This window comes from Hyaena hyaena, unplaced genomic scaffold, assembly GCF_003009895.1.
Source record: "Hyaena hyaena isolate Hyena2069 unplaced genomic scaffold, ASM300989v1 scaffold_106, whole genome shotgun sequence".
NCBI classification, from domain to species: Eukaryota; Metazoa; Chordata; class Mammalia; order Carnivora; family Hyaenidae; genus Hyaena; species Hyaena hyaena.
This window is the reverse complement of record NW_024080738.1, coordinates 1688423-1976780: the sequence shown is the minus strand read 5'-3', so window position 1 is coordinate 1976780 and position 288358 is coordinate 1688423. Positions and strand designations below refer to the sequence as shown.

The following is a 288358-nucleotide window of genomic DNA, read 5'->3' as shown; positions in this document are numbered from 1 at the left end:
CAGAGCAGGTGAAGAGCTCCAGGCAAGCCTCCCTCAGGGAGGTGAAACTGATAACGTGAGAAGCAGCTCAATATCTTCAGAGGAGAGATCTAGACCTTTAGGGAGTTTCCATTTAATTTCTCTGTTGTTAGTACAGTGCCTCTTATCAGAGCCTGGTATCCTCCAGCCCAAAACGTTTGTTTTACCCTCTCTGCAACACATCCCCAGAGGTAGATGAGACAGGCACCTAGCTTCCAGTGTTTGTTGTTATTGTTTTTTCTTTTTTTTTTTTTTTTTAAGTAAACTCTACCCCCAATGTGGGGCTCAAACTCATGACCCTAAGATCAATAGTCACACACTCTACTGACTAAGCCAGCCACATGCCCCACCTGGCTTCTTAAACAGATTTTCAACCAATCTTCCTTATTTTGCCTATTTTCTTCTACCCTTGCCTCCAGAGGAATCTGGTGCAATTAACCACCAATTGTGGGAAGCAGGTAGATTCTGTAGCATAAAATAGGTCGGTCCCATTTTCCTGGTCTGTTAATCCCTTATCACACATCCATTATCCATCCAGCCTCCAAAATGTTTTCATCTCTTCTCCATTCTGTCCAACTTTATGCACTTAGGCCTCTTTTGATTATTAAAGTTGTTTATTGGGGCGCTTGGGTGGCTCAATCGGTTAAGCGTCCGACTTTGGCTCAGGTCATGATCTCGTGGTTTGTGGGTTCGAGCCCCGCGTCGGGCTCTGTGCTGACAGCTAGATCAGGGCCTGGAGCCTGTTTCAGATTCTGTATCTCCCTCTCTCTCTGACCCTCCCCTGCTCACGCTGTCTCTCTCTCTCTCAGAAATAGAGAAAATATTTTAAAAATTTAATAAAAAAATAAGTTATTTTTGAGAGAGAGGGAGGGGAGAGAACGAGCAGAGGAGGGGCAGAGAGAAAGGGAGACAGAGAATCTGAAGTGGGCTCTGCACTGTCAGCACAGAACCAAATGCAGGGTTCAGATTCATGAGCCATGAGATCATGACCTGCTCTGAAGTTGGACGCTTAACCGACTGAGCCACCCAGGCACCCTGGCCTCTTTTTTTTTTTTTTTTTTTAACATTTATTTATTATTGAGAGACAGAGACAGAGCAGAGCATAGGAGGGGCAGGGAGAGAGGGAGACACAGAATCTGAAGCAGGCTCCAGGCACAGAGCTGTCAGTACAGAGCCCAACATGGGGCTCGAACTTAAAAATTGTGAGATCATGGGGGCGCCTGGGTGGCATAGTCGGGTAAGCGTCTGACTTTCGCTTAGGTCATGATCTCACGGTTCGTGGGTTCGAGCCCCGCGTCGGGCTCTGTGCTGACTGCCAGCTCAGAGCCTGGGGCCTGTTTCAGTCTGTGACTCCCTCTCTCTCTGACCCTCCCCTGCTCGCGCTGTCTCTCTCTCTCTCCTAGAAATAAATAAAAATATTAAAAAAAAAAAATTGTGAGATCATGACCTGAGCCGAAGTTGGACGCTGAACCAACTGAGCCACCCAGGTGCCCCTAAATTTTACTTATTTAAAGAAAAAATTCCTTTACAGTCATTTTACTAAGGCTTCAGGAAGGAAGGTAGATGGCATGTGTTGGGTACGTTATCTTTAGACAGAAACTCTGGTATAGATTGCAATAATGATGTATTTCAAAAGTTTTTGTTATGGAAAGTTTGAAATACGTACAAAATACATATAATGTTAATGGCCTATCCCCACATTACCCATCACCAGTTTCAACAACTACCAATTCAAAGTCTATCTTGTTTCAATCTACATCCCTACCTATTTGCCCCTCCTCCTGGATTATTTTGAATCAAATCCCAGGCATTATATCATTTCATTTGTAAATCAGTGATGGATTTGAAGTGTTTGCATAACTACCTCAAGTAATGAATTTCTGATTAGGGTACTTCAAATGCTAACTAATCCCCCCCCTAGAGTGTGGGTTCCTAATTAGGGTACTTCAAATGTGCACAGCCTCTAGGGTGTAGATTAAAGTTAATTTATACACACATACATCACACTGTTAATACTAAAGGATTTTAAAGTAAATCATTATACAGACAATTGGACACGGTGAAACTCAGAAGTCTAGGAGAATTAATGTGTTTTGTTGGCCAACTAGACAGAACACTAAGAGCTGATAGGTGCATTTTGCCCTTGGGAGAAGAAGAGAAGAGAAATACAGTAAAACCTTGGGTTGCAAGGAACTTGTTCTGCAAGTGTTCCGCAAGACAAACAAAGAATCCTAGGGGCGCCTGGGTGGCTCAGTCAGTTGAGTGTCCAACTTCGGCTCAGGTCATGATCTCACAGTTCGTGGGTTTGAGCCCTGTTTCAGGCTCTGTGCTGACAGCTCGGATCCTGGAGCCTCCTTCAGATTCTGTGTCTCCCTCTGTCTCTGGCCCTCCCCTGCTCGTGCTCTCTTTCAAAAATAAATAAGCATTTTAAAAAATGACAAGCAAACATTTCTAATAAATTTGAACTTGATATATGAGCAATGTCTTGCAATACAAGTAGTATGCAACGAAAAATGTCACGTGATCACAACCGAGCCAATCGTTCTTCTCTTTCTCTCTCTCATTGTGAAACTGGGTGATTGTCTCCCATGCTTGATACTTAGTCTCAGGCCGTGGCGTTTGGCAGAAATGAGTGATTTTTCAGAACGTTGGAAGGTGTGACAACTGGTACGAGTATATTTTTGGTAACTTCAAAGCACTTATGGACAGTCCTTTGCTTTTCCGTACAAGAAGTAAGCTTAGGAATGCTTTGCTTCATTCTAGGTCAGGCTGCCTGCAGATACAGACCCTTCCCTATGCTGCCTTATTGCCAGTTACATTAAAGACAGTGTATGACAAGAGTCTATTAATACTGTACTATATACTCAACATCCGTGCGAGCGTATACAATAGCCTCATGCAGAAAAAGGTTGAAAAGAAAGGTGGTAAGATGATGATTACGATGGAAGTTAGGAAGGAAATCATCAAAGAAGTGTGAACGAGGTATGCTAGTGGCTGAGACTGTAAGCTTTTAAAGTCTACATCTGCATCTCATCTGCAGAGGAGGAGAAAAAGGCAGAGGAATCCCTCACTTCAAATGAGAGTAGGGAGATGTGTAAAATGTGGGAAACGGTGGAAAAATTGTGTACAAAAGCACTACTTGAATAAGGCTACATATAGCAGTGCGAGCAATGAATCTGTTTAATGACAATGCAATGTCACACGTTCACGAAATTCTCAAAAGGAGGCAAAAGCACGTGTCATTGGATAGGTTCCTTGTTACAGTTGCGCAAAAAGAAGATTCCATTGAGCCAATAGATAGCAGTGATTCTGTTAGTGATGGTGAAAGTCGTCCTACACAATAACCCTCCTCTCTGTTGTCTCCCTCACACCAGCCACAAAGGTTTTCAAAGGTAAGTGTGGGTTAATTTATTTTTCTTTATATTTTGTATTTTCTTTATTATTTTTTTATATTACAGTATTGTAATCATTTCATATGAATATTTTTGGGTTGTGGAATAAATCATGTGATCTTCCATTATTTCTTATGGGGAAATTCACTTTGATATACAAGTGTTTGGATTATAAGCATGTTTCCGGAATGAATTATGCTCACAAACCAAGGTTTTACTGTATTAGGAAAAAGAGGTAATTTGCGGAGAAAGATGGAGAACTTGAGATAATGTTGGGCACAACGCAAGAAATAAAAGACAATTTGTTACTCCAGGATTAGGGCTTAGAGAGAGGTCAGCCTGGCTATTTGTATTTAATAATCATTCTTATGGAAGTAAGAATCAAAAACATGAGAACAAGAGATTTGTTCAACTAAAGAGAGTGGAAAGAGACCAGAATGTACAGAATTGGGGGATGGGGAGAGTAAAAGTGGTACCTAATTGACAGAAAGGGAGTTGGGTTATGATACTCGCAATTTCCATTACAATACTTTACTGTGGAGAATGTAGTGTAAATTTTGTATAAGCCACACCCTCAGAGTAGGGTTCTTAACCACTTGTACCATGGACCTTTTCTTTAGACTTCCCCTCAGAATAATGTTTTTAAATGCCTAAAATAAAATATATAGGATTATAAAAGAGCTAATTATGTTGAAATATAGCTATCAAATTATTTTTGCAATATAATATGAGTTATTACTTTATTGACACATTAAATAATAAGATCTAGTGGCAGGTCTAATAATTACTGTAATTTTCAAATAGTAATGAGCATAAATTATATTTTGAGATATCTGCAACAACATTCTAATGGGATATGAAAATAGCTGTGACTTCTGTGGGTGACAAAGTCATAGCACTGCTATTAAGACTGGGTTGGGATGTGCACATTTATAAATGAAGGGAATGCTAATTTTCTGTTAGAGGTGAGTGGAAATAAGGATATTTTTTCCTATCTAAGTTGACAGACACTCCCTCACCCTGAACTCTTTCCCAGACACACCTCCTCTCTTAATAAGACCTCCACCTTGGGTTAAGACCCTATTCTAATGATAGACAGTTGAATCTAGCTGAACCTTGAACAACTTGGGGGTTAGGGGCACCAACCTGGTAGATATATAACTTTCGACTTCTCCAAATTTAGGGGCACGTGGGTGGGTTAAGTGTCAGACTCTTGATTTCAGCTCAGGACACAATCTCACGGTTTGTGAGTTTGAGCCCAGCATCAGGCTCTGTGCTGGGCTGAGGTTCTCTCTCTCTCTCTCTCCCTTTCTCTCTCTCTGGCCCTCCTCAGCAATCTCTGTCTGTCTCTCTCAAAACATTAAAAATATTTTTTTAAAACTTACTAATTGCCTGTTGCTGATCAAAACCATACTGATAACATAAACAGTTGACTAACCCATATTTAATATGTTAAATTATGTTCAACACAGGGCTCAAACTGACAAGCCATGAGATCATGACCTGAGCTGAAGTTGGATGCTCAACTGACTGAGCCACCCACCTACCCCAGTGGCCGACTCTTGATTTCAGCTCAGGTCATAATCTCTCAGTTTGTGAGTTCAAGCCTATGTTGGGCTCTGCACTGACAGTGCAGAGCCTGCTTGGGATTCTCTCTCTGCCCCTCCTTTGCTCATGCTCTCTCTCTTCCTCTCAAAATAAATAAATAAACTTAAAAAAAAAAAAGAGCCATGAGGGAGGTCTCTGGAAGCAGTTATGCATGACATAAAGGAATGACTTGAGGCCAGAGTAGTCCACAAGGGAGGATCTCTGGGCTAAACTATGAAGAACCCTGTGACATGCAGAGTCCTCTGCACGAAGCCAACATGCCTTTCCAGGCTCTGCACCATCCATCCCTGTCTTCTGCAGTCCCCCCCCTTTTAAAATATAACTTTTATTTATTTCAAAAAAATTTTTTAGTGTTTATTTATTTTTGAGAGAGACAGAGCATGAACAGGGGAGGGGAAGAGAGAGAGGGAGACACAGAATCTGAAGCAGGCCCCAGGCTCTGAGCTGTCAGCACAGAGCCCAACACGGGGCTTGAACCCACGAAACATGAGATCATGACCTGAGCCGAAGTCAGATGCTTAACAAACTGAGCCACCCAAGCGCCCGTGCAGTCCCTTCTTGAACGACTCCCCCATCACTTCATCTTAATCTTCGTGTCTTCAACACACCTTCTTTCCTATCCTATGTTTTACAGCTTCTTCCTGTCTTCTCCTTGCTTCCAACACATACACACACATTTTACATAGCCTATTCCTAGTTGTTCTTTTCTTTTTTTAAAGATTTTATTTTTAAGTGATCTCTACACCCACCATGAGGCTTGAACTTACAACTTTGAAATCAAGAGCCACACGCTCTACCAACTGAGCCAGCCAGGTGTGCCCTATTAAGTTTTTAGCTCACACCTTAAACAGGCTTCTAGGAAGTTGTCCACAACTCTCCCCAGCTGCACAGTACAGTAGTTCAAAGTATTGAACCAGCCCTCTCTCTCTCTCTCTCTCTAAATAAGAAAGAAAGAAAGAAAGAAAGAAAGAAAGAAAGAAAGAAAGAAAGAAAGAAAGAAGGGAGGGAGGGAGGGTGGAAGGAAGGAAGGAAGGAAGGAAGGAAGGAAGGAAAGGAAGGGAGCATTTTAGGAAGGAAAAGCACTTTCCCAACTTTGATATAAATGGCATTCATGCCCGAAGCACCTCTTGGCGCAAGCAGAACATTTTGAAACCACATTAAATCTAACCCATATATATTTGGCTGCTCTGCTTCGGAATTATTACTGAAGAGGCTGCAAGATCCTATAATCGGTAAATTTTCTGAGATGTAAGCTTTATAATCCCCAAACAAGCTTCCACCCGGTGTGTACATCTTGGTTTCTAAATGTTATTCTCCAGTAAGAGAAATCAGGGTTTCTGAAGGAGCTGATTGACTCTGGGCTGGGGCAGGGACAAAATGAGCCTGGAGCATCTTACGGTACCAAACACCCAGGAAATACTTTATTTTTTAAAAATTTTTAATGTTTATTTTTGCGAGAGAGAGACAGAGCACAGGTGGGGTAGGGGCAGAGAGAGAGGGAGACAAAATCTGAAGCAGGCTCCAGGCTCTGCACTAGCCGTCAGCACAGAGCCCAACGCGGGGCTCGAACCCACGAACCATGAGATCATGACCTGAGCTGAAGTCGGACGCTTAACCGACTGAGCCACCCAGGTGCCCCCACCCAGGAAATACTTTACAAAGGTGGGAGAATGTCAAAAGGACACAAGAGCCAACCCGAAAAAGGTTCTAAAGGCTAAAGAGAGAACAACTTGAGCAACACATAATAATAGTGTCGATACTTTGGTTTCTCTTCAGATCGAAATTTTTTTTTTGCCTTTTACTAGAACAATAAAAAATAAATAATAACAAGTGTTGGATTATAAGCCATGAAAGAAAACAAATAACCCTAGGTAAGTACTGTTATAAATAACTGAATACATAAACGTGAGAGAGAAGGGCAACTCTTCTTTCAGAAGAACTGTGACTCATCAATGCAGAAGGAATGGGGAAAATACAGAATCCCCATTAGACCATCTTGCTGCAAGCAAGACCTCATGGGGGTTACAATCAACAGGCAAAAGTTTGCAGAGAGACAGGATGTTAGCACCGTCCCAAAGCACCTCTCCAAGATAGTTTTCATTACAAGGGGAAAAATCATAACATTATAGTTGACAAACTGGGCAGATATCACCTTAACCAACTTATCAGACTTCACTAGGAGTAAGTCATGTTGACACTGTGTGCCCCTAATATGAAATAATGAGAAGAGTAGTGCACCTCCGATATGTCCTTCCTCCGAGCCTATGACCTCAGTCCAACCATGAGAAAAACATTGGGCAAACTCAAATTGAAGGACATTCTAAAAATAGCTAACAAGTACTCCTCAAAAAAGTCCATGAAAGACAAGTGAAGACTGAGAAGCCAGCACGGACTGGAGGAGACTAAGACTCAGGAACTAAATGCAAAACATGGGATCTTGGGTTCTAGGCTGGAACACAAAAATAACATCACGGGGGAACATGGTGAAATTCAAATACAATCTCTAGTTTGCTAGTATTGGATCACTGTCCATTTTCTGACTTTGATCGTGAACTATGGTTATATAAATTCTTAACATTGGGAGGAAGCTGGATGCAGATGTATGTAAACTCTGTATTACTTTAGCAACTTTTCTGTTGGTCTAAAATTATTTCAGAAATAAAAATGTTAATTAAAAATAAGAATGTTTCATCTGAAGAGCAATTTTCATAGTGTACATTAAGAAAACACATGCTCCGGGGCGCCTGGGTGGCTTAGTCGGTTAAGCGTCCGACTTTCGCTTAGGTCATGATCTCGCGGTTCGTGGGTTCAAGCCCCGCGTCGGGCTCTGGGCTGACTGCCAGCTCAGAGCCTGGAGCCTCTTTCGATCTGTGACTCCCTCTCTCTCTGACCCTCCCCTGCTCACGCTGTCTCTCTCTCTCCTAGAAATAAATTTAAAAAAAAAACATAAAAAAAAATTAAAAAAAAAAAAAAAAAAGAAAGAAAACACATGCTCCTGGGGCACCTGGGTGGTTCATTTGGTTGAGCGGCTGACTCCTGATTTTGGCTCAGGTCATGATCTCACGATTTCATGAGTTCGAGCCTCGCATATCGCTCTGTGCTGACAGTGTGGAGTCTGTTTGAAGTTTTCTCTTTATATCTCTGCCCCCTCCCCACCCTCCCGTGTCCATGCTCTCTCAAAAATAAATAAACATCAAAAAAATCTTATTTAAAAAAACAACACAACCTCCTGTTCATGGCTATGCTGAGGATGTGAATCTTATTCAGAATTTATTATCTAAACTATGTGCTTTCAAAAAATGCTGAACTTTTTTAAAATTTTATGTTTTTAATTTTTTTTCTTTTTCTTTTTAGTTTATTTATTTATTTTGAGACAGAGAGAGAGTGTACAGGGGAGGGACAAGGAGAGAGGGAAAGAGAAAATCCCAAACAGGCTCCGTACTGTCAGCATGGAGCCCGACTCAGGGCTCAAATCCACAAACCATGACATCATGGCCTGAGTGGAAATCAAGAGTCAGAAGTTTTTTTTGTTGTTTTTTTTTTTGATGTTTATTTATTTTTGAGAGAGAGAGACAGAGACAGAGACAGAGTGTGAGCAGGGGAGGGGAAGAGAATGGGAGACACAGAATCCGAAGCAGGTTCCAGGCTCTGAGCTGTCGGCACAGATGCAGGGCTCTAACTCATGAACCACAAGATCATGACCTGAGCTGAAGTCGGCTGCTTAACTGAGTGAGCCACCAGACGCCCCTCTTCTTTCATCTTTTGAGTTTATTGAGTCCCCTGTTGTTCATTCAGAAAATAATTCTTACCAGCATAAACTGCTAATGGATGACACAGTGGACGCTGGACGCATCCCTGATCTGAGATCTGAGGTTCTTGTTTCTGCTCAGCAATAAATGAACAACAAAATCACTGGCAAGTTACTTCCTCTGGGCCTCAATTTTCCACACCTATCCAATGGGAGAATTAGAAAAAGAGATCTGTCTTTCTCAGTTTGAGAATCCGTGCTTCATTCTTCATAACTCTCGACTTGGCTTGCCCTTCCTCTTCAAGTGAGGCTCACAAACTGGTGTAGAAGTCACTCACCAAAGCTGTAAATGCCAGTTTGTGGCTCACTCCATCAACACATTAACCGAGATCTATTTACGCGGCAGAAGTAATTGGAGTCTTAATTTGTAATTGCTCAGAAAGTTTAATAGAGAGCTCTTTTTAAAAGAGCTTAATCTCATTGAAATCTCTTGATTTTACACAGTAATGAACAGCAATGAGCTACTTTCACATGGTGAAATTCAATCCATCTAAATCAGAAAGTTCATTTTAGGACGTTTCAGATCCCCTTCCCGTGTAAGCATTATCAGCAGCCAGAAGTACAGCACACCAGCTCCTTTCTTTTCTTTCCTTTGTCCCTCTGGGTGACGGTATAGGGGATAGAGACAGACTCCAAGTCAGACTCTAAATCACCAATCTCTGGATTATTACAAAGTGACTTACAGTCTAAAAGAACAGCCTCCTATATGCCCAGAACGACGCTGGAAAAATGACTTCTCTTTCCGGTTGCTGTTTCTCACTTACCAGCCCATTTCTAAAATTCTTTTCTCATTGTGGCCATTGTGGCCTTTGTTCCACTGAGCCTTCTGGCTTTAATATTTTCTCCCTCAATCAGTCCCAATGAGTCCTACCAATTAGCGTCCAGGAACTCTTTGATTGCACTGTTATTTCCACTCTTTAACCTCTTTAAAGATTTTTCATCTAACCATTAACTACCACTCCAAAGTTCCTACGTTTGCCATCATCCCATTGGTACATCTCACTAAACCCTAATGAAGAAATTCCTATTCCCTTTACTCCGGATTATCCATATAATTGTTCCTAAAATCTACTCTTAAGGGGTGCTGGAAAAATACTTGGGTTTGGAGCTGCTATCTAAGGTTTAAATCCTGGCTGCACCTTGGAGATTTTATTAAATTCTTACAAATGGGAATAATATCTACTTCAGAAGATGTTCCAAAAACTCGGTGAGATAATATATGTGAAGGACACTGCACCAGCTGACTAGGACCCCTCTCACCTTATCATGGTAGCGAGGACTCTAACCATGATAACGAGGATGGTAATTACCCATAAACTAGCAGGAACAGAGCAATCCCCTTCTACTGACCTCAGTCTCCAGACCATACCCCTTCCCCTTTCTTTTTTTTTTTTTTAAGGTTAACATTGTATATCAGCTTGCATCAGCCTTTTTTTTTTTAATGTTTTATTTATTATTTGAGAGAGAGAGAGAGACAGTGTGGGCAGGGGAGGGTCAGGGAGAGAGGGAGACACAGAATCTGAAACAGGCTCCAGGCTCTGAGCTGGCTGTCAGCACAGAGCCCGACACGGGGCTCGAACCCACGAACCGCGAGATCATGACCCAAGCAAAAGTCGGACGCTTAATCGACTGAGCCACCCAGGCGTCCCAGCCCTTCCTCTTTCCTGCACCTTTAGCTGGCATGTGCTCTTTTCCTGGAATGTTACGTGGTTTTGAAATCAGCTTGAGAACAGAGCATTCCTCCTTCAAATGGTTGGAATATCTTTTTATAACTTAATTTTACGTATCATATTTTATTTTTTTATTGATTTTAATTTTTTAAAGTTTATTGAGAGAGAGAGAGAGAGAGAGAGCACGAGCAGAGGAGGGGCAGAGACAGAGAGATAAAGAGAATCCCAAGCAGGCTTTGCACTGTCAGCTCACGAACTGTGAGATCATGACCCGAGCCAAAGAGTCAGAAGCTTAACCGACTGAACCACCCAGGTGCCCCTGGAGTATCTTTATTATGCTCATGGTCTGCACTTTATCGTACAATTTTTTTAAATTTTAGTAATATATACATCAGATCTGCCACTTAGCCATCTTAAATGCCTAGCTCAGTGGTACTGAGTACATTCACAACTTACTATCACTATTAGCCAGAAGTTTTTTCATCTTCCCAAACAAAAACTCTGTACCCATTAAATAACCCTCCACCCTTCCCTGCTGCCACCCCTGACAACCACGATTCTACTTTCTGTCTCTATAAATTTCACTGTTGTAGGTATATGATGTAAGCAGAATCCTACAGAATGGGACCATGTGTGTCTGGCTTACTCTACTCAACTTTCTCTTTTCCATGAGCATGTGTCATTATCCACTCTTCTCAACCAAGTGGCTTTATTAAGCACCTATGTGGGAGCTAGCAATATGTTAGGTCATGAGCCCAGGCAACAGTGCTGACACAATCTCTATCAGGATAGGGAATAAGGAAGTTAACAGGGTGCTGTGTTAGCCAGAAAGCAGGGAGGCCACTTGACAAATCAGGGAGAGAAGGTTTTCCTGGGAAGTGACTTTTAAGATGACACTTCAAGGCCAAGGAGAGCCTCATCAGTGCATTTACACTCTGGGGTCTAGCAGAGGCCCGGCATATGGCAGAGCTCAGTAAATGCTTAACAATAAATGAGTGACAGCTGTAAAAACACTTCATATGCTATAAAAGTAGTGTGCAACTGTTAATCTCTCTCACTTGTTGATATGGGCAGATCACTTTTATTCTACATCCTGGGGATACTCAAAGAGATGTTGAGACAGACCAGAGGAAAAAGCCATTCATGAAGGATCTGCCCATTTGGACACAACTGGGCCCCTTCTCACCAGGAGTGAGCCTGGAGCTGTCAGGTAGAGGACTGAGCACCGAGCCACCAGAGAGGAGGCCCTTCTATCCCAACATGTGCCTGTCCCCATTTCCACCTGCGAAGGCAGGAGTCCACTACACAGTGATGACAATGGCGATAAGACTGTTTATGGATCTTGGAGGAGGAGGACAATACATCATAACTAAAATTGAGTGTCCTGTTGCACTGATGGAAGGTAATGGTAACAGACCTGACAGTGAAAATTTCAGGAGCAAGTGGCCGTTCCCAAGTAAATGTTGGATAGTGAATGACACACTAAACGTCCTTCCTAACATCGGGGTCCTGGGGAGGACAGAGAAAGAAGGCGGACATTATCTCTGAAGCACATAGGATGCGCCGGTCACTGTGATGTACGCTGCCTCATTAGATTCTAACACCCGCAAGTCCAGCAAGATGGGAATTACGAGCATCATTCACAAAGGAGGAACCAGGCTGAGATTAAGCCGTGTTCTCAGATCACAGCTCGTACTGACACAGCAGGGATCTGAACCGACGCTTCTGACTCCAAAGCAGAGAAGACCAAAGAAAGGAGGAAAGTACAGGAAGGACACTGCAGAACTGTTAACGATTCAGGAGCAGGTAAGCAGAGGGACCATCAGAGCATTTGTTTGCTTCTTTGCTCTCCGAACTGTTCAGTAAATAGTAGAGCATGCAACGCTAACAGCTCTTTTAGACCAGCTGTTGCTTTCCACTTATTTTTATTTTTAAAAAATATCTCATGTATTTATATTTGTAAATATTTATTTTTGAAAGAGAGTGCACGCATATGTGCAAGTGGGGGAGGGGAAGAGAAAGAGGGAGGGAGAATCTCAAGCAGGCTCTGCACTGTCAGCACAGAGCCTGACCGGGGGCGGGGGCGGGGGGGGGGGGGCTCGAACTCCAAAACCGTGAGATCTGAGTCGAAATCAAGAATTGGATGCTCAATCAATTGAGCCACCCAGGTACCCCTGTTGCCTTCCATTTAAAAGCAAGACAGGAACATTAAATTTGTCACAATTAAAACTGGTAAAAAAAAAAAAAAAAAAAAAAGCACTAGGAGATATATGGAATGCTCCCTTCTGGGGTACTGTGCCAGAGACCACGGCCAACTGTCTTATGTCCAACAGGAGCACCCATGTTTCATTCTCCACAAAGATACTACTGAAATCTTGGAAAACATTAGTCCGTCCTTTCTTGTGCAGTGAACAGGGGTTTTTTGGTGTTTTTTTTTAAGAGGCTCTAAATTACAAGCGTACTCCAACAGCTGTTTGCTTTTCCTAATACAGGACAAGCTACTTCCCCTTCTCTGCCACCATCCCCAATATTCTAGTTCAAGGAGATATTAAGAGACACAGTAAATTATTCACTTTGCAGAAACTGCGTAGTCCTTGAATTAATATATTCTAGAAAGCAGGTTTGCTTCAGCCCCTACGATTCTGTCACTTAGAATGAAATCTTCCTAATAGTCAATTTGCATACATGTATAAATGCAAGCATTTTAAAAGCAACTTTAGGATTAAGAGGATTTTGTTGTCTTTATTTGCATAATTTAAAGTTAATTACTCAAAGAAATTCTGTATCGATTTTAAGAATGGTAACAAGGCAAGAATCTAAGGACAACACATTCTTTAGAACCAAGAATCTAAGGATAATAAATACATTTTTTTAGGTAGATCTTAACTTTTTTTTAAACGTTTATTTATTTTTGAGAGATGGAGCATGAGCAGGGGAGGGGTAGGGAGAGGGGAAGACACAGAACCTGAAGCAGCTCCAGGCTCCAAGCTGTCAGCACACAGCCCAACGCGGGGCTTGAATTCACGGACCTTGAAATCATGACCTGAGCCGAAGTCAGACGCTCAACCAACTGAGCCACCCAGGAGCCCCAATGAATACATTCTTTAAAGTCAAGTCAGCAAATGGCCAAATAAAGGATGTTTTTAACATCGTAGTCTCAGCTGTGGAAATATCATCTCTATCATCTTTCACTACTATGGCTAAGCTCTGCCTGTCTTCCAGTTATTTACCCATTTCCATTCACTCCTTAGAATATTATGAAGTGTTGTTACATACAAAAGAATATTTGTAACACAATACAAATAAAAGTAAAGCATGATAATAAGAGACCACCCGACCACCTGCAAACCTACCATCCAGCTTACTAGAATGTGGATATTACTGAACCTCCCTGTGTGTCCCTCCTCAAGCACAAAGCCATCTCTCCTGCCTCTCAGAAATACAGTGCTGTGTTCACCGTTCCCATGCGGTTTTTCTTTTTTTTTTAAATCAAATGTATGGTGCAAGGCAATATATTAAAAACGTGGCTTTTGAATTTTATGTACTTGGTCCTGTATTATATACATTCCTCTAGAACTTATTTTTCACTCAACATCATTTCTGAAATCATACATGTTGATGTGTACAGCTCTATTTTAATAATTTTCACTTCGGCATAGTATTGCATTGCATAAATAAGCTACAATTTATCAGCTCTCTAAGCGATGGGCACTTTCTCCACTGTTTTTTTACCACTTTGAATACTTTTTTCCCCCATTTTTTTAAAAGTAAGTTCCATGCCAAATGTGTGGCTTGAACTCACAACCCTGAGATTAAGAGTTGCACGCTCTATCAACTGAGCCAGCCAGGTGCCGCTACTCTGAACAATTTCGTACATGCCTCTCAACACATATCTGCAAGGGCTCCTTTGGGTATGTACTCCAGGAGAAATAAGGTTACATAATTATATGTGTAAAACATATTATATACAATTATATACAACTTATACATATATAGTTGCTATATATGTAGAATTGTTATATATTATATATAATTATGTAATTCCAAAAGTGGTTGCCAATTTACACCCCCAACAACAGTGTATAAATGATCCTGCCTTTTAATTTCTCACCCATCTAAAGAGTATACAAATGTTATCACAATATGGTTTTAATTTGCTTTTCCTTGAGCATTCTTCCATAGATTTATTAGCTATTTATATTTTTTCTTCTATGAAAAGCCTGTCTTTGTCTTTTGGCCATTTGGCCATATTCTTTTGGTTGATTTATTTCCTTCTATTTGATTTTTTTTTAATGTTTATTTTTGAGAGAGAGACAGAGCATGACTGGGGGAGGGGCAGACACAGAGAGGGAGACATAGAATCTGAAACAGGCTCCAGGCTCTGAGCTGGCAGTTAGCACAGAGCCCGACGCGGGGCTCGAACCCACGAACCGCGAGATCATGACCTAAGCGAAAGTCTGACGCTTAACCGACTAAGCCACCCAAGCGCCCCATCCTTCTATTTGATTTTTAGGAACTCTTTTTATATACCATATACAAATTAGTTGGTGATTATATTTAGGCATTTATCTTCATGTTTGACACTTGTCTTTTCACTCACGGCAGTCTTTTTTAATTACAAGTTCCAAATGTCAACAGTCGGGGGTGGCACCTGGTGGTTCAGTTGGTTGAAGAGTCTGACTTTTGATTTCAACTGAGGTCACGATCTCAGAGTTTCAGAGATTTGAGTCCTGCATCAGGCTCTGTGCTGACAGCGTGGAGCCTGCTTGATATTCTCCCTCTCTCTCTGCTCCTCCCATGCTCACACTGTCTCTCAAAATAAACTTACAAAAATTTTTAACAGTCAAATTTAGGAATCTTCTCCTTAGAGACAGACTGCTTCCCATCGTGGGGTTCCAACTCACAATCCTGAGATCAGGAGTCACATGCTCAACGGACTGAGCCAGCCAGGCTCTCCTTTTTTCATTATTTATTACTTACTATGTTTCATTACAGTTTTTAAAGTTTATTTCTTTTGAGAGAGGGAGACCCCGTGCAAGTGGGGAAGGGGCAGAAAGAGAGGAGAGGAGAGAATCCAGAGCAGTGCAGAGCCTGATGTGGGGCTCTGATGTGGGACTGCAAGATGATGACCTGAGCTGATGTAGGATGCTTAACAGACTGGGCCACCCAAGCACCGGGTTTCATTAAAGTTTTAGGAAGATTATTTCACAAAGATCCTACATGTCTTTCATTAAGATTTTATTCATTTATATTTTTGGTGCTATCTTCTAAGTCATATTTTATCTGTTGCCTGCATCCAGAAATGCAGTTGCAAACTTGCTAAATTCTCTTAGTTCTTATAATTTACAGACTGTTTCTTTCTACAGAATCATACTCTCTGACAATTTTGTATCTCCTTTTCTGTGTCAATTTTCTACTGGCATATAACAAATAACGTCAAACTCAGCGGCTTACAACATGCACATTATCTCCTGGTTTCTGTGGGTCACTTGGCTGGGTCCCCTCTTCTAGGTTTCACAAGGCTGCCAGCAGGCTGTCAGCCAGGACGTGCGCCTTTGCAGAGCGTAGGGTCCCCTTCCACGGCTGGTGGCGGAACTGGTATTTGAGGCTGTAGAAACTGAGATCCCCGTTTCGTTGCAGGCTGCCCCGTGCTCCCGGTGGGCCTGCAGTTTGCCACGTGCCCATGCACAGGCCTTCTCACAGGACAGCAGCTTCTTCGAAGCCGTAGAATTGTCACCCAGTTGGCTAACAAGGAGTCTTACATAATGTAATGTAGTCACAAGAGTGACTAATCCCGTCACTTTTGCCACAGAACATAACCCAATCAAGGGAGTCACCTCTGCCACAGTCTATTTGCTAGAAGCAAATCTCACGTTCTCTCCACACTCCACCTTGAACGGATGTCTTTCATAAACTGTAAAAAAATTTGCCTCCATTAACTATCCAAAGATAGCTTCTGACCCATTTCTTTTTTTTTTACCTTCTGGAAATCTGATTGAACAAATATTACTTTTTCCCCCCTTTCTTTCTTTTTAAAGTAGGCTCCATGCCCAACACGGGCCTTGAACTGAGTTCAAGAGTCACATGCTCTACTGACTGAGCCAGCCAGGTGCCTAACAAATGTTACCTTCTTATACCAATCTTTACCTCGCTTTCATATTTCTTTTCTCTTTTCTTCTCTCTACTACATATGGATTTCTTTAGATCTATTTTCCAGTATCTATTCTGTTACACTCCTTCACTAACTGTTTTTCCAAAATCTAATCACTTTTACTGTCTCTTGCCCTATGCTTTATCTTATATATACTTCATAGTGTGAATATGATCAGCCTGGTATTTAGAGGCTTTACAAAGTCTGTTTTTGTAGTCTGTTTCTCCTTGTGTGCAATCCTGCTGCTTTGTTTCCTTTTATGTTTTATAATTTGAATCCTCAGTTTATGATGGCTTCCTTCACAGGATTTTCATTTGCTTATGCTAGGGACCTGAAACACTATTAGGCTGGGGCCACTGTAAACTGAACTCTTGTTTTGAGTTTTGAATCTTCAATCTTTTGAGTTGTATGAAACCAAGTCACACTGCTAAGCACCATAGTAGAAAAATAAACAGTTCTAACTCTGGCATGAAGACCTAAAGGACTAGAAGGGGTTAGAACAAGCTGCTTATTTTTACAAGGTTACTTCTCGCTGGTGACCCAGACTTACACAAGGGTCACTAATTTATGGTGAAAAACATAAAAATATATAAATATGTATATACACAAATATATAAAATGTGTGTATGTAGATATACATTTTTGCTGCACATAAACCTATCTATAAATCATCTCAACTGTTACAGCACCCTGACATCAACAGATATGTGGCTAATAATTATATTTCAAAGAAGTACTGTCACTGAAAACAAAATTGCTGGAGGAAGCGGTCTTAAACTTATTACTAAGACAGTCTTCTGTTAAGAATTACTAACTGATCCTATGAATGTTGATTTTTCTCCATCCAAGAATATTCTTCAGTTACTATTACTTTTAAGCAATTTAACATTTATATCACTCAAATCAGATGTAGTAATTAACATAATATAGGAAAACTTCTGGTAAAATTAGTTAATTTAGTTGTATCTCCGGCTTGAAATAGAAATTTTGATAGTCTTCAATTGAACTGTATGCCACTTTCTTTTAGAATGTCTTGTTTTTCATTAAAATAATTTCTAAACCACTCTATATGTTCAACCTTCTGCTTAACACTCAGATACGGATTTTTGGAAAGGCCACAGGTCACCAGCTCCATGAAGTGGCGAATTGGTCCTTGTTTTGGAAAATCTTCCAGATATTTATCCAGAAATATATGTTCATGAAATTCTGAACCATCATCATCAAAACCTAGGAAATGAGATAAAAATACATTACAATTTTGATGTAAAACATCTCTCATAAAATTAACATTAATGGGTATTACAGTTAAAGGCATGAGCTTTGTAGTCAGACCTGGGTTTGCCCACCAACTTAACAACTGTGTGACTGCGCAAATTAATTAAGTTCTCTGAGCATCAGTTTTCAGGTATAAAATGAGGATTGAAATAGAACCTTCCTCATGGGGTTTCTATAAAGATTACATAGACACAAAGCTTATAAAACCCTTTTTATAAGACTTAGCACATTATACATGTTCAAAGGTAGCAACAATTACTGCTAGTGAATATTAAAAAAAAAATTTTTTTTTAATGTTTATTTTTGAGAGAGAGACAGAGCATGACTGGGGGAGGGGCAGACACAGAGAGGGAGACATAGAATCTGAAATAGGCTCCAGGCTCTGAGCTGTCAGCACAGAGCCCGACGTGGGGACCGAACTCGGGAATGGTGAGATCATGACCTGAGCTGAAGTTGGACACCCAACCAACTGAGCCACCCAGGCTCCCTGCTAGTGAATATTTTAATACCTAAAGCAAACCACTAAGAAAACTATACAATTAATCTAAAAAAAAACTACATAAACAAAATATGATAAAATCTTAAAACATGTTCAAGCAGCCCACAGGAAGCTCAAAAAAAGGAATGAGAAATGGAGAAAATGAACAGAAGACAAATAATAAAACAAGAGACTTATGTCCTAACAAATCAGTAATTACTTTTTTTTAATTTTATTTTTAAGTACCCAAGGTGGGGCTCGAACTCACAACCCTAAGATCAAGAGTCTCACACACTCTACCAACTGAACCAGCTAGGCATCCCAATCAATAATTACTTCAAATGTAAATGGTCTAAATACACCAATCAAAAGACAGAGATTGGCAGAGTGGATATAATAACATGCATCCAACTATATGCTTTCTATAAGAAACTCACTTCAAATACAACATAGGTAGGTTAAAAGTAAAAGGATGAAGAAAAATATATCCTGTTAACATCAGTCGTTAAAAAAAGAAAAGCATGAGTGGTTGGTTATACAATTAACAGATAAAACAGACTTCAGAGCAAAAAAAATTACAAGAAAGAAAAATGTTATATAACAAATGGGCCAATCCACCAAGAAGATATAGTGCTTTGAATTATGTATGCACCAAACAATATAGAGTTTCTAAATATGTGAAAGAAGAAATGATAGAAATAAAAGACTAACAGAAAAACCCACAATGATAGTTGGGCATCTCAAAAGTCCACTGTCAGCAATTCTGAGAACTGCAAAGTAGAAAATTAGCCAAGATAGAGAAGAACTGAACATCAACAAACGGTACCAAACTGATGTCTACACAGCACTCCACAGAACTATTGCAGAATACAAATTCTTTTTAAGCATTCATGGAACATTCACCTAGGTAGACCACATCCTGGGTCACAAACTGCAATACATTTAAAAAAATTGGAGTGATACATAGTACATTCTCTGATCATAATGGAATCAAACTAGAAATCAGTAACAGAAAGACAACAGGAAACAGTTAAAACTTAAACAAGATACTTAAAAATAATGCATAGGTCATAGAGGAAATCTCAAAGAAAATGTAGAAAAACACTCAGAATTGAATGAAAATGAAAACACAACATATCACAATTTGTGGAATGCAGCTAAAGCAGTCCTATAAAGGACACATACAGCACTAAATGCACATACAGAAGAGGAAAAGTCTCAATAATCTTTTTTTTAATGTTTATTTTTTTCGAGAGAGACAGAATGTGAGTAGGGGAGGGGCAGAGAGAGAAAGGGAGACACAGAAAATGAAGCAGCACAGAGCCTGACAGAGGGCTCAAACTCACAAACCGTGACACCATGACCTGAGACAGGTGGTCCATTCAAGTCAGTAATCTAAGTTCCCACCTTAAGAACCTAAAAAAGAGCAAAATAATCCTAAAGCAAGCAAAGGAAGGAAATAATAAACATTTGAAATGGATAAAACTAAAAATAGGAAAATAGAGAAAAATCAGTGAAACAAATACTTAGCTCTTTTTAAAAACAAATCTTCATTTTTTTTTTTTTTGAAAGCAACAGAGAGAGTGCAAGTGGTGGAGCAGTAGAGAGAGAGGTAGAGAGAGAATCCCAACCAGAGTCCTCACTGTCAGTGCAGAGCCAGATGTGGGGCTCGATCTCAGGAACCATGAGAGCATGACTCGAGCCGAAATCAAAAGTCAGATGCTTAACCAAGTCAGTGTCTTAATCCAAGCCACCCAGGTGCCCAGCCCCAATACTTAGTTCTTTAAAAACAAAATCAGTAAAATTCATAAGTCTCTATTAAGTCTGATAAAGAAAAAAGGAGAGGAATGAAATAGAAATGAAAAGGAGATTATTGCTACAAATCCTGAAATCATTAATGGCATAATAAGAGAATACCACAAATAACTACACACTAAAATTTCAACAATTTGGGGAAGAAAAAAATGGACAACTTAAAAAAATCAGAAAATTCAAACCAAAATATATCCTGAATACTTGTAACTATTAAAGAAAAGGAATTTGTAGTTTAAAAGTTCTCAAGAAAGAAATCCCTAAGCCCAGACGGCTTCACTTGAGAATCTTATTAAACACCAAAAGAAAAACTAATATCAGTCTTACACAAACTTTTCCAGAAACTAGAACACTCCTAACTCATTGTATAAGGCCAGTGTTACCTGGTTACCAAAATCAGACAAAGACACAACAACAAAACAAAAACAGAGAGAGAGAGAAAGAGAGAGAGAACTATGAACCATTATCTCTCATGGACTTAGAGGCAAAAACTTTAAACAAAATTAGCAAACAAATCCAACAATGTATAAAAAGATTTATATACCAGGATCAAGTGGGATTTACATCAGCTGTGCCGGGCTGATTCAACATTTGAAAACCAATGTAATTCGTTTCAACAGGTTGAAGAAGAAAAGTCATAGGACACAACACCAGTTTTTGATAACAACTTTCACCAAGTTAGAAAAAAAGAAAAATGACTTCAACTTGATAAAGAACATCTATAAAAAATCTGCAGCTAATATCATGCTTCATGGTGAAAGACTGAGGCTTTTCCCCTAAGTTCCATGAGCAAGACAATGAAGTCAGCTCTTACCATGATCTTACTAAAAATTTTAGCCACTGTAATAAGGAAGAAAAGACATAGAGATGGCAAAGGAAAAAATAAAACCATTCCTATCTGTAGATGACCTGTTTGTCTACACAGACGATCCCAAAGAATCTACAAAAAAACCTCCTGGAACTAATTAGTGAGTCCAGTAAGGTTACAGGATACAAAATCAACACACAAAAAATCAATCACATTTCTAATTAAACTGGAAGACTCAATCTATTAAGATATTAATTCTCTCCAAATTTATCTATATGTTTAAAGCACTTCCTGTCAAAACCTCAGTAAGGTTTTACTACCGACAAGTTTACTCTTAAAATTTATATGGAAAGGCACAATCTTGACAGAGAAGAATAAAACAGGAACAATAATGCTAACACTTACTGAAATAGCTATAAAAATCAAAAGCATAATACTGGCCGAGGGACAGACACACAGATTGATGGAACGGCAGTGAGGGCCAGAAATAGACCCTGCTATGGATCGAAATATGTCCTCCCAAAATCCATAGGTTGAGGTCCTGATCCCCAATGACTATATTTAGAGACAGGATCTTTCCAGAGACGAGTAAGGTTAAATGAAGTTGTAACAATGGCGTTCTGGTCCGATAGGCCTGGCGTCCTTATAGGAAGAAGGGGAGAAACCCAGAGAGCACACAGAGAAAAACAATCATGTGAAGATACAACAAGGAGGCAAATATCTGCAAACCGAGAGGCCTCAGGAGAAACAAAACTTGCTGGCACCTTGATCTTGGATTTCCAGCCTCCAGAACTACAAAGAAACAAATCTTGTTTAGCTACCCATCTATGGTATTTTGCTATGGCAGCCCTGTAGTAAGAGACCCACACAGTCATGGCCAGCTCTTTAAACAAAGGTGCAAAGACAATTCAATGAAGAAAGGGTAGCCTTTTCAACAAGTGGTGGCAGAGCAAATGGATATCTATTGACAAACACACAGAAAGAACCTCAACCTAAACCTCACACTTCATACAAACGAACCCCAAATGGATCATGAATTTAAATGTAAAATTATAAATCATATAGAAAAAAAAAATAGGGGATAGGCGCCTCTCTGGCTCAGTGGGTAGAGCAGGAGACTCGTGATCTAAGGGTTGTGCATTTGAGCCCTATGTTGTGTGTAGAGATTACTTAAAAATAGAATCTTTTTTTTAATGTTTATTTTTGATAGACAGAGCGTGAGTGCAGGAGGGTCAGAGAGGGAGATAATAGAATCAGAAGCAGGCTCCAGGCTCTAAGCTTCCAACACGGGGCTTGAACTCAGTAACTGTGAGATCATGACCTGAGCCAAATTTGGACACTTAACCAACTGAGCCACCCAGGCACCTCTAAGTTTATTTATTTTGAGAGAGTAGAGGGGTTGGGGGAGAGAGAATCAGCAAGGGAGGGGCAGAGAGAGAAGTAGACAGAGGATCCAAAGCAGCTCTGGGCTGACAGCAGAGAGCCTGAGCAGAGCTCAAACTCCCGAACCATGACATCATGACCTGAGCTGAACCAACTAAGTTCGGATGCTTAACTGATGAGCCACTCAGGTGCCCTAAAAATAAAATCTTAAAAAAAGAAAAGAGAAAACATAGGGGAAAATCTGGTTCAAAGGCTGGCAAAGAACTTGATAGCAAAAGCACCATCCATAAAAGGAAAAACCAGACCCCATCAAAATTAAAAACTTTTGCTCTGTCAAAGACCCCATTAAGAGGATGAAAAGACAAACTATGGACTGGGAAAAAAAATCTGCAAACCAAATATTCAATAGAGGGCTAGTATCTGGAATATATATATAGATGTATATATATATATCTATATATAAATAAATTTTATAAATACAAATAAATTATACATATATACATACACAATTCTTACAACTCAAGAGTAAGAAAACCAGACACTCCAATTAGAAAGTGGGCAAAAACCAGAAACAGACATTTCATTAAAGAAAATATACAGATGGCCAACACACACACACACACACACACACACACACACACACACACAGTCAACTGCTGTAGCGATTAAGGAAATGCAGATTAAAACCATAATGAGCTATCAATACATATCTATCAAAGGTAAACAAATCTAAAAGACAAACAGACAATATCAATTGCTGGAGGGAATATAAAATGGCACAGCTACGCTAGATATCAGTTTAGAAGTTTCTTTAAAAAGAAAATATGCGGGGTGCCTGGTGGCTCAGTCAGTTAAGCATCTGACTTCAGCTCAGGTCATGATCTCACGATTTGTGGGTTTGAGCCCTGCGTTGGGCTCTGTCCTGACAGCTAGCTCAGAGCCTGGAGCCTGTCTTCAGATTCTGTGTCTCCCTCTCTCTGACCCTTACCTGCTCATGCTGTCTCTCTCTCTCAAAAATAAATAAAACAAAAAAAAAAAGTAAATATGCAACTACCATATGACCCAACAATTTCACACCTAGGTATTTACCCTAAGGAAATGGAAATTTATATTCATACAAAATTCTGTACACAGGTATTTATAGTACCTTTATTCATAATAGCTCCAAACTGGTAACAACCCAGGTTTTTTTTTTTTTTAATCAGGTGAATGCTTAAACAAACAAATAAACCCACAAACATATTGATAAATGTAACAGCTTGGATACATCCCCAGAGAATTAATCAGGTGGAGTAGAAAAAGAGCCAGTCCCCAAAGGTTACACATTATATGGTTCTATCTGTATATACTTTTTTTAAGTCTATTTATTTTGAGAGAAGAAGAGAGAGAAAGAGAGTACTCCCACAAGCACACCAGGGAGGGGCACAGAGGGGGAGAGGGAGAATCACAAGTAGGCTCCAAGCTAAGGACATTAGGCTCAATCTCAGGAACCAGGAGGCCATGACCTGGGCCGAAATTAAGAGTCAGATGCTTAATTAACTGAGCCACTCAGATATCCTGTATGTATTTCCTGAAGTGAGAGAATAATAGAAATGTAGAAGCATTTTAATGATTGTCAGGGATCCAAGACAAAGAAGGGGAGGCAGTGGGTGGCAAACAGGTGGTGTCATAAAAGGCTTATACAAGGGCTCCTTGAGGAGCCTGACTGTGGTGGTGGTCACGTGAGTCTACATATATGACAAAATTGCATAGAACTAAATGCGTACATACACAAGAGTACTTGTCAACTGGAGACATCTGAACATGGCTGAAGAACTATCAATGCCAAGTGCCTGGCTGTAATATTAGACAATGGTTCTGCAAGAAGTAACTATTGGGAGAAAACAGGTAGAGGCTATCCAGGATATTTATTATTTCTTCAGTGGCTGTGAATCTACAATTAACTCAAGATAGAAGGGTTGAAAAATGCTTTCTAATTGCCTGGAGTTAGTTTATATTTACTGAAAGAGATGTTTTAAAAAATTTATTTGGACATTTAAAGATCTATACATTATTTTTATTAAAACAAAAGTAAATAAAAAAGAAGTCAAGGTGGTAGATGGACAAATGGCCACACATCATTCCTATGCTTCTATACATGCCCCTTTACAGTGTGACTTTGCCATTCGTCCCGTAAATAGGCGGAGCCTGTCTCTCAAACCTTGAATTCAGGGTTGGCCAAATGACCTGCTTTGTCAATGGGATATTACTAAACACAGTGCAAGCAAAAGCTTGAGAAGCACTTACACATCAATCCTTGCTCTTCCTTGCTGTTAGGAACCCAACCACAGCCATGTGAAGCCCAAGCTGGGCTGTGAAATGGTGAGTGATATACAACCCAGGTACCTCCATCTCCCCTGACAATAGCCAGCACCAACAACCAGACATATGAGACCAGCCAGCCACTCTAGAAGGATCTACCCTCAGCTAAGCTGCCAAAACCATTCAGAAAACCCATAAATTCATGAGCAGTTCTAACTTAGTTGTTGTTTTAATAAGTTATGGAGTGGCATGTTAAGCAACAAAAACTGATACACTTCAGAACACGATTTGGTAGCATATGTATGGCTAAAGAATATTCCAGGGCAAGACTCTGTTAACTGGGTAAAAATACGGTTAAAAATATGGTAAAAATACGATTAAATTTAAAGCCAAAGCTAAAATAAAAATGTTTTTATTATCAATCCAATATAAAATAATGACTATAAAATCTAAGTGGGAATAATGCCACCTAACTGCTCTTGTAAATCTCTCTGCTGGCAAAGCAAAACAGAAGGGACAAACGAGTTCTTAAAAAAAAAAAAAAAAAAAAAAAGAGAAAGAAAAAAAGCTACTTCAAATTGGAAAATAATTTATATGTTTTACATGGCAAAACAACAAACTGTAGTTTTTTATATAAATGAAAAACAAAACACTGGGAAGTGAAGCTGTAAACCCAGGACATATCATTTCGTCATTTTCAATATTAGGTTCAGAAAACTGGCATGGCCTGCCCCTAGAAATAAAACCCCTTTCCCCAAAAGCATCTAAGTAAATCTTCATGAAGCCAAGTATTAGCAGAGAGAGCATGACATTTTATTAATCTTAAAATTTTAAAATAAGAAATATAGCAGAATCTTATGGAACTGCTGAGGCTCCAAATTTTAATGCCAGTCTCTTAAAGGATTCTGAAGTTCCTAAGTGTATACTGAGGGGAGTGATCAAAGTGAGAAAGTTTCCACAGTTCCTTTCCTGTTTTTCATTCAGATAACAATTGCCTTAAAGAGCTGGAAATGAGATACCTCCCTTTCCCACCATGAAGCATCAATAATATGTACAGTGTGTATGGAAACTTGTCACATTTATCTCTCCAACCTGACCAAAAGACATGTTATTTTTCCTTTTGTAAAAATCAAACTCTCTTAAAAATCAGGTCAAATTTAAGATAAGTTCCTTTGGACATCCAAGATTTTGATGAACTTAAGTGTTTTATTTTTTTATTGTTATTTTTTTATTTATTTCTTAAAATTTACATCCAAGTTAGCTAGCATATAGTGCAATATATGCAATATAGCATATAGTGCAACAGTGATTTCAAGAGTAGATTCCTTAACACCCCTGACCCATTTAGCCCATCCCCCCTCCCACACCCCCTCCAGCAACCCTCTGTTTGTTCTCCATATTTAAGAGTCTCTTATGTTTTGTCCCCCTCCCTGGTTTTATACTATTTTTGCTTCCCTTCCCTTATGTTCATCTGTTTTCTATCTGAANCACCCCTGACCCATTTAGCCCATCCCCCCTCCCACACTCCCTCCAGCAACCCTCTGTTTGTTCTCCATATTTAAGAGTCTCTTATGTTTTGTCCCCCTCCCTGGTTTTATATTATTTTTGCTTCCTTTCCCTTATGTTCATCTGTTTTCTATCTGAAGTCTTCATATGATTGAAGTCATATGATATTTATCTTTCTCTGACTAATATGGCTTAGCCTAATACCCTCTAGTTCCATCCATGTAGTTGCAAATGATAAGAATTCATTTTTTGATTGCCCAGTAATACTCCATTGTATACATATGTATGTGTATATACACATGTATATACACACCAACATCTTTATCCATTCATCCCACCGATGGACGTTTGGGCTCTTTCCATACTTTGGCTATTGTTGATAGTGCTGCTATAAACACTGGGGTGCATGTGCCCCTTAGAAACAGCACACCTGTATCCCTTGGATAAATACCAAATAGTGCAATTGCTGGGTCGTAGGGTAGTTCTATTTTTAATTTTTTAAGGACCTCCATACTGTTTTCCAGAGTGCCTGCACAGTCTGCATTCCCACCAGCAGTGCAAAAGAGATCCTCTTTCTCCACATCCTCACCAACATCTATTGCTCCCTGAGTTGTTAACGTTAGCTGTTCTGACGGGTGTGAGGTAGTATCTCAGTGTGGTTTTGATTTGTATTTCCCTGATGGTGAGTAATGTTGAGCATTTTCTCAGGTGTCAGTTGGCCATGTGGATGTCTTGAATTTAAAATGTTTTTTGGTGATAATGTACACCAACCTATAATTTCCTGTTACCCTATTTGGTGATTGCTAAAAAATACATATCCTCACTAACAGTTTGAGATTTAAAATCCTTAGAGTGTAGTAAAATCCTCTCACAATACTGTTGTTGTAGGAACCGCGAATGGTGACAGTTGATGATGCTTTACTTGTACAAGCTCACTTATTTCTCAGAAGAATCCCATAAAATAAGTCCTATTATTATTTCCATCATTTCACAGACCAGGGAAGTGAGGCTTAGAGAGATAATGCATACAACTTACTCGAAACTTGAACTCCTAACCACGATCTCTCCTAAATAAAGTCACATGTTATTCTACTTCAATATTGGGTTTTAAAACCACGTTTTTAACCATGAGGACTTGGAACACCCAAGTTTCATCAAATAATGAAATCTTCCCTTAATATTATATACTGTATTTTGGTTTTTTCCCTACAATTTTTTAAATGTTTATTTATTTCTGAGAGAGAGATAAAAGAGTGCGAGCAGGGCAGGGGCAGAAAGAGGGAGACACAGATTCTGAAGCAGGGTCCAGGCTCCGAGCTGTCAGCACAAAGCCTGACGTAGGGTTTGAACCCACAAACCACGAGATCATGACCTGAGCTGAAGTCAGATACTCAACTGACTGAGCCACCCAAGTACCCCCTCAAAAAATTTTAATTTATTTATTTTTAGTTTTTTAATGTTAATTTATTCTTGAGAGAGAGACAGAGCACAAGCAGGGGCAGAGAGAGAGAGGGAGACACAGAATCTGAAGCAGGATCTAGGCTCTGAGCTGTCAGCACAGAGCCCAATGCGGGGCTCGAACCCATGAACCATGAGAGCATGACCTGAACTGAAGTCGGACGCTCAACCGATTGAGCCACCCAGACGCCCCTCTAAATTTTTTTAATGTTTATTTATTTTTGAGAGAGACAGAGCACCAATGGGGGAGGGGCAGAAAGAGAGGGAGGCACAGAATCTGAAGCAGCCTCCAGGCTCTGAGGTGTCAGTACAGAGCCCGACGTGGGGCTTGAAGTCACAAACTGTGAGATCATGACCTGAGCTGAATGAAGTTGGTTTCTTAACCAACTGAGCCACCCAGCCACCCCAGTTTTTTTCACCTCCTAAAATCCTATGTTCATACAGGAGGGAAAATGAACGAACCCTTCTTCACATGTATTATATGCCAAGAACTGTGCTGAGCAAACCAGTTAACTTTGTCCTATTTCTTACACTCTTCCAGTAAAGTATCTTTAATTTTACAGATGAGGAAACTAAGGCTCAGGAGGTTAAACAGGTTCCTTAAAGGCAAATGGCTAAGCAATGAGAGAGCTCAGATCTGTACTCTGTACAACTGAAAAGTCCTTGGGCTTTTTTTTCACCTTTCCCTGACACCTATGAGTGTGGAAAGCATACTACTTTGGGAAATACACATGTTATGTAACAGATGAAACATAGCATCCTTTATTACTGCAAATACCACACGAAAACATAAAATATTAAGAATTTGCTAAGGAACTGTAAGTCTCTAAAAACTTTTCCTGTACAAAGTAGCACTTCATCAAGACAGAAGACAAAGTATTTCTGATATTTAAGTTTCTGTTCCACTTATGAATCCAAACAAATGAAATGTCATCAAAAAATAAGACGCTGAGTTGACAGCATAATACTACAAAGGTTAAAATATAGGCTACACTTTCCTAAGACTTACTGAGGTGTTTGCCACTCCTACCTAACTGCACCAGAAAAGTAAACGAATCTCTTCTAGTTGGAAACATATCTAAAATGTTTAACTGATGATGACAGAAAAATTCCACAGAACTTACGTAGCACAGTGCAACACTGTTTTCCTTTTGAGTGAGAAAGAGGAATCATCTCCAGAATAATCTCCAGGAAAGTAGGTAACAGCATCTGGTAGCTCAAAGCATCTATGTGGTTGCAACCAGAGTTCTAGAACATTTCAAAGCCTTCCAACATTTTTGCTTTGAGTGGTTTTCAAGTACGAGAAGCTTGTACCTCATTAATGGCATGGTTTTATGAGTAAAAATAACCCGCATAAGGCTTTAAGAGTTGTAATGTTCTCTAAAATTGAAATAGAACGTCATTCCCAGGATTTAATATATAAGATTTTCCAGGAAATCCTGGCTGAGCAACTAGAGAACTGTCATCATTTGCAGTCACCACTTTCATGTCCCAAAGCAACTCATGATGCATTTCTGCCATATAATTTTACTTCATTTTCCTTGTCAAACATCTAGAATTAAGGGAAGTTCTAACACTCCTTTTATTTTCTAAAGATTTTATTTTTATGTATTTTTAAAATTTTTATTTATTTTTTTAGAAAGAGAAAGTAGGGGGCGGGGAGGGGCAGAAAAAGAGGGAGACACAGAATCCGAAGGAGGCTCCAGACTCCAAGCTGTCAGCACAGAGCCCGATGCGGGGCTCCAACTCATGAACCGCGAGATCATGACCTGAGCTGAAGTCTGACACTCAACTGACTGAGCCACCCAGGTACCCCTAAAGATTTTATTTTTAAGTAAAGTCTACACCCAACGCAGGTCTTGAACTCACAACCCCGAACCCCGAGATCAAGAGCTGCATGCTCCATTACCTGAGCCAGCCAGGCGCATCTCTAACATTCCTTTTAAAAACACTGTGAGGGGGCGCCTGGGTGGCTTAGTCGGTTAAGTGTCCGGCTTTCGCTTAGGTCATGATCTCGCAGTTCGTGGGTTCGAGCCCCGCGTCGGTCTCTGTGCTGACTGCCAGCTCAGAGCCTGGAGCCTGTTTCAGAGTCTGTGACTCCCTCTCTCTGACCCTCCCCTGCTCACGCTGTCTCTCTCTCTCTCTCTCCTAGAAATAAATAAAAATGTTTAAAAAAAAATAAAAACACTGTGAGATTTTTTTTTTCAGACACCACAAAGAAATTTATACAAAGTTCTGAAATTCATGTAAATAACTAGACTCTATGACTGAACATCTGTCAGGTTTAATCCCCATCACTGAATTTTATAAAACTCTGAAATTAAGACTTACCTGCTTCATTGTTAATTGGAAACTCCCACAGTTTCCCCTCTTTTGTCCACTGGATCATCTCCTCAAAACCATTCTGCAGGGGCTGTTCGTTTACCTGGGCTAACTGCTTAGCAAACTCCACATCCCAAAGTGAAGGTGTGGTCTCTGTTTAATAAAAACATTTCAAATAATCACAAGTCAATGCATATATAGCTTTATTTTTACAAAAATGTTATAATCAACTCCAAATTGGTAAACCATTTCAGGCCCTGAGGCATATACATAAACAGTATACAATGAAAGGTCATTCTCTCAGAGCTAAAACTGTACAAAAATGACATAAAAAGCCTGCAGCAATAATAACTGCAAGTCTTAGCTTTTGTTTTACTACACTGCTAGGCAAGCAACCCCTACAGTCTTACTGCCCCCTCTACTGGAAAGGAAAAAATATATATTTTGTTTAAGGATGTATTCATGAATGTGAATATTTTTATAAGACATGACTTTGATATTTTAAGTCGAGCCTGTTTACCTTTCAGTCTATCGAAATACGTCACTAATGTACAACAAATAAAGACCACAGAAAATAAATTAACATAATAATACTACTACTAACAGACATGGAGCACTTACTGCACGCTGTGCAAATGCTTTTTCTTAGTTCATTTAATCCTCACAACGAACCCTCTGAGTTTAAAGTTAATATCATGTTAGTTTATAACCACCATCATATCACATTTTAATCATTTTTATTTGCTTTGGAAAAGTAAGACATCTTTGGAGAATGAACTGTATTCCCACCAGTCACTGTTGGTGGGAATGTAAAATGGCACAACCTCTGAAAAAGTCTGGCAGTTTCTTAAAAAGTCAAAAAATAAACTTTATATACAATCATGTGACTCCTAGATATTTACCCAAGAGAAAACATATGTCCACACAGACTTGTATGTGAAAGTTCATATACAACCATGCCTGACTACACACTGACTGACTGCTAGACAGATTTTAATTATGTTGGCTAGAACATCTCATACAGAGAAAAGGTCACAGCAGTGAGGCTTAATTAGCCACATTTCCAGAGTAACCATAACAGCAAAATAACTTAATTATCATAGTCACCTTTTATAGATTTATTCAATGGACACTGGTCAGCCTATATCTTTTCCATGATCATGATCATCAACACCATCATTTTTTAAATTAAAAAAACTTTTTATACTTTATTTTATATTTGAGAGAGAAAGAGAGAGAGAGAGCACACAAGCAGGGGAGGGGCAGACAGAGGGAGACACAGAATCTGAAGCAGGCTCCAGGCTCTGAGCTGTCAGCACAGAGCTCAACGCTGGGCTTGAACTCACAAGCAATGAGATCATGACCTGAGCTGAAGTCAGACGCTGAACCGACTGGGCTCCCCAGGCGCCCCAACACCAACATCACTGTTACTGCTAATAGCCACATCTATATACTGAATTCCCACTGTGCTCCCGGCACTGTGCCTGATAATTTACTTACATTAGTTCATTTAATCCTTGAGAGTCATGTGCTAGCCGTATTTTATAGACAGAGAAAAGAAAACTCAAGAGGTTAGTATGGCAGAACTTGAATTTGAATAATCCACATCTATCAAATACCGAAAACTCCCTCCATTAAGCTATATGGCCTCCCGGCTCTAAATCACTCCAGGATAAGCAGTAGGGTCTATGACTATATCCTTTGCAGCAGTGGTAGGAACATGGAGGGAGCAAATGTGGGAATCCTGGGATAGAAGAACTCATTTATTCCGTCAATAAATAATTACTGAATGCCAATTATATGTCAGGCATTATTTTAGGTGATAGGGAAACAGCAGTAAATAAACTCTAAATTTAAGTCTGCATGTTGTTGCTACTGTATTTAATTGAGAATAAAAGACATTCTTTAGACTCATTCAAGTATAACTAATTAAAACAGTGCCTTCATTAGAGTAAATTTTCATAAATTTGCATATTACTTTCCTTATTAAAGTATAATCATTTTATACTGTTTTATAAAAGTTCAGTACTTCCTTGCCAGCTAATTTCAGTTTTAGGAATAGGATTTCTGACTGAAAAAAGCAAATTGGCTTCTTCAAGAATCCAAGTGCCTCTTCTGGCTGTTCATTAGGTGGACAACAGCAGCTGCCCTCAGAGTAAATTCCCTTTTTTAAAAAAATGTTTCTTTATCTTGAGCACGTGCGAGCTCAAACAGTGCAGTTTTCACAAGAGAAGGAGGGTTGTTCTCTTAGCTTCACCTTTAGTTTAAATGAAGAAACACTGATTGAATTAATGTAAATACAAAGTAAAGTTAGATAAAGTGATTTCAAGTCATTCAACTTTTCCTCTATGGGTAGATATTGTAGAGCTCAATTTGTTCAAAAAAAAAAGTTACAATTTAACATAACGAATTCCTGTGATCTGTGAGTCACCTGCCTAGGTGCTGCTGCGTACACAAATGTCAGTGACAGCTAAGCCCTAACATCTAAACGTTTATTGAATATTGGGAAAAATCAGAGGTTTATAGAAGTTAAGTGATAGATTAAATGAGCCATTGGAGGCTGGCCTCACAACTTAAAAATCAATGATAAAATTATTTCTAACTAAAATTATTTCTAAAGCTAACTTAGAGGTTTTTGGAAATGAGAGTCACTTGTAAGCTGAAGACCATTTGTACTGAATTTCCTCATCTATTTTGTCACTAAACCATATTTAATGTCAAGCAAGAGGACATCTCATTTCTCTTTTAATTAGACTCCAAATGATGAATTTGAAGGATCTGACTTCTTACCCAAAGAAAGGGAAAGACTAGAGAACAAGGACTGGCTATGTATTAAGGAAAAAAACACAAGACTACTGAGTATGTTTCCTGAATGTTCTTCTTCCCAGCTCTGGAACAATCACCAAATCACTTCACTACGTTACTGCTATAAATGCTATCTCCTCTTCTGGACAGCAAGCTGCTCTAGGGCCGAAATCAGGTTCTACTTTGTAATAGCACAGCTGCAAATGGTGGGGGATCATTCTCATCCAAATCAGTGGCCAACTGATCGCTCTGGATTCGTGAAGTTGGGAGGACTTTCCTCCTGCTGTCTCCTTGCATGCAACACGTCAAGGGAGGAATCTGACCAGGACTAACAATGTCAACAACTACATTCATAAGCAGGACCCAGGCCAATGACAGAGTGGCATATTACAATACCTGACATATGTAATCAAAACATTAAGCACATTTTGAAAGGACATTTTTGAAAGATGGAATGTTTCTATACTTGAGAAACAGTGTTCTTCTTCTTCTTCTTTTTTAATGTTTATATATTTATCTTGGGGGGGGGGGGGAGAGAGAGAGTGCATGTGCACGGAAGAGAGAAAGGGGGAGAGAGAGTCCCAAGCAGGTTCCGTGATGAGAGGCTTCATCCCGCAAATCATGACCTGAGCCAAAACCAAGACTTGGACCCTTAACTGACTGAGCCACCCAGGCACCCCTAATAGTGTTGTTCTTAACAAACCTGTTTCAGGTGACTCTTCAGTAATAGCCTTAAGGTCAAAAATATTAAGTCTCTTTCCTTTGAGCATATTTTTCCTAAGACTGAAAAAGAAAAAACAATTTAAGTTAATATTTTTATAAACTACCAACAAAGAATTATTTATGAGAAGAAAATTTTACATGAAACACTGTAGAAATTTTAAAAAATTCCACTGACCCACACCCAAGCCTTTCGACTAAATCTCCACCTCTTTACAACTGACAATGAGAAAGCGGAACAAATGCACTTGAATTTTTGCATCATGATACAATAAAGCAGGTTAAGTAGTTTAATTTCTAAAATAGCTAATTGAAAAGATTAGCTTAAATTTTTACGTGATCCATTTCATAGTAAGGTTTTAGAAAACTCAACATTAGAAAGCTATTAAAATATGCATATTTAACAAACAAACGTTTGTTAAAGTCAACGTTTGTCTTAGTTTAAGGGCAGAAAACACTGCATGTTTAATTACAAACAGTAATTATAAAAGATGGCATAGATAAATCAAAACATTCCCACTTATAAAGCAATCATTCTGTAATTTTAACATAATGATTAACTTTATATAACATTTTTAATTAACTATTGAAATTAATGTCAGAAAGTTAATAACTTTTCCTTGTATATTTTAATCAACTGCTTCATGCATTAATTCACATTCATACTTATATAAACTTACTGGCAGATTAAAACTAGTTTGAGGGGCACCTGGGTGGCTCAGTCGCTTGGGCAACCAACTTCACTCAGGTCATGATCTCAGAGATCATGAGTTCAAGCCCTGCATCAGGCTCTGTGCTGACAGCTGAGAGCCTGGAGCCTGCTTCGGATTTGGTGTCTCCCTCTCTCTCTACCCCTCCCCCGCTCACATTGTGTCTCTCTCCTCCAAAAATAAACATTAAAAAAAATTTTTTTAAGTGTAAAAACTGCAGAGTTAATTTTAAAGTAATTTTGAATTCTTTTCTGGATCACATTACTTTTCTCTATGAAATTACACTAACTGAAAAAACTGCAAATACCATATTAAAATTAGATAAAGTGATCTTATGAAATTACACTAACTGAAAAAACTGCAAATACCATATTAAAATTAGATAAAGTGATCTCAAATCACCTCAGTTTTCCTCTAGCAGGTCCCCAAGTATTTTTTTAAATGTTTTCATTTACTTTTGAGAGAGAGAAACAGAGTGTGAGCTGGGGAGGGACAGAGAGAGAGGGAGACACAGAAACTGAAACAGGCCCCAGGCTCTCAGCTGTCAGCACAGAGCCTGACGCGGGGCTCGAACCCACAGCCTTGAGATCATGACCTGAACTGAAGTTGGACGCTCAATCGACTGAGCCACCCAGGCACCCTGTGGTCTCCAAGTATTTTTAAACAAAGGTATTTATGCTCCAGAACTATCCTAAGGGCTCTGCGTTCTTCTCAGTACCCAGCAGTCCACTACTGTGCATCAGGTCAACAGGACAACAGATTAAGGCGACTCACGGTAAAGAGGGAATGACCTGGTGAAGCATGGGATTTTAGAACGAACTAAAGAGGAAAGGAAAGGAACAGACATTTGCTGTGCGTCTACTGTATGTAGTCTGTACATTCCTTTCCTAGTTCTCAAGAAAGCCGAGGAAAGAGACCAGCGAGGGATGACTCTAGCGCAGCGCTGAGACGGAGGTATGCCAGAATGACTCCAGAGCCAGTGCTCTGTACACCCCACTTCTCTGTCTCTTACTGAAGGCATTAGCCCAGGGCATACTAGTGGTGGACTGTCTCAGGCTGTCCCAGGACAGAGCAGGGACAACAACTTGGTACCTTGCCACTGCTTCCCCTGACTCTAGAGTCCCTCAGTCAGTTTTTAATACAGTCATTATACGCACATGAATCCTGCTCTACTTTTTTAGCTACTCCCTTGCCACCTTCAATTTTTTTTAAGATTTTGCTTTACTTTTTAAATTTTTTTAATGTTTATTTATTTTTGAGAAAGAGCAAGAGTGAACGAGTTGCACAGGTGGGGGGAGGGCAGAGATGGAGATGCAGAATCAGAAGCAGGCTCGAGGCTCTGAGCTGTCAGCACAGAGCCTGACGCAAGGCTTGAACCCACAAACCATGAGATCATGACCTGAGCTGAAGCCAGACACTTAATTGACTGAGCCACCCAGGCATCCCTGTAAGGTTTTACTTTTAAGTAATCTCTCTATCCAACGTGAGGCTCAAACTCATGACTCTCAGATCAAGAGTCACACACTTTACCAACTGAGCCAGCCAGGCACCCGCCACCTTCTAGTTTTAATGACAGCTACTATCATTAAGAATCAAGCTATGATAAAGCATTTGGATGTAGTTGCATGGAATCATTTCAACAAAGATTCATTCAAACAAGACTGAAATTAGGTATTCTTTAAGTAAGGTCTATACCCAACGCAGGGCTTAAACTCACAATCCCCAGATCAAGAGTCACATGCTCTACTGACTGACCCAGCCAGCCACTCCTGAAATTAAATATTCTTGAGGAATCTTAAGTAAAACTCAAGTACACATTCTATTTTATCCAATATGTCATAGGTACTTAAATAGGTATGTCACTTTAAATTAGTAATTCAAATAATCTCCCAAAGTCACTATAACCTCTTGAACTTCCTTTGTTAACCAGTGACCATCTTTTACAATTTTCCAGTACAAATTAGTAGTTTAACTTCTGAAAAGAGCTAACTCACGCTGCTGGAGTTATAATTAAAAGAAAATCCATAGAACACATTAACACATCAAAAACACTCCACTGTAGGTACCCCCTCCTAACAAAGATCAGTTAGTTTTTGTCACAGCATGCTAAATATCTGGGTCCCTGTCCCCAACTATCACTTTATGGGCCTGAAGAAAGCAGAAATTTTAAGTGAATATAGACAGCTTTCTATTATGATAATAATTATGTAAAACATGGCTTAGCATCTTAAAGTCTGCAAATTACCAAATTCAAATTGCCACAAATAATCTACCACTTTCAGATGTTATAATGGATCCTCCTTTCTTTCTTTTTTTTGATGATAGGTTATTTCTCTAAGATATGAATAATGACTATTATATAAAGAAATATAAAGAGCATATGAATATACATTGTTATATATGAGTCAGAATGAAAAATAATGCGTCTCACAAAATACTCATTTGTTCAGAATTAAATCAGCTCCACTTATCCTAAATCAGGAGACTTCTATTCATCGTGGGTAAACGGTAGGTGGGACCCATTAACCCAGAACATCTTTCCCTCCGTAGGAAGTGGTACATGCAGAGTGAGAAAACAGATATAACACATCCATAATGCTCAAACACCTATCAGCAATGACATGCACAGAATAAAGGAAACCTCCAGAGAAACAAACAAAACAAAACCAAAGAGACTGCAAAGGCTGATACCTTTTTTTAAGGTCATCGGTCCTCTTTGGGCCCAGGCACTCACTAGATCCTTCATCAAACTGAATTTGATGCAATGGTCTTGTACGAACTTTAGCTGTGGCAGATTTGGCAATTTTCATATCCGATATTATGTTACTGACGCTGAAATAAGAAAAAGGTCAAGTGTATTAGAAATTTTAGCTACAGAATAGTAATAAACTTTCTTACAGGAGATTCATATCGCTTTGTTTACATCTCACTTCTACGCACTAACACATATGCATATGCACATATTACATTTAAGTAAAAGATTTTTGTTTTAAGTTTATTTATTTATTTTGAGGGAGAGGGCAGAGAGTGAGAATCCCAAGAAGGCTCTGCACTGCCAGCGCAGGGCCCAAAGTGGGGCTCAAACCCACCAACTGTGAGATTATGACCTGACCTAAGTCAGGCGCTTAAGTGACTGAGCCACCCAGGTGCCCCTTAAATGAAAGATTGTATGTCATACATTATTAACATTCACTCTCCACAGATCACTAAGATTTATGTTTCCTTTTGAAACATAAGTTTTGAAGTGCTTTTCAGACATGTGCATTTAAAACACAAATTAAAAGTGTTTATTAAAAAAAGTGTCACTTATGAAAAAGTATCAAACATTTGAAGTCATATATCAACTTCAAACCTGGCATCAAGTATGAGGTGAAAGGGTGAACGGAAGGTGTCAGGTAAACTAAGGCTAAGAGCAAACACGGAAGGAAACCGGCCTGCAGATGATCGCATTCTGCATAAGACCTACAAATTATTTAATGGAAAAAAATTAATCTCCTCAGAGAAACGGTCTTATTCTGTATTTGTTTTTAATAACATTACTGAATTTAGTCTCTTTTTTCAGTAACAAGAAACTGTGTAACTTTGCAAAAGAAAATTTTAACCATTCCATTGATCTTTCATAAACTGCCATCTTACTTACTATGTATTTTTAAAAAAACCAAATTAATAATAATCCACTTAAGAGAAATATTTTATATAAAATATAAATGTATGAATATAATTGTATATTACTCACCACTTGCATGAACACAGCCTATTTTGAGAAACCTGCATTACCGACAAAACTATTTGATCCACTAACCTAATTTTAGCTCTTTCTCCATCTTTCTGAGCCTTCGAGACCTCCTCGTGCTGCTGGAGCTGCCTGAGCAGCTCTGACTTGGTCATCTGCTTATCCAACGGGAGAATGTCTGCAACAGCAGCTGCGGCTGCTACCAACTCAGGACTCAGGGACTTGGTTCTAAGAAAATGAAAAACAGATGAGAAAAAAAGAGGCATTACTTATTATGCCCTTAGTTTAGAGGAAAGTAAAATGATTTTTTTTCCAAAGAAAACTTTTTGGTCACCAAAAAAAAAAAAGCTTCGGACTCTGGCTCAGGTCATGATCCCATGGTTTGTGAGTTCAAGTCCCAAATCAGTCTCTGATCCTTTGCCTCCCTCTGACCCTGTCCCTACCCTGCTTGTGCACGTGCTCTCTCTTGAAAATAAAATATTAAAAAAAATTCAATGTCTGACAAAATCAAGAATTTGTAAATGTTAGGTATTAGTTGTATGTAAACTTTAAAATGTTAAAAGTTGACGTTAATGACAACATGCAGAAGAATGAAACTATATCATTTTCTCACACCATACACCAAAATAAACTCAAAATGGATAAAGGACCTGAATGTGAGACAGGAAACCATCAAAACCCTAGAAGAGAAAGCAGGAAAAAACCTCCTTGACATCAAACGCAGAAATTGGTTACTTGACACATCCCCAAAGGCAAGGGAATCAAGAGCAAAAATGAACTACTGGGACCTCATCAAGAGACAAAGCTTCTGCACGGCAAAGGAAACAATCCATAAAACTAATAGGCAACCGACGGAATGGGAAAAGATAGTTGCAAATGACATATCAGATAAAGGACTAGTATCCAAAATCTACAAGGAACTCACCGAACTCCACACCCAAAAAACAAATAATCCAGTGAAGAAATGGGCATAAGACATGAACAGACACTTCTTTAAAGAGGACATCCAGATGGCCAACAGACACATGAAATGAGGCTCAGCATCCCTTATCATCAGGGAAATAACAAATCAAAACTGCACTGAGATACCACCTCATGCCGGTCGGAGTGACTAAAATGAACATATCAGGAGACTATAGATGCTGACGAGGATGTGGAGAAACGGGGACCCCCCTACACTGTTGGTGGGAATGTAAACTGGTGCAACCCCTCTGGAAAACAGTATGGAGGTTCCTCAAAAAATTAACAATAGAACTCCTCTATGACCCAGCAATAGCACTGCTAGGAATTTACCCAAGGGATACAGGAGTGCTGATGCATACATAGGGTAACATGTACCCCAATGTTCATAGCAGCACTCTTAACAATAACCAAATCAGGGAAAGAGCCTAAGTGTCCATCAACTGACACATGGATCAAGAAGATGTGGTTTATATACAATGGAATACTACATGGCAATGAGAAAGAATGAAACCTGGCCATGTGTAGCAACATGGATGGAACTAGAGGGTGTTATGCTTAGCGAACTAAGTCAGGCAGAGAAGGACAGATACCATATGTTGCACGTATAGGTGGATTAGGAGGAAGTTAACAGAGGACCATGAGGGAAAAGAAGGAGAAAAGCAGTTGGGGAGAGGGAGGGAGGCAAACCATGAGGGACTCTTGAATGCTGAGAACAAACTGAGGGCTGATGGGGGTGGGGGAGAAGGTAGTGAAGTGATGGGCATGGGGGAGGGCACTTGTTGGGATGAGCACTAGGTTTTATATGGAAACCAACTTGACAGTAAACTATTCAAGAAAAAAAAAGTTTAAGTTAATGGATACTTGGTGAAGCACGATACTAACTCAGAACAATGTATTAAAGTAGAGGGAGAAGGAAAAGAAAAATCAAAGTGTGGGGGGGTAAGGGATCAGCCTTAATAATAATTTGCTGGATTTTTATTTTACAAAATGTTTATTTTTGAGAGTGCTTCAGCATTACTGCAAGCTGCAGGAAAGGGGATTTTTGTTTAGCAACATCACTGCTTGTATTAAGGTGGAAAACAGGAAATAAACTCAATGAATTGGATGAGCCAATCTAAGGGGACTTCCAGTGTTGAAGGTGCCTCTTGGCTTCTTAGCTGCAGATGGTAAAATGTAAGAGATAAGAAAGAACTTTTCCATATAAAGAGGCCAAGACTTGCTGATATCCAAAATAAAACAGTTCTCATCCTCAGCCCGTCCAGACAACAAATGATGCTAAAATCTAGAAATGGTTTCTGAAGAGGGGTGCCAGGGTGGCTTGGTTGGCTGAGCGTCTGACTTGATTTCGGCTCAGGTCATGAGATGGAGTCCCCTGTTGGGCTATGTGTTGGGTGTAGAGCCCGCTTAAGATTCTCTCTACCTCTGGGACACCTGGATGGCTCAGTTGGTTAAGCATCCGACTTCGGCTCAGGTCGTGATGTCACAATTGTGGGTTCGAGCCCTGCATCAGGCTCTGTGCTGACAGCTCAAAGCCTGGAGCCTGCTGCAGATTCTGTGTCTCCCTCTCTCTCTCTCTGTCCCTCCCCCGCTCATGCTCGCTCGCTCTCTCTCTCTCTCTCTCTCTCAGAAATAAACATTAAAAAAAAATTCTCTCTCCCTTTGCCCCTCCCCAACTCATGCTCAAGGTCCTGTGTTCTTTCTCTCTCAAAAAAAGAAATGGTTTCTGAACAGGGATCAAATTCAGTGCAGTGTCAGGAAAACAGCTATAGGCATGACTGTAAAACCCTTTGTTAAGATCTTACAAAGATTATTATTTTTTTTAAAGATTTTATTTTTAAGTAACCTCTACACCCAGCTTGGGGCTTGGGCTTACAACCCCAAGATCAAGAGTTTCATGTTCCACCTACTGGGCCAGCCAGGCACCCCAAGATTTAAAATGGTGCCTCAGAGTTTTAAACAAACAGGAATTCTAAGAAACTTGTGGGTGTGGTCCTACAGCCTTGCACAGGGAGCTCAATGTAGAATATGATCTTGGTTCCCAAACTACGCCCTAAGGAACCCTGGAACACTGTAGGGAAATATAGCAATCTGTCAGTAACAGAACTACTAAGTCAAGGTAGTTCGTGGCTTTGACACTAGACAACTGCATGCCTTCTGATGACATCATATCTTTGTGGAGATGGGTTTTCTGGCATTGCTATGGTAAAAAAAGGCAAGTGCCCCTCAAAAATCAGTATGAAACAGGAAATGAGAGTGGCAGCGTCCAATCTGATTCCAAGGCTACCTCACAGAAACAATACAAATTCCTCCTGGCTCACTTTCTCTTGGGACACTCGCCCTAGGAACCCAGCTGGCAGGCAGTGAGGAAGCCCAGGCCACACAGAGAGGCCGCATGTAGGTATTTCTGGGTAAGGTCTCTGCTAACAGCCAACTTCGACTGTCAGAGCTATGAATGAGCAAACCTTCAGATGATTCCACTCCCTGGACTTGCAAGTCTTCTGAGTAAGGACAGCCTGGACAGGGCTACCCTTCTCTACTGTGCTCTGTCCACATGCTGACCCACAGACCCCAAGAGCATAAAAACATGGTTGTTTCATGCCACTACATTTTGGGGCGATTGTTTTGCAGCCATACTAACTATATCAATGGGGACTCAATATATAATACAAATTAAAATGCTAAAAACAGGCCATGCATAGAACAACAACAGTCATCATGAATCAAAGATGATGATTTATCCAATTATGTGCATCTGGGATCCCTTAAAAAAAAAAAAAAAAGAGTGGGGAACAAAATCATTAAAAGATACGTTAAAAAATTTTTATTAAGGAAACTCTATATCCAGCATGGGGCTTAAACTCATGACCCTGAGATCAAGAGTCACATGCTCTACCAAGTGATCCAGCCAAGTGCCCTAAAAGATTCATTTTGAAAAACTCAAAATGAATGTTTCTCATTCACCAATCTTTTGACGCAGGACTAAAGCCTCCTTGAAGAGAAGTTCCAACATATATCTTTTATATATACACTGACCCATGGTACCTCCTCCAAGAGTTCCAATTTTGGTTTCTTTAAAGTGGAAACATGGAGAAGAACTTAAAAATGCTTACAAAGTAGTATGAATGCGGAATTTTCTTACATTTTTCTGCTTGTCTCATTCATATCTAATTGGAAAGGAATTTTTAAAAATTCCTTTCCTGAGTCTTTCAAAACATTCAGCTCATTTTAACCATTTCTATAATAGATAATTAAATTGTATAATTATAATAAAAAGCACAATGGGTCACAAACAGGTCTGGAAGCTAAAAAAAACCCTCTTAGTAAGTGTTTACATATATATACTTATGTATATATGTATGTATATATATGTATGTACGTGTGTCTGTATTATCTAATTCTATATACTTTAAAAAGTTATTTTATGGGCACCTGGGTGGCTCAGGTTAAGCATCTGACTTTGGCTCAGGTTATGATCTCACAGTTCCTGAGTTCAAGCGTTGGGCTCTGTGATGATAGCTTGGAGCCTGGAGCCTGCTTCAGATCCCTCTCTCTCTGCCCCTCCCCCACCCTTGCTCTGTCTGTCTCTTTCTCCTTCTCTCTCAAAAATAAACAAACATTTGAAAACATTTAAAAAATTTTTTTAAATTTTTATTTGGGAGTATTCGTGTGTGTATGCGTGCACATGAGTGGGGGAGGGAGGAGAGAGGAGGAGAGGGAGGAGAGAGGAGGAGAGGGAGGAAAGGGAGGAAGGAGAGGGAGAGAGGAGAGAAGAGAGGAAGAGAGGGAGGGAGGAAAGGAGGGAGAGAGAGAGGAAGGGCAAGAGAATCTTAGTAGGCTCCATGCTTAGCACGGAGTCCAATGTGGGGCACAATCCCATGACCCTGGGATCGTGACCTGAGCTGATATCAAGAGTTGGATGCTCAACTGAGTCACCCAGGTACCCCTAATTCTATATACTTTTATGTAATATTATTGTCTTATTTTGTTTCTAAAAAGAATGAAGAGGATGGGGCACCTGGCTGGCCCAGTAGAATGTCTGACTCTTGACCTCAGGGTCGTGGTTTCAAGCCCAAGGCTAGGTACAGAGATTACTTTAAAAAAAAAAAAAAAAATAGACAGAAGGAGGCAGCTATGACGGGCACTCAGTGATGGACCCAGCCTTTTTCCTACCACCCAATTATGCTTTCCAGAGGTAGTTTTGAAACAATATGATACAATATAGAGACAAGAAGTTTCATAATAGTATTACATTGTTTTGGAAAATAGTAATCTACATTATCTATTGATTCTGCTAAGGGAACTCAGAGATGGGGATCTTCAAGCCACATACCTTCTTACTTGAATTGACGTTAAGAAACACCATTACTTATCTATCATTAAAACAAAACACTGTCATTTAAACCACAACACAATGCTAAAATATTACTGACTGTACTTAAAATCAATTATTTGAGGAGCACAAATAATTGCAACATTTCAAGGAAATCACATAAGTGGAGAGCACTGATGGTTTCTGGTCAAAGGAAGTCCTATAAAATAGTTGTAATCAACATGCTCACATTCTATCCTAGATGGAAGTTTTGAATGGAAATTTTAAATAAACAAGCCCTTCAGAGACCCGAAGCTACTTCCTTATCAGGATATAAACAATTTGGTAGTTAACAGTTTAAAGAGGCAGTTAAATGGCAGTTAATAACACAGATGAGTATATAAGAGAATATGTGGAATTCTCAATTAGATCTCTACTCTTTTCTCTCTAGACTGTACGCACATGTTCCCTTCAGATTTAAATACAGAAGGGTAACAGTATCTTTCAACTAAGTATTAAAGTCTCCGAGTTTACAAACTGATAATCTTCATGCAGCATCTCCCAGATTCTCTAATTTAAAATTCTTTTCTAAAAGAAAAAGGAGTTTCAAAAACTACTTTTAATGTAGTTGAAATTCCCTTCAGTTTACCTCTTTTGGGGGGTAGCTTCTGGAGCTTTGTGAAGCCTGTCAATCATAGCCTCCATACCCTCAGGTTGTCTTCGGCTGGGTGGCTTCGTTGTTTGTACATTGACTGTGCTTAATTCGACCTTCATGCCCTTAATAATACCTAGGAAGTCTTTTTTCCTGTTCTCCTTTACACTCTCTTGGGTCTCTGTGTCCTTGGAAATCTCCTGCGTCGGATCAGACTGCTTATCTTTCTTGCTGTAGATCACGTTGTTCGTGCCAAAGTATCTCTGGACTTTATGTTTTGTCCTAGAAAGATGTGTTAAGGAAAAAAAATGAAAAATACAATGGAAACTAATAAAGTAAGGACTGAGAAACATTGTTTCTGTGTGTTTTAAAATTTTCCAATTCAAACCCTTCCCTTTTGCTTTTTATTATTATTGTCAGCCATCGTAACGATTGCAATTTTAACATTTATTGAATATATAATATGTGCCCACTCTGGTGCAACATATTTTACGTACATTTTCTCATACCCGCATCAACTCCATAAGGCAAGTATTGTCCCCATTCTGCAGATAAGGAAACTGGAAACCAGAGAAGTGAAGTGATTTACCCAAGGTCATGTAGCTTAAAGCTCCCTATGGCCTAAGACATGCTGGTGAGTCACAAATGGGTTACAGATGTGCTGAGACTACCTGGTCCCTGGGGTAGCTGAGTGAGGCCTGGGGGCCGCTGGGGGTGCACCTAACTGGTGTCTCCTTCCATTCACCTCACGGTGAGTCATTTTCTATATGAAGATCATTTTCTATTTGTTCCATGACATTATAAAAAGGTCGCAACTTTCTGATCCACTCTCAGCAGAACGGCCACCAAGACGCACATTTCTGTGAAAGCCCTTATGGGGAAACCATCACTCTCCAGGATGATCCCCTGAATACAATAGAAAATGTAAAGGCCAAGACCCGGGACAAGGAAGGAATTCCTCTTGATCAGTGGAGACCCATTCTCCACAGGCAAGCAAGGGAAGATGGACATACCAGGCCTGACACAACATTCAAAAGGAGTCTAAGCGTCACCTCGTGTTGAGATTTGATGGTGGTGTTAAGAAAAGGAAGAAGTCTTACCCCGCCCCCAAGAAGCAGCAGAAGAGAAAGAAGGTTAAGGTAGTCGTCCTGAAATACTGTAAAGTGGATGAGAATGGCAAGATCAGTTGCCTTCATCAGGAGTGCCCTTCAGATGAACGTAGTGCTGAAGTTTTTATGGCGAACCACTTTGACAGACTGTGACAAATGCTATCTGACCTACTGCTTAAAGAAATCAAAAAGCAAGTAATTGTACACATGTTAATAAAAGACAGGAACATTAAAAAAAAAAAAAAAAGGTTACAGACACTGACAGAATTAACAAATTTCACTTATTATTTCTCAATCCCCAAACTGACTGACTGTTAAGTCCTTACCATGATTTAACAATACCTTCTTTAAAAGGTATAAAAATAAAGCCATTTCTATTAATAAAGAAAGGTTACTTTCTTTAAAGAAAAAAAAAACATGTCTGGGCAGGGGTTCCTGGGTGGCTCAGTTGGTCAAGCGGTCCACCTCTGGATTTCGGTTCGGGGCATGATCTCCCTGCATCGGGCTCCACAAGCAGAAGCCTGCTTGGGATTCTGTCTCTCCCTCTCTCTGTCTGCACCGTCCATTCCATACCTCTCGCATGTGTATTCTCTCTCTCTCAAAAATAAATAAAAGAAAAAAATTGTTTAAAAAATAAATCAAAGGGGCACCTGGGTGGCTGAGTTGATCAAGTGGCAGACTCTTGATTTTGGCTCAGGTCATGATCTCATGAGTTCGAGCCCCATACTGGGGCCCACACTGCAGTGGAGATTCTCTCTGCCCATGTTCTCTCTCTCTCTCTCAAAATAAGTAAAATAAGATTAAAAAAATACAAAAATAAAAACCATATCTGGGTATTATTCTAATCTGATTAACTTTCTCATTGAGCTATATGTCATTTAACCAATCACCATTTGTACAATTTGTCTTCTACATCCAGCTGTTACTTCCCATCCCCACTGCTACCAACCTGCTTAGAGCTGCACTTAACCAGACTGGCCCCAAATCGATCTGCAAGGGCTATATGCAGTAAAATTAAATTTTCATAAGGATGAGCGTTCTCAGAGAAGAAATACCAACATAAAGTATGCATAACTACCTTTTCTTGACTGGCTAGCTTCAACCCTTGGTCCCCCTTCACATTTTACCGGACTTCTTTTCCAGAAAGGATACTCTGAATCTTTCTTTCCTACAACGGTTAGCTGTCCGACTAGCTCACCCAGCAATTACTTGTATTAATAAAGCAGTGTGTGCTACCTACACCACCTCAGCTTTACTCCGCGGTACTGGAATTGCCTGCCTGATGGAACTATAGGTTCCGTGATGGCACGATCGTTTTTATTCGGGATTTAACACCGGCATTGGTACACTGTAAGTATTTTCAGTACTGAGCCAGAGAATATATGGAGGCTGGAATGAGACCACTAGACTCTTGGGAAGTAAAATAAATAAAAATAGGACAACTTCACTTCCGGAGCCTGGACTGAATGAGGGGAGAAGTGGCAAGAGGTACGAGGCGCGGTATGTAGTAGAAAGAGCACAGAACAGCAGACTATGCACATAACCGGAGCTCTGTTTCTCGCTCACACTATGACCTTGGGCAAGTCATACCTTTCCGGGATTTCCCTTTCCTCAGACTTAAAGCAACGGCTCCTAGGATCTCGCGGGTAATCACATCGACCCCAGGAAGCCGGAGAAAAATCACTGCGTGCACCGGAGGGAGGCCGGGAGTTGCCTCAAGACCTGCGGGGCCAACAGCGCCGAAATGCCGTACCTGACCGTTCCTTGCGGGGCGCCGAGTCTCACAATCGCAGCCGCCCGCGCCTCGGAGCCTGCAGAGCATAAAGGGACGCGGGAGAGGAGGCGAAGAGGCATGATCGCGGAGACTCTTGGAAACATCGCCGAGAAACAGGCGTTATGGCGAACACAACGGAGTAGTGCGTCCGTCTGCTAAACACGTCCCTCGCTCTCTCTTCCGTTCCCCAGCCTGGCGCGTTCCTTCCCTTCCGGTTCCGGTGGGCAACAGGGGCCGGTACCTAGGTTCCGGATTCGCCCGCCTGGGGCTGCTACGGCCGGCGGTTCTAGGCGAGGAGGTACAATCGATGCCTGAGTTCTGCTGAGATGCCCTGGTTGAGGCAGGACCCAGCCGGGAGAGGGAGAGTGTGGAGGGAGGGGTTTACTGTGCAAATGCTACTTTGGGGGCCAGTAAGGTGAGGCGGAGAACTGACCTTACTGGGCGGTTTTGTGGGGAGAGGATCCACAGCGTTCATCACATGCTCTACGTGATCCGTGGCCACAAAGGTTAAAAACGAAAAATTACCGTAGGACACGCTGCCGATAAATTCGTATTTATTTTCAGGCCTTGTTCTTGATGTAGAGTCAAGACACGTGAGACATATATGTTTTGCCTTTTCAAAAATGGTTTTAGAGAGGGGCGCCTGGGTGGCTTAGTCGGTTAAGCATCCGACTTTCGCTTAGGTCATGATCTCGCGGTTCGTGGGTTCGAGCCCCGTGTCGGGCTCTGTGCTGACTGCCAGCTCAGTCTATGACTCCCTCTCTCTCTGACCCTCCCCTGCTCACGCTGTCTCTCTCTCTCTCCTAGAAATAAAAAAAAATAAAAATATTTTAAAAAAATGGTTTTAGAGATAAAAATCTACAAGAGAAAGGCTTGGGTTTTTCCTGCCCTTCCTAAAGGCAGGGAACAGGGAATCAGGTAGGGTGGTCAAACCTGGCAGTGCGTGAGCATAAGCCCGCTGGGAGAATGCCAACTAATAGGTCACGTGGGAACCTCTAGCTTATTTTTTTAAGTTTATTTTTTTTAATTAAAGAACTTTTAATGCTTATTTATATTTGAGAGAGAGAGACAGTGCAAGCGGGGGAGGGGCAGAGAGAGAGAGGGTGACACAGAATGTGAAGCAGGCTCCAGGCTCTTACCTGTCAGCACAGAGCCCAACGCAGGGTTCTAGCTCACAAGCTGTGAGAGCATGACTGAGCCGAAGTTGGAGGCTTGCCCAACTGAGCCACCAAGGTGCCCTTATTTTTTTTTTAATTAAAAAAATTTTTATTTTATTTTTGAGAGAGAGGGAGGGGCAGACAGAGAGAGAATTTTAAGCAGGTTCTGCGCTGTCAACGCAGACGCCCAGCCAGGGGCTCAAACTCACAAACCCATGGGATCATGACCTAAGCTGAAATCAAGAGTTCACTGCCCAACTGACTAAAGCATCCAGGCGCCCCTATTTATTTATGTTGAGAGAGAGCGAGAGAGAACAAGCTTGTACACACTTGTGAGGGGCAGAGAGAAAGAGAGAGAGAGAGAGAGAGAAAATTCCAAGCAGGCTGCACTGTCAGTGCTGTTGGTGCTGAGCCCAACTCGGGGGCTGGAACCCAGGAACATGTGAAATCATGACCTGAGCCGAGATCAAGAATCAGATGTTTAACCAAATCAGCCACCCAGACACCCAGGAACCTCTAGCTTAGAATTGCATGTGGATAGTTGAATGCTGACATCAGCTTTTCCCCTACAGTTTCAAAAAAGAATCGAGATCGGTGGCAAATTCTTTGTAATCTGAAATACCGAAAAGTGTGAGTCATAAACATGTTGAGGAAAATGTATTCAGAATTAACTGGCCGATGTGAACCACCACCCAGATGGAGACAGAATATCACCAAGGGAACATACTTAATTTAATATCACTTGATATCTAGATGAAAACCCATTGAGTGTAATAGTCCATTAAAATCACATTAAATTTTTTAAAATATTTATTTTTGAGAGAGAGAGAGAGAGACAGTATGAGTGGGGAAAGGGCAGAGAGAGGGAGACACAGAATCCGAAACAGTCTCCAGGCTCCAAGCTGTCAGCACAGAGCCTGATGCAGTGCTCACACTCACGAATAGCGAGATTATGACCTGAGCCCAAGTCAGGCGTTTAACCGACGGACGCACCTAGGTGCCCTCAAGTCACATTTAATAATTACTTCATCCTTTTTCCAATTTCTAATAATAACCCTCAACTTTTTTTTTAAGGTTGACAAAGGGGACTGAAACTGCCATCTCAGATTCACAGCTTCTCTGAAGGTAGATCCTGTCCCAATTATCCTGATCCTAGTCAACTCTACGGCAGTATATACCCTGCATATGCCCTACCTCCTTCTATTAGGGCAGATAGGCAGATATGAGAGAACCTGGCTAAAGGAAACAAGTAGGGATTGAAATTCAGCCTTGCTCAATGCTGACTCCTTCAATGGTCACTTTCCAAAAGAGGCCTTCTTTGATTTCTGTGGTTAAAATAGCATCGTGAGCCATCCAGTCACACTCTCTGGCAGGGATTGCTGCCTCCCAATCCCCATTTGCTTCTTCCTCTGGAGCTTTAGCTCAACACATGGCCACAGCAGAGACTACATTTCCCAGCCTCCCTTGCAGGCAGGTATGTCTGCATCTAATCAATAGAATGTGAGTAGCCGTGATGTGCCCTTAAGAAATGGGCACAAATTCCACACAAACTTGTCTCCTTCCTCCCAGTTGGAATATAGACCAGATGATAGCCAGGGAATGGAGAGATGAAGGATTTCAGAGATGAAGATGACAGCCATCCTACCTCTGTCCTTAACCACTTCCTCCAGACAGTCACAAAGTAAGGGGGGAAGACCACTTCCATCTCGTTTAAATGTAGTTTTGAGTGTTTTGGTGACAAGTAATCTAGATCGTCTCTTAAAACTAAGGTACCTTCTGTGTCAGAATCTTGTTCCATTTTCTACAGAGTATCACTAAGTGAAATTAATCCCATATTTATATGCTTAAATGCTTATTATCTCACTCTGACAGAATGTGGGTCCCATGAAGGAGTGGACTTTGTCTTATTCTTTGCTGCAATCCTAGTTCTTAGAGCCATGCCTGTCATGTCATAGATGCTCAAAAATATTCAGTGAATAAATAAGTTATTTCCAAGTACAAAGAGAAAAAAAATAGGTGCAGAGAGTTTAAGTAATTTGCCCAACTTCCTGCAGCTAGTCCATGGCAAAGCAAGATTCAAATTCAGAACCAGTTAACTCTGATACTCTTGTTCATTTTGGAAATACCTGGCAGTTTATGATTTTACTCATGCATAAAAGTAGAGGCGCTTACTGATACACATTACTGAGAGGCTCAGAAGATCTGAATCTGAGATTCAGCACCCCAGGTGATTCTGGTGCTGGTCTTCAGACAAAACTGTGAGGTATACTGCTAGTCATTCATAGCTTTGTATACACTTAAAGAAAAAGTATTAAAAGCTCTAATCAGATTATTAATTTGCATGAACATCAAAGTCATTATGCTAAGTTAGTGGAACATAAGGCCAAGAGCCCACAGATTGTATGAATCCACTTAAATAACAATGCGAAGAAGACAAAGCTAGAGGGACAGAAATCAGATCACAAGTTACCAGGCGGTGGGGCCACTCTGGAGAACAGTATGGAGACTCCTCAAAAAACTAAAAATAGAACTGCCCTATGACCCAGTAATTGCACTGTTAGGTATTTACCCAAAGAATACAAAAATACAGATTCGAAGGGGTACCTGCACCCTGATGCTGATAGCACCTTTATCAACAACAGCCAAACTATGGAGAGAGCCCACATGTCCACCGACTGATGAAAGGATTAAGAAGATGTAATGTTACAATGATACATTACTCAGCTATCAAAAAGAATGAAATTGTGTCATTTGCAGTGACACATTGCAAGAATGAAATTGTGTCCATTTGTGAATGCCACTAGAATGTATTATGGTAAGTGAAATAAGTCAATCAGAGAAAGACAAATGCCATATGATTTCACTCATATGTGGAATTTAAGAAACAACCAGATGAGCACATGGCAAGGGTGGAGGAACGAGAAGAGTAAGAAACTACAAGAGACTCTAAACAATAGAGAACAAACTGAGAGTTGATGGAGGGAGGTGGTTGGGGGATGGGCTAGATGGGCGATGGGTACTAAGGAGGGCCCTTGTCTTGATGAGCACTGAGTGTTGTATGTAAGTGATGAATTGCTGGATGCTACTCCTGAAATGGCATGTTATTGCACTGTATGTTAACTAGAATTTAAATTACAAAAAAAATAAGTAAATAAAATAACAATGGAAAAAAAAAAATTACCAGGAGATGGGACTGGAAGGAGGTGACTGAGTATGACAGAGCATGAGGGAACTTGCAGAACTTACTGAAATACTGGCATGACTCTGGCGGAGGTCGTGGCTTCTCAGTTACCAAAACTTAAAAAACTTGTACACCTAAAATGTGTGCATTTTGCTGTATATAAATGATATTTCAACAAACCTGACTTTAACAAAAAAGGTAGTTAAAGCAGTTCTAATTGGCCACAAAGTAAGCCACAGGGGAATTTGAGAATATCCTAAGGAAAAGAAAAATAAGCCTATCCTTTGAAAAAACATAACCTGTGCAATTGTCCAGAGCAATCATTAATGAGAGCAACAAAACTGTAGCCTGAAAGTAGAAAATGTTTTCCCTCCTTCTATTCTGGCATTGACTCACCAGTCATTTTCTTCTTAGTACCCCCCTTGAAATGCACTTTCTAGAACCTTTGGCAAGAGGCAGCAAATCAACTGAAATAGGTCCTGATATACACCAGTGACTTCTTCCCAAATGTCTCATGAAATTCTACACTGATTAACTCAACAAGCCTTCCATGAAAACAAAAGACAAAGTTATTCTATTTTCCAATTATCAATTGCTGCATAACAGATCACCCCAAAAGAGCAGCTTAAAACAACACTTTATTCTCTCTCACTGTTCTGTGGCTCACTGTGCTCAGCCGGGCGGTTTCTACTTGGCGTCTGTCATGTGGTTGCAGTCAGACAGCAGCTAGTCTGGATTGGATGTCCCAGATGTTTTTCTTTTTTAAATTTAAATGTTTGTTTGTTTATTGAAGGAGACAGAGAGCATGAATGGGGGAGGGGCAGAGAGAGAGGGAGACACAGAATCTGAAGCAGGCTCCACTCTGAGCGTGGACATTGAGCTAACTGAGCCACCTGGGCATCCTTGTCCCAGATGTTTTTTTCATTCACATAGTTGATGGTGCAGCTGGGATGCTGGCAGAAGCAGGGCTTGGCTGAGTAAGTTCTTTCTCTCCCTCTCTCACTTGCTTTCTCTCCATATGGCCTCTGAAGGGTAGCAGAATATGTGACCCTAAAATACACCATTTTGGCATAAAGATCATCATGAGCCATGGACACATTAGAAGCAAATACAAGGAGTTCTCTGCTTTCCCCTTTTTTGCCTAAAAACAGGACATAAATTTGTGAAGGTGTTCCCCTCCCTTGTCTCCCAGGAAGCACAGAAGTTAATCACTGCATACAGCCCTAGACCCCTGTCAGCCCAGAGAGGACACTGACTATGTTGCCTAACTCTGCTCACCAGCCCTAATCTTACATTAGCTCCCCATATATTTGCCTTTGTCAGGTTTGCTGCCCTTGAAAGTCATAGTCCTTTGCCTTGGTGATGTCACTTCTCTAAAAGTTCACTGCTGTTTTGTTAAGATGCTACGTAAGCCCAAGTTCTAACCACTCCTTTGAGTTACTCATCTCTGAGGGTTCGTGTGTGCGCGCACGCGCGTGTAGTGTATGCATTATTAACTTCTGTTTGTTTTTGTCTTGTTAACCTTTTATCAGTCTAATTTACAGGGTCCCAGCCATTGAAGCTAAGATGAATAGAGGGTGAAGAGATCTTTTTCCTCCCCCACCCCTCTCTAGCGGGCTAGCTCGGGTTTCCTTACAGCATGGCATCGTAGAGTATTTGAGTTTTTCACAGAGAAACCACCCTGCTTTGCCGTGAGTGTTTCATGAGGCCCAGGCTAATTTGCACAACTTTTTAGTACCTAGGATTAGAAAGTACATAATATCACTTCTATGACATTCTGTTGGTAAAAAAAAAAAAAAAGAGTTGCAGGGCAAGCCCCGATTCTAAGGAAGTGAACTATACTTCCCCTTTGAATACCAGGAGGAGTGGCTCATTGGGACCACCTTTGGGGACTTAATTCCACCTCCTGGCAAACTTTTAATTAAATCGATTCATTTTATCAGCCAGGTTTGCTTTCCTGTTTATCTCTTTTTTAAAAATTTCCAATCATCTTGATTTTTTAAAGTGTATTTATTTATTTTGAGAGAGAGACAGAGACAGAGAAAGTATGAGCAGGGGAAGGGCAGAGAGAGGAAGAGAGGGAGAGTCCCTCGCATGCTCCATGCTATCAACACAGAGCCGATGTGGGGCTTGAACCCACGAGCCATGAGATCACAACCTAAGCTGAAGTCAACAATAGAGGCTCAACCAACTGAGCTACCCAGTGGCCCTTGATTATAAGAATTTCATTTTTCAGTTTCTATACAATTTTGCAAAGAACTATCACATACATTATTTAATTTGATCATCATGATAATAATTGAGGTAGGCAAGGCAAGGATTTTTATCTCCAGTGTTCTAACAGGAAAAATGAGCCTCAGAAAGGTTAGGTGAGGCACCCAAAGTCACATGACTAGGAACTGCCAGCCCGCAGCCTGCCAACCAATCTGGGCTCTTCGCTGTCTCCCATGCCTGCTTAACAGCATGTGTGTGTTCCATTGGCATCATTCCAGCCTGAATGTCAAAGTCCACTCGACAACATCCAGGTGCTGGTGTCAGCAAAGCCACGCTTCTGAGATTAGTGTGGTAAGACAAATTTTATTTTTTTATTAAAAAAAATTTTTAATGTTTATTTATTTTTGAGAGAGACAGAGTGCAAGCTGGGGAGGGGAAGAGAGAGAGGGAAGCACAGAATCTGAAGCAGGCTCTGCTCTGAGCTGTCAGCCCAGAGCCCAATGTAAGGCTTGAACTCACGAACCTTGAGAGAGATCATGACCGGAGCCGAAGTTGGATGCTTAACCAACTGAGCCACCCAGGCACCCCTAAGTTTTTTATTTTTTGAGAGAAAGAGAGACAGAGAGAGGGAGTGTGGGGGGGAGGGGCAGAGAGAGAAGGAGACACAGAATCTGAAACAGGATCCAGGCTCTGAGCTGTCAGCACAGAGACTGATGCAGGGATTGAACCCACTAATCACAAGATTGTGACCTGAGCCAAAGTAAGATGCTCAACCAACTGAGCCAGCTGGGTGCCCCTGTATGGGGAGACAAATTTTATAAAAGCAAAAGAAATGTTAGGGACCTATCCACTAGGGACTATCCATTTTAATGAGAATGTGCTTCAGATGAAGATTGTAGGTGCTGATTGTACTTTTTAAAAGAAGAGCCTTCTTTTTAAAAATTTTTTAAACATTTATTTATTTTTGAGAGACAGAGCATGAGCAAGGGAGGGGCAGAGAGAGAGGGAGACACAGAATCCGAAGTAGGCTCCAGGCTCTGAGCGTCAGCACAGAACCCACACAGGGCTCAAATGCAAGAAATGTGAGATCACCACCTGAGCCAAAGTCAGTCGCTTAACCGACTGTGCCACCGAGGCGCCCCAGGAAAAGACTTCTTGATTTAGATTTTGTAAAATATGAGATAACCCTTTTGAAAAAAGTAGCGGTAAGTTTGCCATTAGGCACTAATGTTAGAGTCGATGCCAAAGTCACCTAAAACAATACATAGACAAGTCATGAATGCTCAAAGGCTAATGAAAATATTCTGCCTTTTGAGGTTTCAGATATTAATGCTGGTGATTGACAAGGCCAAGCAAATGTCAAAGTCAACTAAAAAAGGATATCCTGTTACATGTTAGAGAGTTAACTTCATGCGTCTCCTTACCTCCTTAATACCTGGAGGCAGGCTGAGACAGGGCTCATTACTAGAAGCAGATAAAACTACTTCAAGTGTGCCATGAGACATAGATCACCCACAAAATTCTTATAATTAGAGAAAAATAAGCTCTACACATTTTTTAAAACATTCATAATTTTTCCCAAAAAATTGAAAGCATAGAAATAAAGAATAAAGCAGTCACACTAAAACTCTATAGCTCAGGGTTTGCCTGGCTGGCTTGGTCAGTAGAGCATACGACTCTTGATCTCGGGGGTGTAAGTTCAAGCCCCATGTTGAGTGTAGAGATTACTTAAAAATAAAATCTTAAAAAACCCAACAATTCCATAGCTCAGGTAAAATAGGCACAGCGGAATATAACGGTTCTGGGATGGGCAGAGTGGGGGACTAGGCTCTGTCCCTTTCTTTGGGACTTCTGGCAAGTTTTCCTACCCTCTTTGGGCCTCAAATGCCTTATCTGTGGAAAGAGAATAATAATAGCACCTATCTTCAAGGTGGCTGTGAGGATTAAGTGGGTTAAAATGTCTATAAGTGCTTGTAACAGTGCCTGGAACACAGTAAGCACTATAGAAGTATTTGCTACTCTTAAAGTAAAATTTGGAAAGTAATATCCTTTGAAAGTTTAAAAATCAAAGAACCTGTGCAGAAGACAAGTCTGTAAGTTTTTTGTTTTGTTTTGTTCTGTTTTGTTTTGCTTCTTGTTGTTTTTAAAGTAAGCTCTATGCACAACGTGGGTCTCAAACTCATGACCTTGAGATCAAGAGTTGTATGTCCTACTGACTGAGCCAGCCAGGCACTGGCACCCTGACCATTTTTTAAATAAACTTGCCATATTTAAATAATTGTAGACATGGAGAAAAAATTGCAAAAACAGTATAAATATTTCCCTTTTATAGTTAACCCAGACTACCCAAATGTTAACAGTTTATCACATTTGTTTTATCATTCTCATTCTGTCACCTATTATTTTTTCACAAAATGCTTGAAAATCAGTTACAGAGATAATTTCCTTTACCTCTAAATAATTTGGGGGTATATTTTCTTAAAAAAGAACATTCTCTTTACAAGAGTACAGTACAATTATAAAGTTAGGAAATTAACATTAATACCAAAATTCAATCTACAGACCTTATTTAAATTCTGTCAACTGTCACAGTGATGTCCTTTATAAAAAAAAACAGAAAGAAACTCTTTTCCTGGTCCAGGACCTGATCAGAAATCGCAGATAAGAAATTCCATGCCTCTTCATCTACTTTGACTCAGTCCATCTTTATTTTTCATAACCTTGACTTAAAAAAATTTTTTTAATGTTTATTTATTTTTGAGAGAGAGAGAGAGTGTGAGTGGGAGAGAGGCAGAAAGAGAGGGAGACACAGAATATGAAGCAGCCTCCAGGCTCTGAGGTGTCAGCACAGAGCCCAACACGGGGCTTGAACTCACAAACCATCAGATGATGACCTGAGCCGAAGCCAGTCACTCGATGGACTGAGCCACCAAGGCGACCCGTGACCTTGACTTTTTAAAGCGAAGTATAGTTGACACACAATGTTACAGTAGTTTCAAGTATTTGACCTTGACGGTTTTGAAGAGATGGGGCCAGTTAATTTGTAGCACATCTCAATTTTTTTCTGTCTTCTAGTGATTAGATATAAGTTATTAGTTTTTTAGCAGGAGAATCACAGAAGTGAAGTTATAGTTTTCACTGTGCTTCATAGCAGCTGGCATCAGTGTTTATCTGTCCCATTACTAGTGCTGTTAAAAATGAACAGCTGGATTAAGAGGTGCATAGGGAAAGGTCTAGAAGAGTCCTGGGCACACCAGCTCTTGTCCCATTGGCTTGGTGCATACCACCCTCCTGGCACATAGAAGTGTTAGTCAAGTCTGAAGCTCCTGCAGAAAGCCATTTTGGTTGAAGATGTTAAATTATCTAGAAGTCTAGTAAGCACTGTTCTTTATAAGGATGTCTTCTGATTTCAAATGTAGACTCCTACAGAACACCAAAGCCAGTTTTTTCAGCAATTACTACTTCTGGACTTAACAGTAAACTTTCATCAGTCAACTCATACTAGAGAGTCCAGGGAGAATACATTGTCATTGTTGTTAAATATTTTTAAAAAAATTTTTAATGTTTTATTTCTGAGAGAGAGAGAGAGAGACAGTGTGAGCAGGGGAGGGTCAGAGAGAGAGGGAGACACAGAATCCGAAACAGGCTCCAGGCTCTGAGCTAGCTGTCAGTACAGAGCCCGATGCGGGGCTCGAACCCATGAACCATGAGATCATGACCTGAGCTGAAGTCGGATGCTTAACTGACTGAGCCACCAAGGCACCCCTGCTGTTAAAAATTTTAATATAGTAATACATACAGGTGCTTAAGAAAATGGGATGAAAGAATTTTTTTTAAGAAATAAGGAGACTATTGTTTCCAGCCAACTCATGGTGCTGAAGATCTCTGGAATCTGTTCAAAGATTAGATTCCAAAAATGATTCAAAGGCAGAAATTTAGGTAAAAGTATTACTGATGTTGCATTCAGTTGTATTCATTTTTATTTTTTAAAGTTTATTTGTGAGGGAGAGAGCAGACACGAACCTGTGAGTGGGGGAGGGGCAGAGAGCGAGAGAGACACTGTCAGTGTAGAGCCTGATGTGGAGCTTGCTCAGTCTCACAAACCATGAGATTACGACCTGAACTGAAACCAAGAATTGGACACTCAACTGACTTGAGGCACCCAGGCGCCCTACATAGTCAGCTGTATTTTAAAGCAATATATACACTTAGCATTGGATGTTGAGAAGAGTTTTTCAAATATTCTGAATTATAGCACATCCTTGGACAAGGCCAGCCTGAGAGTTTAGGAGGGGTCATATCCTGAGACATAGATAAGCATTTTTGGTTCTCTGCAATATGAGGCAGGCAGGAAGGACCAGGGTTGAGAATTAGACCTTCCTCAGGTGTCACAGAGGTGCAAAAGGGAAAGGACTGGCCCAGCTATCAAATGCAGTATTTGAGGTCTATGCTGACGGCTAACTAGAGTACAGTATGGTAATTATATTTATTGCCATAACACACACACGCATGCACATACACACACTCCCCTCCCAAATTTTATGTATCTATAGTACTCTGAATCCAAATCACTCAATGAATAAATGATCATTGAAGTTTTTTAGCTAATGAGTTAGAAGTGGAACTCAATGACTAGTGGTTCACTAAGCCGAAATCCAATGTTGGACATAGTATTAATAATTATAGCAAAATATTAAAAACAGGAATATTTACACAAAGTTACAAAATAGCAGCAAAGATTTGAATAGCAGGTCAGCTTAATGGGAAAAGCAATTTCACCCCATCCTAATGCACTTACTTCCCATACTATCGAATCTACCCCAGATTCATGTGCCAATTCCAAGAAACACCTTCAATCTAAGTAAATAATACATCTTGGAAAAACTTAGACATAATCTGCCAATCTGCCATTTGCTGCTGATCTGTTCATACTGGCGGACCACACCAGGGCAAATGGGGAAGCCACTGCTCTCTGGCGGGACAGTGGAACACACACAGCAGGTTACAGCTTCTGTGGCTGCTTGCGTGTGCATTCATCAGAGTGTTTGCACTCGTTTCATTCCATTTTCCATCACACTTGCTCTCTGTGTACACTTCATATCCAATCAAGTTTCGTTTACTGATTTATTTATTTAAAAATGTTTAAACTTGGGGCGCCTGAGTGGCTTAGTCGGTTAAGCGTCCGACTTTCACTTAGGTCATGATCTCGCGGTTCGTGGGTTCGAGCCCCGCGTCGGGCTGTGTGCTGACTGCCAGCTCGGAGCCTGGAGCCTATTTCGGACTCTGTGTCTCCCTCTCTCTCTGACCCTCCCCTGCTCACGCTGTCTCTCTCTCTCCTAGAAATAAAAAAAAAAAAATGTTTAATCTTTATTTCTTTTTGAAAGAGACAGAGTGCGAGCAGGGGAGGAGCAGAGAAGGAGAGAGACACAGACTCTGAAGCAGGCTCCAGGCTCTGAGCTGTCAGCACAGAGCCCGACGTGGGGCTGGAACCCACGAACCATGAGATCATGACCCGAGCTGAAGTCAGATGCTCAACCTACTGAGCCACCCAGGTGTCCCTCAAGTTTCATTTATATTATGAATTATTTTTCAGTCAGTAGCCTTACCTGTCTATGTGATTCATTTTCTAATATGTACATTGCTTTGTTCTCCATTATATACCAGTATTCGCTGATACCAACACACTTGTATTTTTTAGCGATGGATTTTATATTTTATCTTCAGTGTTGGTACATGTTACTGAATATCTGGATGAATACATATCCAGAATTTGTGATTCCATCTATCAATAAAAGAGGGTTATTTTATATGTAAAATAATCCTCTAAAATCAACTCTAAATTAACTTTCAATGCTTCCGCGTAAAAGAGTGCATAAACCTTTTCTGACAAAACTGGGAGGTACATTCCACACCTGCCATATGGTGACTGGTGATAATAACAACACTAACTGCCATCGGCAAGCGCCAAACAATCTATAGCTGTTACCTCACTTAATTTTCTGAGTGACATCAGGGTTATCCAGTGCAAGGTAATTGTGTACCACAGCAGAGGGATGACACCATGGAAGAAGGAGTCCAGGAACAGTCAATACTTGGAAACCCAGCTAGCCAGGCTGGCCGTGGTATTGGTACACTAGGGTTGTTCTTTGTGCAATATGCCTGCGGAATAAGTCCACCCATCAGCATTTTTAGCCAGTCGTTTCAACTTACTTGTGACCCCACCAGCAAAAGTAGCACAGCACTATGAACACCTTTGCCAAGGCTATGTATTGGCCGAAGGCTCAGAGAGGAGAAATGAGTCTAGCCGGGCTCTCTGGGGGCATAGCTTGTCACGACATTTCCTGATCTGGGTGGGGAATGGGTGGCTGGGGGGGGGGGGGGGGGGGGGGGGGCAGAATGTCAGATGTAATATTTCCCTTCTTTTTTCGTAGATGGGGCAAGAGCTGTTTTGTCTCCACACCTTCCACAATAGGAAATGTTTATCTTTCCCTTCTATATAAATGTATTTCCAGCGAATGTAGACTATAAACCCAGTCAAATAATAGTATCAAACACAGCCTAAAATAGGTGAATGTACGTGTTTACGTAAAGTAAATGCAGATACATGGTATTAGTGTAAATATGTAACACTTGCTATGTGAAAATCAAGTTTTGGTCTTAGAATACAAAGATGGGTAAGACTTCATCTCTGCGTCCAGGGGCTGGTGATCTGGTCAGACCCACAGATAGGTTAACAGGAGGTGCAACAATATTTACAAGGCATCAAAGTGGCACAGTCACGGCGGGGGATGGGGGGGTTTGGGGGCCCAGGTGGAGGAGCTCCTGGATCATGGTAGTCTCCTCAGTAGCCTCTTCACTAGGTCTTCAGGGCACAAAGCCAAAGGACAGCGTAAGATGGGAGGGGGCAGGGAGAGACCTGCGTCAGGACACGTATGGGAAACAGGACGGAAGAGGAAGTGGTTTTGTGCCCTTCAGACCAGACTGTCTAGATGCTTTGTTTTCTCCCCTCTGTGTAAAATGACTCATTCTCAGTAGATTTATGTGTAAAATTGCTTTGGATTTTATCAAAGAGCAGGATCATGTCATTCTAACGGGGATTATGCGGCCCAAGACATAGAACCACGATGAAACAGTGCTTAGCAAATGATTTCTGGAGATGACAGAGAAGTTTCCAGACAGAACTGTCCTCAGCCCAAATTCTGAAGCATCTGAAAGTTCCCTGGTTGCCCCACCCCCAGCCCTTGCCTTTTCATGCTCAATCTGTCCCTGGGGCTGTCTATACCTCCCAGCTCTGGGCGTCACTCAGGCCTGGCACCCTGGCCAAACCCCTCAAAATGAGGCTTCTTCTCCCCTCACCTGCCTGTCAAACTGCCTCTGTCTCATGTATGCACTGGAAGGATAGTTATGTAATTCAACTAACACAAATGTGTGAAAGCCCGGATTGCCGTTCTATTATAAAGCCGTTGCAAGGAAATTCAGGTTTTAAAAGAAGAGCTTTTAAATTCCAATAAGCAAAGACTGTAGCTCCAGATGAGATTGCTGTTTTTGCTTTTCTGGCCCTCTCAAATTATGTCCTAGGGAAGGGGCTTCTCTGCCCAAGATTTAACTTGCTCTGCCCCTGGGATGTATTTGTAAGGCTCAAGTGCCCTCTGGAGGCAGAAATAATCTCATGCTACATAAAACATTTATGCTGTGGTGTGTGTGGTGTATGTGGTGTGTGTGTGCGTGTGTGCGTACGTGTATGTGTGATGTAGTGTGTGTGGTGTGTGGTGTGTGCATGTACATCCCCACCAAAAGACTACAAATGATTGGCATCTGATCTGGGGGGTTCCCTCCTACCTCCACCTCCCGTTCGAGGCCCCCAGTCCAAGCCACCATTGTCCTGGGCTTTGACCATTTTAATAGTCACCTAATGGACCCCCTTTCTGCCACTCTCACTCTCCTGCGATTTCTACCCTACCCAGCCACCAAAGCGATCATGAATAATTTAATTCAGACCATCTTTTTCACCTGTTTAAAGTCCTCAACTGCCTCCCCTTTGCACTTTAAATGTTTTCCCCCCAGAGGGTAAGATTTCATTTTATTGTCACATCGATCTCACAAGTAAACCCAACAGAGCCCGAAACACTGAGCAGGGAAAGCGCCAATGCGGAGGCCTGCCACCAGCAGGAGAGAGGAATCCAGTCTGTCTCCACGTCCCCAGCCTGGAAAGATCGTTCTATTACACAGGAGCGAGGGCAGCTGACAAACACAGCAATGCACTCTGTGGGCATTTTGAGCCGAGCAATAAAACAGCTTCCCAGGCGGCTTCTGTGCAGGGCAAGGAAATGGGCCTAAATGCCCTGCATGCTCTGCTCTTGTCTGTGGCTTCCACCTCCTGCCCCACCCCTCCCTCCCCCTCGCTCGCTCGCTGCATTCCAGCAACTTGGACCTATTCTTCACAGGCACAATACAGCTTTGCTCTAGGACATTTAGCTTTGGCACGGAATATCCTTTTTCCTGGACTGTTCTTCTCGAAGGTTCTCCCATGATCGCCTCCTTCACCTCTTTCTAACTTCAGTCAACAGCCACTTTGTCAGCGGTGCCAGTCTCCTCACCCATCGTGTTGCCCAGTTCCTAGTGCTCATCACCATCTGAAATGATCTTTCATCCCCTCGACACATTCATCGAGTGCCTACAGGAGGCTCTGCGTCACGCAGTGGGGCTATATCAGGGTACAAACAGATAATCTCCCTCCCTTGTGAAGTTTACACGTCTTGTAATCCTCTTGTTTACTTATTTATTGTCAGCCTCCACCACTAGAATATAAGCTCAGAGCAGAGACCCTGGTCAGCCTTGTTCACTGCTTTATTCTCAGAGTCTAAAACTGCCTAGCACATTGTTCATGGTCAATGTTTGTTAAATGAATAAAGTGTTTATATTTTTATTAGAGTACACGGACAAAATTTTAAATTCCTATCATTGTGACAAATTTAATTCATTCGATTACTATTTAAGTATAAAAATAAGGCAGGAGCACCTCAGTTAAGTGTCCAACTGTTGATTACGGCTCAGGTCATGATCTCACAGTTCATGAGTTTGAGCCCCACACCGGGCTCTGTGATGACAGCATGGAGTATGTTTGGGATTGTCTCTCTCCCTCTCTCTGCCTCTTCCCTGCTTGTGCATGCACTAGCTTGCCCTCTCTCTAAATAAATATTTAAAAATAAGGCAAACAAGAAACCTACTTACTAATTATTCCAATGATCTACAATAATAGCACTTACTGACCACTTATTATGTGTTAGGCACTATAGCAAGTGCTTTATATATTTCGCCTCTTCTTACCTTCACAAAATTCCATGACACAGCGAGGATTGTTCTCCCCTTTTGTAAGATGAGGAGTTTGGGGCTTAAAGAAGCTGTCCACCATCACAAAGCCATCAAATGAGAGCCAGTCTTCAAGGACAGGACAGTCTGGCTCCAGAGTCCATGCTTTCAGTCTCCTTTCTGCTCTAACCATCCACATTTACATCACAAAGAATGTTTATTCTCTGGCTCCCTCTACCCCCTCTGAATAAACTCAACACTCTTAGCAGGGTGTGTGGGGCACTCGGAGATCAACCCTGCTCCTTGCCAGACTCTTCTCCTGTTACCCTCAGCTCCTATCCTGCACTGAACCATCGGGGCTCCTAGACTGCCGTGCTCTTTCTCCTTTCTTTTCTTGCAATTGTATGGTTTTTTCCCCCCTTTGAAACTCCTACTCATAACGCCTTCTCATACTTCAAGACTCAGCCATTACCTCCTCCAGATATGGCCTTCCTGGCTCCCTGGGCTTGGTTATGTGCTCTTTCCCTGGTGCCCGCTGGCATTCTGAACACGCTTCGACAAAACTCAGCGAACGCCTCTCCTCGCTGCAGTCCCAGCTATTTGGGACATGAACCTTTGCTCTTCATCTCCAAACTTCCAGCGCTTAGCACGAAGCTTGGAACAGAGATTCTGGCTACTTGCTTTGAATGGTGGTTATTCATTTGGGGATTGGCTGAATGCCGTGTTTTAGTATTTTACACATAACAGGGAAAGAATCCTATTATAAAGAGAGAGTTAGAAGGTGAGTCTTCATTGGTGAGATCACATGGGCATTGGGGATAGCGGGGATGGGGCAGCACACAGAGCATCAGTTGGTAGAACGGTATCTTTCCCTCATTCTCACCCCAAGAGACTTATTCTAATCATCCAGCTGGAAAAATAGATGCTGGGATTTTCCCCTCAGGCCATCTGACTCCAGAGCCTCCAATAATCTCTAGGCTATATACTGGGCCTTCCAAAGAATGGATGCATCCCTTGATTTGTGTATCCTTTCAGTGGCTATATCTATGTTTTTCCAGAGCAATCAATTTTCTAAAAGCGCTTTTTATTTTAAAATTAAATGAAATGAAAAAACTAGAACCCAGGCATCTTTTCCTCCTCCCCCCTCCCCTTGTCCTCTCCTTCTTCTTTAAAGTTTATTTATTTATTTATTTTGAGAGAGAGAGAAAGAGAGAACATGTGCACACATGTGCTCGGGGAGGGGAAAGGAGAGAATCCCAAGCAGGCTCCACACCACCAGCATGGAGCCAGAGTGGGGCTAGAACCCACAGTCTTTGGGATTGTGACCTGAGCTGAAGTCAGATGCTTAACTGACTGAGCCACCCCGGTGCCCCTAAAAGCACCTTTTAAATGCTTATAAATGACTAAGTGTCTAGTGATGGGTGCACAGAAAGATTAAATAATTTACCCAAGTTTATACATTACTAATAATAGAGCAATTTGCCTTTATTTAAAAAAAATTATGTGTTTTTTTTAGATTTATTTCTGAGAGAGGGAAAGAGACAGCATGAGCAGCGGATGGTCAGATAGAGAGGGAGACACAGAATCTGAAGCAGGCTCCAGGCTCTGAGCTGACTGTCAGCACAGAGCCTGACGCGGGGCTCGAACCCACAAACCATGAGATCATGACCTGAGCGGAAGTTGAACCTTTAACCAACTGAGCCACCCAGGCGCCCCGCAATTTACCTTTAGACTCTTAGACTATCTTGTCTTAAAAACAACTTAGCCATTCAGTTACTCATTCTACAAACATTTGAGTGGCCCAGCATGTCAGCTATTGTTCTAGATCAGCAATGTTCAATAAAACTGTCAGTGTTATTGAAATGCTCCTCATCTGTCTTGCCCAATACAGTAGCCACTAGCCACACATGGGTATTAAGTACTTCAATGTGGCTAGTGCAACTGAAGCAATGAATTCACTTTGTTTCATTGTAAGTTCAAGTTAAGTAGCCACATGTAGTGGCAGGGTACCAGAAGGGAGAGTAGGGAAACATGAGTTGAAAGCCAAGATCCTTGATCTTGGCGAGTTTACATTTTGGGATGAGGGTAGAGGTGAGCGGGAAAGAGAAAGACAATAAATAAGAGACGTAATAAATAAGTAAATGATATAGCGTGTACAGCGCAGCAAAGAGGAGCTGGCTTGCATGTTAAAATAAGGTGGTCACATCACTCTTAGAACTTTCCTCTCCTTTGGTTAGGATAATTAGGTCTGATCCAATTTCAACTCCAATTTCTCTCCTTCTTTCCTTCCCTTCCTCTTCAGAGCTCAGTTCCCCAAAGATGGGGCAGAAAGGGGATAGAAAAGGCAGGCTTGCCTTTTGAAGTGGCTTTGTTCTGGGTCCAGCTGATGGCTGGTGATCTCTACCTGGGTGAGGGCTCTTTAGAGAAGGTGGTGTGGGGTTCTCTAGGGATAGTGTGCAGGTTTTCCCGGCCCCCTCCAGGGTGGAGCACCCCCTGAGACAAGGGTGGCCATGCTTCCCTTCTGCTGCCGTTAGGCTACCCCCAATGCCCTCTTCAGGTGATGAATTACGTCCTTTGGCTCCCTGGGCAGCCTCCAGGCTCCTCCCCTTCCTGTAACCATATTCCCCTTCATGTGGGGCCATGGGAATGGCTGAGAGCCCTGTTGTCCTTCACCAGGCCACTATCCCGGCAAACTATCTGGTCAAGCCTCCCTACCTTCAGAAATGTCTCTATGAGAACTAGACATCCGTCCTTATGTCTATGAGGCCCGTACACTCCCACTGCCCCAGGACGCACACCAGGCCCTCCCAAGACCCCCTCATCATGCTCACCTCTGCTTGGACAGTACTGGCCATGGGGTATATAGACTTGGCAGCTCACAGCTGCCAGCTAGCTGGGGAGAGAGCTAAACATACGCCCTTCAATTTTTTTAAATGTTACTTGATGTTCTCTCTCTCTCTCTCTCTCTCCCCATCATCAATTTATCTATTTATTTAGAGAGAGTGAGAGAGCATAGAAGAGGGTCAGGGAGAGAGAGGGAGAGAGGGAATCCCAAGCAGGCTCTGCACTATCAGCACAGCATCTGACCCCAGGCTTCATCTCACAAACCATGAGATCATGACCTGAGCCGAAATCAAGAGTTGGATCCTTAACCAACTGAGCCACCCAGGCGTCCCAATTCCCTTCAAACCAGCTGGGTGGCTCAGCAGGTTAAGCATCCAACTCTTGATTTCGGCTCAGGTCATAATCTCATGGTTCATGAGTTCGAGCCCTGCATCAGGCTCTACTTTGACAATGCAGAGCCTACGTGGGACTTTCTCTCCCTCTCTCTCTCCCCCCTTCCTCCCCTGCTTGTGCACTCTCTCTCTCAAAATAAATAAACTTAAAAAAATTATTATTGAAGTGTACTTGACATACAATGTTATCTTAAGTTTCAGATGTACAACATAGTGATTTGACAATGCTCTACTTTGCACACAACACTCGCCCTAAGTGTTGTCACCAACTGTCACCATACAACGCTGTTACAACATTATTGACTACATTCCCTCTACTGTACTTTTCATCTCTGTGGCTTATTTATTTGATAACTGGAAGGCTGCACTTCTCAATCTATTCCTCCCACCCCTCCCTTCAATCTTTTGGTGACCCACGTGATTTTGTGAAGGGGAGGACAGGCATTTCGACAAGAGCCCTGCACTGTCCCTCCCCTCCCCTCCCCATTTGTCTAGGACTAATGACAAACATATCCCTGGCACCCAGTCAATTTCTCCCCTGGTGTAGGCTGTGACGGTGGAACCTGGACAAGAACGGCTGGGCTGATGCATGAGAAGGCAGCGAGCGGCTTGTGCCTCCTCTTGGTCAGCCCTACAAGGATGTAGTGCTCTCCACTCATGGTGGCTCTGTCTAGAAGACACGAAATTTAGCACCTCTTCCCCTAAGCTTTGAGTCTTAGCACCAGTTTAGGACAAGAAAAATCAGCCTCCTCTTACCCTTCCTGGTGTTAAATCACAAGTGTAATTTTTAACCATGTATTAAGTGATCAGTCAATACAACATCCCTGGGATTATGATATAATGACTTCCCTTTTTAAAAGTTTATTTACTTCTTTTTGAGAGAGAAAGGCAGAGAGAGGGAGAGAGAGAATCCCAAGCTGGCTCCACACTGTCAGTGTGAGCCCAACATGGGACTTGATCCCACAAACCAGGAGAGATCATGACTTGAGATGGCTCAACTGACTAAACCACCCAGTCGATCCTAAAGACTTCCTTTTTTAAGGGGCGCCTGGGTGGCTCAGTCAGTTAATCAATGGACTCTTGATTTCGGCTCAGGTCATGATCTCCTAGTTGGTGAGACTGAGCCCCATGTTGGGCTCTTTGCTGACAGCATAGAACCTGCTTGGCATTCTCTCGCTCCCTCTCTCCCCCGCTCATTCTCTTCTGTCTCTCTTTCTCAAAAGTAAATAGGTATAAACATTTTTTTAAAAGACAGATTATTATTCTTTTTGGCTCTCAAGCCATATTTTATTACCATTTTCAAAAACGGTTATGATCTTACATCTAAATGAAAGTATCATTGAAGAACGTGTATGTGCCTCTTAAGAGTTAGTAACTACATACTTCCCATATCTAAAACAAATTAGCCTTTAGAAAAGTATCCGTTGCAGATGGGCCCACTTGTGGGGGAAGATCATAGGTACCTATGATATTCATAGTGGTAAATGGTATGACAGTGATGCAATTCAACAAATTTATTGCAATGATTCATTTTGATGAGAGTGCCTTAAAACCCACCATGGGCAAAACCCAGGCCAAGGGAGAAATAAGTCACAGCTTGTGCCTTAGCAGAGGACACTAAGTAGATGCCACTACAGGGGTCCTGAGGGCTCAGCAGGTGCCTCCTCCCACCCATCCAGCTGAACCTTCCAGGATCTTGCAGAGCCAGACTGCTACAGTTCTCCAAATGAGTTGTGTTGCTTTCTGCTTTGCCTCCTTGACACATGCAGTCTCCTCTGTTACACACACACACACACACACCCAACAAGCCCCAACTGGAATCACCTGCCCCCCTGAGACAGCAAACTCAGACTTAATTACAACTTCGACTTATCCCAGGAATGTGACCTTTCAATGGGCAATATGCAATTTCCTAATCAGCACTGTTGAGGTGATATCTCCGCGTTAAACCCCACTGTTCCCTTTCCCATAGAAGAAGATTTACCTGGGCTGAAACAATCCTTTCTTTTCTTTTGCAAATAACTTCGTGTTCCACCTTCGCTCCTAGAAAAACCTTCCATTTTGCACAATTCCTTGGCACTCCCCTGTACTTGCCAGATAGGACGCTGTCTGATTCATGCATTACTTAATAAAGCCAATTAGATCTTCAAATTCATTTGGTTCAGTTTTGTTTTGTAACAGCTCTGATGGGAAACGTCAGCCTGTCCGAAGTGGACGTGTGTCATGTTTTCTGGATGCTTGGCATTGTTTTATTTTTTAACATAATTTATTGTCAAATTGGCTAACATGCAGTGTGTACACTGTGCTCTTAGTTTTGGGGGTGGATTCCTGTGGTTCATCGTTCACATATGACACCCAGTGCTCATCCCAACAAGTGCCCTCCTCAATGCCCATCACCCATTTGCCCTGCACCCCTGCCCCTCCACCCCCACCACCCTCAATTTGTTCTCTGTATTTAAAAGTCTCTCATGGTTTGCCCCCCTCCTTCTCTGTTTGTAACTATTTTCCCCCATCTCTTCCCCTTCATGGTCTTCTGTTAAGTTTCTCAAGATCCACACATGAGTGAAAATGTATGATATCGGTCCTTCTCTGACTTATTTCACTCAGGACAATACCTTCCAGTTCCATCCACATTGCTGCAATTAGCATGATTTCATTCTTTCTCATTTGCTTGGCATTGTTTTGAAGCCCTGCCTACATTCAGGGAGTTTCCTACGAAGTGATACCTTCCTCTTCAAGCCAAGCCAGAAATCTCACGTTCCCCACCCCCTTTGCAGAACCGGGTACAGGCACGTGCCTCAGGGTCCATCCATCAGCTGTATCGACATGATTTATCAATTTGGAAATGAGCGATATAAGGAGATGGACATGGTGTGGCAGTGACCTATGAGGCAAAGCTGGTAGCGAATGTGCCCAGCTTTGGAAAAGCAGTAGTTGCCACACAGAGTCCCTGGCACAAAAGGGACAGTGGTACAAGCTACAACGTCTAGAAGCTCTGAAGGAGTTGCTGCGTGGTTTCCACGACCAAACACTTCTGCGGCATGTTTTGGGATTTGTTTCAAGACGTTCTTCAGGGCGCTCCATCTCCTCATTCAGCGATTGTGAAAGTCACCTGGCATCCTTTTTTTTTTATGTTTTATTTTTATCTTTGAGAGAGTACAGGCACATGTGTGTGCAAGTGGGGGAAGGGCAGAGAGAGAGGGAGACAGGATCTGAAGTACGCTGACAGCAGACAGCGCGATGTGGGGCTCGAACTCACAGAACTGTGAGATCATGATCTGAGCCGAAGTCCCACGCTCCCCCAGGAGCCCCTATCCAGTATCCTTACAATTAATTGTTTCTGTGCTCCAGAGCTGGCTTCTGCTGATAGCAACTAAGCGTTCTGAGTGATGTGTCAACAGGCTTTCCTCCTAAGAAAGGGCCATTTGTCTTTCAAAACCCACCCTGACATGGGGAGGCCCGTCCTGAAACCCTCTTTTCCACGCTTTATTTATTCCCTTCTCTGGGACGCCATGCTACGCACACCCCTCTTGCTGCATATCCTCCCCAAATTCTAATTCTTTGTTTCTTCCTCCTCTACTCGGACTGAGGTTTCTCTGAGGCTAGCCATTGTCTCTTTCATTTCTGTCTTTCCAGCACTTCGTGTAGGTTCACACGGAGCCAATCAGTGCTAAATGAATGTTTGTTACTGATAGGAAGTAGTGAACAGATTTGTTTCGGAGAACAAGGGATCATGAAAAGACTTTTGAGGTGCCTGTGTCTAGTATAGGTCTTGGTAAATAGTCGGGGTATTTCAACAGATAGAAATTGTTGGGATTGTTCAATTGCAGTCCATAGTGACTTTCAATCTGCTTTTTAAAAATGATTATATCCCTAAGCATTTCCCCATATGCTTATATGGTTCTGGGGAACATTCCTGATTGCCTTACAGAATTCTGTCCCCTCCCCACCTGGGTCTGCAGTGATGATGTCTCACTGTGGGCCTCTCCCACAGTCCCAAGTGGATAAGTCACCATTGGTCCAAAACAGGGTTGGTCAAAAACCAACCAAAGCCTGCTAGCCAGATCTGGCCCGCCATTTCTTTTTGTATGGCCATGAACCATCCAAAACATTTTTTAAAGTTTTAAAAAGTTGAAAAAATCAAAATAATATTTTGTGACAGGTCAAAATACATGAAACTCAAATTTCAGTGCTCATAGATAAAAGTCATTCTCTGACTTATTTCACTTGGCCTAATACACTGTAGCTCCATCCATGTCATTGCAGATGGCAAGATTCCATTCTTTTCAATGGCTGAGTAATATTCCATTGTATATATATACATTGTGTATATATATATATACCACTTCTTTATCCATTCATCAGTTGATAGACATTTGGGCTCTTTCCATAGTTTGCTTATTGTTGATAGCACTGCTATAGACACCGAGGTGACTATAGCCCTTTAAATCTCTATTTTTGTGTCCTTTGGGTAAATACCTAGTGGTGCAATTGCTGAGTGTTAGGAGGACACTTGTTATGATGAGCACTGGATGGTGTATGTAAGTGATGAACCACTGAATTCTACTCCTGAAACCAATACTGCACTGTATGTTAACTAGAATTTAAATAAAAATTTGAAAAAGAAAAATAAAAACTTTAATAAAGTTTTATTGGAACACAACGTACTTTTTTCTTTACCATGTCTCTGGCTGCTTTTGTTTACAGCAGCAGAGTTGAATAGATGTGACAGAGATTACATGCCCTGCAAAATATTCACTGAAATATTTACTAGTTGGTTGGTCCTTTCCAAAGTTTGCTTGTTGACCCCTGTTCTAAACCAAATATGGTAACTCCATTCTCTTCCCAGTGTTTATGTTTGGGCAAGCATGAGACTCACTTCTGGACTAATTAGTACAAGGGGAAGCTTAACAGGGGGCTTCTGGGAAAGATTTTTTGTGTGGTAAAAAGAATATGGAGAATGCTTCCTTCCTGCCCTTGTGTGTTGCATGTGAAGTGTAAAAGAGCTGTGGCAGCCACTTTGTGATCATGAGGGAAGAGTCAAGAGAATCACAGAGAAGCTGTCCCAGATACTTTTGAGCTGTTAAATTACCCAACTCTGGAATTTCCTATTTCCAGATTTTTTTTCATATACAAAATAAATATACTACTAGTAGATGGGCATCTCTTACTTATAGCCAAATATATCCTAAAGCATATGATTTAAAACAATTATTTTCAAAATTATGTCATAGTATTTCCTCTTATTGATGATCCATTGAATTCTATCCATTTATGGGCATTTATCCTAAGTCTTTGTTATTGTTTAAAATGATATATATATCCAATTCACATCTAAGGCTCATGAAATATACATCTCAGCTGATTTTCTCACCTATTTATTTATTTACTTGCTTATACCCTTAAAAGCTGTCAAGGAAAAGACAAAAGAAATTGTCACCCCTTTTAAAACATTGTCTTAACAAGTCTTTCATGGGATACAAAATGCCCTCTTATTCCACACAGATGAAAAAATCCAAATTCATGTTCATTGCAAATACAAACTCTACCTGATTCCAAGAAAGATTTGGGAGAGTCTTCCGTAAGTGTTACATCAGCAGCCAACAATATTCAATGGGAGTTGTGTAATCAAAGCAGTTTTTTCTTCAGTCTCATTAATTAAAAGGACCCTTGAATCAGAGATGATTTACGTTTTTGAATTATTTGCAACTCCAATTAACACTTTGTTCAAACACATCACGTGGTATTAGGGCCAAAAAGCTTCAAATAATGAAATTATTTCTCCTTTTGGTATCATTAACTAGTGCATTGTGAAATACTGTCGAAATAGCCAAGTCTTCCTTCTCCATGTTAGCCACTCTGTCCCCTCACCTCTGACCTGTGTTATACCTGCCCCCTCAGCACACAGTCAGCTGCCCTAATGTCCCCGGATTGCACAATCCCAGTGCAGCAAACAACCACCACAGCAAAGGGGTCAGTGCACTGACTCGCTTGCTGTTTGGACCCCAGATCTGAGAAGCCACGGGGTGAACCCACGTATATTGACAGCAGGGATGCAGGAATCGAAAGTCCTTGTTCCCAAGAGGCCATTGGATTCCTGGGGAATTACCCTTAGAACAAAGTTCACATGGTCACTTTCATGATTTAATGCCAAGCAGGTGATTTTTCCAATCAGTTCTCTGAGCTTCTGTGAGCTGTTAAGCTTTTCAACATCTTGTATTTTTGTCTCTGTTCCTAAAGCCACACCTGTGCGGGGTTTTAAGCTGTGGAGGTGATTTTATACAATATCATGCAGGGAGATCTATTTCAGGAGAAAGAACTGGTTCCTGAAACCCTCTTGCTTTTAAGAGGAAGCCTTCTGGAAGGTATTACTGTGGAGGGTCATGGTTACAAACATCAACTTCAGAACTGGACAGAACTTTGTGGTGTCCCAGCTCTTTCCTTAGTATCTATATAACTCTGGGCAAGTGTTCCGCCTCTCTGAGCCTCAGTTTCCTTCACCAGCATCACGGGTGCCAGCCACGCTGCAGGGCACCAGGATACAGCAAGCAACACAGCAGAAATGGGTTTGTGCAAAAAAGGTAACTTCGTAAGGTAGGGGTTAAAAAGTTGCACAAATGTTCCTGGTTGTTTCTCTTAAGCTTATGGGACTAAATGGAAGCTAAGGTTGCTGAGGAGGAGAGGTGAGGGAGAGAAGAAATGTAGGAGGAGTGAGGAGAGTCTGGAACAGTCTTTGTGAGAGAAGAAAGTGCTCAAGGGAGGTAAGACAAAGCCTGAGACGGGCGGGGGTTGGGGGGGGGCGCTCAGCAAGGGTGCACACGGTCAGCTGGCCAAGCGCCTGCCCTCCCGCCCTCCCAGTGGATTGCCCCTCAGGCTCCCAGAGCAGCAGTGGCCTACGGGGTGGACTGCTCCTTCAGGATCAGAGGCCACCGTGCAGTCACGTGAAAAGGTTAAATGGCTCATTAAAAGCCACACAGATTTTTACCCAAGCCTTCTGGCTCCAAGTCCAGTGCTCTTTCCAGTCTGTAACTGCAGATCTGGATCTGCCCTAAATTAGGGTTCCTTCGGACCTCACTGTTCTAGTTTGCAAAAGCCACTGGACCAGGGGATACTGAAAGTCCCATAGTCCTCTAGAGTGTTCTAACTGTAGGTTCTACTCCTGAGTCGGCTTCCCATGTCACAAGCCACTTTGGACAAGCGTTTCAAACTCCCTGGCTTGTTTCTGTAATTGAATTACATTTCAGAAGTTTGACTTCTAAAGTGCTGATTCCGTGAAGTCCGTTTCATGCTGTTTTGTTGAGTGCCCCCATTTATCAGGGGCTCTGGCACCTTCATGGCACCTCTTACCTCTGGAAGGTCTGTTCCAGGTGGCATTCACCCTTAAGCACTGACACAAGTCACGTGGAGTATTGAAGTCCCTGCCCCCTCCCGCCATCACTTTAACTTACCTTGTCAATAGTCCATCCAAACTGGACAAACATAAATTGTAAAAGAAAAAGATAGCATGGTTGAAGGAAGAAAACAGTGCAGACAATGAAAATAAATACATGAAGACTGAACCAAAGAAATAGGAAAGTTGTGACTGAGTTACGTTGAGCAGCTGTAAGTAATACTAGACCAAGATCTTTCCAATTGAGTAGGTGTTAGTGCTTTGCTTTAGGGCCCTGGAGAAAATTCCTTTACTCCCGGTATATACGATTCCTTGAATAGTGCTTTTTCATAAAATGTCAGAGAGCCATAGAAATCGCATAGCTATAATTCATTAGAAACTAAAAGATCAGCGAGGCCAACTGATAGCTAGTTTTCATCTCTCCGCGTACTTTCTAGAATGTCATTGGTGAAAATGGATTTCCGTGCGGTAGGCAGAATGGGAAAATATTTTGTGTGTGTGTGTGTGTGTGTGTGTGTGTTCATGGCAGTAAACGAATGTGCTTTTCATCACTACAGTTTCCAGTACTTTTATACTCAATTACAGTTTAAAATTGAGGCCTTGAGTTCTACCAAGGTAGCCCGGCCTAAGGACCTAGTGGGTGCTCCTAACTCCTCCACCCCCGCCCTGAGGTCACCTGGGGTCCCGCCTCTCACGAGGGCCTCGCGAACCTGGAGGAAGAAAAGCAACCCGGACACCGACACCGCTGCCCACCCGCTGCCCGGCACCCCCACCCGCTCCCGGCGCCGGGGACCCGAGGCCTGCGCGGGCCGACCGCGCGGGCCTCGGCCGCCGACTTCCGCTTCCCCCGCCCGGGCCCCGCGCAGCCCGCCCCCCGCCGCCGGGGCGCTCCAGGGCCCGCGGGGTCGCCGCCCCGACTGCTCCCGCGCGGAGGGAGGGGGGGCGGGGCGGAGGGCCGGCCCGCGGCCGACGCGAGTGTTAAGCGGCCGCCTCGGGCGGCGGAGGCAGAGCCGAGAGCCGGCGGCGGAGCCCGGGCAGGACGCGGCCAGCTGGCGCGGCGGTGAGCGCAGCCCCGGCCGGCGCTCCGGGCTGCAGGGAGCGCGCGGGGAGGAGGGAGCGGGGCGCGGGCGGGCCTCCGCGCCAGGGCGGCGTGACCTTCCCCGGCGGCCGGGCAGGGGGCAGGGGTCCGCGGCCCGGCGCGCCGCACACGTGCCCAGGGACCCGCGGGAGCCGCCGGCCGGGGCTCGCTGGAGACTTGCGGGCTCCGCGGCCTCCTGCCCGCGGTGCTCACCTGCCGGGAATGTTGCCCTTTTTGCTCCCTCGGAGTGGCATCGGGCCTCCGGGCGCCGCGCCGCTGGTGCCCGAGCCCGGGGTGGGGGTGGGGGACGGAGGCGCTTATGAATGGGAGACTCCTGCAGGTTGTTGGGGGCAGAGTCAGCGAACGTTCCAGCCGGGAAGAGAAAGTTGGGAGCTGCCCTCCCTGAGCTGCCCGTGTGCCCACCCGGACCCCGAGTCCGGGAGCAGGAGCGCCCGGCCGGCTGCTCAGCGGCCAAACGGGTTGGCATCTCAGCACCTGGCGCCCCGGCTCTCGGAGCTCGGCGGGCGGCCTCCTCCCGCGCCGGCTTTGGCCTGAAGCTGGAATCTTTCCGCAGTCTCTGTTACCTGGTGGAGAATGCGCCCTCGGGGTTCTCCCGATCGAGAAATTAATTTCCCCAGGGAACGAGAAGGCTTGTTTGGCCCCGTCATTTGTCTCTCCCTGTAGTCGGACGCACGTGTCCTTTGCAGAAGGGGTAAAGGGTCGCTGGAACGATTCAGCTTTTCTCTTCCACTGGCCCAGGAATGAGTTTTAACTCCTGCTGACCAGTCTTGCCTTCCGTCCCTCCTCCCCCCTGAGCCGTTGGTCTTTTTCAAGACTTCTTGAAGCCTTCTTAAGTTCCCCAGTATGTCAATTGCCATACGTTCTGAGTTGGTCTGTTCCCATCACTGTTTATTATCCTAATCTAGAAGTCATTTGTAGGATTCAATGTGTTTACGTTTGGCTTACCTGAAGGGGTTGAATTCACACTTGATGACACAGTGCCATCAATGCCTTTCTTTCTCTGTGAATTAAGAAAGAAATGTCCACACCCAAATAATTGACCTCTCTGAGAAGCCACATTGGTTGGGCCCTGTGTGACTCCTCTCCCCACTTGCCTCCATTTTTCCTCTGAAACTCAGGGTTGAGTGTTTATTTTTTTTCTTTTTGGTCAGCTTGGAATACTCTGGATTAAACACTGGTTAGTAAGCACAGACCCAAAAGGCAAGACTTCAGTGGAATCCACTGACTACTTGTAAAACCTTGAAAAGCTCTTCTTTCTGGCCTCCGTTTTCCATCTGGAAAAAGAGGAGATTGGATTCGGACGCTGAAATCCTTCTCTAGGTACCAGATGGCCACCACCTTATCAACTTTATTTTTTTCTTAAGTAATCGTTCTGCCCAGGTGGGGCTTGAACTCAAGACCCGGAGATTGAGTCCCATGCTCCATGGACTGAGCCAGCCAGGCTCCTCCCACCTCATCAACTTAGTTATCGAACTTGCTTCTCCAGTCCTATCAACAACATAAAATTCGTGTCTTGTCTAACTTAGTTGTTGCTTTTTCAAGTCTGGTACTGTGCTTTTGTGGTTGCTGGTTTTACAATTTTTTGTAAAGAAATCAAGATTCTTGGTGCCTGGTCATTGGCAACATGCTTCAAGTGGTTAAAAAACTTGTGAGTGGATAAAATTCTTTTCTGCTGATCTGTCTAGGTTGACATTGGCCTTCATTAATGATCCAGCCGTCCCACCACCCTCTGAGAGGTACCCTGACAGGGAGCACAAAGGTCTTTAGTGTGATGAATAAAAATTGTTCCTTGTTACCCACAAATAAGTCACTTACGTAGTTTGAGAACTACACGGAATTGGTTGCTGAATTGGTTATCTTAAAATATCCTTTATTTTAAATTTAATTTTAAATTTTAAATTTAAATTTAATTTAAATATCTTAAAAGCCACCTTTCCTTTTTTTTTTTTTTTTTTAATCCGCATTTATAAAGTCCCTCCCTCTGCAGTAGGTGATTTTTGTCTCAAGACAGTGGGGTAGCCTCTAGTTCTTCCAAACTTCTTAGGGTCCAGCCTAAACCTGCTGAATCAAGATCAGTAGGAGAGAGGCCTGGGTATTTGAATATTTAACAAGTATTGATTCTTATCAAGCACATTGAGCACACAGTGGACCAGGTGTTGCTAAAAGGTGGTTGGGGACCAGCCACCATCAGCCTCCTCTGGGAGGCTCCTCCTCCTCCTGGCTGTCAGGGTTTCTGGTCTCAAGTGAGGCCTATGGCATCAGAATCTGTAGTTTCACAAGGTCCCCAGGTGATGTGTGTACACGTTGATGGTTGAGAAGCTCTGGAAGGGACTGGGATGACAGGGTTTGGTGCTACGCTCTGTACTTCTCAGAACATCTGTCCCACGCCGTTATTTGTGATTGCCTTTGTAGTGTAATACTTCTGTTGTTCATCTTTTATATGTGGGGCTCCCAGCTTTAGGGGCCCAAGGGGCCACCCTGCTGGGGACAGCAGGCATTCAGACCCAGGCATGTGTCACTCCCGTAGAGCTCTTCCTAACTCATTCCTTTCCACACCTACTGTTTTGTGACCTCCTTTTAGGGACCCAACACAGGCCACTGTCTGAATTTAAAACTGAGCCTAGTGGACTTAGGGCTCTGAAAAACTAGCTTGATGTAGCTTGGGTGTCTGAGATTTGGCATTAATGTGTAAACTTTTCAGGAAGGTCGGTTGAAATGCCTCCACCCCCCCCGTGGCTATAGCACTGATACTCAGGTTCCTGACTTGGGAGTTTTTATGAGGAGGTGGTGGGCGGGGAGAAGGGGAGGCCAATTTCTAAGCTGCACTGACACTTTTGACTGCCATTCTTTGGAGAAATGTAGAGCCGATCTCCCGGCTCCTGGAAGTTGAGGTCCCAGTAGATGGTGAGCTGCAGAGGCCCCACTGATGGTGAGCTCTTGTCTCCTCTCAGGGCTATGAGACGCCCATCATAAGCTCCAGAGAGTTGCCTTCCACGGAACCCAGCAGAGGAGGGGCCAAACATGAAGTCCAGCCCTGCCATCCAAGCTGCCATTGACCTTACGGCGGGGGCCGCAGGTAAGTCCAGGGGGCACCTCATCCTCTATTCCTCACGTACCTGCTGCAAGTGAGAGCCGTGAAAGGGCAGTGAAAAGATCACCTTTGTCACTCCAGAAGCAACATGCTTTCGCCTTGGCGTGAATCCACTTAATGGAAGTATAATACTGTGTTCCAGGAACACCAGAAGACAGAGTAGTTCCCTTCCAGTAAAACTTTGAGGCAGGGTGCACAGTGGGAGTGTCCTCAGTTTACAGCTGGAGTCGCCTGTCCATTGTCCCATGGCTGGCCTCTGCAGGTGACATGGGATTTTACTCCAAGCCTGGCAGTCAGTCTTCAGAGCCCCTGTAGCCCAGAATCACAGTGTCATTTCTCCAGGGCAACCCCAGTTACTGTCCTTACTCCCGCCAGGGACAGAAAGGAGGACACCCTTTAGAAACGTCTTTGGTAAATGAGACTGATATTTATGGTTTCTGCAGCCCTAAAAGGAAAGGAGAGGCCCTTTCCAGTGTGGTGTGCTGGACTGGGCCCGGGCCCCGGGGTAGACTGCAGCCTCACAGGGCACAAGTGCGCACTCCTGGGCCATGCTTGTGACACACAAGCCACTCCAGAAAGCTTGCCTTTGCTCTGCCCGAGTCAGTAATTGGAAGTGCGCGGGTGGTAACTTGGTTCTCTAGGTTCCTGCATTATTTTCGGGCCAGAGAAGTGCTGGAATGCTCCTGTTTCCCAGATAAAAACCCTGGTTTACCCTGGCCCCTCGTACCGATTCTTCTAATGGGTCACAGCTCCTGGGAGTGGAGAGGCCAGAGGGGTGGGTTACCCGTTGTCCTCTTACCCAGTGGGGTCCCTGGGTCAACACTTCAAGTGGGCTGCCCCCTGACATCCCGTCATTCCCTTAATTGTGAAAAAAGTCACAGTTCTGATGAACCGAAGGTTGATCAAGGTAGGCTAGTGAGGAGGGGTATAGACAGTGCCTCGCGGACATGGGTAAGTGCAGGCCCAGGAGTAGGGGAAACTAAGGGCTGCCTGTGTTTTGCCCCACTGGCCTCTGGGCTACTGAGTGCCTCTGTCTGGGTCAGTCCCTTACCCAGCTGCCCCCCTAGGCCACATGTTCCATCTCCCACCCCACTCCCTGTGCCACATTGGGAAGACCCTGACCGTGGGAACGGTGGACCCACTCGCCTGCCTCTGGCACCCACTTAACAGTCCAGTCCTGTGAGTGCTCGGGGCTCAGTTTTTGCCTCTGCCATAGGACAGTATTGAACCACATGAAAAATCTCAGCTTTTGAATTAAATGTCCCTCAGTCAATCAAAGATGTAGAATCTGCTGTGATAGAGCTTTCTTTTTCCTAGGAAGGCATTTCTGTGTGGATAGCTATTTGGGTGCCACATTCATAATTTACCGTATATTTTAATGACCTAAATCGCAAGGGTATTGTTGGGAGTCTCGTGTGTAAGACACTTGCTGTTGGATGTGCTTTTTATCCTAATCATAGTAGTAACATGTCTTGGGCCCTTACATGTATGGCCTGTGATTGTCCTGATGACTAGGTAGGATTTCTTCCTGCCCCAGTAACACAGGGCCACCCCTCACTGATGTAGCATTGTCCTGTATTGTTTACCTTTGGAGGACAACAGGCTCGTTGGGCAGGGGTCTGTGCTCTAAGCCAGCGGTGCTGGGAGAGGAGGCCCCTGTTAGTGACTGGAGAACCCCGTCTTCCGGGAGGCGCGTGGAATGCCAGCAGGAGGCCACAGCCCCACTTTGGAGGGGTCTCAGTCTCCCAGTGGTGGAGCTGGAAGGGCCTTTAGAGAGCATTGGCTCTAATGCTCCCTGTCTATGTAGGAAAGAGATCCAGAGATGAACAGATTTGTTCATGATTGCACAGCTAGATGGTGTCCACACGGGGCTAGTACCTTGGTTGCTTGGTTCCTTGACCAGCTCTGTCTTTGTCTTTGTTTTAATACTGTGTAATGGGCCAACAGCATGCCTCGGGGGTGGAGGTTAGTCTGGAGCCTTTGAGGCCCGGCTCTCCGGATCCGGACATTGGGCCATCGTGGTCTGAGGTGATACAGGTGTAGCACACGTACGTGCATTCTTCTCTGTGTCCCTCCTTTTCTTTGAAACCGATCTCTCCCATCTGGCAGGTTTGGGTCCAGCTCATCTGGTATAAAGTGCTGGGAAGCTGTCACTGCCTGTCTGAAGCTAGTGAGGAAACGGCCAAGAGCACCAATCAGCTAGGGTGGGGAAGGATCTGGAGAAGATCGTTGAGTAATTGGATAACGTTGAAATGAGGCAGTGTGGAGCTCAAAAGTTAAATTGCCGTAAAGCAGAACCTTGGTCTCCCTTTAAGATTTAGTCGTTTGATGGTGATAAAGTAACGCACCCCCCTTTTGACTGCTCTGTTTGCTGTATGCCTTACCTAGTATAGTTTCAGAATGTGACATTTTCAGTCATTGGCATTTATCCTCTCAAATGACAAAATTAAAAATAAGCCAAAAACCTTTTTTCCATATTGAAAGATGGTTAACCTCTATTAATTTCAGGGGTGCAGCATAGTGACTTGACCATTGTGTACATTACTCAGTGTGCACCATACATGTGGTCCGCTTCTGTCCCCATTGACTGTACTTCCTAGGTTGTAATTTACATCTCCATGATTTATTTTATACCTGGAAGGTACTAATTTACATCTCCATGATTTATTTTATACCTGGAAGGTACTAATTTATATCTCCATGATTTATTTTATACCTGGAAGTTTGTACCTTCGTCTCCTTTACCTGTTTCATCCACCCACCTTCCCTCTGGCAACCACCAGTTTGTTCTCTGTTTTTAAGAGTGTCTTTGTAGGTTTTGTTCTTTAGATTTACATATAAGTGAAATCACATGGTATTTGTCTTTCCCTGACTAATTTCACTTTGCATAATCCCCTCTAGGTCTGTCCATGTTGTTGCAAATGGGAAGATCTCCTTTTGTTTTATGGCTGAGTAATACTCCATTGCATGCATGCACATATATATACATGTGTGTGTGTGTGTATGTAACCTTTTTTTTTAGGTAATTACCCCATTTTTTTGTAGAAAGAAACATAGGTAAAACAATTACTTCATCTAGTCCCACCATTCGTAGTTAATTAGTTCACACCAAGTATGTATCTTCCCAGATTTCTGTGCATGTACACATATATACATACTTTTATAAAGATATGAACATGCTATGAACATCTTGGTGTCAGTTTAAACCTGTATCTTATTGGATGTGCCCTTAGGTCTGTACCATTAAGATTGCATTACCTTCTGCTGTAGGGATACACCAAAATTTATGTAAATGCTTGTCACCGGACATTTTTGTTTCACTAATATTTACACATTGTAAACTCATCTAAAACAACATCTTTGTCTTTGGTAATTATTTCCTTAGGACAAAGTCCTAGAAATGGAATTACAAAGTTTAAGAGATTACGAGCATTTACAAGGCTTTACGACATCTCCAGCAGGTATCTGTTCTAACTTGCTTTCAAAGAATGCCCTCTCTGTAGCGAATCCCCAGCCTACGACATTCAGCACAGGGGAGGACAGCCCAAACCCCCCACTGACCCCTGTGGCCAGTTTGTCAGCCGTCAGGTAGTTGGGCAGCTGACGCATGACCTGGAATTCAGGTATTCTCTTGACACCCCAGGGGCAATATGGAACGTCGTTTCCTTGAGGGATATTTTCAGGGATCCAGATGGGTGCAGTCCCTTTGCCATATCTGAGAACCTCTTCTGGCTCAAGGGCTGTTCTGTTTATTTTTAATTTTTTTAAATGTTTATTTTTGAGAGGGAGACGGCACAAGTGGAGGCAGGGGGGGCCAGACAGAGAGGGAGACACAGGCCTCCTAAGCAGGCCCCAGTCTCTGAGCTGTCAGCACAGCCCAACGTGGGGCTTGAACTCACCAACTGCTAGATCATGACCTGAGCAGAAGTTGGTCGCTTACCCGGGGGAGCCACCCAGGTGCCCCTCAAGAGCTATTTTATTTTTAAACTTCTGGAAAATTTTATTTTCCTTGGATTTATGTTTTGCCATGGAATCCAGTTCTTCCTCAGATGCTTCACCCATGCTTCCCATAATTTCTGATTCGTTTGCTTTTTCAACAACTTCAGGTGTAATCTCTGCTTCCGTTTCTATTACAATTTCAAATTGCGGAGAAAGGAAGTTGTGGGCTGGAATTGGTCTGTCCGAATAATCTGGCCGTGCCCAAGCCTGCGTACGGCCCAGTCTCGGGTTTGAGTCTGGTGCTCCCTAGGGCAGCAACGTGTCTTGTGGCGCCTAGAGCGTGTTTTGGGGCCTCCACAGCCACAGAGATGAGCACCAGGCTTGAGCTGGAGGCGCAGGCGCTCTCCTGTCCCGGAGGAGGATGCTCAGAAGGTGGCTCATAGGAGTAAGTCATTTTTTACAAAGTGGCAGATGTCTAAAAGCAATTAACTCCAATGTTGGGGTCCAGAGTGCACGGGGGTGGGGGAAGCGGAAAGGGGGTGGGGACCAGGCGCAGAGCTGGGCCACGCCCCCCGGCCCCTCCCACGCGTTGTCAGGCCGTCATCCCAGCCCTGAAACGTCGGCTGCCCTCCCCGCGGGGGGAGCTGCAGCAGGAAGGCCAGCGGGCTGCCGCATTGCACGCAAGCCAGCCATTCTGGCCCTGGCAGCCCCGTGGGGCCCAGCCACGTGGGTCACCTCCCACCTTGCTTGGGAACTGCCGGCTGCCACGCGGGCCCTGCCTCCACGAAGCCCAGCTCAGGAGGCCAGCACCTGCCACCGCCATGGGGCACAGGGGACGCCTTTACCTCTTCATGTACCAGGGGGCACTTCGGTTATTTCCATGTCATGGCTATTATAATTCTGCAAGGGACTTAGGGGTGTACGTATCTTTTTGAATTAGTGTTTTCATTTTTTTTTTGAGTAAATAATACCCATTACTGGAATGAATGGATCACACGATATTTCTTGTTTTAATTCTTTGAGGAACACACCACCATACTTTTTCCCCCCGTTGTGGATGCACTAATGTACATTCCCACTAATAGTGTTAAGAGAGTCTTTTTCTCTATGGTCTTGCCAACACTGGTTACTTCTTGTCTTTTTCATCCTACCCATTCTGATAGGTATTAGGTGATTTCTCGTTGTGGTTTGGATTTGCTTTTTCCTGATGATTAGTGATGCTGAGCATCTTTTCATGGGTCTGTTGGCCATTTAGATATCTTTTTTTGGAAAAATGTTTATTTAGGTCCACTGCCCTTTTTTTAATTTTTAATGTTTATTTTTGAGAGAGAGTGAGTGAGTTGGGGAGGACCAGCGAGCGAGGGAAACACAGAATCTGAAGCAGGCTCCAGGCTCCAAACTGTCAGCACAGAGTTTGATGCAGGGCTCAGACCCACAAACCCCAAGATCATGACCTGAGCCACTTAACAGACTGAGCCACCCAGGTGTCCCCCCCCCCCTTTTTTATTTTTTTTTTTTTTGGTGTTGAGTTGTAGAAGTTCTTTATAGATTTTGAATATCCGTTCTCTATCAACATCATTTGCAAATATTCTCATCCATTTAGTAATTTTTCTTTCTGTTTTGTTGATGGTTTTTTTCACTGTGCAGAAGCTTTTTTATTGTAGTGTGGTCCCATTAGTTTTTTGTTTTTGTTTTTTGCTTTTGTTTCCTTTGCCTTAGGAGACCTATCTAGAAAAATGTTGCTATGGTCAATATCAAAAGACTTACTGCCTGTGGTTTTTTCTAGAAGTTTTATGGTTTCAGGTCTCGCATTTAGGTCTTTAATCCATTTTGAGTTTGTGTTTGTGTATGATGAAAGAAAGTAGTCCATTTAAATTCTTTTGCATATAGCCATCCCTTTCCCAGCATCATTTATAGAAGTCTTTCTTTTCCCCATTGTATATTCTTCCCTTCTTTGCCATAGAGTGATTGACCCTTTAAGTGTGGGTTTGTTTCTGAGCTCTCTGTCCCGTTCCATTAATCTATGTGTCTACTTTTGTGCCAGTACCATATTGTTTTGATTATTACAGCCTTGTAGTATATCTTGTTTTTAAAAGGTTTAATAAAAGATTCACATTAATATATTTGATAAAATTAAACATCCTCTTGATAAGAGTTCAAATTTTGCATTTTTTTCTACTTAATTTATCCTGTCATCTTTTTCCTGTGCTTTTTTATTGCTTTCACCCACCTCCTTCTGTCTAATGGTTACATTGACAGATTCCTTCCCTCTCCCTGGTAGTTTGGAAAATCTACTTCTACAAAAGCTACGATGATTGACATTAATTTTAATATACTCTTTAGCTTTACCGACACCTAGATAGTATCTATAACCTCCTTTTCTCCTACTTCCCAAGTACTTTTAGCTGTCCATCCTCCTAGGTAGAAATGTGGTGTTTTATTTTCCAGTTTTCCTTGTTGACTTTCAGTGTGGGAAGAAGGTAATATATATTGTATGTATTTGTAGTCACCCTGGATTTCTAAAGTATATCCTCTAATAATTATTTCAAAGGAGGGATGCAAGAAATAAACTTTGTGGTTGCTTCTGTATCAAAACATGTTCTTGTTTTACTTTCAATATCAAATGCCAGTTTGGCTGGGTATAGTATTCTAGGTTTAAAGCCTTTTGCCTGCAGAACTTTTATGATATTGCCCCATTTTATTTCTAGCATCCAGAGTATCCAGTGATAAGTCTGCCATCAGTCTGATTCTTGTTCCTCTATACGGTCTCTCTTCTCTTTCTGGAAGCCTTTATGATTCTTTTATTTATCACTGGAATTCCCACATTTCACCAAGATGTACCTAGGAACAAGTCTGTTTTCATCAGTCTTACTAGGTTCTCGGTAAGCAATGATACCAAGACTTGAATCTTTCTTTACCTCTGGAAAGTTTTCTTCAATCATTTCCTTTATTATTTCCTCTGCTCCATGCTCTTTATTATCTTTTTCTGGAATTCCTATCAGAATGAATGTTGGTGCTTCTGGATCTATCCTCTCTGTCTCTCTCTCTTTTTTTTTTTTTTAATGTTTATTCTGATCTTTATTATCTGTTTGGCCACTTGCATTGTATCCTTAGAATATCAAACTGAAGAATTCTCCAGATTGTCCATTCTCTCTTCAAGTATGTGTATTTTGCTGTTCAGAGCATTTATTGAGTTTTTTTTATTTCCAAGACTTCTGAATGATAATATTTCCAATCTCCTCTTGTATCTCTCTGAAGTTATTAATTACATTTCTTCTAAAGTTTTCTTCAGTTTCTGGTATCGAGTCTGTTTCTTCAGATGCTGACTTCTCTGTTTGCAGAGTTTTGTGTCTATCTTTCTCAGTTTTCTGTAAAAATATGTGGTGATTCCTGATGGAGTACTCAGATTTGAACATCAGTGCCTTTTCTGCATACCAGAAATTAGCTCTAGTGACTTTGAGGGAGAGGCCAAATGCAAGGTCAGAGAGACTGTCCCGACTCCTTGATTTATTGGCATAGCTGCTGCTTTATTCTGGGGGTTTTGTTCCATCCAGTGTTTCATCAATTTTTTCTTCTTTGAGTCCCCAAGCCAAATAACTACTGGCAATTTCTTTAAGTACATGTGAGGCCTCTTTTTTTTTTTCTGGATCTGGGAGATAGTCTTTATATTTTTACTTCAGAGTCCTTTCCTTCCTCCCACAATAAGAATACTTTCATTTCCCACTCTGAACCTTCATCTTTTTCTGGCTCAGGATCTTCTACCTCTTTAATCAAAATAATCTCCAAGCCATTATTGGTTATTTCGTCAACTTCATGTTTTGTATTTGCCACAGTATGACACTGAAAGTTTGTGTCCTGTTCCTCACTTAATCCTGAAGCCTCTTCTCTTTCCTCCCCCAGCTGTCAAGCCCCATCTCCCTCCATGTCTGTCTCTGAGGCCTCTTCCTCCTCTAGCGGTGTTTTTTGTTGTTGGGTTTTTTCCCCCCCTCACTTTGAAGACTCTTCCTCCTGAGTTTCTAAGTTCTTCACATCCTCTGGCCAGCAACTTTTCCTCTTTAACAAATAGAAAGCTCAAGCCATCACTGATTTCCTCCCTAGCTCCATGCTTGGGATCTGTTAGAGTTTTATCTCCTTTTTCTTAAGTCCATTATTTTCCTCCTTCTTTTCTTGTGGGCATGGATCTTTCATTAATTCTTTTATAAATGACTTTTGGCTCATAAATTTGCTGAGGCTTTGCATATCTGAAAATGTCCTTACTTCCCCATGCTTAATGCTAATTTAACTTGGGCTAGAAAGTTAGGTTCAAAATCATTTTCTATTACGATGTTGAAGACATTACCCCATTGCTTACTAGTGTCCGTTGTTGCTGTTGAAAAGTCTGCTGCCATGCGTATTTCTCCTTCACCTTCACCAGAGGGTTTTAGAATTTTCTCTTTGTTCTTTAAATTCTGAGGGATTTTCTCCTGTTATTCCTTTGACCGGTTCATCCTCTGCAATCTCTCTCTCCTCTCCTGTTACTTCTGTAGGGTGCTGCAATCTCTGTGTCCATCAACTATTTGCTATGGCTTCTTCCATACTTCTCTTGAATTTGTGATTTTGTGATTTATCATGGGACAGTTCCTTACCTTGGTTTGTATTGTACTCTTTAGCTTCATCTAACTTGCTATTCTGCTCATTCATTTCTTTAAAAATCAAATTTTCGGGGCACCTGGGTACTCAGTTGGTTAAGTGGCTTACTTGATTTCAGCTGAGGTCATGATCTCATGGTACATGGGTTCGAGTCCTGCACTGGGCTCTGCACTGACATTGTGGAGCCTGCTTGGGATTCTCACTTTCTCCCTCTCTCTGCCCCTTCCTTGTCCATGTTCTCTCTTTCAAAAATAAGCATTTAAAAAAGTCAAATTTTCAATATCCTCTACTATTTTAGAGTTTGCTCCTTCTATTTTATTTATCCTGTTTTTTGTGTGGCTAATTCTTTTATTTGTTGCCACTCCTTTTTGGTACTGGAGTTCTTTGGATTTTTCATTTCAGATAGTGTACTTTTTATTCCTAAAATTTCCTTTAGATCATTTTTAAGAGATCTCCATATCTCTTTGACCACCAAGTGCAGATTTTCCATCAGGCCTTTAAACTTCTTTTTTCTTTTTTTAATGTTTTATTTATTTCTGAGAGAGAGAGAGAGAGAGAGAGAGCAAGCGAGCAGGGAGGGTCAGAGAGAGAGGGAGACACAGAATCTGAAGCAGGCTCCAGGCTCTGAGCTAGCTGTCAGCAAAGAGCCTGACGTGGGGCTCGAAACCATGAACCATGAGATCATGACCTGAGCCAAAGTTGGACGCTTAGCCAACTGAGCCACCCAGGTGCCCCATACCTTTAAACTTTATTATGATGACTGTTGATATGTCTTTGCGTCTTTTTAGTTTTTTAATGTTTTATTTATTTTTGAGAGAGTGTTAGCGGGGAGGGACACAGAGGAAGAAGGAGACACAGAATCTGAAGCAGGCTTCAGGCTCCGAGCTGTCAGCATAGAGCCCGATGTGGGGTTCAGACGTGTGAACTGTAAGACCATGACCTGAGCTGAAGTCAGACACCTAACCAGCTGAGCCATCCAGGCAGTCCTTTATGTCTTTGCATTTTAAATCTAACACCTGAACTATCTCCTGCTCAGTTTCATCAACTGAATTCTTTCCCTATAGGTGATATTTTTCTATTTCTTTGCAAGTCTGGCAATTTCTGACTGTACACAAGGAATTGTGGATATGTTGTCAAAACTGGATTGTTTTATTTTCCTGAAGAGTAATTTTTGTTTTAGCAGTCCTGCTAGACTTTCCCAAACTCAAAAAAAAAATTTTTTTTAAATGTATATCGTCCAGTGAGGGTCATTCACCTGGAAGGAAGTACTTTGCAGAGCAGGATTTGGTCATCTGTACAACTGTGTCTTAGTGCCTGGAGAAGGGATCCAGCCTGAGGATGCACACATGGACCAAGGACTTTGTAGTAGATCTTGAAATCTGGGATCATGACCTCAAGCTTTGTTGTTTTTTTCAAAATTGCTTTGGTTATTCAGGGATGTCTGTGGTTCCTTGAAAATTGTAGGATTATTCTAGTTCTGGGGAAAATGTTGGTATTTTGGTAGGGATTGCATTGAATCTGTTGATTTTGCTTTGGGTAGTATGGACCTTTTAACAATATTTGTTCTTCCAATCCATGAGCATGGTATTTCTTTCCCATTTGTGTCATGTTTAGTTTCTTTCTCAATGCTTTATAGTTTTCAGGAGTATAGGTCTTTCACCTCCTTGGTTAAGTTTATTTCTAGGTTTGGTGTTTTTTTTTTTGGAGTGATTGTAAATGGGATTATTTCTTAAGTGTTCTTTTTTAAAAAATTTTAAATTAAAAAATGTTTCTCTTTCTAATACTATAAACGTGCAACAGAATTCTCTTTAATATTGTATCCTACAAATTTACTGAATTCATTTATCGGTTTAAACAGGTTTTTGGTGAAGTCTTTGAGGTTTTCTTTAGGCACTATCCTTTCATCTGCAAATTAGGGACAGTGTAGCTTCTTCCTTAATTGGAAGAAGGTAATTTGGATGCCTTTTATTTCTTGTATGATTGCTATAGCTAGGACTTCTAGTACTATGTTGAGTAAGTAATGAGAGGATACATCCTTGTCTTGTTACTGATCATAGAGGAAAAGCTCTCAATTTTTCACCATTGAGTATATTAGCTGTGGGTTTGAGAGAGAGATACAGCATGAGCAGGGGAGGGGCAGAGAGAGAGACACAGAATCTAAAGACAGGCTCTAGGCTCTGAGCTAGCTGCCAGCACAGAGCCCAGCGCAGGGCCCGAACCCATGAACTGTGAGATCATGACCTGAGCCGAAGTTGGACGCCTAACCAACTGAGCTACTGAGGTGCCCCTGATTTCAGTGTTTTTAAATTTTATTTATTTTGAGAGAGAGAGAAAGAGAGAGATTGCATGAACACATGTGAGCAAGTGGGGGAGCTTAAAGGGGGAGAGAGAAAATGCCTAAGTACGATCCATGCTCAGTGTGGAGCCAATGTGGGGCTCGATCTCACGACTGTGAGATCATGACCTGAGCTGATATCAAGAGTTGGACGCGTAACCTACTGAGGCACACAGGTGCCCTGATTTCAATCTTCTTAAATTTATTGAGATTTTTGTGGCCTAACATATGATCTATTCTGGAGAATGTTCTATGTGCACTTGAAAACAGTGTGTTTTCTTCTGATTTTGGATGGAATGTTCTGTATGTATAGGTTATGATCATCTGGTCTAATGTGTTGTTCAAAGCCACTGTTTCCTTGTTAATTTTTTGCCTGGGTGATCTGTTGATGTAGTTGGGGTGCTAAAGTCCTCTACTATTGCATTACTGTCAAATTTTCCCTTTATGTCAATTGCTTTATGTATTTAGGTGCTTCTGTGTTGGGTGCGTAGCTGTTTATAAATGTTCTATCCTTTTGTTGGATTGATCCCTTTATCATGATGTAGTGCCCTTCTTTGTCTCTTGCTACAGTGTTTGTTTTGCAGTATTTTGTGTGTTGCCACTCCAGTTTTTTTTTTTTTTTTTTTTTTTTTTTTTTTTTTTTTTTGGCCTTCTACAGTTTTTTTTATGTTTTTTCTCCCCTTTTTATTTTCAGTGTATGTGTGTTTAGGTCTGAAGTGAGTCGCCTTCTTTTGCATGTTAAATGTTTTTCCTCCCCTTTTTATTTTCAGTGTATGTGTGTTTAGGTCTGAAGTGAGTCTCTTGTAGGCAGCATATAGATGTGTGTGTGTGTGTGTGTTCATTCAGTCACCCAGTGTCCTTTTTTCTTAATGTTTGTTTATTTTTAAGAGAGAGAGCACTAGTAGGGGGATGTCAGAGAGAGAAAGAGAAGCACAGAATCTGAAGCAGGCTCCAGGCTCCAAGCTGTCAGTCTGGAGCCTGATGCGGGGCTCAAACTCCCGAACCATGAGATCATGACCTGATCTGAAGTTCAGGACACTTAACTGACAGAACCACCCAGGTGCCCCCTCTTTTTTTCTTTTTTTAAGTAAGCCCTCACCCAGCATAGGACTCAAATGCACAACCTTGAGATCAAGCGTTATGTGCTCTACCAACTAAGCCAGCCAGGCATCCTTACCCTGTCTTTTGATTGGAGCATTTGGTCCATCAAGAGCATTTTTTATTAGAATATTTAAAAATTGCTATGCTTCCTGCACTGTTAGAGCATTTATTGGACAAGGTGGTCAAGGTTCTGCTTCTTGGTCTTTAGTTCTAGCCTCCCTACTTTCCCCACCGACACCATCCCTGCCCTGACAGTCCTTTGCCAACTCAGTTGTGTCAAGCATAGAAAACCCACAACTCTGACCTTGGTAAGGTGTAGAGTGCCCCATGGTCTGGGTGCCTCTCTTGCAGGATAAAATTCAGGGCCTGTTGGGACACCTACCAAAAAAAGCAGATGCTCTTTCCATTTGTCTCTCAAGGAGAATGAGATGATCGGAGGTCTGTTGTCTAAGCAAGTGGAGAAATATTCCTGTAAATTATTCATAGCTTCATGGATACTTGATGGGTATGTAAGCACCTACTGGGTCTCAGTGACTGGTACTGGTGTTTGGAGTAGTCCTCAGCCACTTGAGTGGGGCTCAGCACGTGCCTCGACAGTGTCATTTGTAATACATTACAGGAGAGTCCACTTACCCCCTGTAGATGAGAGGGTAGACTTTAGTAAGCATTTGAAAGTGTGCTAGCTTCCTACTTTCTCCCTATTGGAAATGTAACTGTTCAGGATCTGCAACAAATGTGTTCATTAGCAACCTGTGATGTCCACCTGTTTGGGATGACTGAATTAAGATGTGGAAGCTTCCAGTTAAAATTGTAATGCTCTGAATTAAATGCTTTATCTAGTGTATCTGCATCTAGGTTACCTAAATTATGTATCCTCTTTAAAAATGCTGAGATTTACCTCCTCTTTTCAAATGTTTAAATTATTTTTTGGTTTAGGGTCTTCTGTTATTCTTATGAGTACCTGGTAAAGAATAACCCTAATGGTAGTGACCTCTTCTTGAGCTGTAAGAGGTTATAATTCCAAACTGGGGATCACTTGGCAAGGCAACGTGGAAATGCATCACTACTCTCCTAGAAGAAATGAACAGTAGGGAGAGGATCCCAGAGATCACACTTGGGATTGCTTAAAAGAAGAGCCCAGTTTGCAGAACTCCTTGAAAATGGCCTTTTTATCTGCCAGTAATTACTTGGGAGTCATTTAAAGCAGTCCCTCTCATATCTCTACTTTCCACAGTTTAGTTGGGGTAACCTTGTGATGTCAAATTATGAAATTGTATTTCTTAAATATTTAAGTCTTCTCTTCAGTTTTGATGAAGCTTTAAAAACTTCATTGATGGTTATGTTTGCTGGCACAAGTGGGGAATGTCTGAGCTACAGAGGCCTCTTTGGCCCAAGGAAGATGGAAGTGTTAGCTGGTGACATTTCCCAAATGTTGACCCACTCTGGGGTCTGGGGATATTATAGGGTGGTTCTAGTTCAACTTTTCCCTTACGTTCAGAATTTTTATGGAAGTAACCTAATGCAATTGAGATTTTGCCATTTTCTAAACTCTTAGAGTATAAGAGTGCAAAAATAGGTGACTTCTACTAAGCAGAGGTAAGTTTCAGTGCATTCCCTATTCGAATACAAATCATGAATTGGTAGAGTCCAATAAAGATTTTCCATATGGTCAAATTTTAGCTCTTTAGTGATTGGCCAAACTCTGTCTTTATCTGTTGCTTCTTTCTCTGTTTTTCTGATCGTCCTCAGTCCTGCTGGGCCTTAGGCAAAGAGGAGTGATTCATTACTGCTGGACTTTCTCTCCCTTCTGTATGGTTGCACATACACACAGACTAAGTGCTGTTTATCAACCACTTGTTGATAAACAACAGCTGTTCTGTTAATCCTTCTCCTCCATTTTTATTGAATCCTCATGCTAACCGAGTGAGGAACCAGGGCTCAGAACTGATCTTGCTTGTCCGGGACCTCCCAGCAGCGCCAGGCCTCCAGCCCAGGTCCCTCAGACCCCACTGCTGATACCCCCGAACGCCCTCCACACTTTTGCATCTGGTGGTTTTGACTGTTGAACTCCCATCTGTCTCTCCTGCCAAGGGTGAGCCCCTTCAGGGCTGTAGCTGGGTGCCGGGCACACTGGGGACCCTGTGTCGGTATTTGGACTGGGCCAGCAGGTTTGGGGGAGAAAGAGGTCGAATGAACGGAAGCGGAAGTAAGCCCTGGGGTAGGCTGCCTCCCTCTCGTTTCTGCGGGTATTGGAGGCTGTGCTCTAAAACAGGCAGGCTCGTGCTGGAGGAGATTTCTGTCCTGGTTGTAGGGGGCACGGCATGTGTACTGACGGGGCAACCCTTCGACACCGTGAAAGTGAAGATGCAGACGTTCCCCGACCTGTACAGGGGCCTCACCGACTGCTGCCTGAAAACCTACTCCCAAGTGGGCTTCCGGGGCTTCTACAAGGGGACCAGCCCGGCGCTGATCGCCAACATCGCTGAGAACTCCGTCCTCTTCATGTGCTACGGCTTCTGCCAGCAGGTGGTGCGGAAAGTGGTTGGATTGGAGAAGCAGGCCAAGCTGAGGTGAGTTGTGGGCACTGACACCTGCTCAGTTTCTTTAACCAGACAACATTGTCGTGTGGTTAAGGCTTTTATGATCCCTTATGGGAAGAATGCATCCTTTTTAAAAATAACCCCTTCTCTCTGGCTATGAAGTAATACGTTGTCATCCTATAAAACTTGCAAGCCACGAATTCTGCAGGAGGAGGCTGGCCTGTAATGCACCATGGGGAAGGAACCACCCTTCCGTGTTGGTGTTCTTCAGGAAGGTGCTTTCCGGGTGCCGCTGGTGGTGCCGCTTCCTTGTGGGCACAGGCTCTGGACCACAGCCGCAGAGGCAGCGTGTGAGCCAAGCCTGGGATTCCACTTCCTCGGCGAAGTGCGGAGGATCAGAAGAAGCTGCCGGAGCCACAGAAGGCTGAGAGGAACTTGGAATTTTACGAAGAGTCGGAAGCATCTGAGAAGTTGCAGCTGAACCTGTTTGTTTAGCCACGTCTGCCCCAAACGTCAGACTTTGCCTTGTGCTTGGTCACCCCTTGGATATTTACATACACGGCGACTAAGAACAACTCGGGAGCCACTGGTGTGTGTAGCTATCCCTTTTTCGAACGCTGATTTTTTGTTTTTTAATCATTTGTATCAGCTTCCTGGTTGCAAAGGGCAGACAGTCTTCTGGGTTGTACTGGTAGGAATTGGAAACCCTATTGTAACTCAGGTCCCACCTGACTAAAGTAGGTCCCTTTTTTTAAAAAATTTTTTTTATAGTTTATTTTTGAGACAGAGACAGGACATGAGTGGGGGAGGGGCAGAGAGAGAGGGAGACCCAGCATCTGAAACAGGCTCCAGGCTCCAAGCTGCCAGCATGGAACCCGATGCGGGGCTTGAACCCATGAACTGCAAGATCATGACCTGAGCCGAAGTTGGATGCTTAACTGACTGAGCCACCCAGGCGCCCCAAAGCAGGTCTCCTTTGAACAGAAATGTCCTCTGGAGGTGCCTAATGGTCTTTAAGACCTGTCCTTTTGTACCCAGGAATTTCATCTTGATGAATGGAACTTGTTTTTTAAGGGGACTGGATGAAATCACCCAGGGAGATAGCTTCTGTAGGGGGCTGCACACCGATTCCAGGACCTTCCAGCACAGAGGGGTCAGGAACAAGGGAGGAAGTAAAGAAATACGCAGGAGACCAACCAGGAGGATGTGGGATCTCATGATAGAGACGGATGGGAAAAACCCTTCGTGACCGTCGCTCTCCCCGCTCACGGGGGAGACTTTCTACTTGAGGAGACCTGGGGGTTAGGTCCCCCACAGCATCCCCAGAGGAGGATGCCTTGCAGAGAAGACGGACAGCGAGCAGCCACGTGGGATCCTGGAGGAAGTCCTGCAACAAGGGAGCTGCCCTCTTTCGCTTGGCCTAACCCAGCACCCTCTTCTTTTTTGGTCTTGGTGGCGTGGGAGGGGGCTGCCTTTCATCCTGCAGAACGGTGTGCACTTACTGTCTGTTGGGGAAAATGCTGCCGTAGAGCTGACAGATCTGTGACTTCCACGGCTATCCTGGTTTTTTGTTTGTTTAGCCCTCGCTGATGTCCTCTGAGAGCAGCAAAGCCGGTGGTGGTATGTGTGTTCTAAATGGGTAAAGTTTCATGCAGATCCTGACCGGCTTAGGATCCTATTATCTGACCTGATGACAGAGAGCAGGACTCAAACCCATGTCTTCTGAGCCCCCGTCTGGTATTCTTTCCCTAAGAGGGGAGTCAGGGCTCTGGACTGTGTGGTAGGGGCCAGGCCTAGAAAAAAGAGTAATAAGTAGAAGCAGTGAAAGGAAAGCCCTGCTTGGTAGAAGCATGGCCATGAATTTCAGCAATAGTACTGTAAATATTTGTGTGTCCTTGGTTGCAATGCCACCGCAAGGCGTGTTCTCCTTTGACCCCTGGCCACATGGGCCTAAACACAGCACGAGCGTCCAGGTGCTTGTTTGTTGAAGGGGGACAAACGCTGGATTCTTACAAAACCCCATCCTAGGCCTGTTGCGGCTTCCGTTCCCGTTCAGAGCGCCTATACGGCAGGTGCAGCGTGGGGCCGGCGTACCTCATTTAAGGCCCTGGAAGAGGAGAGTACTTAGCAGAGAGCCAGAGTCCACCGCACACCTGACTCGGCCTTGTTGTTGTGCTGGATCGGCCTGCTCAGTGTTCATTCGGGCGGCCGAGCCGTTATTGTGTCTTAGATGGATAGATGTCCCCATTTATTGATGCCACCTTTGTTCCAGCAAGCTTGGCAACTCTGGTTAATGAGCCTAATTGACGGTTGCCGGTCAGCAGGTTGACAGAGAGTCCGAGGGAGGCCAGGTATGGATCTGCAGGCTGGCTGGAGGACCACAGAAACCAGTTGAAGCTTTGGTCTTGACAGACAGCTAAGTCTATCAGGAAGGAAGGCGGGGAGGGAGGGAAGGCAGGAAGGAAGAGTGTGAGCAGTGTTGGGCGCTTCCCGCACACTAGAAGCTGAGAGCAAGGACAGCCCTGTGTGTGGCTCTCGCCAGGTGATGGGCTGATATTTAATTCTCTGAAATGAAAAGCAAGTCTGTGTTGCAGTGTTTTCCTCCTGGAAGAAAGCCTTCCTCCAGGCCAGCTCTTCTGGGACCCAGGTGTGTGGCCGCCTGCTGGACCCCGGCCTCCCTCCTTCTGTCTGCCCCCAGCACCAGGTCACCAGGGGATAGAAGAGGGGCTGAGGGTGGAGGCGGCCCTGGATTTTATACTACTGCCTGACGTCCGTTTATGTAACTTGAGGACAACTGAAAGAGCTATTCGGCTGTTGCTCATGATTTAGAGAAAAATTGTTGGGGGATCTCCACCCAGGGCAGCCAGCTGGGGGGATTACCCCCCGGGGACATGTCATCCCGGTGTCCAGTGTCCGTGGGATGCAGGCATCTAATGGATGTCAGAGAGCCCACTGTCCTGCTGCGAGCCACTTGCTGCTCCCTGCCCAGCCCCGTGTGCCAGCTGAGGTCCTGTGGCAGAACACTGTCCGGGTTGGAAAGGGTCTTATTTTCTGACCCCCATGAACACTCAGAAGAATTCCTGACGATGGATTTCTCAGGCTTTCCCCCGTATTTTTGGACTCTTTAGTGGACCTCAGTTTCACAGCCCTGCCGGTGACCGTGGCCGCTGGCACCAAAACCTTTTGAGGTGAGGTGAATACTTCTGGTTTTTGTACTTGCCTGCGTTCCTCCATGTGGATTCCCGACTTAGCCTTTTCACCTCCGACCACCGAGCTTGCTGGCTGGCGCTGGCTTCTCCCCTCCTATGCTACTATCCTCTGTTGCTGAGGTCAGGAGGTCATCAGCTGAGCTGGGAAAACTTTTTTGCAACGAGCAGCTTTATGGTTAAAAATTTATCCTGGGCTTTCGTCTGTGGCAGTTACATCACATACCTGGTTGCTCCAGGTTGGAATTTGGGGCACAGGGGGACAGACTCAGAACCTGGGTTTATAAAGCCTAGTGGCACATACGCTGCAGTGTTAACAATGGGTGCCTTTGGGATGGGGGTGGGAGTATGGGTAATATTTTCCTCTTTTTCCTTCTCCCTCCCGCCCTCCCTCCTTTTGATTTTGTTTTGTGTATCACTGTGTCTTAGTTCTGGCTGCTGTAACAAAATGCTATCAACTGAGTGGCTTTCTTTCTCACTGTTCTTGGAGACTGGAAAGGTCAAGGTCATGTTGCTGGCTGATTTGGTGTCTGGTGAGGGTCCAGTTACTGATTTGCAGAGGGACACCTTCTTGCTGTGTGTGTCTTCAGTGGGTAGAGAGAGAGCTGGGTGGTCTCTTAGAAGGACACTAATCTCATCCTGGGGGTTCTGCCCTCTTGACTTCATCTCAATCTAATTACCTCCCAAAGTCCCCCCTCCAAATGCTATCATATTGGGGAATAAAGATTCAGCATAGAAATTTGGGGGTGGGGGATACATTCGGTGCATAGCACTGGGAACATAGATTTTGCAGTCAGGCAGACCTGCGTTTGAATCTTCATATGATCACTTAGTAGTATGTGATCTGTGTATTTGTTGTATTGCCATGTGACAGCTGGGGTGTTGCTGTCAGCCTCACAGGGTTGTGGGACCCTTAGATGAAGCACCATGTGCAGGTGTCCAAGCGTTCCTCTCCTTCGCTCCTTGCTCTCCCTCACTGCCTGAGTGCTTTGCACGGTGAGTGCTGAGTGAATGAATAACTGGAGCCCTGTGCCTGTTTCCTTCCAGTGATCTGCAGAACGCGGCCGCTGGTTCCTTCGCCTCTGCCTTTGCTGCTCTCGTGCTTTGCCCCACGGAGCTTGTCAAGTGCCGGCTACAGACCATGCATGAAATGGAGTCATCAGGGAAGATCGCCAGAAGCCATAAGTAAGCACTGCTTGGGCTCAGGTGTCAGGTCTCTGTTGGCTTGGCGCATGGAGTATTTGTAAATTTTCTATTGTACCCAAGCTAAGCAAGAGAAACGGATTTGTCTACTCCAAAGTAGTGTTTCTAGAATCTTTTCCCCAACCAGAGGATAACTTTCTGACCAGACTGTCTGTGATGGCTGCACCTACCTCTGCCCCCACAACAGAGCATCGTAGGCAGATATTTAATACCTGGGAAGCAGGCCAGGAGCGAGTACTGCTCTTGGCTTGTTGAGGGCATGAGGCAGAGCCTCAGCTGTATACGAGGAACAGAGCAGACAGCTTTGCAACTGTGCCTGAAGGCTGAGCCTTCACAAGTACGAATTCGGGTCCTGAGATGAATATTTGAAGTGCATTTCCAGGTTTCACACGGGTGATCACCCCAGATCCCAGGTAACTTCCTCCCCTCCCTTTCTCATCCCTCACATGTACCCACAGAGGCAGGTTCTGAAAACACTCCTCAGAGCCCTTGTGAGCTGCTCTGCAACCATCAAACCACTGTCCCCTCTGTCGTTGTCCTTTTTTTTTTTTTTTTAATAAATATTGCCTCATTTATTCGTTTATTTATTTGAGAGACACAGAGAGCATATGAGCCAGTCGGGGAGAGGGCAAATAGAGAGAATCCCAAGCAGGATCCACACTCAGCACTGAGCCTGACACGGGGCTCAATCCTATGACCCTGGGATCACAACCTGAGCCAAAATCAAGAGTCTGACACTCAAGTGACTGAGCTACTCAGGTGCCCCTCCCCCTCAGTCTTTTTCTTTTTTTTTTTTGAGACCATATATTCATTTATTGGATATAGTATTCTATAGGTCACATTTGTTAATCATGTTTAAATCTTCTAGATCTTACTATTTTTTTTCTATAAGTGAATTCTTCCAAACATATTTTTAAAATTTAAATTTTAGTTAACATATAGTGCAATATTGGTTTCAGGAATAGAATTCAGGGTGGTGGTGTTTACGTACAAAACCCAGTGTTCCTCTCAGGTGTCCTCCTTAATGCCCATCCCCCACTTAGGTCCCCCCTCCACCCACCTCCCTCGTCAACCCATAGTTCTCTGTCATTCAGAGTCTCTTGTGGTTTGTTTGTCTCTTCCTCTGCGCTTCCCATATATTCATCTGTGTTGTTTCTCCACATATGAGTGAAATCTTCCTCTGATTGACTTATTTCACTTAGCGTGATACATTCTAGCCCTATCCACGTCATCGCAAATGGCAATGTGTATATGTACACACACATGCTACATCTTCTTTATCCATTCATCAGTCAGTGGGCATTCTATGGGCGCTCTCCATTGTTGGCAATTGTTGATGATGCCATTATAAACATTGGGGTGCATGTCCCCTTTGAATCTCTCTCTCTTTTTTTTAAAATGTTTTATTATTTCTGAGTGAGAGACCGCATGAGCAGAGAGAGAGAGAGATACAGAATCTGAAGCAGACTTCAGGCTCTGAGCTAGCCATCAGCACAGAGCCCGACATGGGGCTCGAACCCACGAACTGTGAGATCATGACCTGAGCTGAAGTTGGACGCTTAACCGACTGAGCCACCAAGGCGCCCCTTGAATCTCTTTTTTTAATCCTTTTCCCCTTCAGTCTTTAAAACTGATTCTAGTTACCTCATGAGAGAGTGTCACATATAGTATGATTTATTTGGATTGTAAAGCAATGTATTATCTTCTTTAATCTCAGTCTGTAAATCTGCTGGGGAAGAAACACATCAATAGGCCATTTATAGAGTTCGTCTCCTCCCAGTGAGGATGGGCTTTGTGTAATTGAGCTCTACACCCTTGAGATTCATTACAGCCAGTTTGAATCTAGTCTTAGCTTAGGGGTCCAAAAGTGTAAGTCTTTAAAACTCTTTATTGAAATGTAATATATATGCAGAAATCCTAAGTGTGGGGCTCTGTGGTCCTAAAACATAGTTTTGAAACTAGTGCCCAGACTAAGAGGTAGAACATTAACCACACCCAGAAAGTTGCTCTTGTGTCCCTTAGTAGTTTAGGGTATTTTTAAGAAAGCAAATTTTGGCTCCAAAGAATTAGGCAAATGGATACTTTGCACAAAAGTAAATATTGACTGTATTTTAAGTGGAGCAGTGACCCCGCAGGGGTATATGGTAGCTTGCGGTTAAGACTGGGATCAGAAGGCACTGAGTTGAATTACTTAGCTCCCATTCTACAACGGCAATGGAACAGAGCTGCAGGAAGGACCCGGCTAATGGGAGATGCCTGATGAAGCCTTCTGAAGGGCCTTTTTATTACTTGGGCCTTGCTCCTCCCCGGCTGGTCCAAGCTAGGGTCACCTGCTGAGAGCTAAGTGAGGAGTGAAGAGTTCTCTAAAACTGCACCGAGGATGTGTTTGTGGTGCTGCTTTTCTGACGGGTAAAGTCTGCCATGGTGCCCACCATCAGGAAGAGGGGTCTAGGCAGAAGTGTCCTGCATTCCAGCCGCTACAGGGCTCTGAGCAGCTTGAAATAAAAATTCTCACATCCCTATTTCTCTAAACACTAAATTCGTAGTGCTTCTTGCCCTACAGGAATTTTTTCTTGTTCTTTTATTTTTTCGTTTTGTTTGAGAGAGTGAGCATAAGCAGGGAGGAGCAGAGAGAAGAGCTAGAGGATCCAAAGCAGGCTCTCTTTGTTGACAGCAGAGAGCTTGACACGGGGCTCAAACTCCCCAACCATGAGACCGTGACCTGTGCCGAAGCTGGACACTCAACCGACTGAGCCATCCAGGCGCCCCTCCCTACAGGAATTTCTAAAAATTTCCTTTGTCTTGCCTTCGAGTAACATTTACTCCCTTGCTCATTCCCCTGCACTAGCACCAACAAAGTCCCTCAGTGCACACCAGTTGAAAAGAAAGGTTGGGGAGGAGAGGAGCTGAGGGAGGTCGGGGCCTGGGCAAACACTCCACCACTGTATTCTTGCTGAGTTTGCATGGCTCCTTTACTGTAATTTCACTGCTCGAAAAAGGTGGGTATTGGCTCTTTGACACCTTTGGTAATGACCTCTAGAATGTACGAATGCACTTTATTTTCAAACGAGGAACTAAGGAATTTGTTTACAGAGAGCCAGAGGATGCAAGCCATATGAAAATTAAAGCTTGTCTGGCTTTCGCGGACTTTTCTTTTTCTGCTTGTCAAACGGGGGTTGGATCTTATTTGTATATCTTCTGAGGGTCCCCATCTGCTCATGGGACCCTTTACATGGGGGAAAGCTGCGGGCCAATTCCCGAAGCCCCTGGGGAGAGCCGTCATCGGGTGAGAGGGGCGGGAAGGTTCCCCGGGCGGTGCTGCCCACCCAGCTTCCTACAATGCACTTTAATTAAATGTCTTTGTCAGCGCCTAGTTTATGAGAAGACCGGTCCTGAAATAACTGTGTCTGTGCTTCTCTGAGATTTCCTCCCAGTAGAAGCCTTCTGTTCTCAGAATCCGGGTCCCTCGGTTTCTAGAATCAGCGGCTCACTGTCTCCTCACAGCACAGTCTGGTCCGTGGTGAAGAGCGTCCTCAGGAAGGATGGCCCCTTGGGCTTCTACCATGGCCTCTCCAGCACTTTACTCCGAGAGGTGCCAGGCTATTTCTTCTTCTTCGGCGGCTACGAACTGAGCAGGTCGTTTTTTGCATCAGGGAGATCGAAGGATGAACTAGGTAGGTGTGCCCGCGTTGACCCAGTCGCCTGGGGTGGGCTCCATCCCAGAGTGGCATGGCGGCCGCGGAAGCTGGGGGGGTCCGCCTGGCTTTTCTGGAGGCTGGAAGGGTACTTGGCACCTTCCTGTGGGTGTGGCAGTGTTCCCGGGACGGACGCCGTGCGTCCCAAACCTCTTTACTGGAATGAGGTATCAGGAGAATACCGAAATTACCTTCCCTGCGGGAAATCTCCAACATGTGGGTATATGGCCCATAAAGGATTTTGCACTAGGCTGAAAACCTGGTAATAAATTGAGAGTGTTTCCAGAGCGTTGAAAAGTGTGGTTCTTTCTAGATTATCCTGTTGTGCTGCTGGACGCAACTATATCCATGTCTGGCTCCCATGAATGATTACTTTTTTCCCTCAAACACCTCCCTTCAGTGTTTTGGACTCACTCTGGGCTTAGGCGGACTCCCGGGCTTAACTGTTGTGCTTAAGAAGACAACTTTGGTTTTCATGGTAAAGGACGAGGAAGGGCAGTAGGGCATTAAAATACTGAAACAGTTGAGAGTGAGGGAGGTGAAGAGAGCATGGCCCCTGTTGGCATTCCTCACGGTGGGTGTGCTGGGTCTGTGTGGGCCTGGCCCTCTGGGGATGGGCCCAGAGGGCCACAGCGCCCAGCACAGACGGGGTCCTAGCGCGATGAGGGGAGACCCCAAGTGCCACCCGGGACCTCGTGCCCGCAGAGCTTTGGCCGCTCCCCCGAGAACTGTGCTCTGGGCCATTGGGAGTCTTTTTCGCGCCTACCTGCTGCTGCTAGACACTGAGCTCTGGAAATGCTGTTTGCTGATTTCCTCGCCCAGGGCCTGTCCCTTTGATGTTAAGCGGTGGAGTTGGTGGAATCTGCCTTTGGCTGGCTGTTTACCCAGTGGATTGCGTCAAATCCAGAATTCAAGTTCTCTCCATGTCTGGAAAACAGGCAGGATTTATCGGAACCTTGATAAGCATTGTGAAAAATGAAGGTGGGTCTGCTCATTGCCAAAACGGAGTGGATGTGCCTAGTGGGGTTTCTCCGCGAACCTGGCTGAGGGTGGATCACCTGGCTGAGGGTGGATCACCTGGCTGAGGATGGATCACCTGGCTGAGGGTGGATCACGGTGTGGGGTTGCGCTCCCACCCCCACTTCTGGGGGAGGACTCTTTGTTTTAAATCACCTGGAGGGAATTGTTAAAATAGGAACCGTGGCTAAGGGGACACAGGTTCTGACATCAGCACCACTTGTTTTACGTAACACAGATGGAACCAGAAACCCACCTCTAACAGGGACACCTAGAGATTTAGAGGAACGTGTAGCAAATTCCTAATGCTAAGATCTCCTGAAGGTGATTTGCTATTAATTTTGAGAGTTATACAGGAATATACAGATTTTCTAGGTGATGTTTGTATCAAGCCAGTTTTATGCCACTAGTGAGTAAAGGCCTGTTCTGGCATCCAGTATACAACCAACAACTTGGGATGTGAACTTCTCTGGAGTTTTTTTTTTTTTTTAACATTTATTTTTGAAGGAGAGAGAGACAAAATGTGAGTGGGGGAGGGGCAGAAGAGAGGGGGAGACAGACTCCTAAGCAGGCTCCACACTCTAAGGTGTCAGTGTAGAGCCTGACGTGGGGCTTGAACTTATGAGCTGTGAGATTATGACCTGAGCTGAAGTCAGATGCTTAACTGAGCCACCCAGGTGTTCCTCTCTGTCTTAGGTTAAAAAAAAATTTTTTTTTTATCAAGTTTATTTTATTATTTTTTTCCCTAAGTTTGTAGTAACGTAAGTTTATTTTTGTCAGAGTACGCACATGGGGAGGGGAAGGGCGGGGGCACTGAATCAGAAGCAGACTCCATACTCTGAGCTGTCAGCACAGAGACTGACCTAGGGCTCAAGCTCACAAACTGTGAGATTGTGACCTGAGCCGAAGTCAAGTGCTTAACTGACTGAGCCACCCACGGGTGCCTTGATTTTTTAATTTATTTTTTTGGGTGGGGGGCAGGGAGAAAGAGAGCAGGGCAGGGGCAGAGAGAGAGCATTCCAAGGAGGCTCTAAACTGTCAGCTCAAAGCCAGACGCAGGGCTCAATTCCACAAATGATGGGATCATGACCTGAGCCAAAACCAAGAGCTAGACACTTAACTGACTGAGCCACCCAGGTGCCCTTTCTGTCTTGATTTTGAGTGAGAGCACAGTTATGGTGTGTGGAAACGGTTTGGTTCATATCCCCAAGCTGCACAACACTCAATAGTTTCGCAGAGGACTTCCACCTCCCTTGCCCGCCTGGACCTGCATAGCCACCTTGGGCAGGGCCGGCAGTAGACACGGGATGCGGACCCAGGCGCCCGTGCTCCTTACCCTCCCAGGTGACGCCGCAAAGCTGCTGCCACCGGCAGCCCTGTGCTTACTTGGGTCTCCCCAGGCGAGGACTCCGCTCTGCGTGATCTATTTCCTGGGAGTGAACCAAGCGCAGGATTAGTGTATGTTACCTGAGCATCCGCCAGCTTCACTGGGAGGCCTGATGTGTGTTCTTGTTTCCTTTGATCCTGTTTAGTTCCCTGTTAGTCCAGGGAAACCTGGAAAGAAGCTCTTCCATCATGTACTGGTTTGTAGGGCGTTGTCTGGATTTGTAGGTACACAGCCCCGGGCTCTGCAGCATCACGTGAGGTCTCAGTCTTGATCACTTTTTGTCTTCTAGGAATAACGGCCTTATATTCTGGACTGAAACCTACTATGATCCGAGCATTCCCTGCCAATGGGGCGCTATTTTTAGCCTATGAGTACAGCAGGAAGTTGATGATGAGCCAGTTTGAAGCCTGCTGAAGCATCCTGGTGAGCCGAGATCGAGTGTCGGCATTGAGGATGGCAGTTCATCTCAGGGTTTCATGGAGTACAAGACCAATGTAGAACTATTTTGGTTTCATAGGAATTTTATTTTTTGGTCTTCCCTTAATTCTATCCTAAATCTTAAACTTTACGGAAGAGCCTCTATTTTGTATCCTATAGTTTCTGGCCGTAATTGTATCGAAATAGAAAAGCTGCTGCTCTTGTCGTTGGTGGGGCATTTAGGGTGAGTCGCCAGCCCTTTGCTCAGTCTGAAAGGCTAAATGTAGTTCTGTCAGGGCTTTTGCATAAACCTGTATGTGTCCATGTAGTTAGGATGGGTTGCATGTTGTTAGTAAAGCACAGATTGGCTCCATGTTTAATCTCAGATCCCCCAGAAAAAGCCAGAGGTAACCATGTTTCATGAAATGGCTGTAAACGTGTACTTGACTCATTGTAGATGTAGGGTCTCTTAAAATCTGCTTAGCACATGCACTGTACTAAGTGGCTAAAGCTCTTAAGTTTTCCTGTGGTGCTTGAAAACTAGAAGGTCGATCTAGAGTTCATAGAGAAGGACATACTTGCCTACTGTTATGGCTTCCATGTTACTGATGTTAGTTTAGAGTGAGCACTTTGGAATTTCCCAAGATGTTCAACTGTTAAAACTGTGCCGTTCGTTTTCTAGGTGGGATCACATTCTAGGTGGGATCTAGGCCTAGAGCAGCATACCCTTACCTGTGCCAACCTCCCTTCTCCTCCCCAAGGACTTCCCCTTTGCCGGGCTTTAGGCTGAGGAAGGGGCTGTGCTGCTATGCTGTGTGAGGCGGGGGCTGACTGCGGCCCTAAGTGTCTGCCTGGGCCCTGGCCTGGGTAGGGCTCCCAAGCTACCTGTGGGCTCTTGGTCCACCTGCGACCACTCCCTTAGTGCCTCCACCAGTCAGAAAGCCTTCTGGGGAGCAGAGCGCCAAAACCAGAAGCCCTTTTCCCTGTCTGGTAACTGAGTGATGGTGCTCGAGGGCGAAGTCCTCCCTCCAGTGGAACTGGACAGAACCTAGTGCATATCCTCCACAGTGAGAGAGGTCAGGCTGGCCCTTTCTGAAGTTCATCTTAGGATCTGTAACTGCTCGCCATGTCCCCTACGGTGTTGGAGCCTTTTACATTTGGTACCAGCAGTCGGTGCATTTTCATGATTATATATTGGGGGGTGGGGGGGCTTTTTAAAGCAACAAAACAAGCTGAGCAATTAAGTTCTGCCATATGTATGCACTAACAACCCCCGCAGAAGCCCAGGTCACCCGGGCTAAGAGGCTCCTTGTCACCACGTAGGCAAGCCCCGTCATTCCGTGCTGCCCCGTGACCAGCAAGGACTCTCTCAGTAATGTGTGTGCTTAAGCCGCCTGTAAGTCTGAAAGCCAGCAGGCCGACCTGTGTCTGTCTCGTGTGTCTGTCATTAGCCCAGTGGAAGCCTTGTGTGAAACCTCCGGTTTCCTTAAGCTCTGTGTTCTACAAAGCCTCTGTGCGTGCCCAGAGAAGGAGGGTCAGGGAAGGGAGATGTGCCCTCCCCCCCACCACGGAGGGGTGGGGAGCTACTGTGGACGTTTGGGGAGGGGTGCTCCGTGCTGTGCCTGATGTACTCTGGAGCGAGGGCGGGTTGGCCATCTGCGTTTTCTTTGAAAGAAAATCATTTTCCTACCTTTTCTCTGCATACCTTAAATGGTCCGTAGCTACTGAGTGGTGCTTCATCAGAATGGGCCTGGACCGAAGCAAAACAGAAAGTGGGGCTGGCTTCTAGAAGGAAGTGAGCTACTTCAGAATCCACGAGCCCCTGCCTGGTGCCCGTGAGCCCATCTGAGTTAGGCCTTTTGGCACGGGACCTTCTCATATATTGTCCTTTTACGATTCAACTAAATATCTGCAGTAGCAGGAGTCCAAGGAAAAGTAAGAGTGAGGAATGAAACCCAAATCGGGAAATTTTTTTCCCATTCTATTTGCTTAATTCATGGTTTAGTATTTGAATACAATTTGTACCATTTCAGATCTGTACTCCAAATATAGTAACTTGAAATCGTGTGTTTAAAGCAACTCTGGTGTTCTACTATCATTAAATTATTTACCTAAAATTTGAGTATATGATGAGTTGTTTTAAATATTTTGCATGCTAAGAACCAGCTGTTGGGAATGTTTAAGAGCATAGTAATGCTTCAAGGTGGTGGTTTCATTGCAATGAGCATTTTTTGTCATCAGCACTATTCCTGATGTGAAATAATTTCACTGTAAATACATTGACAGAAAATAGGTGTTCTGTCTGTATACTGCAGTTGTGAAACTTGGGCCCAGTAGCCTTAATCTCCCTCTGCCAGACCGGGTCTGTGATGTGCAGGATGCGGTTCTATTTTGTAAAGATAGTTAAACTTGCTATTCAGTTGTGGATAATTCTATTCCAGGTTAGTAAATTCTACTTAAGACAAATGGCATCATCCTGACATATTATGACATAAGTTTCTCAGCTTGTTCAAAGGAAGTGTTTATATTGGGTTCTAAGACAGAAACCTCCCATAAATTCTCTTTATAGGAGTAAAAGCACAATAGTGTGGCAACTCCTAATGGCCAGGAATTTTGATGCATCTCAGCGAAGAGAAACCCCAGCTACAATCTTATTTCAAAAAGCAGGAGTCTTCATGGGGGTTTCCTTCCTTCCTTCTTGTACGTACTGAAAAGTCTAGACCTTACTACGCCTCACTGAGCCCGCTAGGTATCTTCCCATTGACCTGAGCCAGCCGCCTGATCTGCCCGCCGTAGCCTACTGCTGCATGGATTTCAAAGGAAACCGCACAGAGGCACCTGGGTGGCTCAGCTGATTAAGTGTCCGACTTCAGCTCAGGTCATGATTTTGCAGTTGGTGAGTTTGAGCTTCGTGCTCCAGCTCAGAGCCTGGAACCTGCTTCAGATTTTGTCTTTCTCTCTGCCCCTCCCCTGCTTATACTCTCTCTCCCTAAAGTAAACATACATTTAAAAAAAATTAAAGGAAACATTACAAGCTGTTCTGCTGTAACAGATTTCTGTAACAAATTACAGGATGTGATGTAGTCCTAACATGTTAAGAACTTAAGAACTTGAAACCCCGTCCTTCAAGAGGAGCAGAGTAATTAGCATTTGCGTAGCTTGCTGCACTGGCGGCTGGGACCCCTTGTGGGCTGGCCGGAGGGAAAAAGTGCACCATGTCCATAAATAAGGACAATCAAGGTGCCATGACAGTGAAGGTACTTAGAGTAAAATAGCAAAAGAGAAAACGATTCCCTGGGAACACAGGACTAACCAATACTTACAATGCAAAGATGACCTTCCTTCACAGAGTCCCTGAACTGAAGTGAACTTGCTGCGAGGAGGGGGGTGGACTTTAAAACAATCTAGATTTCTCTAGGCAAACATTTCCTTTGACTTCACTTGGGAGGTTGGTGGTAAAAAAGATAAAGAATCTTCAGTAACTTATTGTGTTTACCGGGAGCCCGGTGCCCTCCCCGAAGTCTGCGTGTGTATTTAAGGAAGCCTGTGGCCCAGGCACCGGTGGCTCTTCTGTGTGCACCGTTCTCTGGGTTGAAAACAAATCTTGGTGCCAGTCTGATGTTTGTTAAATAGTTTACAAATAAAGTGGAGGAAGAAAACAGAAAGGACCTTTCTGATCTGAACTTACAAATATAAAAGCAGGGAATACTCGTATTTTTAGATAAACTCACAGTATTGGGAGAAATCATAATTTTTAAATACTTTGAAATAGCAAATCTTTAAAGTTCTTCAAAGTGATAATTTGGAACATAGCACAGAGGAACATTAGTTCTCTCAAACAGGACCTAACTCCTTCAGAAAGTAAAAAGCATCCGTGACATTTTACTTTGTATATATTTAATAGGCTTTGCAAAAACATATCTACATGAATGTAAATAAAAGTATGCCAGCAAGGAAGGCGGTTTAGAAGATACATGTGACAGGGATTGTGAAGAACATGATTCTGTCCTAGAAAGGGAACTACGCTTAATCACGTACCAGCTACGACTTCATCAAAATATACCTCCACTGCAAACTCTGGACGGTAAATTTTCCATGTTTTTTGTTTATGGGGATTATCCAATTCATTTCTTGAAAGATATAGCCTAGAAGAGAAGAAAACATCGTTTTGAGCCCAGAAGGGTCCAAAGGAGACCCACCTGTCACGGTTAATCTCCACCCTGTCCTGCATCTCCATTTGTTCCCCTTGAGCCAGCTACCCCCGCCTCACAGCCAGCCAAATCTTAATCAGTAACTACACATCACTGATTCTTTTCACGTTGCCTTTTATGAAATTAATATTTGACTTTAGTAAAACAAGCTGCCATAGGAAATCATCCAGAGAGACTAGATGTGAGTTAAAACCAAGTAATAAAATAGTGAGCTGTTTAAATGAGGACAGTGGCATTTTTGACCAATTAACCACCTCATAACTAATAAAACAGCTATACCAAGCAGTGGGGAAAATTAAATCACTTTTCTCCTCACTTTTATAGGTTTCTAACTTGTTGCCTCTGCAATATGATTGATGTGTTTTAAAGGAAAAAACCATGAAGTTCCACCCAGAGGTCGATGAGGGACTTTGCTCATGTTAGGAGTCAAAGTTTGTATACACCCAGGGGAAAATTGGTAAAAATTCTCCATCAAGTCCAAAGTTCACTCTATCCATTAAATAGGTGTATCAGAAGTATGTAGACCAGATGTTCAATTTACGTCTGCCTTTACTGGACTCGAGGGGTGAGGAGATATAGTTCAGATTAGAAGAAAAGGCTGGGATGAATTGATTGATGCCACATGCCATCACAGCTCCCTCAAAACGCGCATTTCTGGAATATTTTTCCCTTTTAGTATTGGATGATGGATGGTATGGTGATAACAATACATCTCAAATTTTCAGCACCAAAGAACAAATACTCCTTAAAGTACTAGAGAACTAGAATTCTAGAGAACATCTAGACTCAGGAATGAATTTCCAGAGAGGGTAGAAGTTTCCTGGAATAATAATCTTCAGTTAATAATTTTTTTTAGAAGAAGTTTCCTGGGTGGCTCAGTTGGTGAAGCCCCTGACTTGGTTTCGGCTCAGATCGTGATCTCCTGGTTCCTGGGTTGAGCCCCACAGTGGGCTCTGCGCTGACAGTGCGGATCCGGCTTGGGACTCTGTCTCCCTCTCTTCCTGCCCCTCCTCCACTCACACTGTCTCTCAAAATAATACAGTTTAAAAAAAATAAGCTTAGAAATGATTTTCTAATAAGTAAACTGGGAAAGTTTTTGGGTTTTTTTTTTTTAATTTTGAGAGCAGGGGAGGGGCAGAGAGAGAATCCCAAGCAGGCTGTGCAGTCAGCACAGAACCCAATGAGGGGTTGAACTCACAAAACTGCGAGATCATGACCTGAGCCGAAGTCGAGTCAGATGCTGAATCAACTGAGCCACCCAGGTGCCCCAAGAAAACCATTTTTAAATGGGAGACTATTGACTTTTTAAAAAAGTGGTCTTTATTGATGCTCACTCTGTCTTCTAACTTCTAATTCTAAGTAGGTCAGTCGTCTTTAAACCAGCTGAAGCCTCCCTCGATGATGCCTGCCTTTTTGACACAGAATTTGGTGGGTGGTCGGTCATCGGTAAATGAGCACATCGGGAGGCCCTGCCACAGGGTAACTGAGCAGACTCCTGCTGGACGTGCATGGGAGGGATTCTGCCCTCCTCCACAGCTGATTAGAGCCCGTTTTAACTTCTGTGACACAGTCCCATGGCCTGGACCTTGAGGATAATGCAGCAGCAGTTCCCAAGAATAGCCATAGATCTTACATAACCAGATTAAGAGACGAAAGGCAGTGAAGAATTGGGGGATTTGAGGATTTCTTGGTTTCTGTAAACTGAGTGTATGGCAATCAGCAAAAGGTTTGCCATTGCACCTTACACCGACCTTGAGGAGTAAGCTGTTTCTCCTGGATTAGATCTGAGCCATACCTGTTATTTTGTATAAAAGATGTATGGAACCAGAAGAAAAATGGGCAGTTGTCATAGTATTTAGGAAGAACCTAAAATTTAAAAAAAAGTTATTTTTCATAGTAAAATTGAAGCCAAAAGCTAATTCCAAAGGAATTAAAATTCCTTTATTTTCTATATTCGTCAAACGACTGTAGCCACGACACATAGGAAGAGGCTTTAAGAAATGGCAGTTTCCATGGGCACAGAGGAGGGCACTTGTGGGGATGAGCACTGGGTGTTATATGTAAACCAACTTAACCATAAACTTTAAGAAAAAAAATGGCAGTTTCTATCAAAATTTAAGGAAATATAATTTTTTCTATACTTATAAACTTAAACAATAGTCTTCTAATATAGTTTGGTGCTCAACACAGACCTATACCCGTTTATGCCCAAAGAGATCATTATTTCTACAAGGAGCAGCTACATTGATAATTTTCATTGCTGGTGATGATACAAACACCTAAGCATTTTGAAAGTGTTTTCATCTCCTGGCCCTTGAAAATCACAAAATGACCAACACTGCTTGTACCAGTGCTTCTGCTTAGAGACCACCGATTGAGAGAGAGGTCAGACTGGCTTCATTATTCAAAGGGTAGCCGTGCAGCGTGGGCCAGTTGCTTCAACACAGATACTGTTTTCAGTACTGAGATTTCTCCCACAACAGGGAGCGAGCAGGCCGTGAAGGAGGGCACAGGATACACACTGAAACTGATCGACATAGTTACTTGGCAGTTCTGCTTGGTGATTTTAATAGGAAAATGAAACTACCATGGCTTAGAAATTTGTTACATAGAGAATAACACTGCTACACTTTATGACTGCTCAATATAAATTATACACTCATGATATTCAGAGTAATGACCATGGCAAACATTCTCATTTTCTGTAAGGCAAATATTGGATTAAAAATACTATTTTGGGGGTGCCTGGGTTAATGGGTTAAGTCTCTGACTTGGCTCAGCTCAGGTCATGATCTCATAGGTTCATGGGTTCAAGCACCAAGTTGGACTCTGCACTGGGATCATGCTGACTCTGCTGGGAATTCTCTCTCTCCCTTTCTTTCTGCCCCTCCCTCACTTGTGCTTTGTCTCTCTCAAAAAAATACATTTAAGGGGCGCCTGGGTGGCTTAGTCGGTTGGGCGTCCGACTTTCGCTTAGGTCACGATCTCGCGGTTCGTGGGTTCGGGCCCCACGTCGGGCTCTGTGCTGACTGCCAGCTCAGAGCCTGGAGCCTGTTTCAGTCTGTGACTCCCTCTCTTTCTGACCCTCCCCTGCTCATGCTGTCTCTCTCTCGCTCTCCTAGAAATAAATTTTAAAAAAAAAAATACATTTAAAATGAATTCTATGTCAATCTAAAGGAAAGTAAAAATCTTTCCCCCCAAGTTTTTTTAAATTCTAGTTAACATATATGGTAAAATAGGTTTCAGCAGAATTTAGTGATTCATCACCTATGTAACACCCAGTGCTCATCCAACAAGTGCCCTCCTTAATGTCCATCACCCATTTAGTGCATTGCTCACCCACCTCCCTTCCAGAACCCTCAGTTCTCTATGACAAACACTTCTAATTAAAGAAAGATGTTATTCAAGGATGCTTTCTACACAGTATGGATTCACACAGTTGAACATACACATAAATTTATAAACACTGCTACCTTAAGGAAAAAAGACATTTGTTGAAAGATGCTTTCAACACTGTAAAGTATAAATTACGGGGAACAATGTGTTTTAGAGCTACAAAACAAAAATGCGGTCACTGCAATGCAGTAAACATACCTTGGTATTTTTCTTATTTGAAGATATATGCAAATTGTATAGAATTTAGAAAAAATAAGCAAAACCCAGTTTACCTAGGTTCTTCTTAAAAATTTTGTTATGGGGGTGCCTGGGTGGCTCAGTCGGTTAAGCCTCTGACTTCAGCTCGGGCCATGATCACATGGTTCGTGGGTTCGAGCCCCGCATTGGGCTCTGTGCTGACAGCTCAGAGCCTGGAGCCTGCTTCGGATTCTGTGTCTCCCTCTCTCTCTGTGCCCCTCCCCCTCTCATGCTCTGTCTCTGTCTCAAAAATAAAAACATTAAAAAAAAATTTTTTTTTAATTTTGTTATGAATCTCACTTGCTTTTCTCCCCCTCCCTGGCCAGGGCTTGACATCCCGTATCCTATATCAAATTGTAGCAGAGAAAATCCTAAAGCAGAATAATTCAGACGATAATAATGGCCTAGGTTGTTTCTTGATTACTCACTGAGGAAGAAAGAAACCTCACTTTCACATCATCGTACAGAGGTGGAGAGTTGGATAAATGAATTATTACGCTGTCTGTTTCAATATTGTGAAGTATCTGTGAATGAACACATGGAATTCACGACCTTAAAGACCGCTGGTAAGAGAACAGTGAAGCTCATGGTCACGTACCAAGGCTTCCTGTATTTTATCAAGTACCCTTGGTCTCATAGCCCAGTCACTACATGTAATGTGAATCCTTATTTCTATAAAGTTGCAATACTGTTATATTTTTAAAAGGCCAACATGTTTGGAGGCCATGGTGGGGCAGTGGTAAAGAAGGAAGCCTTCCCTTTTCCCTTGGAGTTTAACCACGTAAACATGACTGTTGAGAGTGTGTGCCACTTGGGTGGCATATGCCAGGTAGCTTGGTCTTAGAGCTGGCCTTCACATTCAAAAAGCAATACATAAGTGGTCATGTTTTATCAAAAAGGTGTTTGCTGATGGGATCATGATCATGGGTCTTGTCCAGAGCTGACTGCTCTGATGCAGTGACCAAGGATTGGCCAAGTTTTTGGAATGAAGGACCTTTTTGAAGCTATACTAAGTATTTCTTTGTTACTGATTACCCTTGTACAATAGTGGACCCCACAATGAGAAAAATCTATGCAAGGACCTGTGCAAAATAGAAAAGAAGACGCACACTCAGGGCATGCCTCAGGGAGCTACACACACAAGAAACAACAGAATGGCATGACTTACATGTCAAGCTAGATGGTGAGGACTGTGTGTGGCTGTGTGCTTTGGGGAGGTCAACAAGAAGCATAAAGTGAGAAAGCTTCACAGAGGAGGTAGAGACAGTTAGGAATGGAGGGATGTTATAAATGAGGAGCACTGAAGAGGGAATCCAGTGCAAGCATGGTGGTGTGGGAGAGGGAGAGGAAAGACCAGCAAAAATGTGAAGCAGAAATTAAGAGTGTTGTGTTCCAGTGTCTAGAGGACACCCAGGCTACTTGGAATAGAGTCTACAGGTCAAGTAACTGATGGAAATAAGCTCAGGTCTCAGGTATGTTAGGGCTAAGGTTCAAGAGCCAGGGAAATAAGGACAAAGTTGAAGAATTGGGGGTGGGGGGGGCATTTTCTATGTGACAAAGGGGCCTGATGATGATCATATATAACATGTACTTAGTGATTTATAGCTCCCAAAGCAACTTCACATATCTTATGTAATTTAATCCTCAAAATAAAGATATGTGATCTTTATTTTACAGATAATACTGAGCCAAAGATATTAACTGGCTTTGACTTACAGGCACACAGTGTGTCTTATGCTCTACAGTAAGAGCAATGAAATCCTGCATATTACAGGACTCTACATACTATATTGTATGAGGGGGAAAGAAAAGTAGGGAGACCATTGTGGAAATCTGGGCATGAACAAACGAGGTGCTGGCAACGGGAACATAAAGGAACGGAGAGAGGGAAGAGAGATTCCCAGGGTATAATCGCCAGGAATCAGTGACTGGATGTGCAGGCACAGCAACGAGAAAACCACAGACACTGCTAAATGTTAAAGCCTGAGCAAGAGAGCTCTGGTGTCATTTGCAGAAGCAGAGGAAAAGCTCATTTGACGAATGTGGTTTGACAAACGTGGTTGGATTGTTGGGGCAGACACTGTCCACGTTCTAGGCCCTGCACCTACCCCATGGTAGCTGCTCATAACTATGTGCTGAGTGGATGAAAGAAAAAACTATATAAAGCAGGGGAATGGATGAGCGGAGCCAAGGGTAGCGTATGTGGAGAGGTAAGAACAGAAAGCCAAGTATCAGGTCTGGGTGCGGAAGGAGTGTTGCTGGAGAAGGGATATGAGAATAGAGGCGAGCTTGCGAGAGAACTCTAAGAGTTTATTGTTTCTTAGATCCAGGAACGGTTCTTATTGCTTCAGGAAAGGTTGGTAATCATAGGCATCTCTTCAACATTTAAAGGACGTCCCATTGCTTTTGGGCAAAGAGCTACATCCCCCAGCCACGCAGGTTACTTTTCACAGTGCAGACCCATGGGACATATGAGAGAGAATCACTTGGGAGACTGCTAACCCCAGAGATTCCTGGGCTCCGTCCCAGATTCCCTGAATCATATTTCTGGGGAACAGTCTAGGCGTCTCCATCTTTATAAGCTTGGAGGTGATTTGCATGCATATTAAAATTTCAGAATCAGTACCATATTACAAAATGACCAAGAAAAAAATTTAGCTAAAAAAGACGTGAATTGAAAACTCTGATAACTTCAGAGAACATGCTTGGCATTGTGGGAAAAGGAAAGGCAAGGCAACACTCTGAACTGAAAAGATATTTTGGAAAGTGCCCTGAAAAGACTATTTTGAATAATGAGTTTAACTGTGCACCGACTTGTATCCGAACCAAGGGATACAAGTTGGATGGCAACCAGAAACAGCAAGGTCTTTCTTTGTGGTGAGTGTTGGTCTGGAGAGGTCAACATGCTGATTTGACATCGAGATTTAATACAAACGCCACAATTTTCAGTTTACATGCTCTTACCCAACAGTTTTTGGAAGCAGAACTTAAAAAGACAGTCTTGTGCTGCATCATTATTTGTACTTTTAGATCATTTCCATTACCATTTCCAACACCTGAAAGAAATAAAATTAGGCTGGTTAGAGCAAAGATCAGAACGTCTTAGCAATTAACATTATGGTTTAAAAAGAGAAAATCATTCCAACTCACAGTGTGTCAATACTGAATCATTTGGGTCTTGCATGAATTCTGTCTTTAAAAGACAAAGCTTCAAGCCCAACTTTGTCTCCTAAAGCACAATTTGTAAGACTGGAAGCTAAAAATTTATTTTATTTTTTGTCTTTTCAAAGAGCCAGCTCCTGGTTTCATTGATCTGTTCTATTGTGTTTTTAGTTTATGTATCATTTATTTTTCTAGTCTTTATGATGTCTTTCCTTCTGCTAGCTTCGGGCTTTGTTCCTCTTCTTCTAACTCCTTTCAGTATAAGGTTAGGTTTCTTGAGATTTTCTTGCTCTTGAGGTGACTTGTATTGCTATAATCTCACGTCTTAGAAGAGCTTTTGCTGCATCTGTAGGATTTGGGACTGTTGTGTTTTTATTTTCATTTGTCTCCATTTTTTGATTTCCTCTTTCATTTCTTGGTTGACCCATTATTTAGTAGCATATTATTTAGCCCCCATGTATTTGTGTTAAGTTTTTTCCTCGTGATTGATTCTAGTTTTATACCATTGTGGTCAGAAAAGATGCATGATAGGATTTCAGTCTTTTTGAATTTATTGTGCTTTGTTTTGTGGCCTAACACGGTCCATTCTGGAGAATGTTCCATGTGCACTTGAATATGATGTGTATTCTGCTGTTTGGGGATGGAATGTCCTGAGTATATATTAGATCCATCTGGTCCAATGATCACTCAGGTCCACGGTTTCCTTGTTGATATTCTGTCTGGATGATCTATCCATTAATGTCAATGGGGTGTAAAGTCCCTTACTATTATTGTGTTACTGTCTATTTCTTTCTTTAGATCTGTTAGTAGCTGCTTTTTGTATTTAGATGCTCCTATGTTGGGTGCATGTTTACAGCTATAGCCTCTTGTTGGATTATTCCCTTATCATTTAGTGTCCTTGTTCCTAGCTACCATCTGTGTTTTAAAGTCTATTTTGTCTAAGTTTTGTTACCCTGGCTTTCTTTCCTGCTTCTGTTTGCATGGTAAATGTTTTTCCATCTATTTACTTTCAGTCTGCACGTGTCTTAGGTCTGAAGTGAGCCTCTTGTAGGCAGCATATAGATGGGTCTTGCTTTCTTATCCATTCAGTCACCCCATGTCTTTTGATTAGAGCATTTAGTCCATTGAAAGTAATTGCTCTTAGGTATATACTTATTGCCATTTTGTTACTGGTTATGGCTGTATTTTTGTAATTTTTCTCTGTTCCTTTCTTCTCTTGCTCTCTTCCCTTGTGGTATGATGGTTTTCTTTACTGTTATGCTTGGATTTGTTTCTATTTTTTGCATTTCTATTGCATGTTTTTGATTTGTGAGTACTAGTAGGCTCATATATAACATTTTATACACAGAGCAGTCTATATTAAGTTCATGGTTGCTTAAGTTTGAACCCATTCTAAAAGCAATACATTTTTACTTTTTACCACCCATGCTTTATGTACATGTCATACTTTATATCCTTTTATTTCACAAATCCCTTGACTGATTTTTATAGACATAATTGATTTTACTGCTTTTGTGCTTTAACCTCTATCCTGGTTTTATGATTGATCTGCTACCTTTATTGTATGTTTTCATCTACCTGTGAAAGTTTTTCCTGTCATAATTTTCTTACTTTTAATTATGGTCTTTTTATCCACTCAAAGAATTCCTTTTAACATGTCTTGTAAGGCTGGTTTAGTGGTAATGAACTCCTTTAACTTTTGTTTGGGAAATTTTTAACTCTCCTTCTGAATGATAGCCTTGCTGGCTAGAGTACTCTAGATTGCAGGTTTTTTCCTTTCAGGTTGACCTTAGGTTGCCTTAGCAACATTTTTCTTTTCTCTCTTTTTTTTTTTTTTTTAACATTTTTTTTTCCTGAAAGAGACAGCATGAGCAGGGGAGGGTCAGAGAGAGAGAGATACAGAATCTGAAACAGGCTCCAGGCTCTGAGCTGGCTGTCAGCACAGAGCTCTATCTATGCAGGGCTCGAAACCATGAACTGTGAGATCATGACCTGAGCTGAAGTCAGAGGCTTAACCAACTGAGCCACCCAGGTGCCCCTAGCAACATTTTTCTAGATATGTCTTCTCCAGTATGGGAAACAAAAGGAACCATAAGCTATTGGGACTTCTCCAAGGTAAGCTTTTGCACAGTGAAAGAAACCATCAACAAATTGAAAAGGCAACCTCCTGAATGGGAGACAATATTTTCAAATGATATATCTGATAAGGAGTTAATATCCAAATATAAAGAACTTATAAAACTCAACACCAAAAAACCAAATAATCCAATTTAATGGTGGGCAGAGGACCTGGGTAGACATTTTCCATAGAGGACATACAGATGGGTGACACATGAAAAGGTACTCAACCTCAATAACCACGACAGAAATGTTTATCAAAACCACAATAAGAGATCACTTAACACCTGTCAGAATGGCTAAAATAAAAAGAAATAAAAGGTGTTGGCAAGGATGTGGAGAATGAGGAACACTTGTGCACTGCTGGTTGGAATGTAAATTGGTGCAGCCACTGTGGAAAACCGTATTATTGAGGTTCGTCAGGAAATGAAAAATGCAAATACCATATGACCCAGTAATTGCACTACCAGGTATTTGCCCAAAGAAGACAAAAACAGTAATTTGAAAAGATAGCTGCACCTCTATGTTTATTGCAGCATTACTTATAATAGCCACGATATGGAAGCTACTCGAATATCCACTGATAGAAGAATGAAGAAGTGAATATAAATACAACGGGATATTACTTACCCATAAAAAGAATGAGATTTTTGCCATTTGTGACACCATGGATGGACCTAGAGGGTATTTGGCTAAGTGAAATAAATCAGACAAAAAAGGACAAATACTATATGGATTTACTTACATGTGGAATCTAAAAAACAAACAAATGAACAAACAAACAAAAAAGCACAGCCAGTCCTGTAAATGTAGAGAACAAATTGGTGGTTGCCAGAGGGGAGACAGGTGGTGAGATGAACAATTAGGTGAAGGAGAGTGGGAGATACAGGCTTCCAGTTACGTAATGAATAGGTCATGGGGATAAAAGGTACAGCATAGGAAATACATTGAGTGATATTGTAATAGTGTGTATGATGGACAGTTGCTATGCTTGTGGTGAACATAACATAAAGACTTGTCAAATCACTAGGTCATAGGTCTAAAACTAATGTAACATTTTGTGTCAAGTATACTTCAATAAAAAGTTTACTTTTTTAAAAAAAGATTTTATTTTTCAGTAATTTATATACCCAATGTGGGACTCGAATTCACAACCCCAAAAGCAAATGTATGCTCTACTGACTGAGCCAACCAGGCACCCCAAGAAAAAGTTTATAAAAATAAGGAGGGGGCGCCTGGGTGGCTCAGTCGGTTAAGCCTCCGACTTTGGCTCAGGTCATGATCTCATGGTTTGTGGGTTCAAGCCCCGCGTAGGGCTCTGTGCTGACAGCTCAGAGCCTGGAGTCTGTTTCAGATTCTGTGTCTCCCTCTCTCTCTAACCCTCCCCTGCTCATTCTCTCTCTCTCTCTCTCAGAAATAAATTTTTAAAAACATTAAAAATTTTTTTAAAATAAAAATGAGAGACAACATGTAGAAGTCCAAGACTTGTTACTATAAAAGAATGGCAACAACAAAAAAAAAAAAAAAATGAAGAAGAAAGCCAGTGATGCTGGAGATAATTTATGGAAGGACAGAGAGGTAGGGATAAAATCAGAGAAGTGGATGATGAGGGATGGAGATGGTGTAGTGAGATATGCCAGAGACATTTTAGTTCAAGTCAACAGAGATTTACTGAGCTCCAAGTATGTGTTATGGCCTGAGGGTTTCAAAGATGAATGGATAATGATCTCCGTCCTTATGCAATTTGCAATACAGAGTATATGCCCTGACTTAGACTGAGTAAATATAGCATTACAAATACACCTTGATAAAAAGCAAATGGGCAGCCATAGTTTGAGTTCTCCCAGAATTGGGCCCTGAGCCAACCATTAAGGTGCTAGTGATTTACCAAGGAAGCATTCCTCAGAGGAACTCATGAGAGCCATGGAAGGGAGGGATTTCAAGCAACAGATTCACCTTGATCCCTGGGGAATTCTTTAGTGCAGAGTTTGTCACACTTTGAAGCACTGGAGTGAAGTTTTTGTATACCTGCTAGTCATTGCCTACGGGCTGCCCAACAGGGTGGTGTCACTCCCAGCCATTTTTGGTTCCATATAGGTGAATTGGCTCCAGTGGTAATTCTCTGAAGAGGATAGCAAAGGGAGTGGAAGCTGCGGGTGGGACCCCAGAGCTGGTAGAGGGGACCCAAGGGATCTTGATGGGGCACTGAGCGTCTCCAACCCCAAGCGCTAACAGAACTTCTTAGCCTAGAGGATATGGCTTGAAGGACAGGCAGATGATAATAAGTAAAATAAAACAAACAAACAAAATAACAAAAGAAGGCCGGTGTCATTAGCTGTGGCCTGATTATTTACATGAGAGCAGAAAGAACATTGACTTTCCATATAGGCCTTCTTAGGGCGGGTCTGCAAGGCTGGATCCACATTGTATGAACAGCTGCTAATGTTGCAACTTTGTCTGGAAGTCTGCATGAAGAATCTTAAACTGGACGTTTATAATCTATGTTAGCCCAAGACTAGCAAACCAAACCCGTGAAATTCTCCACCACTTTTCCCCTGAAGAGCTCCTACATTTGGCTTAGCTCCTCTGTTCACATTTGCACCTTACAGTTTTAACTACACAACATTTCCACAGAGCTCATCTAAAATTTAAAATATTAACAGAGAAGTCACAGTCTTAGGAAATCATATCAGACTGAGAAACATATGAAATTCTAGAATTTATTTGAAACCTTTATAATTTTTTAAAAATTATTTATTTTTGAGAGAGAGAGACAAGAGTGCAAGCAGGGGAGGGTCAGAGAGAGAGGGAGCCACAGAATCTGAAGCAGGCTCCAGGCTCTGAGCTGGCTGTCAGCACAGAGCCCAACGCAGGGTTCGAACTCACAAACCATGAGATTGTGACCTGAGCAGAAGTCAGACGCTTAACCGACTGAGCTACCCAGGTGCCCCAAAGCCTTTATAATATTTAAAAATGTTTATTTTGAGAGAAAGAGAGAGGGAATGCATATGGGGGAAAAGCAGAGAGAGAGAGAGAGAGAGAGAGAGAGAGAATCCCAAGCAGGCTCCAAGCTGTCAGTGCAGAGCCCGAAGTGGGGCTCAAATTCACAAACCATGAGACCATGACCTGAGCCAAAATCAAAAGTCTGACACTTAATCAACTGGGCTACTCAGGAGCCCCTAAAATACTTTTAAGCTTAGAGTTTTGAGAAACAAATCCCATCCTCACTATTCATGTTAGAAAAATATATATATATTTTAAAATATTTTTATTTATTTCTAGGAGAGAGAGAGACAGCGTGAGCAGGGGAGGGTCAGAGAGAGAGGGAGACACAGACTCCGAAATAGGCTCCATGCTCTGAGCTGGCAGTCAGCACAGAGCCTGACGCGGGGCTCTAACCCACTAACTTCTAGATCATGACCTAAGCAAAAGTCGGACGCTCAACCGACTAAGCCACCCAGGTGCCCCTCATGTTAGAAAAATATATTAAAACTCCACTGAACTAAATGCCTATTTGCCTGTTTGGAACAGTTTAACACAGAGGTTTGTGTAGGTACTGTGGGTCCCATTGTTAACAAAGAGGAAACTGAAGCAGAATATACACACAGATGCAATACTGGCTCTCATGCCACGGAGTTGGATTTATCGTTGGGTTTCTATTTCTCAGTGGAAGAAACTGCTCCAATGGCTGACCGAGTTGCTTCTCCTGCTGCAGAAAAAAGCAGTCCACTCTTTCTGCAGGGCCCCACAGAGGAATGTGCTGCTGTCCCCCACCTTCTGACACCTGTTGGATAAACCTGGTGTCCCCTGGGGAGGCCTCACGGCACCCGGGGTTCTGAGTGAGGTCAGCCAGTAGGGTCCCTCCTCATTCACACGCAGCCTGTGGAACCGTCACAATGGCCTCTGCAGAGGACTTCGCAGTCTGCAAAACTCTCCACCAACAGTTGCTCATTTCATATACACAACAGCCTTCTTCTAGAACGGGCTGTGTTTCACGGGTCTGCCTGCACAATGCTTGTTTGGAAGCCTAGACTCAAATTTCCCACAGAAACAGGGCCTCTGGGTGGACATCTATTTTCACAAGCCAGAAGCCTATGCGGTCTGTTTGTGGTAATCCATCAAAATTCCTCCCTGCCACCTCTATGTGGGTGGCGGGGAGGAAGGGACACAGAAGTAATTGGAAAAGAGCATTTTGTACTTTAAGGAACCGTGTTTCTCTGATTATGCAGTTTTTAAAATATATTTTAAAGGGTTCTTTTATGTCTGAATAACTGGATGAAATGTAAAAAAAAAAAAAATCTAGATCTTATTTTGTGTGACTCCCTGGACAGCTAAATATACTAGGCTGTCTGGATGGATGCCAATACCCTGGCACCGTACCAATCAGGAGAGACCCAGCCGCTCCGCACGGTCCACAATCTGACTTTGGGGAGGCAGAGCATCGCCCCCTGCTACACCAGTGGCAGCAGGAGTGAGGACCCCCCCCATCCCCACCCCTGTCCCCTGCTCATCCTTTCTCAAGCCCCAGAGTCAGACTATCTGACCAGTTCTCCTGCCTGCCTGGGGTGATGGCGGATCCCAGGCTCTCCTGACATTCCTGAAGCGGGCGAAGAGTCAGCTCTTTTAAAATTTACAAGGATTTTTACTTCTGGGCATAACTGATAAGAGTTAGGGGGGGCTGAAAGATACCCCCATAGCGCCCAGGTGTCTCCCAGCCCTTTCTGTGTTCAGGTGGATTCAGGTAGGGAAGACCTAGGTGCTCCAGGAGCCTTCCTCGACCCCCAGGGGGCAGGGCCCAGTCTCTGTGTGCCCCCGACACTGTGCTCAGCTTTTTATCTATACGTAGTCATTCCTCTCCTTCTTAAGGGTAGAGAAACACTAGCATGGGGCCTGGCCCGAAGCAGGCAATTGGTAGTTATTCATAAAAAAAGAATTTGTGGCAACAAAATTCATTCATTTTTTTTTTTTTTTTTTTTTTTTTAGCATTTCAGACATCTTTGGGTATGTAAGACACAGAAGACATCCTGACTTGCCGGGGGGGGGGGGGGGGGGGGGGGAGAAGGGCTATGGATGGAGGAGGAGAGAAACCACTGTGATGAGACAAGGGTCTCTGAAAGGAGCACGTGAGAAAATGGTACACGGTGCCTCTGCCAACCTGAACCCTGAACTAGCGGTGGGCACGAGGAAGAGGCAGTCTCGGGCTCTTGGGCCCTTCCTGTCTTCTCCATCAGAGAGCCTATTCTGAACAGTCCACCCTGGGCTGAGAAACGGGAAGGGGACGGGGTCCCCCAGTCCGTGATGGGAAAGGAAAAGACAGGACATGTAAGGGCTGTTGGGTTCTTCCCGGGGGAGGGGTGCATGTGTGAGATGGATAAGAGGACGGCCATGTTGGGATCATCTGTACAGATAAGCTGGGAGCAACCCTTCCCGCACCTGAAAACTAAGAACATCTCCCCCCTTCCTGCTCAATTCTTCAATTGTACGTAAAGCACTTACCGTGAATTGAATAAATAATGAATTTTTTGATCTTGAGTGTTTTTCTTGGAGGGAGACTCAAGTTGTAGATATTTTTCACATCTGCAAAATATCCAACGTATCTATTCTGCAAGACAACGGAAGCCTCAGTGTAAGTGGAGATGAAAAGCTCAGCATTCCCGATTTTTTTGTTTTTACATAGAGCTTAAGGAGAATCATTAACTAAAGAAAGATTTATTGGGTGTCATTATATGGCGAGGCATTTTTATGCTCACTGCCTCATGACTGAATATCTACCTTAGAAAAAAAACACTGAACTCAGTGCTGTGGGGAAGTAACAAGAAAGGAGTCAGGTGTTGCTTTTAGGCTGCTTATATCTGAGAGGGCATCTAACCAGAACCAACCGGGAGCTACAACATCACATCGAGATGTAGCTGACACAACTGTGAAAAAGGTCAATTGGAGGGTGGAGGCTGAGCTGTGACTGAGTTAAAGGAAACTCTGGTTTTTAGGTGAGGAGTAGCCTCCTAGGCATGAAGGAACTCAAGAAGACAACCACGGGTAATAGTAACACGCATATGCTCTTCTCCCTACCACCAGCTTGAGCTTCTTCACTTTCCATTTCCCCAATTCCATTTTTGTGAGGAAGCCCTGGATTCTCCTTGCCGAGTCCTTCTGCGGCAAGATGCTCACCGGAGTTCTCCTTGAGTCTTTTTTAAAGATATTTTTTTCTCAGTTTTTAAGTAATCTGTATACCCAAAGTGGGGCTCAAACTCAAAACCCCGAGATCAAGAGCTGCACGCTTCACAGACTGAGCCAGCCAGACCCCCCTCTCCTTGACTCTTTCTTCATGAAGTCGAAGAGTTCTGGTACCGCATCAACTGGACTTCACAGTTCACAGATTCTTCCCCACCCAATGGGAAATGTTCATAAAATTAACTGCCATACTTTCCATTGGAAAGGGCCCGTCAAGAGAAAGGCTCGTGCAAGTTCTCAGCCTGGGAATGGATGCCGTGTAGTCCACAGAGTGGGCCCCAATGCACAGCCAAACTGTGACGGGATCTGAAATTTACTGCCCCCCAGGGAGGGATCGCAGTCCTGGGGCCCTACCAACATGGCGCTCAGAGCTGAGGCCAAGTGCTTGAGCTGTCATCCCAGTGACTCGGAGAGTCCACTGTAGCCTCTGGCGTGCTGGTTCTGAGCTGAGAGAAACTGCACGGCGCAGGTGTGGGGAAGGGAGAACGTACGGGGAGAGTCCCTGAAGGAGGTGCCTCTAACATCCCCTTGGCTCCTGCCACTAGAGGCTTTACTGCCCTAGGAAGGCTTGTATCCCAGCAGGGCCTTCAGGCTGCTTCCCCCACCCCCACCAAGTCCCCCACACCCCCAACGCTTCCTTCTCCCGCAGCTTAGGACAACAGGAGCTACTACAATGAACATGTGTCCCCCACAAGCAAAAGGGAGCCCGTGTGAGGCACGTGGGGATGCCAAAGGTGCTACGATGAGTAAGGCATGGCCTCGCCCGCACAAGGGGTGGAGAAGCCGCCACTTCGGACAGCTAGAGAATGATGGGAAGTAACTTCGTCCCCTGCCAACCACAAAGGGCTGGAAGAAGTGAAAAAACAAGGGACTCCCTTAGGCTCGAAGGGCAAGTGGCTCCGGTAAGGGGGCCTCACGGAGCAGTGGCACGTGGATATAAAGTGTGGACAGGGTGGGAGACCGCAAACCGTCCAAACTGCTGGAGCGTGGGACGCGGGAGGCACGCGGTGAAAGCAACGGTTGGAAAAATTGTATCTAGGAGATCTTGAGCGCCAGGTGAGACATGGTATTTGTTGCCACCAGCAGTCAGAATCCAGTATGCATCCTGAGCATGGCCATGCCACGGTGTCCATGCCTGTAGCTGGGCTACAGTAAGTTCATTTTCTACTCTCAGCCTATGGCCTGTGACCTTTCTCCCCTCTGTTTTGCTTGAGGTTGGCAGAAAATATCAATGGATAAGGCTGAGTTCTTTTGCCCCAAACGAAATGTCTAGAGTCAGCAGTTACAATGTGCTGCTAACCAAGGCCACAGGGATCTCTCTGGCTCCTCACACTTAACTCAAATCTTTCATGCACAGCCGCAGCCACGATTACTTAAGGATTCCTGGGCGCCTGGGTGGCTCAGGTCATGATCTCACAGTTTGTGGGCTTGAGTCCCGCATCAGGCTCTGTGCTGGCACCTCAGAGTCTGGAGCCTGCTTTGGATTCTGTGTCTCCGTCTCTCTCTCTCTGCCCCTCCCCTGCTCACACTCTGTCTCTGTCTCTCTCAAAAATAAATAAATAAACATTAAAAAAAAAAAAAAAAAAGGATTCCTAACCAGCTCTCACCACTGTCTGGGGAGCAATATAGAAAAGGCAGTAGAGAGGAGAGGCCAGGCACAGGGGCACAGGGTGGGAAATAAAGGGCTTCGGAGTCTGACAGAGCTGGGGTCAAGTTCTTGATTCAAATAGTTTCCCTGAAACTCAACTTCCCAATCTGTAAAATGGGAACCATAGTGGTAGCCACTCAGAGTTTTTGAGAATAGTAGACGAGGTAATGCGTATGCATGGTTTTTACAACAAAGTCCAGAATGTCTAAGTTCTGTAGGATAAATATCCTGACTTATGCAATAAACTACAAGCTATAAAAGAGAGAGATGGGAAACCTATAAACTACAAGAGACGGAAGATATATAGCAACCAAATGAAATGTGTGACCCTTGTTTGGATCCTGACTGAAATGAACTAAATTTTAGAAATATTTTAAGATAATTATGAAAATTTAAACTTGGACTAGACATTTGATATTATCATGGCATTATTAAGGTATAATATTTTTAGATATGATAAATGGTTTTCAGGTGCTTTTCCCCCTCAAGAGTCTAGATGTTTCTTAGACGTCGTACTAAAATGCTCATGGGATAATAAGATCTGCAGGCTGGGATTTTCTCCACAGTAATCCAGATTCAGAGAAAAGGTGGAGAAGGAGAGTGTGTGTGAGGATTTGGGGAGGGAATGAATGACGCGTGTTAAAATGATTGTTCAAATGGTGTGAGGACTATAAGGGGATTTATTATAAGATTGTCTCGACTTTTTAAAAAATTAATTTGAGAGAGAGAGAGAGCAGGCAAGGGAGCCCAGGGAGGGGCAGAGACAGAGGGAGAGAATCCCAAGCAGGCTCTGTGATGAGAGTGTAGAGCCTGACATGGGGATTGAACCCACAAACCATGAGATCATGACCTGAGGCGAGATCAAGTCCAACGACGCTTAACTGACTGAGCCCAGGTGCCCCTGTCTTGACATTTTATGTGAAATTGTCCATCATAAAACATTTTTAAAAGGACAAAATAGGGTGGGGCGCCTGGGTGGCTCAGTCAATTATGTGTTTGACCTCAGCTCAGGTCACGATCTCACAGTTTGTGAATTTGAGCCCTGTGTCAGGCTCTGTGCTGACAGCTCAGAGCCTGGAGCCTACTTCAGATTCTGTGGCTCCCTCTCTCTCTGCCTCTCCCCTGCTTGTGCTCTGTCTCTGTCTCTCAAAAATGAATAAATGTTAAAATTTTTTTTAATAAAAAAAAAAAAAGAGGACAAAATAGGGTAACTGCATATACCTCATTGAGCTTTCTGAGTATTAAATGAGATAATATACGTCAAAGTGCAATAGTGTCTCGTATATACTAGGTTTTTGAAAGATATTCATTTCCTCTCTTCTTTCTCTTTCAAAATACAGCAGCCCCCTCCTCTCTCTCTCTCTCTCTCTCTCTCACGCACACACACACACACACACACACACACACACACACACACATACAAGACATGATGTTCTGCAAGAGCTGAATTGCCCCAGTAGGGGTTTGTGACAAACTCAGTTTCTCTTTAGAGGAAAATCAGAGGCTTGTGACTTACAATAATCTTCACGGGTCTGGAACCTTAGAAACCAGACCTTCCTACTTTGGGAAGGGAAGCAACTCTTGAACTCTGCGAGCACTGACCTATATAAAACAGACCACGGACGCCCTGGGCGAACTCGGTGCTTGCAGAGCCCAGGCAGGGCCCCAGGCGTGGCCTCGGGCCCTGGGAGGGCCCCAGGCCCGTCACAGGCACCAAGTCAGGCTGCCTGATCACCAGAGGAAAAGAATCTAAAATGAAACCAAGTGATAGCTGCCAATCTTCACCGACTTCCCGAAGAATCCCCTTGTAAAAGAGACAACTTACCTGAGAAGGAGTCTCGACTCCCTGGTATTTAGTGCTGGTGCTTTTATCTGTCCGCCGTTCCCCGAAGTAGTAAAGGCTCTCCTGCGGGAAAGGGGGAAACGCAGTCATGGCTGGTCGGCGCCTTCTTCCCCCTGTAAGGCGTTCTTAACAGTTCCGAGGGCACATCTGTCCTCACGGCAGCAGCCCCAAATAAAGCCCACAACAACACGCAAGTCGCATCAAGGCGGTTTACACAGACGCACTCACACACAACTGAAACCAAAGTTTCACAAGACAATACTTACCTGTTGCTATTTTCCATTCTAATCTATTCCATTTTGTTATTAAAAATGCCAGTCACAACCCAAGGAAGTTGAGTTTACTGCAACGGGTAGATTAGATCTGGTTTGAAAAACACTGTCGGAGAACACCCGTTTTTCTAACTTGTGTGTCTCAAATTAGGGAGAAAGCAGAGGGTGGCGCCAGAGGGCGGGCTGCGTAGACAATGTGAAGGTCGCTTCTCAGACTGTTGGGTGCCTCAGTTCAGGGGGGACATGGGGGCTTCTCAACAGGATCATGGCAGAACTAAGACTGAGAACCCCAACTGAACAAATAGAAATAGCCCACCGTGTCTTTGCAGAAATTTCCAGAGGGCCCAGATCCCTTAAAGAGTGATTAATATCACACAGGAGAGGTTTTGTTCTGTGTGGCAAAATGTACCTTTTATCTACCTAGAACTTCTTTTTTTTTTTTTTTTGAAGTTTATTTATTTATGTTTTGAGAGAGAAAGAGTGTGTGAGCAGGGGAGGGGCAGAGAGAGAGGGAGAGAGAGAATCCTAAGGAGGCTCCACACTGTCAGCATGGAGCCTGATACACAGCTTGAACTCACAAACTGTGAGATCATGACCTGAGCCAAAACCAAGAGTCAGAGGCTTAACCAACTGAACCACCCAGGCGCCCCCACCTAGCACTTCTAAGGATGTTTGAGGTCCTTTGGAGAACTTATCAAACCAGTCTTGATATTATTCTTGTGAGGAAGGAGGAAGTCCCCTAACTGCGGGCACAAGAGTGGGGCTGGGATGAGGTGAAGTGAAGAAAGCATTATGAGTGTAGAGTTTTTTTACACTTGGACTGCTTGACCCTACCTCCTCTCAATCCTGTCCCTATTTGTTTAAAAAATTTTTTTGTTAATGTTTTTATTTATTTTTAAGACAGAGAGAGATAGAACATGAGCTAGGAAGAGGCAGAGAGAGAGGGAGCCACAGAATCTGAAGCAGGCTCCAAGCTCTGAGCTATCAGCACAGAACCTGATGCGGGGCTCGAACCCATGGACCGCAAGATCATGATGTGAGCCGAAGTCGGATGCTTAACCGACTGAGCCACCTAGGTGGCCCAATCCTGTCCCTATTTGGCCCTGTCTTCATTTATTTTATTATTTTTTAAAAATGTATTTATTTATTTTGAGAGAGGAGAAGAGAGAGAGAAAGCAAGCACAAGCAGGGAGGGGCAGAGAGAGGGGGAAAGAGAATCCCAAGCAGGTTCTGAGCTGTCAGCACAGAGCCTGATGCGGGGCTCATTCCCACAAACTGTGAGATCGTGACCTGAGCCGAAATCAAGAGCCAGACATTTAACCAAATGAGCCACCCAGGCGCCCCTGAGTCATCTTTAGTTAATGTGTTAGTATTATTGGGGTGCCTGGGTGACTCAGTAGGTTGAGTGTCTGACTCTTGGCTTCAGCTCAGGTCACGATCCAGCGTCACAGGATTGAGTCCCACGTGGAGTCTATTTGAGATCCTCTCCCCCTGTTCTCTCACTCGCTCTCTAAAATAAGAAAACATTTAAATAAAATAAAATGTTGGTATTATTGTAATACACCATGGATTTTTTTGTATTAGTTTTGATCTTTGAAAATAACACATTCGATTATTTATCTTAATTACTGAAAATTTTGGCATTCCCTTTAAATTTTGTGCCTGAAGCGAGTGTCCCACTGACCTAGAGTTAAGGAGCACCTAGGTCAGTTACTAACCAGTACAAGTTAAACAAGAAGTATCAACAAGTATCAGCTCTTCTAATAACTGAGCCTCCAATTACGACTTTGTTAAGTGCCGCGACTCAAAGAATCATATTCACGTCCTACCAGTGAGGTTTCAGAGCTACCGAACTCAGTCAGCCCAAGACAGAGTCTGCAGTATCATCTTCCGTACCTCTGCGGTTGTAAATATTTCACTGGCGATAAGGCAGGCACAAACCATAGTCCCAGTTCTTCCTGGAAAAGAAGAAGTTAGTCTATGAACCACTGTCCACGGCAGTCCTTGGCTTAAAACGGCTGTCATGAATATTCAGAGAGCTCAGTTGGGATTGATTTTCTTTCACCCTGGAAGCGCTTGTTCAAAATATTTCAATTCAGTAAGAGGCAAGGCTGTGTCACTGCTCTGGGATTGTACGTGGAGTTCTGTCCTGTGTGCACGGATGCACATGTGCACTGTTCGAGTCACTACTGCTGGGCTCTGAGCTGTCAGCGCAGCTCGAGAACTGCAAGATCATGACCTGACCTGAAGTCAGACGCTCAACTGACTGAGCTCAATAGGCAGGCACCCCTATTTTTAAGTGTGTTACCAAACATATAAGAAAGAGAACAGTATAATGAACCCCCATATATCTGTTCCCCAGAGTTTATTTTGCTGTACTTTTCTCTCTCCTCTTCCCTCCCTTATTCCTTCTCTCCCTGGTTTTCTTCTTTTTTTCTATAGCATTTTATTTTTTTTTATTTTTTTTAAGTGTTGATTCATTTTTGAGAGATAGACAGGCAGAGCATGAGTAGGTGACAGGCAGAGAGAGAGGGAGACACAGAATCCGAAGCAGGCTCCAGGCTCTGAGCTGTCAGCACAGACCCCGATGCGGGACTCAAATCCACAGAATGTGGGATCATGACCTGAGCTGAAGTCAGATGCTTAATGGACTAAGCCACTCAGGTGCCCCTCTTCTATAACATTTTAAAGCAAACCCTTGACTTCAGGTCATTTCATCCTCAAAGTTTCTTATGTTTTATTCTAATTTATATTTTTGTCCTGCTATAAAAATTTGATTTAAAAAATATGTTGCTTCTTTTATTTCTACAGTTACTTATAGCTTTTGTCTCAGCTAGTATGTGCTGAACTTACTTCATATAATTTCAAACTTCCCTTTTTAAGTTGAGATACATTCTATTTTCTATTCTATTCTTTTTAATTAACTAAACTTATTTTACAGCTCATAGTTTGAAAAACATTCTAAAGCCAAGTACTTCGAAAAAAAGACTTATATACTTTTAAATTTTATTTAAAATTTTTTTCAATGTTTTATTTATTTCTGAGAGAGAGAGAGAGAACGAGCAGGGGAGGGTCAGAGAGAGAGGGAGGTACAGAATCTGAAGCAGTCTCCAGGCTCTGAGCTGGCTGTCAGCACAGAGCCCGACACAGGGCTTGAACCCACGAACCGTGAGATCATGACCTGAGCCGAAGTCAGACACTTAACTGACTGAGCCACCCAGACGCCCCTAAATTTTATTTTAGAGACAGAGCACAAGTTGGGGAGAAGGGCAGAGGGAGGGAAGGAAGGAAAGAGAGAGAGAGAAAGAAAAAGAGAGAGAATCTTAAGCAGGCTCCATGCTGTGTTTGGGGCTTGATGCCACAGCCCTAGGATCATGACCTGAGCTGAAATCAAGAGTCAGATGCTCAACCAACCGAGCCACCGAGTACCCCACAGAAAAGACTCTGTACCACCCAATGCTATGATACATCAAGGCTTCTTGCTAAAGGAAATCCTGACTATTAACACCCAGCTCCCAGTGGTATAGACTGTTGACATTTCAATTCTGGAGGACACCTCTGGGTGTCTCTACCTGGTATTTTCCCACTTGAAAAACACTTTTGGGGACTGCATGTCCTGTGTGGCTATGTACAACCACATGGTAGATGCCCTCTCACCCCGTCTAGTCAGGTACAGCAGGAAATCATGAAAATGATACATCCTTACCTTTAATGCTTTATTTTAACTTAAAACATAAACATACACTTAGTCACTGAACTTCTGATACTGGGCAGAGGTTTTAACGTTTTAAATATGAGTCTCCCCAGCTGGGTTTCTTTCTTGGAAAGGCCAGGCCTGTGGTATAAACCACTGCATCATCTAGAATTCCTAGTGTAAGATTCTTTAAAGCAATCTAGATAGAGAAGCTTCTTAGATTTTACTGCTGGGGTTTTTCTCCCGGTGTTTTATATTAGTCTTACTTGCATTTTGTTAAGTTTGTTTATTTTGAGAGAGAGGGAGGGGCCGGGGGAGGAGCAGAGAGAGAGAAGGGGAGACGGAGGATCCCAGGCAGTCTCCACGCAGTCAGCCCGTGCAGGGCTCGATCCCATAACCATGAAATCATAAGACCTGGGCTGAAATTAAGAGTTGGATGCTTAGCTTACTGAGCCACCCAGCCCCCCCCTAATCTTACTTGCATTTAAATCAGCTGCAGTTTTGATTGTAGCCGCTCAACTTCATTGAACCGTCTTGAAACATTCAACTAAGGGCTCATGAAATTACAGCTTTGTGTTCACTCTGATATTTTACAGATCTACATAATATTTAATTAAGTCTTTGACATAAGTATAACAACAAGTAGAAGTGACAGAAAGAAAGAGGAAGAAGAAGTGTGTTTCTCCTTCTTCTTCCACCAGAAGAAGAAACAGGCAGGCACGCTAAATTGAAGCTTACTAACTGCAAGTGTTCCAGATGCCAAGAAACCCCACAGGTGTGTGTATAAAGGGACTGGAGAATATTCACCAAGCTGGTTCGAGGGAAGTCTGCGAGAAAGCTTTTGTTATCCGGAAGTCAGCAGAAGCATCTTGCATCCCGAAGTACAATACACTGCTGGTGTTCATAATTACAACTAACACTTGGGTAATACTTTGCAGATCTCATATAATCGTTACCACAATTTTGTGAGGTAAATACGTTGGGTAAGGAGGGAGAAACTGAGGTTCTGCAGATTCAAGCAACATTGTTTCACATTGTCACATTGTCAAAGACATCTTAATGCTAATTTATATGATCTTTTATAACAATCCTTAAACTTTATTCTTTCTCAGCTGCATTCATCACCCTCCTGACAACGTACAATTTATACTCCATATTCTCACATTTGTAAGCAGAGACTGAGGTAATGTTCCTGACGCAAGGCAGCTGCCCTGTTAGGGCCTCTCCTGTGAAGAGTGCCCCTGGCCTGCGTGCCGCCTTAACTCCAGCCACCCCACCAGGGTGCCCCATACATGGAGTACCCCGGGACCCCCAGCCTGTGCCTCAGCTCCAGCCACTCCACCAGGGCACCTTCTACATGGACGGCCCCAGGGTCCCTCAGATTGCACCGGCTTCAGCTTCAGCCATTCTGACAGGATGCCCTCTGTGCAGGGAGCCCAGGGTCTGCCCTGGCCAAGGTCTACAATAGCGCTGGCCATCCTTCTAGGACATTCTGGCATGGAGTGTCCTGGGACCCACAGCCCAGGCCCTTCACGGCTCCAGTCAGCCAAAGTCACCAGGCACACACAGTCTACACAGGGAATGGCCATACACAAGACCATCCCTTCAAAGTTTAGAAGAAGTAGCTGTGCTGCCTAATTCATGGAAACACACACAGAAAGTCAAGTAAAATGAGGAGACAGAGGAACATGCTCTAAATAAAAGAGTAAGACAAAACCTTGGAAAAAGAACTAAATGAAACAGTTATAAGCAACATGCCTGATAAAGAGTTTAAAGTCATGATCTTAAAGATACTTATTGGACTGGAGAGAAGAGTGGAAGAACTCTATGATAACTTCAACAAAGAGCAAGAATGCAAAAAAGTACACACTCGAGTTGAAAACACAATAACTGAAATGAAAAATACACTACTGGGAATCAACAGAAGATTAGCAGATGCAGAACAACAAATCAGTGGCCCGGAGGACATGGTAATGGAAAACACGCATGCTGAACAGCAATTAGGAGAATTAAAAAAAAAAAAATGAGTAGGTTAAGGGATCCGTTTGACGACAACAAGAAAACATTCACATTTTGGTGACCCAGGAAGAGAATAGAAAGAGGCAGAAAACTTATTTAAAAATATGAGCTGAAAATCTTAATTGGAGCCACAAAACAGACATCTAGGTCCAGGAAGCACAGAGAATTCCAAACAAGATGAACCCAAAGAGGTCCACATCACAGCACATAATAATTAAAATGTTGAACGTTAAAGAGAGAATTTTTAGAGGCACCTGGGTAGCTTCAGTTGGCTGAGCATCTGACTTCAGCTCAGGTCATGGTTTCACGGTTCAGGAGTTCTGAGCCCCACATCAGGCTCTCTGCTGTCAGCATGGAGCCCGCTTTGGATCCTCTGTCTCCTTCTCTCTGCCCCTTCCCTGCTCATGCTCTCTCTCTCTCTCTCTCTCTCTCTCTCTTTCTCAAAAATAAACTTTAAAAAATATGAAGAGAATTTTATTTTATTAAAAATTTTTTAATATTTATTTCTGAGAGAGAGAGTGAGAGCATGAGCAGAGGAGGGTCAGAGAGAGAGGGAGATACAGAATCTGAAGCAGGCTCCAGGCTCTGAGCTAGCTGTCAGTACTCAGCCTGATGCAGGGCACGAACCCACAAACCATGAGATCATCACCTGAACCGAAATTGGATGCTTAACCAACTGAGCCATCCAGGCATCCCTAAAGAGAATTTTAAAAGCAGCAAGAAAGAAGCAAAAAGTTATGTACAAGGGAAACTCTATAAGGCTGATTTTTTGGCAGAAAATTTGTACAAACCAGAAGGGAATGACATGATATTTTCCAAAAGCTGGAAGGAAAAAAACCTACAACCAAGAATATTCCACCCAGCAAGATTATCATTCAGAATTGAATGAGAAACAGAGAGGTTCTCAGGTAAACAAAAGTTAAAGGAGTACATCACCACTAAACTGGCCTTACACGAAATATTAAAGGGACTTAAGTGGAAGAGAAAAAGACAATAATTAGAAGAATATGAGTAAAAAGTTATAAATATGATAACATACACATAAAACATGGAGTGAGGAGTAAAAATGTTCTTGTAGAATGTGTTTGAACTTAAGTGGCCCTCAGCTTAATACAGACCGTTACACACTTGGGATGTTACATGTGAACCTCATGGTAACTACAACCTCCAAACCTATAATAGATACACAAAAAATAAAGAGGAAGAGGGCAAGGGACACTTGGGTGGCTCAGTCAGTTAAGCATCTGACCTGGGATCAGGTCATGATCTCATAGCTCATGGGTTTGAACCCTGTGGCAGGCTCTGTGCTGACAGCTCAGAGCCTGGAGCCTGCTTTGGATTCTGTGTCTCCATCACTCTCTGCCCCTCCCCCACAAGTGCTCTGTCTCTCTCTCTCTCTCTCAAAAATAAGTAAACATTAAAAAAAAATTTTTTAAAGAGAAAGTTAAGCATAACACTAAGAAGTCATAATCATAGGAAAGAGAAACAAAAGAAGAAAGGAACAGAGAATACTATAAAAATAACTAAATTTTTTAAAAATGGCAATAAGTACATGCCTATCAATAATTACTGTAAATATAAATGACCTAAATGCTCCCATCAAAAGTGACAGGGTAACAGAATGGAAAAACCAGACATATCTATATGCTACCTACGAGGGACTCAGTTCAGACCAAAAGTCACATACAGACTGGCAACCAAAAGATAGAAAAAATATCCTGTGCAAATGGAAATGAAAAAAACAAAAAAGCTCGGGTAGCCATACTTATACCAGACAATAGAGACATTAAAATAAACACTGTAAGAATACACAGAAAAAAGGCATTATGTAATTATAAAGGAATCAATCCAGCAAGAGGATATAACAATTGTAAATATCCACGCACCCAATATTGGAGCTCCTAAATAGATAAAGCAAACATTAACGGACGTAAAGGGATAAACTGATAGGTATACAGTACTAATAGGAGACTTTAACACCTACATTGATGGAGTGAATAACCAAGCAAAAAATGCTTAAAAAAAAATCCAGTATCTTTGAATGACATTATTTGACTAAATGGACTTATCAGATATATAGACCATTCCATCCAAAATCAACAGAATACACATTCTTTTCAAATACACATGGGAAATTCTCCAGAATAGATCTCATATTAGGCACCACACACACACACACACACACACACACACACACACACACACACACACAAAACCTCAATAAACTTAAGAAGACAGAACTCACATCATGCATCCTTTAGACCACATCAGTATGAAACTAGAAATCAGTTATAGAAAAGAAAGTGGAAAAACACAAACATATGGAGGCAAAAATAACATGTTACTAAACAACCAATGGGTCAATGAAGAAACCAAAGGAGAAATAAGATTCATGGAGACAAAAAAATGAAAACACAACAGTCCCAGATCTTTGGGATGCAGCAAAAGCAGTGCTAGGAGAGAAGTCTATAGCAATACAAATATACCTTCAGAAATAAGAAAAATCTAAAATAAATAACCTAACCTTATGCCTAAGGAGTTAGAAAAAGAACAAACAAGCACAAAGCTAATAGAAGAAATGACATAATAAAGGTTTGAAAAAAATAAATAAAATAGATACTAAAAAGAATAGAAAAAAAATCAATGAAACGGAGAGCTACTTCCCTAAAATGATAAACAAAATTGACAAAACTTTATCTAGACTTTTCGAGAAAGAGATAGGACCCAAATGAATAAAGTCAGAAACAAAAGGGTAGTAACAATCGACACCACAGAGATATAAAGAATTATAAGAGGATTACAAAAAAATTATATGTCAACAATTTAATCTAGAAGAACTGAAATAAATTCCTAGAAACATGCCACCTTCTAAAGCTGGAGGAGGAAGAAAAAGAAAATCTAAACAGACTGGTTATAAGTAACTAAATTGAATTGGTAAAAAAAAAAAAAAAAAAAAAACCTACCCAACAAACTAAAGTCTAGAGCCAGAAGGATTCACAGGTAAATTCCACTAACCTTTTACAGAAATGTTAATGTTTATTTTCCTCAATCTATCCCCAAAAATAGTAGAGGAAGGAAACTTTCCAAATATATACTATAAAGCCAGCATTACCCTGATACCAAAACCAGACAAACAAAATAAAAAAGAAAAGAAAAAGAAAAAGAAAAAGAAAACAAAATTACAAGGCCAATATCTCTGATGAACAGAGATGCAGAGATCCTCAACAAAATACTAGCAACCTGTATTGAACAATACATTGAAAGGATCATTCACCACAATCAAGTGAGATTTATTCTGGGGATGCAAAGATGGTTCAATATTTGGTAATCAGTCAACATGATACACCACACCAACAAAACAAAGAATTAAAATCAAAATCATCTCAATAGATATAGGAAAAGCATTTGACACAATTTAGCATTTATTCATAATAAAAACTTCAACGAAGTGAGTTTAGAAGAAACATGCCTAAACATAATAAAGGCCATATATGGACAACCCACAGCTAACCTTATACTCAATGGTAAAAGTCTGAGAGTTTTCCCTCTATCAGGAACAAGACATGGATGTCTACTTTTGCCACTTTTATTCAGCATAGTACTGGAAGTCCTAGGCACAGAAATCAGATAGAATACAAATAAAAGGCATCCAAATTGGTAAGGAAGAAGTAAAACTGTCATTATTTGCAGGTGACATGATACCATATACAGAAAATCCTAAAGATCCCATCAAAAAACTATATAACTGATAAATGAATTCAGTAAGATTGCAGAGATACAAAATTAATACACAGAAATTAGTTGTGCTTATATACCCTAATAACAAAGAAGCAGGAAGAGAAATTAAGAAAACAATTTTATTTACAATTGCATCAAAAATAATTTTTAAAAATACTGGGAATAGACTTAACCAAGGAGGTGAAAGATCTGCACTCTGAAAACTATAAAATACTGATGAAAGAAACTGAGGATACCACTAACAATTGGAAAGATAATCTATACTCATAGAGTGGAAAAATTAATACTGTTAGAATGCCCAGAGTACCCAAAGCAATCTACAGATTTAATGTAATCCCTATCAAAATACCAATAACATTTTTTCACAGAAATAGAGCAAATAACCCTAAAATTTGTACAGAACCACAGAAGACCTTGAATAGCTAAAGCAATCTTGAGAAACAACAAAGCTGGAGATATAGATTTCACGATATACTATAAAGCTGTACTAACTAAGGCAGTATGGTGCTGGCACAAAAATAGACACATAAACCAATAGAACAGAAAGAAAAGAGCCGAGATAAACCCATCTCATAGGGTCGCATAATTAATGACAAATGAAGCAAAAATATACAATGGGAAAAAGAGAGTCTAATCTCTTCAACAAATACTGTTGGGAAAACTCCATAGCTACATGCAGAAGAATGAAACTGGACCACTTTCTTACACCACACACAAAATTAAACTCAAAATGGATTAAAGACCTAAATGTGAGACCTGAAACTGTAAAACTCCTCGCAGAAAATGTAAGCAGTAAGCCCTCTGACATTGCCTTCAACAACATTTTTCTACATTTGTCTCCGAGCCAAGGGAAACAAAAGCTATCACTAAACACTATTCCTGATACCAATACTACACTATATGTTAACTAACTTGAATTTAAATAAAATCTTAGAAGAAAAAAACCCCTAAAACCAAAAAACAAACAAAACTATTGGGATTAAACCAAGATAAAAAGAACTTCCATAGTGAAGGAAATAATCAACAAATTGAAAAGCCAACCTACTGAAGGGAAGGAGATATTTGCAAATGATGTTATCTGATAAGGGGTTAAAACCCAAAATGCATAAAGAACTTAAACAACTCAACAACAAAACAAAACCAACCACAATCTGATTAAACAAGAGATAGAGAACCCGAATAGATATTTTTCCAAAAAGACCTACAGATGGCCAGTAGACACATGAAGAGACACTCATCATCAGGGAAATCCAAATCAAAACCACAATAAGATATCGCCTTATACCTGTCAGAGTGGCTAGAATCAAAAAGAAAAAAATAACAAGTGTCAGCAAGAATGTGGAGAAAAAGGAATCCTTGTGCACTGTGGGTGAGAATGTAAGTTGGTGCAGCCACTGTGAAAAACAGTATGGAGGTTCCTCAATTAAAAACAGAATTACCATATGATCCAGTAATTCTGCTTCTGGGTATTTCCTCAAAGAACACAAAAACACTAACTTTAAAATACATGCAACCCTGTGTTTTATTTTTTAAATTTATTTATTTAAATTCAAGTGAGTTAACAGATCATGCAGTATTGGTTTCAGGAGTAGAACCCAGAGATTCATACCTTATATATAACCCTCAGTGCATATCCCAATGAGTGCCCTCCTCAATGCCCATCACCCAGTTAGCCCATCCCCCCATCCACCTCCCCTCCACCAACCCTCAGTGTGTTCTCTGTATTTGAGAGTCTCTAATGGTTTACCTCCCTCTCTGTTTTTACCTTGTTTTTCCTTCCCTTCCCCTATGTTCATCTGTTTTGTTTCTTAAATTCCACATATGAGTGAAATCATATGAGATTTGTCTTTCCCTGACTTATTTCACTTAGCATAACACAGTCTAGTTCCAACCACATTGTTGCAAATAGCAAGATTTCATTCTTTTAGATCACTGAGTAATATTCTATTTTACATAGAAAAAAATATGTATATAGTATACATACACACACACACACACACACACACACACACACACACACCACATCTTAATCCATTCATCAGTCGATGGACATTTGGGTTCTTTCCATGATTTGGTTTGATTTATTGTTGATAGTGCTGCTATAAACACTGGTGCACCCTTATGTTTATTTTAGCATTATTTACAATAGCCAAGATATGGAAGCAACTCAAGTATCCATCCGTAATAAATGGATTAAGAGGTGATATAAACATACAATGGAACATTATCTGGTCATAAAAGGAAGATCTTGCCATTTGCAACAATATGGTCGGACTTAGAGTGTATCATGCTTAGTGAAATCAATCACACAGAGAAAGACAATTGCCATATAATTTCATTTATGTGCGGAGTCTAAAACACAAAACATAAATGAATGAATGTAAAGTAGAACAGACTCATAAATACAGAGAACAAAATGATGGTTTCCAGAAAAGAGGGAGTAAAGGGAAAGCAAAGGTTTCCCGTAGCAGGTACAGGTTTCCACTTATGAAATGAATAAGTGACAGGATAAAGTGCACGGCATAGGGAATACAGCCAACAGTATTTTAACAGCATCGTATTGTGACAGATGGTAGCTAGCTACACTTGTGACAAACATAGCATAACGTATACACTTGCCGAAATCAGTATGTTGTATTCCTGAAGCTAATGTAAACACTAAAAGAAAAAAATGTAACTAAAAGAGTGTCTTATTCAAGATATTCAGGCCAAAATAGCCTTTTGTCAGTTTGATACAGTGCTTCATTTGATATAATATCTCAAATAAAGATGTACTTTGTAGCATCCATTAAACCACTTTGAAAGAGCTAGAGAAGCTTAGACATTCACCTCTATTATTTAAATAAAAACACGCTGATTGCACACATACGAGAAAAAGACTTAAGATAAGTTTCCTGTTGAAAGTTGATACGTTTATGGCTGAGGGATAATAATCATGGCCAATATTATTGAGCCATCGCCACCTCTTGTCTAGTACTTTCCACATTTTATTTAATCTGCACAGTATGACTAGGAGGTTCGTATTATCACCACACTTTACATATTAGAAAACAAAGGCAGGGAGATTTTAAATAATTCATGCAATGCCAGACAATTATTCAATGGCATAGTTCAGATGTGAACACAGATATTTTATTTCAAAGCCTATGCTTTTAATCATTACGTTTTTTCTTTTTTAAATATTTGTTTGTTTGTTTTTAAATTACATCCAAGTTGGTGAGCATATAGTGCAATGTTTTCAGGAGTAGAATTCAGTGATCCATCCCCTACATATAGCACTCAGTGCTCATCCCAACAAGAGAATCATTATGTTTTGATAACTGGAACTCTTCAACCTTTTTCCCCCTCAGTCTTGCAGACAGGAAAAAAAAAATGTAATTGAAAGGAGTAAACACTGGTAAAAGACCTCTGTCAAACACAGCTAAAGAATCGGTGAAAAATCTCAGTTAAAGGGCCCATGCACTTACATCGTAGAAAACTTAAAATTCCTGAATGAATAAATTTGCACAAGGGCTTGCTCACCATCAGTGGATACTCTCCATGGGGAAGAACATGAGAAGTGCTAGAACTCAGAGCTGATTGCATTTCCTACTTTGAAAATCAGGAAGTGGTACATTTCCCGAACTGTAAGCCATTAGCTCTGGTGTTAATTCAGGCAAAAATGCGAATGCAGATATACTTGCAAGGGTTGGTGATACACACACAGATGAAGAAAAGCCATGGTGACTCAGGCCAAACGTGACTTTTCTAAGTTCTGGTAGATTTCATTTATTTCTTTGATATTCTCATGATACACTTCATACTTTCTGTGCACTTGGGTTCTCATGGCTCTCCCTGTATGGCCTTTTATTGGCGAGACTTCCTTGATCATCTATTTATATATCAAATTAGCAGCCTCTTCCCCACTGCATATTCTTCTTACCCTCTTTTTTTTTTTTTTTTTTTACTATTTTATGAATCACCATTTAATACACATTTTCTTTGTAAACAGTAGACTGTGGTCTCCATGGGAGCTTTGTGCACTTTCACATATCCTGCACGACACAGTGTCTGGTGTTAAATGCATAAATAGAATGAATATCTGGTCTTTCAGTTTATCATGACGACCAGTCCCATAACCACCCCCTCATCCACCTAGATGCCTGGTGGACAATTTCACTTTTGGTTTTATCAATACTGAAAAATCATTGCCTTTCTTGTTTCTGGGTTCCATGCCCACACTCTGTAAAAGTCTAACCTTGGGTCAGTTCAGGCAACTACTTGCTCTGTTCCTATACCAGAAATGTAGAGACCCAGAGAACTGATGGAGAAGAATCACACAACTTTACCACACTAGTGATAGAAAGGAACAGTTTAACACTTAAGCTGGGCCCTCAGTGCAGCCAAGATATTTCTATTTGTTGCTAGTCAGCTCCTTTTCCTGGTTCCCTCAGAATCTGGTTGAACATTTCAGTACAACATGGGGCTTGATCCCACGACCCTGGAATCATGACCCAAGCTGAAATCAAGAGACACACAACTGACTGAGCCACCCAGGTGCTCCAGCACTAGGGAATTTAAAATAAATAATTTTTAAATAATCCAGTTGTTTAAAAATCACTTCTTTATAATCTCTGTGTTTAAAAATCAGACAATTTTCAGGAGAATGATTTTTAGGAGAAGTAGTAGAATCATGAATTATAAAAACAACTAAAAAAACAACAAAAGTAGTCACTCTAAAATAACTGGAAGTCAGATAAAGTAATGTTAACAGAAAAATACATAAACTTTAATAGATCATACAGCTAAAAAGTTAAAATTTAATTAGCTAAGTTTTCAATTCAAGAGAGTAGTAAAAGGAAATAAATGTACTAAAGTCAAAACATTAAGTATTAAAGAAGAATTTAATGAAACAGAAAGCAAAATAGACATGATTAAGAACATTAAACACTATATTTTTTCTCAAAAAAGCTAATACACAAATGTCTTATAAAGCTGATTTTTAGAAGAGGAGGCATAAATATTAGAAATAAAAAGGGGGCAAAGTACTGTACAGTAGAAACTCAAAAACGGGGGGGGGGATGGGCATGGAAGAGGGCACTTGTGGGGATGAGCACTGAGTGTTATGTGGAAACTAATTTGACAATAAACTATTTGTAAAAAAATAAAATAAAATAATAAAATAAAAAAAAAGAAACTCAAAAACATTGTAAGAGTGACTTTAAGTCAATCATTTTTAAGACACTATCAGTTTAAAAAACTGACTCAAGGGGCACCTGGGCGGCTCAGTCAGTTAAGCCTCCAACTTCAGCTCAGGTCATGATCTCCTGGTCAGTGAGCTGGAGCTTTGCGTCAGGCTCTGTGTGCACAGCTTGGAGCCTGGAGCCTACTTCAGATTGTGTTCTTCCTCTCTCTGCCTCTCCTCCACTCATGCCCTGTCTCTCTCTCTCTCTCAAAAATGAATAAATGTAAAAAAAAAAGTTAAAAAAAAAAAAAGCACTGAGAGAGGGGCACCTGGATGGCTCAGTTAGTTAAATATCTGACTCTTGATCTTGGTTCAGGTCATGATCTCACTGTGCATGAGTTTGAACCCCACATCAAGCTCTAGGCTGACAGCATGGAGCCTGCTTGGGATTTTCTCCCTCTTCCTCTCTTTCTGTCCCTCCCCAACTTGTTCTCTCTCTCAAAATAAATAAATAAACTTAAAAAAAAAAAAAACCTTGCTGCTTTTATTCAGCTGATTTTTCAGCAGAAACTCTGCAGGCCAGAAAGGAGAGGCTTGGTTTATTCAAAGTGCTAGAAAGGAAAAGCCCACAGCCAAGAATACTCTAACCAGCGAGGCTATCATTCAGAATTGAAGGAGTGAGAGTTTCCCAGACAAATAGAAGATAATCGAATTTATAACCAGCAAACCATCCCTACAAGAAATGCTAAAGGGCACTTTCTGAGTGGAAAGGAAAGGCCATAAGCAGGAGTAAGAAAAGGAAGAAGCACAAAAGCAGTAAAATTAAGTGTATCTATAAAAATCATTCAAAGGATTCACAAAATAAAAGAGTGTAGAGTATGGCACAGTGTACCTAAAACATAGGAGGAGGAGAAGAGCAAAAATTTGGTGGTATTCAAATGACAAATTTAACCATAAACTTAACATAGACTGCTATATACATAAAATGTTATGCATAAACCTAATGGCAACCACAAATCAAAAACCAACAACAGATATGCAAAAACTAAAGAGAAAGGAATCCAAGTTTATCACTATAGAAAGCAAACTAACTGTGAGAAGAGAGCAAGAGAAGAAAGGAACAGAGAAGAACTACAAAAACAACTTTAAAAAGTAACAAAATGGCAATAAGTACATACCTGTCAATAATTACTTTGAATTTAAATGGACTAAATGCTCCAATAAAAAGACAAAGATAGGCTGACAAAACAGATAAAAAGACCCATCTATGTTTTACTTATATGACATTTATGTTAGAACTAAAAGCATGTGGAAATAAGGTTGATGGAAAAGAACAGTTCTAAAAAAGAAAAAGAAGAAGAAGGAGAATGAAAAACACATGCAGATTGAAAGTGAAGGGATGGAGGCAAATGGAAGTGAAAAGAAAGCCGGGGTAGCAATACTCATATTGGACAAAATAGATTTTATTTTATTTTTTTTTTCAGGTTTTCTTTTCTGTTATTTTCTGTCAATTTTTATTTTATTTATTTATTTTTTTTTACAAATAGTTTATTGTCAAATTAGTTTCCACATAATACCCAGTGCTCATCCCCACAAGTGCCCTCCTCCATGCCCATCCCCCCCCTTCCCCCCAGATCCATCAGTCCTCAGTTTTTGTCAGCATTCAAGAGTCTCTCATGGTTTGCCTCTCTCCCTTTCCCCCACCATTTCCGCCCTTCTTCTCCCCCTTGTTCCTCCGTCAAGTTCCTCCTAATCCTCCTATACGTGCAAACATATGATATTTGTCCTTCTCTGCCTGACTTATTTCGCTCAGCAGAACACCCTCAAGGTCCATCCATGTTGCTACACATGGCCAGATTTCATTGTTTCTCATTGCCATGGAGTATTCCATGGTATAGATAAGCCACATCTTCTTGATCCATTCGTCCGTTGATGGACACTTAGGCTCTTTCCGTGTTTTAGCTATTGTGGAGAGTGCTGCTATGAACATTGGGGTACATGTGCTCCTGTGCCTCAGCATTTCTGTATCCCTTGGGTCAAAATAGATTTTAAAACAAACACTGTAAGAAGAGACAAATAAGGGCACTATATAATCATAAAGGGAACAATCCAACAAGAAGATGTAACGATTGTTAAGTATTTATGCATCCAGCATGAGAGCACTCAAATACATAAAGCAGTTAATAACACATAAAAAAAGTAATCTATAGTAATATAATAATAGCATGGGGCTTTACCATCCCACTTACATTGATGCACATATCATCCAAAGAGAAAATCAGGAAGGGGTGGATGGCTTTGGACACATTGGACCTAACAGATATATTCAGAACATTCCACCCTCAAACAGTGGAATACACATTCTTTTCAGGTGCACATGGAACATTTTCCAGGATAGATCGCATGGTAGGTCACAAAACAAGACTCAATAAGTTCAAAAAGACTGAAGTCAGATGATGCATCTTTTCTGATCAATACACTATGAAACTGTAAGTCAGTCACAAGAGGGAATCTGGAAAGAGCACAAACACATGGAGGTTAAACAACACACTATTAAACCATGAATGGGTCAACCAAAAAATCAAAGAGGAAATCAAGAAATCCATGGAGACAAATGAAAATATAAATGCAATGGTCCAAAATCTTTGGGATGCAGCAAAAGGAAAGTGTATAGCAATAGAGGTCTACCTGAAGAAGAAAGAAAGATCTCACATGAACAACCTAAACTTATACCTAAAAGACTTAGAAAAATAAGCAAAACCCTAAACCAGTAGAAGGAAGGAAATAATAAATATTAGAGCAGAAATAAACAAAATAGAAACTAAAAAACAATAGATCAATGAAAGCAGGACCTGGTTATTTGAAAAAAAATCAACAGAACTATAAACCTTTAGCCAGACTCATCAGAGAGAAAGAGACAGACAGAGAGAGAGAACTCCAATAAAATCACAAATGAAAGAGGAGAAATAATAACCAATACTCCAGAAATACAAAGGATTATAAGAGATTAGGAAAAATTGTATGTGAATAAATTGGATAACTTACGTGAAATGCATAAATTCTTATAAATATATAACTTTCCAAATCTGAATCAGGAAGAAATAGGATACATTTACCTGATTACCAGCAATGAAGTTGAATCAGTATTCAAAAACTTCCAACAAATAAAAGCGCAGGACCAGATGGCTTCACAGGTGAATTCTACCAAACATTTAAAGAAGAGTATATGCCTATTCTTCTCAAACTATTCCAAAAACAATAAGAGGAAGGAAATTAGGAACTTTATTTATTCTATGAGGCCAATATTACTCTGATACCAAAACCAGACAAAGGTGCTACAAAAAGAGAGAGAGAGAGAGAGAGAACTATGGGCTGATATGTCTGATGAACACAGATGCAAAAATCCTCAACAAAATTTTAGTAAACTGAATCCAATACATTAAAAAGATCATTCACTATGATTAAGTGAGATTTATACTTGGGATGCAACTGTGGATCGATATACACAAATCAATTGACATGATACATCACATCAGTAAAGAAAAGATAAGAGCCATATGATCATTTCAACAGATGTAGAAAAAGCATTTGACCAAATACAATATCCATGTATAATAAAAACCCTCAACAACATAGGTTTAGAGGGAACATACCTCAACATAGTAAAGGCCACATATAAAAAAATTAAAGCTAGCATCATACACAACGGTAAAAAACTGAGAGCCTTTCCCCTAAGATCAGGAACAAGACAAAGATGTCTACTCATCACACTTATTCTACATAGTGCTGGAAGTCCTAGCTACAGCAGACAAGGCACCCAAATCGCTAAAGAAGAAGTAAAATTCTTTGCAGGTGACATGATACTATATATAGAAAACCCTAAAGACTCCACCAAAAAACTGCTAGAACTAATAAATTCAGTAAGGGTGCGGGATACAAAATCAACTTACAGAAATTCATTGTATTTCTATGCACTCCCAATGAAGTAGCAGAAAGAGAAATTGAGAAAAGAGGGCCATTTGCAACTGTACTAAAAATAATAAAATATCTTACAATAAACTTAGCCGAGGAGGGGAAAAGCCTGCACTCAGAAAACTATAAAACATTGATGAAAGATAGTGAAGACAACACAAACAAATGTACAGGCAGCCCACACTCATGAACTGAAGACTAACTATTGTTAAAATGTTCATATTATCCAAAAGCTATTTATAGAGTTAATGCAATCGCTGTCAACATATATATCATTTTTCACACAACTAGGAAAAAACAGCCCTAAAATTTGTATGAAACCACAGAAGACCCCTAAAATAGCCTAAGCAAATCTCCAAAAAGAACAAGATTGAAGGCATCACAATCCCAGATTTCAAGATACGCTACAAAGGTGTAGTAATCAAAGAGTATGGGATTGGCACAAAAGGACAAACATAGAACACTAGAACAGATAGAGAGCCCAGAAATAAACTCACAGTTATAGGGTCAACTAATCTCGGATGAAGGAAACAAGAATGTGCAATGGGAAAAAGTGTTTTCAATAAAAGGTGCTGGGAAAACTGGAGAGACGCATGCAAAAGAATGAAACGACCACTTTCTTATACCCTACACAAAAATAAATTAAAAATGAATGAAAGATCCAAATGTGAGACCTGAAACCATGAAACTACTTGAAGGAAACATTGGCAGAAAGCTCTCTGACATCAGCTGTGACAACATCTTTCTACATATGTGTCCTCAAGCAAGGGAAACAAAAACAAAAATAAACCTTTGGGACTACACCAAAATAAAAACCTTTTACACAGCGAAGGAAACCATCAACAAAATGAAAAGCCAACCCAATGACTGGGAGAAGATATTTGCAAATGTCATATCTGATAAGGTGTTACTATTCAAAATCTATAAATGACTTACACAACTCAATACCGAAAAACCCCCAAATAATCCAAAGAGGCAGGGGACCTGAATAAACATTTTTCCAAAGACAAACAGATGGCCAAAAGACATATGAAACGATGTTCTACATCACTAATCATCAGGTAAATGCAAATCAAAATCATAATTAAATATAACCTTCCCCAATATAGCCTTATCCAAATGGCTAGAATTAAAAAGAAATAACAAGTGATAATGAGGATGTGGAGAAAAGGGAAACTTGGTGTAGTGTTGGTGAGAATGTAAATTGGTGTAGCCACTATGGAAAATAGTATGGAGTTTCCTCAAAATAGAATTCCTTAAAATTCTTTAGATTCTTTAAAAAGAGAATGGTCATATGATCCAGTAATTTTGCTACTCAGTATTTACTCAAAGAACACAAAAAACTAATTCAAAAACATATGATCAGATCTCTGGTCACTGCAGCATTATTTGCAATAGCCGAGGTATGGAAGCAACCCAAGTGCCCATCATCAGGTGAATGGATAAAGAAGCAGTGGTATATATACACAATGGAATATTACTCAGCCATAAAAGGATGAGGTTATACCATTTGTGACAACATGAAGGAACCTAGAGGGTATTCTGCTGAGTGAAAGAAGTCAGAGGAAGACAAACACTGAATTATTTCAGTTAAATGTGGATTGTAAAAAACCAAAAAGCAGAAACAGACCTATAAATACAGAAAGCAAAGTGGTTGTTGCCAAAGGGAAGGGATGTAAGGCTTTGGGAAAAATGGGTGAAGGGGAGTGGGAAGTACGGACCTCCAGTTATGGAATGAATAAGTCAAGGGGATGAAAGGTGCAGCACAGAGAATACAGTCAGCGATATTCTAAAGCAGTAAGTCAAAGGTATCATAAAAGCATTGCATAGTGATGGACTGTAGCTTCACTTGATCGGAGGACTGCATAATGTATGGACTTGTCGAATTACTGTGTTGTACACCTGAAACTAATGTAACATGTTGTATCAACTATACTTTAATAAAAACTTTTTTAAATAAAAAATTTCAATAGTGCGGTATCAAGAACTCAGAAACAGTCCCAAACTTCTATCACAACTTGGTACATGACTGAGAAGGGACGATAAATCAATGGGGGGATAAATGAGCCTACAATATATGGTGTTAGGACAACTGTCTATCAGTATGAACAAAAACACCTCTCTCCCCAAATCTCAGTTAGATTAGAGGCCTCAATGTAAAAAATAAAAGTTTAGGGGCACCTGGGTGGCTCAATCAGTTAAGCTGTGGACTTCAGCTTGGGTCATGATCTCCCGGTTCCTGGGTTTGAGCACCGCGTTGGGCTCTGTGCTGACAGCTCAGAGCCTGGAACCTGCTTCAGATTCTGTGTCTCCCTCTCTCTCTCTGACCGTCCCCCACTCACACTCTGTTTCTCTCTCTCTCAAAAATAAACAAACATTTAAAATAAATAAATAAATAAATGAAAGTTTAATATTTTATAAGTGAGAATACTCTCACTACCCCAGTGTACAGGCTGAATTTCTTAAACAGGACAAAAAGCATGAACTGCATACAAACACACACACACACACACACACACACACACACACACACTCTGATAAATTTCACTACACTCAAAATTATAAATATGTCCTTTTTTAGTTTCTTTTTATATTTTTAGTTTTCTTTTTTTAATTTTATTTAAATCCAAGCTAATAAACATACAGTGTAGAATGGCTCCTGTGACAAAATAAATCATAATCAAGTTAAAGACATAGTGGGAGGAGATATTTGTAATATAAACTACTAATAAAAATCAATTTTTATGGTTGAGTAATATTCCATTGCATGTGTATGCATACACACACATACATACACATAGAACACACTTACACACCCCACATCCCTTTTATCCATTCATCTATTGATGGACGTTTGGGTTCTTCTATATCTTGGCTATTGTACTTAATGCTGCAATAAATAGGGGTGCATAGATCTTTTCAAATTAGTGTTTTTATTTTAACACTGTGTGTCAACTATACTAAAAAATTAGCATCCACTTCATTTAAAGCAGTCTCATAAATCAATAATAAAATATTTTGACTATCATGATACTACTGGTAATGTATAGGCACCAACCAGCAAGAAGAAAGCAAAACAATATGAATGAAAACTTGGAAAAAAGAGGCTACTCTGGTACATACCGGCTGAATACCAGCCCTCCAAAAAGTCCTAAAGAGAAGTCAATAAAAGACTTGTGAACACAAAACAGTTTTAAGTCCCCCCTCAAAAAAAATTTAAAAATGAAATTTGAAATGTTATCCTCCAAGCAGGGAATTAGCTTTGGAAAACAGAAGCCAAATGCTTGCATGATAATATATTAGGTTAAGCCACATGAAATGACCATTTTTGTAAATAAAAGATGGTCCAAGACTCTAAATTCCTTATGATTCCACCTCTATATTCTTCATTTATCCCTGGTATTATAAACTGCATATCCAGAATGTTTCAACCTATGGAACTAAAGACAGAATCTACCTACTAATTAATGGGCTTGAAACAATTTTTTCAGATAAGACTAAAACTTGATTCTACTCAATTATATAAGGCAGTTTTATTTATTTTATTTTTTTATTTTTTAAGGTAGTGTTAAAGTATTGTGTTTTCCTGGAATGCAATAAAAAACTGTTTTGTAGCCCACCAAAAATGTAATTCTTTGTCAAAAACTGTAAAAATATGATTAGATAATTACTAAAAGCCTAAAGCCGAATGAGAGAAAATCTAACTTGACTGAATTTGCAAACACTTTTTTTTCCATTTTACCTCACAAAAATCAACTTCTTTGTATCTCTATACTACAAAAATTCTACTGATTTTTGGTTTTTGAAATAGCATCACTGTTGGCTCCTTAACTTTAAAAGGTTCTCACAAAATTTAAGAACAATCTTCAATAAAAGTGCTCTGACAATTTCTAAAATTAAACACGGTTTTGTTTTCATAGATATTTTGGCAATCAAAAACAAAGAAACGCAGACAGTCATAAACAAGAAAAAATATGCTCAACTTTCCTTACTTCTGTTATTCCTATTTTCTTCCCTTCCTTAGCCTTTACCTTCCACCCTCCCTCTTTCCTCTTTCCTTCCCTTCCTTCAGTCTTGAAGCTAACATCAAAAAATGTTGATAACTGGGGTGCCTGGGTGGCTCAGTCAGTTAAGCGTCCGACTTCAGCTCAGGTCATGATATCACAGTTTGTGGGTTCGAGCCCTGAGTCGGGCTCTGTGCTGACAGCTTGGAGTCTCCTTCAGATTCTGTGTCTCCCTTTCTTTCTCTGCCCTTTCCCCGTTCACACTCTTGTCTCTGCTTCTCTCTCAAAAAATAAATAATAAACATTTAAATTATTAAAAATGTTAATAATTGTTAATACTAATTAACAGCTGTATCTTGTCCTGGTACTGTAATGTATTAATATTTAGAAAAAGGGAAATTAAAAAAGGTTTTTACCTTTGCCTCCCTTACAGTGAATTGCTACGATGTTTTCATCATCTTGAGCCATCCACTCCTCTACTTCCTTGGTGAATGCCAGCATCTCACTGATTTCAAATGTAAAATTTTAATTGAATTAAAATAACAGCTACAAATCAAGCCCAGTGTATTTAGCTTTCTTTTGATAGCCAACTTGGCATAAAACTTACCTTAGTGTGGGGACATTGTGATCATCAATCATGATTCGCCGGACCCTGTAATGGAAGTACTTAGGATCATAAGCTCTTTCACCTAGAAGAAAAGATGCATGGGTCATATCTCTATGCCTAAATAACATAGTAAATAATCAAATTATGAATAAGTTATATGTTTGTATTATAAATTCCTTATCCACCTTTTAAAAGGAGGTTTCTGACTGGCTCTTGCTGCTGTAAGAATATTAAGGGTCTGAAAAACAGAGCTAGTAGTGGTTAGTCCACCTTGAGTAACCTAGGCACAATTTATTTGGGTTTAACAGGACTTACTTTTAATTTTCTAGCAGGCTACTCATCATATTATCATAGGGCAGACAGACACCACAGATCAGAAGCAAATGTGGCCAACCAGAGTGCTTGCCTCCCGGAAATGTTTATTTAATACACAGGAAGAGGAAAAGTCAAGAGAGCAGTGAGCTGGGATATAATCTGTTTTCTACAGGGTTTTGCTTTTTGAGCATATTTTTCCTTGTTTATTGACTACTTGCTTTTTTTTTTTTTTACATTGGGGTTTTGTTCTGCTCACACTCCACTCCTAGTGAATTAGAAATGTATTTGTTGGGGCATCTGGGTGGCTCAGTTGGTTAAGTGTCGGACTTCGGCTCTGGTCATGATCTCATAGTTCATGGGTTCGAGCCCTGTGTCGGGCTCTGTGCTGGCAGCTCAGAGCCTGGACCCTGTTTCGGATTCTGTATCTCCCTCTCTATCTGACCCGCCCCTGCTCTCTCTCTCTCTCTCTCTCTCAGAAATAAATAAAACATTAAAAAAATTAAAAAAAAAAAGAAATGTATTTGTTGACTTATCTGTCTTCAAAACACAAGCTGGCAGGAAAAATAGAAGTATTTTCCTAATCCTAATACCATTAGAGCAGATTCAGCCTCAAATGGCTCTGTTTCCACTTACGCCTCCTGCCGCCCTCACAGGCATTTATACTATTGATCTGTCTTTTCCTACAAAATAGAGCCAGTGCAACATGGAGATTTTTCCACCACCACCAAATACTTAAGATTAAATTAAATGTAAAAACAGATTCATCTTCTTATATGCAGTGATCTGTTTTCTATTGATAGTAGCAAAATATCTGACCGTGTACATACTGCATAGATTGTAGACTTGATAGTGGTCTTGATGCTTGGTATCTAGGAAGCGCACAACTTCCTAGAAAAAATAGACACATTTGTTACATAAATGCACGTGGCACCAACAGAAACCATTCCTCAAGAGTAAGCTATAATGGTCATTACCTTTTTTTTTTTTAATTTATTTATCTATTTTTAGAGAGAGAGGAAACACGAGAGTGGGGTAGAAACAGAGAGAGGGGGAGAGATAGAGAGAATCCCAAGCAGGCTCTGAACTGTTAGTGCATAGTCCGACAAGAGGCTCAAACTCATCAACCGTGAGATCATGACCTGAGCCAAAATAAGGAGTTAGACGCTTAACCAATTGAGGCACCCAGGTGGCCCTAGTCATTACCTTTTATTCACTTGTCCCTCACTTAGTACGTTTTAGGGGAGACTGAGTATGTACATTCCAAGCCTATCTCATCCCCTGATGGCTTCCAAATAGCCCACAAAGTTGTGCTTGACTATTCTGATTAATCTCTACTATAAATACACAGTTTAAAGCTACCAGAGAAAGTTAACTGGCTTTAAGTAAAGCTGTTCCGAATTATGAATTCACAGGAATATGTGGTTCTTATTTTCTAAATAGATAGGTTTTTTAGATAATGATTCGGATATTACAATCTATCTATGCACCTTTAAATGAATAAATAAATGCAAAAATGTATAGTACGATTGCGTGTAATATGCATGACACTGGACATGTATGATATATATGATATGATATGGTATGATTATGGTATTATATGCATGATAGAAAAAGATAAACATATTATGTTAATTTTAGTTAAATGTGGCAATATGGAGGCTTTTTTGGATCATCTTTGTTTTCATATTTTCTAAAATAAATACATATGTGTGCATAAATGTATATATGTATACATTTATGTATGTATTTACATATTTATATAAATACATTTATATATATGTATATAGACACAAATTTGTGCATACATGTATAACTTTTCACATAGAGATTATTTAAAATGGCTACTATCAGCATACTAATACAATATTTCCAGCAAATTTATCTGAAATACACACACATATGTATATCTGTACAACAAAAGAACTGTAAGAAAGCTCAAAAATGGATGAGTATAGTACCCTGAGCAATGTTTCCTGGCTTCGTATTGAGGAAAAGAAAAATTAAGATATCAAAATGATCAATCAGTTAAACTATCAGGAGGAAATAGTACGTAAAAAAGATAAACACTCTGAGTCTGCATAATACTGAGATGGGGGGGATAGACTCATACACATCAAAAATTGATGAGATCCTTTATACCAAAATAAAATCCAGATTGACTGAGGAATCAAATATAAAGAAACACAAATATCTCTAAGAAAGTTAAGTGACCATTAACCACTTCTTTGGATAAGGAAAAGCACTGTTAAATCAATGGAAGATCAACAGATTTAGGTTCGACTTTATAAAAATTTGAAATTTCTATTTTAAAAAATGCTGCAGTACAGCAAACATATAACAGAGGAGAATATTTTTTAGATAAAAAATTTAGTGAATGGGAACTATGTCTAATATTATCTATAAATTAGTTATGCTAGTATAAACTAGTAACTTATAACAACAATTTAAATAGTATCCCCTCAACCTATAGATAAATGGACCTAGGACATAACTAAATTCATAAAGGAGAAAATCTTTTTTTTAATTTAAATGTTTTTATTTTATTTTTGAGACAGAGAGAGACAGAGCATGAGCAGGGGAGGGGCAGAGAGAGGGAGACACAGAATCTGAAGCAGGCTCCAGGCTCTGAGCTGTCAGCACAGAGCCTGATGCAGGGCTCGAACTCATGAACTGCGAAATCATGACCTGAGCCGAAGTCGGACGCTTAACCGACTGAGCCACCCAGGCGTCCCCATAAAAGAGAAAATCTAACTATGTAACAACTTACATAGATAAATATTCAGCCCCACCAAAAGAAGTCTAAAACAATAAAATCCCATCTTCCCCCATGAAATTAGCTCTTTCCTTTTTAATGAGAAAATCCAATGGTGGCAAAGTGGCATGAAAATGAAACATTTCTTTCATTGCTAACACAATCCCTTGGATTTGGCAATATATATATTGAAAACCCTAAAAATACTCAATACTCCATAACCAGGTAACTTTACTCCTAGGAATCTATCCAGAAAAGGCTTTGTGTCTTGGCTGTGGCATTAATAATACTGGTGACACTTACATATCCAACATTCAAGATTGATTAAAGCACTAATGAAATATCATGGCACCATTAGAATACTGTCTTGACCTTTATTCTTGGAACAAGTAAATATGTTACAGTGGTTAATTTATGTGCAACCTTCTTTAGTATACCCACACTTAAAGATAGTATTTGATTTTTATGAAGAAATTAATATGCTTGGATGGCTAAGCTTCGAGATTTAAAAAATCACCTTCATATTTCTCTATGTGTTTAAAACAACTCAAGAATTTGAGTTTTCCTTAAGAGTCCATCCTGGACTCAATACATGAAGAATTTGCTGCTGTGTTTTCTGATCTGAATAGTTTATCTGAAGATTCCAAATACTTATTAAACCAATTAGCTGAATAGAGACAAAAAACATCTAAGAGAAAGTTCAACTCTGCCAAGAAACTACATTAAAATTTTTTTTCAAGTTTTTATTTATATCCTTGTTAGTTAACATATGCGGTAAAATTGGTTTCAGATGCAGAATTTAGTGATTCACCACTTACATGTAACAGTCAGTGCTCATCACAACTAGTGCCCTCTTAATACTCATTATCCATTTAGCCTATTCTCCAACCTCTTCCCTCCATCAACCCTAGGTTTGTTCTCTGTAGTTAAGAGTCTCTTATGGTTGGTTTTCTTCTATCTCTGTCTTTTTTCCTCTTCCCCTCTGTTGATCTGTTTTGCTTCTTAAATTCCACATAGGAGTGAAACCATATGGTATTTGTCTTTCTCTAAATTATTTTTGCTTAGAATAGACTCCAGTGCCATCCATGTTATTACAAATGTTAAGATTTCCTTCTTTTTGATGGTTAATATTCCATTGTGTGTGAGTGTGTGTATATACACATATTTCTTCTTTATCCATTCATCAGTTGATGGACATTTTGGTTCTTTCCATAGTTTGGCTATTGTTGATAATAATGCTATTAACATCTGGGTGCATGTGCCCCTTCAAACCAGTATTTTTGTGTCCTTTGGGTTAATACCTAGTAGGCACAATTGCTGGGTCATAGGGTAGTTCTAGTTTTAACTTTTTGAGGAAGAAACTACATTTTTGAGGACAAATGGATAGTTTCCATCCTCAGACAGAATAAAGAATATCCAATTGTACCAAGGTCAACAAGAAAAGATAACTAAGATTTTTAGAACTGTAGATGATGTAGGTCTCCTTCTCTCAATAGCTCAGCCTTTGCATGGGCTTACTAAATTTACAATTCCTAACTCTTCCTTGGGATGTAAAAATGAAAAATGCTCTCTACTCTTGTTCTGAATATGCCAAACCCTTCTCTGTGTTCACACAGTATTAACTCAAATATTACCTAAACAGAATACTTTATACCAGAAGTCTATTGTCTATCTTAGCATTTTCCTTGATTTGGAGATGAAGGTACACCCTCTCTGCTTGCACGTGGTGACAGCACTGGCCAGACTTGTTGACACTTCCACTATAATGCTTGCTTCTTCATTCCCACGTATGCACAATTCTTGCTACTTCTAGGCAACACTTGACATTTCTGTTAGCGAATTTACTACTTATGAAATTCCACTGTTTGCTCTGCATATCACTATTCATAGCTGTTCAAAATATAGTTCTGCAAATTTATTCTCTCTTAAGAGTGAAGGGGAACCATATGACTGCTTGCATTCTATCAGGATTTAATTAGGCCAAGATCTGAATCTTGCACTCTTTCGTCAAATTTGAGTTAAATTACTTTGTAGATGGCTTTTATCTTAAAAATGACAAAGGCGTCCTCTGTACAGGGTATGTTGTTATCATTGAACGCACAAGGACTGAAGTGGCTCCATTCCCGATTCCCCAGTCTGCCCGGGTAGCTGAACTAATAGCTCAGACAGGAGCCTGCATTCTGGCAAAAAAGGGGGCTAAATAGTCATATGGATCATAGATGTGCTTTGGGGATGGTTCATGATTTATGGATTTTATGAAAACGGATGATTTATTACTTCTCCACATATGTTGATTGAAAATGATAAAAAGATGACTTATTAGAACTTCATCAATATCCTAAGGAGATAACAGTGTAATAACTGAAGAAAAAAAAAAAAGTCTAGCAACCACCCTAGAAACCAAGAGTAATGCCTTTGCCTTGACTTACAAGCTAATGAAGTTTGTGGCTTTTTAATGCCCTAGCTAATATTAAGTGTTGCTAACTTTATATTTACCACCACCAAATCTACAAAAGAGAAAGGAATCAACTTAGATATGTTATAATTAACTCACGGTCATCAGCTCAACCTACTTAAAAGCAATATTGGCAAAGGATGCTTTATTCCCAGGGAAGGATTCTGGTAATTTGAGGATGACTATCTTTTTTTTTTTTTTTTTTTGAGTTCATGATGCTATTTTATTTTATTTTTTTTTTTTTACAAATAGTTTATTGTCAAATTAGTTTCTACATAACACTCAGTGCTCATCCCCAAAGTGCCCTCCTTCATGCCCATCCCCCCCTCCCCCCCACATCCATCAGTCCTCAGTTTTTGTCAGCATTCAAGAGTCTCTCATGGTTTGCCTCTCTCCCTTTCCCCCACCATTTCCGCCCTTCTTCTCCCCCTTGGTCCTCCGTCAAGTTCCTCCTAATCCTCCTATACGTGCAAACATATGGTATTTGTCCTTCTCTGCCTGACTTATTTCGCTCAGCATAACACCCTCAAGGTCCATCCATGTTGCTACACATGGCCAGATTTCATTGTTTCTCATTGCCATGTAGTATTCCATGGTATAGATAAACCACATCTTCTTGATCCATTCATCTGTTGATGGACACTTAGGCTCTTTCCATGTTTTAGCTATTGTGGAGAGTGCTGCTATGAACATTGGGGTACATGTGCTCCTATGCCTCAGCATTTCTGTATCCCTTGGGTAAATTCCTAGCAGTGCTATTGCTGGGTCATAAGGGAGTTCTATTGTTAGTTTCCTGAGGAACCTCCACACTGTTTTCCAGAGGGGCTGTACCAGTTTACATTCCCACCAACAGTGCAGGAGGGTGCCCGTTTCTCCACATCCTCGCCAGCATCTCGAGTTCTCTGATTTGCTCATTTTAGCCACTCTGACTGGCGTGAGGTGGTATCTCAGTGTGGTTTTGATTTGTATTTCCCTGATGAGGAGGGATGCTGAGCATGAGGATGACTATCTTGAAGTAACATGATCCACCCAATGGACGCTTGTTAAATTACTCCATAACTATTCCCATTATAGAATGGATAAAGTAGTTTCCACATTCAATAGAGGTTTAGGAAATTTTTCAAAATTGGAAAAGGGAGTAGTAGAATCATGTCTTATTTATAAGTAGCATAACATAGATAAGATATAATTCATACTCTCCAAGACCTTTTTGAACATTTACAAATGGATTTTATTCGACTGCTCAAGTCTCAGGACTATAAATATGTACTAATTATTGTTTGAAAGTTTTTCGCATGTATAGAAAAGTTTCCATGCCTTAGGATAAGGTAGAATGATTTCACTAATTGTCCAAACACTTTATCCTTCTCTGCATCTCCCTTGTAGTGCTCTTGCTCTCCAATATTGGCTCTATCACATGAGTTGACTTAGTCAGTGGAATGACACAATGCAGGAACTTGCAAAAGCCCTTGTAAGATTCCACTCCAGCTCTTACCTTTTGCCATCACATAAGAACACACCCAGCTAGTCTAATGGAGGATGAAAGCATGTGGAGCAGATATGGGGTACCCCAGGTTAGGTCATTGCAGACCAGCTGATAAGGAAAATTGAGATTCCATTTCAAGGAGGTGATATAAGAAGACCCTTAACTCATCTTCCCCATGGACACACCATATCTACACATACTAATCAAATAATTACTCTTGAAGAACTGAGGGCTAACTGAACAGCTCCTGCACAATAAAAGATAGAAAAATCACAGAGAACAGCAAGAGAGAGGGAGACGCAGTAATGAAGGGAGCCCCCACCTCTGATGCTGTAAACTGTGGGTCTAGGAAGAGATTCATCTGCCCTGGGGCACAGAAAAAAGCCATAGTTTAAAAGGGCAATTAGAACATAAAACATCTAGTCCTAGAACTCTGCCAAATGGTGGGGGAGCTCCTAGAACTCTCTCTGGATTGGACAGGCTGTTGAGTGTCATGGTTTATGTTCCCCTCCATGTTGATAGTGTGGATAGGAGCAGGGTCTGGGTACACAGGCTGCATACAACCTCGGTGAGCCCTGGGCCCCTAGCCCACATGAGCTCCATCCATCCCACCAAGGTGGCCCCAGTATGGCACACGCCAGGACACTCCTGGTAGGCATCCACTACACCTCTAGCCATTGTATCAAAGTTACAAAGGTGCAAAGCATCCTGGAACATGGCAGGCCTATACCACATTAACCTCAGATGGCTTGCTCAGGCACCTCTAGCACAGAGTGCTCTAGGACCTTCTGGTTCATAACTGCTTTGGCTCCAACCAACCTGCCCTCTGTACTGCAATGAGCACCCTGGGCCACCCTGACCTATACCCACCTCAGCTTCATCAGTCCTGCCAGGGGACCCCCTGTGTGGAGACCCTAGGACACCCTGGCTGGCACCCACATCAGTAACAGCTGTCCTGCCAGAGTACCACTTGTGTGGAGTGTCCCAAGACCTCCCAGCTTGTGCCCCACCTCAACTCTAGCCACCCTTCCAGGGCACTTTCTGCATGGAGAGCCATGGGCACACTGGCTGGCACCAACTTCAGCTGTCCTGCCAGGACACCCTCTATGTGGACATCCCCAGGAATGACCCAGCCCGGATTCACTTCACCTGTGGCCACCTCCCAGGATAGCCCCAGTATGGAGGGCCCCACCCACTGAACACACAAGCCACAACTCTAGCCAGCCTCTCAAAGTCACTAGGCACACACAGGGTACACAGGGGTTGACCATACACAAGACCATTCCTTCAAGTTTAGAAGAAGCTGTTCTGCCTAACTCGTAGTAACAAATACAGAAAATCAAGTAAGATGGGGAGATAATATGCTTTAAATATCAGAACAAGACAAAACCTCAGAGAAAGAATTACAATGAAACAGAGATAAGCAATATGCCTGATAAAGAGTTTAAAGATATGATCATAAAGATGCTCATTGGACTGGAGATAAAAGTGGAAGACCTCAAAGAGAACTTCAAAAGAGAGAAAACAAAAAGGAACCAATTGGAGTTTAAGAATATAATAACTGAAATGAAAAATCAATAGTTGCCTAGCTAAAGGTGAACAGATCAGTGATCTAGAAGATAGAGAAATGGAAAACACACAAGCCAAACAACAAAAAGAAAACAGAATTTTTAAAAATGAGGGTACACTAAGGGATCTCTTGGACAACATCAAACAAGTAAACATTTGCACTATAGGGGGCCCAGAAGGAGTAGAGAGAGAAAGTAGAGGATGTATTTGAAGAAATAATAGCTGCAAACTTCCCTAACCTTGGAAAGAAAGTAACATCCATGTTCAGAAAGCAAGAGAGTTCCAAACAAGATGAACCCAAGGAGGTTCACAGCATAACACAGAATAACTAAAATGTCAAATGTTATAAAGAGAATTTTAAAGGCAACAAGAAAGAAGCAAAATGTTATATACAAAGAAAACTCCAATAAGGCTATCAGTTGATTTTTCAGCAGAAACTTTGCAGCCCTGAAGGGAGTGGCATGATATATTCAAAGTGCTGAAAGGAAAAAACCTGCAACTAAGAATATTCCACCAGCAAGGTTTTCATTCAGAATTGAAGAAGAGATAGAGTTTCTCAATCAAAGCAAAGGAAGTTTATCACCATTAAGCCAGCCTTATAAGTAATATTAAAGGGACTTCTCTAAGTGAAAAAGAAAAGGCCATAACTAGAAGAAAATTATAAATAAAAAGATATAAAATATGACAACATATACATAAAACATGGAGGAAGGAGTAAAAAAATTCCTTTACAGTGTGTTTGAATTAAATCACCAACTTAATATAGACTGCTATATACTTAGAATGTTATATCCAAACTTCATGGTAAACACAAACCTAAAACCTATAATAGATACACACACAAAAAAAGAGAGCTGGGCATAACACTAGAGAAAGTCATAAACTGAGAAAAGGGAGAAAGAAGAAATAATTGAGAAGAACTAAAAAAAAAAAAAAACCCGGAAAAATAATAAAAATGCCAATAAGTACACATTGAAAATAATTACTTCAAATGTAAATGGTCTAGAGGTGCCNAAAAAGAGAGCTGGGCATAACACTAGAGAAAGTCATAAACTGAGAAAAGGGAGAAAGAAGAAATAATTGAGAAGAACTAAAAAAAAAAAAAAACCCCGGAAAAATAATAAAAATGCCAATAACTACACATTGAAAATAATTACTTCAAATGTAAATGGTCTAGAGGTGCCTGGGTGGCACAGTTGGTTAAGTGTCTTGATCTCCACTGAGGTCATGATCTCACAGTTTGTGAATTCGAGCCTGGCATCTGGCTCTGCGCTGATGGCATGGAGCCTGCTTGGGATTCTGTCTCTCCTCTCTGCCCTGGCCTCATTTGTGTGCACATGCTCTCATTCTCTCAAAAGAAATAAAAACAATTTTTTAAAATGTAAATGGTCTAACTGCTCCAATCAAAAGGCATAGGGGTGACAGAATGGATGAAAAACAAGACTCATCTATATTTCTGCCTGCAAGACACCCACTTCAGATATAAGGATATACTCAGACTGAAAGTGAATGGATGGAAAAGATATTTCATGCAAAAGGAAGTGGGGGAAAAATCCACAGTAGCAACATTTATATCACAAAGTAGACCTTAAAGAGTAACAAGAGACAAAGAAGAGCACTGCATAATGAGAAAGGAGTCAATTGAACAAGGTAATATAACAATTATAAATATTTATGTATCCAATAATGGAGAACCTAAATACATAAAGCAAGTTTTAACAGACATAAAGGAAGAAAGAGTAATACAGTGATAGTAGGGGACTTTAATACAGTACTTATATCAATCAGATAGAGTATATGGGCAAAATATCAATAAAAAAGCAGTATCTTTGAACAACACATTAGGTCAGATGGACCTAACAGATAAATACAGTACATGCTATACAAAAACAGAATACACATTCTTTTTATATGCACACGGAACATTCTCCAAGATAGATCACATAATAGGCTACAAAACAAGTCTCAATAAATTTAAAAAGATTGAGCCATACCATATATTCTTTCTAATCACAATGAGATGAAATAAAAATCAATCATAAGAAAAAATTGGAAAACCAAACAAGAGAGGCTAAGCAACATGCCACTAAACAACAAATAAGTCAACAAGAAAAATAAAGGCCAAAGTTAAAAATACATGGAAACAAATGAAAATGGAAACACAATGGTCTAAAATCTTTGAGGTATGCCTAGATGGCTCAGTCAGCTAAGCATCTGACTTCAGTTCAGGTCATGATCTAGTTGTTCATGGGTTTAAGCCCCCATGTCAGGCTCGGTGCTGACAGTTCAGAGCCTGGAGCCTGCTTCTGATTCTGTGTCTCCCTCTGTCTCTGCCCCTCCCCTGCTTGTACTCTGTTTCTGTCCCTGTCTCTCTCAAAAATAAACATTAAAAAAATTTTTTAATAAAAAACTAAAATTTTTGAGACCTAGAGAAAATAGTCCTAAGGGGGGGATATTTATAGAGATAGTAGCTGACCTGAAGAAACAAGAAAAATTTCAGTTTAAATTTACCTAAAGAAACTAGTAAAAGAAAAATAAATCCCAATACTAGTAGATGGAAGGATTTAATAAAAATCAGAACAAAGGGGCACCTGGGTAGAGCAGTCAGTTAAGGTCTGACTTTTTCCTTTTTTTTTTTTTTTAATGTTTATTTATTTTTGAGAGAGAGAGAGAGGGAGAGAGGGAGAAAGGGAGAGAGGGAGAGAGAGAGACACAGAGAGACAGAGAGAGAGAGAACACAAGCAGAGGAGGGACAGAGAAAGAGGGAGTCACAGAATTTGAAGCAGGCTCCAGGCTCCGAGCTGTCAGCACAGAGCTTGACGTGGGCTTGAACTCACAAACCACAAGATCATGACCTGAGCCGCAGTCAGACACTTAACCGATTGAGCCATCTAGGTGCCCCAAGTGTCTGACTCTTGATTTTGGCTCAGGTCATGATCTCATACTCGTGAGATCAAGCCCCACATCTATCTCCATACTGGATGTGGAGTGTACTTGAGATTTTAAGATTCTCTCTTCCTCTCCCTCTGCCCTTTCCTTGCTCATGCTCTCTCCCTCTCTCTTTTTATTTAGAGAAAATCAGAGCAGAAATAAATGAAATAGTGAAAGAATAGATAAAGGCAATGAAATGAAGAGCTGATTCTTTCAAAATGAAAAAAAAAATCAAATCTGTAGTCAGACTGATCAAGAAAATGAAGGAACCAAATGAAACTAGAAACAAGAGAGGTAACAAAGACCACCACAGAGATACAGAGGATTATATCCAAGTACTACAAAAATTATATGCCAACAAATTGGATAACCTAGAAAAAAATAAATGAACTCCTAGTAATATACAATTTTTCTAAACTGAATCAGGAAGAAATCCAAATTAGAAAACCAAATTACTACTAACAAAATTGAACTGTTTATCAAAAAACTCCCAACAAACAAAATTCAAGGACCAGATAGATTTACAGGTGAATTTGCCAAATATTTAAAGGAAAGTTAATACCAATTCCCTTCAATCTATTCCAAAAAAAATCAAAGGAAGGAGAGCTTTGAACTATATTCTATGAGGCCAGCATTACCCTGAGTGTAAAACCAGACACATTACAAGAAAAAAAGGAAGGAAAGAAAACTACAGAACAATATCACTGAAGAACATAGAAGCAAAAATTCTCAACAAAATATTAGCAAAGCACATTCAATAATACATTAAAATTTACCATGATCAAGCGGGATATATTCCAGGGTTGCAAGCATGGCTCAGTATTTGCAAATCAATCACTGTGATACACCAAGTCAACAAAATGAAGTATGAAAACTATATGATCATCTTGATAAGTACAGACAAATCATGTGACAAATTTCAACATTAATTCATGATAAAACTAAAAAAAATGGGTTTAGAAGGAATATAACTCAACATATTAAAGGTCATATATGACAAACATACACAGTGGTGAAAACCTGAAAATTCTCCCTTTAAGACAAGAAACAAGATAGGGATGTCTACTCTCACCACTTTTATTCAACATACTACTTACTAGAAGCTCTAGCCACAACAATAAGACAAAGGAAAAAAAAAAGTATCCAAATTAGTAAGGAGGATGTTACTGTCACTATCTGCAGATGATATGATACTGTATACATAGAAAATCCTAAAGACCCCACCAAAAAAGCTATTAGAATATATGAACTCAATGAAGTTGCAGGATACAAAATTAATACATAGAAAGCTATTGTATTTTGTACACTAAGTATGAAAACAATTCTATTTATAACTGCACCAAAAAGAATGCCTGAAAATAAACTTAACAAAGGAGGTGAAAGATCTGTTTTCTGAAAACTATAAGACGCTGATGAGAGCACCTGGGTGGCTCAGTCAGTTAAATGTCAGACTTCAGCTCAGGTCATGATCTTACAGTATGTGGGTTCAAGCCCCATGTTGGGTTGTCTTCTGTCAGCACAGAACCTGCTTCAGATCCTCTGTCTCCCTCTCTCTCTGCCCCTCCCCTGCTGGAGCTCTCAATCTCTATCAAAAATAAATAAACTTTTAAAAAATGTTGATGAAAGAAATTGAGGAAAAATGGAGCAATTGAAAAGATATTCCATGCTCATAGATTGAAATAATTAATCTTGTTAAGACATCCATACTACCCAAAGCAGTCTACGGAATCAATGCAATATCTATCAAAACACCAACAGCATTATTCACAGAACTAGAACAAATAATCCTAAAATCTGTATGAATCCATGAAGATCCCGAAAAGCCAAAGCAATATTGAAAGAAAAAAAAAGAACAAATCTGGAGGTATCACTCCAGATTTCAAGATATACTACAAAGCTGTCGTAATCAAAATAGTATGGTGCTAGCACAAAAATAGACACATAGACAAATAGAACAGACTTGAGAGCCCAGAAATAAATCCACACTTATAGGGGTAATTAATCTAGGAAAAAGGAGGCAAGAATGTACACTGAGGAAAAGACAGTCTCTTCAATAAGTGGTGCTGAGAAAATTGGACAGTTACAGGCAAAAAAATGAAATGACCACTTTCTTATACCATAAACAAAAATAAACACTCTGGATTAAAGACCTAAAAGGGAGACCTGAAACCACAAAACTCCTTGAAGAAAACATAGGCCAGTATGCTCTTTGACATCAACTATAGTAGTATTTTTCTAGATATGTGACCTCAGGCAAGGGAAACAAAAGCAAATATAAACCAATATAAACCCAAATAAGAAGATTTGCATGGTGGAGGAAATCAGCAACAAAATAAAAGAGTAAACTAGTGAACAGAAGAAGACATTTGCAAATGAAACATCTGAAAAGAGGTTAATATCCAAAATATATTAAGAACTTATACAACCCAACACCAAAAAATAAATTATTCCATTGAAAATAGGAAGAAAACATGAAAAGACATTTAAAGAAGACCAACAGATGACCATCCATATGGCCAACAGACACATGAAAAGACGCTGAACATCACTTACCATTAGGAAATCAAAACCACAATGAGTTATCACTTTAAACCTGTCAGAATAGCTAAAATAAAAAAGACAAGAAGTAACAAAAATTGATGAGGATGTGGAGAAAAAGGAACCTTGTGCACTGGTGGTAGGAATGCAAATTGGTACAGCCACTGTGGAAAAAATAAAGATGTCCCTCAAAAAATTAAAAATACAGTTACCATAGGATCCAGTAATTTCACTACTGGGTTACCTAAAGAAGACAAAAACACTAATTCAAAAAAATATCTGTACCTCTATGTTTATTTCAGCATTATTTACAATAGCCAAGATCTGGAAGAAATCTTAAGTGGCCACCGACAGATAAATGGATAAAGAAGAGGTGGTACATACACACACACACACACACACACAGAATATTACTGAGCCACAAAAAAAAAGAAAAAAAAAGATCTTTCCATTTACAACAACATGGGTGAACCTAGAGGGTATTTTGCTTAGTGAAGTCAGACAAACATCATATGATTTTACTTCTGTTTTGAATCTAAAAACAAAACAAACAAACAAAAAGCAGAGCCAGACCCATAAATACAGAGAACAAATTGATGTTTCCCAAAGAGAGGAGTGTGAGGATGGACAAAATACATGAAGGTGAGTAGAGGATACAGGCCTCCAGTTATGGAAGAAGTAAGACATGTGGATAAAATGTACAGCATAGGGAATATAGTCAATGGTGTTTAATGGTGACAGATGGTAACTACACTTGTGGTGAGCACAGCATAACATATAGACTTATCAAATCACTATGCTCTATACCCAAAACTAATGTTACATTGTTTGTCAACTACACTTCATTAAAAAAGAAAGGGGTGCATGGGTACCTCAGTCGGTTGAGCATCCAACTCTTGTTTTCAGCTCAGGTCATGATCTCATGGTTGTGAAATTGAGACCCACAACATGCTCTGCACATGGAGCCTGCTTAAGATTCTCTCTCTCTTTCTCTCTCCCTCTCCCCCTCTGTTCCTACTCCCCACCCTCAAAACAAAGAATGGAAAATTGAAGGTCAGTATCTCTCATTAACATATAAAAATGTTGTACATAAGATATTAGCAAATAGGAAGTAGTGATAAGTAATACATTAAGACCAATGGGGAATTGATTCTAGGAATAAAAAAGGTTGCCTTCACATTTGAAAATACCAGAACAACAGAGAAAAACCTTTCATTATCTCCATACATGCAGAAAAAGTATCTGACACTTTCACCAATTCATGAGTCAACTCCTAGCAAACTAGAAATAAATAAAACTTTCTTAATCTGGTAAAGAACAGGTACAAAAAGCTTCTATAAAACTTCATTTTAATAGTGGAATTTCTCATTCTTTCCATCTAAGTTTGGGAACAAGGAAAGGGTATCTTCTCTTAGTACTAATCAACATTACAGTGGAGGTCCTGGACAATTCAATAAAAAAAGAAAAAAGAAGTATTAAGTTAAGAAAGTAACTTTATATGATTATACACATAAAAAGCTGAAGGAATATACAAAGTATTAAAATGAATGCATGTATTACCATTTTGTAATCTTTATTCATTCCAGTGTTTTATTTCTATTTTTAAATTTTAATTCCATTGTTATTAACAAAGTGTTATATTAGTTCCAGGTGTATAAAATAATAATTCAACAGTTCCATAATACTTAGTGTTAATCAAGGTAAGAGGACTCATCGTCTTCTTCACTTAATTTACCCATCTCCCCACTCACAGGTAACCTGTGTTCTCTGTACTTGCTCCATCCATGTTGTTGCAAATGGTGATATTTCATTTTTTTATGGCTGCATAATATTCCATTACATATCCATATATATCCATATGTATATCCATGGATACATCTATCCATTCATCTAATGATGGACATGAATTACTTCCATACTTTGGGTATTGTAAATAATGCTGCAATAAACATAGGGGTGCACATATAATTTCAAATTAGTGTTTTTGTATTCTTTGGGTAAATACCCAGTAGTGTGATTCCTGGATCATAGAATATGTCTACTTTCAATATTTTGAGGAACCTCCATACTGTTCTTCAGAGTGGCTGTGACAATTTGCCTTCCCACTAACAGTGCAAAAAGGGTTCCTCTTTCTCTGCATCCTTGCCAACATCTGTAGCTGTTATTTTTAGCCATTCTGACAAGTGTGAGGTAGTATCTCATCACAGTTTGGATTTGTATTTCTCTGATGATGAGTGATATTTAGCATCTTTTCATGTGACTGTTAGCCATCTGGATGTCTTCTTTGAAAAGAATGTCTATTCATGTCTTCTGCCCATTTCATCACTGCATTATTTGTCTTTTGGGTGTTGAGTTTGATACATTCTTTATAGATTTTCATATTAGCCCTTTATCAGATATGTCATTTGCAAATATCTTCTCCCATTCCATAGGCTGCCTTTTAGTTTTGTTGATTATTTTGCTCATTGTGCAGAATCTTCTATCTTGATGAAGTCTTAGTTTGTTTTTGCTTTTGTTTCCCTGGTCTCCAGAGACACGTCTAGTAGGAAGATGCTGCAGCTGAGGTCAAAGAGGCTGCTGTCTGTTATCTCCTCTAGAATTTTGATGGTTTCCTGTCTTATATTTAGGTCTTTCATCCATTTTGAATTTATATTTGTGTATGGTGTAAAAAAGTGGTCCATTTTCACTCTTCTTTATGTTGATGTCCAGTTTTCCCAACACTATTTGTTGAAGAGATTTTTTTCCCCATTAGATAGTCTTTCCTGTTTTGTTGAATATTAGTTGATCGTTTAATTGTGGGTCCCTTTTGGGGTTTTCTATTCTGTTCCATTGATCTATTTTGTGCCAGTACTGTACTGTCTTGATGGCTACAGCTTTGCAATATAGCTTAAAGTCCAGGATCATGATACCTCCAGCTTTGCTTTTCTTCTTCAGGGTTGCTTTGGCCATCAGGGGTCTTTTGTTGGCACCATACAAATTTTAGGATTATTTGTTCTAGCTCTGTGAAAAATGCTGGTAGTATTGTGTTAGCTATTGCCTTAAATGTGGAGATTATTTGGGATAGTATAAATATTTTCACAATATTTGTCCTTTCAATCCATGAACATAAAATGTTTCTTTTTCCATTTTTTTGTGTCCTCTTTCAATTTCTTTCATAAGAGTTCTGTAGTTTTCAGAATACAGCTCTTTTACCTCTTTATTAGGTAGGTTTATTCATAAGTGTCTTACTATTTTTGGTGCAATTGTGAATGGGACTGATTCCTTGATTTCTTCTGTTGCTTCATTATTGGTGTATAGAAATGCAACAGATTTCTGTACATTGATTTTATATCCTGCGACTTTGCTGAATTCACATATTAGTTCTAGCAATTTTTTGGTGGAGTCTTTCAGGTTTTCCACATAGAGTATCATGTTATCTGCAAAGAGTGAAAGTCTATCTTCTTCTTGCCAATTTGGATGCCTTTTATTTCTTTTTGTTGTCTGACTGCTGAGGCAAAACTTCCAGTACTATGTTAAATAATAATGGTGAGAGTAGATATCTCTGTCTTGTTCCTGATCTCAGAAGAAAAGCTCTCACAGTTTTTCCCCATTGAGGATGATATTAGCTGTGGGTCTTTTGTACATAGCCTTTATGATGAAGGATGGTCCATCTATTCCTACTTTGTTGAGTGTTTTTTTTATCAGGATGGATGTTGTAGTCATCAAATGTTTTTTTTTCTGCATCTGTTGAGAGGATCATATAGTTCTTATCATTTCTTTTATTAATGTGGTATATCATGTTGATTGATTTGCAAATATTGAACTAGTCCTGCAGCCCAGGAATATATCCCACTCAATCATGGTGAATTATTATTTTAATGTACTGCTTGATTCAACTTGCTAGCATCTTGAGAATTTTTGCATTCATGTTCATCAGGGATATTGCCCTGTAATTCTCATTTTTAGTGGGGTCTTTGATTTTGCGATTAAGGTAATCCTGGCCTTGTAGGAGAGAGTTTGAAAGTTTTCCTTCCACTTCTATTTTTTTGTAGCAGTTTGAGAAGAATAGGTATTAACTCTTCCTGCTCTGGTAAAAAACCCCTAGGAAGCCATCCAACCCTGGACTTTTGTTTATTGGGAGTTTTTATTACTGATTCAATTTGTTTCAGTTTTGGTAATTTGTATGTTTCAGTTTTGGTAATTTGTATGTTTCTAGAAATTTGTCCATTTCTTCCATATTGCAGTTTGTTGGGATATAATTTTTCACATAATATTTTCTTATAACTGTATTTTTGGGGTGTTGGTTGTGATCTCTCCTCTTTCATTTGTGATTTTATTTATTTGGGTCCTTTCCCTTTTCTTTTTGCTAAGTCTGGCTAGGGATTATCAATTGCGTTAACTCTTTCAAAGAATCTACTCTTAGTTTTACTGATCTGTTTTTTTAATTTGTTTCTCTATCATTTATTTCTGTTCTAATATTTATTATTTTCCTTTTTCTGCTTTATTTGCTTTTCCTTTCCTAACTACTTAAGGTGTAAGGTTAGGTTGTGTATTTCAGACTTTTCTTGCTTCTTGAGGTAGACCTGTATTGCAATAGACTTCCTTTTTAGGACCACCTTTGCTGCATCCCAAAATTTTGGACTGCCATGTTTTCATTTTCATTTGCTTTCATATATTTTTCTTCTTCTTAATTTCCTAGTTAACTCATTAATTCTTTAGTAGGATGTTCTTTGACTTCCAAGTATTTGTGGTCTTTCCAAATTTTTTCTTGTGGCTGACTTCAAGTTTCACAGCATTGTGGTCTGGAAATATGGATGGTATGACCTTGATCTTTTTGCACCTGTTGAGGGCTGATTTGTGACCCAGTACGTGACCTACTCTGGAGAATGTTCCATTTATACTCGAAAAGAATGTGTATTCTGCTGCTTTAGGATGAAATATTCTGATTAGATCTGTTAAGTCCATCTGATCAGTGTGTCGCTCAAAGCCATGGTTTTCTTGTTGATTTTCTGCTTAGATGATCTGTCCATTGCTGTAAGTAGGCTATTAAATCCCCCTACTATTATTGTATTATTATCCAGGAGTTTATGTTTGTTATTAATTGATTTTTATATTTGGGTGTTGCAATTTGGGGGCACCAATGTTTAAAATTGTTAGATCTTCTTGATAGACTCCTTAATTGTGATATAATGCCCTTCTTTATCTCTAGTTACAGTCTTTGGTTTAAAATATAATTTGATAAGCATGGCTACTCCAGCTTTCCTTTGATGTCCATTAGTACGATACATGGTTCTCCATTCCCTCACTTTCCATCTCCAAATGTCTTTAGGTCTATAATGAGTCTCTTGTAGGCAGCATATAGATGGGTCTTGTTTTTTATCCATTCTGATACTCTATGTCTTTTGATTGGATAATTTAGTTCATTTACATTCAGAATGACTATTGAAAGGTATGAATTTAGTACCATTGTGTTGCCTGTAGAGTTGGTGTTTTTGGTAATATTCTCTTGTCCTTTCTGGCATTTGTTGTTTTTGGTCTTTTTTTTCCTCCAAGAGTCCCTTTAATATTTCTTGCAGGACAGGTTTAGTGGTTACAAACCCCTTTAGTTTTTGTTTGTCTGGGAAACTCTTTATCTTTCCTTCTATTCTGGATAGAGTATTCTGAATGAGTGCATGCCTTGCTGGGTGAAGTATTCTTGGCTGCATAGTTTTCCCATTCAGCATACTGAATATATCATACCACTCCATTCTGGCCCGTCAAGTTTCTATGAACATATTTGCTGTGAACCTGATCTGTTTTCCCTTGTAGGTTAAGAACTTTTCCCCCCTCACTCCTTTCAGGATTCTTTCCTTTTCTGTGTATTTTGTGAATTTGACTATCTTGGTGATGGCTGGCTTTTGTTGAATTTAATGGGAGTTCTCTGTGCTTCTTGGATTTCAGTGTTTGTTTCCTTCCCTAGATTAGGGAGGTTTTCAATAATAATTTGCTCACATAAACCTTCTACTCCTTTTTCTTTCTCTTTTTCTGGAGGTCCAATGATACAAATATCATTACACTTTAAGGAGTCACCAAGTCCCCTAAGTCTACATTCATGATCCAATATCTTTCCCTCTTTTTTTTTCCAGCTTCATTATTTTCCATTATTTTATCTTCTATATCAGTGATTCATTCCTCTGCTTCATCCATCTTCAATGTCATTACACCATTCAGTTTTGCATCTTGGTTATAGCATTGATTTATTTCCACCTGACTCATTTTTTTTTAGTTCTTTTAACTCTGCAGTAAGGGATTCTCCAGTATCTTCTATGCTTTTCTCAAAACAAGCTAGTACCCTTATGATTATTCTTTTAAATTCTGGTTCAGACATCTTACTTGTATATGTACTGATTAAATCCCTGGTTGTGACTTTTTCCTATTCTTTCCTTTGGGGTAAATTTTCTGTCGTGTTATTTTGTCTAGGTCACTGTTGTGTGTGGGGGTTTGGGGGGGTGTGGGTGACGGGGGGGGGAGGGGTGGAGATTCTTAGGAGAGCCTGTTGTATTTCTGCTCCTGAGAGTAATGGCTATATTAAGAAGTGGTCTGAAAAAAAACCCAAAAAACAAAAAACACGGAAGCTAGATCCTAACCTACTTTGGTCGGCTTATTAAAAGAAGCTGGATTCTATTTCCCTTAGGATTGAAGCTTTGCAGCACTCTGATCAGTAGACTTAGTGCATGCAAAGGGTTTATGCTGATCTTCTGGTGGTGGGGCCTGCTGCTCACATTCTCAGGCCAACTTGCCCTAGTGGAGATGCACCTCCAGAGTGCAGGGCAACTGGGCTTGGTGTAAACAGCTCCAGCCTCCACTGGGTGGCGCTGTTTTTCTCACTGAGTTGGTCAGTGCTGATGAGTGAGGGGGAAAATTACCTGCTACTCTTCTCACCTGCTACTCTTCAGGAACTCACACAGAAGAGCCAAATAATCACCTCTCTTGTGTCCCTGGCTTCTGCCAGATCCATGCATCCAAGTTATCTGTCTGCCAGGTAGCAGAATACTCCTGTGTTTTATCTCAGGCATGTGGCTAGGTTCCAAGACTCCAAGTTTTAGACATCTATGTGGTGCAGACCCATGCAGATCCTCTGGGGGAGGATCTCTCTGAGCTGTGGCCACTGCTGGTTTGTCCCATAAATCAGTTGTATGCCCATGCAGCAGTTTGGAGTTTCTGGCAAAGTGCAATAGAAAGCCGGCACCAAGGTTTGCTGTCCTCAGCTGGTGTTCTTTGTTTCTACACTAGGGAAGAGGGCAGCACTTTGGTGGTGCCAGCTCTTTTTTCCCTGGAAAGGCCATGCCACTGCTCCCAAATGCACTCTAAACAGGGAAACTGTTTATCCCTGCGTGATGCAGGGGATCCTCAGACTGCACTGCCCACTCACAGGTCTCTCCCCACTTTCCCCTCCAGAGCACTGCCAAGCCCAGCAGTCATGGTGGCACGGACTCCAATATTTCAGACTTTACACTCCACTGCCTATAAAAACTTGCAGTAGTCTGGCCCTCTTCCTTTCCCAGTCAATGGTTTTGGGAAGAGTTTTTGCTGAGCATTTCTCTGCACATGCTTTCACTCTTTCTCACTCACTCCTCTCTCCATGATCAGGGCTCCATCACCTTCATAGCCCCTGTAGTTCTTTTCTCTCCCCAGTCAACTCTCCACAGGCTCCTACTTTGCACAATGTGGCTATTTTTCTACCTCTAGTTGTGCAGTTTTTCTCTCTCAGTCTTCAGATCGATTTCTTGGGTGTTCAAAATGAGTTGATATTTATCTAGCTTGTTCAAGGGACAAGGCAAGCTTAGCTTTTGCCATCTTAACTTCTCCCCCCAAATGCAGTATTTTTAACTCACATATTTAAAGTCATGCAAGCTACACAACTTCCCTGTCAAAATTACTGGTTGCACATTTATGGCAGTTTCTTTAGCTGTATCTTTTGAGTTTTAAATTTTCTGTAATGTTGATGTTACAGAATATAACACCTTTGCAATCTTTGTGAAGTGGTGTTTAATTGTATGATGTGTGTATATAAACTGAATGCTTAAGCTTTTAATACAGGATTCTAGAAGGCAGTAAATTTTTTTTCTTTTTTTAAAAAATTTTTTTTTAATGTTTTATTTATTTCTAGGAGAGAGAGACAGAGACAGCATGAGCAGGGGAGGGTCAGAGAGAGAGGGAGTCACAGGTTGAAACAGGCTCCAGGCTCTGAGCCGGCAGTCAGCACAGAGTCCAACGCGGGGCTCGAACCCACGAACCGCGAGGTCATGACCCAAGCAAAAGTCGGACGCTTAACCGACTAAGCCACCCAGGCACCCCAGTAAATTTTTTTTTCTAACGAATTACCTATTTTATTTTATTTTATTTGTTTTTACAGATAGTTTATTGTCAAGTTGGTTTCCATATAACACCTGGTGCTCATCCCCACAAGTGCTCTCCTCCATGCCCATCTCCCCCCTTCCCCCCACACCCATGAGTCCTCAGTTTGTTCTCAGCATTCAAGAGTCTCTCATGGTTTGCCTCTCTCTCTTTCCCCCACCATTTCTCCCCTTCTTCTCCCCCATGGTCCTCCGTTAAGTTCCTCCCAATCCTCCTATATGTGCAAACATATGGTATTTGTCCTTTTCTGCCTAGAAGGCAGTAAATTTTAATGTTATAATGAACAGGTAAATAAATGTTGTAAGAACTGTACAAAAGTACTGAATGTATCTCAGATTTGAGGCATAAAAAAAGCTAGTCCAAAAAGTATTTTATGATTCCACTTATGTGAAATTCAACAATAAGTAAAACTAATCTGTCGTAACAGAAGTTAGAATAGTAATTACCTCCAGTGTGTTGGGATACTGACTGAAAAAGAGCAAGAAATGTTCTGTATGTGGTTAGGGGTGTTGGTTACATGCATATATACTTCTATATAATTTCATCAAGATCCACTTAAGATGAGTGCAATTTACAGTATTTGTTATGTCTTAACAAAAGTATAATTATATATGCATGTATATACGTAGACTTAATTGTAGACCTATCATATATATAATTATACTGTATGAATATATAATAAAAATATAAATTATACTAACAAATACACATCCACACACATATGCAAACTTCTTAAATGTCATATTAAATATTAAGTTTCGTATTAAATATCATTTTATGTTTGAATCTAAAGCAGTATGCCTCCACTATAATTTAGGATGTCAACCTAAGAACACACATTTTATTTAAAGAGTTCCCAACTTATTCCCCATGATAGACTATGAAAAATGGCCACAATTTGTTGCAATTCCTGCCATCAAGAGATGCAGTCTATTCTATTCCTTGAATCTGGACTCAGTTGTAATTTGTTCTGTACAGTAGTAGAATGAGATAGAAGCCATATTATACTAGTTTTGAACCTGGGCCGTTAGGAGCTCTGCATTCTTCTGCTTGCTCCTTGTGGGACCTTTGTTACTGCCACCAGGTGAACAAGCATCAACTAGTCTGCTGGAGAGTGAGACATCACATGGAGCCATCCAACCATGCCACTGTAGACTAGCTAAGCCTCAGATTCCAAGTAGCTGCCCACAGATGTGCACATTGGCCCAGCTGTGATTAGTTACGCCTGGCCCTGATCAGAAGAACCAACCAGTTAAGCCCAACCCAAATTCAGAAACCACATTAGTATGAGCTAAGTAAATGATTACGGCTGTAAGTCGCTACATTTTTACGTGGTTCCTTACATAGAAAAAGCTAATTGTTATCGATCTATCATAATTTTTCACCTGGAAGAGTACATTTTTAGAACACTGCCATCTCTGAGCCATTATTAAACTTATGACCTTGCAGTCTATGTTTACTGCGAAATATGAACATTTGTTATGTAAATACCCTTACCTTAATGGGATTCCTATAAAATGACTGCTGTCCAGAAGATGGGAACGACATGGCAATAATACGGTCTGGAAGTCAAAATAGTCATTATGATGAATGTCATTACAGATGTGAAACAATATATGAGAGCTTAATTTATATGTAATCAGACTTCTTCATAGAAAGGAACTTTCAGGATTGAGACTGACAAAGAAAAAGCTACCTCTCAGATAATCAAGATAACATATTAAATTATCCAATATGACCATTAAGCTCACATTGTGTTCCTAGGACTCAACTGCTTCCAGCCACATGTGACAAATTGACCTTTAGTGGAAATTTATTTCTTACTTAAACACCGAAGAAAAATGAGAGATCTGGGCTCCAGCAATGGTAGCACCAGTGCTTTCCAGTGCTTCTGACTCAGAAAACTGAGACCCCTGATTCTCTAAGGTTCTGGGAAGACAACAGGGCTCTCTGAAATCCTTGCAACCCAGGAAAACAACTAGGACTCAAATTCCAAACCAAACAAAGGGAACCAGCTGGAAATCTGTTCAACTTCCTGTAACCAGGCAGCCCTGATTTAAGAGGACAAAGCAGATTCTCCACTGTCAAAGGTAAACTACAAATATGTTGCATTACCACAGTGGCTCATGTCTTCATGGCTAAAGAATGCTTTGAAATAACATGGCTCCTCAAAATAAATAAATAAACTTTAAAAAGTGGGAGACACCTGGGTGGCTCAGTCAGTTAAGCATCTGACTCTTGATTTCGGCTTAGGTAATGATCTCACGGTGAGATTGAGCCCAGCATCAGGCTCTGTGCTGGAAGCATGGTGCCTGCTTGGGGTTCTCTCCCTCCCTCTCTCTCTGTCCCTCCCCCCACTCACACAAGAACACACTCTCTCAAAATGAAGAAATAAACTTGGAAAGAACATGGCTCAGACAAAACAAGAACAAAATTAACATAATTACACACAAGAAAGATTTGAAGTTAATATAAATAAACAGTTAAACTTTACAAACCAGTAACATAAGTGAGGTCTAAGTCAAATCCACCCTTCCTGTATCGCCGTTTGTTTTCTGAAACCTAAAAGTTTAAAACAATCATTAGCTTGTAAAACAAAAATCAATGTAAAATAAAGAATATTATGTAGATGTTTATAACCTTTGCCAGTATCTCCTGAAACAAACGTTTTCTGAATCATAAACATGTTTTGGCCACTTACCAGCCTTCTGGTCAGCATTTCCAGATGTTTCTTTTGATGAGCCAGATGGAAAACTCTTATCAGAATAATAAGTCGTAGAGACTGAAATACAATTGCCAATCTAACAGTAAAAAGATCAAGTTTTGGTTTAGAAACAGGATTTTGTCAACATGGACCAAATCCAGAGGACTTGTTCTTAACCAGGGTGGTTTTCTACATATACAACCCCCCACCAAGTCTCCTGCCCACCCACCTAGGGATTACTTGGTAATGTCTAGGGATATTTTTGGTTGTCATACTACGTGAGAAGGCACACTACTTGTATCTAGTGGGTAGAAGCCAGGAATGTTGCTAAACATCAATGCACAGGAAAGCCCCTATAATAAAGGACTATCTGGTCCAAACTCTCAGTAGTGCTGAGGTTGAGAAACTCTGGTAGAGAGAAATAGTTATAAGACAGAGTTAGAATTTGTGCATTGAACTTTAGTGGTTTAAGATAAGCATTTTTCAATCATTTTCCCTTCAAAAGAAACTGAATGTTCCCATTCACCTTTGTTATTCCCATCCGGAACAGAGGCTCACTAGAGTTGCTAACATATATCAGGCAGGCAGCAGACTAAAAGATACTTCCCAAGTATACTAGCTGATGCCCCTCCAACCGTCAGGGAAAAAAACATGCAGAGAACTGCTGAGTTGATTATGTGCTTCTCTAACTTGAGTGTGTACATGATTCAGGAGGCCTGGAGTGGGGCCTGCTATCTTTTTCCTCTTGCATTTCTAGCAAGTTCTTAGGTGACACTGAGGTTGCCAGAGGGCCATACTGGGTCCAGTTATTTTAAAAACAACTCCAAAAGCTATCATATGATATCAAACTTTGTTGGGACCTGAATTGAAGACCTGGGTTACTGGAGTGCAGAAATAATGAGTGAGCCATCCAACGTCTACCTGCCAATACACATCTGCTCCTTCTCCTCATTGCCACAGTACCAAGAGGAAGAAAGGAGGGAAAGCCATCATTCATTTATACATATTTTAGTGTCCTGATACCTAAGCAGTTCTAACTTTGCTTCAGCTTTCGTCATTTCAACTATACTGTAAGATTCCACCCCCATGGCGCTACCTATATCACCTTGTTTTCTATTCCATTTGCTCTTTTTTAGGAGAATCATGAGAATCACTCAAATTTTGCATTTGCTCAAACCAATACTTTCTGGAGTACAGGAAAAACCCAGGAATTTCATGTGTAAGAAACTTGTGATTGAAACTCAGTGGGAATTGCAAAACATAGAAAAGTTAAAGTTAGTATAAGAGGCAAAGTCCCCAGTTTGTTCTTTAGGTGTTTCATGTTCTGCATTCAGCTAAAGGTACTTAATGTGTACACCCTTCACACTTCCCTAAATACAACCACGCTTTGGTGTCCAAGTATGTGGACATTTATCTAAATATTTCACTTTTGGCAGCTTAATTGATTCATATTCAACACATTCAGACTTAGAAGGATTATACAAATGGAAAGTCACCCCTCCAAAAAAAAAAAAAACAAAAGGAAAAAAATTAAAACTTTAAGAGAAATGATCATATGTTTCTTACCTGGGGATATCTTTAAGAAACTTAACGTTATAAAACATATAAATTATATCAATCAGTAGAGTCACTACAATAACGACAGCATCTAAGCAGTTAAGTATATCAGAAAAATACGGTCGTATCCTGTAGTATAAGACAAAAAACATTAGTTTATGCTTCTTCAAAGAGGAGATAGGGATATTTTAAGAGTACAAATTATTTGACCCATCCCATCAAGAATTTTACATTAGTGGATTCTTTAAAATGCATTTACTGGACTAGACTAAGAGGAAAACATCCAAATTCTATCCTATTTTATACATAAAAGTGACAAAAGCATCAATATGGCAATTTAAGTATGGTAAGAGACATAACCAAACCACTGAACAAGAGGCAAGAATTGCTTTCACATATTGGGCAAGAAAAGTGGGATATTTGGCAGTACTACTGAGCAATAGAAGCCAAATTTGTCACAGCCTTTGAGCCACTCGGCTGTGATGAGTGTAAAAGAAAGGTTTGTGAGAGGGAGATGGCTCCACTAATTTGACCTGCAAACTCATCATCTGGCTTTACATCCACAGTGGAATCCCAACGGGCTGGTGGCCTCCACTATGCAAAGCCGAACTTCCGTCCACTTTGCCTTCCTCCACTGGCTCCTTCAGCCAAGGGCACGATGCTCCAGAGAAACTTTCTTTCAATTCTGAGAGGTAACCCCTCTCAGTCTCTGAGTAACCTGGAGCTAAAGGCCCTCCTAAAGTTTGATTATAGCAGTTCAACAGGAGAGGAGACAAGCAGCCTTCTAAAATGCTCTGGATGAAATGATGCTGGGGAATTAGTTCCTGACTCCTACAGTTGACGTGATCCAGGGCGTGGCTCACTTAATCCACCTTTTCATAAAACCAGCAAGTAGAGAACATCAGCTGCTGCCTCACCACCAAGCCTCGTTGATGGGATGAACATGCTACAGATGTCTTGTGTAACTTTTTTTGGGGGGGGGATTTTTATAACTTATCTTTTTATTTATTTAGATTCAAGTTAGTTAACCTATAGTATAGTATTGGTTTCTAGAGTAGAATCCAGTGACTCATCACTTACATATACCCAGTGCTCATCCCAACAAGTGCCCTCCTTAATGCCCATCACCCATGTAGCCCATCTCCCCACCCACCTCCCCTCCATCAACCCTCAGTTTGTTCTCTATATTTAAGAGTCTCTCATGGTTCGCACTCCCTCTGGTTTTATCTTATTTTTCCTTCCCTTCCCATGTTCATCTGGTTTGTTTCTTAAACTTTACATATGAGTGAAATCAAATATTTGTCTTTCTGACTGACTCCTTTTACTTAGCATGATTCAGCCTAGTTCCGTTCACATTTTTGCAAATGGCAAGATTTCATTCTTTGTGATGACTGATTAATATTATTTATATATAGCTATACCACATCTTTATCCATTTATCAGTCAATAGACTTTGGGCTCTTTCCATACTTTGGTTATTATTGATAGCACGGCTATCAACACTGAGCTGCATGTGTCCCTTTGAATCAGCATCTTTGTATCTTTTGGGTAAATACCTAGAAGTGCAGTTGCTGAGTCATGGGGTGGTTCTATTTTTAACTTTTTGAGGAAACTCCACACTGTTTTCCAGTTTGCCTTTCCACCAACAGTGCAAAAGTGTTCCTCCTTCTACATCCTCGCCAACATCTGTTGTTTCCTGGGTTGTTACTTTTAGTCATTCTGATGGGTGTGAGGTGGTATCTTGTTGTGGTTTTGATTTGTATTTCTCTGATGATGAGTGATGTTGAGCATCTTTTCATGTGTCTGTTAGCCATCTGGATGCCTTTTTTTGAAAATTGTCTATTCACATCCTCTGCCCATTTCATCACTGGATTATTTGGTTTTTGGGCGTTGAGTTTGATTCTCACATATCTTAACATAAATTTTTATTTTAACTGAGGTAGGGGCTATTCAGACCTATTATTTAGTATTTAATACGCTGTCAGCTTTTATTTAGATTCAACTCTTGGGGAGAGGATTTATATTTATACTTCACACACATGTTCCTTTTAATAATGTGCATGTAGACACATTAGCTGCCTGGCCCTACTTTGCAAACCCTTTAAGCTTTACCTGTTGAAGAAACCATCCATAATAAGTCACTGGAAACTAGAGTACCCGTTGTAACAATAATATTAAAGCCCACTCTAGTAGAAATTGGGATTTGGACTGGTTTTTTATGAACCATGCCTCCAAGGAGAAATATTTTAATAAAGAGGAATACATTCACATTTGGTTGGGTTGACTTGGTAATTATTTTGGGATGCTTCTCATGGCAGTACAAAATAGCTTTATAATAGTTTTAAAAAATTAATCAAACTTACCCTTCTACATACACTCGAAGAAGAACATCCACGAAAAAAAATAAAGCAATAGCTAAAGAAATGAAATGATATTCCAAGGGAATATACATCGTGTCTTTAGTGAAAAGTAGGTCTGTAATGATGAGGGACAGATCCACAAAGATCAGCAAAATTCCAAATATTCTACAACAGATAAACAGACTAAAGATAAAGTGGTTTTCACTTCTAAAGTTAGACTATATTTAGGCCAATGATCTGATAACAAAATGTCATTTAGGATTAAATTATTTACCAGTATGGAATACTGTATTGCCTTATAATCCCAAAAAAATTACTAAGTTTTCACCCAGTGGAAGCAGTTGTTAGAGAATTAAAATTTCCACCACACCATTTCATGTTATCATGCCCTTTTATGAAAGACACATCAGACTAACACTCCAAGATAGCACAGGCAACCTGAATTAGAATTACAGGCCTCCACTTGTGAACTCTTCTTAAAATCTGAGACTTTTTAAAGGGGCTTCTACCAATTTCTCATAATAAATAAAACCACTGATTAACTTTTACAAATTTAGCAATAAAAACCAAGTGAAAGCATGACTAACACAACCCTTAAAAGACTGCTTTGACCACTAAGATGTTTTATCAGTGAGATTTTCAATAAGTATATGATTATATATTAATAGATGCTTCTATCACAGTGCTAGGCACATGAGAAGGAATCATAATATATACATGATTAAACTCTAAAGTACTTCCTAAGCCTTCCTCTCATGTATTCTAAACACATTCTTCATAAACTGATTCTATTACTTGTATAATATATGAAGATAGATTCATTAGTCTTCAAAATACTTTTTTATAATTACAATGCAAATTAAAACATTATAAATGTAAAATGAAGCAAGTATATTGTATGACTCTGTATCATAGCATGAAATAAATCTTACTATCATGTAGAGAAGAAGCCTAAATAAAATGCTTCCAGTATTAAGAAGTACTTCTAGACAAATAAAGTGTTTAATAAAAACACTTAAAGAATTTTTGAAAGCATGCTTCATTATTTTCACTTTTACAGGTAGAAAAAAACATACTAATATGTTACTATTAGGCTTAGGTAAATACTATTTCTTTGAAATTCTTAATGTTCAGCTTAGGCTAAAATTTCATGACAAATCATTTCACATAAAATGGGACACAGGGGCTATTTAGCAACACACTGACATTGAAAATGTGTTTCCCCCCTCCCAGGTCCTTTAATCATTAAAAATATTAAGTATTATGCATATTTAATTATCTTCCTTTCAAGGGTCTCACATACCTGAATGTGAGTGATGATACAAGTGAGTACACAATTCTCTTAATCACACTGCAGCAAAAAGAATTAAATTAAATTAAATTTTAATTCAAATTTATCACATTTCTTCTAATATGGAATATGAACTTAGCCAATAAAAAAAGGATTCTATAAGCATAGTTTTAAAAGAAAGTTCTGCAGTAGTTGCATAACAAAATGCTGTTTACTAGGATTTTCATTATTCTGCTTCATGATTTAAAAAAAATTTTCATATGCGGAATAAATTCAAATAAAACTCTAAACTCTGTTTACTAATATTTCCCTTGCTTGCAAAGCCCCAATCCCAATTTTATGGTAATATTAAGTTGGGGTCATCAACTAAAGCAAGATAACGTAGAGACAGAAAGGTGTGGTAGAAGAGACAGGTGGTCCAGCCCTCCCATAAATGAGCTGTGGGATCCTGTGCAAGTCATCAAACCTTGTCCAGATCTGTTTCCATAGCAGTAAAATAAAGGACTTCAGGGATAGGCAGAGAGTAAATGATACTCTTGCCTTATAATGTTCATCTCTTGAAAAAAGATACCTCACTAACACAACAGTTAATCATTAATCTATCATGTAGCGAGGGAACAGAAGAATATGTCATAAATGAAAGGACAGGACAAAACTACAACAAAAGAGCTAAGATGAGACAGAGATAAGCAATATGCCTGATAAAAAAAACTCAAAGTATTGGTCACAAAGATACTTACTGGAAAAAAAAAAAAAAAAGACTGGAAAACCTCAGGGAGAACTACAAAAAAAGAGATATAAAATATAAAAAAAAGAATGAATCAGAAGTGAAGAACTCCATAGCCAAAAATACACACCACAGACACAGACACACACACACACACACACACACACACACACCAGAGGGAATAAAGAAGATAGGCAGAAGATTTCATTCTTTCTCATTGCCATGTAGTATTCCATGGTATAGATAAACCACATCTTCTTGATCCATTCATCTGTTGATGGACACTTAGGCTCTTTCCATGTTTTAGCTATTGTGGAGAGTGCTGCTATGAACATTGGGTACATGTGCTCCTATGCCTCAGAATGAAACCTGGCCATGTGTAGCAACATGGATGGACCTTGAGGGTGTTATGCTGAGCGAAATAAGTCAGGCATATGTTTGCACGTATAGGAGGATTAGGAGGAACTTGACAGAGGAACCAGGGGGAGAAGAAGGGGGGAAATGGTGGGGGAGAGGGAGAGAGGCAAACCATGAGAGACTCTTGAATGCTGACAAAAACTGAGAACTGATGGATGTAGGGGGAGGGGGGATGGGCATGGAGGAGGGCACTTTGGGGATGAGCACTGAGTGTTATGTGGAAACTAATTTGACAATAAACTATTTGTTAAAAAAAAAAAAAAAAGATAGGCAGAAGAATGGATTTGCACTGGAAGCTAGAGTAACAGAAAGCAACTAAGCTTGACAACAACAACACAAAAGAATAAAAAATGTGAATAGGTTAAGGGAATTGAGCAAACTCATCAAGCATAGTAACATTCACTTTATAGGGATCCTAAAAGGAGAAGAAAAGGACAAGGGGACAAAATTTATTTGAGGAAATCATAGTTGAAAACTATGGGGACAGAACGAGGCATCCAGATCCAGGAGGCATGGAGAGCTCCCAAAAAAATTAACACAAAGAGTTCCACGTCATGACACATAACAATTAAAATGGCAAAAGGTAGTGATAAAGGTTTTTTAAAGCAGCAAAAAAATAAATAAATAAATAAAGCAGTTACATAAAAAGGACATCCCATAAGGCTATTAGCTGGTTTTTCAGCAGCTTTGCAGGGCAGAAGGGAGTGGTATAATATATTCAAAGTGCTAAAAGGAAAAAACCTCTAGTCAAGAATACTCAACCCAGAATGGTTGTCATTCAAAATAGGGAGAGCAAGAATTTCCCAGTCACAAGTGAAAGGAGTTCATTACTACTAAGCCAGTCTTACAAGAAACATTAAAGAAAATTCTTTCAGTGGAGAGAAAAGGTCACTATCAAGAGTAAGAAAATTAAGAAAGGAAAAGTTTCATAGGTGAATACAAACATAGTAAGTAGATTACTTATGAAGCCAATATAGAGGTTAAATAAAAAGACAGAGTGACTGAATGGATAAAAATAAGACTTCTCTATATGCTGCCTACAAAAGACTCATTTCAGATCTAAAGACATGCAAATTGAAAGTGAGGGGATGGAAAAACATTTACCATGCAAATGGAAGCAAAAGGCTGGGATAGCAATACTTATATATATAAAAAAAATAGTCTTTAAACAAAGACTGTAACAAGGGACAAAGAGACATAATGATAAAGGGAACAAACTAACAAGAAAACAACTGTATGCACCCAAATATAATAAATTAGGACTCAACTTGGGAGAAGGTAAATCCATAAAGCAACTATTCACATATATAAAGCAACAAATTGAGACTAATAGCATAATAGTAGGGGACTTTTACATCAATAGACAGATTATCTAAACAGAAAATTAACAAGGAAACTGAGGTTTTTGAATGACTCATAAGACAGCAGAATACACATTCTTTTTGAGTGCACACGGGACATTCTCCAGGATAGATCACATGTCAGGCCACAAATCAAGTCTCAACAAATTCAAAAGTATTGAAATCATATCATCCATCTTTTCCAACCACAATGGTATGAAATCAGAAATAAATTTTGGATGCAGCAAAAGCTGTTCTAAGAGGAAAAATTATAACAACACAGGCCTGCCTCAATTACCACAAAATATCTCAAATGAACAATGTAACATTACACCTAAAGGAACTGGAAAAAGAACAAAGCCCAAAGCCAGTAGAAGGAAAGAAATAATAAAGATTAGAGCAGAAATAAGTGAAATGGAGACTAAAACAAAAACAAATACAGTAGAATAGATAAATGAAAGCAGGAGCTGGTTCTTTGAAAAGATCAACAAAACTGGTAAACCTTTAGCCAGACTGGGAGAGAGAGAGGGAGAAAGCATGAGCAAGAGAGCACACACAAGGGCAAGGGCAAGCAAATAAATAAATTCAGAAATGAAGGAGGGGAGATAATGACCAACACCACAAAAATATATTTATTATAAGATAATATCATAAAAAATTATATGCAAAAAATTGGACAGCCTACAAGAACTGGATAATTCCTAGAAACATAGAACATCCCAAAACTGAATCAGAAAGACATAAAATTTGAACAGACCAACTACTAGCATGAAATTGATTCAGTAATCGAAAATACTCCTGATAGGGGCGCCTGGGTGGCTTAGTCGGTTAAGCGTCAGACTTTCACTTAGGTCATAATCTCGCGGTTCGTGGGTTCGAGCCCCGCGTCGGGCTCTGTGCTGACTGCCAGCTCAGAGCCTGGAGCCTGTTTCAGTCTGTGACTCCCTCTCTCTCTGACCCTCCCCTGCTCACGCTGTCTCTCTCTCTCTCTCCTAGAAATAAATAAAACATTTAAAAAAAAGAAAAGAAAAAGAAAAAGAAAATAAAAAACAAGAAAAATCAAGTCTCAACAAATTCAAAAGTATTGAAAAAAAAAAACAAAAGCCCAGGACCAGATGGATTCACAGGGGAATTCTATTAAACATTTAAAGAAGAGTTAATACCTATTCTTCTCAAATTATTCCAAACAATAGAAGAGGAAGGAAAGCTTCCAAATTCATTCTATAAGGCCAGCATTATCCTGATACCAAAACCTGATAAAGACACTACAAAAAAAAAAAAAAAAAAAGAATTAGGGGACAATATCTTGATGAACACAGATGCAAAAATCCTCAACATAATGGTAAAAAATCAAGTCCAACAATGCATTAAAATCAAGTGGGATTTTTTCACCATAATCAAGTGGGATTTATCTGAGGAATGCAAAAGTGGGACAATATTCACAAATCAATGTGATAGAACATATCAACCAGAGAAAGGATCAAACATATATGGTATTTCAATCAATGCAAAAAGGCACCTGAATAAATACAACATACATTCATGATTAAAAAAAAAAAAAAAACCTCTCAATAAAGTAGGTTTAGAGGGCACACACCTCAATAAAATAGAGGCCATAAATGACAAACCCACAATAATGTCATAATCAGTGGTGAAAACTGAGAGCTTTTCCTCTATGATCAGGAATAAGACAAGGATGTTCATTCTCACCATTTTTATTCAACATAGTACTGAAAGTCCTAGCCACAGCAATCAGACAAGAAAAAGAAATAAAAGGCATTTAATTGGTAAAGAAAAAGTTAAAGAGTCTTTATTTACAGGTGACCTAAAACTGTATATGGAAAACCCTAAAGACTCCACCAAAACTACTCTAACTGATAAAGTCAGTAAAGTCCCACAATACCAAATTAATGTACAGAAATCTGTTGCACTTTTATCACTAATAAAGAAGTAGCAGAAAGAAAAATTAGGAAAACAGACCCATTTGTAACTGCACCGAAAAGAGTAAAATACCTAGGAATGAATTTATCGGAGGAGATGGAAGACCTGTGCTCTGAATACAATAAAGCACTGATGTAAAAAGTTGAAGATGACACAAACAAATGGAAGCTATTATAACATCTTATGTTAATTATACTGGAATTAAAAACAAAAAACAAAAAACGTGTTCCTGCAGCAGTTATTAGTAAAATACATGCATATCTATGTCCCACCACCTCAAAGCAGTTGCAAACTTTGCTATGTTTCTTAGGGTATTTGTATCCATTTATCCCTCACTTGGCTCAAGTGCTTCAGCCCCTTCAGAGATTGGTAAAAACAGAATCCCCATGGGACTGGTACTCAAAGGAAAGAGAAGCATGTAAGCCAAGATTAATTGGCCAAGGCTGTTAAACAAATCCAGGTCTTAGGTATTTGTGTATAGGGACAACCATTTGAATGGAGATAGCCAGTTACCCAGAAGCGGTTTAGATGGAACTTGTAGCAATGACAAGGGCACAAATGCCTACTGTTAGGTTTCTGGTCAGAGTTCTGGAAAGGAGCTGAAATGCGGTATTGCATTTTAGAACAACTATGTGCTACTTACCATGCCTTACAGCAAGTAGAAGACAGGACTAAAAGAATCCCAGTGACCATTCACATTCAGTATCCTATAGCGGGATGGCTAAAGGATACATTTCAAGAGTCCAGGTCAGGCATTGCCCAAAAATTCAGACCATAGCCAATGGCATGTCTTTCTGCAGCAACAATACCTTGACAAACATCGCTTTTACTGTAGATATGTACTCCATTCTTGACCTCGTGGTTCATGTCACCTCTGAAGGACTGCCATTAACTGAGGCAGCAGAGCCACCACAGTTGCCATTCTTTATGCAGAAAGGAGACGGACAAATCCCTGAGCATGCCTGTACACTGAAAGGTCAACAAGAGCAACCCCTGAGGTTGCCATTCAACCCTCAACTGAAAGTATTTGGATAGATTCTGACACTGGACATAGCAGCCTTCCGCATCGGGCTGACTTGCAAGCAGCATAGATGGTATTGTTCCATGAGTCTGACTCCATTGTTCTATGAATAGATAGTTGGGAAATCTACAAGGGGCCAGCCATTGGCTTCTCCAGTGGAAGACACAGGACTCGATGGTGGCAGGTGACCACTGTGGGAAACATGTGGAACTCCAATGCATATGAGGCATGAACATTACTGTTTACCATGTAGATGCACACACAACACACACCCCACCTGGTAATCGACAGGCTGATGAACTGGGCTGCATCCACCTCCTAGAGGACATGCCAATGGAAGACACTGCCATCTGGCTACCAACATGAGAGACTGAGGACAACAGATACTGTGGGTCATTGCTAAGAACTGGGGCTTCCTGCTGCATTACAAAGACACTGCAACCATCTGTCAACAATGCCCAACCTGCACCCAGGAATGACCATCACGTTTATTGAGAGACACTAGACAGTGGGGAGGGGGACACCCCATTCAGAGATGGCAGATTGACTATATCGGTCCCCTGCCTTTCTCTAAAGGCTGCCATTATGTTTTGACATGTGTGACACTTATTCAGGACTCCTGAAAGCCAACCCCAGTAAGTGTGCCACACAAAAGACCACCATCTGTGGCCTGGAACGGCTGTGTGTTGCACACAGGGTACCCACTAACACTGACAGCAATCAAGGCTCCCACTTCAGAGGACATGAAGTGCAAGCGTGGGCAAAGGCTCAAGACGTCCATTGGCATTTCCATCTACCATACAATCCCACTGCAGCTGGGTTGATAGAATGCATGAGTGGCTTATTGAAACAACTGTGACTAGTAACCCACTCACTGGCCTTTTGGACATATCACCTGTCAACCGCTATATGGACATTAAATAAACATGTACCTTCCAATCGGCCTAAGGCCTATACTCTACTGAAGGGCCTGATGTCACGCTTAGAATACAAGTAGACAACATGCAGGAAAGATGTTCTTTGCTGCAGATAGGAACACGAGGGAACATTTTACTGCCCTTGCCACAAAATCTATTTATAGGGGAACATATAATTACATGGCCTTGGAAACGGCAAACAAGTCCACAGTGTTTGGGTTTTTGGCCCCATAGGGATTGGGATAGAACAGGTCCTAACCATCACCCCGTTTCTTCACCCCACTCCGCTGAAAACAATGAAGGCATAAAGCCTAGGCCTCTCATAAAAAAGGGACACTATCATAATTGCCTTATGGAGCATTGTTTTACTTGCACTAATCTTTTCAGGGTTGACCCGCCACGTAGCCGAAGGGGAACAAACGATTTGGTACTGCAAACCTGGAGCTAAACTGCAACCAAGGATTCGGTTATCTCAGACCACCACCACCTCCTGCCTTCTATTAGACAACTGTGACTTGCCTTTTCTGGTGCCTACTCAACATCTTACCTTTTGCCCTTAGATTCTGCATAAAAAACCTGTTTACTGAGTGGGCCCTGACTGTGGCTTCTCTACAGAATAAGACCAACTGTTGGGTGTGGAGTGAACTCCCCCTATCAGCGACCGTGGGCCTCCTCTGGGGAATCCAAGATGCCAACCTCAGCATTTGGGAATGCTTTTACGCTTGGTGTAACACCTTCATGCACCTACCTGGACTGACCCACATTTGCTAAGTGCTCAGGCTCCCCACCCAGGAAGACACAAAGGACACAATTTTCCAATTGATGTGGGATTAAATAAGACTCTGCCAATAGAATATCCATTGAGGTGATTAACTGCAACCCCGGTGCAAATCGTTGGAGTGGCCCCATTGTGCGTACTGGGGCACAATAGGACCACAAATGATACAGGTCATAATGTAGGATGGATATGCACACGACAAGACAACTAACATTGTACTCATCACTGCTGATACTTGGCTGTGGAAACAACATGCATCCATTCCTGCAGGTGCCGCCTTCTCTCTGTGGGGATGGCTCTGGGCATGTGGTACCCACGGCTGACCTAACCTATAACTAGACAGGTGCTGCAACTGCGGGTGGCCCTACCTGGCAGGCTGTATACTCAGCCATTTACAGGAGAAGCCTACCAACTGGGAAGTGGTCGGGCGCCTGATATAGAACCAACAGATCATCTTGATGGTTCCATCTCCTGTCCACTCTCTCTCCTTTGTGGCCACAACTGACATAAAATGGTGGGTACAGACCTTAACCAAATACATGGTTCCCACCTTTAATTCCACCCATAAGGTAATCACCCTCCTTACTGGGGAAGAGTTTCCAAATGAGAAAAGTAGTTCTGCAAAGAATGGCTTCTGACATATGTCATCATCAAGACAGATTGCTGCATGTATATACCTGACTACTCCACATTTCTCAAGCCATGGCTAGATTAAACATGCATATCAAAGCTATTGATTTCCTGACTACTGGCCTTGTTAGTGCTTGTCTAAATAAACCACTTGCCGGGGCGCCTGGGTGGCTCAGTCGGTTGAGCGTCCGACCTCGGCTCAGGTCATGATCTCACGGTTAGTGGGTTCAAGCCCCGTGTCGGGTTCTGTGCTGATGGCTAGTTCAGAGCCTGGAGCCTGCTTCAGATTCTGGTTCTCCCTCTCTCTCTGACCCTCCCCTGCTCACACTGTCTTCCTCTCTCTCAGAAATTTAAAAAAAATTTTTTTAAATAAATAAATAAACCACATGTCTTCTTCCTGGAAAAATGTTTTTTTGTAGTTTCTTCACTGTTTGTGTTCTATTATTTGGATGCTATGGCTTATACTGTTGCTGTGGGATTTGACTGCAGCGTACCTCAGCCTACCTAGCCCTGGGAAGAGGAAAACGTAAAGAATGTACAGGCCATCCAGGGTGTGCTGGGATGGAATGTATGGTACACGCTGGAAAGCCATTCATGCAAGCATAACCCAAATGCCTGCTAATCACTATCTTGAGAATGTAGAGATCTCATCTACCCTCTATATTCCTATCAAGCAGAATATCGAGGTCAGGGGCTCTGGGGCACCTCCCTTATAATGAAGGGTGTCCTGGTGGCGGGCCTTGATGTCCTCAAAAACACTGGCCATGCAAGGAAGGGAAGGGCCACTGGTAGTTGCTAGAGTAAGTTGCTAGAATATGAAAATGCTGTACAGAGCTCCCGGCAGTGGATACTTTGTCTGTTGTCCACCCCTGGACTCCCTGGACTTAAGTTCTCCCAATAAATCTATGTCTCAATTGTTGTCTCTGGGTCTTTTCTCTGGCCTCACTAGACCACCACCACCCTAGATTAAGAGTCTGTTGGGGTGTGGCTGCACAAACGTTCGTTTCATCCAGTGTTTGGGCTGGTGCTCACTGACAAGCACGTGGACTGCTATAAATCTGAGAAACCAGGCTAATATGCTTCAATAACTATAATAAATTCTTCAGCAAACTTATGGAAGTCTTCAGTCACTTTAAGAAGCTCTTTAACTATGGCTCTCAATTCGACCTTAGTCCAGGGAATGTGGGAAATCTGAATTTTATTTAGATCCTCACAAGACTGAATTTTAAAGAGGCACATATTAATAGTTTCAGGAGAGGAGGAGCGAGGACAGATTAGGAGGAAAAGGCAAGTTCTGTAGAGAGAACAGGGGAAAGTGGCACCAGAGGTTCCTGAGCACAGGGCGCTTCTATGTGCCTGTGGTGAGAAGAGGGGGTGGGGGGAAGGCCCAGGAAGCCAATTTGACTCCTTTCAATTGTTTGCTTGCCTCAATTAACTTAGAAATAGTATTTTACATAGGCATCTGGGTGGCTCGGTTAAGCATCCATCTCTTGATTTTGTCTCAGGTCATCATCTTGGCAGTTCATGAGCTCGAGCCCCACATAAGTCTCCACACTGACAGCCCTGAGCCTGCTTGGGATTCTCTTCCTCTCTCTCTCACCCTCTCTCACTTTCAATAAATAAAAGAAAGAAGAAGAAATAGTATTTTACAAGGAGACAAACTTAGAGTCTGAAAGTATCTGGAAGCCTTAAGGTGCCATTTAAAAGAGGTATCCCAGGGTTCCTGGGTGGCTCAGTCGGTTGAGCATCCGACTTTGGCTCAGTTCATGATCTCACACTGTGAGTTTGATCCTTGCATGGGGCTTGGCCTTGCTGCTGTCAGTGCAGAGCCTGCTTCAAATCCTCTGTCCCAGACTGTTTCTGCCCCTCCCCCACTCACTCTCTTGCTCTCAAAAAAATTTTTTTTAATAATAAAAAAAAAGGGGTATCTCTTTCAGTTTTTTTTATTTGTTTGCTTTGGAGACATGGCTTTCTAATTTAATTATGAGTAAAACAACTTTAGGGAGATTGCAATTTCTTATAAGGCCACTGAAATTCTAAATTCATTTTGGGTAGGTCAGTCCACTTAGTTATAAATGCACATGTGGAGGGATCATAGTTCTTAAATATAAAACCAGCAGAGTCCCAGTAGTGGGGGCAGCCCTCAGAATATTTTGATGATCCCATTTCTTAGAGATTTTTCTTTAGGGCAAAAAGAAAATTTTCTAAAGAGCAGTGTCAATAGGAATAGCCTGGTTCCTAAGGAATCAGACCAAAAGCCAGCGCAGTTCCAGTAGGAAAAATGTGGTTCCAAAAAGGAGTCAGACCAAAGGCTAGCACAGTTCAATAGGAGCAGTTTGATCCCAAACAGGTGTCAGACTGAAGGTAGTTTAGTTCCAACAGGCACAGTTCCAGATGGAATGGTCCAATCCTAAAAGGGGGTCAAACCAAAGGTCAACACAATTCAAGCTGGCACAGTTCCAACAGGAAGAATCTGGTGCTGCAAAAGAGTTGGACCAAAGACCAAATGAGTACTGTCAGAAATAAAAAACAAAAACCAAGACGTTAAAACAGATCCTGAATACAGTCTGAAGAGCTTGAACACACAGTGTGGAGCTCCAAATCCAGGCAAAAACACCCTCAAAACCCAGGGTGGGCAAGAAAGCAGTGAGCACAAGTGGCTCTGTGGGTACTGGCACCTGTTTGCTCACCAGCCTCAGAGCTGTTGGGGGTCTTCTCTGGATCCCACTTCTGATCACCAAGTAATGTTAACCTTAAAAATAAAACTGCCAGTTATTTTACCAACAAAGTTGGGTTTATTCAGGAATAGCAGAGAACTGTAATCCAGGACAGGAAAGCTAGACCAAAACCACTGAACAAAGGAGAGAAACACTCTTTTAGGGGGAAGAGTGGGGGAAGTTGGAAGCGGCGATTATAAACTAAAAACACATTAGAGTACTTGGAGGTTGAAGTATAGTGGCTTTTCACTGTCTAAGTTGTGACTGTTTCTCATGGGCTGGGCTGTTGCTAGGGGAGGAAGAAAGTCTTTCTTCCTCCTGCTGGGGTGGTAAAATAGCATAGATCTGTCAAGTGTTTTTCTCTTGGATTTGCAATCGACTGTAAGTGTTAGGGTAGGAGAACTCCCCTTGCCAAAACTCCCAAGTCCATTTTAGTGAGGTTTCCTTTTATTAATTTCACAGTGTAAAAAGTATTTTTTCAATAAAATTGAACACTTATTAATACCAAAAACTTTCAGTGAACTACAAATAGAAGGAATTTCATTAACCGGACAAGGGGCATTTACCAAAAAAAAAAACAAAAAAAAAAAAAAAAAACAAAAAACAAAAACAAAAAGAAAACCCCAAAAACAAAACAAGAAAAAAACCTATGGCTAATATCAATCTTAATGATAAAAGACTGAATTCTTTCTCCAGTGATTAGGAATCTGAGATGTCATCTCACACTTCTTCTATTCAAAATTATATTGGAGGCCCAAGTCAATGCAATAAGGCAAGAAAAAGAAGTACCAGAAATATAGATTAGAAACAAAGAAATGAAACTGTCCCTATTTGCAGATGATATGCTTGTATACCTAGAAAATCCCAAGGAATCTACATAAAAGCTAATGGAACTAATAAGTATATTTGATAGAGTTAGCAAATAAGAGGCCAATTCAGAAACCAACTGAGCCACATTTGACTTAAGAGAAGGAGAATCAGAACTCGTTTCTGGAATACAAAATTCAATTATATTTCTATATACCAAGAATGAACAACTGAAAAATAGAAATTTAAACAACTGTGCCATTTATTTTAGCACCAAAATTGCATGCAATATGTTGGTATAAATTAACAAAATATGTGCAGGATTTGCATTCTGGAAAATTATAAAACATGATGAAAGAAAAAATGTTATGAATAAGAAATGTATCATGTTCATAGATTACAAGATTCAATATCAATAAGATGTCCATTCTCCTCAAACCAGTTTACAGATTCAACACAATAAAATAGATCACAGCATAATCTTTTATAGATATTGACAACCTGATTCTAAAATTTATATGGAAAGGCAGAGTGATACCATTACCTGATTTAAAGACTCACTGTAAAGTTAAATAATGAAGACAATATGGTATAAAAGAAAGAATAGACACACAGAACAGCAGAACAGATTAGATTTCAGAACTGGACCCTTGTATATGGTCAGTTCATGTTCAACCAAGATGTAAAGGCAATTCTATAGAGAAAAGGCAGTCTTACAAGAAACTATAGAAGAATTACTAGACATAGATTTACAAAAGAATGCTCACAATCTGTATCACAACATACGCAAAAATTAACTCAAAAGGATCCATATATCTAAATGTAAAACCCAAAACTATGAAACTTTTAGAAGAAAACAAAGTATTTGTGACCTTGAATTAAGAAAAGATTTCTTACCTAGAATATCAAAACCCCAATTATGAAAGAAAAAATCGGATTTCATCAAAATTTAAAATTTCTGCCGTGTGAAAGTCACCATTAAAAGAATGAAAAGACAAGCTATGGATTGGGAGAAATACATGCAAAACATTTATCTGATAAAGAACTTGTATCCAGCATGTATCAATAACTCTCAAAGGAGGACTTAATATGGTGGAGCAGCACGGAGACCTTGAGCTTGTCTCAACTCTGAAACACAGATCAGCATCAAACCAGTTTTAACACCTAGGAAATTGATCTGAAGATTAACATAACAATCTACATAACGTGAGCCACAGAGCTCAGCAGGTACAGGTACAGAGAGGTGAACTGGGGGAGAGAAAAGCTGCAGAGGGTAGGGAGCCATTTTTATGGAGAGAAGACAGAAGGAGAAAGGGGAAGAATGCAGCACATCAGGATTGTACAAGAAAAGCACTTCCCCCAAAAGAAGCTGGAGAGAGAGAAAAAGAGTGAAGATACATGCAGGGGACTGAACAAGAAATCTGTTCCCCAAAACCATTGACAGGGAGAAAGGAGAAAGTTTCAATACCTCCAGGATTCAATAAACAGTGGAGCACAGAGTCTGAAGTCTCACAGCTAAGTGTCTAGCCATGCTCCAGTGAGGACATAGGGCAACTCCCCAGGAGCAGGCAGCGGTCTGAGGGGTTGATGTGCAACAAGATGCGAAGCAGTTCCCCTGCTTGGAGTGCATTTGGTAGAGGATATAGGGCCTCCCCCCATGCAAAGGTCCAGCAACCCAGGAGAGCAGCAGTTTGCTGGTATTGGGACAAAGACAAGAGTTCTGTGAAACGTGGTACCACCTGTGTGTTGTGATTTGCCATAATCTCTGAACCTCTGCGGCTGCCCAATCACATGAATGTTTCCTGGGTCAAGCCAGCACCCAGCCATTACTCAGTGAGATCCTCCCCTAGAGAGCTGGTGCAAGCCCAAGCCACAGGGTCTCTGCGTGCAGTTTTGAAACACAATCCTGTCTGAAATAAAACTCTGGAGGGAGGTGCTTCCTGGCAGGCGGACAGCTTGGACATGGACAGGGTAGAGGCAGGGAGTGGACAGAGGCCTGAGACAAAGGAGGGGTGCCTGACTGCGGGTCAGTGAGAGCTTAAGTTTCTGTGACAGAGACTAGGGAGCTAGGTAAAGGCACTTTCACCTCTCCTGTGCGTGCTGCATTGATCCACCCCAGTAAACTAAGCAGTGCCACCTAGTTGAGAATGGAGCCCTTACACCAAGCCATGACCAACTGTGTCTTCCAAGCACATCCTCCAGAAAACTAGCACAAGTCACACCACCTGCTTAGTGTATAGACTATAGAGGGCTTCATAGTTTCAATTTTAGGGAAAACTGGTTGTAACTTTATTTGGGTTTCACTCTGCTAGTTCATAAATTTGCTCATTTTCTTTGCTTCTGTTTTGTCTTAAATTACATTTTTTCATTCTTTCTCTTTCTTGGATACAGAAAGAGAAAAATTTATTTTTTTACTTTATTTTAATTTTTAATTCATTTCATTTTCTTTATTTTATTCTATTTTATTATATAATTTTTTAGTTAAAATTTTTTCTTACTTTTTCTTCTTCTTTTTTCTCTACTCATTCAAGCTTCTTTTAACAAGCAGACCAAAACACACCTAGTATCTACCTTCCTTTATTTGATTTTTTTTTGTCTTGTTTTAATTTTTATTTTTTATGTTAATTTTTTCTTCATCAAGTCAGGGACTTAACACAGATATAAGTAAGATGTCTGAACTAGAATTTAGAAACACAATGATAAGAATATTAACTGTGGCTGGAAAAAAAAGCATAGAAGATACCAGAGAACCCCTTTCTGTGGAGATAAAAGAAATAAAATCTATGACCAAGATGCAATCTCAACTTCATGCTACAACAGCAAGGATGGATGAAGCAGAGCAGGAACTCGGCAATATAGAAGATAAAAATATAGAGAATAACAAAGCAGGAAAATAATACAGAAACAAAGGCAAAAGCTCGCAATACAAGACTTAGAGAATTCAGTGACTTATTAAAAGGGGCTAACAACCAAATCATAGGAGACCCAGAATGTAAAGAGAGAGAAAAAGGTGTAGAGGTTTATGTGAGCAAATTATAGTGGAGAACTTTCTTAAACTGGGAAAGGACACAAACATAAAAACCCAAGGAGCATAGAGAACTCCCATTAGAGTCAACAAAAAGCAGCCATCACCAAGGCATATCATAGTCAAATTCACAGAATACACAGACTAGGAAAGAATTATGAAAGGAGCAAGGGAAAAAGTCCTTAACCTACAAGGAAGGCAGTTCAGGTTCACAGTAAATCTATCCACAGAAACTTGGCAGGCCAGAAAGGAGTGGCAGGATATGTTCAAAGTGATGAATTAGAAAAATATGCAGCCAAAAATTATTTATCCAGCAAGACTGTCATTCAAAATAGGAGAGATAAAGAGTTTCGCAAACAAAAACTAAAGGAGTTCATGACCACTAAATTGGCCCTGCAAGAAATTTTAAGGGGAACTCTTAGTGGAGAAAAGACAAAACAAAACAAGACCAAAAGTAACATAGACAAGAAAGGACCAGAGAACATCACCAGAAACACCAACTCTACAGACAACACAATGGCACTAAATTCATATCCTTCGGTACTCATTCTAAATGCAAATGGACTAAATGTTCAAATCAAAAGACATAGGGTATCAGACTGGAAAAGAAAATGAGGCCATCTATCTGCTGTTTACAATAGACTCATTTTAGTATATGTGCTGCCGAAGCGAGCACTACAATAGACTCATTTTAGACCTAAAGACACCTGCAAATTGAAAGTAAGGGGATGGAGAACCATCTATCATGCTAATGGTGGTAAAAGAAAGCTGGAGTAGCCTTAATTATATCAGACAAACTAGATTTTAAAATAAAGGCTGCAACAAAGTTGAAGAAGGGCATTATATCACAATTAAGGGGTCTATCAAGATCTAACAGTTGTAAATATTGATGCCCCTAAATTGCAACACCCAAATATATAAATCAATTAATCACAAACATAAAGATATTGATTTGTAATAATACAATAATAGTAAGAGACTTCAACATTCCACTTACAATAATGGACAGATCATGTAGACAGAAAACCAACAGGAAAACAATGGGTTTGAAAGACACACTGGACCAGATGGACTTAACAAATATATTCAGAACATTTTGTCCTAAAGCAGCAGAATACACATTCTTCTCAAGTGCACAAGAAACATTCTTCAGAATAGATCACATACTGGGTCACAAATCAGCCCTCAACAAGTATAAAAAGATCAAGATCATACATACCATGCGTATTTTCAGATCACAGTACTATGAAATTAAAAATCAACCACAGGAAAAATATGGAAAAACCTTGAATACCTGGAGATTAAAGAATCCTACTAAAGAATTAATGGATTAACCAAGAAATTAAAAGAGAAGTTAAAAAGTACAAGGAAACCAGTGAAAATGAAAACACAACAGTCCAAAACCTCTGGAATGCAGCGTAGGCATAAGGCATAAGAGGGAAGTATATACCAATCCAAGCCTTCCTAAAGAAGGAAGAGAGGCTTCAGATAGACAACCTAACCTTACACCTAAAAGAGCTGAAAAAACAGCAGCAAATAAAGCCCCAAACCAGCAGAAAATAGGACATAATAAAGGTTAGAGCAGGAATCAATGACATAGAAAATTTTTAAAAATTAGAATAGATCAATAAAGCCAGGAGCTGGTTCATCAGAAGAATTCACAAAATTGATAAACCACTAGCCAGACTGATCATAAAGAAAAAGGACCTAAATAAATAAAAGCACCAACGAAAAAGGAGAGATCACAACTAACACCACAGAAATACAAATAATAATACAAGAATATTATGAGCAATTATATGCAAACAAATCGGGCAATCTGGAAGAAATGGACAAATTCCTAGAATCATATAAACTATCAAAACTGAAACAGGAAGAAATAGAAAATCTGAATGGATCCATAACCTGTAAAGAAATTGAGTCAGTGATCAAAAATCTCCCAACAAACAAGAGTCCAGAGCCAGATGGCTTTCCAGGAGAGTTCTATCAAACATTTAAAGAAGGTTAACACTTACTCTTTTGAAGCTGTTCCAAAAATAGAAATAGAGGGAAAACTTACAAACTCATTCTATAAGGCCAGCATTACCTTGATTCCAAAAGCAGACAAAGAACCCGCTAAAAAGGAGAATTACAGATCAATTTCTCTTATGAACAAATATGCAAAATTCTCAACAAGATATTAGCAAACCAAGTCCAACAATACATTAAAAAGATTATTCACCACTATCAACTGGGATTTATTCCTAGGATACTGGGTTGGTTCAATACCTGCAAATCAATCTATGTGGTACATCATATTGATAAAAGAAAGGATAAGATCTACATGATTCTCTTAATAGGTGCAGAAAAAGCATTTGACAAAATATAGTATTCTTTCTTGATAAAAAAAAAAAACCCTCAAGGAAGTCAGGATAGAAGAAAGATACCTCAACATCAGAAAGGCCATATACGAAAGAGCCACACAGGGCACCTGGGTGGCTCAGTTTGTTGAGCATCTGACTTCGGCTTAGGTCATGATCTCACTGCTCATGGGTTCAAGCCCCGCATCGGGCTCTGTGCTGACAGCTCAGAGCCTGGAGTCGGCTTCAGATTCTGTGTGTGTGTGTGTGTGTGTATGTCTCATATACATATATATATATATATATATATATATATATGAAAGATCCACAGGTAATATCATCCTCAGTGGGGAAAAACTGAGAGCTTTCCTCCTAAGGTCAGGAATACAATAGGGATATTCACTCTCACCACTGCTATTCAACATAGTGTTAGAAGGTCTAGACTCAGCAGTCAGACAACACAAAGAAAGAAAAGGCATCCAAATCAGCAAGGAGGAAGTCAAACTTTCACTCTTTACAGACAATATGATACCCTTTGCGGGAAGCCCAAAAGACTCCACCCAAAAACTGCTAGCACTGATAAATGAATTTAGCAATTCACAGGATATAAAATCCATGCACATTTCTATACACCAATAATGAAGTAGCAGAACAATAAATCAAGGAATCAATCCCATTTACAAATGCAACAAAACTCCTAAAATACCTATAAATAAACCTAACCAAAGAGGTTAGGTGAAAAATCTATACACTGAAAACTATACAAAGCCTATGAAAGAAATTGAAGATGACACCAAAAAAAATGGAAAACCATTCCATGCTCCTGGATTGGAAGAATAAATATTATTAAAATGTCGATACTACTCAAAGCAATCTATATATTCAATGCAATCCCTATCAAAATAACACCAGCATTCTTCACAGGGCTAGAGCGAACAGTTCTAAATTTGTACGGAACCAGAAAAGACCCTGAATAGCCAAAGTACTGTTAAAACAGATAACCAAAGCTGGAGGCATCTCAATTCCAGACTTCAAGCTGTATTATAAAGCTGTAATCAAAACAGTATGGTACTGGCACAAAAAAGGACACACAGATCAGTGAATCTGGATAAGAACCCAGAAATCGACCCACAAATGTATGGCCAACTAAATTTTGATAAAGTAGAAAAGAAAAACCAATGGAAAAAAAGACAGTCTCTTCAGCAAATGGTGCTGGGAAAGCTGTAAAATGCCATGAAGAATGAAAATGGACCATTTCCTTACACTGTACACAAAAATAAACTCAAAATGGATGAAAGTCCTAGACATAAGACAGGAAGTCATCAAAATCCTAGAGAAGAAAACAGGCAACAACCTCTTTGACCTCAGCCGCAGCAACATCTTACTTGACGTGTCTCCAGAGGCAAGTGAAACAAAAGCAAAAATGAACTATTGGGATCGCATCAAGATAAAAACTTCTGCACAGCGAAGGATATAATCAGCAAAACTAAAAGGCAACTGATGGAATGGGAGAAGATATCTGCAAATGACATATGAGATAAAGGGTTAGTATCCAAAATCTATAGAGAACTTATCAAACTCAACACCCAAAAAAGTAATACAGAGAAGAAGTGGGCAGAAGACATGAATAGACACTTTTCCAAAGAAAACATCCAGATGACTAACAGACACATAAAAAGATGTTCAATATCGCTCATCATCAAGGAAGTACAAATAAAAACCATAATGAGACAACCACCTCACACCAGTCAGAGTGGCTAAAATTAACAACTCAGGCAACAACAGATGTTAGTGAGGATGCGGAGAAAGAGGAACCCCTTTGCACTGCTACTGAGAATGCAAACTGGTGCAGCCACTCTAGGGAACAGTATGGAGGTTCATCAATAAATTAAAAATAGAACTACTCCACAACCCAGCAATTACACTACTAGGTATTTATCCAAAGTGTACAAAAATGCTGATTCAATTGGGCACATGCACCCCAACATTTACAGTAACACAACTGATAGCAGTCAAAGTATGGAAAGAACCCAAATGTCTATTGACTGATGAATGGATAAAGATGTGGTATGTATATATATATATATAAAAAGATTTAGAGAGACATTTTATCAAAATAATCTATAGATAGTAAATAAACATAGGAAAAGACGCTGAACATCATTGGTCATTATGAAAATGCAATTTTAAGTCTTAATGAGATATCACAACTCATCTATTAAATGTCTTAAAAAATGAAACAAAACTGATGGACAAACCAAGTACAAGTGAGGATGCAGAACAATCAAAACTCATACATGTGAGATAGTAGCTTTTTTGGAGCTACTTCTATTATAATTAAACACACTCTTTACCATAAGATCCAGCAATTCTTTTATTTATTTACTTACTTATTTTTAGAGAGAAAGAGAGCAAGAGGTGGTGGTGGGGGGAGCGCATGCTCAGGGAGAGGGGCAAAGGGAGGGGTGAAGGTATAGAGAGATTAGAGAGAATCTTAAACAGGCTCCATGCTCAGCACTGAGCCCAACAGAGCTCAATCCCATGACCCTGGCATCCCGACCTAAACCAAAGTCAAGAGTCAGATGCTTAACTGACTGAGACACCCAGATGTCCCAAGATTCAGCAATTCTATTCCTCAGTATTAACCAAAGATAAATGAAACTTATGTTTACACAAAGCTTTGCTTGCAAATGGCAGAGGGGAGGTGGGTAGGAAGATGTGTTAAATAGGTGATGGGGATTAAGGGCTCATTTGTCCTAATGAGCATGGAGAAATGTATGGACTGAAGGATCACCCTATTGTATACCCGAAACTAATACAACACGGTATGTTAATTACACTGGAATTAAAAACTTAAAAATGTTTGCCTCAGTCCTGGGCAGACTTACTGCAGAAAATGTGTAGCTAAAGGCAGACCTATAATTTAATAAAATAGCAGGGTGAAATCTTCATTAATAGCCCATGATGAAAAGTCATAGAAACAGGAAATACAGCAAACAATAAATCTACCCATAAATATTAATTCTTAATTTGTTTATACATGTTTTGTTTATAGATAAGTTATCATTCTTTCATGGGTAATCTGGAGAACTATTTGGATTCATTTCTCTCTCCTTTATTTTCTATGTAATCTTTGTCTAGATAGCAAAAAAATTCCAGCAGTGACCAGCTAATTTCCTCTTCCGCACTACTCACTCTCCAACATATTGGCACAAGGGGCTAGATGGTTAACTAAGTGGCCAAGAGGAAAGCAGAGGAAAAATCTCAAGAATATTTCTGCAGTTCAGACACATGTGATTCTAAGAAAGTATTTTCTCCTTGCCGTGGATACATAGTAACAACGCCTTCAGGTTAAATGCAGTAAGAAGTACTTTCAGGGAGAATACTCAGAAACAAGTCAAAATGGGGGTGCCTGGGTGGCTCCTTCTGTTAAGTGTCCGACTTCGGCTCAGGTCATGATCTCACGGTTCGTGGGTTCAAGCCCCGCATCGGGCTCTGTGCTGACAGCCAGCTCAGAGCCTGGAGCCTGTTTCAGATTCTGTGTCTCCCTCTCTCTCTGACCCTCCCCTGCTCACGCTGTCTCTCTCTCTGTCTCTCTCTCTCAGAAATAAAAACATTAAAAAAAAAAAAAAGAAGAAGAAGAAGAAACAAGTCAAAATGAATGATTCCAGTGAGCAGGAAGAGGCCCTTAATCAGAAAAATGTGTTCACTTTTGTTCTCAGTCCCATTTGCTCATAGACAAATTAACACAACTGGGAACCAGAATACATCCAGGGGAAAAAAATGAACACAAGGAAGGAATAAGTAGCATTCTTCAATCCTCTGTTAAGAAGAAACTTTGTAATAAAAGTAGTATCTATTAAGACTATTTTCACAGTTTTAACTAGATGAACGTTTGTGAATGTGTGGAAATTTTTTCAAGCATGGTGCTTACCTGAAAATTAAATTTGAGTCATTATTGTGTACTCTCCCTCTCAAACATTTTGATACCTTTCCGTAGTTTTTCTTTTGTCTCAACACAAGCTCTACCTTTGCAAAGATAAGAGATAAGCCCTCCTCCAACTCTCAAAATGACTTACTCATATGAATTGAGAAAGCCAATGTCTTCATCATCATCATGGAACCTGGCGAGTCGTTCTATTATACTTTAACCACCAAGAAATGCAAAAACAGGTCATTAGAAATTTGCTACATGGAATAGCGATGTGAAAATGTATCTGAACAAGACTGCCTTGAATCTAAAGGATATAGTAAACATGACTTAGCTCACTGGATGACCTAAATTTTTAGAAAGAATTTTAGACTTCTTGTCCAGAAAACTCCATATTCTCATAGATACCTCCAGGACTGAATTTTGCAGATCACTCTAGCTTTCTCTTACTCTCCTCCATTCCCTGTCTCTCCTTCATCTGTATCTCTATCCCTCTCCATCCCCTTCCCTTCTCCCACTTTGTCTCCTGTCTTTCTGTCTTCTGCTTCTTTCTTTCTCTGTGTCTTTCTTGGGCTCTCTCTATATATAGAGAGATTAATATATACACAGCACTGACCCAAATAAATGACATCAGTAGTCTTTAGTGCACCATCATTGAAAGGTAAAATATATCAAAGTAGTCAAATACTTCTGATGCCACTTTATTCAGGTCAAGGTGAAGGATTAAAAATGTACATGGAACTAAGTGAGTTCATAGACTTACTTTTTTTGGTTGAAATTGATACATTTGCTATACAATATATAAAAGGATTGAACTCTTAAAAATATGTCAATTAGTTATTTGGAATCTGAGTCCCTCCAACACCTTCTACTCTTCACATATCATGGATAACTTGGATAGGATTTACCTGATTGTTGGAAACAAGGACTTCATAACTAATTTGACCTCATAAACTTTAGTATCCCCCTTCCTCTCTCTATGTTTATATCTCACCTTTCCTTGGTTCCTTTAACACCAGTTACTTTTTTCAACTCACGTGGGTCACAGCTAAAGGATTTAAAATGCACATTGTAAGACTCCGTGCCCTTCTAGACTTATTTTTAAATGCAAATTAGCATCAATTACTCTACAATTTATAATCTGGCTGACCTAAGAATGTAACATCTTAATCAGTTCATTGAAACCTGGTATTTAGTTTTCCCCTAGAAATTAAGTTTACGTGTTTGTAATGAAAATCTTAGTCCTGTAGAAAATATTAATACATCAAGTTTCTGTACACTTCTTTTAATCCCCAAATATAATACCATTTTGTGGTTAAATTTGCTTCGAATTCAACCTGAGTCTGTAGATACTAATCTTGCTTGTCCTTGTAAGTTTCTGTCTTAAGTCCCTACACCACCTATTAACCCCTCGGGAATCATAGAGGTCTTTCCTGTACCTCAGAAAGGGTCAAATAACTGCTGAACCGAGGCAGGGGCTGCCTCCAGTGTGGCAGGGGGTTAGGGGTACCACCCTCACATGGTAGCAGTACTCTGGAGGGTAAGAGGCATATCCAGGGTCTACTAGCTCCTTTTTTTTTTTTTTTTTTTTTCTGCTGTGGGTTCCTCTGCTCCCTATCCACTGGGGACTCCTCCTTGCTCCAAATTCAATTCTGTCTTTTCTTGCCCACACACTCAGGGGGTATGTCGTCTCATATCTGGGCAATCTGGTAGTTTCCTAAGTGTTTTGGCTGCTACAAAAGGTAACAGACGATTTCCCTTTATGACCTGGTCACCTTGTCCCAAATAGACCCAGAAAAGAAAGTTACATTCTGAAGCTTGCAAAGACTTGAGATAAAGTGTGATGAAACTGAATTGCCAGTACTTTCCTGAATGAACTTCACAAATCTCAGCATCTCCCTTCCTCTATCTCCATGTATGTATAGCTCACATTTCAACAAAGGGTTAACACCAGTTACTTTTTTCCCCTGACTTGAGTCATTGCTAAAGGATTAAAACTGCACATTGTAAGACTTTACATGTCTCTCTAGATTTAATTTTTAGATGAAAATTAGGTACAATTATGCTGCAATTTCCAATCTAATGGACTTAAAAATAATTTAATCAGCCTTTGAAACCTGGCATTTAACGTTTCCCTACAAATGAGGCTTTATATGCTTATAATGAGAATCTTACTCCTGTGGACAAAAACTTAATGAATCAAGTTTGTGCACATTTTCTTGACTTCTGAATCTTCTCTTTGCTCCAAAATGGGTTTATTTCCTCTCTTGTTCCACTTTTTTTAAGTTTATTTATTTAGAGAAAGAGAGCATGAGAGAGCGTGAATGGGGGGGGAGGAGAGTGGCGGAGAGGGAGAGGGAGAGGGAGAGGGAGGGAGGGAGGGAGGGAGGGAGAGGGAGAGGGAGGGAGGGAGGGAGGGAGAGAGGGGGAGAGAGAGAGAGAGAGAGAGAGAGAGAGAATCCCAAGCTGACTCCATGCTGTCAGTGCAGAGCCCAACATGGGGCTTGATCCCTGGAACCATGAGATCATGATCTGAGCCAAAATCAAGAGTCAGATGCTTAACTGACTGAGCCACCCAGGTGCCCCTTGCTCCACTTTGGTAGAGTCTCATACATGGGGCATTTTGATCATTTCCTAGGGGTTTGGGTGGTCACTAGCTAAGGGTGAGAAACAGAAGAGGAATAAGATGCATCCCCTTATGACCTGTTTCTCTTTTATCCAACTCTATCCAAACCAGAGACAAGGTTACTTTCATAGGCCTCAGTAATTTGGAAATGGTGTCAAAGACACCACACTGTCTTCTGCAAAATAGTATGGAGGTTCCTCAAGAAATTAAAAAGAGAGCTACCCTGCAACCCAGCAATTGTACTACTAGGTATTTATTCAAAGGGTGCAAAAATGCTGATTCATAGGGGCACATGCATCCTAATGTTTATAGCAGCACTATCAACAATAGCCCAAGTATGGGAAGAGCCCAAATGTCCACTGATTGATGAATGGATAAAGAAGATGTGGTATATATATCTAGTGGGATATTACTCAGTGATCAAAAAGAATGAAATCTTGCCATTTGCAACAACATGGATAGAACTAGTGTATTATGCTAAGTGAAATAAGTCAGAGAAAGACAAAAAACTGATAATTTCACTCTATGTGGAATTTAAGAAACAAAATGGATAAACATAGGGGAAGGGAAACAAAAATAAGATAAAAACAGAGGGAGACAAACCACAAAAGGCTGTTAAATACAGAGAACAAACTGAACAGAGGGTAGATGGTGGGGGAGGATGGGCTAAATGGGTGATGGACATTAAGGAGGACACTTGTGGGAATGAGCACTGGGTGTTATACATAAGGGATGAATCCCTGAGTTCTACTCTTGAAATCATTCTCACACTATATGTAAACTTGGATTTAAATTAAAAAAGAAAAAGGTAGACACAAAAGGAAAAACAAAAAGAGACACTGTAATGTCTTGAATGCTCCTGAAAATGAACCTCCCAAATCTCAGTTTCTCTCTTTCTCCCTCGCACCCTCTCGGTATGTGTATTTATATATGTATAGTTTTGTTTACATCTCTACTTATATCTCACATTTCCTTGCTGATTTCACCAGAAGTCTCTGTTGTTAATTCACTCCAGGCAGTGCTAAGGGATTAAAAACGGACAGAGTCAGACACTAGATGATATTCTAAATATTTTAGTTCAATTAGTTAAAATTACTCTCCAACTTAAAAAATAGTTGACACTCTTAAAATTTACATATCAATCAGTTATTTGAAATCTGGTATGTCATTTCCCCCTAGAAATGAGGCTTTATGTCTTTGTAATGAATACCTTCCCCTGTCAAAAGTTAATGACTCAATATTTAAGTACAGTTCTTTACTACTGAATCTGACCCAATGTGTAACATTCTTTTACAATGGGATTCATTTATTTAACTCAGTGTAGATATACACCTCTCTTGACCAATCTGATTTCCTGATTTGCAAGTCCTTCCAAACCATGTGTGCTTTTTTAGGAACCATGGATGTCTTTCTTGCTACTCAGATAATATCAGATCAGTACAGGTCTGTCTGAGTCAAGTGTCCTATCCAGTGCGATGGGAGGTCTGGGCTTGGGGTACCCGCTGCCAGTGGTGGCAAAATATATACAGATCTGAGTCTATTAGCTCAATTATTTTCTGCTGAGGCACCCTCTGCATCCTCTACACTGATAACTATTTGCTGTTTTTAATTTACTAATTAATATTCTGCTTCCTACCCTCACAGAGACCCAGACACAGGCAATCTGAAAATGTCCTATCAGTTTGGCTGCTCGTAACTGAGGGTGAAGACTGGGGTTGAGAAAATGCCTTCTATGACCGCTTCATCGTTTTTCTACCTTGACTCAAAGAAAAAGAATATTACATATAGAAGCCTGCCGTGAGAAGACTTTACAAACAGCATCAAGGGAACTGTGCATTCCCATGGGTGCTCCTGAGAGTGAACACCCCAAATCCCAATGTGTGTGTGTGTGTGTGTGTGTGTGTACAGATACATATCTACATCATAGCTCACTTTGCACTGGAGAGCCCTTCAGAGGATACTGCTGTCCATTCACTCATGGCAGTGCTAAAGGATTAAAAGTAGACATAGTAAGACACCACATGACTTCTAGACTTAGTGATTCACTGCAACTTGGTCACAATTACTTGTGAACTTATAAACTGGTTGATATTTAGCAAATTCACATGCAAATCAGTTATTGAAACCTAGTATCTCATTTTCCCTAGGTTTGTAATATGTATTTAAAATTTTTTAATGTTTATTTATTTTGAGGGAGACCCAGAGAGACTGTGAGTGGCAGAGGGGCAGAGAGAGAGCGAGACACAGAATCCGAAGCAGGCTTCAGGCTCTGAGCTGTCAGTGCACAGCCCAAGGTGATGCTCAAACCCATAAACCATGAGATCACAAACTGAGCCAAAGTCGAACTTAAGTGACTAAGCCACCCAGGTGTCCCTGTCTTCTGTATTTTAGACCTAGCAAAAATGTGAATAACTCAAGAGTTAGGTACAGATCTTTGCTACTGATGCTGGGTCAGTGTGCACCAGCCTTTCATGGTGGAAATTATTTCAATCCAACCTCATTTTGCAGGTATACATCCTTCTTTCCCACCAAATGTTCTGCTGTCAGGTCCTTCCTTCTCCCTTTTTTCCTTTTATGCTGGTCTTCTCTGCCTTCAGACAGCATCAAGTAACTGCAGGCCAGAGGCAGGGGCCCCTCCACGTGACTGTGGGTTTGGATTTGGGGCAGCAGCCGCACATGGTGGCAGAGCGCCTGCAGGGCGAGCGATCCAGGCTCAGTTAGCACCGCTCCTCTGTCCCCCGCCTACTGCCACCTCCTCTTTGTCTTAGTAGGAGTCTGTTCCCTCTTCACCCAGTCTAGTAGGACTCATACTCAGGCACTCTGGAAATCTCCAAAAGGTTTTGGCTGCCAGTCCCCAGGAGGAGGAAGGGTTCCTCTTACATCCTGCTCCTCTTTGATCCAACTAGATCCAGACAGACAGGAAGTTATCTACAGGTGCTACAGTGAGAAGGTTCAGAAACAGTCAAAGACACTGAATTGTCATGGATGCTCCTATGAATGCATTTGGAAACCTCATCCCTTTTACTCACAGTATTTATGTTTGTGTACATGTCTTTGTGCATCTGTGTGGATATAAGTATATATATACATATATGCATATATATGGATATATATATATACATATATATATATCTTTATTCATTTATATCTCACGTTTTACTGATGACTTCCACATAGCTGTCTGATTTCCAATCACTCAGGGCCGTGCTAAAAGATTAAAGAGGTACATAGTCAGACATCATGTGTAATACTAGACTGACTTTTCTCCATTTAAAAAACTGCAATTGCTCCATAGTTATGAACTGGTCAACCTTTAAAAATTCAGGCATTTACCACCTAATTGAACCTAGTAGGTGATTTTTTTTAAATAGAAATGAGGCTTTATATGAGATGGTAATGACTATCTTAGGCCTAAAAATGAATAATGCAATGCATCAATCCATAAGAGTTCTTTACTATCTCTCTAAACTCAGTGTGAACAGCTTTTGTGTGGTGGAATTTATTTCAAATACAACTTTGGTTTATAGATACATATCTCTTCAACCCCAACTAATTGCATGATTGGCAAGTCCCTCCATCACCTGCTTACTTTCATGCTTCCTGGAGGTCTTTCCTGCCCCTCAGACAGAGCCAAGTGACTAAAGACCCGAGGCAGAGACTCCTTCCAGTATGGTGGTGGGTTTGGGGCACCAGCTTCACATGGGGGCAGAGCTCTGGAGGGTGAGGGACAGATCCAGGGTCTATTAGCCCCATTCTTTCTGCTGACACCTCTTTGCTCTAAATAAGATTTCCTCCTCCCTGGCCATTCTAGTAGAATCTCACACACAATAATCAAGAGTGACAAATACTAGGATTAAAAAGACTCCGTCTAGGACCTGTTTATCCATTTTCCACCTACAGTCAAAAGATAAAGAGTATTACATATAGAAGCTTACCATGAGAAGACTTCAGATACAGCATTTTGTTATCTCTTATTAACAGAATTTTGTTATCCCACGAGTGATCCTGAGAGAGACCATCCCAAATCCTACTGTGTGTGTGTATACAGATACATATCTACATATGTATGGATTCACCATAGCTCACTTTGCATTGGAGAGCCCTTCAGAGGATACTGCTGTCCATTCATTCATGGCAGTGCTAAAAGATTAAAAATAGGCCTAGTAAGACACCACATGACTTGCAGACTTACTGATTCAGTGCAAATTGGTCACAATTATTCTTAAACTTATAAACGGGTTGATATTTAGGAAACTCACATGCAAATCAGTTACTGAAACCTAGTATCTAGGTTCATAATATGTATTTAAAATATGTATTTAAAATTTTTTAATGTTTATTTATTTTGATAGAGAGAGAGAGAAAGAGAGAGAGAGAAAGAGAAAGAGAGACAAGCAGAGTGTGAGCAGGGGAGGGGCAGAGAGAGAGGAAGACACAGAATCCGAAGCAGGCTCCAGGCTCTGAGCCATCAACGCACAACCCTAGGTGGGCCTCAAACTCGTGAACAGGGAGATCACGACCTGAGCCAAAGTTGGACTATTAACCCACTGGGATACCCAGGTGTCCCTGCCTTCTGTATTTTAGACCTAGCAAAAATGTGAATAATTCAAGAGTTAAGTACAAATCTTTGCTACTGACGCCGGGTCAGTGTGCACCAGCCTTTCATGGGGGAAGTTATTTCAATCCAACCTCATTTTGCAGGTATACATCCTTCTTTCCCACCAAATGTTCTGCTGTCAGGTCCTTCCTTCACCCTTTTACCCTCTTATGCTGGCCTTCTCTGCCCTCAGACAGCATCAAGTAACTGCAGGCCAGAGGCAGGGGCCCCTCCACGTGACTGTGGGTTTGGATTTGGGGCAGCAGCCGCACATGGTGGCAGAGCGCCTGCAGGGCGAGCGATCCAGGCTCAGTTAGCACCGCTCCTCTGTCCCCCGCCTACTGCCACCTCCTCTTTGTCTTAGTAGGAGTCTGTTCCCTCTTCACCCAGTCTAGTAGGACTCATACTCAGGCACTCTGGAAATCTCCAAAAGGTTTTGGCTGCCAGTCCCCAGGAGGAGGAAGGGTTCCTCTTACATCCTGCTCCTCTTTGATCCAACTAGATCCAGACAGACAGGAAGTTATCTACAGGTGCTACAGTGAGAAGGTTCAGAAACAGTCAAAGACACTGAATTGTCATGGATGCTCCTATGAATGCATTTGGAAACCTCATCCCTTTTACTCATAGTATTTATGTTTGTGTACGTGTCTTTGTGTATCTGTGTGGATATAAGTATATACATACATATGTGCATATATATATATATATATATATTTATTCATTTATATCTCACATTTTCCTGGGGACTTCCTCATAGTTGTCTGATTTCCATTCAGTCAGGGCCGTGCTAAAGGATTAAAGAGGTACATAGTCAGACATCATGTGTAATACTAGACTGACTTTTCTGCATTTAAATAACTACAATTGCTCTATAGTTATGAACTGGCCAATCTTTAAAAATTCATATTTACCACCTAATTGAACCTGGTAGGTCATTTTTTTTATAGAAATGAGGCTTGGGGTGCTTGTGTGGCTCAGCTGGTTGAGCATCTGACTTTGGCTTAGGTCATGATCTCGTGGTTCAGGAGTTTGAGCCCCACAGTGGGCTCTTTGCTGACAGTTCAAAGGCTGGAGCTTGCTTCATTTTCTGTTCTCCCTCTCTGCCCCTCTACTGCTCATGCTCTGTCTATCTGTCTCTCAAAACTAAGCAAACATTAAAAAAATTTTTTTAAGAAAGAAGTAAGGCTCTATATGAGATGCTAATGACTATCTTAGGCCTATAAATAATAATGTATCAATCTCTAAGTTCTTTATTATCACTCTAATTGTGTAACAGCCTTTTGTGGTAGAACTGATTTCAAATTCAACTTCAGTTTGGAGGCGGCCATTGCCCTTATTCACTTAAATTCCTGGTTCTGAGGCCCTTCTTTCTTTGCCTTCCTCTCATCTAAGGGTTTGGCTACTAGTAAGGGAAACAAATCCACTCAAGGTAGGAAGCATTCCCTTTATGTCTTCCCCTTTTATTCAACTAAATCTAAAAGAAAGAAAGAAAGTTACCTACATATACTACATTGAGAGAACTTAGAAGCCATATTGAAGACAATCCAGGGAGGAGTTAAGATGATGATTAGGGAGACCCTAAGCTTGTCTTGTCTTTTGAACACATATAGATATTTATCAAATCATTCTGAAACCAAAGAAATCAAACAGAGGTTTGAGAGAACAAAAATTGCAAGACTACAAGTAGAAAAGTGACCGCCCTTTGGGAGGTAGGACTCATGGAGAATTTAATGGGAGAGATGTTGTTCTGGATACAGCTTGGGGAGGGAGCTGAGGGAGGCTAGTGGGAAGGTATAAGTAGGGAGCACAAAATCTGAACTTTTAGCAGTCTGCTACCATGGAGGAAGTGCCTGGCGTAAAGGTGCTCAAGTGGTGAAGTGCGACAGAATTCAAGAAGTGACAGTGTGGTCTGAGGATCCCTTGGGTCACAAGAAAGACAGGTCATGCCAACATGCTGTGCTCTTTCCAGGCATAAGAGAGGGGACTCACTCTGGCTGAGGAGAGCAAACACGGGTGCTAGCTGTCTGCTCTGACATAAACTCTGAACAGCGGTACATTCATGCCACTGCTTTTTTCCCACAGGCTGGCACAGGATGGAAACCGGGAGACACAAGAAGAATGATTAATTGCTCTTCTGTGAGGTTTGCCTGAAGAATACGTGGTGCAAACATTTAGCTCCAGGGCTATAGAGCAGGGTGCTGCTATTTTCATTCCACTCTTCAGAGCCAAAAGACTTCAGGGAGCAAAACACCACCACCCAGTGGAGGCCAGAGCCACTTATGCCAAGCTCTGCTCCTTTGCACCCTAGAGGTGCATTTCCACTGAAACAAATCAGCCATAGAATTCATGCAGCAGGCTCCTCCTCTAGAAGACCAGCACAAACAACTCACTTGCACAAAGTCTACTGGGCAGGCTTCAGCTCTAAGAAACATAGGATCTAAATTCCATTTTACTTTTATTCTTTATTTTTTATTATTAACTTTTTTCATTTATTTTCTTATTTTCAATTCCTTTTTAAATTTTTACTGTTTTTTATTTACATTTTTATGTATACATTTTTATATATGCATATTCTCTTATTTTTTATTTTATCATTTGTTTTCATTTCATTTCATTATATTATGTTTTATTTTGGGGCCTGGACTCTAAACAAGCAGCCCAAAACACACCCAGGATACAGGGTTGTTGTTTTTTTTAATTTTATTTTTTGGGTTTTTTCTTTGTTTTTGTTTGTTTCTTTTCTTTATTTTTTCTTTTCTTTTATGGACAAAATGACAAGATAGAGAAACTCACCCATAAAGAAGGAACAGGCAGTAGAAGTCATGGCCAGGGATTTAATCAAAGCAGATATAAGTAAAATGTCTCAATTAGAATTTAAAACTACAATTATAAGGATACCATCTGGGGTTGAAGAAAGCATAGAAGACCGTAGAGAATCTCTAAACTAAAATCTTGTGAGCCCTAAATTAAAAATGCTATAACCGAAGTGCAATTTCAAATGGATGCCATGATAGCAAGGCTGGATAAAGCAGAGCAGCGAATCAGTGATTTAGGAGATAAAATTGTGGAAAATAATAAAGCTGAAAAGAAGAGGGAAACAAAGGCAAAGATCACAATACAAGACTTAGTGAACTCAGTGACCTACTAAAGAGGAATAACATTTGTATCATAGGAGTCCCAGAAGATGAAGAAAGAGAAAAGGTGGCAGAACATTTATGTGAGCAAATTATAGCTGAAAACTTCCCTAATATGGAGAAGGACATACATCTAAATCCAAGAAGCACAGAGAACCTCTATTAAATTCAGCAAAAGCCAGTCATCACCAAGACATATCATAGTCAGATTCACAAAATACACAAACAAGTAAAGAATTATGAAAGCAGCAAAGGAAGAAAAGTCCTTAACCTACAAGGGAAACAAATCAAGTTTGCAGATCTTCCCACAGAAACTTGGCAGGTCAGAATAGAGTGGCAGGATATATTAAATGTGCTAAATGGGAAAAATATGCAGCCAAGAATATTTTATCCAGCAAGGCTGTCATTCAGAATAGAAGGAGAGATAAAGAATTTTCCAGACAAACAAAATCTAAAGGAGTTCATGACGACAAATCAGCCCTATAAGAAATTTGAATGGGAACTCTTTGAGTGGAGAAAAACAAAACACCAAACGCAACAAAGTTTAAAAATGACCAGAGAGCATCACCAGAAACATCAACTCTATAGGCAACACAATGGAACTAAATTCATATCTTTCAATAATCACTCTGAATGTAAATGGACTAAATGAGCCAATCAAAAGACAGTATCAAAATGGATTAAAAAAACAACAAGATACATCTATTTGCTGCCTACAAGAAACCCGTTTTAGATCTAAAGTCACCTGTATGTCTAAAAGTGCCTTTTAAAAGTGAAAGTGAGGGGATGGAGAACCATCTATCAAGCTAATGGAGGTCAAAAGAAAGCTGAAGTACCCCTACTAATATCAGACAAACTATATTTGAAACCAAAAGCTAACAAGAAATGAAGAAGGGGTCTAACCTAATCATAATTAAGGGGTTTATCCATCAAGATCAAACAATTGTAAATATTTATGCCCCTAACTTAAAGACACCCAAATATATAAATCAATTAACAAACATAAAGAAATTCATTGATAATAATAATAATATTAAGGGACTTTAACACCCCACTTACAGCAATGGACAGATCACCTAAGCAGAAAATCAACAAGGAAACCACGACTTTGAATGACACACTGGACCAGATGGACATAACAGATATATTGAGAACATTTCATCCTTAAGCAGGGGGAATACACATTCTTTTCAATAAAACATGGAACATTTCCAGAATAGATCATGTATTGGGTCATAAATCAGCCCAGGAAAAGTACAAAAAGATCAAGCTCATACAAAATTTGAAATCAACCACAAGAAAAAATATGGAAAAACCATGAATACTTGGAGATTAAAGAATATCCTACTAAAAAATTAATGAGTTAACTAAGAAAGAGGAAATTAAAAAGTACATGGAAGCCGGTGAAAACGAAAATACAATAGTCCAAAATCTTTGGGGTGCAGCAAAGGCAGTCAGAAGAGGGAAGTATATAGCAATCCAGGCCTTCCTAAAGAAGACAGTAATGTCTCAAATACACAACCTAACATTACACCTAAACGAGCTGGAAAAACAAAAGCAAATAAAGCCTTAAATCAGCAGAAGAAAGGAAATAATGAAGATTAGAGAAGAAATCAATGATATTGAAATAAAAAAACCCAGTAGAACAGAACAGCAAAACTAGGAGCTGGTTCTTTTAAAGAATTAACAAACAGAACAGCAAAAGTAGGAGCTGGTTCTTTTAAAGAATTAATAAAATTTATCAACTCCTAGCCAGATTTCTCAAGAAGATAAAGAAAAGAACCAATATAGGTTAAAAGAAAGAATTAAAGAGGAGAAATTACAACCAACACCACAGAAATATAACCAATTATAAGACAATATTGTGAACAATTATATGCCAACAAATTGGGCAATCAGGAAGAAATGGATAAATTCCTAGAAACATATTAACTACCAAAATTGAAACAGGGAGAAATAGAAAATTTTAACAGATCCATAAGTAGTAAAGAAATTGAATCAATAATAAAAGAAACTCCCAACAAACAGAAGCCCAGGATCAGATGGCTTCCCAGGAGAATTTTACCAAACATTTAAAGAAGAATTAATACCTACGCTTCTCAAAACTATTCCAAAAAATATAAATAGAAGGAAAACTTCCAAACTCATTCTATGAGGCCAGCATTACCTTGATTCCAAAACTAGACGAAGATCCCACTAAAAAGGAGAATTACAGACCAATATGCAAAAATTCTCCACAAGATACTAACAAGATACTGGCACAAAAACAATCAGTGGAACAGAATGGAGAACCTAGAAATGAACCCTCAAATATATGGGCAACTAATCTTAAAGCAGAAAAGGATATCCAATGGAAAAAAGATGGTCTCTTCAACAAATGGTGTGGGAAAACAGGACAGCAACATGCAGAAGAAGAAAATGGACCATTTTCTTACACCCTACACAAAAATAAACAAAATGGATGAAATACCTGAATGTAAGACAGGAAACCATCAAATCCTAGAAGATATAACAGGCAGCAACCTCTTTGACCTGAGCCACAGCAATTTCTTAGACGTGTCTCCCGAGGCAAGGGAAACAAAAGCAAAATGAACTACTGGAACTTAATCAAGATAAAAAGCTTCTGCACAGTGAAGGAAACAATCAACAAAATTATAAGGTAATTAATGGAATAGGAGAAGATTTTTGTAAATCTTCTGATAAAGTGTTAGTATCCACCATCTCTAAAGAACGTATCAAACTCAACACACAAAAAACAAACAGCCCATTTCAGACATACACTAAGACGTGAACAGTTTTCCAAAGAAGACATCCAGATGACTAACAGACACATGATGCTCAATATCACTCATCATCAAGGAAATACTAATCAAAACCACAATAAGGTACCACCTCGCACCTGTCAGAATGGCTAAAATTAACAAGTTAGGAAACAGCAAATGTGGACAAGGATGAGGAGAAAGGGGAATGCTTTTGCACTCCTGGTGGAAATGTAAACTGATGCAGCTACTCTGGAAAACAGTATGGAAGCTCCTCAAAATTAAAAGTAGAACTACCCTACAACCCAGCAAGTGTACTGCTAAATATTTATCCACAGATACAAAAATGTTGATTCAAAGGGGCACATGCACCTTAATGTTTAAAGCAGCACTATCAACAACGGCCAAAGTATGGAAAGAGCTCAAATGTCCATCAACGGATGAATGGCTAAAGAAGATGTGGCATACATATACAATGGAATATTACTTAACCAGCAAAAAGAATGAAAGCTTGCCATTTGCAATGACGTATATGGAACTGGAGTATACTATGCTAAGCAAAGAAGTCAGTCAGTGAAAGACAAAAAAACATATGATTTCACTCATATGTGGAATTTAAAAAACAAAACAGATGAACATAGGGGAAGGAGAGGCAAAATAAAATAAGGTAAAAACAGGGAGACAAACCTTAAGAGACAAATATAGAGAAACAAACAGGATTGCTGGAGTGGAGGTGGTGGTAGCAGATGGAGTAAATGGGTGATGGGAATTAAGGAGGGCATTTGTTGGGATTAGCACAAGGTGTTACATGTAAGGGATGAAGCACAATATTCTACTCCTAAAACAAACACTACACTATATATTAACTAACTCGAATTTAAATAAATTAAAAGACATTCCATGGATGCTCCTGAGTGTCATTTTAAAAATCTCCGTATCTCTATTTGTTGTTTTATGTGTTTATTTGTTGAGATTATGCATACAATTTTATATTTATGCATTCATATCTCACATTTCATTGGTGGGTTCCTCATAGTTTTCTAATGTCAATTCATTCTGGGCATGGCTAAAGAATCAAAAAGGTACATAGTCTGACACAATGTGTAATTCTAGATCTCCTTTTTTCCATTCTAATAGCTACAATCAATCTATAATATGAGTTGGTTGATTTTTAACAATCCAAGTACAGGTCAATAATCTGGAACTTGGTGTGTCATTTCATATTAGAAATGAGGATTTATATGGTGGTCATGATTATCTTAGGCCCATGAAAAGTGAACACATCAAGATTTAGGTCAAGGGTTCTTTATCATTACCCTAACCCAATATGTAACTACCTTTGGTAGTAGAATTTATTTCGATTTGACTTCAGTTTATAGGTGCATATTCCTTTGACTCCAACTAATTGCATGACTGGCAACTTCCTCCATCACCTTCTTACTCTTCATGCTTCATGGCTGTCTTTCCAGACCCTCAGAGAGGGTTAAGTAACTAAAGATCTGAGGCAGAGGCTCCCTTCGATATGGTAGTGGGTCTGGGGCACCAGTCTCACATGGTAGCAGAGCTTTGGAGTATGGAGTACAGACCTAGTTTCAATTGGCTCCTTTCTTTCTGCGGAGGGCTCCTCTGTTCCCTGACTACTGCTACTTCTTCCTTTGTCTTAAGTAGGATTCTGTTCCTTCTTCACCCAATCTAGTAAGACTCAAACACAGGCACTCTGGAAATCTCCAAAAGGTTTTGGCTCCTTGTCACTAGGAGGAGGAAGGATTCCTATTATGATCTGCTCCTCTTTGACCCAAATAGATTTAAAAAAAAAAAAAAGGCAGGAAATTACCTACGAGTAAGAAGATTCAGAAAGAGTCAAAGACACTGTACTTTACTGTCATGGATGCTCCCAAGAATGCATTTGGTAACCTCATCCCTTTCATTCATTGTATTTATGTTTGTGTACATGTCTTTGTGCATCTGTGTGGATTTAAGCATATACATATATATGTGCCTATACATATATATATATAAATATAAATATATATTTATCTTTGTTCATAGATATCTCACATTTTACTAGAGACTTCCTCATAGTTGTCTGATTTCCATTCAGTCAGGGCTGTGCTAAAAGGTTAAAGAGGTACATAGTCAGACTCCATGTGTAATACTGACTTTTTTCCCATGTAAACAGCTACAATTGCTCCATATTTATGAACTTGTCAATCATTAAAAATTCATGTATATATCACTAATTTAACCTGGTAGGTCATTTTTTTTTATTAGAAATGAGACTTTATATGGGATGATAATAACTACCTTAGGCCTATAAGAATTCATGCACTGATTTATAAGAAGTTCTTTACTATCTTTAGTAGATACGGGTTTAGATATCGCTCTAAACCCAGTGTGTAACAGCTTTTCATGGTAGAGTTTATTTCAAATTCAACTTCAGTTTGGAGGCAGCCATCCTCCTTTCCCATTTAAATTCGTGATTCTGAGGTCCTTCCTTCTCTTGACTTTCATCTAAGGGTTTGGCTGCTGCTCAGAGAAACCCACTCAGAGGAAGAAGCATTCCTCTTCGGACTTCCTCCTTTTAGATTTAACTAAATCTAAAACAAGATAGAAAGTTCCCCACATAAACCACAGTGAGAGAACTTAGGAGCAGTACTGAAGACACTCTATTGCCCTGGATACTCCTGAGAATGTTTTTTACAAATATTAATCTCTATTGTTTTATGTGTGTATTTGTTGAGATTATACATACAATTTTAAATTCATGCATTCATATCTCACATTTCATTGGTGGGTTCCTCATAGTTTTCTAATGTCAATTCATTCTGGGCATGGCTAAAGAAACAAAAAGGTATACAGTCTGACACAATGTATAATTCTAGATTGCCTTTTTTCCATTCTAATAACTACAATCAATGTATAATATGAGTTAGGTGACTTTTAACAATCCAAGTACAGGTCAATAATCTGGAACTTGGTGTGTCATTTCATATTAGAAATGAGGGTTTATATGGTGGTCATGATTATCTTAGGCCCAGGAAAAGTGAACACATCAAGATTTAGGTCAAGTGTTCTTTATCATTACCCTAACCCAATATCTAACTACCTTTGGTAGTAGAATTTATTTCTAGTTGACTTCAGTTTATTGGTTTAGAGATATATATCCTTTTGACTCCAACTAATTGCATGACTGGCAACTTCCTCCGTCATCTGCTTATTCTTATGCTTCATGGCTATGTTTCCAGAACCCCAAACAGGGTTAAGTAGCTAAAGACTTGAGGTAGAGGCTCCCTCCAGTATAATCGATTTGGGATGGAGTATTAGCCCAATATAGTGGCAGAACTCTTGAGGGTCATGGATACATCCAGTCTATTATCTCCACTGTTTTCTCCCGGCCTCAATGTTCCATCCACTGTAGACTCCTCCTTCTTGCAAATACCAATCTCTCTTCTCTTGGCCCATGAAAGTAAAATCTCATATACGGGCCATCTGATAATATCTTAATACCCCCACTAAGGGTAACAAATATGCTTAAAGGAAGAAGCATCCCTTTCATGACCTGCTCTTTTATTTAAGTGGATCTGAAAATAATAGTTACCTATAATGTTAACGTCAGAAGATTTAAAAACAGTGTCAGACACTCCATATTGCTTTGGATGCTCCTCAGGGTAAATTTCACAAATTCTATCTATTTCTGTGTGTGTGCAGGTGTATGAGTGTTGTGTACTTGTGTTGACAGGAGCATGATGTGTGTGTGTGCATATACATATATTTATTTATCATTATATACTTATATTTATCTTTATGCTTTTTAATCTCACATTTCATTGTCGTGTTCCTCGTAGGTTTCTGATGTCAATTCATTAGGGTTTGGGCTAAAGGATTGAAAAGGTACATGATCAGATACCACATATAATTCTAGACCATTTTTTTTGTCCAAATAACTATAATTACTCTATACTTATGAACTGGTTGATCTTTAAACACTCATGTAGATATCAGTAAATTGATCCTGGTATATCATTTCTTTATTAGAAATAAGGTGTTAGACTTCTCGGCAAGATGGTGGAAAACAAGGATCCTGAGCTCACTTCATTCCATAGATAAACCTAGATAACACCCACATCAGTATAAATAGCCCCCAAAATAACCCAAGACTGGCTGAGGAGGCTCTTCACTCATAAATATAGGAAGAGGCCACATCAAAGAGGGTAAGAAGGGCAGAGTCACAGTCAGAAGCTAAATGGACCCACAGGACTCCTCGTGGGAGGGAGGGATGTGGTGGGCACAGAGGGTAGAGGAGAAAACCTCACACCAGGCACCCAGGCATGGGAAACATGCACAGGAAAGACAAATAACCAGAATATTAGGCTTTAAAATCCTGGTGGGGGGTGGGGGGTGGTTATCAACCTTACTAGTTCTTACAATCAGTGGGACTGAACACCTAGAACTTTGAAAATCAGTGGGCTTGGCTCTGGGAGAGCTGGAAGGCAATATGAAGTACCTGCCCTTAAAAAGACAGCACAACCAACGCCTTCCCAAGATAGAGCATAAACACAGCAGTTTGTAAAACACCTGGGGCATACAGGAAGAAGATTTACTTACTCATCTGAGAGCATGTGCTGGAGGGACAGGGACCTTTGGGAGACTTCTCCAGGAACAGAAGTGCTGGCAGGTTCCATTTCCCTTCCCCATCCCTCGGCCAAGTTACATGGATACCTGCAGGAACCAGTGCAGCACAAACCCTCGCCGCCTAGCTTGCTAACAGTGTGCCCTGCACCCACATTCTCCCGCTGATGCTCCCCCACCATCTCAGGCTAGACAAGAGTTTTCTCAGAGTGCCTGCAGGTCCCTTCCCACACTGGACCGTTGTGGACCAAGCACCCCTCTCCCATATTCTCCTGCAGACCTACCTACCCTCAGCAGGAGTTCCTCTAAGGCTGTGTCACAAGCAGGATGCAAGCAGCCCTGACAGGGACCAGCACCACTCCAAAGTGACTCCCGCCCTGGGGAGAGGGAAAGATAACCACACACACCAGTTCAAGTGCACCCATCTGGTCTGACTGTAGGCCCTGCCCACCAACAAAAGCTTCTCAGGGAACAAGGTAGAGTTGTCCAGTTTGTTGTCCAAGGTAGAGCTGTGCAGTTTGTTGCTCTAGCAACTCTGGCAAATGCCTGGTCTGACTTTCCTGAAGCCCATGATGGCCACAGACTGGCCTACTAACAACGCAAGTAATAAACCATGCCCACAATAGGCAAATAGAGCTATTGCACATGACTAGGCTGAAGGCAAACACAGCTCAGCCCCAACAGTAGGGCACATGCAACACACAGAAGACACCCCTCAGGTGCCAAGTTCTGGTGAACAGGGGATACCTCTGCAGCATACTACGGGACCTCTTCTTTCAAGAGCAAGAGATGTAGCTCCTTTCCCAGCACATAGAAACAGACTCAGAGAAGACAAATGAGAAGACAGAAGAATATGTCCCAAATGAAAAACAAAAGGACAAAAATTACTGCAAAAGAGCTAAATACAGAGATAAATAACATGCCTAATAGAGAATTTAAAGTAATGGTAATAAAGATACTCATTGAACATGGGAAAAGAAGGTAGGACTTTAGAGAGACCTTCAAGAAAGAGAAAGAAACCATAAAAAAGAACCCATCAGAGGCACCTAGGTGGCTCAGTTGGTTAAGTGTCTGACTTTGGCTCGGGTCATGATCTCATGGTTTGTGAGTTTGAGCTCCACATTGGGCTCACTGCTGTCAGCACAGAGCGCAGCTGGGATCCTCTGTCCTCTCTTTCTCTCTGTCCCTTCTTTGCTCATTCTCTTTCTCTCTAAATAAATAAATAAATTTTATAAAAGAACCAATCAGAATGAAAAATTCAATAGCTGAAGTCAAAAGTACACTAGAGGGAGGGGCACCTGAGTGGCTCAGTTATTTGAGCATCTGACTCTTTTTTTCAGCTAAGGTCATGATCCCAGGGTCATGCAGGAATTGGGCCCTGCATTGGGCTCCACACTGAGCATGGAACCTGCCTGGGATTCTCTTTCTCTCTCCCTCTCTTCCCAACTCACACACTCCCCTAAAAAAATACACTAGGGGAAATAAGTGTGAGAGGAAGAAGAATGGATCAGCAACCTGGAGGAGAGAGTAATACAAAGCAATCAAGCTGAACATGAGAGAAGAATAACAAACAATAAAAAAAAGGAGAATGTATTAAGGGAATTCGATGCCATAATCGGGCATAATTACATTTGCATTACAGGAATCTCAAAAGGAGAAGAGAGACAAAAAGGGGCAGAGCATTTATTTGAAGAAATAATAATGGGAAGCTTTCCTAACCTGGAGAAGGAAACTAAACTCCAGATCCAGGAGGCATAGAGAACCCCCAACAAATCAACCCAAGGAAGTCCACATCAAGACACACAGTAATTAAAATGCCAAACAGTAGTGATAAAGAGAGGATTTATAAAGAAGCAAGAGAAAGGCAAACAGTTACATACAAAGAAAACCCATAAGGCTTTTTACTGATTTTTCAGCATAAATTTTGTAGGTTAGAAGGGAGTAGCTGATATATTAGTGTTGAAAGAAAAAAACTTGTAAGCAGGAATACTCTATCCATTAAAGCTATCACTCAGAATAGAAGAAGAAATCAAGAGTTTCCCAAACAAAAAGTTAAACAAATTCAACATCACTAAACCAATCCTATGAGAAATTTAAAGCAAACTCAGAATGAAAAAATAAGATCATAAGCAAGAGTAAGACAGGTGGGAAGCACAAAAGCAGTAAAATTTAGTATATCTATAAAACTCAGTCAAGGGATTCACAAAATAAAAGATCTAAAGTATGACACCAGACACCTAAGATGTGGGGGGAAGAGTAAAAGTTTAGTGGTTTTAGAGTGGGTTCAAATTTAAGCAACCATTAACTTAATATAGACTGCTATACGTATAAGATAAAACTAATGGAGCCACAAACCAAAACTGGTAATAGATATGCAAAAAATAAAGGAAAGGAATCCAGGTTTATTACTGAAGAAACCCAATGAACCTTGAGAGAAAGAGAATAAAGGAATAGAACAATAAAACAACTATAAAATAAATAACAAAATGGGAGTTAAGTACATGCCTATCAATAATTACTTTGAATGTAAACAAACTAAATGCTCCAGTCAAAAGACATAGGGTGATGGAATGGATAAAAAAGTAAGACTCATCTATTTGTTGCCTACAGGAGACACATATCAGAACTAAAGACACACGTAGATTCAAAGTAAAGGGATGGGAAAGCATTTATCATACAAATGGAATCATATATCATACAAGGAAAGCTGGGATGACAATACTTATATCAGACATAGTAGATGATAAAACAAAGACTGGAAAAGAGACAAAGACATTACCATAATCATGAAGGGAAAATTCAACAAGAAGATATAACAATTGTAAACATGTATGCATTCAACACGGCAGTATCCAAATACATAAAGTAGTTCATAACAAACTAATTGATAATAATACAATAATAGCAGGGGGCTTCACCACCCCATTTACATCAAAGGACAGATCATCCAAACAGAAAATTAACAAGGAAACATTGACTTTAGGCCAGATGGATCTAAAAGATCTTTCAGTTTATTCTCAGCTTTCAAGAGTCTCTCATGGTTTGCCTCCCTCCCTCTCCCCCACTGTTTCCCCCCTTCTTCTTCTTCAAGAAGCAGCGCTTGTGGGGATGAGCACTGGGTGTCATATGGAAACCAACTTGACAATAAACTATTTAAAAAATAATAAATAAAGATCTTTCAGAACATTTCATTCTAAAATGGCAGAATACACATTCTTCCCAGTAACACATAGAACATTCTCCAGAATCAAACACAGATTAGGCCACAAAACAAGTGTCAACAAATTTTAAAAAAGTGAATGCATACCATGCATCTTTTTGACCACAACACTATGAAACTAACAAATCAACCACAAGAAGAAATCTGGAAAGAACACAAATACATGGAGGTTAAATCACATGCTGCTAAACAATAAATAGGTTAACAAAAAAAAAAAATCAAAAAGGAAATTAAGAGGGGCACTTGGGTAGCTCAGTTGGTTAAGTGACCAACTTTGGCTCAGGTCATGACCTCACGGTCTGTGAGTTTGAGCGCCATGTCGGGCTCTGTGCTGACAGCTCAGAGCCTGGAGCCTGCTTCGCATTCTGTGTTTTCCTCTTTCTCTGTCCCTTCCCTGCTCACACTCAGTCTCTCCCTCTCTCAAAAATAAATAAAACATTTAAAAAAGGAAATTAAGAAATCAGTCCCATTTACAACTACACCAAAAATAGTAAAATAAAACACCTGGGAATAAACTTAACCAAGGAGACAGAAGACCTATACTACTCTGAAAACTATGAAACACTGATGAAAGAAATTGAAGAAGACAAAAACAAACTGAAAAATATTCCATGTTCATGGATTGGGAGAATATTATTAAAATTTCTACCCAAAGCAACTCATAGATTCAATGCAGTCCCCATGAAATTGCTGATATTTTTCACAGAATTAGAACAAAGAATCCCAAAATTTATATAGAATAACAAAATACCCGAATAGCCAAAGCAATCTTGAAAAAAAAAAACAAAAAACTAAAGGTATCACAATTCCAGATTTCAAGATATACTACAAAGCTGTAGTAATCAAAACAGTATGGCACTGGCATGAAAACAGATACATAGGTCAGTAGAACAGAATCGAGAGGGCAGAAATAAGCCCACGATAATATAGTCAAATTAATTTTCAACAAGGAGGCAAGAATATTCAATGAGAAGAAAGATGGTCTCTTAAAGAAATAGTGTTTGGAAAACTTAACAGTTACCTGCAAAAGAGTGAAACCAAGTAACTTTCTTATTCCATACACAAAAATAAAATGGATTCAAGATCTAACTTTGAGACCTGAAACCATAAGAATCATAGAAAAGAGCACAGGAAGTAATTTTTGCTATCAGCTGTAGCAACATCTTTGTCGGTATTTCCCTGAGGCAAGGAAAACAAAAGAAAAATAAACTATTGGGATCACACCAAAATAAAAAGCTTCTGCACAGCAAAGAAAACAGTCAACAAAATTAAAAGACAACCTATTGAATGGGAGAAGGTATTGCAAGTGACATATCCAATAAAAGGTTAGAATCAAATATGGTCAAGCAACTTCAGGCCTAGGGTAGGGGCTCCATCCAATATGTAAGGAGTTTATACATCTCAACACGGAAAACCAAATAATCCAATTAAAATATGGGCAGGAGACATGAACAAACATTTCTCCAAAGAAGATATCCAAATGACCAACAGACATGTGAAAAGATGCTCAACATCACTCGTCATTAGGGAAATGCAAATCAAAACCACAATGAGATGTCACCTCACACTTCTCAGAATGGCTGAAACCAGATGTCCATTGATAGCTGAATGGATAAAGATGTGGTATACACACACACACACACACACACAGAGGAATATTACTCAGCTATAGAAAATAACGAAATCTTGCCATTTGCAACATGGACAGATCTAGATGGTATAATGACAAGCAAAGTAAGTCAAAGAAAGACAAATATCATATCATTTCAAAGATAATATGGAAAATTTAAGGGAAAAAAACCAAACCAGCAAAGAAAAATGAGATAAAAAACCACACCCCTAAACCAGACTTCTAACTAGGCCAGAGGGGAGGTGGGTGGGGGGTGAAGGGGATTAAGAGTACACTCATCGTGATGAGCACTGAATAATGTATAGAGTTGTTGACTCACTATATTGTACACCTGCAACTAATATAACACTGTATGTTAATTATACTGGAAATGAAATTTTAAAAGAAGACATGAGACTTTATATGGTGGTAATTAATATCTTAATACTGAAAATAGTAAGCATCAAGGTTCAGGTAATGTTCTTTACTTTTCCCTAATCCCAATACCTAACAGCCTTTTGTGGTGGCATTTATTTCACTTTAACTTCAGTATATTAGGTATACATCCTTCTTACTCCATCTAAATTCCTCCTTCCTTCACTTCCTTACTTTCACCCATCATGGTCATCTCTCCTGCTTCTCAGACTGGATCAAGCACTGCAGGTCTGAGGCAGTGGCTATATCCACTATAATAGTGAGTTTGAGTTTGAAGGTCACTGCATAGAATGGCAAAGCTGTGGAGGGTATGAGGCAAATCTAGTGTCTACTAGCTCCATTCTTTCCTGCTGATAACCTCTTCTGTTTCCAGTCCACTTCCATCATTTTCTTTGCTTCAAATAGGAGTCTCTCCTCACTTATCACATATTATAAGTTATATATCGTCCCATCTAAACTGAAATGTTGAAATTCTATCTCCTGTAACTCAGACTGTGACTTTGTTGGAAATAGGGTGGCTGCAGAGGTCATTACAATATAGTCATACTGGTTTAAGGGGGCTCCTAACCCAGTCTGACTGGTGTCCTTATACAAAGGAGAAGTTCAGACACAGACACACATACTTCACCCATGTAGAGATTAAGGTAGAAAATGGAGCAATGATTCTACATACTACAGAACAGCAAAGATTGACAGCAGTCACCAGAAGCTAGGAGAGAGGTATGGAATAGATTCTTTCTCACAGCTCTCAGAAGGAAACACCCTACTGACATCCTGATATCAACTTGCAGCCTTTAGGACTGAGACAATAAATTTCTGTTGTTTAAACTATTCAGTTTTATGGTATTTTATTACAGCATCCTTAGCAAATGAATACAGCCCAATCTAGTAGAATCTCATACACAGCAATTGGACAGCTTTCTAAGAGTTTTGGCTGCTGGTAACTCAAGACAGGAGGACCTGTTCCTCTTCTATCCAACTAGATAAGAAATGTCACATACAGAAGTTGATATTGTCAACACTTTAGACAGAGTGTCCAAGAAACTCTGCATTGAATATCTTGTATTTTTACACATATATATCTATATCTACATATGTCATCTTTTACTGGTGACCTCCATATCAGTTACTGATGTCAATTCATTCCAATCAGAACTAAAGGATAAAATGTATCTGATCAAATATCATGTGACACCTTACTTTTTTTCCACTCAGGTTAGCTACAATTTATCTACAACTGATAATGGGGTTGAACCATGAAACATTCTTGTGTAATTGGGTTATCTGGAAAGAAATATTTCATGTTCCCCTGGAAATGCAGCTTTATATGGTAGAAATGAAATTCTTAGGCTTGTACAAGAATCATTCATAGATCAGGATTTTAAAACATTTCTTTACTACTGAACCTAACCCCAGTGTTTATGTGCCTTTCGTGCTTGCATTTATTTCAAATTCAACTATATTTTCATGCTTCATGGAGGTTTTCCAGCTCCTCAAATATGGCCAAGTAACTTCAGGCCTAGGGCAAGGGCTCCATCCAATATGATGGTGAGTTTGGGTTTAGGACAACTAGCCTCACAGGTGGCAGAACTCTGAAGGGTGATGGAAAGACCTTAAGTCTATTAGCTCCTTTATTTTCTGCCGAGGTCTCCTCTACTCTCTGTCTACTGCTTTTTTCTTTTTGCTTCCAAGTAGTATTCTCTCATCTCTTGGCCCTCACAAGTAGAATGTCATATACAGACACTGTAATAGTTTCCCAAGTGTTTTGACTGGGTAATCCCTAAGGCTCACAAACAGACTCATAGTAAACGTTCTCCCTCTTTGATCTGTTCCTTCTTTTTCTATCTAGATCCAAAGCAGGAAAAAGTTACATACAGAAGCTGACAAGCTATCATGAACAAGCCCTATTGCCGCTAATACTTCCAAGTGGTTTTCCCACCAGATGACGAAAAATCAACTCACCTATTGTTGATATTGTGGTCAGAGGACACCAAAGTGGGCACTGGAGCATTGTTATGTCTGTCAAAGGGGGAAAAATACACAAAAAATAAAATCAGACAACATGGAAGGAAATCATGCTCTTTCCTGAAAGGAATTTCAGACAAGAAAAGTAAATCACACATCACAAATCATGACAAGAGGTGACAGAAACTGAAGCAACAGCTTTGAGTTACCCCAGTGAGACCTCTAAGCCAGCCTCCAGTGTGTGTGTGTGTATGTGTGTGTGTGTGTGTGTGTGTATATGCACATATTTACTAGAAATAGTAAGAAGAAAGCAAGAGAGAAGCAGCAATGATGATTAATATCCTTGCTTCTTTCCCAATTTCTCTGCAATTCTGGTAGCTGTTGAATAAATGTAGGAAGAGACAGACAGACAGACATGAGAGTGTAGGGATGGGGAGGTGGATCCAGGTAATGGTTGATAAAAGGATACAGATTTAATGAAAAGAAAGGCCAGAACAATGAGAATTTCAGTGGCAAGGCCAGTCCCTAGTTGCTATTTGGGAGGGCAGAAACAAGAATCTGCCTAAATTAGGTTTACAAATTTCCTTGAAAGAGGAGCACCATCATCAGAATGACTTTTCTTGCTGTTAATTCTTTAAACACTTTTTTTTATTAAGGTATAATTGACATACTTTGTATTAGTTTCAAGTTTACAGCTAATAATTTGTTATTGTATATATTACAAAATGATCACCACAGTAAGTCTAGTTAACATCTGTCACCTTAGAGACTTTTTTCTTGTGATGAGGACTTTTAAGATTTACTCTCCTAATAACTTTCAAATATGCAATACAGTATAATTAACTGTAGTCACCATGCTGTATAGTATATCTCCATAACCTATTTTATAGCTAGAAATGTGTACCTTTGGACCCCCATCACACAAATGGAAGAAACTATCAGTGAATTCAAATACAGAGCAGTACAATCCATCTAATCAGAGAGCAAAAAGAAAAAAAGAATGAAAAAGAGTGAAGATAAAAGAAAAATAAAAAATCGTAGGGGCACAGCAAAAGCAGTACTAAGAGGGAAATGAATAGCAATATAAATCTACTTTGAGAAAGAAGAGAAGCTCAAATAAAAAATATATCATTACACCTAAAAGAAACTAGAAAAAGAATTTAAAAAGCCCAACGTGAGTAGAAAGTAGGAAATAAAAAATATCAGAGAATAAATGACATAGAGACTAAAAAATATATATATGTATGTGTATATATGTGTAAATATGTATATATACATATGCGTATACATGTATATACATTGTGCCTGTGTGTGTTTATATATCAATAAAACCAAGAGTTGGTTCTTTGGAAAGATCAACTAAATTAACAAAACTTCAGCCACCCTCATTAAGATTAAAAAAAAAAAAGGACTCAATTAAAATCAAACAAAAGAGGAAAACTGACGCCACTGGAAAACAAAGAATTATTAAAAAAAAATACCATGAAAAATCACATGCCAACAAATTGGACAACCCAGAAGAAATGCATAAATTCTTAGAAACATAAAATTTTCCAAAACTGAATTGGGAAGAAATAGAAATCTGAACAGGCTATTACTAGTAATAAAATTGAATAGGTAATGAAAAATTTCCCCCAAATAAAAGTCCAGTCCAACATGAATTCACAGGTGTATTCTATCAAACATTTAAAGAAGAGTAAATACCAATTCTTCTCAAATTATTCCAAAAATAGAAGAGGAAGGAAAACTTCCAAATTCATTCAATGAGGCCAGCATTAGTATGACACCAAAATCAGACAAAGACACCATAAATACAGAAAACTATAGGCCAATATCACTGATCAACACAGATGCAAAAGTCCTAAACAAAATATTAACAAAATCACATTCAATAATACATTAAAAGGATCATTCACCATGATCAAGTGGACTGTACTTCAGAGATGCAAGGATGGTGCAATATTCACAAATCAATCAGTATGATACACCAACTCACCAAAATGAAGGATAAAAACCATTTGATTATCTCAATAGATCTAGAAAAAGCATTTAACAAAATTCAACATTGTTCATATTAATAACTCTCAACAAAGTCAGGTTAGAGGGAATATACCTTAACATAATAAAGACCATATATGAAAAACCCACAGCTGACATTATACTTAATAGGTGAAAAACTGACGACATTTCCTATGAGATCAGGAACAAGACAGCATGTCCCCTCACCACTTCTACTCAACATAATAGTGGAAGTCTGAGCCACAACAATCAGATAAAAGAAAGAAAAGAAAGCAAGGAAATAAAACAAGTAAGAGATGTCCATATTAGGTAAGGAAGAATTTAAACTGTCACTATTAACAGATGACATAATACTATACATAGAATCCATAGAGACTCCATCAAAAAAAAAGTCAAAAACTATTGCAAGTAATAAATGAAGTCAATAAAGATGCAGGATACAAATTAACACCTGATAATTACTATATTATATACTAAAAAGGTAGCAGGGAAAGAAATTTAGAAAACAGTCCCATTTACAATTGCACCCAAAATAAAATATCTAGGAATAAACTTAACCAAAGAGATGGAAGACCTGTACTCTGAAACTATAAAACATTGATAAGAGAAACTGATAATACAAACAAATGGAAAGATACTCTGTGCTCATGGATTGGAAGAATTAATCTTGTTAAAATGTCCATACTACCCAAAGTAATCAATAGATTCAATGCAATTCCTATGAAAATACCAACAACATTTTTCACAGAACTAGAGCAAACAATCCTAAAATTTGTATGGAACCACAAAAGGTCCTGAAGAGCCAAAGGAATCTTGAGAAAGAACAACAAAGCTGGAGGTATCACAATCTGAGATTTCAAAATATACTTCAGAAGGAAACATTCAACAAAACTAAAAGGCAGCCTATGGAACAAGTGAAGATATTTGCAAAGGACATATCTGATAAAGGGTTAGTATGAAAATCTATAAAGAATGTATCAGACTCAACACCCAAAAAACAAACAACTCAATAAAGAAAAGGGCAGAAGACATGAATAGACGCTTTTCCAAAAAAGACATCCAGATGGCTAACAGACATATGAAAAGATGCTCCACATCACTCGTCATCAGGGAAATACAAATCAAAACCACAATGAGGTAACACCTCACCCCTGTCAGAATGGCTAAAATTAGTAACTCAGGAAACACCAGATGTTAGCAAGGATGCAGAGAAAGGGGAACCCTCTTGCCCTGCTGATAGGAATGCAAAAGGGAGCAGCCACTCTGGAAAACAGTATGCAGGTTCCTCAAAAAAAAAAAAAAAAAAACCCACTACCCTATGATCCAGCAATTGCACTACTAGGTATTTACCCAAAGGATACAAAAACAGATTTGAAGGGGTATGTATACCCCAGTGTTTATAGCAGCATTATTAACAATAGCCAAAGCATGGCAAGAGTCCAAATGTCCATCAGCTGATGAATGGATAAAGATGTGGTATATGTATATATACCATGGAATGTACTCAGCCATCAAAAAATGAGATCTTGCTATTTGCAATGACATGGATGGAGCCAAAGTGTATTGTGCTAAGAAAATTAAGTCAGTCAGAAAAAGACAAATCTCATATGATTTCACTCATATGTGGAATTTAAAAAACAAAACAGATGAACATATGGGAAGTGTGATAAAAAGAGAAGAAAAAGAAACTAAACCACAAGAAACTCAATGACAGAGAACAAACTGAGGGTCAATGAAGGGAGGTGGGTGGGAATTAGGCTAGATGAATGATGGGTATTAAGGAAGACACTTGTGATGAGCACTGGGTGTTGTATGTAAGTGATGAATTACTGAATTCTACTTCTGAAACCAATATTGCACTGTATGATAATTAAATAACTAAAGTAAATAAGTAAAAAAAATAAGAAAAAAGCCAAAATATGCTACAAAGCTTAGTAATCAAGACAGTATGGTACTGGCACAAGAATAGACACATAAACCAATGTAGCAGAATAGAGCCCAGAAATAAACCCACACTTAAAGGGTCAATTAATCTATAAGAAAGGAAGCAAGAACATACAATAAGGAAAAAACAATCTCTTCAACAAATAGTGCTGTGAAAACTGGACAGCTACAAATAAAAGAATGAAACTGGACCACTTTCTTACACCATTCAGAACAATAAACTCACAAGGGATTAAAAACCTAAACATAAGACATGAAACTACAAATATCCTAGAAGGGAACATAGACAGTAATTTCTGTGATACTGGCCATAGCAACATTTTTTTATGTGCTCAGGCAAGAGAAACAAAAGCAAAAATAAACTATTGGAACTACACTAATATAAAAGCCTTTCACACAGCAAAGGAAACTGTCAATAAGTCAAAAAGGCAATGTGCTTCTCTCCCTTTCCCCCACCATTTCCCCCCTTCTTCTCCCGATTGGTCCTCTGTTAAGTTCCTCCTAGTCCTCCTATACGTGCACACATATGATATTTGTCCTTCTCTGCCTGACTTATTTCGCTCAGCATAACACCCTCAAGGTCTGATGGATGGGGGGGGGGAGGGGGGGATGGGCATGGAGGAGGGCACTTGTGGGGATGAGCACTGGGTGTTATGTGGAAACTAATTTGACAATAAACTATTTGTAAAAAAAAAAAAAAAAAAAAATAAAATACAGTTTCCAAATTAAAAAAAAAAAAAAAGGCAATGTGCTGCGTGGGAGAAGCAAATGTGATGACTGATAAGGAGTTAATATCCAAAATATATAAAGAACTGATACAACACCCAAAGTAATGAATAATCTAATTTAAAAATGGGCAGAAGACACGAATAGATATTTTTCAAAGAAGACATACAGATGGCCAAAAAAACCCTGAAAGACTCTCAAGGTCACTATCAGGGAAGTGCAAAATAAAACCACAATGGGCTATCATTTGATACCTGTCAGAATGCCGAAAATCTAAATGGCAAGAAATAACATGTGTTGCTGAGGATGTGGAGAAAAAGGAACCCATGTGCACTGGTGGTAGTAATGCAAATTGGTGCAGCCACTGTGGAAAGCAGTATGGTGTTCCCTCCAGAACTGAAAATAGAATTACTATGTGATCCAGTAATTCCACTATCAGTATTTACCCAAAGAAAATGAAAAGGCTAATTTGAAAAGATATATGTATCCCTACATTTACTACAACATTATTTATAACAGCCAAATTATGGAAGCAACCCAAGCATCCACTGTTAAATGCATATATAAAGAAGATGTGGCATATATATACAATAGAATATTACTCAGCCATACTAAAAGAATGCCATCTTATCATTTGCAACTACATGAAGGACTTGAAGGGCATAATGCTAAGTGAAGTAGTCAGAGAAAAACAAATGCCATATGATTTGCCTCTGTGGAATTTAAGGAACAATACAAAGAAAAAACAAGCAAATGAAAAACCTGGACACTTAAATACAGAGAACTGTGGCTGCCAGAGGGGAAGCTGGTGGGAATTTGAAACAGACAAAGGGGATTAAGAGTACACTTATCTTGATATTAACCCTTTATCTGATATGTCATTTGCAACTATCTTTTCCCATTCCGTTGGTTGCCTATTAATTTTCTGGGTTGTTTCCTTGGCTGTGCAGAAGCTTTTAATCTATAAGGAACTCACCAAACTACACGCCCGAAAAACAAACAACCCAGTGAAGAAATGGGCAGAAGATATGAACAGACACTTCTCCAAAGAGGACATCCAGATGGCCAACAGACACATGAAACGATGCTCAGCATCCCTCCTCATCAGGGAAATACAAATCAAAACCACACTGAGATACCACCTCACACCAGTCAGAGTGGCTAAAATGAGCAAATCAGAGAACTCTAGATGCTGGCGAGGATGTGGAGAAACGGGCACCCTCCTACACTGTTGGTGGGAATGTAAACTGGTACAGCCCCTCTGGAAAACAGTGTGGAGGTTCCTCAGGAAACTCACAATAGAACTCCCCTATGACCCAGCAATAGCACTGCTAGGAATTTACCCAAGGGATACAGAAATGCTGAGGCATAGGAGCACATGGACCCCAATGTTCATAGCAGCACTCTCCACAATAGCTAAAACATGGAAAGAGCCTAAGTGTCCATCAACGGACGAATGGATCAAGAAGATGTGGTTTATCTATACCATGGAATACTACATGGCAATGAGAAACAATGAAATCTGGCCATGTGTAGCAACATGGATGGACCTTGAGGGTGTTATGCTGAGCGAAATAAGTCAGGCAGAGAAGGACAAATATCATATGTTTGCACGTATAGGAGGATTAGGAGGAACTTGACGGAGGAACAAGGGGGAGAAGAAGGGGGGAAATGGTGGGGGAAAGGGAGAGAGGCAAACCATGAGAGACTCTTGAATGCTGACAAAAACTGAGGACTGATGGATGTGGGGGGGAGGGGGGATGGGCATAGAGGAGGACACTTATGGGGATGAGCACTGAGTGTTATGTAGAAACTAATTTGACAATAAACTATTTGTAAAAAATAAATAAATAAATAAATAAATAAAACAAAAAAAAAAGAGTACACTTATCTTGATGAGCACTGAGAAATGTATAGAAATATTGAATCATTATATTATACACCAGACACTAAGACTATATGTTAAATTATACTGGAAAAAAAAAAAATAAAGGGGCGCCAGGGTGGCTCAGTTGGTTAAGTGTCCGACTTCAGCCCATGTTATGATCTCACAGTTTATGGGTTTGAGCCCCATATCACCTCTGTGCTGACAGCTCAGAGCCTGGAGCCTGCTTCAGATTCTGTGTCTCTCTCTGCCCCTCCCCTTGTCTCCCCCTCAAAAATAAATAAAATGTTAAAAAATTTTTAAAAAGAATGTGTGATTTATTACCTGTAAACAAAAAATATATATGCCTAAAAATCTAGAAGGGCATGTATCTGATTAATAATGACTATTTGTGGATGGATTTATTGCTTGTATTTTCTGATTTTGCTATAATGAACTTGTGTTGTTTTGGCTGTTTTATTTTTGAGAGCACCAATGTACTTATCTAAAACAGGCAAAAAGTAGCTCGCTGATAGGTATGTATTGCCTGGTTCTCCTTTCAGAAACATGAGAAGGTAATGTTGCGTGGCAATTTTAATATACAAAGTTGTAGCACTTCATAGCAGCACATTCATTTGTCAGTAGCTTTCTAAGTGCTTCACGGCTCCAGATATGCCAGAGTGAAGAAGAAACAACCCCTGTGATCCCAGTTCAGGATGCAGGTGGCACCCACATTAGGAGATAGCTGTGTTTTGTTAGTTTTTAAAGACTTTACATTTTAAAACATTTTTATGTTAACAGCAAAAGAAGATGGTGCATAGATTTCCCATAAGCCCCATCCCCCCATATGCATTGCCTTGTCTGTTACCGACATCCCCCACCAGAATAGTACACTTGTTACAACTGATAGATCTACACTGACACTCTATAATCACCCAAAGTCCATAATTTATGGTTTGTTTTTGATGTTGCACATCCTATAGGTTTGGACAAATGTATAGTGACATGGATCCATCATTGTAATATCATGCAGAGTATTTTCACTGCCCGCATAATCCTGTCCTTCTATTTTTTCTTACTCCCCTCTCTCATTTTGAATATTAGTGTAAAACTTATTTATGGTGTTTCAGAGTTTTCAAAGCACTTTCACAAACATTTTTTCCACTTTTAATTTTTTATTATACAAATCTGAGTTAGATAGAAACCTCCAATAGTATTACCACCAGTTTACAGATGAAGAAACAAGTTTGAAGAGGTTTAGGGACTTGTCAAGCATGCATTCCAGCTCTTATTACAAATCCAAGAACCATCCCTTAGGTCAGAATCAACAGTGTTTCTCATGGGGAGTACTGCAAATGCCTCTTTTATCTATATAATTAACTTTTGTAATATAAAAAAAAAAAGAAAAAGAAAACCAGTGCTGAATGTATTTTGTTCAGAGTTAGGTGGGAAAACGAAAATGCTTGTCTTGCTCAATCTATGCAAATTTTGCCAGCCCCACTGCAGAATAAGTGTAGCTAATACGCAGACATGTAACATCCACTGCCTATTCTCTTGCATCGTGGGGGAAAAGAAAGGAATGCCAAGTTATTTTCTGGAAATATGTTTTGGAGCAAATGGATAATTTGGTGATTAAGGAAATAGATGGAGACTGTTATCCAGAGACCTATGTACCACCCAGCGTCCTAGAATGAGGAATCAGAGCTGAGACCGGGTCAACTACAAGCTTCTCGTTGGCCAAACTATTCAGATGTCCCTAAGGGAGGGAGCAACTAGACCCAAGACCGAGATTCTGCCCATGGAAAACTAGATGAAGGAAAATTCAAACTGAATTCCACATCCCTACAGATTCCAGTCCTACACAGTTGACATCAGTTTAACTCTATACCTCTTAAATACTTCCTGTTTGCTTGTAAAGTAATCCCACTGTGTGCTGTGGTTGCTGGCTTCACTCCTCCCTTGATTTCCTTAAAGGATGCACCAGTATATCACTATGTGAGGAGCTCTATTTTTATTCTTGGCATCATTTTCCTGAATATTTTCATTAAGTACAATTTTGGCTGTATTAAAAACTAATTTGGAATACTTACCAATATTTTCTTAAAACTCCAGTTTCGGCATAAGGAGAATAGAGCTATAGATACTACCTATCAAGAGTCTTTGTTCCAGAGACATATCGAATATCTAAATAGAGCTGGCTAGACAAACTGCCTGACATAGAGTAGACAGTCAATAAATACTCATTGATGTCACTACCATAATCCATAGAATTCATGTGGCACACCCCAGAACCCTTATTAAGTGGCAGAGTAAACTCTTCATTGAGTTTGATGATGAAAGAAGTCATGAAAATGAAAAATCATGGATTGCCAAGGGAAGATGGTGGAGGAGGAGGATCCTAGTCTCACCATGTCCCACAGACACCTAAATAATACCCACACCAGTATACATAACAGAAAACAACGTGAAGACTTGAAGAACAAACTCTTCACAGCTAAATGTAGAGAAGAGGCCACACTGAAAAGGGCAGAGACATGGTTGGGAGTCAAAGTGACCTACAGAACTGTCCTTATAGGAGGGAGGGATATCATAGTCACAAAGAAGGGAGAGGGACAGACCTCATATCAGGCACCCAAGTCATGGGGGACCTGCACTGGTAAGACAAATCCTCATAACATTTGGCTTTGAAAACAAGACTAACTTTGAATTTTTATAATAAGTGGGGCTTAACACCTGGAACATTAAAAATCAGCAGGCTTAGCTCTGAGATGTGGAAGGCTCTAGGAACCTGAGTCCTCTTCCCTTGAAGAGACAGTGTAACAAAACAGCCTGACTGAGGTACAGCATAGGAGCAGCAGTTTGAAAAACTCCTAAGGTATACAGCAAGGACATTTGTTTGCTAATATCAGAGCTTGTCCTGGAGGGGTGGGGATCTTTAGGAGAACAAAAGAATTGGCAGGCACCATATCATCCCTTACTCCCCAACCTAGAGAGAAGGACACCAGCAGAAACCAACACAGTGCGATCACTCCAACCCAGCTGTGCACTCTACGCCCACACTTTTGTGGACCCACCCCCTCCACCCCAGCTTTGGCAAGAGTCTTCCAGAAGCAGTTGCAGTTCCCCTACCACAGGTGAAAACCACATACCTTGCTGGCACTATATACCACACCCCTGCATTCTCCTGCAGACCTACCTCATCCAGCATGCCTTTGACAGGCATCCATCCATCCAAAGAGGCACCACAAATGTGAGAGTGTGAAAGCAGCCCCAGCAAGGGCCAGCACCACCCCAAAGCAACTAGTGTCTTGGAGAAAGGGGAAGAAAACCACCAGTCTGACTGTGGCCACAGCATTAGGCTGCAGACAGACATCTGGTCTGATTCTGGGCTCTGCCCACTAAAGAAAGCAGCTCAGGGAATAACACTGGGATGGCATCCTGCAACTTGGTGCTACTGCAGCTCTGGCAAATGCCTGGTCTGACTGAACTCAGCCTAACATGGCCCCAGACTGGCCCACTAAGAACATAAGGAACAAACCCTACTCACAAATGGCAAAGAGAGCCACTGAAGAGGACTGGACTAAAGCCACAATAGCAGAGTGTACACAACACACCTAGGAGACACCCCTGAAACAAGAGATTCTGGGGAAAAGGGGACATTGCATGTCAGGGCACTAGAGGACCCGTTCTTCATAGGGCCACTACTTTCAAGAGCAGGAGACACAGCTGAGTTTCCAAGCACACAGAAACAGACAGAGACAAAATGAGGGACAAAGGAATAGGTCCCTAAACAAAGAAGAAGACAAAATCACAGCAAGAGAGATAAAGAAGAGCTAAGTAACATGCCTAATAGAGAATTTAAAGTAATGGTCATGAAGATATTCACTGGACTTGAAAAAGGAGTGAAGGACCTCAGTGAGACCCTCAATAAAGAGATAGAAAACCTAAAACAGAACCAATCAGAGTTAAAGAACTCAATAACTAAAATTAAAAATACACTAGAAGGGATAAATAGTAGACTAGAGGAAGGGGAAGAATTGATCAGCAATCTGGAGGACAAAGTAATAGAAAATAATCAACTTGAACATGAGAGAAGGGAGAAAAACAATAAGAAATGAGAATATATTAAGGGAACCCAGTGACACCATCAAGTATAAGAACATCCACATTACAGAGATCCCAGAAGGAAAATAAAGAAGAGGGAGAGATTTTGAATAAATAGCTGAATACTTCCCTAACCTGGAGAATGAAATACAAATCCAGATCAAGAAGACAAAGAACCCTCAACAAAATCAACCCAAGGAGGTACACACCAAGACATATAATTATTACATGGCAAATAGTAGTGATAAAGAGAATTTCAAAAGCAGCAAAAGAAGACAGTTACATGCAAGGAAAATCCCATAGGCTATCAGCTGATTTTTCAGCAGAAACTTTGCAGACCAGAAGGGATTGGCATGATAAATTCAAAGTCCTGAATGGGAAAAATGTGCAGCCCAAGAATACTGTAACCAGTAAGGTTATCATTCAGGATAGAAAAAGAGATAAAGAATGTCTCAGACAAACAAAAACTAAAGCATCTCTACAAGAAATATTAAAGTAGACACTTTGAGCGGAAAGAAAAGACTGTAAGTGAGAGTATAAAAAGGAGGAAACACAAAAGCAGTAAAAACGTGTTTATCTGTAAAAACCAGGCAAAGGATTCACAAAAGAATGTAAAATGAGATATCATATTCCTAAAGTGGGAGGGGGGAGGAATAAAGAAAGGGTTCAAACTTAAGCGACCATCAACTTAATACAGATAGCAATATTGCAAAAGATATACAAACCTAATGATAAACACATAAAAATGCTGATTCAAAGGGGCACACACACCCCAATGTTTATAGCATCACTATCAACAATAGCCAAATTATGGAAAGACCCCAAATGTCCATCAGCTGACGAATGGATAAAGAAGGCGTGTGTGTGTGTGTGTGATGGAATACTACACAGTGATCAAAAAGAATGAAATCTTGCCATGTGCAACAACATGGATGGAACTAGAGTGTATTATGCTAAGTGAAATAAGTCAGAGAAAAACAAATATCTTGATTTCACTCATATGTGGAATTTAAGAAACAAAACAGATGAACCTATGGGAAGGGAAGGAAAAAGAAGATAAAAACAGAGGGAGGCAAACTATAAGGGACTCTTAAATACAGAGAACAAACGGAGGTTTGCGAGAGGGGAGGTGGGTGGAGGGGTGGGCTAAATGTGTGATGGGCATTAAGGAGGGCACTTGTTGGGATGAGCACTGGATGTTATATGTAAGTGATAAATCACTAACTTGTAGGGGCGCCTGGGTGGCTTAGTCGGTTAAGCGTCCGACTTTCGCTTAATCTCGCGGTTCGTGGGTTCGAGCCCCGCGTCGGGCTCTGTGCTGACTGCCAGCTCAGAGCCTGGAGCCTGTTTCAGAGTCTGCGTTTCCCTCTCTCTCTCTGACCCTCCCCTGCTCACGCTGTCTCTCTCTCTCTCTCTCCTAGAAATAAATAAAAATATTAAAAAAAAAATCACTAACTTCTTCTCTTGAAGCCAATATTGCACTACATGTTAACTAACTTGAATTTAAATAAATTAAATTAAAAATAAAAATTTAAAACCAGTAATAGCTATGCAAAGAATAAGGAGAAAGTAATCTGAGTAGATCACTGAAGACAGAAAAGCATGAAAGAGAGCAGGGGAAGGAAATATTACCAAAAAATGCAAAAACAACCACAAAACAAATAAGAAAATGGCAATAAATACACATTGATAATTACTTTGAATGTAAATGGTCAAACACTGCAAAAAACAGAGGGTGACATAGTAGATAAAAACAAGACCTGTCTGCTTGTCAGACTCATTTCAGACCTAAAGACATCTGCAGATTGAAAGTGAGTGAGGAGAAACATTTATCATGTAAACGGAGGTCAAAAGAAAGGAGTAGCAATACTTATGTAGGAAAAAATTTAAGTTTTTACTTAAATTCCAGTTAGTTAACATGCAGTACAATATTAGATTCAGGAATCCAATATAGTGATTCAGCACTTCCATACATCACCTGCTGCTCACCAAAACAAACGTACTCCTGGGACACCTGGGTGGCTCAGTTGGTAAAGTGGCCAACTGCGGCTCAGGTCATGATCTTGCAGTTCACAAGTTCGAGCCACACATTGGGCTCTGTGCTGACAGCTCAGAGCCTAGAGCCTGCTTCAGATTCTGTGTCTCTGTCTCTCTCTGCCCCTACCCCACTTATGCTCTGTCTCTCTCAAAAAAAATAAACACTGAAAAATAAATTTTTTTTAATTTTTTTTTAAATTTATTTCTAGGAGAGAGAGAGAGACAGCGTGAGCAGGGGAGGGTCAGAGAGAGAGGGAGTCACAGACTGAAACAGGCTCCAGGCTCTGAGCTAGCAGTCAGCACAGAGCCCGACGCGGGACTCGAACCCACGAACCGCGAGATCATGACCTAAGCGAAAGTCGGACGCCTAACCGACTAAGCCACCCAGGCGCCCCTGAAAAAATTTTTTAAATTAAAAAAAAAAATTTTTAAAACAAGTGCACTCCTTAATCCCCCTTACCTATTTAACCCACCCACTCCCACCTTCCTTCTGGTAACAATCACTTTGTTCTCTAACGTTAAGATTCCATTTCTTGGTTTGCTTCTCTTTTTTTCCCCCTTGCTCATTTGTTTTCGTTTCTTAATTACACATAGGAGTGAGATCATATGGTATTTAGCTTTCTCTAACTGGCATTTTTCACTTAGCATAATACTCTCTAGCTCCCTCCATGTTGTTACAAATCCCAAGATTGCAGTATTTTTAATGGCCAAGTAATATTCATCACACACACACACACACACACACACACACACACACATACATGCCACATCTTCTTTATCCATTCATCAATCTATGGACACTTGGGCTGCTTCCATATCTTGGCTATTGTAAATAATGCTGCTATAAATATCAGGATGCATGTATCTCTCTGAATTAGTATTTTTGTATCCATTGGCTAAATACCTAGTAGTGCAATTACGGTATCATATGGTAGTTATAATTTTAATCTTTTGAGGAACCTCCATACTGTTTTCCAGAGTGGCTACACCAGTTTGCATTCCCATCCACAATGTAGGAGGGTTCCTCTTTCTCCACATCCTCACCAAAACCTGATTGTTTGTGTTGTTGATTTTAGCCACTGATAGGTGGGAGGTGGTATCTCATCATGGTGTTGATTTGCATTTTCCTGATGATGAATAATGCTGAGCATCTTTTCATATGTCTGCTGGCCATCTATAGGTATTTTTTGGAAAAGTAACTATCCATGTCTTCTGCCTTATTTTTATTTTTTATATGTTTGAGAGAGAGAGAGAGAAAGGGCTAGAGCAAACGGGGGAGGGGCAGAGAGTGAGAAGGAGAGGGAGAGAGAATCCCAAGCAGACTCCACTGTCAGTGCAGAGCCCAAAACAGGGCTCAATCTCTCAAACCAGGAGAACATGACCTGAACTGAAATCAAGAGTTAGATGCGTAGCCAACTGAGCCATTCAGGCACCCCTGCCCATTTTTTAATTGGATTGTTTCTTAGGTGTTGAGTTTTGTCAGTTCTTTATATATTTTGGATACTAACCTTTTATCACATATTATTTGCAGTTATCTTCTCATATTCCATAGGCTGCCTTTTAGTTTTGTTGATTTTTTCCTTTGCAGTGCAGAAGCTTTTTATTTTGCTATAGTCCCAATAGTTAATTTTTGCTTTTGTTTCCCTTGCCTCAGGAGATGTATCTAGAAAAATGTTGCTGGAGCTAATGTTAATGAAGTTACTACCTGTGTTCTCGTCTAGGATTTTTATGGGTTTAGGTCTCACATCTAGGTTCTTAATCCATTTTAAATTTATTTTTGTGAATGGTATAGGAAAGTGGTCCACTTTCATTCTTTTGCAAGATGTTGTCCAGTTTTCCCAACACCATTTGTTGAAGAGACAATCTTGGAAGAAATAGACTTTAAAACACAGACTATAACAAGATACAAAGAAGGACACTATATAATCACAACAGGAACAATCCAAAATGTAACAATTGTAAATAGGTTACCAACATGAAAGCATCCAAATATATAAAATAGTTAATAATGAGTATAAAGGAAAAAATTGATACTAACACAATAATAATAAGGGACTTTAACACCCACTTACATCAATGGACAAATCATCCAAACAGAAAATCAATGAGGAAACAGTGCCTTTGAATGACATACTGGACCAGATAGACTTAACAGATATATTCAGAATACCCCATCCTAAAACAGCTGAATGCATATTCTTTTCAGGAGCACATGAAACATGCTCCACGATAGACCACATAGTAGACCACAAAACTAGTCTCAACAAATTAGAAAATACTGCAGTCGTGGCATACATCTTTTCTGACGACAACACTATGAAACTAGAAGTCAACCACAAGAAAAATTTTGGAAAGAGCACAAATACATGGAGGTTAAATAACATGCCACTAAATAATGAATTGGTCAACCAAGTAATCAAAGAGGAAATCAAATTTAAAAATACATGAAGACCAATGCAAGTGAAAACACAAGGAGTCAAAATTTTTTGAAGTAACAAAAGCAGTTCTAAGAGGGATATTTATAGCAATACGGTTCTATCTCAAGAAGCAAGAAAAATCTCAAGACAACCTAATATTACACCTAAAAGAGCTAGGGGGGAAAAAAACCCAAGCCAGATGAAAGAGGAAATAAATGATATAGAAACTAAAAATAGGACAGATCAATGAAACCAGGAGCTGATTCTTTGAGAAGATCAACAAAATTGATACACCTCTAGCCAGAATAATCAAAAGAAAAAAAATAGAGGGGGAACAAAATCACAGGTGAAAGAGGAGAAATAACAGCCAACATCACAGAAACATAAACAATTCTAAGTGATTATTATGAAAAATCATATGCTGACATATTGGATAACCCCCCAAAATGGATAAATTCCTAGAAATATGTAACCTGCCAAAACTGAAGCAGGAATAGAAAATTTGAACAGACTGATTACCAGCAATGAAATTGAATCAGTACAAAAAACTCCCAACAACCAAAAGTCCACGACAAGACAGCGTCAAAGGCAAATTCTACTCAACAGTTAAAGAGTAAACGCGTCTCCTTCTCAAACTATTCAAAAAAATTGCAAAGGAAAACTTCCAAATTCATTATAGGAGGCCAGTATTACCCTGATACCAAAATCAGATAGATTCCACAAGAAATGAGAACTACAGGTCAATATCACTGATGAACATAGATGCAAAAATCCTTAACAAAATACCAGCAAACCGAATCCAACAATACATTTAAAAAATCATTCACCACAATCAAGTGGGATTTATTCCCAGGATGCAAGCATGATTCAATATTTGCAAATCAATCAACATGATATATCACATCAGTAAAATAAAGGATAACAACCATATGATCATTTCCATAGGTGCAGAAAAAGCATTTGACAAAGTACAACATCTGTTCATGGTTAAAAACTCTCAACAAAGTAGGGTTAGAGGCAACATACATCAACATCAAAAAGGCCATATATGAAAACCCACAGCAAACATCATACTCAATGGTAAAAAACTGAAAGCTTTTCCCCTGAGGTCAAGAACAAGACAAGGATGTCCAGTCTCACCACTCTTATTCAACACAGTGTTCCAAGTCCTATTCACAGCAATTCGATGACAAAAATAAAAGGCATCCAAATTGGTAAGGAAGAAGTAAAATTCTCACTACTTTCAGATGACATGATACTATATATAGAGAGAAAACCCTAAAGATTCCAGCAAGAAAATACTAGAACTTATAAATTCAGTAAAGTCACAGGATACAAATCAATATACAGAAATCTGTTTCATATCTATATACTAATAATGAAGCGACAGAAAGAGAAATGAAGAAAATAGTCCCATTTACAATTTCACCAAAACCCATAAAATACCTAGGAATAAACTTAACCAAGGAGAAGATCTGTACTCTGAAAGTTATAAAACACTGATAAAACAAATTGAAAAGGACACAAACAAATGGAAATATATTCCATGCTCATGGTTTGGAGGACAAAATATTGCTAAAATGGCTTTATTATTCTTTTTTGAAATAAGCTTTAAAAATGTCTATTATGCAAAGCAATTTACAGATTTAATGCAATCCTTATTAAGATACGAACAACATTTTACACAGAACTAGAATAATAAATCCTAAAATTTTTATGGAACTACAAATAACCCCTGATAGTCAAAGCAATCTTGAAAAAAAAAAAAAACTGGAGAGATCACAGCTCCGGACTTCAGGCTATATTGCAAGTCCGTGGTATTCAAAACAGTGTTGGTACTGGGACAAAAATAGACACATAGATCAACAGAACAGAGAGGCCAAAACTAAACCCACAATTATATAGTCAATTAATCTTTGATAAAGGAGAAAGAATATACAACAGGGAAAAGACCGTCTTCAACAAATGGCGCTGGGAAAACTGGACAGCTACATGCAAAAGAATGAAACTAGACCACTTTCTTATACCACTCACAAAAATAAATTCACAAGGGATCAGAGACCTAAATGTGAAGTCTGAAATCAGAAAAGTTCCAGAAGAGAACACAGACACTAATTTCTGTGACATTGACCATAGTAACATTTTTCTAAATTATGTGTCCTCAGACACGAGAAACAAAAGAAAAATTAAACTATTAGAACTACACTACAATTAAAAAAAAAAAAAGATTTGCACAGCAAAATAAACCATCAACAAACCAAAAAGGTAATATATGATATATCATGATCGCAGGGCTTGAGAGCTTGAGCCCTGCTTTTCTCTCCCCACCCCTTTCTCTCCCTTTGCCACTTGTTCACTTGCACCCTCTCTCAGAAAAAAAGGAGGGGGGGAGGGCAGAAAACCTGAATAGACATTTTTCAAAAAAAAGACCTACAGATGGTCAACAGACACATGAAAATGTGCTCAACATCATTTATCATCAGGAAAATGCAAATCAAAACTATGAGATATCACCTCACACCTGTCAGAATGAATGGCTAAAAATCAAAACACAAGAAATAACAAGTGTTGGCAAGGATGGGAAGGAAAAGAGAATCCTTATGTACTACTACTACAGCCACTGTGGAAAACAGTATGGAGTGTCCTCAAAAAATTAATAGAATTACTGTATTATCTAACAATTCCACTACTGGGCATTTACTAAAAGAATATGAAAGCACTAACTCAAAAAGATATGCAACCCCTATGGTTTTTGCAGTATTATTTACAATAACCAAAGTATGGAAGCAGTCCAAGTGCCCATAGACACATGATGGATAAAGACGTGATACACACTCATACACACACACACACACACACACACACGTGCATGCACACTGAAATATTACTCAGCCATATAAAAGGATGCAACCTTGTCATTTGCAACAATATGGATTGATCTAGAGGGTATAATGCTAAGTGAAATAAGTCAGTCAGAAAAAGATAAATACCCTAGGATTTCACTCATGTGGGAATTTAAGATGCAAAACAAATTAACAAAGTAAAAAAAATAAAAGAGAGAGAGAGAGACAAACCAAAAAAGATGCCCTGAAATAGAGAATAAAATGATGGTTACCTGTGGCAGGGAAGAGGGGTATCAGGCGAAATAGGTGAGGGATGAGCATTATCAGGATGAGCACTAAGTAATGATATACAATATAGTGATTCAATAATTCTATCTGAAACTAACAACACTATGTTTATACTGGAATTTAAAAAATTTTAAAGGAAATTATGGATAATCTCAAGAAGTAGTCATCATTAGTTGGCCCTTTATCTTCCATGTAATCTTTGTCTAGACAGCAAAACAATTCCAACAGTTAATTTCCTCTTCAGCACTCTTTGTTCTTCAACATTGACACAATATTAAATGGTTGAATAACTGGCCAGGTTAGAAACAGAAAAATCCCATGACTATTTCTGCAGTTCAGACATACGTGATTTTAAAAATGTATTCTTTCCTTGCCTTGAGTACACAGTAAAAATACTTTCAGATCACAGCAAATATTCTCAGTCAGATTACTTAGAAACAAGTCCAAAATTAATTCCAATGAGAAAAATTTAATCTGCCAAACACGTTCACATTTATTAGTCTCATTACTCATAGATAAAAAACAAAATGGGGAATCATAATACATCCAGCAAAAGTGAGAAAGGAACATAACTGAAGATTAACCAGTAGTCTACATTCCTCTATTTTAAAAGACTGATAAAATTTCAAAAGACATATTCATATTTTCAATCTAGAACATTTAAGTGTGATAAATGGAAAAAAATTTTTAAACATGGTACTTTTCTATAGTTTAAATGAGAATCAATTATTGTATGCCCTTCCCTCCCACACATTTTGATACCCTTCCATAGTTCTCCACTTTCTCCCTAGCTCAGAACAAGCCACATCTCCACAAAAATAAGAGATCCATCAATAGTTCCCTCCCTGAGACTTCAATCTGACTTACATCAATTTCAGATGAATTAGGAAAAAAATCAATGTCTTCATCACCATCATTGTGCCCAAAAAGATGATCTAGCTTACAGTCTTTTATGGAAAACTCTTATTGCCACCAATGGTCTCTAATACCTTTTGGCACTCAGATCAGTCAAGTCAACTTACCCATTGTCATCACTGTTGTCAGAGGAATCCATAATTCTGCTAAAGGGTAAAAACATACAAAAATAAAATTCAGACATTCTGGAAAGCAGTTTCTTCTTCCTGACAGAATTTTAGGACATCAAAAGTAAAATCATGAGGTAACATGACAGAATGACAAACATTTTCAGGGTATAGCAATGAGGCCTCTGAGATAGCCTCTTGGCTGTGTGTGTCTGCCCACTGGAAAAAGAAGGAAAGAATTGAGGGAGGTATAGTGTTCGTGATTAAACCTCTTTTCTTCTCCATTTTGTCAACCATTCACATATTCTGGAATCAATTTGGGAAATATGAATGATCTGAGCATAAGGATGGGGAGGGAGATCAGATAATAACTAATGAAAGCATACAGAAATAAAGAAAATGCCACAACAGTAAATATTCCAGTTTCAAGGGCTAGTCCCTGATCACCATTTGGTAGAGAAGAAAGTAGTAGGGAAGTCAAGAATGGCCTAAATAATGGGGCACCTGAGAGGCTCAGTTGGTTAAGTGTCTGACTCTTGATTTTGGCTCAGGTCATGATCTTATGGTCCAGGAGATTGAGCCCCACATTGGACTTTGTGCTGACAGCACAGAGCCTGCTTAGGATTCTCTCTCTCCACCCTTCCTGCATGCTCTTTCTCACTCTCTCTCTTTCAGTCAAAACAAACAAACAGAACAGGTATTCAGAATGGTTTCTTTTTCTCTCAATTCATTTTACAAAAAGGTATCTGGTTAAATTATCCCAAGTCAAGATTCCTCACCACCAAACCACTGGCTTGGATAATTTAATCTCTCTATAATTTAATTCCTCATCTGTAAAATAAGACACATTGAAAAGGCACTTTCTATTTGTCCAAGTCATAAATTCATGCTGTATGGTCATCATTTCACAAACATTACTGGTTTTTAGACAGCCTGCTCTCTTCACCAAATGTTATACCAAAAACACCAATGCGACAAACAACATGACAAAAAAATCATATATTTCAAAAACACTTCAAGATTCTCAAAGTACTACGTTCCCACAATTTCCTAGGAAATCTTGGATTCTTATCCATAGGAGAGTCTTCCTCCCAGGACTATAGAAGTCATACTGAAGCATGGAGTAAGAAACTAACAACAACGGAAACTCTGGGAGCCTCCTGAAGAGGGAGAGCTGTCTCTTGTGGTGGACACACGGAGGAAAAAGTCTGCTATGGACAGTCTTGAGGGGCTGAGTGGGAGGGAAAATTTTAAGTTCTGTTCTTGCTTTTCCCCTGAGTTGCTTGGAGACAATCACTGTCACTCTCAGTGGAAAGCAGCAGCAACTACCCAAATATAATTAGGATAAAATTTGGGTAGCATTACAGGGCACCTGGGTGGTTCAGTCGGCTGAGCATCCAACTCTTGATTTTGTTCAGGTCACGATCCCAGTGGTGAACTCTGCACTGAGCATGGAACATGCTTAAGATTCTCTCTCTCTCTCTCTCTCTCTCTCTCTCTGTCTCTCTCTCTCTCTCCCCCCCCTTTCCTTTCTCTCTCCCTCTCCCCCACTCACATGCTTTCTCTTGCTCTAAAATAAAAAAATTTTCATTGGCATTAAGTTAGCTGATAAAAACAGGGAAGGGCTGAAGAGCAATCCTTGGGCCTTCACTTCTCCACCCCTTTATCTCCAAAACCCCAGGTGAACAGCCTAGAAGTCTGCCTTCTCCAATGCCACTTTTGCCCAGGACCTTAAAGGTGACATATCCTGACCAGAGAAATTACCAGCATCACAGTGTTTCACCATTAGGCAGACTCTCTGACCTCAGGCTATTACCTTCCTTCATGTTAAGTTTACTGAGAAAAACATACCTTAGGTCCTAGCTTTCAACAAGAGTCACTATATAAAATGTCACCCAACCCAGGATACTGTCGAAAGTGAAAAGGACGTGCTATTAATAATTTTGCTGAGACAACAGCCACAGATTGAGATTTTCCCTAGCAAATCTTCAGCCCTTCCCTAACACAAGTTACCAGTTGGAGGGGTCAATGGCCACAAGGATATGAGCTCACAAATCAAAATAGTTAGATACCTGAGGAGTACAACCACTGAAAAAGAAATACAACAAACTGAACGACATATACTATCTGAAACAGAACTGTTGGAACATACTGAACAAGATTTGTAAGGAAGCATGAGAAATACACTTAAAGATACAAGGGAAGAGGTTAGTAAAATGAAATAAGAATTTTTAAAAATCATACAGAAAAACCCAAGAGAATATTTTCAATGTGAAAGTCTAATTGTTGAAATAAAGAATCACTTCATGGGATAAACAGTAGTTTGGATACCTGTGGAAGGCAAGTTAATCTAGAGCTGGAAGAGGAGGTTGAGAAACTCCCAGAAAATAGTAGAAAAGAATACAAAAGAAAAACCAGTTGATATAAAGGATAAAAACAGATCTCTAACACCTGGACTCTAACACCTGGACTCTAGATAGCTAACAAAATAAAAGAAAATATTTGAAAAATAATAAATTTCCCAAAATTAAAGAAATGATCACAAAAGCAATGTTTCATCTAACACACATTTAAATGGTATTTACTAAGGTCAGGTATTGTCCCGATGCTTCACAAATATTTCAATTGGTCCTCAACTCTCAAGATAGTTACGATTATTATTTATTTTAACCATTTCACAGATCTTGAATAGTCAGATTTCTCGCTTCCACCATGCTGATTTGTAAGCCACTCACTGCTAATAAAAATCTGTGACCTTCCTGTGGCAATTCACAGTGTTTAAGGTATTGATTGCAATGGGACAACTGAAGCCCTTGCAATGACCATCTCAAAATGGTCACCCCTTCCCCACCAGTCAATGACAGAGCATCTCCCATAAGGGCATCCAGCTGTCCTAGAGAAGCTTAAAGGGACTGTAACTGGCATATGCCTTCTGTTACTGGAATACTGTCTAAGCTGTAGTAGTATAAGGAAATTGTAAGCATAAAACAAGGTCTTGAAATTGTGAGTTTGCCGAATTTCGTTTACATACAGTTTACATTCATTATGAAAAAAAATACATATATTCCCTATTCAATGAACCTTGAATTATGCTTACAATTTAGTAAAATTTGCATCTTATTACTTACTTATTATGTTTTTGATGCATGAGCCAGAGATATAAAGGGTTCCTCTTTAATCTCTGCATGGTATGGTCTTGTGGACAACCACAATCTACAATTAATCTGGGAAAAAAGAAAAGAAAAGCACATATGACTTTTTTTTATTTTTTGTTTTACAAATAGTATATTGTCAAATTAGTTTCCACATAACACCCAGTGCTCATCCCCACAAGTGCCCTCCTCCATGCCCACCCACCCCTCCCCCCACATCCATCAGTCCTCAGTTTTTGTCAGCATTCAAGAGTCTCTCATGGTGTGACACATATGACTTTTATATTCAGGATTTTTAAACACATAGGATACTTGCCCAGTTAGAAAGAAGGTCATTCATAGACCTTATCAGGTATGGATCAGCATTTCTAAAATCTTGAATCTACTAACTTGTAAGATCTACAGTACTGTACAATTTTATCAATCCTGTGAAATATGTATTCTGTATCTTATTTTAGTTCAAGAAATGGAAGATAAATTTTATTGAACATCCAAAACCTTAAGTTTAGTTCAAAGACGGAACACATTAACAACTGCTGTCTTGCTACATAGGATCCAGCAAGTGAAATAAAATTCATTTCAAACCAAACTGATATCATAGTGACTTATGGTATTCCCATCTTGAAACATTCCATAGCATAGATCAAAGGAATGGGAAAACAAAGATAGGTCTTTGACCTTTCACAGAGCAGATTTGTGTCATGCAAGGGAACTGGAAGTCACTGGAGAATAAGACATTGCCAAGTACACTGCCAAGTTACCAAATAGGCAGACTGAAATGTGCCACAAACCCTAAATTCTGGGCAAAGAGAGAAAAATGAAAACAAACTGAAAAATATTTTTTTCATAAATAGATCGCTTTGGGTATAAGTTTTTATTTTGAGTTTTGGGCTTGAGAGCAAGCTACCTGTAAATGTCATACCTTCAAGGGATATCACCTCATGGACAGTGGGAGTTAGAATCCCAAAGCTCTGTTCCAGAGGTGGCCAGGAGAACCAGTGTGGACCAAGACAGAGCCGCATATCTAAGGACGCTCTGTCCCTGCAAACCTCAGATTTGTTTACCTATAGGCAGGGCTGCTTTCAAGGGGCCACAGCAGAAGGGAGGTAGAGCACAGACGGATTCAGATCTTGGGACTTGAATACAACTTTTCCTAAGTGGGAGGAAACATTACTTGAAATTCTAAAGTGTTCTTTCCTGTTTCCAGTATCCTTTCAGGATAATGCCTTTAACTCTTTTTTTTTTCTTTAATTTCCCCAAACTAAGCCCATTAAGTCAATTCCCCCAAGCCCCAATTCCTGACCATCAACAAGGTTACTGCGTTTTGGTCCTATATTGGCCTAGTGCACCCCCATCTCCTGCCCACACATCACCTTTCCACATCCCCTCCACCTCTGGTTCCCTGGGGATGAGGAGGTTCTTTCTGGGAGGTCCCTGGGAAGAAGCGAACATTTATTAATACTCCCCACTGCCGAGCACAAGGCAAAGCTTGCTATCTTTGGCCACAAAGACCCCCACCTGCCCCTTGCCCCCTACCATCCGGGCCTCTAAGACATTCTTCTCACTCTCTGTGAGGATGAAGGACAACATTAGCCAACATAGAGGGCAGAGGATGGGATGCCTTTGTCCAGAGACACCCCACACCCCACCCCTAGGTCTTTACCTGGTGCTGGTAACAAGCTAGTCCTGGAATAAGAACTCCGTGTCCATGGCAACCCCAAACAGATTCCAGGTAGTCCTGATATCGTAGTAGGGTGGGGAATACAATGAACTTGGTTCCACACTGATTCCAAGCGGTCCTGAGATTGTAGTAGTACAGTGGGGAATACAGTGAACTTGGCTCCAGGCTATAAGGGTCTTAAAAACAGATGCTGTTGCTCCTTAAAGATGGGGATGGGAGGGTACCAAGATCAAAGATCCCAGGATAATAATCTCAGAGCAGATGGTCTCACCTTACAGTTTTCACTTTGCAAGAAAAAGAATGATCAAAGGGCTAAATTTTTTTTTTACTAGTATCAAATTTGACTAAAATAGGCAAAGTTGATATAGGACTCAGGGACAAAAATTATTTATGCAAGCTATCATTTTATGGGATTGAGAAGAAGCAATCAAATATTATTTGTGAATTTAAAATACACCAATTTTCCTGGTAGAGTAAACCTGAGAAGGTAGAAACAAATGCCAAAGAAATTAAAACAAATATAGAAAGTTTTAAAAATCTAGAGGAGGAGAGCCTGGTGGCTCACTCAGTTGGTTAAGCGTCCGACTTTGGCTCAGGTCATAATCTCACAGTTCGTGAGTCTGAGCCCCGCATCAGGCTCTGTGCTGACAGCTCAGCTCAGAGTCTGGAGCCTGCTTCAGATTCTGTGTCTTCCTCTTGCTCTCTGCCCCTTCTCCACTTGCTCTCTCTCTCTCTCTCTCTCTCTCTCTGTGTGTGTGTGTGTGTGTAAAATTTCATTTTAAATTATAAAATTTAAAATCTAGATGAAACATCAGAAATTTATGTGTGAAAATTATAACATACAGATTACTACAAAAATAAGGAAGATCTGTTTGACAGTTTATGTTTGTACATGTTCTGATGCTGAATAAGTGGTCACAGTAGAAGTCATGGATATGAGATTAAGGTCATATTTAATATTTCTATAAGCAATTTGTAAAATACAAAAATGAATAAAACATAGTCACTGACTTCAATGTCACGTTGATGACCTCAAGGCCACACCATTTTGAAATATGCCTAGAGCATTCTGTTCTCTGTGAGAAAGACCCGGCCTAAAGAGAAACTACCAGAGCCTTGTCTGATCTAAGGAAAGGGCAAGACGACAACCTTAGCCCCTTCTAGCCTTCCTGTCTTACATAAGAGGAAGAGAGAGAGACTAAGAAACTCTTCTGAAGGTCACAGACCTTGTTTCTTTTCAAGTCTTAATATTTTATTGAAAATTGGGCTTATAAAATAATGTAACAACCGCAAATCAGATTTTTCCCTTTCCCCAGGGTTTGTTGTTTTTTATTTGGTGACTTTTCTGAATTCTACTTAAGAATTTCTAATTCAAAATTCTATAAAGTCTCTATTCTTTTTAGAATGTGCCACTGCAGTCAGCTTGATTAGCAAATGGTCAGCTAATAAATGGACAGAGAGTCCCTCAGATGCCTGGAACCAGTAAGTCTCTTACTAGATACAAAAGAGCTTCATGTGCATGCTTGAGCATGCCTTCCACATAGCCAGGCAGGTTACAACTCCACCATGACATACATTTTCTTCTTGTGCAGACCCTGAAGTTTGGTCAGAGATGAGAGCTCTTCAGGTCTCTCCTAAGTTTGCAAAATCCTAGGTACGTGGATAGCCCTAATATACAGAGGGCCTTCTAGAGTCTCAGGAATAGGTTTCAGCTTTTTAAAGCTCTCTATGGATATCTCATTACACCACTTTTTCTTTTGCCTCAACTACTATCTATGCCTCAGGTAGCCATGATGTTCAACAGTGGTCTTTGACTATCTTCAACAAATGTCCCCAGGGAAAAGGCTGGGGGAGCTCCAGGTCAAGCCAAATTAAGACAGTCTCGTGAGTGGAGTCTTGGAGGGATACACTAGATAGATCAAATAATGACATTTCTCTGGGAATAGACCTTTGAAGGAGTTCTAACCCCATTCTGTCCCTTCCATTGGCCCCCAAGTGGCTGGTTTATTCCATGACTGCAGGATGTTGGTCCTCAAGGCTACCAGGGAGCTGAGGAGAGTGTTTCAGGACTGGTGTGAGTTACAACACCACAAAGCTCACTATTCTTACCAAAATCTGGCCTATGTTCTTAAATAAATGCTCCCCAGATTGCTGAAAGCCTGTGATTAATTTCTAGAGTTCTGAAAAAAGTGATTCTGACCATTTTTGCCAGTATTCTTGGTAATTTTACGAAGGGAAGTATTTTTGGAGATCCCTATTTTGGCATGTTCACTGGCATTACTTCTGAACTTACTTATAAATACACTGTGAAATTCAAAAGAAAGGGAATTACTAAGTGATCACAGGCACATAAACACACACATACTTACATGCATACACACACTCTGCTACTGAAACTAAAGTGGTAAGTGACAGAAGCTTGGAATGCTCTGGAAGGGTGCCAAGCCAAAAAATCTAGAGTTTTGTTGGTTAACATTGTGGCTGCCTGAGGTGGTAACTAGGAGGTGGGGCAAACAGTAGGCGAACCAAAATGTTTCAAGAAAAAAAAAAAAAGAGAGAGAGAAGAAAAGAGAAAGAAAAGAGAGAGGGAGAGAGAGACGAAGAAAGTTGTAAAAGGTGATGTCAAGAAAAGACTGTGAAAAACTCTAACATATTTCTGGGAATCTAGAGTTTTATTGTTAGCTAAGTAACAGGATTTGAATTTGACTGAGTGGGAGCTGAATCTGAGACCTGCACACATATCCAGGTACTCAAACTGGATATATATCTAGCTCAAAAGAAAAACTTGAAAAAAATCTATCTGCTGACAGAAAATCAACAAGCAAATCAGTCAGTCTCTATTGGCATTGGGTTTAAAAAATATTAGTAATTTTAATTTAATAGTCTTTCCTAATGTTTTGTAACCATCTCTACTCTCTTGGGATCTGAATTTATACCACACTGTCTAAGAAACTTCAATCCAATCAATGAAATTGAAATAGTTCTTGATTGGTGGTGATTCCTAGCACCCAGCAGGAACCAAGGCAAATCATCTCAATTTAGGTCCCTCGGGATTCCCAAAGCTAAAGTTTAGTCAAATAGGAGCTCTTTTTTAAAGTTTTTTTTTTTTAATTAACAATAGAACTCCCTTATGAACCACAGCTGAAATCCTACTCAGAGGTGAAAAACAGAGCTTGTCTTCTAAGATGAGACACAAGAGAAGGGTGTTCATTCTTAGCACTTTTATTCATAGTACTGGAAGCCCTAGCCACAGCAATCAGACAAGAAATACAAGGCATCTAAATAGGTAAGGAAGACATTAAACTGTCGCTATTTGCGGATGACATATATACATAAAAATGCTTAGACTCCACCAATAAACTGTTAGAATAAATGAATTCAGTAAAGTATTAGGATACAAAAATACACAGAAATTGGTTGTGCTTCTAAACAATAATGAAGTACCAGAAAAATGAACAATTCCATTTACAATTACACCAAAATAATAGCTAGTAATAAACTTAACCAAGGAGATGGAGGACATGTATTCTGAAAATTATATTGATTTTAAAAACTGAGGATGATAACAAATAAATGGAAAGATATTCCATGCTCATTGGTTGGAAAAATTAATCTTGTTAAAATGTCCATACAGCCCAAAACAATCAATAGATTCAATGTAATCCCTCTTAAAATACAAACAGCATTTTTCACAGAACTAGAAGGAAGAATCCAAAAATGCATGCAGAACCCAAAAGACCTTGAATAGCTAAGGATTTTTGAGAAACAACAACAAAGCTCGAGTTACCACAATCCTAGATTTTGAGATATACTACAAAGCTGTAGTCATCAAAACAGTATGGTACTGGCACAAAAGTAGAACACACATCAGTGGAACAGGAGAGAGAGACTAGAAATAAGCCAAGACTTAAAGGGTCAATTAATCTGGGACAAAGCAAGCAAGAATATACAATAGAGAAGAGATAGTCTCTTCAACAAACGGTGTTGGGAAAACTGGACAGCAACATGCAAAAGAATGAAACTAGACCACTTTATTACACATACACAAAAATAAACTTAAAATGAACTAAAGACCTAACTGTGAGACCTGAAACCACAAAATTCCTAGAAGAGAACACAGGCAATAATTTCTTTGACATCAGCCATAGCAACATATATACATATATTATACATATATACCACCTCTTCTTTATCCACTCATCTGTTGATGGAAGTTAAGATTGCTTCCGTATTTTGGCTATGGTAAATAATGCTAATAATATATATACATAAAAAAGGATGAAATCTTGTCATTGGTAAAAACATGGATGAACCCAGAGAGTATATGCTAAGTGAAATAAGTCAGACACAAATAGACAAATACCATATGATTCCATTTATATGTAGAATCTTAAAAACAAAACAAGCAAGTAAACAAAAAGCAGAAACAGACCCATAAATACAGAGAACAAATTGCTGGTTATCAGATGGTAGGGGAGTGGGGGGATCGACGAGATGACTAAAGGGGGGGTAGGAGGGACAGGCTTCTAGTTATGGAATGAGTAAGTCAGGGGGATAAAAGGTACAGCATAAGGAATATAGTCAATGGTACTATAATAATGTTGTATAAGGACAGATGGTACCTACATTTGGGAGAATAGCAGAAGGTATAGACTTATTCAATCATATGTTGTACACCTGAAACCAATGTAACCTTGTATGTCAACTACACTTCAATTTACAAAAAGAAGTACAATCTTTGACATAGGCCATAGCAACTTCTTTCTAGATAGATTTCCTGAGGCAAGGGAAACAAAAGCAAAAATAAACTATTGGGCTACATCAAAACAGAAACCTTCTGTCCAGCAAAGGAAACAATCAACAAAGCTAAAAAGCAACCTATGGAATGGGAAAAGATATTTGCAAATGACACTGTGATAAGGGATTAGTATCCAAAATATGTAAAGAACTGACACAACTCAGCATCCAAAAAAATGAATACAATTAAAAATAGGAAGAAGGCATGAATAGACATTTTTCTAAACACCACCTACAGACAGCCAACAGACACATGAAAAGAAGCTCAACATCACTTATCAGGAATATGCAAATCAAAACTACAATGAGTTATCACCTCACACCTGTCACAATGTCTAAAATTAACAACACAGGCAACAACAGGTATTATTAGCAAGGCTGTGGAGAAAGGCGAATCCTCTTGCATTATTAGTGGGAATGTAAGCTGGTGCAGCCACTCTGGAAACAGTATGGAGGTTCCTCCAAAGGTTAAAAATATAACCACCATATGATCCAGCAATTGCACTACTAGGTATTTACTCAAAGAATATAAAAATACCAATTCAAAATCATACATGCACCCTGATGTTTATAGCAGCAGCATCTACAATAGCCAAATTATGGAAATAATCCCAGTGCCCACTGATTGAGGAATGAATAAAGATGTGTTACAGATATCTATAGATATAGATATATCTCCACAATAGCTCTCAGCCATAAAAAGAATGCAATCTTGCCATTTGCCATGACATGGAGGGAACTAGAGAGTATTATGCTAAGTGAAATAGTCAGAGAAAGACAAACACCATATGATTTCACTCATATGTGGAATTTAAGAAACAAAGCAAATGAGCAAAAGGGAAAAAATGAGAGACGGGCAAACCAAGAAACAGACTCTTAACTATAGAGAACAAACTGATGGTTACCAGAAGGGAGGTAACTGGTGGAGGGGTCAAGTACGTGATGGGGATTAAGGAGTGCACTTGTGATGAGCACCACGTGTTGTATTGAAGTGTTGAATCGCTATATTATACATCTGTAACTAATATAACACTGTTAACTAACTGGAATTTAAATAAAAACAAAAAAGTACAGACTTTAGTGGCAAAACAGGGTCAGCTATTTAAGTAGGGGCATTTCATGACATTTTGTTTTAGGTAGGCTGTTTAGCAATAGTGAGAAAAAGAATTTAAGAGGAACAACACTGAAGAATTAGAGATCTAGTAATAGGGTACAGCACAGCTTAGGTGAGAGACGCTGAGAACTGACAAACCAGAGTAGTCCTAAGAACTGAGAGGAGACACAGACTTCAAAAATAGACAAAACTCTGTAAAACCTGTGAATGACTAGTTATGTGGAAGATTAAGGGGGACATGGCTCCCCTGTTTCTTCCTTAGATGACTGGGTGTTCCTTACTGATACTGGAAATAAGAAGGGAGAACGAGTTGGTAGAGAAAGATAATGGGCTCAGTTTTTTTTTTTTAATGTTTTATTTATTTCTGAGAGAGAGACAGCGTGAGCAGGGGAGGGTCAGAGAGAGAGGGAGACACAGAATCTGACGCAGGCTCCAGGCTCTGAGCTGTCAGCACAGAGCCCGACATGGGGCTCGAAACCACGAACTGTGAGATCATGACCTGAGCCGAAGTTGGACGCTTAACCGACTGAGCCACCCAGGCGCCCCTAATGGGTTCAGTTTAGAAGGTCTTAGGCTTGGGGTGCTTATGGGAAACCAAGGCTGGGAATGTTTAACAAGCAATTGAAGCTTGAAGCTCAGAGAAGTCAGCACTGACAGCTAACCACTTGAGTGGAATACTCACCTAAGGAGACTTAAAAGACAGTAGCAGCCACGTGCTGTACCTTGGGTTTTCCTGAAACTCAGGAAAAGCTGGATTCTTTTTGGAATAAGACAGTATTTAAGCAGAAACAATTATGTCGAAAAATATAAAGCAATCCTCACACATCAAAATATTAAAAACTACCTAAATGTCAAAGAAAAATAGAATGGTTAATATGGTATATCCACCTCCAAGAATATCAGTTCTTTTAAGTAACGTGTAGGAAGAGTTCACATAAATATGTTTAAAGATTTTTTTAAAAACCATAACATTTAATCATACTTTAAAAACTATTACGTAAATAACTATGTTATATAGCAAAGTCTGGAAAGACACAAATATATTAAAAGTAATTTTTCAAAAGTAATTTTTTCAGGGCACCTGCATGGCTTAAGTCGGTTAAGCGTCTGACTTTAGCTTAGGTAATGATCTCGCGGTTCGTGGGTTCGAGCCCCGCGTCGGGCTCTGTGCTGACTGCCAGCTCAGAGCCTGGAGACTGTTTCAGTCTGTGACTCCCTCTCTCTCTCTGACCCTTCCCTGCTCATGCTGTCTCTCTCTCTCTCTCTCCTAGAAATAACTTTAAAAAAAAGTAATTTTTTCAAATTATTCAAAATTCTCCCTAGAATACTTTTACAATGGGAAAACAACTGTTAGAAACATGTTTTTCCACAATGAGAAAACACCTCGCACAGCTGGATGGCAATCATAAAGATAGACGGACAATCACGTGTGGATAAGGACAGGAGAAACTGAAACCCGCCTACATTGCTGGTGGGGATGCAAAATGGTGCAGCCACTTTGGATAAACAGTTTGGTAGTTTCTCCAAAGGTTAAACAGAGCCACCACATGACCCAGCAATTCTTAGGTGTATACCAAAAGGATATACTTAGGATACACCATATCCACACAAAGACTTGTATGTGAATGTTCATTGCAAAATCATATTAGCCCAAAAGTAGAAACAATCCAAATGTGGATCAACTGACGAATGATTATTTAAAATGTGGGGTATCCATACAATGTAATATTATCCAGCAATAAAAGGGAATGAAGTACAGACGTGCTACAAGTTGGGTGAACCTTGAAATCATGCTACGTGAAGGAAACCACACATGAAAGATGCCAAGCTGTCAGATTCCATGTATAGGAAATGCCCAGAACAGGCATGGCTATAGAGACAGCAAGTAGTTAGAGGTTGCCTAGGTCTGGAGTGGAGAGAGGGGAGAAGATTAGAGAAGATGAGTAATAGGTATGGTGTTTCTGGGGTGATGATGATGTGTAACTCTATACTAAAATCCTTTGAACTGCGTACTTTAGAAGGGGGAATCATATGGTGAGTTCTATCTCAATAAACGCTTTTTTAAAAACCTCATTTACACCCACCCCCAGGAGAGACTAACACAGCCTTGCATCCTACCCAATCCCATGCTTGATGCATAGTAGGCCCTCCGTAAGTGCAGAGTGCATCAAATGAAGAGTGAGGGTGGTGGCCTCTGATTTTCTGCCTTGGTACACGGTTTGTCCCCCAGCCGCCACTCCTATCTCTCTCCCTTTCTAAATAAATAAATAAATAGATAGATAAACATTTTTTAAAAATAAAAATAAAAATGGTGAAAGGTTAATTGTAAGTTTTTCATACATCCACATTATTTTCCAGTGGCATTAACACTGTCCAGGTATTTAAAAATAGGTCATGTGGGCAAGAAAAACTTGAACTCTAGAAAATACAAAGTAGTCATAATAGGAGGTTTTTGAACCTGGAGAAGGAAGGATAATTTTCCATAAATGGTTTTTCACAACTGTGGTTCTTATATTCAGACACTTTAATTGCTGTATTGCCGATTTGCTTCACTAGATGGAGATATGAGGCATAATAATTACAAATGCTTCTGAAAGGAAAAATAACTCCTCATATCAAGAAAATATGTGTAGAGGAGAAACTATCACTATAAGATGTCATCTTAAAGGGTATGATCTTCTATAGAATGAATTATCAGCCCAGGGAGAAACATTTGCTGGGATTTGACAATGAATAGTTTACTGGTTAATAATAGTTCATCAGTGAGCTGAGTAGACTCCTTCGTTTCTTCACTCATTTATTCATCTTTTTCATTCATTGGTTAAGTACTTACCAAGCATCTAATGTGCCCAACACTGCTAGGCATTGAGAATATAGAAATAAGAAGGGCATCATTCCAGTCCTCACAGAACTCACAGGCTTGGTCGAGTAGGGCGGATGAAGTATATAAGTGATCAAAGAGAATCCACTGGGGGCGGAAGTACCGAATGGGTTAACTCAAGTTTCAGAGGTGGCATCAAGAACAAATGGCTCTTATTGCCTCAGAAGAGATGCTGGGATGTGTTCTATGGAATGAATAACTCAGAGCCAATCAAAGATGAAAAGAAGACTAAAAAAATAAAATAAAATAAAAAATAAAAAAGATGAAAAGAAGACTAAAGCAATAGTCCAGACAAAACTTGGTGAAGGCCTCAATCAAGTGGGTACCAGTGGGGATAGAAAGGAGGGGGAAAATGTACAAGATCTGGAAGAGGCAGAAGAGGCTGGACTTCATGGCCAGATGATTGGGAGGATCAGAGTTGGGCAGGGGAGAAGGAATTTCTTAGATAGTTTAAGACAAGTGCTGGGGAGGGTCAGGATAAAAATTCAACATGAGTGTGAGAAATGGAAAATAATTTTAATAGAGCACCTTTACTCCTATCTTAAATTGTAAGCTGCCTCCCCACCCTTTCCCTCTCCTTGAGATCGCACTCCATTCTGTTTGCTCTGGCGTGTGAACCTATTCTTTCTGCCAAGTGAGTCAGTCTCAGTTAGAGCTGTGCTGACATGTATTAAATTTCCGGTAAAAGAAACTAGTATGTCACATCACCGTCTTGCGCACACACACACACCCACCCATGCACGCACACACACCATACACATTCAAGCACACAGGGACAAGTACATAGAAAAAATATAGTATCATTTGTAAAAAATTACAAAAACAAAGACACGAAATGACTATTCTTACAGCAGAAAAGCCATCCTGCACTCATAACAAACCCCAAGAAACTCTGATTGTTACCCTTACGTGTTCTTCAATCCTGGAGTAGAACATGAGCTTTCCTGCACATGTTAAAATCTTGATGCATCCTGACCTATTTGGAATGATTTTCTAAGTTGTTTTTTCAGTTCTATTATTTTATACAAAATACTAGAAATCTGGAAGTTTGTAGTGTTTGTTTTCTGTCTTTTAATTTCCACTGTGAACTCAGCTGTTTGCAGTTCACATCCATATATTTAACTGTATCCACCCCTAACACAGAGGATACTGATACGTGTCCAATGAGGATGTGATTGTGAGAAGCAGGTCCATGACCCCATAAATCAGCTCAGACAGCTGCTGCAGCACCTTGAGAGGGAGAGAAAGGGAGGAGAGTTGAACTCACAAGGGGCGCCTACCCTAAGGACATTGTCGATCAAGGGCAGAGAAAAATGAAACTTTCTAAATTCTGATTTGCTTATGAAGCTTTTGTGATTTCCAGTTTTCATAGTGGTAAAGCAGAAAGAATTTAGATGTGTATATTTGAGTCCTATTGAGATTTTCCCAGCCTCCCTATCCATATCTTTATCTATATCCACATCATCCCTGCCTATAACTATACCCTTATCCACACTCAGATCCATTTCTGTATCTTCTCATCTTCCTGCTGCGTCATCCCAGCAGTAAGGGCAGAGCAGAACGAGAAAGATTGAGACTCACTGCAGGCAATTCAGGCTGACTAGGACAAATTCAGCAAGGACACACTCCACCTACCTTTACAGTATAATTCTGGGAACATTTATGAAGGGTTCAAGTCACATTGTTTAAGAAGGCACTTGTTGGGAGGAGCATTGGGTGTTATGTGGAAGTGATGAATAGCTGGGTTCTGCTCCTGAAACCAATACTACACTATTTTTTTAATGTTTATTTATTTTTGAGAGAGAGAGAGAGAGAGAGAGAGCGCACAGCTGGGGAGGGGCAGAGAGAGAGGGGCAGACAGAAGATCTGAAGCAGGCTCTGCGCTGTCGGCACAAAGCCTGATATAGTACTCAAACTTCTGAGCTGTGAGATCATGACCTGAGCCAAAATCACTTAACCGACTGAGCCACCAGGCGCCCCTTGATAAATCAACTTTTTAAAATAGATGTAACAGGGGCACCTGGGTGGCTTAGTCGGTTAAGCGTCCGACTTTCGCTTAGGTCATGATCTCACAGTTTGTGGGTTCGAGCCCCGCGTCGGGCTCTGTGCTGACTGCCAGCTCAGAGCCTGGAGCCTGTTTCAGTCTGTGACTCCCTCTCTCTCTGACCCTCCCCTGCTCACGCTGTCTCTCTCTCTCTCTCCTAGAAATAAATAAAACATTAAAAAAATTTAAAATAGATGTAACATAAGAGGTTTATATCTAAAGGTCTTGTCTCCTAAGTGTCCTTGGAGGAGAGGCTGATTCTAGGGCTGGGCTGAGAGAAATCTAATTGAGCCTGGAAAACCTTGTGCCTGAAAATAAGGAAAGACCGAAAACAGCAACCCCACAATGATAAGGCATGATAAAGAATGCATGAGCCAACCTAAAGGAGTTTCCAATGGCCAAAGGTGGAGCGATTTGGGCAGCAAAATAATGACAATATGGGTTATAACCTACAGAATAAAATAAATATCCACAAGTCCATACATATCAATATAAATTCACTACAAAATCACTACTAGGTGAACATCACAATAATACTTGTTGCAGGCGAGATCTATCCACCGATAGATATTATTAAAATCTGTGAGTGGAGATCTGAGGAAAAACAAGACATGAACATAGTCTCCATGTATCTCCTCTAGGTTATTTATCAATTACAAAGGAAAAAAAACATAAATTGACAGTGGAGACACCACCTCAATCAAGTGACCAAAGTTAACATCACCAGTAAGAAGACATTAACAACATCATGTGCTTTCTGAAAAGATACACTGAGGACACTTCAACTCTGTGGTAGTGTTATCAAAAACATATAGCCTCAGTCTAATTGTGGGAAAACATCAGACAGACCCCAAATGAGGGGCATTCTACAAAATACTTGACCAGAACTCTCCAAAAGTGTCAAGGTCATGAAGGCAAAGACCATGAAACTCTCCCAGATAGGAAGAAACTAAGGAGACATACAATTAAATGCAGTAGGAGATTCTGATTCAATCCCAGAATGACAGACAAGAAGACATCAGAGGGAAAACTGATGAAATTCAAATAAGGTTTGAGTTTAATGAATAGTATTCTAACAATGCTATCTTCTGGTTTCGATAACCAAACTATGGTTGTATAATTATTACCATTAAAGAAAGCTCGATGAAGGATATACTTGAACTCCAGATACTACTTTTAAAACTCTTCCATAAATCTAAAGTTATTTAAAATTAGAAGTTTTATTTTTAAGAGCTTAGTTCAAATATCTCCTCTAAGCCTTTATTACTTCTATGACCTTCCTGGGCTTCATTTTCCTTACTGAACAGGAACTTAGGATGGATGATCCCCAAGCCCATTCTATAGAACTATAGAGTTGCAGTCTGCCTTCATTTCCTTCTGCAGACCAAATGACCATTGATTAGCAGTTGTTGAAAGGCAGAATCTTGAAAACAGTCATGAAATGACCATTGTAGGTCAACTATCTCTTCAGTTCAAACTTCCAATTTAAGGAAAAATTATACAGCACTGGAGAATTGTCCCCAGCTTGGTAGGGGTCAGAAGCCAAGAGGTAACTTACTGGCCCGAAAGAATTGCTAAGAGAATTTTAGTCTAGAAGAAAACATAAACCAGGGTTTTTTTTTTTTTTCAGTCATTAAAGAATAGTGGAATCATAAGGAGTCATTTTGTTTGTTTCTTTAATGTCATCATTGTCTTTTTAGAATTAAAAATACATCTGAAAAAAAATGCTTATACTTGTAATGGATAAGTGTATTGTTGAAACTCGCCACCTCTCTAATCCTAACATCTAGGGAGAATGTCCCAGGAATGCTTTGGCAGTTAAAAAATAAATCAGCTTGGCAGAGTTCATTTCCCTTGACACCCTCCCACACACCCTCAGATGCATTTCTCTTGACCACTACGGACATTCCATGCTCTTTTTCCAACAGTATCCGCCTCCCCGTTCTCATTCTCCTGTGGGCCCTTCATCCCTGCGGATACACGGCTTCTAATTCAAGCATTAATCTGAGCTCAAGGATACAATGCCTCAGACTAGAAGAGATCACCTTTTCATGGTGATTTCCAAGTTTGGCAAAGTTTTCTTTAGTTGCTGACAATCAGAAATTCTCATCCTCTTTATTTATCTACTTTTTGCTCTCATTCCAAATCTCCACTCACCAAGTTTCTCCCTCAATGCAACAACAAGTATTTTGTGTTGTTGTTTAAGATTTTAAGTAATCTCTACACCTATGGTGAGACTGGAATTTACAACCCCAAGATCAAGAGTCGCATGCTGTACTGACTGAGCCAGGCAGGTGCCCCCAACAAGTGTTTTTTTTAATACTCTGCCCCATGTGGTACATTTTCTAAGTGTTAAAGGAAGTTGAGATAGTTTTATAAAATTTCCTGGAAAATTTTTGCAGTCAAATCTCTGGAGAGTAGAAACCACCCAGAAAACTCACTAGAAGCTTATTTAGAATGATTCACTTTCAGAAAAACTAGCAAGACTTTTCATGGGCCTTTCCCTATGGAGTACTCACAACCATATGCCCCAAGGAAAGAACATGTTTTCAGAATTACTCAGCATTGTTAGAACGGTAATGAAAGTACATGTTGGTGGTAATGGTGATAAGTCAGTACTTGTTGGGATTACATGACCTCTTTTCAGTTGCCTAGAGCTCCACTCACCTCTTTCATAGTAGCCATCTGCTCAAAGGTGGCTCCTTTGCCACCAGTCCTGGCTCTACCAGGGGGTGCTTTTAATCCCTGACTGGGTTAATCCACATATCTGAAAGATTTATCCTTGCAAGTACCTAAACAAAAATATTGGTTAAAGTATTCTCTATAGAATGTTCAGGTATTTACCCATCCTTGCATTTAAAGTAGAGTACACTGTATATAAGTTAATATTTCCGGATGAGCCCTATTTTAATGTGATGCCCTATGGCTAGGGAAATGTATAGCACTGTCTGGTTTTGTTTCCATTATTCCAGGGCCACACTCTTTTGAATTTCTAGGTTATACTTTTAGTTTTTCTTTTTCTCCTTCACTGTCAAGGTGTTGGCCTACTCACTGTTACCAATGTGCTTGCCTATGTATTTTCCAGCTACTTCTAATCTGATGTAGATCTAGGAATGAAATCTCTGGGATCATAACATTGCATGTAAAATAAGTCTGTAGACCCAGAGGGAGGCATAAACTCTTATGTTATTAATATACATGAACTTTGAGTACGATTCGGAAGAAGTGAAGGAAGCTAGAAAGAAAGTAAAATGATGCATTGGACTTAATTATTGAAAAAGTCTCCTCTGAGGAGCCAAGCTACAAAAATATGAGATTATAACATTCTTTCACTGAGGTATATTTCATATACAATAAAATGCTTAGATGTTCAGTAGATAGTTTACTAAGTATTGACACATGTGTATACCCATGTGACCCCATTACTTAAAGATGTAGAGCATTTTTATCACCCCAGAAACTCCTTTGTGTCTTTTCAAGCCAATGTCCCTCTTCCTATCAACACACAAACACACACACACACACACACACACACACACACACACACGCAGTAGGTGTTCTGGTTTCTATTGCAATAGATTTCATTTGTCTGCCCTTGAACTTTGCATGAATGGAATCATACAATATATACTTTTCTATATCTGGCTTCTTTAGTTCATTATAATGTTTTGGAGACTCAAGTTGTTGCATGTAGTCGTGGTTCACTTGTTTTTATTGTTAAGTAGTAATCCATTGCACAGATATAGCACAATTTGTTTATCCATTCTTCCGTTGATGGAATTTTGAATTCTAACTTGGAGCTCTAATAAATAAAGCCTTATGAATGTTTAAGTATAAGTGTTTTTGAGGACTTATGTTTCTGTTTCTTTTGGGTAAATACCTAAGAGTTGAGTTTTTTTAATAGGCCCAATCTTACCACTTATTTTTGTAATCATATATATATCTACGTATGCATCCCTGAAATGTTATTGCTTGGCTTTTAAGTTTTAGAATTAACCTATAGACAAAACAAGCAAAATGTAACTATAGTTCTAGAAAAAAGAGTGGAGAAATGAGCCTGGTGGGGAAAAGGAAGGGCACATGCAAAGGCCCAAGGTGGAAAATATTTGATGTACTTGAGGATCTGACTGAAGGGCATGTGGCTGGAACATAATGTTCGGAGGAAATCGTGGTAGGAAATGCAGCTGATGAGGATGGCTGGGATTACATCATGCAGAGTTTAGTAGGCTGCATTTCAGCGTGCTAGGTTTTATCTTAAGCACATCCAACCAATGATCTTAGGAAGCCAAGTAATATGGTCCGTTGTTCTCCACGGAGGAGATGAAAGTATAAAGGGCAAAGAAGACAAAGTTCCAGCAGTAAAGTTCTGGGGAGATGGGCTTGCCCTTAGTTAGCTATAGATGGAGAAACATGGGCATATGTGACATATATTTTGGAGGTAGAATTTGAGCTCATGACATCCACCAAATGAATTTCCATGTAAAAAATAGAATAAAATTAAACAAATTTCCAAGAACTATTTTTGAAATCTTAAATTTATCATCTTTTTGGTGTAGGCTTGATTTCTGTGAGTCATTAAAAGGTATTTCCAGGACAGCTAAAGAAATGAGACTAAGGAGAAAAGGTAAATAAAAAGCCTTCTCTCCCTATTAATAAGCTTTTCCTAATCTTCTGATGGTTAAGTATTTTTCAAAGTCAGCCAGCTGTTCCCTTATATCAAAGGCAGTTGGGGGTTATTAAGTGTGCAGTCCCAGGTTCTACCCTAGACTTACTGAATCTCAATCTCAAGGAAGCTAGGGATTGGGATTTGCATTTTAAACTAATTCCCCAGAGAATTATGATTCCCAGACATTTGAGAAGTATTGTTCTATGCTTCCCCAAAGCAGTAACAGCCACCATTCTATACTAGCCCAAATCCCTTTTGCTGCTGGATAAGTTGGATATAGTTAGGTCTTGATGAGTCCAAACTGTTACACAGTAATATTGGAAAAGAGCATCTCAGATAAATGAAGGGAAGTATTGAGAAGAGGATACATTTAGAGACACTTTTCCCAGCATAGGATATCTAAAAAATGCTACTGCAAAAAAAAAATCTAAAGATGCTACTGCAAAAGGCATATTTTTAAAAGCTACACTGGGATAAAAATAAGGCAACAAGTAACAGGAACAGAAAGGACTAGAAAGCAAATCCAAAGGAAAAGTTAATGTCTGTGCTGATCCTGGTGGCTAGAACATCCCAGGGCCCAGGAAATGAAGCCTAAAAACTGAACAGGTGGAAGTCAAACTGTCCCCCCACATAAAGTCAGGCAGTAGAGGACATCTCAGTGAAGGAACCAGATCATCCACCACACTAGTGGTAGTTGGGAGATTTTTAGACGGGAATATTGTGAGCCCGTTTGGGGCAAGACTCCTTAGACACCATTCCAGAAGTCACACATCAGGGAGGCAGGTATAACACAGTGGCTAAGAGTGTGAACTGCGAAGGAAATTGCCAGCGGTATGATCTTGACTCCAGTGTTTTCTTAATGTGACCTTGGACAAGCTCTATGACTTCCTCGGGTCTCAGTGTCCTTATCTGGAGACACATAGCTCACAAAATTGGCCTAAAGATTAAGTTATTTAAAACATGTCAAGTGCCTTGACCAGTACCTCGCACATAGCAAACTCTCCACAAATATTAGTTGGGATTACATGCACTGGTGCCCTCACAGCAAATGCCAAGCAGACTAGTCTCTTTGGACTTCACCTTAAAATGCCCAAATCACACACATTTAGCTCTAGTATTTGGAAATACAAACAGTGGTCCCTATTTCTGGTTATAAACATTGGCAAGTTATTTCTTTAACATTCTAGAACCCTGTAATAAGTATAAATAATATATGGCCTCACAGCTACTTCTCCATAGATGTGTAATTCCACATGTTAATTTCAGGACCTAGTTTATTCCAACTGGCTCTAGTCCCTCCCTCTGGTCTTCCGCTCTCATCTGCCATTGGCCCAACACCAGACATTCTGCCTCAGTGTGGCTTCTAGCCCATCTCAAATGCAATCATTCTCCAGTCCCGCAGCTGCTATTTCTTGCCAGATTGGCTTCTTTCATGCTTTGCAACATTTTGCTTTGCCAAATCTGTATTACTTCTACACAGAGACAACAAACAGCTGTCGATTTTTATAGTCACCACACCCTCTTGAACTCTAGAAAACAAATTCCCTAAAAGCAAATTTTGTATTTTAAATTTGTTTTTAAATGAAAAAGAAAAAAAAAAACCCTCTTCTTTTACTTCCATTGAGTCTTATTGAATGGGCCGTAAATTTTAAGTAATAGGACTTTTGGATAGGTTATGCTCGCACTATCAGTACTTCCTGCATTATGTGTGTCTATTAATTACTCACCAATGTCATAGGCTGGAAAGGAACAGTGAAAAATTGAAAGTGGTGTGAGGGATCTATGACAGCCTTTTTCTTCTTCAAAAGTTCCGTTAGGTCTTAAACGAGATTTTAAATATATGGAAATTAAGTTAAAATTACTCATTAACAAATTTCCTATTTTGACTCAAATAACTTTCAGACAATTATTATTGATTATTTTTGAATATCACCTCATGGATCTTCAGAATCCATTGATCTTTACAGTGAGGTCAAGCAAACATCCTTATCACAATGTTACTTTTTACAACTGTGATCAAGGAACCCATAGCAAGTTCTGCTACCTCTTGTATTTGGGAAGGAATTTTTCCTTTAAAATGTCAGACTTGAAATTTAAGTCTTTTTCCTGACTTGGCAATAAGTAAAGTTTAATCTAATGAATAAGGGTGACAAGTTACTGAGAACCCAACACAAAAGCAATAGGACTGTTTTCTAATAAATGCCTCAAAACAGCCAAAGTCCAACCTACATAAAACATTGCTCTGCCTTGATCTTCTTGAACAAGAAGTTCCAGTTGGAAAACAGTCACTGTAGGGATCGTGCTAGAAGGACATCTGGATTCCACAATGGGAGAGGAGAAACAGATGGTGACTGCGTGGAAGAAGAGCTGTGGCCCTTTGACAGCCGAGAGCTGCTCAATTCATGTTTCTTTTCCTTGTTTTCCTAACATGCAGGAAACAATAATTAGGAAAACAAGGATATTGTTTTAACATCTCCATCTAATTCGCTTCAAAAATATGTTCTTGCTCAAGAGCTCTCCAAGGAAATTGTACATTTGTACCACGGGTGTCACAGTAATAAAGCATTGCATGTCAATCAAACTATCAATAAAGATCACATTCTCATCTTTATCCTATGAATATTTCATTAGATTCTGAATGCAGGCTAGTGCTTAATTTGCTATGTCTCAGCACCCTTACCCCACCTTAGATAAAAAGCAAATAGCTACAACATAATTTATTGTGCATATGTGAACTTCAGAGCTTGACTGCCTGGGTTCAAATCCTGACTCAGTCACTCACTGTGCTTTTGGGCAAACAAGTTATTTAACTTCTTTGTACCTCACCTTCGTCATTTGTGAACTGAGAAGAATGCCTTCCAGGGTTGATGTGTGAATTAAATGAATTAATTTAACACATGTAAGCATCTACACAATGTCAGCACTAGTAGGCGTTCAAGAAATGCTAGCTGTCTTTAGTTTATTAAGATCTTACACAGACTTTTCTTGATGCTGGTGATTTCTAGATTATGAAATTCCTATCCTTGTCAGTGTCCAGTGTGACAGGGAATCATGTGCTGCCTCAGGGACCTGTGGAATGGACTGGCCAACAGTGAATCTTCCTCAGCCACAGTGATGGTTGTATAACCTTGACCAAGTCCTTTTTCTGGGAGTCTCCCACGGCTATGCAAATTCAATGAGCTGCCTTCACCTGTGTGCCCAGGCTGCTACACAGAGCTCATACAGCAGGCCCTTCTTGACTGGAAAGATGCAGATCTGTAAGATCCTCTGGGAAATTACTCATAGCAAGAGTTTCTTTTCTAAGTTTCCATAAGTTACTGCTGTCAGAAAAGCTCCTCAGATAAATTAAAGAAACAATACCTAATGGTTCTGAAAGCTTAGTTAAATCCATTTTGATCACTAAATTCACAGTAGGCCAGTTTGGTGCCCAAAGGATGTCTCCCTCTGGTTTCTGCTTCCTATAAACCCGGGGTTCCTGCCTGGAGGGGGCCTCACCAGTTATGTAAATGAGTGAGGCAAGATCATAGGGAGTGTTAGGAAGGGTGAAAAACTGGATTATAGAGGCATCAATAAAAGGATTCTAATTAAAACTTTTTGTTGAAAATTTATCTGTAGGCCAAAGTTAATCCTCAGGCAACCAGATATCAACTTTTGTTCATGTTTTTTAACTGGTATACCTACCCGAATTGTAACAAGATTCTCACAGAGACGGGACACCAGGGCTCTTCTTTCCAGGAAGCAGCAGGGTCAGTCAAGTGGCCCACAGTATGGTTCTGCAGGAAGGTGACAGGCCTGAGGCGGCGCAAACATTGGCAGACACAATGAGAAAAACACAAAATAAAGATTATACTGACCAACAAGATGGCATCTTAAGATACTGTCCCCAGTTCCCAAATCAGTCAAAGAATCCAGGAGAGACCCTGACTTTGTCCAATTATGCCCGAATGTCATCGATCAGTTCTAAGACTATGTGAGAATTACTGGTTATATGGATACACTTGTCAGGGAAGCTCTCATAACCCAGGTGATGGAGGAGCAGTAATTAACGGTGGCGCTATTCTCCTAGAGTCAGGCTCTAACTTTATTTAATTTGTTGTTGTTGTTCTTTAAAGCATCTAATGCTTGTGAGGTGTTTAGAGTTTTGCCGAGTATAAGCAGATAGTTTGCTTTAATTTCTAGGTGTAAAACTTTTTAAAGAGCTGGGGGTCCTACAAGAGAAAGAGAAATGGCAGCCATTTACCATTACTAATTTGCAAATATGTAGGTAAGCTGAATCTGGGTATTATTTTATAAAGCAGAGCTTTTATTACCTCTTGTTCTTTTCAGAAAACATTTTTTAGGGGAAATCCTCTACTCAACGAGCAAAAGTATCAACCCATACCAACAGATGTTGGAATTCCTTTGACCTTGGCATATGAGTCACACCTGATTGTCAGTCTTCCCTGATTAGCCTCCAGTTCCGTGATTGCCTGGGAGGGCAAGTGTGGTTGAGAGGATTGTTTCTAAGACATACTTCACTGGCTGTTACTACGTGCTGAACTGTCCTTGAACAAATTTTTCCCAGTAAACACCCTTTGAGCCATTTAATAAGTTTTATCCCTCCCTAAATGAAAGGCCTGAGTGCTTTAATCATCTTTCAGCTCTGTGAGCTCAGTAATAGTAATTGCCCCTGCTCTATTTGTAACCATCCTAAGGGCTAGAGACAGTGTCCGTGAGTCAGACCCCAGTTTATTTCCTTGGGAGAGTAGGTGGGATTGAGTCTCCTTATAATCGATAGAGCAGGCAAGCTATTTTCCTGAACCCAGTATCTACAGCCTACAATATCCAGTAATTGCCAGAAACTCACACAATTGTTTACCTGTCCCATAGCCCCTTTAAGGCCAACAGCCAATTTTTGCATTTTCTCTGAATATCTAGGGCTGATTGAGTGACAGTTTTGTCCTTTAAAATCATCTCAGCCTTAGGGGTGTCAGGGGAATACCCACATATTTAATGAGAGCCTCCCTCAACCTCTCCAGGAAGGCCATCAGGCTCTCATTCTGTGTAAAATAGAGGTTAATTTAGCATAATTTAAGGGTTTAACTTTAGACCTCCTTAATTTCTCTAAAGCACAAGCTTGAAAGTGGTGGCAATACCATTTCTTAATGGGATGATCATAGTCCCAATTAGGATCTCAGGATGAAATTACCTGGGCCCCTGAGGAAAACTGGGTTTCCTATAGGACCTCCAGTCCCATGATGATGATTGAGTTGGGTTTGTTTCTTTGTTTTTTATTTTTTATTTTTTTAGGGTTTATGGATCAAAATCATCCCAATTTTTCAGAATGATTCTCAAAGGAGTATCGGCCTTGGTTGGGGAATTGCCCATCTATAAGAAAACGGGGGAAGAGGCATCCCTTAATTTTTCCTAGCTGGCCAGGAGAAACCTCCTCCCCTGACCCCAAAAGATGGCCAGGAAAAGCCTCATCTCCTGGCCCTGCACTTTGGCTGGCTATTCGACTGGCAGCCAAAAACTTTGTCAGTCTCGCGAGGTACTGGGAGCTCACTCTTATCCAGGCTTGACCCCACCTCTGAGAGCTGACCTTGTCTTTGATTTCTCCTGTCCCTCGGTTTACCACCCACAGGACTTTGGAGGTATTGACTGTGACCAAGCAAGACTTCCCTAGTTGTAGAGGATGCACTAATTTTATTTTGGACCAACAGTAATCCTCTTTACAAATGTTTTAAAAGGCTGGTGAAAACCATTTTTTTGTAAGGATAAAATTGGTCATCAAGGGGGCTATAAGGGCCAAAGTCAAGGTCTATTCCCTTGCCTTTTTCAGCAATGCCCATGTAAATATGTTCCAGCTATGTGGATATCCATTCTAGAGTATCTAGGGTTATAAATTGGTATACACTGGGCTAAGTGTAGCAAAATGGCTCCTATGCATTCCAGTAAAAGCCCTTTATATATTATAGTTGTCTATCCTTAGATGGCACAGGCATCCATTTCTTTGCTAAACAGAAACAACACAAATGTGGAGCATTTGGAGGCTGGCAGTAAGGACATCGTCACCATCTCCCCAGCCTTTGGATCAAAGGAGGGGCGATTTCAACCAAGCTTTGAATAAAACAACTCAAAAGGGCATGCTGTCCTGCCCTTTTGGTTAAAGTCATATTTTTTCCATCTTTTTGGGCAGATATAAAGGGGAAAAAAAAAACCTTTACCTCTTTTCAATTAAAAGCATACCAACAATTTTAGAAAACTTTGCCTTTTTAACAGAGAGTAAAGCAGAATTTTAATCTTATACTAGTGTACTTTTAAAATCCATTTATTTTAACTCTAGTCCATCCTGACCACACATAAAATTTCTTTCCAAAGATTTCCCTTCAGAAACCGTTTACAACTTTCCTTTGCTTTCAGATTCTGACCTAGGCCCTTTTTCTCCAACCAAACAGTCTCATTTAGGACAAAATTACTTTCTTTTACCTTCAACAAAAATGTATTCCCATTTCTTATATCTTTCTTACATGTCTTCTACTTTTCTACATAGAGTTACTTTTCTTATTTTTATCAGTCTTAATTACATTTAACACAATTTTAATTCTTAGAAACCTTAGTCTCTAGTGAAAACTAAGTAGTAACCAATTGTGAACTGTTACATCAGAATTTTTTTTTTGCCATAAGAACCCAAAAGCATAAACCTATGTTTAGTAAGCAATGCTTTAGCATTCCCATCAATTTGGAAGAGGCTTAAATGTCCAATGAATTTAATTTAGATTATATAAGCAAACTGTTAAACCAAAGACTCTGAAAGTGAACTTAATAATAATCCATGAAAACTTTGAGACAGACAAAATCAACCATCATTTTAAGCCATCTTTCTTGTTGTTGTTGACAACTTGCAACAGACATATTAATTATATTTCACCCATGTTTACTTAAAAATCCACCACTGTCAATTTTTACCTAGGGTACCAGTGAGAAAGTGGGTGGTCCAAGTCTAAGGGGGTGTTCTTTGTTCTTTGACAGCAAGGGGAGGAGGCACCCAGATGGTATAGGAGTCGATGCTGCACCCAACACAGTGCTGAATCAGGATGGGGAGGGAAGGCAGAAGAGGTGAGGTGCTTCGAGAGGCCTGGAAGGAGGTAAAAGGCCAGAGGGCAGAGAAAGAGGTCTCTGGGTCCTAAAGCCTGTCAGCTGGTACAGATGAGCAGATGCAGATTTTTCCCACCAACAGGTGAAATTACCAATCCGTGTGGAGTTAGAGAAAACAGGGAATTTTCCAGACACAAAAGGAGTTTTGGCAGCTGCTTGGGAATATTCCTCAAGGTCTCCATCCCCAGGTAGACTAACTAGAGACATTTGGCTCTAATGATCATAGTCATTGACCCAGGAAATGAATGAGGGAGAAGCTCACACCTACAGTTGGAGTAACCGGAGTATATTAGGAGAAGAAACAGTGACCGGGCCCTTTGTTAGGGATGGCCTGCATTTTTTGCTTTGGTTTTTGGTTTTTTACAGCAACCTGGGTTAGGTTTTGGAACACTTCTATGTACTGATAAGGGTTGTCTGAAAATGTGCCCAGGTCCTTTTTAGTTGCTTCAAATCTTACAAGGAAAATGGAACTCATATGGGGCCAAATCCACCACAAGGCATTTCAGTCAATAGATACATTGAACATGCCTTTCTTTTAGGTGGAGAATTTTTTTATACCTGGATAAGGAGGGCATGAGGATCTAACAGGAAGCCTCAGGGAGCGACTCTGCAGGTACTTGCCTTTCATGGCCCCTTTAAGGCAAAGAAAACCTGCACATAAGGAATTTCTGACCATTTACCCTTTCTTCTACAATATAGATCTGACTGTAAGATAGTACTGAACTGAGTACCTCCCTCAGGAGGCCAGAACTCTCCATCCTCCAGGAGATATTTCAGGGGCCGCTTAGTGAGTTCAGTATCAAGCCCTGACCCAGCCCAGACACCCCCTTAAGCTGTATGAGGTCGCCAGGAAACTGCAGATCAGGATTCAACACCTGCTTGGGCCCCTTGATCAGGTGGGAAGGCTGTCCGGCTCCCTCACACACAGTCACACAGCAACTCTAACCCTCCACAGAGCACCCAGCACCTTAGAGTTGTGGTTCTGTTCCTTATTTCTTATGGGACTACTCAGGGAACGCTGGGCAGTGATCAGGCTCCCCTTTGGCCTCTCAGGGGCAGGTCTACCAAAACTAATTCAGGTTCTTACCAGTCTGGCAGGTGGCACCTCAGGCCACCCTGAGCCTCACCAGTTCCACTGTGTCTCCCGGCTCCTTGCCCCGCCCAGAGGGGCTAGTCTTCTACAGATCTAGCGGTCCGCTGGCGCCAGGGGAGGTGGCCTCTCCTGGCTCCAAGTTTCGCACCCCAGCGACAAAGGAGGTGGAAACGCACCGGCTCCAAATCCTGGACACAAACCCCCAAGAAATGTAGCAGGATTCTCACACTGACGGGACACACCGAGGCTCTTCTTTCCAGGAAGCAGCTTTATTCGTCTTCCCATGCCGGTCCCCTGGGCCTAGAACCCCCGCCCAGGGTCTGCTCCTCTCCCTTCTCAGTGCTTGTGGGGGCCCCTCCCGTTTGTGGATAGTCTTGCCAGTTTTGTTTCTGACGGCATCTCCTCCCCACCTACCCTTTTCAACGTGGCCTCCTCTCTACGATGAACCGTGCAAAGTCTGTTCTGGTATCTCCTTGTGTCTGTGGGGCAAGGTGAGCTCAGAACCCTCCTGTTAGGTAGCAGCTGGATATGAGCAGTGGAAGGAACCACGGGAGGCAGAGTCCCAAATATTTGAAGAGGAATGAGAGCCTGAGCTGGAGGCAAGAAGGGTAATAAATAAGCTACACAGTAGAAGCCAGGGCACAACATCCTGACCTTGTGGCTTCCAAGACCTTGGGCTGAAAGATAAGAGTCACAGGTGTGGAGCCTGCCCTTTCCCCTTCCACCTCTGCCCCAGGGTAACCCCTAGACTCATTATAATACATTTGCATAGCGGGACAGCCCCGACAGCTGGAGAAAGGCTGCTTGGAAGGTTCTGGTACTACCATTGTAGGGTCAAAAAAACCCCTCCCAACCTTTGGGAGGAGTTCCCCAAAAGATTGGAATCAGCCTCCATTAGAAACCACCCAGCAAGACGTCACAGCTCCTCCCAGCCCAGGGATGTGCAACAAATATCCAATCTCAAAACAACCTAGGGCCGGTTCCACCTTGAGGAACCTGTCCCCTCTCCCACCTTGAGGGTGTGCTTTCGCTTTAATAAACTGCTTTTTGCCTGCTACTTTCCTTCCGGTCGTCTTTCTTTGAGCGTGGATCCTCATGGGCATCTTTTCATGGGGAATCCAAGGACGAAGATCTCCATTCACATAGCACAGAATTTCCCACCAGTAACTCTCCTAACTCCTCCTTCCCGGAAGTTCCCCAAGAAGTGCGTTCAGGCTTGGCCTTTCTCCTCCAGCACCTTCTGAAAACGATGCTAACACCATACATATCTCGCAGCTGTGGGCAATAAGGCCCTATTCAGCGATATTGCTAGCACCTCCTCGGAGCTCACTGAAGCTCTACCCAGTATCAACATTCATTCGACAGGTATTTGTGGAGTGCCTACCCTCCGTCATCACAAAGGCACACAAGGCAGGTTTTTCTATTTTTCAGCCCCTATTTTACTAAAAGGATTTGGATTTAGCAAATCAGGCCATCACTTTCCTTTCTCACTTCTTTAGATAAACCGCTGCCTTCCCATGTATCAGAAGCCCGACATTTTTGTCTTGTTACTTATAATCGCAGCAAATCTGTATCTAATCCTGCCATTTCCAAGCCTGCTCTAAAGTTGCTCTGAACTTTGTTCCAGTTGCCTCAGCCAGTGTATATGAAGCCGCAGATACTCTGTTCAGCCCTATGCAGAGGATCATAAGGCTTTTCTTCCTTATGGACTTTGCGATCTAACATGACCAACTGTGAGTCTATTTAGTACACATGCAATGGATACACAGAACTGTGATTGCAAGACAAACACATGAAATACACAGAATTGAATTTGGAATGGTGAATTGGTTGTGAGAGCAGAGCTTTGTTACTTTATTTAGTTCCACTTATTTACTTATTTTATTTATTTATTTATTTATTACTTTATTTAGTTCCTTTTTTTTTTTTGAACCCATTGTTCCTCTCCTCATTCTGGAGGTGAGGACAGTGAAGCCTGACCAGTTAAATGCTCTGCAAAGTCCACAGAGAGCCAAGCAGGAACTCAGGCTCCTGACTGATAGGCTGCTCTGTGCGGTGCACATGGACAGCTTCCTTCTGTCTGCATAAAATAGCAAATGCCCAACGCCCAGCCATCCAGAGAGTGATTTAGGAATATATGTTATGTGTGAGATGGTGATGAGTATTCTTTTTTCAGTTTCATAAATTTGAGTGAAATCTGTGTGCAGCCTCTATTATCAAAGTTGATTTTCTTGAGGAAGGCAAACATGTGAGAAACAAATATGACTATGTAATCAGTGCTGTGAGGGAGGTACTTACAGGTGGGAGGGGACCCAGAGTAAGCTCCTCATCTCTGATCGGAAATATCAGGGAGGACCTACGTAGGAGTTCACCAGATGGACAAAGCATGGAAGGGCATCTGTACTTCAGGAATAGCACTGCAAATGCTATTTCTCATTTCTCTAGGAAATGAGAGTGTGGCTTCTTTATGGAACTGCACATAATGGATAGGATATTTGGGTCCAGGTAGGAAATCTGTGCCAGATCTTGAAGGGTCTTCGGTAACATGCCAAGAAGTTTGGATGATTTCTGCAGACAGTTGGAAGTCACTAAAGAGGACTCCCTAAGAGGACTGTCATGGTCAGATTTGCACACTAAAAAGAATGTTCCGGCTGCCATGTGTCACATGAATTAAAGGAGGGCAAGACAGAGGCAGGGGAATTTTGGAAAATTAATGAAGGAGTACAAGCAAGGAATCATAAGGCAGTGCAATAGAGCTAAAACAAGCAGGGGTAACATTGATATCGTTTTGATGACCTTCTGGATACAGGAAACTGGTGAAGGAAAGGAGTTCAAGCATTCCTAAGATTTTCCATTGGGAAGAGGAGTCAGTTGGGTGGTGGTGCTTTCACAGTAGAGAGCAGTTCAGGGCAGGAAATGGGTGTGTTGGCATTTGGGTTGGAATGACCATGTTGGAGGGGAAGGAGCACAGCCAAGAGCTACATGTTTGAGAATTTTCACGGATGGTGGTTGAAGCCCCGAGTGGATAAGCCCATCTGGAAAAGTATGGAAAGTGAAAGGAGAAAAGTAACAAGGACGATTCCAGGAGGACCGATATTTAGCAGTAAGAAGAAGAGAGGAAACTGACGAAGGGAAATAAGAAGCGGTCTGAAAATAAGAGGACACCCAGCAGAGACTGTGGTCATGGAAACACAGGGTAGCAAGTGTCAAACGCCACCAAGAGGCCAAATAGGACACAATCTGAAAAGGAGACAATGAGTTTGGAAACAAGAAAGTCATGTATTTGTTCAAGTCAGTGAATATGCATTAGGCACCTATTAGGTACACATACTATTCAAGGCGCTGAGGATAAATCAGTGAACAAATTAGAAAATAAAAACCCCTGTCTCTAGTCTTATTTCTAGTGAGGGACACAGACAAGAAACATATAAGTATGTGAAATTTTAATATATTGCATAAGTACTGTGCAGAGAAGTAAAGCAGGGAAGGAGGTCTGGAGTTGGGTGTGGGAGAGGTGTGGACACAGTGCTAAATAGAGTGGTCAGAATGGTTTCATGAGCAAGTGCAAAGGCCTTGACAGCAGACTGGTTTTCACTGCAGTTGATTTCAATCTCGTGAAGGTAATGGCTGGACTGCAATGAACTGAAGAGTGAACGGGAAGAAAAGGAAAGAGCTGATGAAAAAGAAGGAAGTGGAATAAAAAGCTCCTTCAAGAGCCTGCTGCCACAAGGCAGGGATGAGAGGCTAAGCACAGGTAGAAGGAACAGGTGAGAGGTACACAAAGAAGGATCTAGAAATGGAGAGTGTTGTAGGGTGGAGACGAGGAGGTGGAGCTGCAAAGTTGCACCATCCAGGGGACACCGTTCACTCTGTGGGACCATCTGTGGGACTGTCGCTCCCCAATGCTGTCCCCAACTCACTCTCTCCATTAACTCCAATGTTCTACGAATTAAGAAGAACATCTGTTTTCAAAAGAGAGAGCACAGGAATGTCCTGGAAGGTTTCAACTGGTTGGGACACAGATTATAAAGAAATAAATATATAAGATCTATCAAAAGAGCGGAAGTCAGACATGGAAGTGGAAGTTGAATCTAGGGACAAAAATGGTGGTCAAGTGGCACTGAGAGCTTGGAGGACAGTTGGGCCACTCACTGGGCCCTTCACTCACACCATCTCACTTCATGTTATCACCAGTCTGGCAAGAAGAGACTGTTCTTATTTAATGGGAGAGAAAACACAAGCCCACGGTGCTGGGAGGCGGTGGTGCCAAGGGCCGAGACGCAGTGAGCTTCCTCCCACAGCACGCTGCCTGAGATGCAAACAGGAATGGGATGCGATCCCTGCCCTCAGCTCTCACACTCTATTGGGAATAAAAACATATAAATAACCATAGAACAATGAGATGAATGCGAAACTGGTTTATGAGCAAAGTGCTGTGGGAATACAGTCTTGTAAATTCTCCCAGGCGGTTTTATGTTTACGGCCAGCCAGGAGGGAGAACAGGAATGACAAAGGCAAAATATTAATAAATTCTCATGATGACCCAATGAGTATCCTTCAAGGCCACTTCATTTTAAAATGTGTATCCAACATTTATCATTTAAAAGCAGCAATTTCTTAAGATTATATGTGGTTGGTTACTATGAGGCTTATAGGCAGATTTTAAGAACAGTTTAAGATGTGTACTTTGAAAGTGAAGTTCTTCAATATATAGAAACCCTCACATTCTGTGTAAAGAATGAGAGAAATAAGAGTATAACTGCATAGATATAAACATAGATCTTACTTCTGCATGAAAAAACGTTGGAAAGATAAATCAGAAACGTTTCGGGTAGGGGTGTGGGGAGTGGGTTAGAAGGCATGGGGATGGAAGTGAGACTTTTCTGAGCATATATATTTATAGTTTTTATTTGTGATCCATATAAATGTCTTATTTACTTAAACAAGAAACAAGATCGTAAAATTAAAAACAGACTGAAACAAACCAAGCAAACTGTGTATCAAATTGGTAAGATAACCACACAGAGATAAGAATTTTGAATATTTTTTGAATTTAATAGTTTTATTTATTTTTGAGAGGGTGGAGGGGCAGAAAGAGGGAATCCCAAGCGGACTCCAGGCTCTGAGCTGTCAGCACAGAACCCGACAAGGGGCTCAAACCCATGAACCGCCAAGACTATGACCTGAGCCAAAGTCAAACGCTTAACCCACTGAGTCACCCAGGTTCCCCAAATGTATTTTTTAATGTTTATTTTTGAGAGAGAGAGAGAGAGAGAGAACAAGCAGGGGAGGGGTAGAGAGAGAGAGAGGGAGATACAGAATTCGAAGCAGACTCCAGGCTCTGAGTTATCAGTGCAGAGCCTGACAGATGGCTCAAACTCAAGAACTGTGAGATCATGACCTGAGTCAAAGTCAGATGCTTAACTGACTGAGCCACCCAGGGGCCCCTGAATGAATTTTTGAACACAATGCTCTAATTATATACCTTATTACAATATAACCTAAGGGCAAAAGAAATCTTAAACTTTAACCTATATTTTGAGTTACAATTATAGCACTTTTTGAGACTATTTTGTGTATATTAGGGATAAAGCAATTAATATTTTGATATTTTTAGGAACCAAGAGGTTTAGTATGAGAAAATGGTGTAAAATATCCTAAGAGTTTTAAAAATATAATAATGTTAAAATCTGAATTGAGTTATGCATCAAAGGATACAATGAGCAGGTAAAAAGGCAACCTATAAAATGGAAGAAAATATTTATAAATTATACCTCTGACAAGGGATTAATATCCAGAACATACAAAGAACTCCTACAACTCAGTAACAAAAAAGCAAGATAACTTTATTTTAAAATGGGCAAATTTTATATATACAACAGAATACTCCATGGAAGTGAGAAAGAATGAAATCTGGCCATTTGTAGCAATGTGGATGGAACTTGAGGGTGTTATGCTACGTGAAATGAGTCAAGCAGAGAAGGACAGATATCATGTGTTTTCACTCATAAGTGGAACAGGAGAAACTTAACAGAGGACCATGGGGAAGGGGAAGGGGAAAAAATAGTGGGGGAGAGGGAGGGAGGAAAACCATGAGAGACTCTTGAATGCTGAGAACAAACTGAGGGCTGATNAGTGGGGGAGAGGGAGGGAGGAAAACCATGAGAGACTCTTGAATGCTGAGAACAAACTGAGGGCTGATGGGGGTGGGGGAGAGGGGAAGGGGGGAGATGGGCATGGAGGAGGGCACTTGTGGGGATGAGCACTGGGTGTTATATGGAAACCAACTTGACAATAAATTATAAAATTTTTTAAAAAGGGCAAAATTCTTGAATAGACGTTTCTCTAAAGAAGATATACAAATGACCAACAAGTATATTGATTCAACATCACTAATCATTAGGGGAATGCAAATCAAAACTACATTGAGGTATTACTTCACATCCATTAGGATGGCTACTGTTTTAAAAAAAAGAAAGAAAAGAACAAGTGTTGGCGAAGATGGAAAGAAATTAGATCCTTTGGGCACACTACTGGTGGACATGTAAAATGGTGCAGCCACTATGAAAAACAGTATGGTGGTTCTCCAAAAAGTTAAACATAGAATTATCATATAATCCAACAATTCCACCTCTGGTGTATACTCAAAGGAAACAAAAGCAGGATCTTGAAGGGATATTTGCACACCCATGTTCACAGCAGTATTATTCACAACAGCCAAGCAATTTAAATGCCCACCAATTAATGAATGGACAAGCAAAATGTGGTGTATATATACAATGGAACATTATTCAGCCTTAAAAAGAAGGGTAATTCTGATACATGCTGTAACATGGACAAACCTTGAAGACCTTATGTTAAGTAAAGGAAGCCAGTTACAAAAAGACAAATACCGTATGATTCCCCTTATATGAGGTACAAGAGTAGGTAAATTCATAAAGGCAGGAAACAGAATGGTAGTTGCCAGAGCCTGCGAGGGAATGGGAACAACGAGGAGCTGTTTCGCAGGTACAGAGTTTCAGTTTTACAAGATGAAAAATTTCTGGAGTTTGGTTGCACAACAATGTGAATATACTTAACAGTATTGAACTGCACAGTTAAAAATTAAGATGGTAAATTTTATGTTTTAGGTATTTTACCACAATTTCTACAAATCTGAATCAAAATAGCATTATGACCTCCTGATTTTTAAAAATAAATTTCCCAGTACTATCCTTTGAAAAGGCCAGAAGCAAAGCACCCTTGATCTTGGTTTCTAAGTACTATTTCCTGCCAAAAGGAACCACAATTCTTTAAAGAAATGGCTGATTTCAGCCCTGCGCAGAGAAGCACAAGTTGAACCCAGGACATCCTAATGTGCCAAAAAGCAAGAAAGCTCTAAGTTAGACAAACTAACAGGGATGTGCCAAAAGGACACGGGAGCCAGTCCTAAGAGGCCCCCACTGGACAGATTCACACAATTTGGACATCAAAATGAATAGCTGATTATAAACTATTTTTTTAAAACTCCATGGATACAGAAATGATTACACTAGTGACTTACTTTAAAATTTAATAATTAAGGTGTCTGGCTATTGGTGAGAATGAAAACTGGTGCAGCTGCTCTGGAAAGCAGTGTGGAGTTTCCTCAAAAAATTAAAAATAGAGCTACCCTACAACCTAGCAATAGCACTATCGGAATTTATCCAGAAGATAGAGGAGTGCTGATTCATAGGGGCACATGTACCCCAATCTTTACAGCAGCACTTTCAACAACAGTCAAATCACGGTAAGAGCCCAAATGTCCATCAACTGATGAATGGATAAAGATGTGGTTTATCTATACAATGGAATACTACTTGGTAATGAGAAAGAATGAAATCCTGCCACTTGCAGCAATGTGGATGGAACTGGAAGGTATTATGCTGAGTGAAATGAGTCAGTCAGAGAAAGACAGATACCACATGTTTTCACTCATATGTGGAATTTGAGAAACTTAACAGAAGAACATGGGGGAAGGGAAGGAGAAAAAATAGTTACAGAGAAGGAGGGAGGCAAACCATAAGAGACTCTTAAATACAGAGAACAAGCTGAGGGTTGATAGGGGGTGGGGGAGAGGGGAAAATGGGTGATGGGCATTGAGGCGGGCACTTGTTGGGATGATCACTGGTGTTGTATGTAAGCAATGAACCACGGGAATATACCCCAAAAACGATGAGCACGCTGTATACACTGTATGTTAGCCACTTTGACAATAAATTATTTTTAAAAATAATAATAATTAGGATGCCTGGGTAGCTCAGTTGGTTGAGCATCTGACTTTAGCTCAGTTCATGAGCTCAGGGTTCATGAGTTTGAGCCCCACATCAGGCTCTGTGCTGGCAGCGCAGAGCCTGCTTAAGATTCTCTCTCTCCCTCTCCTTCTGCCCCTCCCCCACTTGTATTCTCTCTCTCTCTCTCTCTCTCTCTCTCTCTTTCTCAAACAAATTGATAATTAAAGGGAGGGAAGTAGGTTTTTATCCTATCTTTTCGTAAGAAACTGTAGTTCATTGATGGTGAATGAGGGAAAACTCTACAAAAACACAATTAATAAATGTGGAAAGAATAATAGAAAGAGAAAATCACTATTTTGCTACCTCCAACAAATTGGTTGATTTAAGCAAAGATCGTAAATGGGATCTAAAACCATTAGGTAAAACGTTTTGGGGGAACAAGCTGTTGACACAGTGCCAGCGTACCCCCAATCACCCACAGATGACTTAGTAACTGCAAAGGGAAACATCAAGAATTGGGAAGAGTCTGAGAAAACCCTACTGCAAATAGACAAATTAGCCTGCTAGTTTTTGGATACCTTAGTGAGGGTTCATTCTTCAAAATGTGTCAACAGTTTTGTTCTGGTTTCCCAAAATTCACAGGGCAACGTGAAGAGGGCCGGATGATACCTGCAACAGTAAACTGTGTAACAATAAAAGAACCCTGAGCTTAGGAAACACTAATTTTCTTTTAACCAGACAGTAAGCATCCCTGCCTTTGGTTGTAGAGGGAGAAAAGATCTGTGCAGCTTGCTATTCAAATTTCCTTGAAGAGAAGTGGGGAGGGGGAGGGGTTGTGGGAGGAGGTAGTTAGTGCCTTGCTTATAAGTTGTACAGAAAAGTGAGAGACTGTGGAAAGTTGTCTCCCCATTCATGCTTACAGTGGAGAGATCTGGCCACTGCCTCCTTATTCAAGGGTTCAAACCTAGCATCATTAATCACAGAATACTTGTGATGTGGTGCAACACAAAATACAGAAACTCCTACGAGTCTTCAGTTGAATTTAATTAAGCCTTCAGACATAATTTCCAAGTTCAAGAAGTACAGGGAATAGAGGAACAAGTTACCACCACCAGGAAACAGTCAGACAAATCTGCACTGGACAAGACAAATGACCCAATTTAAAAAGTCAATGTCATTTTTTATTTTTAAAATTTTTTTAAAAGTTTATTTATTTTAAGAGAGAGAGAGAGCAGAAAGAGGGAAAGAAAGAATCCCAAGCAGGCTCCCCACTACTGGCATGGAGCCTGACATGGGGCTTGACCTCATGAACCATGAGATCATGACCTGAGCCAAAATTAAGAGTAGGAGCACTTAACCGACTGAGGCGCCCAGGTGTTCTTCAATATCATTTTATAAAAAGAGTATGTGGAGGGATGATCTAGTGTAAAAGAAGACATAATCAAAGGCAATGCATAAATCTTGATTGGATTCTGAATCAGAAATAGACTCCTTGGGGACAATTGGAGAAATTTGAAAACGGACTGGATATTAGATTATTTTTAGAGCATCGTTTTCTTAGGGGTGATAATAATATGGGTTTTGTAGAAGAATGTCATTCTTGGAAGATACATTTTGAAGGGGCATGTAAATCTGCAACATATTTTCAAATTGTTCAGCAACACACACACACAAGACTGAACTCTAGGAAATTGTTTCTATTAAACCGTTTCCTATTACAATTTCATAAGGTTCAACTTAACAGATAAATAAAACAAGTTTACCAACTGTTAACAGTTGTTGAAATCTGGTGGTGGATCAATGAGTGTGACTGTACATGCCTTCAACTCTTCTGATTATTTGAACATTTTATTCGTAAGATTTTGAAAAAAAATAAGAAAGAAGATAAAGAGTTCGACATGAAAACTCACCAAGGCAGTGAACCCTGTCTTTGCACTTAGTAGCCATAGGATAGTATGGCGCCAAGAGAAGGCTCTTGGAAAGGGAAGTGGAGGGGACTTGGGAGAGGCTTTATTCCATTCACATCCTCCATGGGGCCTCCCCCACACCGCCCACCAGGCACAACCCTACGGAAGAGGAAGAGCCGAAGAGCTGTGTGCTTTAACCTAAGCCTCCTAAACACTAGATTTTGACTCCTAAGGCCCACACACGAGAAGCAATGTGACCTGGGTAGGATGCTTAATTTTTCCAAGGACTTAATACTGAGTAGATCTGAAGGATGAAGAGGAGGGAGAAGTTTAGGATGACTTCCAGATTTCTGGCCAGAGTGACATTTCAGGAAGAGGAGATGTAATCATCCCTGGGGGGTTGGGAAGATTTTAGGCCAAAGGACTCAAGGAGGAAAAAGAGGCTCTTCTTCAGAAGCAGGATGAGGGCTCAGGGTCACCTACTTTTAACAAAATGGGATTTCTTTTTGTACCCCAAGCTGACGAAGACGAATGGAACAATTACATCTAGTTTCACATCTTCTGTAACGAGCATCTATGACGAGCTTTGTTTTTAAAGCAGTTCTGTGCTGTAAAGCTCAGAAACACCAAAAACAGATACAAGGTTTTGTATATTTTGAGCTATGTTTTTAACTGAGTCGTTAGTTACATGATTGTGACCTAACCATTAAATTTTAAGTGCATGCATTTGAACTTATACAATACATTTATGTCCAACAATTAAGAATAATAAAATGCTGCTTGACTGTTTTGGCAACTGCTGAGGGAGAAACTGACAACGGTAATAACTGCAGTCAGGATCTGAGTCGCCGGCAGCAGGGGTGGCATCCGGGGCAGAGGTGGGCAGGGAGAGACAAGTCTCACAGCTGATGCGGGAGAAACAGTAGACAGGACAGGGCAGCTGGAGGTAGGAGCCATCCTGGTTCCCCAAGGAAAGGAAAATAAAACAAGCAAACAAACAAAACAAAAACAACAACAACAAAAAAAAGGGGGTGAGGCGGGCCAATGTCCAGCAACACCACCAGGGACTAATCGCCTTAATAACAGCCACAAGATGGCTCACGGATTGGATTTCCAGGCATTAGTGATAGGTTATCCCTGACCCTCACCTTAACCCTGTAAGGTAGGGTTGTTATGGTTGGGTTTTGTTTCCTTGAAGTGGGGAGGGGAAAATAGTACAGGAGAATTTGCAACATAAAGTTCCTTGCTGTTGACTTCCAGCCTCCATCTCACTTTGAACATACAAACCACTTTTACCTCCCTGGCTTCCAAGTCTCTTGCTGGTGATCTTCAACCATGCAAATATGACTGAGCCACATTTTTCTGTCATTACTTATGGAGTCTTGCAATGACAGGTAAAGATGCAGCTCGATTAATATCAGCCTCCTCCACGGACGCACCCACACAACAGACATCACTATTTTTAGTTCTGTTGTTTGTTTTTGCAACTTTAATTTCCTTAAACTTTTGCTTTTAAATAGAAACAGCATCTCTCGCGCCATGGAGGAGGATTTTTGTGAGAGGATATTTGAGCTCGGTGACTCCTACAACCCCCACCTCCACTTCCATCTTTTTTTAAAGTTTATTTATTTAAGTAATCTCTACGCCCAACGCGGGGCTCAAACTTACAACCCTGAGTTCAAGAGTCACGTGTCCTTCTGATTGACAGCCAAGTGCCCCCTCCCTCCTCTTCCACCTCCAAACCTTCCGTAAAGCTGTACTCTGAGCCTTAGATTTCCATGACTGAGAATATTTACATTCCACTCTGTAACTATACTGTCTTCTAAAGTTTGTCTTTAGGGTAGAGTCAGAGCCTAACAGACTGTCTATAGACTACAGTCTAATAGACTTGTTGTAATAAACGGCATTAACACAATTATACTAATGAAAACTTTCCTTCACAGCAGAGCCAAGAAGTGTGACTCCTTGTCTGTATTCAGTGTCACAATCCTGTACTGCTCAATTGCTCAAAGTCATGCTTAGTTTCCTTCTTTTTCTTTTCCTAGTGTTTTCTTATTCAAAGAGAAAATCTGTGCCATCTTGCCCATTCTAGTGCTTGGAATCCTTCAACTCTGCGCTCTATGAAATTCCTTTATTTTCTAGAGCTCTATTCTTCAAATATGAGACACCACACAGCTAATATTCTTGATAACATCGTTTCCTGATCCCATGTCTTCCTGGCCTTACTTGGCTATTTTACTGGATTACAGGCTCAGATAACTTCCTAAGAAAGGTGTATGGCCAGTAAGCTTTCTGAGTCTCTGCATGCCTAACAAGGTTTTTTTTTTTAAGTTTTCTTAAATTGTTTATTTATTTTTCAGAGAGAGACAGAGCATGAGCAGGGGAGGGGCAGAGAGAGAAAGGGAGACAGAATCTGAAGCAGGCTCCAGGCTCTGAGCTGTCAGCACAGAGCCCGATGTCAGACTCGAACTCATGAACTGTGAAATCATGACCTGAGCTGTAGTGGGATGCTTAACCCCCTGAGCCACCCAGGTGCCCCTCAGGGGTCCTTTTTAATTGAAAGCTCATATCTTTAGTAGTGGAATTTTCATTGTATTATTTCTTTGGCATCTTTTCCCCCTCAGTTTCTTTGTTCTTTCTGGAATTCCTTTTAGTCTCTTATTGGATCCCCTCTGGGTCAATCTTCTGTGTGTTTGTGTGTTTATGCTTTCATATTTTGCATATTTTTGCTCTAGGTTTTGAGAGATTTCCTTTAATTTATCTTACAATCCTCTCTTGAATTTTCATTTTCAAGGATTCTGTCCCATTTTCTTTTCTTTTTTTTTTTAAAGATTTTATTTTTAAGTAATCTCCACACCCAATGCAGTGTTTGAACTCACAACCCTAAGATCATGAGTCACATGCTCCACCAACTAAGCCAGCCAGATGCCCCATCTGTCCCATTTTCTGATTCTTCCTTTTTATGGCATCATGGTTTTGTTTAATAGAGAGAATGTCATTTCACACCTTCTTAGGGACAAATAATTAGTTTCATAGGGTTTTCATTTGACTCTTATTATACTCCCTGAAGTCTATGTTTTCCTCTGTGGTTGGTTTTTCTGTGTTTATCTTTTTGTCATCATACTGTAGGCTTTTCTCAAATGTTTGGTGATTCTCAGCTGTCAGGCTGTCCCTAAGAATGAGACAGGAGCAAGGCCTCCTGCGGAACTTGATGCCTGGCAGGCGTCAAGGTAGAGGCCTGATCATTATGCTGAGGCCTCTCAAAGGCCAGAATGTAGATGGGTTTGTGCTGGACACCAACCACGACTCCACCGCCCGCGTTTTCTCAGATAGATCCTTCAGTGTCTTTAGGAAAGTCCCCTCTGGTCATTTATTGGTTGGTTTCTGTGGGTAGTTGGGCACCAAATTCCTGGCACCAGAGCTGAGAAGTAGTGTGGAGGATGACTGCTTCGTATACGGATGTTTACTGTCCTCTGTCTTCTCTGCGCTCCACTCGCTTCTCCGAGTCCCCCGACTCTGCCAGGTCCTAGCAGACAGGGAGGCTTCCTCGTCTTCTGCAAGACCCTCCATGCATGCCCTGGGCTACAGCTTCTTGAACTCAGTGTTGTCCCATGTGCTTTGTCTTCCAGAAATTCACTATTGGTGGGGATGTAAACGGGTGCAGCCCCTCTGGAAAACAGCGTGGAGGTTCCTCAGGAAACTAACAATAGAACTCCCCTATGACCCAGCAATAGCACTGCTAGGAATTTACCCAAGGGACACAGGAGTGCTGATGCATAGGGGCACGTGGACCCCAATGTTCACAGCAGCACTCTCCACAATAGCTAAAACATGGAAAGAGCCTAAGTGTCCATCAACGGACGAATGGGTCAAGACTATGTGGTTTATCTATACCATGGAATACTCCATGGCAATGAGAAAGAATGAAATCTGGCCATGTGTAGCTACATGGATGGACCTTCAGGGAGTTATGCTGAGTGAAATAAGTCAGGCAGAGAAGGACAAATACCATATGTTTGCACATATACATAGATTAGGAGGAACTTAACGGAGGACCATGGGGGAGAAAAGGGGGGGAAATGGTGGGGGAAAGGGAGAGAGGCAAACCCTGAGAGACTCTTGAATGCCGAGAACAAACTGAGGATTGATGGGTGTCGGGGGGAGGGAGGAGATGGGCATGGAGGAGGGCACTTGTGAGGATGAGCACTGGGTATTATATGGAAACCAACTTGACAATAAACTATTTATAAAAAAACAAAATTCACTGATAGTGTCTATCCTTTGTTCTCCAAACTGCTTTTGGTATTGTACCTCTTATATTCCTTTGTATAATTATAACTGAGTCTTAGGAGGAAGAGGGAATAAATATGTGTGCTCAAGTCCCCATCTTGAACCACTGATCAAAGGTAGGGATTATTCCCATTTTACATTTGGAAAACAGAGCCTCGTGTGATTAAGTGACTTGCCTAAGATCACACAGTTAGAAAGGGCCGGAATTAAACCTGCATGCTTTTGACTATGCCAAACTACTTCTTTTTGCCCAAACCATGACTCAGCTGGTATGACCTAGAGAAACAAGGCCTTTACATCATCCTGTGAGTTTTAAATACAATGTCATTTGTGTATAAAAATAATTCAGAAACAGCCCAGACTAAAAACTGTGCAATATCATTTCATAAGTCACATGTCTAGAATAAAATGGGAAATCATTAAAATCATAAAACAACAGTTTTGTATTTTGGGGGTGAGCTTGTAGCAGAATACAGCTTGAGGAGACAAAACTTGGGTAGTTATGGCAAAGGCTTGGCACACTGAGGCGATCTCACATCTGTGAAATCCACTTTATCTGTTTGTTTAATTGAGGTAAAATTGACATTATATTAGTTTCAGGTGTACAACATAATCATTTGGTATTTGTATAAACTACAAGGTGATCACCATAATAAGTCTGGTTATCAGTCATCACCATAAGACTGACCCCTTCACGTTTTTTGTCTACATTCCAACCCCATTCCCTTCTGATAACTACCAATCTGTTCTCTGCATCTATGAGTTTTGTTTTGTTTGTTCATTTGTTTTGTTTTTTAGATTCCACATGTAAGTGAAATCATAGAGCATTTGTCTTTATCTGTTTAACTTATTTTACTTAGCACAGTACCCTTTAGGTTCATCATTGTCGCAAATGATAAGGTTCCCTTCTTTTTTATGGCTGAGTAGAATTCTGTTGTGTATAAATGCCACATCT

General features: G+C 40.5%; 3 protein-coding genes and 1 pseudogene across 4 annotated transcripts; 1 reads left to right on the top strand and 3 right to left on the bottom strand.

Moving 5' to 3' along the window:
* Window positions 1-15719: 15719 nt before the first annotated feature.
* Window positions 15720-46925, bottom strand: MRPS31 (mitochondrial ribosomal protein S31). Of its 2 annotated transcripts, XM_039236110.1 has the most exons (7): window positions 46745-46925; window positions 43880-44164; window positions 38028-38186; window positions 36917-37057; window positions 33499-33578; window positions 30000-30143; window positions 15720-17874 (listed from the first exon to the last, which is right to left on the bottom strand). In XM_039236110.1, the coding sequence occupies exons 1-7, from the start codon at window positions 46867-46869 to the stop codon at window positions 17645-17647; spliced, it is 1164 nt and encodes a 387-aa protein (XP_039092041.1). In that variant the 5' UTR covers window positions 46870-46925; the 3' UTR covers window positions 15720-17644. The 2 variants fall into 2 exon arrangements, with proteins under 2 accessions (XP_039092041.1, XP_039092042.1); XM_039236111.1 differs by lacking the exon at window positions 38028-38186.
* Window positions 46926-74217: 27292 nt separating this feature from the next.
* On the top strand, window positions 74218-105038 carry SLC25A15 (solute carrier family 25 member 15). The gene is made up of 7 exons (XM_039236105.1): window positions 74218-74312; window positions 77303-77427; window positions 91758-92016; window positions 96240-96377; window positions 99900-100069; window positions 100913-101071; window positions 102784-105038. Exons 2-7 carry the CDS (start codon window positions 77373-77375, stop codon window positions 102906-102908), a joined length of 906 nt encoding a protein of 301 aa, XP_039092036.1. The 5' UTR covers window positions 74218-74312; window positions 77303-77372; the 3' UTR covers window positions 102909-105038.
* On the bottom strand, window positions 80924-82106 carry LOC120234289 (annotated as a pseudogene).
* Window positions 105039-106822: 1784 nt separating the features above from the next.
* LOC120234313 (phosphatidylinositol 3,4,5-trisphosphate 3-phosphatase TPTE2-like) lies at window positions 106823-218078 on the bottom strand. Its single transcript, XM_039236116.1, has 21 exons — window positions 217873-218078; window positions 217089-217142; window positions 215326-215379; window positions 208108-208161; window positions 205931-205984; window positions 179574-179621; window positions 178274-178435; window positions 175920-176039; window positions 174351-174450; window positions 174148-174211; window positions 173147-173211; window positions 150370-150430; window positions 149228-149309; window positions 149037-149125; window positions 127926-127987; window positions 125740-125820; window positions 121532-121637; window positions 113720-113811; window positions 111184-111279; window positions 108918-108988; window positions 106823-107056 (listed from the first exon to the last, which is right to left on the bottom strand). The coding sequence occupies exons 1-21, from the start codon at window positions 218076-218078 to the stop codon at window positions 106942-106944; spliced, it is 1836 nt and encodes a 611-aa protein (XP_039092047.1). The 3' UTR covers window positions 106823-106941.
* Window positions 218079-288358: the final 70280 nt, after the last annotated feature.

What these genes read in the sequence shown, in the direction of transcription:
- MRPS31 (XM_039236110.1), bottom strand. Translation starts at nt 46,869, where the DNA reads ATGTTTCCAAGAGTCTCCGCGATCATGCCTCTTCGCCTCCTCTCCCGC. An exon ending in ACCGATGACCTTAAAAAAAG is followed by an intron (nt 33,579 to 36,916) that starts GTATCAGCCTTT and finishes TTTCTTTTTCAG; the next exon opens with TCTTAGGAAAAATATGCTCA. An exon ending in TGAAGAGTCACCTGAAACAG is followed by an intron (nt 30,144 to 33,498) that starts GTTTGTTAAGAA and finishes TTTATTAAACAG; the next exon opens with AGACCACACCTTCACTTTGG.
- SLC25A15 (XM_039236105.1), top strand. Translation starts at nt 77,373, where the DNA reads ATGAAGTCCAGCCCTGCCATCCAAGCTGCCATTGACCTTACGGCGGGG. An exon ending in GAGAAGCAGGCCAAGCTGAG is followed by an intron (nt 92,017 to 96,239) that starts GTGAGTTGTGGG and finishes GTTTCCTTCCAG; the next exon opens with TGATCTGCAGAACGCGGCCG. An exon ending in AAGATCGCCAGAAGCCATAA is followed by an intron (nt 96,378 to 99,899) that starts GTAAGCACTGCT and finishes GTCTCCTCACAG; the next exon opens with CACAGTCTGGTCCGTGGTGA.
- LOC120234313 (XM_039236116.1), bottom strand. Translation starts at nt 218,078, where the DNA reads ATGGTGGGGGAGCATCAGCGGGAGAATGTGGGTGCAGGGCACACTGTT. An exon ending in GTATCATCACTCACATTCAG is followed by an intron (nt 178,436 to 179,573) that starts GTATGTGAGACC and finishes TATCTGTTGTAG; the next exon opens with AATATTTGGAATTTTGCTGA. An exon ending in TCAAGTCTACAATCTATGCA is followed by an intron (nt 149,310 to 150,369) that starts GTATGTACACGG and finishes CTTTTCTTCTAG; the next exon opens with GTGAAAGAGCTTATGATCCT.